This window comes from Pongo pygmaeus, chromosome 16 (assembly GCF_028885625.2).
Source record: "Pongo pygmaeus isolate AG05252 chromosome 16, NHGRI_mPonPyg2-v2.0_pri, whole genome shotgun sequence".
Lineage (NCBI taxonomy): Eukaryota > Metazoa > Chordata > Mammalia > Primates > Hominidae > Pongo > Pongo pygmaeus.
This window is the reverse complement of record NC_072389.2, coordinates 90,143,999-90,395,719: the sequence shown is the minus strand read 5'-3', so window position 1 is coordinate 90,395,719 and position 251,721 is coordinate 90,143,999. Positions and strand designations below refer to the sequence as shown.

Here is a 251,721-nt window from a genome sequence, read left to right as displayed (position 1 = left end):
TCAAAAATCTGAGATAATAGAAATAATGGAAATGTAACGCTTGAAATAATTTAGGAAAAAAGGGACTGACATTTTCTGAATGCTTATTGTGGGACAAATTATTTGCATATGCTGTCCATGTAATCCTTAAAAACAAACAAACTATATGAGGTAGATATTACTATCCCCATTATACCAACGAGGCAACTGAGATGCGGAGAAGTGAAGTGGTTTGCTCAAGGGCAAACAGTTCAGCAGCTGAGCCAGGTTTTGAACCCAGTTCTGTCCGGTTTTAATGCCAGACCCTTAACCATCCTAGTACGTTGGCTTCCTCATTGATCTATCTAGTAAACAGGTATATGATATGTGTAAAATACTTTACATTATTTTTATTTTAATTAATAATACTGGGTCATTGTGGTATTTTTAGGACATGGCTGCAAATTTTCTAACACTCCTCCCGTTAAGCGGTCAGATCTGTGTCCTCTCCCTGTTCATCTGGGCAGGCTTGTGACCGCTTTGAGCAAGATAGCATGGGAGGAATGATGCCATGTGACTTCCGAGGCTGGGTCGTGAAAGGCCAGGCAGTTTTGGTCTTGTTCACTGGGACACTCACTCTTAGCACTCTGACACACCACAGAGGAAGCGTTCTCCCTACTCTGTGGCTGCCGTGCTGTGAGGAACCCAAGTCATCTGGAGGAGTAACATGTAGGCACCAGGTCAACTGTCCCAGCTGAGCCCAGCCTGCAAGTCATCATAGCCCAAGTGCCAGACACGAGCGAAAAAGCTTCTGGGTGGTTCCAGCCCACAGCCATTCGATTCTTCCCCACTGAGGCCTCAGACATCATGCAACCGAGACAAGCCATCCCCTTTGGTGCCCATCTAAATTCCTGAGACAATGAATCCGAGAGCATAATGGATGGTAGTGGTTTTATGCAACAGGTTTGGGATGTTTATTCCATAGCCACAGAGAACTGGAAGAGCCCCAGAACAGGAATCAAAGATGTCTGACCATGAAGCATCTGGAATATAAGAAGATGAAACTGAGGAACACCTTGTATCTGTAAAGTAGCAAAGTAGTGATTTTTCCGAATACAGAAGCTCTTGGAACACTCGCGCTGCAGTCTCCCTTCTTCCACCAGGTGGGGTGGATGCATTGGTGGCTGCCTCCACAGCAGTTCCTCACGGAGCAGTGGAAGACTGGGTTTCTTTGGTTCAGCGGGACTGTGGCTGACCCCACCCCAGCTGGGATCCCTGGCTGCGAGGCTGCAGAGCACAGAGCCCCCGGAGGGCTTGGGTTTGGCTGCTGCTGGGAGCCTCTCCCTTTTGTGGGGGAGGTCAGTGCCTCTGAAGGAGGATAGAATCTGAAAACAAATTCTCCTGGCAGGCTCTACCATCCCACTGCACTCCTGTCAGTGTTGTGGACAGGAGGAGTCACTCTCTGCATAATGCAGCCCCCTCGGTGCTGCTCAATTTTCCCTCCCATTGGACCTGAGGTAGGGGCATTGCCCCCAGCCTTCCTGATCAAGGGATAGGATCCGCAGAGAACCCCCAACTTCCTCCTTCCCTCTTCCCATTTCCTTTTTCCTTCCATTCAAATCAAAGTACTACAGATACATGATTTTTAAAGTCAAATGTTACCATAGTTATATCAGCAACAATAACAGGAAAACATTTCGGTAATTCCCTCCCCATCCCTGACTTCTCCCCTTCAAACTCTTTCAGTCACTTCTATTACTTACATCCATATTTCTAAGTAATGCATCCATACTGCTATTTTCTCAAATTATTGATTTTAGATAGTGTCTTTTTACTCCCCATTACAGAAGATGAAGCATTAACTCTTTCATACCACCCCATATTCCATTTGTCCTCCCTTTCTCCTCCCAATATGGTAATATCACAACTTTCGGAAAAAGCTGTATTCCATTAATGTGTTTCTGTCTGATTATGGCTATAAGACTTGCGCATTGATGAGCCATGGAGCATATTATAATTACATTTCCTATCTTGCACATTTTTCTCTCTCCCTTCCTTCCTTCCTTCTTTCTTTCCTCTTTCTTTCTTTATTTCTTTCTCTCTTTCCTTTTTCTTTCAACAGAGTCTCACTTTGTCACCCAGGCTGGAGTGCAGTGGCACAATCATGGCTCACTGCAGCCTCAACCTCCCAGGCTCAAGAGATCCTCCCACCTCAGCCTCCTGAGTACCTGGGACTACAGGCGTGCACCATCACACCTGGCTAATTTTTTACTTTTTTTTTTTTTTTTTTTTTTTATAAGAGAGATAAGGTCTTCCTATGTTGCTCAGGCTGATTTCAAACTTCTGAGCTCAAGCAATTTTCCTGCCATGGCCTCCCAAAATGCTGGGATTACAGATGTGAGCTACTGCACCTGGCCTCTTGCACATCTTGTTCCTTCTGAACATATCACTATAATTCTAATTTAAGACAGTAAGATGTGCCATTTTTTATGTGCCACTACGAAAGAACACTCCCAACTAAACTGTGACACTCCATTGTTTGTAGGATGCATCTCCATATCAGAAATGTTAAAATGTGAAAAATTTATGCATTTTCATATCCATATAATACCATTTTTTTGTTTTTGTTGCTTAGATTTCTTTTTACCTGTCATTATTTCTTCCCAAATTTGTTAAGAAAATTATTTTTAATTTTTAAACAACTTTATTGACACATAATTATATACTATAAAATTACCCTATAATGTAAAATTCAACGGTTTTTAGTATATTTAGTTGTACAGCCATCACCAGAATCTATTTAAGAATATTGTCATCACCTGAGAAGTCATTCCCCAACTCCATTCTTTTGCACGTAGTTTTTTGTTTGTTTGTTTGTTTTGTTTTGTTTTGTTTTTTGAGACAGAGTCTCACTCTGTTGCCCAGACTGGAGTGCAGTGGTGTGATCTCCACTCACTGCAACCTCTGCCTCCTGGGTTCAAGCAATTCTCATGCCTTAGCCTCCCAAGTGGCTGGGAGTACAGGCGAACACCACCACGCCCAGTTAATTTTTGTATTTTTAGTAAAGACAGCATTTTGCCATGTTGGCCAGGCTGGTTTCAAACTCCTGGCCTCAAGTGATCCACCCGTCTAGGCCTGCCAAATTTCTGGGATTACAGGCATGAGCCACTATGCCTGGCCGACAAGACTGTTCTTTCTGATTGAATTGTTTTGGCACCCTTGTCAAAAATCAATTGACCATAATATGAGGGTTTATTTTTGAGCTCTTAATTCTATTCCATTTATCTATAGTCTATCCTCATGCCACTACCACACTATTTTGATTACTGTAGCTTTGTAGGAAGGTTTGGAATCAGGGAGTATGAGTCTTCCATCTTTGTTATTCTTTTTAAAGATTGTTTAGGCTGTTCTAGTTCCCTTGCATTTCCATATGAATTTTAAAATCAACTCATCAATTTCTGCAAAAAACCCAGCTGGGATTTTGATAAAGATTGCATTGAATATGTAGATCAATTTGAGGGGTACATCCATTTTAAAATATTAAGTCCTCTGATCCATGAACATGGGATGCCTCTCCGTTTGTTTAGATCTTCTTTAATTTCTTTCAACAATGTTTTGTAGTTTTCATTGTACAAGTTTTGCACTTCATTTATTAAATTTATTCCTAAGTATTTAGAATTTCTGAAGAAAACAGAATTGTTTTCTTCATTTTGTCATTGGATTGCCCATTGTAGAAATATACTTGATTGTTGTATATTGATCTTATATCCAGAGAAAGTTGGTTATATATACAAATCTGCAAGCCCTGAGAGCTATTTTCTACAAGGCCCTATATCTGATTCCCTCTTTTCCCGAGATGTTCCTTCTGGAACCCTGTGTTATCTTATTCCACCTGGTTCTCTTCAGGCCTGCTGCTCAGCTGTCACCCTGGGACTTGCTTACACCTCTCTGTTGGGTGGATGTCCTATTTTTGGAACCCTTGTCTTTCTCTTTCTTGGGTTATTCCCTCATTTTGGTAGAACACCTGAGAAAGTATACACAAGAGATCAAATTTTGTGAAGACTTGCATACCTGAAAATGTCTTTATTCTACCATCACAGTTGGTTAATAGCTTAGTAGGGAATATAATCTAGGTTTGGAAATCACTTCCTCTTACAGTTTTTTGTTTGTTTGTTTGTTTGAGACAGGGTCTCACTCTATCACCCAGCCTGGAGTACAGTGGTGCAACCACAGCTTACTGAAGCTTTGGTCTCTCAGACTCAAGCCATCCTCCCACCTCAGCCTCCCAAATAGCTGGGACTACAGGCAGGCACCACCACACCTGGTTAATTTAAAAATTTCTTTTATAGAGATGAGATATCATTGTGTTGCCCAGGATGGTCTCAAATTTTTTTTTTTTTTTTTTTTTTGAGATGGGGTCTTGCTGGGCATGGTGGCTCATGCCTGTAATCCTAGCATTTTGAGAGGCTGAGGCGGGTGGATCACTTGAGGCCAGGAGTTCAAGACCAGCTTGGCCAACATGGTGAAACCCCATCTCTACTAAAAATACAAAAATTAGCAGGGTTGGGTGGCGCATGCCTGTAGTCCTAGCTACTCGGGAGGCTGAGGCAGGAGAAGTGGTTGAACCCGGGAGGTGGAGGTTGCAGTGAGCCGAGATGGCGCCATTGCACTCCAGCCTGGGTGACAGAGTGAGGCTTCATCTCAAAAGAAAAAAAAAAAAAGAGATGAGATCTCACTCTGTCACCCAGGCTGGAGTGCAGTGGCATGATCACAGCTCATTGCAGTGCAGCCTCGACTTTCCCAGGCCTAGGTGATCCTCCCACCTCTGCCTCCCAAGTAGCTGGGATTACAGGCCTGTGCCACCATGCCCAGCTAATTTTTGTATTTTTTATAGAGATGGGGTTTTGCCATGTTGGCCAGGCTGGTCTCAAACTCCTGGCCTCAAGTGATCTGCCCACCTCGGTCTTCCAAAGTGCTGAGATTACAGGCATGAGCCACCATGACCAGTCAGGGAAGTTTTATATCCTTTCTTTGTTAATTTTCTGTCTTTCATTTTCTCTATTTTCTCTTTCTGAAACTCCTTTTTTTTTTTGTAATGTTAGACCCTCCGAATTCATCTTCTAATTTTTTTACCTCTCTTCTCTTACTGTTCTTTCTTTATAATTTTGTTTGCTTTCTGAAAATTGTCCTTAAGCTTGTCTTCCAACTTTTCTATCAACTTGTTTCCTGCTATCATAATTTTAACTTTCCAAAGCTCTTTCCTCATGGTTGGGTTTTCTTTGTTTCTAATATGCCTTTCCTGTTTCATGTGAGTAATATCATTTCCTGTGTCTCTGAGAATATTAATAGTTTCAAGGCATTTTTCTTTGTCCATGTGCATTATCTCTGGACCCTCCATTCCTTTTTGTTTTGTTTGTTTTGATCTCTGTCTTCCATATTAGATTCTGTCCTCAAATCTATGGTGACCCTTTGTTTTATGTTCTTACATAACAATGAGTCCCTGAAGAGTTGCTTAAACACTGAGGAGTTGGGGAGGGATAAGGCTTATCAACTAGTGTATCTTACTGTGAGATAACTGGGCTGGGACCATCTATTTCAATGGGGGAAACTCTTGGATTTCAGTACCTATAAATCTATTTTCTGGGGTCATGATGTTTCTCCAGAGAAGAATCTTCCAGTCTCCTGCCTGGAGAGGGCACACATAGGGTAGAGAAAATTCTAGGAATACAGTGACACAAAGAGGGAGGAGGTGGTGCTCAACATTCAGTTTATAAACTCTCCCTTAATCTTTCTTTAAAATACAGAACATTTTCCACTCTGCTGTGCCTGCCTGCTTTTTTTTGTTTGTTTGTTTTTGTTTGTTTTTTGAGACAAGGTCTTGCTCTGTCACCCAGGCTGGAGTACAGCAGCACAATCTCAGCTCACTGCAACCTCCGCCCCTGCTGAGTTCAAGAGATTCTCCTGCCTCAGCCTCCCAAGTAGCTTGGATTATGGGCATGTGCCACCATGCCTGGCTAATTTTTGCATTTTTAGTAGAAACAGGGTTGCACTATGTTGCCCAGGCTGGCCTCGAACCCCTGTACTCAAGCGATCCACCTGCCTCGGCCGGCCAAAGTGCTGGGATTACAGGCATGATCCACTGTGCCTGGCCTGTGCCTGCTTTTCTGATTCAATATCTCCATAGGATAAAACTCCAGTTTCCTGTCAGAGGAGAAGGAGCCACCTGGGTGTGGGTGATGGGCAGGTTGGGCCTGGGGCTCTAGGCTTTCAACTCCGCTTCCTGTTTTCAGCCCCACCTTCGCCCTCGCTTTTGCAGTAACAGGTACCTCCAGTTCCTGAGCTTCACAGTTCAGCTTTATCAGCTCTGCTTCCAAAACCTTGTTAACATTCCTTATCTCTCCTGTTGCTGCTCTCGTTCTCTTAGTCCTTATTGCTTTATAAATCTTTTCTTTCTTTACCCTTTTTTAGTGGAGTTTTGAGCAACAGCAGTGCTAACTACAGTTGCTCTCAATTCAGCATGTTTAACTGGCTGATCCTGAATTGGCTTTGCAGGGATAGAATAGCAGGGTGAGTGAAAGCCTGGGCTTTGGAGCCAGGCACATACGTGGTTGAGTTCCAGCTCCACTTCTTCACATCCCTGTGTGTCCTCGGGCAAGATAATCTCAGGTTTCTCATCTGTAAAATGAGAATATCACCTCCTAACTCGTAGGGGTGTTGTAAGCATTAACTCTGATAATGCAGGGATTTTTGCCCAGCCTTATCTGAATGCAAGGCTGTACTCTGAACCATCCAACCAGCCTGTCTCTTTTGAGAACAGCGTGACTCAGAAAGGGGCTTCTCTTTTCAGCCTGGATTTCAGGATAAAGAAATGCATGGAATAGAGCCACAGCAACCTCAGGTGACTCATTCTGTGAGTGAGAGAGAACTTTTTTTTTTTTTTTTTAGAGACAGGGTATCACTCTGTTGCCCAAGCTGGAGTATAGTGATATAATCTCGGCTCACTGTAGCCTCAACCTCCTGGGCTCAAGGGATCTTCCTGCCTCAGTCTCCCAAGAAGCTGGGAGTACATGTATGTGCCATCACACCTGGCTAATATTTTATTTTATTTATTTTATTTTATTTTATTTCTTGTAGAGACGAGGTCTTGCTATGTTGACCAGGCTGGTCTTGAACTCCTGGACTTAAATGGTCGTACTGCCTTGGCTTCCCAAAGTGCTGGGATTACAGGTATGAGCCACTTTGCCTGGCTGAGAGATAAATCTTGATGGTCGTAAGACACTAAGATTCTGAGATTGTTACTGCAGCATCATTTAATGACAGTTAATTAATACAGCAGCAGTTTAAGGTGGCCCAAGTACTCCAAGATGTTGGGTGAGAGAAGCTCATGCCAGGTAAAGTCACTAGGTGAGACAGCCAGGAAGAGTTTGAGATTCACAACAGCAGCACCTACGACAGAGATGCTGCCCTTCATCAAACCACTGGGGCAAGATGATTCATTGAAATGTTACCCTGTGCTCATCTGGTTTACATTTGCTCCTCGCCTGGCTCTTTCAAGCAGAGAGTGAGTCCCTTGGTGTTTCCTTGCCTTGGTTATTTCTGGTGGTCAGAGCATAACAGCTATTGGAAGTTGGTGGGTCTTTCTGTCTTTTGCAATAATCTTGACCTAAATTTTCTTTTTGATTTCTTAATTATTTTTAGAGACAGGGTCTCACTCTGTCACCCAGGCTGGAGTGCAATGGTGTAATCATAGCTCACTGCAGCCTCCAACTCCTGGGCTCAGGTGATCCTCCCGCCTAAGCCTCCAGAGTAGCTGAGACTACAAATGCTCACCACCATGTCTGGCTAATTTTTCTTTTTTGTAGAGACAGAGATCTCGCTATGTTGCCCAGGCTTGTCTCGAACTCCTGGCCTCAAGTGATCTTCCCTTCTCAGCCTCTCAAAGTATTAGGATTATAGGTTTGAGCCACTGCACCCAGCCTTCCTTGACTCCTTATAGAGACTCTGTAAGGTGTCCTGGAGAGAGAAGAAAGAAAGGGTGGGCCTGTGCTTTTTTGTTTTTTGAGATAGAGTCTTGCTCCGTCGCCCAGGCTGGAGTGTGGTGGCATGATCAGGGCTCACTGCAACCTCCATCTCCTGGGCTCGAGTGATCCTTCCACCTCAGCCTCTGGAGTAGCTGGAACTACAGGTGCATGCCACCATGCCTGGCCAATGTTTTGTATTTTTAGTAGAGATGGGGTTTCACCATGTTGCCCAGGCTGGTCTCAAACTCCTAGTGCTGGGATTACAGATGTGAGTCACTACACCAGGCCAAGGGTGGGCCTTTGAGAGCAGGAAGAAAGGAGAGGAAAAGATTTTTACCCCAGAAGGGAAAGGGGCAGAGTGTGACTAGGGCTGGGGGTAGGGAGGAAAGGTCTCAAACCTTGACTCTAGGCAGTGTCCAAAGGTGACAAGGCCTTAGAGGACATGGCTGCCTGGTACACTCAGGGAGAGTGGACTTGAGCACAGAGCTTTTGCCCCTCCCTCACAATTCCCACATTCCAAGGGTGACTCCAAATCAGCAGAGCCACCAAGCCTGAGGTGCCACAAGGCTGGGATGATGGATGTTCTGCATTTGGTAGTGTGACCAGTGGAGCCAGCCTGAGGCCTCAGCACTGCCTAAGACCCTGGGACCTTGGCAAAATCTTGAGAATGGGGGAGGGAGACTCAACGATATGCCTGAGATTGAATTTCTTGCCAGCTCAGTGGGATAGTGGCTTAGAGTCAGCTTTAAATTGAATTAGAAAAAATCAAGAAACAGGCCAAACCACTCCAGCCTTGCAATCCCTCGGGCTATCCCTAGCCACACCCCTGACTCTCATGCTCACCAGCAAGCAGTGGCTACCACCGCTGGATGCCCCACGTGACCCATAGCTGAGGGTCTTTATATACCCTCTCCCCAGGAGTTGGCATCCACTTGTGTTTCCCTGGACAGGGAGCTTCCAGTCTTCCATCCTGAGGTCCTGCTAGAATGGGCTGTCAGAATATTCCCTCACTAGATAGAGGGGTGGGCAAGCAGGAGTCCAGTTTCAGAAGCAGGGAAGGGACTACAGTCATAGCGAGTGGTGGACACGTGGCAGGGGGTGGGACACCCTTTCACAAAGTGTCCCATCACCCCACAACACAGTATGGGACAGGGCTGGCTTCTCTTCAGCTCTGGTGTGGCCAGGGAGGGTACCTTCCTGGGGTCCAGCTGTACCCCGAGCCTATCAGCCATTGTACACCAGGCCAGTCCATGATGGGGTTTACCCAGGATGAGACCTGGACAGCAGCTGAGCCATGCAGGGCAAGTGGGTGGTTAAGAGGTAGATGGTCCAGTTGGTGCTTTCAGGCAAAGTGCCAGCTCCTCATAGTGGCTCAAGAGGATGCTTGGATCCAGCCCCTGATGACCCCCTATTTCACCTCTAGCCATTTCCCAGCACAGCCCCTCCCCTGTCCTAGCTCCAGCCTCACTGAGCTGCTTTCAGTCCCTTGAAGGAGTCGCACTCTCCTTCCTCTCGGCTCTTCCACAGGCTGCTCCAGACGCTTGACCACTCCTTTCTTTCATGTACCTAACTCCTACTCATCCCTCAGGACCCAATGTGGCTGTCTTCTCTGGAAAGCCATCTGAACTCGCAAGTTGACCTCCCACAGCACCCTGATTCTCCTGTCTTGGCCCCTGTCATACCTTGTGAAGTCTTGTTTAATCATCTATCTCATACGTGTCAGTATGCTTCTGGGGACAGGAAATGTATCCATCTTGTTTAAAACAGTATCTTTAGGGCTTGATGGCTAGTGAGGGAGGAAGGGAAGGGGAAGGAAGAGATAAGGGCACGGGAAGGAAGAAGGAAAGAAGAGAAAGAGGGAAGAAGGCAAGGAAGATTGCCCACTCCTTTCAGGGCGCTCATTGCCCCAACAGATCTTCCCAGCAGGAGCAGCTGCACAGAGATCACCTATTCCTTCCTCTCACTCAGTAGGAGACATGCTCTTTATTGGTTAGAATGACTGACATTATCCAATATCAATTGCAAGTAACAGTGCATTCAATAGAAAATGGTTTACATGATGTGAGATTTTTAATATCTCACATAGTAGCAACTCCAGGGGTAAGTGGCTCCAGGATTAATCCAGGCATCAATGATGGTATCAGACACCCTGGCTCTTGCCACCTCTCTGCTCTGTTATTTTGGTTTTATCCTTGGATTGACCCCTTGTGGTCACAAGATGGCTGCTGAAGTTCTGGACATTACACCCAGACAGGGCCATGACTAGTAGAAAAGGCTTTTCCTCCCATGCATTCATTAGATGGGAAGAATCTTTCCACAGAAGCCCCCAGCAGATATTTCTTTCTATCCTGGGATTAAGCCAGAGGCCCATGCTGTAGCTGCAAGGGAGGCTGGAAAAGCAAGTGCCTCTGCAGCTGGAGGCAGACTGCCAACATAGGAGCAGGAGGGGATGATTGATGCTTCCCTCTTTGTCTTACCTGTGAGGCTTGAGACTTCCTTGCCTTTGAAGATCCTCAGTATGGAATCCCAGTGCTTGGACCTTGATATGGTTTGGCTGTGTCCCCACCCAAATCTCATCTTGAATTGTAGTTCCCATAACCCCACATGTCATGGGAGGGACCTGGTGGAAGGTAATTGAGTATTCAGGGGGGTTACCCCCATGCTGTTCTCGTGATAGTGAGTTGAGTGAGTTCTCACAAAATCTGATGGTTTTATAAAGGGCTTTTCCCCTTTTGCTTGGCACTTCTCCTTCCTCCCACCATGTAAAGAAAAATGTGTTTGCTTCCCCTTCTGCCATGATTGTAAGTTTCCTGAGGCCTCCCCAGCCCTGCAGAACTGTGAGTCAATTAAACCTCTTTCCTCTATAAATTACCCAGTCTCAAGTATTTCTTCACAGCAGCATGAGAATGGACTAATACAGACCCGCATGGCAGTTTTTTGGGGGCAACACATGGAAGTCTCCTCTCTGGATTTAGGCTGGAGACTGCTTGTTGATTCCAATAGCCATTTTCCCTTCTTTTCTCATAAGTGTATAGTTGGATATATGGCCACCCAGAATAAAATCAACATGTCCTGGCCTCCTTTGCAGTGGATGGGGGGCACATAACTAAGTTTTGGCCGATGAGATGAAAGCAACATGCTATATAACTTCCAAAGTATACCTAAGAGAGGGGCCACGCACTTCTTCTAGGATGACCAACTTGTCCTAGTTTTCCTGAGACTTTACTGGTTGTAGCACCAAGAGTCCTGTATCCTAGGAAATCTCTCGGTCCTGGGCAAGCCAGGATAGTTGGTCACATTCTCCATCCCTTCCTCTTTCCTTCTGGCTAGAATGTAAGTGTGATAGAGGCCATTGTGGAGCCCCAAGTGGAAGCCACACACTGAGGATCTCACAAGATTAGGCTGCTAAGCTGTAGGGAGGCAGGGGGGGAAAATATTAGGCTGCTGGAACGATGCAGGCACACTGATTTTAGGTTACTCAAATTGTTTCTATAGAGAGGGGTCCTGAGCCTAGATCTCTGATTAATCCCTTTAGGTGTCAGTGATCTGAGAGAAAAACAAACTTCTATGTTGTTGGTATTTTTTAAATGTAATTTTATTCATTTATTTATTTTTGAGACAGAGTCTTGCTCTGTCACCCACGCTGAAGTGCACTGGTGCAATCTTGGCTCCCTGCAACCTCCACCTCCCGGGTTGAAGCAATTCTCCTGCCTCAGCATCCTGAGTAGCTAGGATTACAGATGCCCACCACCATGCCCAGCTAATTTTTGTATTTTTAGTTTCACCATGTTGGCCAGGCTGGTCTTGAACTCCTGACCTCAAGTGATCTGTCCACCTCAGCCTCCCAAAGTGATGGGATTACAGGTGTGAGCCACTGTGCCCAGATTATTTATTTTTTCTTTAGAGTCAAAGTCTTGCTCTGTCACTCAGGCTGGTGTGTGCAATGCATGATCACAAGTCATTGCAGCCTCGAACTTCTGGGCTCAAGCGATCCTCCTGGGGGTCTTGCTATGTTGCCTAGGCTGGTCTTGAGCTCCTGGTTTCAAGCAATCCACCTGAATTAGTCCATTTTCATGCCTCTGTTAAAGACATACCTGAGACTGGGCAATTTACAAAAGAAAGAGGTTTAAAGGACTTACAGTTCATATGGCTGGGGAGGCCTCACAATCATGGCAGAAGGTGAAAGGCACATCTCACATAGCAGCAGACAAGAGAAGAGAGCTTGTGCAGGGAAACGCCCCTTTCTAAAACCATCAGATCGCGTGAGTCTTATTCACTATCACGAGAACAGCACAGGAAAGACCTGCCCCATGATTCAATTACCTCCCACCAGGTCCCTCCCACAACATGTGGGAATTCAAGATGAGATTTGGGTGGGGACACAGCCAAACCATATCACCACCTGTCTCAACTTCCTGAGTACCTGGGACTACAGGAACATGCCACCATGCCCAGCTAAGTTTTTATGTTTTTTTTTTTTTTTTTTTTTTAGAGTTGGGGGTCTTGCTATGTTGCCCAGGTTGGTCTTGAACTGCTAGTTTCAAGTGATCCTCCTGCCTCAGCCTCCTGAGTAGCTGGGATTATAGGCATGAGCCACCATGCCCAGCCCTTCTATGTCATTTTAGCTTCTGTTATTTTGGATTATCTATGATATGCAGCTGCAGCAAATCCTAACAGATAGAGAAACAGGTCTAAAGCCTTGGAGGATGTTGGGGTGTGGGAGATCTGCTTTGTTACGTTGCTACTTGTGCACATTGGGGAGCAGGTGTTAGTCCTGAAAAGTTAAAATGTTTTCCACACAGGTGTTTCAGGGGCTGCCTTGGGGGATGAGTGGCTGACATTATGGTAAACTTTATACCCCCCACCTCACCAAAGGCTTCAGCCAGAGTGGTTCCTGCTCTCGCTTCCTTTAGCAAAAGGGTTTCCTTCCTAAAAAACAATCTGAAAGCCACTGGTTCTTAAAGGAATAGTGATGGCCTGACCCTCTGTCATGCTCTGACCCTCCCCTCCCAGCTATTTTGCCACTTCTTGCCAATTTACATATGAACTGCACAAATTCATTCAGACACAGACATAATAGTGAACTTAGAGACCAAAAAGAAAGAGGAAGTTTAATCCTAGAAAAAGTTGCATCAGCCTAAATCCCTAGGAGAGACTTGGCAGCAGACATTGTCCCTTGTAGCAGCCCCGTGTGGGACTTCTGCTACAGGGACCTCTCTGGGGGCCATCACCTGGGAAAGGGAACCTACAAGGCCCTGGGGTGTTGCATTATGTCCCAGGTGACTGTTGTTTCTAAGAAAGTGTCGCTGTTCCTGGAAATACTGGCTTCAGGTGCACCTAGGCAACCCAGGAACTGTCTGGGTTTGTGGGTGAGTCTGAGGGTAGACTGCCAGGCCAGGGAATGAAGATGCAGACAGGGCTAGAGACAGATGCACTTCAGAGGCTGGGGCAAAAGAAGGGCTCAGATTTAGTGAATCTTGGAGTCAGGATTTCCTATCTGGTCCACTGTTGGTTGGTATGGAAGATACAAGCAGAGCCCTGTACTTGAGGAATCACTGGGGACCAAGACACTCAGGACAAGGGGCATAGTTTAGGGGATTTCTGAAGCCTGTACAGGTAAGCAGGGCTGGGCTATCTCTCCCAAACTCATCTGGCTAGAACCCTTCTGGCCCATCTAACCCTTGAAGAGAGGCCTTGTTGTATCCCATCTCTGCCACTTCCTGGTTGAGCCTTAGTTTCCTCTTCTGCAGCATGGGGTAATAATAAAGCTTGCTTGATGGGTGTTGTGAGGGTGGGATGCAAAAACTCAGTCTGATGCCTGGTTTGGTGTGGCTTAGCTGGTTGTTCTGGCTCAGGGTCTCTCACGCTGCAGTCGTCTGAAGGCCTGACTGGGGCTGGAAGATCTACTTCCAAGATGGCTCACTCACAAGGCTGTGGACAGAGGCCTCAGCCCCTCTCTACATGGGCCTCTCCTTAGAGCTGCTTGAGTGTCTTCACGACATAGCAGCTGGCTTCCTCCAGAATAAGTGACCCAAGGGAGAGAACAAAGTAGAAGCCACAATGTCTTTTATGGCCTAGCCTTGAAAGTCACATGCTGTCACTTCTGCACTCTCCTATTGGTTACATGAGCCAACCCTTTCTAACATGGGAGGCACTGCTACCAGGAGGTGGGCAGCATTGGCGCCATCTTGGAGGCTGCTACCACAATGACCTAAATGAGCTGTGGAACCAATCTTGAGAACGATCTGTTGCCTTCTTGTTAAGTGATGTAAGAAGTCCTGCTGTTATGATGTTACTTGTAACTGAGAACATTCTGATATCTCATCCCCAGAGTTCTTTTTCTTGGTTAAGGTAGCCAGCATCAGATTGTGTGACTTACAACCAAAGCCCCTGACTGATCCCAGAGAGTAAGCCCAGCCCATCAGCCCGGGTAAGGGGAGAGGGAAAGGAGGATCCTGAGCTGGGGCACCCCTGGGACACTCACTTTGAACCTCGAAAACCCGACCTGGCCTTCTAGGATCCAAGAACAGGCACTGTGAAGGGAGAGAAAACATGGCTTTTATATGCATAAATGGTCATGGTTAGTTAAAAATAAAAAGAAAAATGCTTGTATAGTAATGATATGACTCTGGTTCTGCCAGCTTCTACAGCTGGCTCTGTGGCTGAGTCTCTGTGGAAGGACAGAATCCTTCTCCTTTCTGATTCCCTGCTTAACTTTGGTATTGGACTAGTTCCAGCAGAGATTCCTAGCAACCAGGAGAATTGCTGAGGTTGCCACTGTGGGCCAGGAGAGCACTGAATTTATACAAGTCAGGTCTCCTACCAAAGATAGGCCAGAAAATCAGGATTCACTGAGTCCTCCATCGCCTTCATGTGGGCCCTGGCAAGTCTTCACACTGCAGAAGGAAGAGAAGCCTGTGTGAACTCAGCCCCCTCTGATCTGGATCAGCTGCAGCTGGGAGCACAGTGGCTGGGTGGTCCACAGATGCTGGCAGCAATGGTGCTGCCAGCCCTGGTAATTATGTGCTGGGAAAGAGAACACCCAGCCCCCCCACTCAGACTTCTGTAATTTGCTGGATCCCAAGAGCACAAATGCAGAGGGCAGACTGCAGGGTCCCAAGACAACATGCAGAGGGGCAGTCTGCAGGAAATGACCCAGGGTCATCTTCATCCAATACTGCAATCTTTTGCATCTGTGAGAAGCTGTAGGCGAGTGAGACACTGAAGCATTTCTTAGAAACAATAACTATTTAGCAATAATCTCCATCACTATATAAAGGGCTTGGGCAAAGGGGTGTAGTGGGAGAGAATGCAGGAGCCCAGGGGTCCTGGCTATGCCACACATGTATGGCATAGCCTTCAACTATTTCTCTCTTGTCGAGCCTTGATTTCTTTCTTTGAAAAGAGAAGAAGTTGAATCACAAAATGTTACATGTAATAAGAACAGAGGGATTTGACTAATGGCCTAATATGTAAAGTACAATGCTTCTGGCTGCAAGTAACAGAGGACCTAACTAGAAATAGCTTAAACAACAAAGATGTATTACACCACGTAGCAAAGAGTTCAAATGGTGGGTGGTTCTAGGGTTGGTTAATTTCAGCAGCTCTGTGATTACACTTGGGACAGGGACGCAGGTTCTTTCCATCTTTCCATTCTGCCATCCCCAGGTGCTGGCAGCTCTGCTCATGGATAGCTGAAACAGCTCCAGGTATTGCTTTCTCATCCAGTCATTCCAGAGGCAGAAAATGGTTAGGTATCTTTCTTGTGTCTCTTTTTTAGAAGGAAGGAAACTCTCAGAAGCCCCTCTCCACACCATCCTCCAAGACCACCCCATACATCTCATTGGCCATGGTTGTGTCACATGCCTGTGACTAACCAATCTCTCACATGGGGAAAGGAGTGACCACAGTTGGTTGAAACCAATCAACCTTGACCCTTTGTGCATGGGAAGGGTCTATACAGGACAGGAAGAAAAGTGGGAAGTAGGTGAGGGGGGAATGGATGTTGGTTGGACAGAAAACAAACTGTGTCTTTTACGGCTCGGCTCCTCCCCTCACAGATGGGGACCTGAGCTTGAGCGAGATCTCCTCAAGTCAAGTCCCACAGGACTTGGTGGCAGTCAGGGGGTAAATTTGGTTCTCACCTTTTGCTTATGGCCTAGAGCAACTCGAGCCTGGAACTAAGAATCTGATTCTCCGTGAAAACTTTTCCTTCTAAAATCATCTTAAGGGTCGGGCACAATGGCTCACATCTATAATCCCAACACTTTGGGAGGCAGAGGCAGGAGGATTGCTTGAACCCAGGAGTTTTAGACCAGCCTGGGCAACATGGTGAGACCTCATATCTACAAAAAAAAAAAAAAAAAAAAAAAATATATATATATATATATATATATATATATATATATATATATATATATATATATATAAAATCATCTTAAGTCCATGGCCAGTCTGAGATGTAATTTTCAGAGCTGACTCAAGCCTTTGACGTCTCTCATGCCTCCAGCCCCAGTGGAATGCCAATGAGAAGTTCAAGGGCACAGTTGGCAAGTGCTCTCCAGGCCGGCTGCAGGTTCAAATGCCATCACTGCCTTATCTGCTGTTTGTTGATCTCAGCAAACTATTCTGGCAGCAGCTGGCAGTGATACCATCTGCGAATGACAGTAGCAACCCCTATCAGGCACCCCTGTCAATGAGACTGTATCAGTCAGTGGCCAGCCAGGAAAATGGAAACCACAGAGATATTTCAAGTTTTAATGAAGAGGATTGGTTACAAAGCTGTTGAAAGGGCTAGAGAACAAAAATATGATAAGGGGTGCCATAGTCTGAATGTTTGTTCCCCTCAAACCTCATGTCGAAATTTGATCCCCAGTGTTGGAGGTGGGACTGAAAGGGAGGTGTTTTAGTCACAGGGAAAGATCCCTCATGAATGTATTGGTGCCATCCTCACCCTCAATGAGTGAGTTCTTGCTTTATTACAGTGTTCTCACAAGAGCTGTTTAAAAAGAGCCTGGTCCCTCCCCATCTCTCTTACTCTCTCTCTCGCCATGTGATCTGGATACACTGGTTCTCCTTCCCCTTCCACCATGAGCAGAAGCAGCCTGTGGCCCTCACCAGAACCAGATGCTGGTGCCATGCTTCTTGTACACACTGCAGAATGTACACTAAATATACCCCACCCCTCCCCTCCCTTGTTCTTCTCTTCTCTTTTCTTTTTGACATGGTGTCACTCTGTCACCCAGGCTGGAGTACACTGGCACGATCTCAGCTCACTGCAACCTCCACCTCCCAGGCTCAAGCGATCCTCCCACTTCAGCCCCTCAAGTAGCTGGCATGCCAGGCACATGCCTCCATACCCGGCTAATTTTTGTATTTTTATAGAGACAGGGTTTCATCATGTTGCCCAGGCTGGTGTCGAACTTCTGGGCTCAAACAATCATCCCGCCTCAGCTTCCCAAAGTGCTGGGATTACAGGCATGAGCCACCACACCCAGCCCTCTTTTCTTTATAAATTACCCAGCTTCAGGTATTCTTTTACAGCAATACAAATGGACTAAGACATGGATGTTTCCCAGGGATTAGGAAGCTGCTTTATTCCAGGCACCCATACATGTCATTGCTGAGCTGCTAGAGGGGCTGCCCCCACCCTACACAATAATCCAGCCCCTAATCCAGCCAGAGCCACTGGCACTGCCAGAGCCAGAATGGCTTTTCCCTTCCTCCAGCCTTCTCATCTCTTCAGTACTTCCACTGGCCAGACCCAATTAAAAACCAACTGGTTGGAGGACAGGGATGGAAAGAAATGGATTGAGGTCCCAACAGATCATATGTGGAACAGAAACATGTAAGATAATGATCAATAGCATAGATTTCAGACTCAGAGAGGCCTGGGTTTGGGTCTTTATCCTGTGACCTTGGGCAAGTCACCTCCCTGGTGTGAGACTTAGTTTACTCATCTATAAAATAGGAATGATGATATACCCATTTCAGAGTATTGTTGTAAAGGCTCAAGAAGAAAATTATTATAAAGGACTTTAGCAGTGTCCAGCATCTTACAAGGGGCTAAACAAATGTCAGCTGCAATTGTGTTCATTACCATCTTCATCATTATCATCATCACCATCACAATAATCTCAATACTTCTAGCCACAGCCTTTGCAACAAGCTCCTAGGCCCCCTTACATCAGGGTCCCACTGTACCCTTCTAGGGGTAGCCAGGGCTTTCACAGAACTTTTACTAAGACTCCTTTGGACTTCCAAGACGTTCTCCAATTTCCACGGAGCTACATTGGTAGCTATGCATCTATTCTCCCAACTGAGAAAATGTGAAATAACAAATGCCCCCATGAATTCAATAACACCTTTGAATGACCACATAATTTACCAAACACAAAAGTGTATACATACATTTGAAAAACAGATCTCTCTCTTTCTGTGGGAGGAGTTATTTATCTTATCAGCCAATGATGGGGATGAATGGACTCCTCCCAGGAGCCTCCTCTCTGACCTGGGGCTACCTCCTTCACACTTAGAGCCTGTCTGCTTGAGTGTGGACTCGTATTACTCCAAGGCTAAGGACCAAAGTCCTTGTCATGGCTGACAAGGCCCTGCACGGTCTGACTTTATGCCTTGTCCACCTCTTCCACCTCATTTTTCCACTTAGCCCCTTGTTTTCTGTTCTTAGCTATCCTGGCTCTCTTTCGGTTCCTGAATATGCCCTGCTCCTTCCTCCCATTTCAAGGGCTTTGTACTTTCTTTTACCTCTGCCTGGAATGTTTTGTCCCATATTTTCTAATCTCTTTACTTCAGACTTATCCCCCTAGTCCAGGTGGGATATTTTTGGTTGCCAGAGACTAAAAACCAGACCCAAAGTGACTTAAGCAAAAGCAGAAATTAAAAGCCCAAGCATAGTTATGACTTCAGGTATGTCTCTATCAGGGGCTTAACCATTGGCATCAACACCCATTAACTCTAGATTGGCTCATGTGTCCATCTCTAAGCCAACTGCCATGGCCAGGGAAGCGGCACATGCTAAATATCCCACTCATGAGTTGAAGAAAAATCAGATACGGTTCTAAGAAGGATGAGTGGTTGCTGGGCATGGAGATAGTGATCCACTTACGTCTTATTCAGTTCAGGGAAGTGCTCTTGGTGCCCATGCTCCACCTTCCAAGATTAAGTCAGTCCCTACTGCGACACACACTCAGAGCTTCCTGTACATCACAGCACTCACCATCTTGTAATTATACGCTCGTGTAGTTGCATGATGTCTGCTTCCCGCACCAGATTATGAGCTCCGTGAAGTCAGGGGCTGTTTTGTCATCACTGTATTCTCAGTGATGAAAAAGGCATTCAATAAACAGTACGCATTTTAAGAGATTCATCTGGGACCCTGGGTGTGACTAGGCCCAGCCTACTGCGTTGACTTTTCCAGCCGCAGCGCCATTAAGGTCAGAATCTTCCCCTCCACAGTCTTCTCTTCAAGCAGGCTTGGGGACACTTACACAGGACACATCTCCCCTGACAAGAGAACGACAATTTTCCCATGGGACCTGGCAGGCCTGTGTCCTAGAACTTGGAGTGAATGATTCAGGCCAGCAGAGGGGACTTGAATCAGGAGGGGAGCCAGGGAGAAAAGGAGGGTCACTTTGGATTAAGAACTTTAAAAAGAGTGATTCATGATCGTTGCCGCTGACATTTAAAAAGCCTCAAATACTTTTGGTAACCAGTGTGCTGCTTTGCATTTTGCCTCACATTTACCCTGGGAATGAAGCAGCCCTCAGTTGCTCTGGGGTAGATCGTATTTCATTTTCTGCTTCTCAGGCATCGGTGATGTTTGGCTCCTCAGTTTCCCATATTTAACTTATTGCCAAATCTTATTTTCATGGGAGCTCTTGCACAGTGGAGACATTTTGGGCTTTGGTGTCAGGCAGGCCACGGTTGGCAACCTGACTTTGCCATCTGCTGCATGACCAAGGACAAATTACTTAACCTCTCTGTCTCCATTTCCTCTCCAATCAAGTAACGATGCTAATGCCAACCTTGCAGGGGTTTGGGGAGGGTGTAGATGGGGATGATTCTTTGCAACCTCCAGCTTTAGCCAAAGCTATGGTGGGATTGTGGAAGGCAGGGGGAGAAGCATGTCTTGTGTGAGGGAGGAGAATGGGGAAGCCAGCAGGGCTCAGGTATTGCTCTGTCCTACCCTGGTGCAAGTGTTAGTCTGAGTCCTCAAGAGAAAGTCTTGGGCTCCTTGTCCAGATATGGATTCTGTAAGACACAGGGCACAAATGGTGTAGCTTTATGTTGCAGGAGACAGCGTGGAATGCTGGGTGTGTTGGAGAGTCGGGGGTTGTCAGGGAGGTCTTAGAAAAACCAAGACTCGGTTCCCTGGACGTGTGCTATTTCCCCACTGAGGCCTGAAACCCAGAGGAACTTCTGGGGCCTCAGCCTTTCCCATACCAGGAGTCAGTGCCTGGGGCCCAGCCATTAACATGGTACAGGGCATCAGGGTAGGGATAATGATGGGGTGATCTCACTACCTCCCCTTAGGCACCCCCAGATATAACATAACAGGGTGACACCCTGTTGGAGGCTGGAGGCCTGTGTTAGTAGATAGAGGAAGAGCCAGAAAAATGTGTGTTCTGACTACTCCAGTAATCCCAGGTGAGGCCTGGGTGACTTAGGTTCCATATGAGGGCCAACATAGTACTCAGCACTTACTGTGATTTTTGTCATTTTATTTCCCAATTGAGTATTTCTAGAATACAGTAGCAGTGACACATACTTTTTTACTTCAAATCTGGCCACTTTAGAGAACTCTTTCATCTTAATGACTTTTGAGTTGATTCCCAGGCATCTTTGACATAAAGTCATGTCACCTGCAACTAATGATGTTATCTCCGGTCCCGACATCTGTGTTCCAGTTTCTAAGTCATATCTCATTGCACTTCTCAGAACGTCTCGACAATATTAGATAATAGCGATGGTTGTTGCCCCTCATTTTATTTCTAGTTCCATTAGTTATGTTCCAGTAAAGTGTTTCTTGCTCTTAGGATATTCAAAAGTACACCTGCCGAGTCCCAGCCCTGAGGAGTGTTTTCGTGCTTCATTATTAAGTATCTTGAAGGCTCTCAGCTGGAAATAAATGCCCTTCATTTACTAAAGAAGCATCCTTGTATTTTTAAGAGTCTTTGAAAAGAAGGAGTTTTGTGTTTTATTAAGGACATCAGCTCTGGTTCTAAAACAAAACAAAACAAAACAAACCAACCTGTGTCTTTATCTGTAAAACGAGCTGAGAGGTATGGAGAAGCAGCAAAGGTAATGGTAACCACTTCACAGAGCTGTTGAGGGTTAAATGAGCTAACACATGCGAAATGCCTGGCAGGGAGTCCAGCAGCATCAGGCTGGCAGGTGTCATCGCTGTCACGGGTCCCATCCGAGGCTGTCCTGACCCACTGCTCCCCTCTCCAGGCCAGGAGGCCCCAGGCTCCTCCCCTGCTCCTCCCCTAAAGTGGCATGGCCAGCACGGATCCCAGCCGCCACTAGCCAAGCGCTCTTTTGGAATTTGGCTGAAAGCCACAGGCTGGGCAGTTGGGAGGCTGGATAGATTGGAATGAAGACCCCCAGGGAAAGGCCAAAAGCTGGAGGACCTTGGGTGTCCTGGCTGTACCCAGCCAGCTGTGGGACCTCAGCATGTCCCTGGGCCCCTGGGCAGCCTGTTTCCTGAGGAGATAGTCTCCGAGGCCTGGCCTACCAGCTGGGACCCGCTGAGTGAGATGCAGGGCTGAGCCGGCCTAGGGCACAGTGGTGAGAGGACTCTCGTTATATAATAGATAACGACATGGCTTGCTTGAGCTGATCCTGTGAATTTCTCCAGAGCCACCATATTAGTCCCACACACTCCCGCTCTGCTTCTCTCCTCTACATGCACCTAAATGGTGTGCTTTTTAGGGGGACGGGGATGGGCAGGACTAGCTGAATAATGTGTGGGGCCCATTGCAAAATGAAGTGTGTGGGGGCCCTCTGTTCAACAATGATTAATAATTTCAGGCAAGGCGCCATGGCTCACGCCTATAATCCCTGCACTTTGGGAGGCTGAGGTGGGAGGATTGCTTGAGGCCAGAAGTTTGAGACCAGCCTGGACAACATAGTGAGACCTCATGTCTATTTTTAAAAAAAATTTGGCTGGGCACGGTGGCTCACGCCTGTAATCCTAGCACTTTGGGAGGCTGAGGTGGGTGGATCACCTGAGGTCAGGAGTTCAAGACCAGCCTGACCAGCATGGTGATACCCTGTCTCTACTAAAAATACAAAAATTAGCCGGGCCTGGTGGCACACATGCCTGTTATCCCAGCTACTCAGGAGGCTGAGGCAAGAGAATCACTTGAACACAGGAGGCAGAGGTTGCAGAGAGCTGAGATCACACAACTGCACTCCAGCATGGGCCACAGAGCACGACTCTGTCTTAAAAAAAAAAAAAAAATTCAAAATGGTGACCTCAGAGCATTAAACCAAGAGTGAGACCCTTGTAGACACAGGCCCTGTGACTGCAGAGGCTTCACACTCATGAAGCCAGCCCTTAGGGTACGAACAGACACCCCCCAGGACACTACCTATTAAGAACTTCGGACAAGAAACTTCCTTGCTGTTGTAGAAACCAACAGTGCAGTCATGGGCCTGTGAAGGTGGAGGGCGGGGAATCCCGAAGTCCTTGGTTTCATCATCACAGAAAACCTCATCAGGAAGGTCAAGCTGTCCGGACTGTGAGCGTGCTAGTGGCATGCTGGGTCCATGTTGCTGAGTTCATCTTGACCTTCCTGTATTTTGGGTAGGTGAACCCCTAAGCCCCTAAGTACCTACCTTTGCTAAGCTCAATGAAGTTGGGTTTCTGACATTTAAAAATATAGCAGTGTTGAGAATCTTGGACTTTATCCAGTAAGTGGGAGAGGATTTGACTCCCTTGACTGGTGGGAAGCAGGGGTGGAGTCAAGAGGAGAGGGCATGTGGGGTGAGCATTGGGGACAGAGCCATTTGTTGGAAGATAAGTCTGAGACTGTGGCAGTTAATAAGGTCATTTTGCGAAAGGGAGTCCATACTGAGGTGTTAATCCAGGGCTCCAGCTGAACTACAAAAACCAAGGTCTGGAGGGAGATGGATACAGGTGCACACCTGAACTCTGGAGGTAGAGCGAGGGTCCTCCCGGGGTTTTACTCCTTTACTATTCTGGCCCCGGAGGTGCTGCTCCCTCCTTAGTTTTCCCTTAAGGGTGGTCACTTGGTCCCTCCCTTATCTAAAAAAGGCTGGAACATTCAAGAACACTTTACTAAAGGCTTGGAAGTACCAAGAGAAATAAAGATAAGGGTGCCCATGGATCTGGAGATGACCGAGAGGCCTTGTATCTGGGGATGGCTGGACTCCCCTTTTCTAGGGGCAGAGAGGGGATCCAGGGAGTTCTCCTTTTTAGTCTCTCAGCTTCTGGTGGCCTCTCTCTCTTTCATGTCCCCTCATCCCTTCTGGAGCTGAGGGGGTGAAGGGGATAAAATACCTTTAGATCAAGCAATTCCACTTTTAGGAGTTCATCCTACACAAAAAGTTACATTCAAGGATGTTCACTGTAGCTGTAATATTGTAATAGCTGTGCATGTGCAAGTGTGTGTGTGTGTGTGTGTAATACATTTTATGTAGAAGCAGGTCTGGAAGCATACAGTCCAAACTGTTAACAATAGTTACCTCTACGGAAGGAAGGGAGTGGGGAAGGAAGAGAGACTTTCCTTTGCCTCTGTACACTTTATATACTTCTGCTTACTTCGGATTTTTTTTTTTTTTTTACCATTTTTTCCAGTATGTATTCATGTGTATAATTATAAAATGTGTAATTTAAAAATAATGAAACTTAAAAATCATATTGTACAAAATTTTGAAAGTTCGAGGAAAGAACATGAAGTCAGATATCATAGATTTGTAGGGCTGTTAATCCCCATGGTAATTTCATTTTTTCCACCAGTTTTCAGCAGTCTGGGGGCAGGACTGGAGGAAGGTGATGTTAAATGGACCCGGGAGAAGGCAGCTAAGGCACAGGGGCTCAGTTGTTGTTCTAGGCATTTCACATCAGTGAGCCCATTTACTCTCTGAGGTAGACAGTAGTCCTAGATTTACAGTGGAGGACAGTGGCTGGGAGAGATGAAGTCAGGAGCTCAAGGTCTAATTGATGGCAGAGCTGGGATTCAGACCTCAGGCTGTGGAGCTCTCCCACTTGTGGCTGCCTCCAGCATGGTTCAATGGGGGAAGGCAAGGCAAGGAAGACAAAGAACTGGGTGCAGGTGGCACAGTCTTTGAATGGCACAGTCTTTGAATGGGTGGAGACGGAGATCAAGCCAGGAGGGAGAACTGGCTGTATACAGGCTCAGGTTTAGTAGAAGAGGTGTGGAAGCAGAGCAGGTTTGGATTTTAGACAGGCAAAGCTGTGAGGGACCCGGCATCTGCATGCCTCTAATGAACCGGTGAGGGGGGCCATGAGGGCTAAGGAGTCTCCTGGGAATGGACTGACCTATAACCCACAAATCTGTGCCAGTCACAGGGGTAGGAGGGAGGCTGGGCCTAGGTCCTTTAGTTTATCTCCTTTCCCAGCCCCATTGACCTCATGCTCGAGTCCTGGAGTAAGAACTGAAGCAGACATTCAGCTACAAGTCTGAGTCTTCTGGAAGTCAAGCAGTTGGGGCTGGGGGTCCCTACACCCGGGCAAAATGGATTGGGGCAGCTGGTGAAGCGTGTTCCACTTTGTGCCACGGAATAGTAAGGCTGAACGTGGCTGGTGTGGTGGAGGCAGCCTACCTTCCAGCAGTACTGGGATTGTTCATGAGTCCTCTAGACACCTGGTAGGGATAGGATTCTTTGCTGGGGCCTGGGAGTCCTGGGTGACTTTGTGGGTGGCACACGCCAGTGAGGTTTGGGTTACTTCTGTCAGTGTGACCCATTTTCTGTCCACTGTCACACGGTACAGAAGTGTTCGGGGACCTCAAGGTGCAGGTTACAGCCAGGGGAGGAGGGGTGGGGTGGAATTGATGTTAGGTGGTTGGAGCTGAGAGGAAGGGCCTGTGACTTCCTGGAGTGTCCCAGGCTGAGGTTCTGGGTATGGGAAAAAGTGGGCTGAGACTTCAGAAGCAGGCAGATGACTCCTATCTTTCTTATCTGCTTCTGCATCATTCATAGCCCCAGGTCTCTAAGTCTAGGGTCCCAAAATTGCAGAGCTGGAAATTAGTTACAGCTTTCCGGGAACAGAGAGGATAAGTGACCAGCTCAGGACACCACAAGGCAGTCCGGGCAGTCAGCGAGGTGTGGGGCGGTGCACACGGGGCTTTTCAGGCCAGCTGATCCCCCAGCCCTAGTCCCTAACTCCTTCATTTAGTGCATGGCCCAAGGACTAACAAGGGAGGCGGGACGCCAAGGTCCTGCCTAGGAGGGGAGGGCCGAGAGGACTAGAGCTGCCTGGAGCCCCAGAAGCGGCAAGGTCAGCGCCGGGAGTCGTCAAGGCCGGACTTCTCTGCAGGGCGGGGAGGAGAGTCGCGCTTTAAACTTCCATGAACTCTGGTGGTTCCAAGCATTTTCTCCATGAAGTATCCTTTATTTATTTACAGAGCTCCAGATTCTACCTGGAAAAAAGACCTCTTAAAATTGCAGAGCAAAGGCAGAAAAAAAATTATACGATTTAGGCAGAATAGAGTGATGTTTAAAAATCTTTTCCTTTGTTTTTTAAGACCTCTTCACCAAGCCAGTAGTACTTTTATAAGGCAGAGAGGCATAAATATTAATATTGCTTAATATGCTTAAACTTGGTAATAGAGCCACGTGCCAGTGGTTCGGGGCAGTTTGGCCAGTAACGTGCTCTCGGGTTACCCTGCTCGGGCCAGAGATCGAGGCTCCGGGGACCCGGCACCTGAACCTGTGCTGCAGTGCCAGCGCGACAGCAGGGACCCCAGCGCGACAGCAGGGAATCCAGCCCGCAGCACGCCTCCGGGTCTTTATAGTAGCCGGGCCCGAGGCGGGAGCGGCTGCCTCTCAGGGTCGCTCCAGGGCCGCGCTAGGAAAGGTGTGGACGGTCGGAAAGGACAGGAAGGAGCCGGCTGCACTGCGCCAGGGTCTCCGCAAACCCGGAGCCCAGGGAGGGCGGGAAGACTGGCGGAGGTCCGAGGTAGCCCGCTACAGGATACGTGATGGACGCCCAGAGACACCGCCCTCCAGCTGGTGGGGGAGGAGCCCCAGCCACCAATAAGTTAAGTGACTGGCCCAAGTTCACACAGCAAGCTGGTGGTTGTATGCGTGTCCGGGGTCCTCACGGGCCCCAGGCCTGCAATGCGTACGCCTCTTCCCCTGGCTCTGCCTTTGGGGTCTCGGACGCCCGACTAGCCCTTTGGTTAAAATGAGAGGACGGGCGCCTGCAGCCTGCCCGGTGCTGTAGCTTTGCGGCCGCCCCGGCGCCTGTGTAGTCCGAGGCGTGGCGCGCCAGGTTTTGGCGGGCGAGGGAGCGCACGTGGACTGCCGCTTCTCGCGGATGCGCAGGCCCCACCCACCCGGGACTCGGCGCGCGGCACTCTAGTTTGACTTCCATTACAACCCAAAGGAGGGCCTTCCACCGGCCTCTTTTCTGGGTAACAGCTCCAAGGCTCACACTTGGTAACCCCACCCAGGTCACGTAGCCGCTAAGTTACGGAGCCGGAATTCGAAGTTGGCGGTCGGGCTTCTGGTGGCCTTGGGACGGAGGTGGCTGTGTGTCCCTGGGCAAGTCTCTTTCTTTCTCTGGGTAGCCGAGTCGGGCGCCGCGCGGGTCATGGCCGCGCATGCTCAGTTGCGGGCGGCGCCCGGAGGAGGTGGCGGGCGCCCCAGCTGCTTTGCATTGACGCCAGCACCCGCTGGAGGTCACTGCTGGGGGCTGGGCGCGGCACGCTGCTGGCAAAACCCGGCCCGGATCACGGAGCCGGAGCCGTACCGCCAGCAACTCCCGGGTGCGCGCAGCCGTTTCTGCGCTTCTCGACGGTGCGTCCCCAGGCCCTGCTGGAGCCCAGCTGCTCCCCTCCCTACCCCCGCGGACGTGGCCCGGCCGCTCCGAGGGGTTTCCCTCGGACCCCGCGCCTCAACCCCGGCCAGCGGGAGCGTCAAAGGCTAGCCTTGTACCCCACCGGCACTCGGCCTGGGGGGACTTTTCCGCGGGGCGGCGGCCCAGCGGGCGGAGCGGCGTGGGTGTCCACAGCTAGGCGGAGTCTGGAGCCGGGGAGGCGGCGGCGGCGGCGGCGGCGGCGGCGGGAGCGGGAGCGGGGCCGAGCGCGGCCGGGAGCTCGCCTCCCCCGGGGGTCGCGCCGCAGCTCGGCGAGGGCGGCGTGGCTCACGCGGCGTGGACTCAGCCGCTCCTGGGTAAGGAGAGCGCAAATCTCTTCCCCCGTATTTCCCCGGAAGCGCGGCCGAGGCGAGCCCGGCGATGTGAGAGAGTCGGCCGGCGGCTCCTGCCTCAGGAAGGGCATGTTCGGAGGGGCGGCCTCGGCACGCCACCCGCCTAAGCGCCCCCTTCCCACCGCAGCCGCCGCCGCAGCGCCCGCACCGCGATAAAAGGGGCGGCCGCGTTTCCTGACGCGAGATCCACGCTCGCCGCCGCCCGCCCAGGCGGCGATGACACGGCGCCCGCGGCGGCCCCGAGGCGCCGGGTGGGCCGTTTGCTGACCGGATCGCGGCTACCCGCCAGCATGGGCTGTGCCCCGAGCATCCAGATTTCCGAGAGCCTGGCGGCCGAGGACGCGCCTAGCCCCGCGGCACCGCCGCTGTCGTCCGGCGGGCCGCGCCTCCCGCAGGGCCAGAAGACGGCCGCCTTGCCCCGGGCCCGCGGCGCCGGCTTCTTGGAGTCGGAGTTTCGCGACGGCAGCGGCAAGAAGGTAAGGGGCTCCGGGCACTTTGAGGCCGCTGCGAAACTCGGGCCCGGCCAGTCAGCAACTTTCCCGCAGGGGCTGGGCGGGGTCCCCCCCAGCCCCGGGCCTCGGTGCCCTCTGGTCCTGCTTTGGATGGTTCTGATTGACGCCAGTCGCCCGCCTTGCCGGGGCAGCGTTCAGGGAAGGACCGACCCAGGTCCCGCGACCCTGATTTCCTAGGGTTGCGATTAGGACGCCGCCTGTGTCGCGGCGTCCGTTCCTTGGACACATCCGACTCCCGGAGCGGCGGGGCCCGCTGTGAACTTGACTGAGGCGCTTGCATCAATTTCCTCTCCAAGAGCTGGTGTTTGAGGGAAACCCCCAGGATATTCTGGCGCGCCCCTGCAATGTTAAATCAGTGTGAACTTTGTTCTTTTCCTGTGGTAGAAAGGGAAGGGCGACTGGCCTCACCACTCTTCCCTCTTGTCAGCTTTGCACATGCAGTTGCAGTTTACCATTTTCTTCGGGACTATGAGAATGTAATCTGGAACATCAGCTTTGCTTCATTGCACATGTATTTGAGGTCCACGTTTATTAGCATACATACTGTATTTAAAGCATATGTAATTAGAAAATACTTTGAAACGCGAATTTTGAAGCATTCAGCAGAACAAAGTTAATCTTTTATTAAGCCGACTTACTGGGACATTTTGTGACTGAGGTTTTTTGTTTTTTTACATTGCGTGTCTTCTCCAGCGCATGTTGCCTTGGCTTATGTTTTGTCAAAGTTTCTGGGCTTAGTCTTTGTTGAGGTTTTCTAAAGGAAAGTTAAAAAGGAAAAAGAAAAACGTGATCATTAAGGCACACAGCAGCAGCTTTCCAGTTCTCTCATTTCAGAATTTAAAGCTGAAACTCATGCGTTGGTTTATGTTTTGTTAAACCAGTAAAAGACAACAACAACAAAATTCGTGCATGGCTGCAGATTGTTGGCTGTCATCTCTCTCATCACGACCAGTTTTTGAAAGAGTAATTTGCAAAATTTGTTTGATTTTCCTTGCTTGCTGAGAACTGCTGAACATCCGAAGTTTGAGGCATATGGTTTGATGTACTTTCTGTCTTACATTTCTAGCAGTCGTCATGATACTTTTTCTGTATGAAAGGGGAGAGTCTTTTTCAGTGTTGCATAACATGGTTGATTTCCCCACCATTCCCATACCCTAAGTGAAAATTCAACTTTGTTCTGGTTATCAGAAATTGAATTCCTTCTCCTATAGATTCTTTAAAAAAACCTCTGATGGTTTAGGCTTACTAACTCAAGGTGCTCTTAATATCAATGTTAAGCTGTGTGTTAAGCCTACCTGGCTTTAAAAAAGCGTTACACAGGTGCATATGGAAACTTTAACAGCTTTCAAGTTTTCAGTCCAAATCTAACATTGGTTATTTTGCAGACTAATGTGATATTTTCAGATTATCAAAGTAGCCCTTTTATAGTAAGAGGCCTTTGTGTCTTACAGGCTTTTTTTGTGGTGGGTTGGGTGTCCTAAAATTCACCTAGGTGTCTTGTAAGCCTCCCCAGTGCAGCAGCAGCTTGCTCTTGTGCTATCGCAGTGCCTTTACGTCCCTGAGTTTTTAAGTACTTACTTCAACCATTCTTCCGTATTGGCAGACCATTGTCTTGTGTTGGGGGCTCAGAAAATACTTTCATCCTTAAAGTGCCTAACCCAGTGGCATACACATAGTAGGTACTAAATAAATGTTTGCTGATTTCTTAAAAAATTGTTAACTGAATGATGAAACTTTTTCAGTCATTGGAATTTGATTTCATAAAGCCTCCTATGCAGACTTCAAAATAATAGTATTTCCAGAGCAGGAGTCAAATTATAAATGATAACACCACAACCACAGAAATAATAGCCCCATACTTGTTATTCATGAACTGTACATGTTGATATCTCATTTACAGTTATTTGCATTTAGGCATGTCAGATAGTAGAGCAGAGGTAAATGTCAGCATTTTTTCTAGTCTAATATTTTTTCTTTGAGAATGAATCTTTTAAAATTAAGATATTAACTATGCTCTGGAAATTCATGTTTAGAGAAGGTAAACTAGCAATTTAGCAAAATTAAATCATAAAATTAGTTTCTTTGTATTAACATCTCAATATGCAATTTAATTCATTACAAAATTTCTTATTAAAACTGTAAGTCAACATATCTTTAAGTGAATTTCAACAAGAAATTCATTGGGGCATGTTTTTATAGTCCTACAGCTTTTAGTAAATACCAGTTTATCAGTGTGGGTGGGAGATTGATAACTAATTGCATTTTCAGGTTAAGCAGTATGTACTTTGCGTTAAAGTGTATCCTGCATGTGTTCTATGGAACAATATGTGGACTGTTAGTAAGTATTGTATGAGAAAAGAGTTCCATGGTCTAGTAAGTTTTTGGGAAATACAGGTTGAATATCCCTAATCAGAAAATGAGAAATGTTCTAAAGTCTGTTTTGAGTGCTGACATGATGCTCAAAGGAAGTGCTTAATGGAGCATTTCAGAGTTTGGATTTTCAGATTAGGGATGCTCAACTGGTAAATATAATGCAGATATTCCAAAAACCAAAAAAAAAAAAAAAAAATCCAAAATCCAAAACACTCCTGGTCTCAAGCATTTGGGATAAGAGATATGCGGCCTATACTGGCTCAGACTAAGTTCAGCAGGGTTCTTTTATGTAGGGCTTGTCAGAGAACCTAATTTCTGAAAGTAATCTGTGAGTCTCCAAGTGGTTTTTAGAGTGTGCATCATTTCCTAAACTAGTTGATTGTGGAGCCCTTTTCTTGAGGTATATGTCAGGCAGGCCACATGTTAAGACCTGATTCTTTATGTGAGATACCAATATTCAAAGTACAAGAAATATAATTAACAGTAAAACTCAATGAATGTAATTTGCTTCTTAATGATTCCAAAGGTACTTTAGATCTTGTAATATATTAGGCTGGGTTGTCTGTATGAACTTATTTAAGTATTACTAAAAATACCCTCTGGCTGTTTATTCATTTCGGGAGTTTATGTGGTTACAGATAATGAATGCTGTGTTCAGTTTGAACACTTAGAGTTTTGTTTATTTTTAATCAGTGTGAGCCTTAACTGTAACATTTTAATATTTTCTTGCCAGTCTTTGGATTTACCCCATTTCCTGTTTCCCTAGCCAGGACTTGAGTTGCCCTTGAAAGATTTGCATGTAGTGTTAGAGACCCTATGCTCACCCCTCACCTTCCTTTTTGCAAACACCCACTGCAGTGCTAATGATTGATGCTCCCCACACCCCAATTAATCAACTCTGTGAGATGACAATCATGTTTGTTTTGTTCACTGCTGTATCCCCCAGGCCTGATGCACAGTAGGCCTTCCATAAACATATGTTGAATTAGAGAATTTTGTGAACCAGGCTGTAAAAGTTGAAAATCCACCCAGGCCAGGTAAGTAGAAATAGAAGCCAGTTTTAACTAGAGTAGAGGCTGTAAAGTTTGGATTTGGTTTTGTGGAAATCTCTGGTTATTGCTCTTCAGAGCACTGTACCCAGGGAATAATATATTTCTACCCTGTTGAGCAGAGTAGATTTCCCTGTAAAGAAAGATTAAAGCGGCTGGGCGCGGTGGCTCATGTCTATAGCCCCAGCACTTTGGGAGGCCAAGAGAGAAGGATTGCTAGAGCCCAGGAGTTTGAGACCAGCCTGGACAACATGTCAAGACTCCGTCTCTACCAAAAAATAAAAAAAATTAGCTGGCCATGGCACCGCACACCTTTAGTCCCAGATGCTTGGGAGGCTGAGGCGGGAGGATCACCTGAGCTAAGAAGTTCAAGGTTGCTGTGAGCCAAGATCACGTCACTGCACTCCAGCCTGGGCAACAGAGAAACCCTGTCTCAAAAATAAATAAATAAATAAATAAATAAATAAATAAATGATGTAAGGATTAGTGCAGCTAAGGTGATAGATAATAGTACAGCTGCAAGCCAACCTCTAATCAAGTGTTACTGCTGTCGGCACTCACTCAAAATCTCAGACATTCTCCAGTTGGTCCATTTCTGTTTCCTTTTGCTTCTGTCATTCACTTCCTTCAACCTCTTTTCTCTTACTTTTCATCACCTCCCGTCCCACTTCCATCTTCCTCCTTGCTTTTTACTGCTAGCCCACCTTCCTGCACAAAACTGGCCACTCTTGCCATCTTAGTCAACTAAAGTTTAGTGATTTCCAAATGTTACTTAGCAATGGAATCAAATTTATTGCCTGCTCCTAGTTTACAAAGTGGTTTAGTCAAAACTTTTTTTTTTTTTTTTTTTTTTAAGACAGAGTCTTGCTTTGTTACCCAGGCTGGAGTGCAGTGGCACAACCATGGCTCACTCAGTCTTGACCTCCTGGGCTCAAGTGATCCCCCCACCTCAGCCTCCCAAGTAACTGGGATTACAGGTGCGCACCGTGCATGGCCAGTTTTTTAAACTTTTTTTTTGTCGAGACAAGATCTTGCTATGCTGCCCAGGCTAGGCTCAAACTCCTGGGCTCCTGTGATTCCCCCAGCCTCAGCCTACCAAAGTGCTGGGATTACAGGTGTGGGTTACTGTGCCCGACTGATTACTCAAAATTTTATATTTGGCTAAACTAAAGCAATTTTCTCTTTGTGTGTGAACTGACTGATTTTTTTCCTCCAGTAGGGGTCTTTTACCCTTGCTAGATTATATGGAATTACTGAAAGTTTCCCTTTGAAAGTGTAGTTGAGAAAAATGAGACCAAACTTTCTGCTGCCATAATAAGTGACTACAGTTTATCTCCAGAGCTCAGGGCTTGTGAGTTCCCTCATCATTGTGTTCTTGTGCTTTTCAGTGTATAGAAAGATATTTCTTTATTCATTTTCTTGAATTCCTCTTACATACATAAAATACTTTGCATTTATAGCGTATGTTTTTTAGTACTTATTGTCATTGCCACCATAACTTTAAGTGTGATTCTTAAGATAGACATTGTCACAATTCTGTTACCTTAAACCTGTCCCTGACCAGGTTTGACCTTCGCCTTGCTGAGGCAAGGTTTATGATGGGGCCTGTGGTCCCTTCTGTTACCTGTGAAGTGGCTTATGACTCTGGTTTTCCCTTAGATAGCTTGCCCATTTGGATTGGTTCCTTTTTTTTTTTTTAAAGATTGTTTTTTGCTCTTGTTGCCCAGGCTGGAATGTAATGGTGCGATCTCAGCTCACCGCAACCTCCGCCTCCCTGGTCGAAGCAATTCTCATGCCTTAGCCTCCCGAGTAGCTGGGATTACAGGCTTGCACCACCATGCCCGGCTAATTTTTTTTTTGTATTTTTAGTAGAGACGGGGTTTCTCAATATTGGTCAGGCTGGTTTTGAACTCCTGACCTCAGGTGATCTGCCCGCCTCAGCCTCCCAAAGTGCTGGGATTACAGGCGTGAGCCACCACACCCTGCCTCGGATTGGTTCTTAAATAGGAGAAGGTTCATGATGTGAGGACACAGGGTGAGGCAGACATCTCAGAATAACCTTAAAGGACAGAATATTTTTTAAAAATTTAAAAAAAAAGAACAGAGGGAGAAGTACTTAGGACATGAGTAAGCCCTCAGTCTTACCCAAGCTCAGTGGCTTCATCCTGGTTTCTCAGTACACTGAGGCAGTAGGAGGTGATGGATTCTGCAGTTCTTAGAGTGCAAACTATTCATATTAGTAATAACCACCATTTCTTGGATGCCCTCTGTGTTGCAAGCATCATGTTAGATGCTTTAAAGATGTTATCTCATTTAATCCTTTCAACCCTGTGAGGTGGCAGGTATCATTTCCCTTTAGCAGATAAGACACCGGAGGTTAGAAACTTGTCCGAGGTCATACATTTAAGCTGAGATTCAAATCCACTGGTCCTGGCTCTCACCTTTTAGGTTGTTGCTCTCTGTTAACTAGCTATGTTCATTGCATTTCCCATTCTTTGGTCTTCTGCTAAGCTACAGTTTTCACAGGACAACTGGGTTTTAAGCAGGCATCTTGAATCTGCATTATCAGGATTTTGTTAAGTTTTGACTTACTGAGGAAGTTGGTTACAGCTCTACCTTAGGTTCCTGTGTTTGAGGAAGTTGAAGTCATCTGCAGCCCTGTCCCAGTTAACTCCTGAAGCTAGATATTTTGTGACGCCTTCCGATCTGCCCTCTTTGCTGTCTGAAATGAGTTAGGAGGGCATCCCTTGGGAGTTTTTTTCCTTTCCCCTTTCTCCTGCTCAGGTTTCAGGCAGCCTGCCTTACCAAGAGTTCCTCAGGAGCTGGTTCTTTCCATTGCCCTTTGCCTAGAGTGCTGTTCCCCCACCAGTGCTGCATGTACCTATCTTCTCAAGAGTTATTCGAGGCCCACCTGAAAGCTTCCTTGAGCTCTTGGCTGGCTTGCACTCTTTTCTCTGCTCTTGGGACCTGCTCCTGTATCCCTGTGAGCCTAGGATTTCTGTCTTCAGCCTTCTGCTGGATTATATGCTGCTTGAGGGCAAGCACTGTGTCCTAGTTTCCTTATAGTTCCCAAAGTGTTTGGCACACTTGGTAAATATTTGAATAAGTACACCAGTCTCTAAAGCTGAAAGAGATTTTTTTTTATGTTCCACGAGTCTATCTCACCTTGTTTAGATTTAACAAAAGTTGTTGGGGTGTGTTCTGTGTTTTAACAGAAAGCTAAAATACCCTTAAGCCAGTGATTAATCTGTGGGGTGATTAGTAAAGCTTTTGCCTCCAATTTTGGCTGAGTTAGGGTTGAGCAATGTTCCTGGGTCCCCTCCTCCTGTTCTACTTTTGTTCTGCTCTGTGTGGTAAAGAGTGGTAGAGTATCATGTCAGAGAGCTGTTTTGACAAGTTTATATTGCATGTCTTAGCTACAGGCACCATATGTAGTTTGTCCATCCACACAGACAGGAAGGATGTTGCAGATTTCCCAGAACTTTGAGGGTGACCTCAAATAATTTGGGTTGGGGGGCTTTGCCAGTGCTTTTATTCTGTATTGGTTGGAAATAGACCTTTGCTGTTTTGAATTCATCCTCATTCACTGCTTGCCTTCTCCCTTTCATGTCCTATTAGGGAGTACAGGAGCTGCTTCACTTCCTCTTACTCTGCTTGTAGGATAACCCAAAGCGCTGGTGGCACATCAGCAGTTCCCAGGTTGTCTGCAAAGGTTTGGTGTTGATGGCAGCTCCCTAATGAGGTGTTAAAAGACTATAGGAGGAGGAGCCAGAAGATATGTGTTTTGGGTCCAGCTCCATCAGGCTTTGGCTACGTGATACTTGGCAACTCCTGATCCTGAGTTTTGTCAAGTACAGAATGAAGCTAGAATACCTGGGTTCTGGTAAGGATAACTTAAAATAATCTGTGTGAAAGTGTTTTGTAAACTCCAAGACACTATCGCATGTAAGGATTGACCATTTTCTTATGAGAACCTTTCTCAAAGGCAAACTTGGTTCAAATATGTCTATTTTTTAATGCAGATCTCATTTTTAATATAGTTTTGTTTTTCTCCAATATTTTGTGAAAATTTTCATAGAGCAAAGTTGAGAGAATTATGCACTCATATGCCTGCCATCTGGATTCTGCAGTTAAAACTTTTCTATATTTGTCTTATATCTGTCCACTCCTTTATCCATCCGTCAACCCATTTTATTTTTGGATTCATTTCAAAGTAAGTTCCACACATCAGTATACTCAACCCCTAAATATTGCAGTATGTATATCAAGTACTAGAGCGCAAAATTTGAACTTTGGGCATGGTAGCACACACCTGTAGTCCCATCTACTCAGGAGCTCTGAGGCAGAAGGATTGCTCGAGCCCAGGTGTTTGAGACCAGCCTGGGCAATATAGCAAGACCTCATCTCAAAAAAAAAAAAATTAATTCAAAATTAAATAAATTCAAAGTTTACATTTTTAAATGTGAAATGCCATAAAGTAAAATGTATAAATTTTATGTGTACCATTTGTGAGATATGACAAATGTATATACCTGTGTACTACGAATCTCTATCAAGATACAGAATTACACAATATTATAATCACCCCCAAAAGTTCTATTGTGCTTCCTCTCTATTCTTACCCCAGCCACCAGCAACCACTTTTCTGAATTTTTTCCATTATAAATTATTTTTGCCTATTCTAGATTTCATGTAAATAGAACCTTACAGTCTATTCTTTTTTTGTAAGGCCTATTTCACTCAGCATAATGTTTTTGAGATTCTTCTATGCTGCACGAGTCAGTAGTTTTTCTTTTTTCTAATTAAAGTAGTCTGTTATATGAATAAACCACAGTTCACTTATCTATTCTTTTGTTATTGGATACTAGGGCTGTTTCTAATTTTTGGCTATTATGACTAAAGCTACTGTGAATATTCTAGTACACATTATCTTGTGGACATATGCTCTCATTCCTCTTGGTTAAATACCAAGAAGTGAAATTGCTGGGTCATAGGATAGGTATATGTGTAGCTTTTTAAGAAACTGCTTGACCTTTTCTCAAAATAGTTATCCAATATTACACTCATGCCAACAATGTATAATAAAAGTTCAGTTGTTCTACATCCTTCCTATCATTTGGTGTTAATCAGTATTTTAATTTTAGCCATTCTGGTGGGTGTGTAGTGGTATCTCATTGTGGTTTTGATTTGTATTTCCTTGATGGCTGATGATTTTGAGTACTTTTTCCGTGTGCTTATTGTTCATTTACTGTATTACTGTCTTTTTTAAGTTTTTATTTTAATACTTTTTTATTAAAAGGAAATATAAATATTATGACCTCTGGGTAGGGAAGGACTGATTAAGCAAGCTACACAAGGCATTTACATAAAGGAAATGGTTGATAAATTCAACTACGTTAAAATAAAGAACTTCTCATCAAAAGAGAGTGAAAAGGAAAGCTGCAGACTGGAAGAAGACATTTGCAATGCATAGTACCAATAAAGGATTAGTATTCAGAGAGGTCCTAAAAGTCAATAAGAAAACAACCGCCCAGTTGAAAAATTGGAAAAGGTTGGGACAGGCACAGCACTAAGAGGAAACCAAATAGCTAATAACTATATGAAAAGATTTTCGACCTCATTGTGGAAATGCAAATTAAACCCACAATGAAATAACATTTTATACTCATCAAATTGGCAGACATTTAAAAGGTTGGCAGTATTTTGAGGAACTGCTCAACATTAAGTAGAGGTGTAAATTAGTTCAACTACTAGAGAAAAACCCATTGTCATTGCCAGGTAGAGTTGAATATGTGACCCTGTGACATAGCAGCTTCTCTCCTAGAAACTCTTATATATCTTTACTGGAAACATGTATGAGAATTTTCAGAGCAGCATTACTTTTAATTCCAAACTTTCCTGTAAAACCCAAATGTCCATTAACAACATAATGGATAAACAAGTTGTGATATGTTCAAAGAAAGGAATACTTCACAGCTGTGAAAAATGAATGGATTATAGTTGTAGATATTAACTTTGATAAATCTCAAAAACTTAATTTGGAGAGAAAGAAGAAGCCATCAAAAAGTCTGTAAGGTATGATTCTTTTTATTTAAAGATTGATAGGCTGGGAGTGGTGACTCATACCTGTAATCCCAGCACTTTGGGAGGCCGAGGCAGGAGGATTACTTGAGGCCAGGAGTTCAAGATCAGCCTGGACAACATAGCAAGACCCCATCTCTAACAACAAAAAAAAGATTAATAGCTAAACAATATATAGTAATACACACATAGATGTTAAAACTTACCATAAAATCAGTTCAGGCAAATAAAGTTTATTTTAAGGACTTAAATGTTTAACATGTTAATTTGAGTGCCTAATATAGAGGCTGTAGGAGGATAACAGGCCCTGCTCTCAGGGAACAATTAGTCCTTTCTGGAAAGGTGGGGTAGGTCTCTGACCTGGAAGTGATGATGGCACCTTGGGGGATGGATTGTGGAGGCAAGAGCTTGGTCTGGATTGGTCATAAGATATAGAAAGAGGAAAGGAGGGAGAGGTTTGACCTGGGCTTAAAAGACTGGGAGGATGTGGATAAGTGGAAAATATATCTCTGGATAAGGGGAAGGAAGGGTACGGGGGTTGGGTGCATGTTCCAATTATGAGGAGGCTGACCAGGGATAGGAGGGGAGGTCTAAAAGCCGAGTTGAGGAGTTTGAAGTCCATCCTATAAACCTCAGAGAACTCCCAAAGGCATTTCATTTTCAGCGGGGTAGTCAAAGGATAAACATGTTTCATGAAGATTAGGTTTCAGGCAAAAATTGCAGTAGGTGGAGTGAGGGAAAGCTAGAGGTGGGGCACTATGCAGGACCTATTGCAGTGGTTCAGGCACAAGGTATGACCAGGTATGACTAACTTAGTGCAGTAGTTTGGGAGAGGAGGGAATGAGAGAATGAAAAACTGACTAGTGACAGATTGGACTTGGTGAGTGAAAGGGTGGAGAGTGGAGGGTGACTCAGAGGTTGGGGTTTACCAGCTTAGAAGGACTGTGATAACATGCCACAATTTGTACAGTGCTTTATGGTTTACCAAATGCTATTTTTGTACCTCATCTCATTTGATGTTCCCCAAACCATGGGTAGGTGGAAAGGAGGGATTTTATTTTCCCTGTTTAAGGCCTAAAGAAGCAGAAATTCAGAGATTGAATGACTTGTTCAAGTTTGTGGTGACCACTTACAGAAACAGGTTCACTGTAATAGCATAAGGGAGAAGTCAGAGGAAAGTGAAGTTAGGGAGTTTTTAAAAAACCTTTCTTGTCTTTTGGTTCTGAGTTCATCTTATAAAAATAAACTTTTACTTTTCCTGATTGTAAAAGTCATATTCATTGTAGAAAACTTGAAACATATAGAAAAGAACAAGGATCGGCCGGGCGTGGTGGCTCATGCCTGTAATCCCATCCCAGCACTTTGGGAGGCCAAGGCAGGCGGATCACAAGGTCAGGAGATCAAGACCATCCTGGCTAACACGGTGAAACCCCATCTCTTCTAAAAATACAAAAAATTAGCCAGGTGTGGTGGCAGGTGCCTGTAGTCCCAGCTACTTGGGAGGCTGAGGCAGGAGAATGGCATGAACCCAGGAGGCAGAGTTTGTAGTGAGCCAAAATTGTGCCACTGCAGTCCAACCTGGGCGACAGAGCAAGACTCCGTCTCAAAAAAAAGAACAAGGATCACTTAAATTGTACAATCACTTAAATTGCACAGTCAGGAGATAATGTCTCTTAAAATGGTGGTGTGTTTCCTTCCATCCATGTAGATTGCTTTAAATAACTGTAATTAAAAACTTTTTTGGGCTGGGTGTAGTGGCTCATGCCTGTAAATCCCAGCACTTTTGGGAGGACAAGATGGGAGAATCACTTGAGGCCAAGAGTTTGAGAACAGCTTGGGAAAGGTAGTAAGACCCCCATTCCCTGTAAAAAAAAAAAAAAAAAAAAAAAAAAAAAATGAGTAAATAAATTAGCTGGGCATGGTGGTGTACACCTGTAATCCCAGCTACTTAGGAGACTGAGGTGGGAGGATTGCTTGAGGCTGGGAGTTTGAGGTTGCAATGAGCTATGATTGTGCCACTGCACTCCAACCTGGGTGACAGAGTGAGACCCTGTCTCTTAAAAAGCAAAAAACAAAAATATTTTTTAAGCAGTTCTGTTTTTTAGTTCTAGGAAACATTTAACTATTATTTATTTAAATGTTGTCCCCTTAAGTTTTCTCATTTTCTCTTCTGCAGCTCCCTCCAAAAGATAGATTGAGATGCATCTTGATCTGTCCTCCATGTCTCTTCACTTTTCTTTTACTTCCCCTCTCTGTGCTATCTTCTGGGAGGATTTTTTAGCTCAGTATTTTAAGTCACGAATTCATTCCTCAAGGTCTACTCAGCTCTTTAGCCCACTGAGTTTTTAAATTTGAGTTTTTGTCTTCAATCTATGGTTTGCTCTTTTTCTTAATTGCTTATTCATGTTTTGTGGTTGCAGCATACTCCCATACCTCTTTGAGGATATTAATTATACTCACTTTAAAGTCCTATTCTGATTGCTGTATTAAAAACACTTTTTATTGAGTTATAAATGTAATCAGCCAAGGTGTACAAAATCCCTAAGTGTACAGCTTGATGAATTTTCCTCATGCTCCCATGTAATCACCACCCAAATCAAGACAGAACATTTCTAGCGTTCCAGAAGGCTGCCTTGTGGCTGTTTACTGTTTTTTAGTATTTTTAACATTTTATGAAAAATCTCAAAATACAGCAATCTTGAAGGATTTTTCACAGGGTACCCCTGTGTACCCAATGCCTGTATTTTGCATTAGCATTTTACTGTACTTGCTTTATCACATATATCCATGTATCCATTCTTCTACCTATCATACTCCTTTTTCTTTGATATATTTTAAAGTAATTGCAAATGAGGACGGGAGCGGTGGCTCACGCCTGTAATCCCAGCACTTTGGGAGGCTGAGGCAGGTGGATCACCTGAGGTCAGGAGTTCAGGACCTGGCCAACATGGTGAAACCCCGTCTCTACTAAAAATACAAAAAATTAGCTGGGCATGGTGGCAGGTGCCTGTAATCCTAGCTACTAGAGGCTGAGGCGGGAGAATCGCTTGAACCCAGCAGGCGGAGGCTGCAGTGAGCCGAGATCACACCATTGCACTCCAGCCTGGGCAACAAGGGTGAAACTCTGTCTCCAAAAAAAAAAAAAAAAAAGAGAAAAAGTAATTGTAAATGTTAGTATACTATACTTCCCCTTAAATATTTCAGCATGAATTTGATATTTGTTTAGGTTTTTTCCTTTTGAAGCAACATTTACACACAGTGAAATGCACAAATATTTAGTGTATATTTGCTGAGTTTTGACAAATGCATACATATGTCTGTGTAATCCAAACGTCTATGAAGTTATAGAACATTATTTTCATTCCAGAAAGTTTAATTATGCTCCTTATTGGACAATCTCTTCTTGCAACCACCCTTCTGATTTTTTTCTTACCACAGGTTAGTTTTGCCTGTTCTAATTTTAATATAAGTGGAGTTACACAGTATGTACCTTTTTTTTTTTTTTTTTTTTTTTTGAGGCAGGGTCTCCCTCTGTTGCCTAGACTGGAGTGCAGTGCTGTGATCATAGTTAACTGCAGCCTTGACTTCCCTGGCTCAAGTGATCCTCCTCCCACCTCAACCTCCTGGGTAGCTGAGACTACAGGTACGCACCACCACGCCTGGCTAATTAAATAAATTTTTTTGTAGAGACAGGGTCTCATTATGTTGCTCAGGCTGGTCTCAAACTCCTGGGCTCAAGCAGTCCTCCTGCCTCAGCTACAGGTGTGAGCTACCACGCCCAGTGTATGTACTTTTATATAAGACTTCTTTCCCTAAGCATTATGTTTTTGGGATTCATCTATGTTTCATGTCTCAGTAGTTCATAATATTACACGATTAACTTTTAAAAGCTCATGATAAATATTGTTAAATTGCCCTCCAGGAAAATGTGATGAAATTTTGTAATTAAAAAATCCCTGAGTGGCTAGGATTATAGGCATGCACTACTTTACCCTGCCTTGTGGTCAGATTTTTATTTCATAAGGAGCATGTGAGAGTGCTTTGTGGTCATTCATCAATCTGACTGTGAGAGGTGGTATTTTATTGGTATTTTAGTTTGAACTTATTTCATTTATTATTTGTTACTCTTTATTTCTCCCAAGTATGTTTTGGACATTTGAATGTCCTCTTCTGTGAATTTTTCATGTCTGTTGCCTATATCTCTATTTCGGTTTTAGAAGTTAAATTATTACTTAAAAGAACTTTTTAATAAGTTTGAATGTTAAATTTTGACCTCTCATGTGCATTGCAAATTTTTTTCCTCAAGTATCTTTTTCTTTTTTTTAGATAATGTTTTTAAAATTTTTTTTAAATTTAATTATTTTTAGAGCTAGGGTCTTGCTCTGTTGCCCAGGCTGGAGTGCAGTGGCAGCCTCACTGCAGCCTCAAACTTTTGGGCTCAAGTGATCCTCCCACCTTAGCCTCCTGAGTAGCTGGGGCTGTAGATGTATACCACCATGCCTGGCCGATTTTTAAAATTTTTAAAAAAGAGACAGGGTCTCCCCATGTTGTCCGAGTGGTCTTGAACTCCTGGGCTCAGAGGATACTCCTGCTGTAGCCTCTCAAAATGCTGAGATTACAGGCATGAGCTACCATGCTTGGCAGGTGTTTGTGTATCTAAACATAGAAAAAGTATAATAAAAATACAGTATAAAAGATAAAAAATGGGCTGGGCATGGTGGCTCATGCCTGTAATCCCAGCACTTTGGGAGGCTGAGGCGGGCGAACCACCTGAGGTCGGAAGTTCAAGACTAGCCTTGCCAACATGGTGAGACCCCATCTCTACTTAAAAATACAAAAATTAGGCGAGTATAGTGGCACATGCCTGTAATCCCAGCTACTCAGGAGGCTGAGGCAGGAAAGTCACTTGAACCCAGGAGGCAGAGATTGCAGTGAGCCGAGATCGCACCACTGCACTCCATCTTGGACAACAGAGCAAGACTCTCTCAAAAAAAAAAAAAAAAAAAAAAAAAGGTGGTACACTTATATAAGGCACTTACCATGAATGGGCCTTACAGGACTGGAAGCTGCTCTGAGTGAGTCAGTGAATGAGTGGTGAGTGAATGTGAAGGCCTAGGATATTACTGTGTACTGCTGTAGACCTTATAAACACTGTACACTTAGGCTACACTCAATTTGTTGTAAAAATTTTTATTTCTTCGATAATCTCAGCTTACTGTTAACTTTTTTACTTTATAAAGTTTTTTTTAACTTTCTGACACGTTTGAAGTAATACTTAGCTTAAAACATGAACATATTGTATAGCTGTACATACGTATTTTTTTTCTTCACATACTTACTCTATAAGCTTTTTTCCATTATAATTTTTTTTCTTTTTGAGACAGGCTCTCACTCTGTCATCCAGGCTGTAATGCAGTGGTGCAATCTTGGCTTACTGCAACCTCTGTCTCCTGGGCTCAAGTGATCCTCCCACCTTAGCCTCCTAAGTAGCTGGGACTACAGGCATGCACCACCATGCCTGGCTAATTTTTTGTATTTTTTTGTAGAGATGGGGTCTTGCTATATTGTCCAGGCTGGCCTTGAACTCCCGGGCTCAAGCAATCCACCCACTTTGGCCTCCCAAAGTGCTGGGATTACAGGTATGAGCCAATGCACCCAGCCTTGATTTTTAAATTTAATAATAAATTGCAGCCATTTTCCCATGTTATTAATTTCTTCAGAACATTTATATGATGGTACTAATGCTGCCATGTACATCTTTTTTTTTTTTTTTTTTTTTTTTTGAGACAGAGTTTTGCTCTCATTGCCCAGGCCTGAGTGCAATGGTGCGATCTTGGCTCACTGCAATCCCCGCTTCCCAGGTTCAAGCAATTCTCCTGCCTCAGCTTTCCGAGTAGCTGGGATTACAGGTGCATGCCACCATGCCAGGCTAATTTTTTTGTATTTTTAGTAGAGACGGGGTTTCTCCATGTTGGTCAGGCTGATCTCAAACTCCCAACCTCAGATGAACTGCCCTCCTCGGCCTCCCAAAGTGCTGGGATTACAGGCGTGAGCCACTGCGCCCGGCCGTGTATATCTTCTTACAACAGGTTTAAGATGGGTACAATTTTATAAGGCTTTGTGCACAAAGACTTGGATTTATTCTTAAAATCTACTTTTAAGTCTTAATTTCAGGTTTTAAAACATTTTAGGGTAGTCTGTAATGAAAAAGCCCTAAATTAAAAATTTTTTATGTATAAACTTGGCTTTAGATAAGTTACATTTACTTATTGAAATCTTCCATTTTCTTAAGAATTAATTCCTGAGTGGGACCTTTGACTTTACCATATCCAACTTACTTTCTCAATTTATGGAGGAGGAAATCGAAACTCTAAGGCAGCTGTGAGACAGGTGCAAGATCACACGGCAAGTATTGGTGAAGCTGGGACAAGAACCCCAAGCTAACTCTTGTCCTTTATCCCATGGCACCTTTTATATTCATGGGAAGTGAACCAGTTACTTCACTCCCTTTGGTCGCTGAGATGGCCTGGCCTCAGACTCTGCATGCTCTTCTAGTTCAGGTTTGCAAATTGTAGCCTTGTCCAGCAGGCTTTACTGTATCAGAAGCAATAAAGAAGTTGAACACTTGGAATTTCTAAACTTGGATGTCATTAGAGGAGTTGCTAGATTATTGCAAAATGGCTCTGTTTTCATTTTGAATGCATGTACAGATACCTATTTTTTCATCTCAGTTTGTAACCCATGCATTTGGGGTTGGAGTTGGCATGCAGTGAAACCTACAGTATTTATTAATAGGTAGTCATTAACTGTATTTTTGATCAGCTTTCTTTACTGCCCTAACATTTTTAGGTAAAAACAGGAAGTCTTGTTCCTTTTTTCTCCCCAAATCATTATGCCCTGTCTTTTTGTTATTCTAGAATTAAGAAATAGGGTCTTAAAAAGCCAAAAATGTCCCATGAGGTGAATTATAGTAAAGGCTTTCCTTGGGATGAAGAAGGCAGGGATAAAACCCTGTGGGCCAGCAGTATTTTCAAAAGGCACAGAACACCTCTATGGAGATAATTGATAGTTGACTATATAAGCAAACATATACTCGTTTTCAATATTGCTGAAAATCAGTTCTTCCATTAGACACTAATCTCTAATGAGATTAGTTTTCAGACACTATGAGTTAGAAATTATTTTAGTAGTTTTCTAGTCTGACTTCTTGAACTCCATAGTAGGTATTCTCTTGTCAATTTTCCCATCTACACAGAGAACTCCAGTTTGGTAAATTTGCCTGATAGGTTACATTCTTTTTTTTGAGATGGAATCTTGCTCTGTCACCTAGGCTGGATTTCAGTGGTGCAATCTTGGCTCACTGCAACCTCCACCTCCTGGGTTCAAGCAATTCTCCTGCCTCAGCCTCCCAAGCAGTTGGGATTACAGGCACCCGCCACCACGCCTAGCTAATTTTTGTATTTTTAGTAGAGATGGGGTTTCACCATGTTGGCCAGGCCTGGTCTTTGAACTCCTGACCTCAGGTAATCTGCCTGCCTCGGCCTCCCAATGTGCTGGGATTACAGGCGTGAGCCACCGCGCCTGGCTCATATTCTTTATTAAACAATAAAATATTCCCTCATTCATTCAGCAAACCTTTGGTGCTTACCGTGGGCTAGGAACTGCACTAGACACTTGCTGGTAATGTGATGATGAATAAGATGTGGCCTCCGTTTGTTGTTGTTGTTGTTGTTGTTGTTGCTGTTTTTTGTTGTTTTTGAGACGGAGTCTCGCTCTGTCGTCAGGCTGGAGTTCAGTGGTGCAATCTTGGCTCACTGCAACCTCTGCCTCCCGGGTTCAAGCGATTCTCCTTCCTCAGCTTCCTGAGTAGCTAGGACTACAGGCGGCCACCAGTACACCCAGCTAATTTTTTGTATTTTTGGTAGAGACAGGGTTTCACCATGTTAGCCAGGATGGTCTCCATCTCTTGACCTCGTGATTCACCTGCCTTGGCCTCCCAAAGTGCTGGGATTACAGGCGTGAGCTACTGCGCCCGGCTGGCCTCCCTTTTAAGATGATAAGCTCACAAGACCACAGGCTTGCCTCTAATTGTGTGTGTGTTTCCACTGCCCCCTTGATTTTATAAAACTTGTATAGAAATCTAAACATATTGTTGCTGCAATACAGTTAAAAAGAGCGAGGGAATTGAAATCTGAAAACTTGCGTTCAAATTCTGGGCTTTCTCCTTGGCTTTGGTACCTGTTTAGCTGTGTGAGCTGGAGCAAATTGAATAACTTGTCTGTGAGCCACAGTTCTTTGTATATAAAATGTGGACATGAGAGAAGGTATAGGAAGATACCTTCTAATCTGTTAATGAACCTTAGAAGTGACAGACTTTTCTTGTTTTTCTTTGCCTATTAACCAGAATTTTGTTTTCTCACCAGTGGGTCACTGGAGAAGGAAGCTGTGTTATAATCCTTTCAGTGCTGCTGAATATACTGATAATGGAAAAATAAACAGGGGTGCACTGGTTTTCTGGCCTGTAAACCAAAAAACAGTTTTCAGTGCCAAAAGCTGTGTTTGTCTTGCAAGGCCAAGAATGTTTCTGCAGTGTAGGACAGCTTCAGATCCCACTGAATCTCTTGGGTAATCACATGGTTTTGGTTTAGGTTCAGTTATTTATAGGGCTAGCTTTGCTTACTGTGCTCAGTTTCTGCTGTAGTAAAATAATGTAGGCTGGCTGGAGGTGGTCTCTGGTCAGGGTTATTATGAACTGGCCTTGTTCTTCCAGTGTGCAGGCCGTGGCTAATCAGAGAAGTGTACCTGTCCCATAGCTAGGCTCTGGGAAGACCTTCAAGCATGGCATGTGAACTGGGCCCTGGCTCCTCCCCACCAGGTCCATTTGGAGTCAGTGGTTTCTAAATGGTGGCAGTGAAGGCTTTGCTCTGGCCCTCAGCCTTCTTAGCTTTCTTACCACTGTAGAGCCAGGTAGCTAAAATAATCTGCCTTGTTTTTCTTCCTCATGAGGACATTTTCTGGAATTTTTATCCCACCTTATCCATTCTTCTGAAAAACTTGTCTTCAGACCTCATTTTTCCAACTGCCAGATAACCAGAACCTACATGCAGAGGTCTAGGAGATCTGTACCCTGCAAGCAGAGGTTCAGAAAAGGAGCAGAGTGAGCAAATGCAGATATGATTGTTCTGTTCACCTGTCTAACACCCCCTGTAACTCCCAGTTGCCAAATTCATACTCCTTTCTTTGGTCTGTAAAGCCCAGCCTGATGGATTCCTGCCCCGTCTCCAGCTTCTTCCTGTGCCTCACACACTGAATGCCTCGAGTACTCACATTTCCAGGGACTTGATAACCTCTGGACTTTTGACGGTGCAGTTTCCTTGCCAATGCTCTGCAAGAATTTCTTCCCAATTTAATCAGTGTAATTAACAAAAAAAACCTCAATGAAGGTAGAGCACTAAGAAGGAAGTAGGTAACTGTTAAAAGATTTTATGTCTGGAAAAAATGCCCCCTTTTTTTTGTATTTGCAATATTCCCTTACAAAAACAAAAACAAAGGCAAGACTAAGATAGGATAAAGGGTTCCAACTGTCAAGGTCATGCATGCTCAGAGGATGGAGAGGTTCCTGTGGTCTGCTGTAGGACAGTTTTTCCCTCCTGACTGTTTCACTGTGGCCTTGAGGACCCAGAGAGTGGAGGAAGGTCATGGAGAATGGATGGATATCCTAGGGACTGGAAGAGCATGGTGGCTGGTACTGGGTATCCTTGTTGAACTCCAGGAGGGATCTGAGGTTGTTGAAGTGGCTTCACCTTGTTGGGCACCTGAAGACGTCATTACAAATCAAAGATCTTCTGGATTTGATGGTGCACTGCTGAGTGTTGGATTATGAGATCACAGTGTGAGTGTGTGGCACAAACACACTTTCTATGATCAGCTTGACACGTTTCTAGCTGTGACACCTTATTAAAGCATGGGTCATTAACCTGGAAATAACTAAGACTGGTATAACAATAAAGCTGTCACGTATTAACTGTTTACTGCATACCAGGCACTGTTCTAAGTACTTTGTGCATGAACTAAGTTAATCTTATGACAATCCAGGGGGCTTGAGGTTACCTTAAAGGTTCACCTTTTCAAAATTCTACCTTTTTTTTAAGAGATGGGGTCTCGCTATGTTGCCCATGCTGGTCTTGAATTCCTGGCCTCAAGTGATCCTCCTGCATTGGCCTCCTAAAAAACTCCCACACACATAAAGCAGCTTTTCACTTTGTGGACACCAGCTTGGGTACCCTAAAGTTCAATTCAATTCTGACTGGAATTAGTGTAGACCCTCCAGGTTAAGGACTCGGTCCCATGAGGCTGCCCCCCCCAGTTCAGATGCCAGTCGAAAGTAGTAGGTCTTTAGGTTGCCCCTAATTGTTGTCTGACTTGGCTATGAATTGGAAGTTCTCATGACCACCTTCTTGGGATTGATGATTTGCTAGACTGGCTCACAGTTTACTTACTAGATTACCAGTTTATTAGGAAGGATATATTTATTAAAGGATACAAATGAACAGACAGACTAAGAGGTGATACACAGGGCTAGGTCTAGAGGGTCCCAAGCACAGGAGCTTCAGTCCCTGTAGAGTTGGGTGCGCCACCCTCTGGCATGTGGATGTGTTCTTGTTCACCAACCTGGATGGTCCCTGAACACATCTTTTTGGATTTTTATGGAGGCTTCATTACATAGGCATGGTTGATTAAATCACTGGCCATTGGTTATCAGCTCGACTCTCAACCCATTTCCTCTCCGCTTGATCTTAGCCAAAAGGCTGAGAAGCGATCCCCATTTCCTCATCTTTCCTGGGGGAGGTGGGGGAGGTGTGCTGAAAATCCCAACCCTTTAATCCTGTCGCTGCTTGCTGTGGTAACCAGCACCCCATATTGTGGTTATCTAGGGGCTTTCCACAAATCACCTCATCAGCATAAACTCTGGTGTTGTGGAAGGGGCTTGTTAGGAATAACAGAAGTCACTTCTTTCACCTTTATTGGCCTGGAGCTCCTCCAGAGCTGTTTCAGGACAAAAGACCAAATATTTTAACAAAAGATAAGCTATGAACGAAGAATTGTGGAAGAAGACCAAAATATGTATTTCTTCTTATATCACAACTATACTTTGATATTTCTGTATTTTTCATTTTACTTTTTTGAGTTTAGTGAGATGTCATGAATTTTTTTTTTTTTTCAGTCAAGTTTCCTGATTATATTGGTGAGGTTTCTTTTGACTGTAAGTGACATAATGCATTCTAAACTAGCTGAAGCCAGAAGTGGAATTTGTGGATAACCGTATTCTGGCTTATATAACCAGACCAAGGGAAGGACATGGGTATGCTGGCCTCTGGTACAAATGAAACCAGGACTCTTTTTCCATCTTTCCCTGTCATTGGTGCCATCTTTGTTTCCTTGGGCTGCTTTTTGCTGTTCAACAGGAAACAATGTCTATCAGTAGCTCCTGGCCTCACATTTTATAGCTTCATCAGTAGAGAGCTTCTTCCCTTAATTCCAATTTGAAAATCCTAGGGAAGAATCAAGATGGGCCTGGCTTGGAAACACCTGCCCACCCCAGCAGCCAGTGGACGACCTCTGTGATGGGCAACAACTTTCACAGAACAAGGTAGTTGGAATGAGGGGGAGCGCCCCTCAGAGGAGGTGAGGGTACTGATCAGAACAATAGCTGTCCCTGCACTGGGGTTCAGCCCAGGCCCCAAAACACTTTTCAGCGTAAGAATTAATACTACTTTTATATGTAATGATAGTTTTTATTCCTAATCTTACCCTGAGGCAGTTTGTATTCTGAAATGTTAGAGAACTTTTCCACTTATTCTGTTTGCTAAGACAAGAATAGGTAATTTGTAGGAAAATTTCAACAAGGCTTCCCAGTTGACCTCCCTTACTTCGTGGCCTGCCTAAGAGATATTTAATTACCCTGCATTGCTCATCACTTCTCATTTTACCCTGTCCTTAGAGAAGAGTGGAAGACTCTTCTCAAAGCAGTGATTCAGGGACTAAGCTCCTTCTATCTGTGGCTCTTTTATCTTCAACATATGGTTGCCAAGGTTGCCATGCTTGTCCATATGGACAAGCTCCCAAAAGGAGAAAAGAGCATGGAGGGTCATGAGTGAGAGGTTTTTAATGGCCAGGTCTAGAAGTGGTCCATGTCAGTTTACTTACTTTCCATTGGCCACATGGCCACACTTCACTGAAGGCTGGGAAATATGATCTAGCTGTGTGCCCAATAAGAAGAGGAACTGAGTTTCAGCAGCCAGCAAGCCAGCCTCTGCTACAGTTTCTTTGGTAACATTTGTTGCTTCCCCTTTTCCCCTTTGCATGCATAGTAGTTGTGTAGTTTGGGTGGGATTGAGCTCATTTCCAGCTCCAGGGTGGGCCCCAGCAACATCCTTGCCCCATTTATTGGTTCAGTAATAGATATATAACCCAGGCCCAAGCTGATCAGGACATGGAATTCCTCTGGTCCCAGTTACTAATTCAGGGGCAGGCATGTCATAGAAACTGTCCCAATCAGACTATGGAGTGGTTGGGGGAAGATGTTCCTCCCATCTCCCTCACAACCCCCCACAGTGAGGACAAAGCCAACTCCTGGGTGAGAACAGGCTTAGAGAATTGCAAACCCATAGAGTGAAGTCCTACCAAACCTTTCTTGAAGCTCACAAGAGCTGACCCTGGACTCTGCATTAGCATGAGGCAGTAAATCCACTCTGTCGCCTAATACTTTAAGATTAATTTTCTTGACTTGCAACCACAAGCATCCTGGCTGATACAACCAATGAAATGGAAGAGGAACAGGGAGAGAGAAAGGATACAATCTGAATCTCTAAGTTCTGCTTCCATTCGTTGCTGTGAGTTCTATGATGTTTCTTTGAACACTTGAACACAACCAAGTTGGGTCTGAATGGATGTATCTTAGTTTCACTTCCCCATTCTCTGGAATTAGAATGGGGATAATTACATTTTTTAATATTCTTTTTTTTTTTTTTTTTTTTTTTTTTACCTTTAGACAATGATTTCTCTCTGGATTGAATGATACATAGTTCCTTTGAAGAATACATTATGACATTTTATTTATCTTCCACCATAATGGAATCATATGGACTCAACATAGTCCATATGATTTTTTTTCCTGTTTTGTTTTAGTGACTTTTCTAAAGTTTGTCTTTTCATCCAGGAAGTATATAGAATACATTTATCATACACATTGCACTATGCATTTGGTTTATAGCTGGGTATTATCTCTATACTACTATAGGAAGTTTTTTTTGTTTTTTGTTTTTGAAACAGGGTGTTGCTGTGTCACCCAGGCTGGAGTATAGTGGCATGATCACAGCTTGAGCTCCTGGGCTCAAATGATCCTCTCACCTCAGCCCCCTGAGTAGCTGGGACTGCTGCCATGCACCACCACATCTGGCTAATGTTTTAATTTTTTTGTAGAGAAAGGGTCTCACTATATTGCCCAGGCTGGTCTTGAACTCCCGGACTCAAGCAGTCTTTCTGCCTTGGCCTCCCAAAGTGTTGGGATTACAAGTATGTGCCACTGTGCCCAGCTGTTATTACAGGAACTTTTAATATTTTGAGTTAAATATTCCAGGCCATTTTAGAATTTGAATAGCTTGTCAAATTTGTTGATTTTATAGCACCTCCATCTTGAAAAATATGCCCCCTGGTGTTCCTAAAAGAACATTTTGAGAGAATTATGTGGTATTTAGTAAGGCAATTAGAAATCACTGGTAAGTATTTAGGGACTATTGCTTAAGAAGCTAATTTGCACAACCAGAATTCATTAGCCCAGGACACAGACACCTTATACACCTGTGGTGACAAATGAAAACTGTGAAAGTCCAGTCTGATTCATTCCTCTCAGAATATGGAGGACAGGAGAGTGGGGACAACCTCAGCATTAGGACTGCCCTCTGTCGTTTTGTTTCAAAAAGAGTTTAAGTAACTTAAAAAATACATATAATAAGTTTAAAAAAAAAAAAGGAAATTGGGCCAAGGGAACATGGCGAGAACTGACCAATTGAGTCAGGAGTGAGGTCAGTATGTGGAAACACACGCCACAGGGGCATGCATGGTTGCCATGGGGCTGGGTCACACGTTCGGCTCTGAGCTTCCACAGCCTCACCAAATACGAAAACAGTTCCAGAATTCTGGAGATTTAAAAATGGCAAATGACTCAGGAGAAGTGCAGTTTCTGAGCTCAGACCTAAAGAAATTATTCTTGTGGGTCCTTTTAGAGGGACAAGGTTCTGAACAATTTTGCCATCATAAATGTGGTGGTGAATGTCTCTCAGTGCAAGCTGAGGGCAGGATGCATACAGATTCCAGGTGGGGCTAAAGTACATGGTCCAGGCACTCAGTTAGTTTGATTTGGGAATTAACATTTCGTCTACCTGGAAGAATGTGGTATTAACCCATTTTTAATATTGGCCAATTTTATTTGCATTAAGTTGATTTGAAACGGATATCAGTCTTTCTCCATATGTTTATCAACCATTTGTAATTTTTTTTATATTGTCTGTTACTTTAGCTGTTTTCCTATTGGAGAAATAGAGTTTTTCTTCTTGTGTAGATTTTTTAAAAGTTAAGAATGTTAATCTTTTTGTCATGTGTGGTGAATGACTTTTTTTTTTTTTTTCCTGATTTGCCTTTTAAACTTGCCCCTGGTAAACATTTTTAGGATTGCTCACTGAAATAGGAGGGGATTAGGCTACTGTATTGAGAGTGGGAGGATGAGATTAGGGCATATGTATATGATGTCCCTTCTGGCATTAGAGACTTTTGACATGTACTTGAGAAGAGGGAATATTTGGAATTTGGACTAGTCCCTACGAAGAGGAGAGAAGGGGAGTGGTTGGGGACATGGAGAAAGCACCCTCGGCAGCACTTGGTGTCCAGCTGTGGTGGGACATTGTGCATTTAATTACCATTCTGCAAGCTGTGTAATCTTTTTTCTTTAGCAGTGTTTGGCCATTCTTCTGTACATGGGTGAAAGATAGACAGTTAGATTGATCTGGAACTGGAGTTTTGCGTTTCGCAGAATGTCCAGTAGCTACTGATGAGAGAGCAAAAGTGTGGGATGTGGGTTTGGGTTTGATAGAAGGGACAAGCATTAGAGGGGGACTAGGAGAACAGATGAGTTAGGGCCAGGCAGTGTCAGTTAAAGGGGCCAAATGATTATATGCTTAGAGCAGTGCCTAATAGGTGGAGCTTCTCAACACGATTCAGCATGGGTGGTGGTGAGAAGTGAAGACTGAAGAAGCAGCCAGCCACAGTAGCACAAAAGCAGGCAAAACAGATCTGTGCTGTTAGAATTCAGCACAGTGGTACTGGGAGGGGACACAGGGCGGCTTCTAGTATGCTGGTAATGTTGCTTCTTGATCTGGGTGCTGGTTATACAGGTACGTTCAGTTTGCTGAAATAAATCTATTAGTACAGTTACACTATATGTACTTTCTGTGTATGTTCAATAAAATGTAAAAAATAAAGAGAGCACATACTTTGGTGCCCCACCACATTGTTTTCAGATCTCAGCTCTGCCACTTTATAGCTGTGAGACCTTGGGCAAATTACTTAACCTGTCTGTGTCTCAGATTTCAAGTCATATAAAATGAGAATAATATGTACATCACAGGAGTGCTGGGAGGATTAAATGAGTCTCCCAATAGTGTTGAGTACATAGTAAATACTCCCAGAGTGTTGCCTATTATTATTTTTTAAATAATCATTATAAATGCGAATATGTATGAGGGAGAACTGATGAATTGGGAATTTGTGGTCAGAGAGAGCTCTTGGACATTCTGCCAAATGACATTCCTAAGTATGGCCATCCAGTGGTGCCTGTAGTGGAGTTGGGTTGGACTGCAGCTCATAGTCAGAATTAAAGGGAAGGGTGAGGTGGTTGTGTTGCCATATGAACCTTGACCTTGCCCAGGGTGATGGTAGTACTTGGAGTGAGCTTGAAGCACTGAGGTCCTTAATGAATGTGAGTGACTTGGAGGTCAAGGGAAGGTGGCAAGGGTGAGATTGCTGTGTGTTGTGAGCCTCAGGGTATCTAGGAGTGACAGTGGGAGAGTCAGAAGCTGGCTCCCTCTAATAGGGAGTGGTCTGGGGAGGGCAGCTGTGGCCTTTGCAGAAAGTCCTATTCCAGGACTTTCCCTACAGTCTCTGTGCCTGCATAGTTAGTGGCTCAGGGAGGGATCAGAAGCCGGGGAACTTTGCAGTATTGTGATGGTGAAATATGGGTTAATTATATTTGCTTCAATATATTTTCAGAATTCCACCGGCTGATACCTGTAATACTCTGTCAGACCCCATTACTGCCTTTCTCCTTGAACCTTGGCTAGATCTGTTTCCCTTCATCAGACCCTTCCTCCATACTGTGTAACTCATCCCCTACCCCCAGTTCAGTTGGAGAAAGTTAAAGTCATTCTAGTTCCACACTCTGGGCCCCATTTTTAATAACTGGACCCTGTGGCTGTGGACACATTCCCATTTTGAATTCTGCTGCCAGGTATAGGTCTTGCTCTTATACCTTATCCTGGCTACCTGCCAGTACTCCAGCTTCCCCACAGCTGAGGTCTTCTTTGCATCCAGCCAAACCCTTTCCTGACTCCAGGCCCCAAAGATGTGAGCCTATCACCTGACATGAACTTCCTCCCTCCTCTAGTCTGCCTGAATCCTCCATTACCACCTTCATCCCACCCTATTCCACCTTGGCCCTGTCTGCTGAGCCATCTGCGTTTGCTGAATCTCACTAAGGCATAGTCTGCCAACATTGTCTGCTGGGGGTACAAAGAGAGCCTCCCTCGCCCTGTGTCTCGAGTTCAGCACCTATTCCACCTTAGTAAGCCTGTGAGGCTTCCCAGGCATCTCTCCCAAGCTGGTCAGTCCCTTGTCATCAGGGCTCCTGTTCTGACACTGGGCCCATGGGAGGTACAAATTTTGAGTCCTGTAAAAAGAAAAAAAGAAGTGTCCTTCACACAACTTCTGCCCTTTTTCTTCACTTCCTGGTGTGTTAGTGTGTAAGAGTGTGTGTGTGTGTGTGATGATTTGTTTAGGGTCTGAGGATATTCAAAGTGGAAAAGGGTATAAGAGCTAGGTAATTTTTATTTTGTGACTAGGCAAAGGCAGTCTAAAAAACTGACCTATGGAGACAATTTTAGTTCTCTTCTACCTGTTAATGTAAGAGATGTAAAAACTAAAAAGTCTTTTCTTTTCAAAGTGACTACTAGAAAATCCTTTTGGACTGTAGGTAATACAGAATGTTTATAATCAGACCAACAAAATACTATTCCTACACATTGTTTTCTATGACCTAGAAATAAGGATGTTACAGATCATTCTTTGTAATGGAATTTGTTGTCTTAAGAGCATACCCCTTGTAAAGTTTAGGACTTTTGGTTGGTAAATAATAAAATTCGTGGAAAGAAGTACACACAAGGATTTCAGGCTGGAGAAAGGACTACTGGCCATTGTATTTTTCCTGGCCAGTTTTCATCAAAAGTTTGGATTTTCTCCGGACTGTGGTAGGTTATCTTGTCTGTTATGACAAAAACCAACCAAACAAAAAACAAATGTCACATGCTGTTAGCAGGAATGTAAATTAGCAAGATTACTTTGGAAAACTGTTGGCAATATTTACTTAAGTTGAAAATATGCATGTTCTCTCACCACCAGTTCTACTTCCAGTTATATAGCCAGCAGAAATGTGTAGATATGTTCACCAAAGTCACTACTAGAATGGCCATTGTAGTATTAGTCATACTAGCTAAAAACTAGAAATAACCCCATAGTTCATCAAAAGAATAAGCTGTAATATAAACATACAATGAAATACTTTATAGCAATGGAAATGAAAGAATCATTGCTACATGCAACACCATGGATGACTTTCATAAGCATCATGTTGAGTGAATGAAGCCAGACAAAAAAAGATTACATGCTATATGATTTAGTTTATACGAAGTTCAAAATCAGGCAGAACTATGGTGTTGGCAGTTAGGTAGGGCTCACCTTTGAGGAAGGGGAGGGGTAGTGATTTGGAGAAGGCTTGAGGGCTTTTGAATGTTCTATTTTTGACCTAGGTGGTAATTATATGGGTGAGTTCACTTTGTGATAATTAACCAAGCTGCACACTTAGGATTTATATTGTTTTCTGTAAGCATGTTAACCTTCAATAAAAATGTCCATCAAAAAAATGTTCAGTGTTTATTATACTTGAGCCACATGTTCATACGCACATGTACCTTCTGGTCTTAGGGACTTAGCATATGCTTTAGCCTCAGTCTCAAACAGTTTGACTTCCTTTTTGGGAAGTACTACTCATCCTTTTGGAAACCTTCTCTGATAAGCTGCTTCCCTCTCTTCCTTACACACAGAAGGGAGTGTGTAGTTTCCCTGTTATATCCTCTGTGGGCACCATGTCCTGAACCACAGCTAGGAGTTCACATGTCTGTATGTATTTGATTGCCTCTCCTGATGTTTAAACTTGAGGACGCCGGGCCTATTTATGCCAGTCATTATGTCTCTAGGGACCACTACAGTGCCTACGCTCATTGGTACTTGTCGAATGAATGAACTGACTTCAAAGGGAACAGTCTTTTTTTCTATCACCCATTTCAACTTTTAATTAGGGTTAGTAGGAGGTTGGAGCCCCTGTGAGGTTGCATGGAACATTTTTGAGATAATAGTGACTTTAATAGCCTTAAAGTATGACCTGTAGGAAAACTCAGCTGAAAGAGGGGAGCAGTTATTGGCTAATCAGTGTCCCTTAACCTAGTTCTGTGTTGCCTGCTAGTCATGTTCCTGAGAGTGAACAGTTTATATATGATGACTTCATTTGTTCTGGCTTTTCTCATGACAGTCCTAAGGTCAAGTCTATTTTAAGTCTGAGAAATATGTCCTGGAGGTTAGTTTCAGAGTCCCTATTTCCTTTTTCTCTCCTTTGTATTGAAATCTTGGCTGTCCTCCCCATTCCCTCCTTCCAAACTGTCCTTAGAAACAACTTTGCAAGTATCATAAATATCCTCTATGTTGATTTTTCTCTGAACTTTAGTTGTTCTTTTTCAGTTAGATATGGGGAAGTGGCACGTTCGCATTTACCATTCTAACCTGACAGAATTAATCCAAAAGCAATGTTCAGATTGGCCCAGTAGGAAGACGAATTTAAGATGAGACATTTACATTACACTTTATTTGCTGGATGATTTTTGTAGGGTTTTTTTTCTTCTTCTGTAATATGGTTAGAAGACAGGTTTGGAGCCAGAGTACTGGTCCAAAACTCAACCCTGTCTCCCCCTGCTTTTTGACCTTTGGCAAATTTCATAACCTTTCGGGGCCCTAGCTTTTTCTTATTTGTAAAATGGTGGTAGTTGTCAAGGTTTAATTAAATTTTGAATGTAAAATGGTCTGTCAATGTGTAAAAATTATAAACACTCAATAAATTGCAGTTGCCTAAAATGGAAGCTTCAACTTTATTGTTAGGAAAATGTTTTTCTAACAATGTTTTAACATACAGTATTGTTAGACTCTGAAAAGTAGATTAGGGCTTTCTTTTTAAGAATTTATTTGGAAATTAATTTTGATGATTTATAAATGATTATATAATACCCAGTTATACAATTTACCCTTGGGAACAAAGAAGGAAATATAATATTATTATATTGGCTTGTATAATCACCCTCATACTTTTACTTTGGAAACAAAAGAGTGGGAGTGGGAGAATTTTGGAGAACCTGATCCACTGTTAACTCTAATAATCATTTCCTGAAGAACAGCCCCATCCACAGTTAAACAGAAATCTGGGGATATTAAATGGAGCTTTGTACTCTTGTCGCTTTTTTCTTTCTTCATCAATTTCTAGTTGCTTAGAATTAAGGGCTACGCTAAATGACCCTGCATTTGTTGGTGAGAAAAGGGGAAGCAGAGAGATGTTTTGTAAGGGATGGAAGGTAGTATTTACATACAAAATTCACAGATTTGGAACTTAGCAACTTTGGTCCTGATATCGGCTTGATAGAGAAATTACAAGGTTAAAAGGGCTTTGAGATGTGGTGGAAAGAACAGAGACTTCCTATACCCTGCCTCTACCACTGTGCACTTTTAACAAGTTATTAACTTCTCTGAGCATCACTTTTCTTATCTGCAAAATGGGAATAATGAATTCTATCTTTTAGAGTTTTTGAGATTAACTGAGGTAATGTGATAAATGATACTTTTCTTAAAGCAGGGAGATAGAAAAGGAACAAATTTTTATTAGCTCTTTCTTCCTCTCCTTCAATTTAATCTATTATATGTGCTTGCAAGAATAAAGGAATTGTGTTTAAAGGATTGTCTGTAATTACTCAACTTAGTATTTTGAAATATTTTATTGTGGAGAATGTATAACATGTACAAAAGTAGAATTATGTTGTATTTGTTGCATAACAAATTACCCCAAAGTTTACTGGCTTAAAACAGTAATAGGCATTTATTTCTCACTGTTTCTTTGGGTCAGGAATTTGAGAGAAGTGGGGCTCAATAGTTCTGGCTCATAGTCTCTCTCGAGGTTGCATCAGGTGTTGGCTGGGTCTTTAGTCATCCAAAACCTTTAGTGGGCCAGCAGATTCACTTCCAAGGTGCTTCACTCATATGATTGGCCAAGTTAGCGCAGGATGTTTTGGGGTTTGAGGAAAGGCCCAATTCCTCTCCATGTGTGTCAGCTTCACAGGGCTGCTTAGGTACCCGCTGGCTTCCCACAGAGAAGTGATCCAGGAAGTCAAAGCAGAAGCTACAATGCCCTGTTTGACCTAGCCTAGACTACATATTGTCAGTTCCACTGTATTTTATGCATTACATATACCAGCCTTGATTCAGGGTGGAGATGATACACGATCTTGTGATGATAATCACATCTTTCTTCTTTTCTTTTTCTTTTTAAAGTCAGGGTCTTGCTCTGTCCCCCAGGCTACCAGGCTGGAGTGCAGTGGCATGATAATAGCTCACTGCAGCCTCGAACTCCTGGGCTAAAGCTATTCTCCTGCTTTAGCCTCCTGAGGAGTTGGGAGTACAGGTGCGGGCCACTAGTCCTGGCCACGGTCATCACATCTTTCATTCATTAGTGGTGATATGGTGGCAAATGGTGATATTCTAATTCTCCCATTACTTTTTCATTTAATACTGAATACCTCTATAAAGAGAAACTCCTCTCGTTAACTATGTGATAAAGTTTGAATAGCATAGGCAGGATAAATGCTTGTTTCTTGTTCTCCATTTATTATACCAGTTTTCAGAATAATGATTTGACTTCCTAATATCCTCCAAAAGGAGACCTGTTAAATGTTATTTGTATTATTATGAAGTTAAGGATTTTAATGTATTTGATATGTTTCAGTCAATTGCTCTTATTACCTATATTGATGTTCATATATTTGTACCCCTTTTAGAGAAATGGTAGCATACTGTACATAGTACTCTTGATTTGCTTTTCTCGCTTCACAGCATATCCTTGGGCTCACTCTATAGTTGTCTATGGAGGAATTGTTCATTCTTTAAAAAAATTGAAATATAATTCATATACTCGCCCTTATAAAGTAGACAATTCATTGGTTTTTTAGTATAATCAAAGTTGTGCAACCATTACCACTAATCCTAGAATGTTTTCATCAAAGAAACCCTGTACCTATTAACAGTCCCTCCCCATTGCCTCCTGCCCATTTACCCGCTACACTCCCAGCCTCTGGCAACCACTAATCTATTTTCTGTCTCTTTGAATTTACCAATGAACGTTTGATTTAAGTAAAATCACATAATTTATGGCCTTTGTGTCTGGTTTCTTTTGGTTAGCATAATGTTTTCAAGGTTCATCTGTGTTGTATTAATAGTTTGAATCAGTTCCTCATTCCTTTTTTAGCAGCACAGTGCTCCACTGGCTTGATCTGTCTGTACCTTAGCTAACCAGCTCATGTTGGTGAACATTTGAACATTTGAGTTGTTTCCTTACGTTATTATATGACCTTGTGCATAAGTCTTTTTTTTTTTTTTTTTTGGACAGGGTTGCCCAGGCTAGAGAGCAGTGGTGCAATCACAGCTCACCGGAGCCTCGACCTCCCAGGCTCAGGTGATCCTCCTGTCTCGGCCTCCTGAGTAGCTGGGACCACATCACGCCTGGCTAATTTTTGTAAAGGCGGAGTCTCACTATGGTGCCCAGGCAGGTCTCAAAACTACTGGGCTCAAGCAATCCACCTGCCTCAGCCTCCCAAAGTGCAGAGAGTCATCTTTTTTGTTTTTTAATGTGAATTTTGCTAGGTGTTGCTCAATTTCCCTCTATAAGGGTTGTACCATTCTGAATTTTTACCAGCAGTGTATCAGAAAGTATTATTTCTCTACTGCCTTGCCATAGAATATTTTGTGATATCTCACTATAGTTTTTAGTTGTCATTTTACTTCTCATATCATGATTAAGATTGATTGAGCATCTTTTCACATGTTTAAACTCTGCATTCCTTTTTTTGTAAACTATCTGTCCGTATCACTCTAGACTCTCTCCAAAGGGTCGTTTGTATTTTCCTTCCATTTTTGGCATCTCTTTCTGTATTGCAAATATTCTTTTCATTTCTTCATTTCTCTTTTTATTTTAAGATGATTTGTCGGCTGGGCATGGCGGCTCACACTTGTAATCCCAGCACTTTGGGAGGCTGAGGTGGGCGATCACTCGAGGCCAGGAATTGGAGACCAGCCTGGCCAACATGGCAAAACCTCGTCTCTATTAAAAATACAAAAATGCGCTGAGTGTGTTGGTGCACATCTGTAAACCCAGCTACTTGGGAGGCTGAGGCATAACAATCACTTGAACTCGGGAAGTGGAGGTTGCAGTGAGCTGAGGTCGCGCCACTCATTATACTTCAGCCTGGGTGACCAAGCAAGACTTGGTCTCAAAATAAATAAGTAAATAAAATTTAAAAAATGACTTGTCATGCAAATTTAAATTTTTATGTAATTAATTCTAACAATATTTTCCCTAATATCTTCTGGAGTTTGAGTCATAATGGGAAAGCTTTCCATACTCCATGATATAAAATATTTACCCATGTACTCAATGGTTTTATTTTTCACATTTAAATCTTCAATCCATTTGGAATTTATCTTGGTGTATGATATGAGGAATAAATTCAGTTTAATCTTTTTTTCCATATGGCTATGGAATTATTGCCAGCACCACTTATTTTGTTCATTCCCCCACACTAATTTGAGATAAATTCCATTCATAATTGAGTTCATTTCTGGATTCTCTGTACTGTTCCATTAGTCTCTCTTTAATTATGTGCCACTACCACACTGTTTTAATTATAGAGCTTTATAAGAATATCTTGCAAGGCTGTTCCTCTCTCTTTTCTTTCCCTTTTCAGGGTCTTCTGGCTGTTCTTGCTTGTTTGTTTTTACAGATGAACTTTATAATCAGCTTGTCTAGCTGTGGGAAGAAAACTCAAAGGTTTTTTCTTTTTATTGAGGTTGTATTATATTTACAAATTGTATAGGGAGAACTGACATCATTGTGATGTTGTATCTTCTTATACAAGAACATGGTATGTCTTTTTACTTGTTTAAATCTCTTGTGTTTTTTTGGGAGTGTTTTTATGCCTCTCCTCATAGAGTTGCTTATTGAGTTTATGCCAGATATTCTATTATTTTTTGCTTTCATAAGTAGGATTTTCTCTTCCATTGTGTTTCTAACTGAATTTCCCCCCCCTTTTTTTTTTAAATAAATGAATCCTGTTGATTTTGATATGTTTCTTATATAGCCTGCTAAGTTCTCTGATTTGTAATACAAAGCACATAAATTCTTTGGGGTTTTCCAGACATATCATTATATTATTTGTAAATAGAGTTTTACCTCTTTTCCAATTTTTAGACCACTAATTGCAGTCTCTTATTGCATTGGATAGTATCTTTAATACGGTGCTAAAATAATAAAGAAGATAGTGTTTTATACAAAAGAGTGTGTCTTGTTTCTAACTTTGTCAGGAAAGTTCTAGTTTTTCCCCATTAATATTTAGCAGACTTTTACACTTTTATTAAAGGAATAAGGCTGGACACGGTGGCTCACGCCTGTAATCCCAACACTTTGGGAGGCTGAGGCGGTGGCTCACGCCTGTAATCCCAACACTTTGGGAGGCTGAGGCGGGTGGATCACCTGAGGTCAGGAGTTCAAGACCAGCCTGGCCAACATGGTGAAACCCTGTCTCTACTAAAAATATAAAAATTAGCAGGGTGTGGTGGCGGGCGCCTGTAATCCCAGCTACTAGGGAGGCTGAGGCAGGGGAATCGCTTGAACCTGGGAGACAGAGGTTGCAGTGAGCCGAGATCGCGCCATTGCACTCCAGCCTGAGCAACAGGAGCAAAACTCCGTCTCAAAAGAAAAAAAAAAGAAAGGACTAATGGGAGGAAATTACGTGGAGAAAGTTTTTGTGTTTTTTGCTTCTTTTCAAAGTGTGGGTGAGATATGCCCAGGATGGTGGTGGTAGATATTGTGATTATTTCTACTCTCAATTCTGTAGTTATAATATCCAGAATGAGTATGGTTTGATGAGCGTTTCAAAACAACCACTTTGGCTACCAAGTGAAAAGTAGATTGTAGAGCAGCAGAAGTGGCAGTAGGCTAACTAACTACAGGACTTTGGCAGCTCTTCAGAGTAGTTTGGATTTCATGGTAGCAGTAGATGTAGAGGGATATAGGCAAACTTGGGATATATTTTGGAAGTAGAGTCTGTAGTGGTACTAATTAAAATAGTCATGTAGATAAACTGTTTCTTACTGTTTCAGGACAAGATGAGTCTATGCCAGATTAAGTCAACACACTCATTTACTGATTTCTTCCTTGAGGATTTCTTGTTGTTAAAAAATTTTTGTGGTTGATCTGCATTCTGGCTTAAACTCTTTATTTCATTGTGGATTATTAACAGTTGGTCCACAGGCCACGCTTTAAGCAACGTCAATCTCTAGTATCCACCTTAGGGGTAAGCCATGATCTATTTAACCAGTCTCTTACTATTGGGTAGATGGTTAACCCTCACATCATCTTTTTTTTTAGTATTAGGAATAAGTAACATTGCCATGAAATGCTTGTTTCTGTAATTATGTGTATATATCTTATGCTTTCTTTAGGATAATTCCTGGAAATAGAGTAAGGATTTTGGAACATAATGACAAATTGTTCTCCATTTTACCCACTTGCAGAGCCACATTTTTACCAGTATGAATTCTTTTTTCAAAAAAATCTTTGCTAATTTGGATGACAAAGCAAGTCATTATATGAATATGTACTTATTTGATTACTAGTAAGAATATTTTAAATGTATTTTTTGGAATTGATATTTCCACCTTTGCCATTTTTAGTGCTCTTGGATCATTTTTACTTTGGAGTGTAAGTACCATTTACATTAAGATTATTTACTCTTTGTATAATGCAAATATTTTTCCTGTGTTTTAAAAATAGATTTTGGTGTTTTTGCATCATGTAGAAATTGTCCTTTTTTATAGACTCTCCTAGTAGTATAGTTACTTGGGAGGTGTAGTTGGTCAAGGCTTGCTGCCTCCCTGCTTCCATCTCTAAAGAGGTTGCCCTTTGGAGGTAAGGGCAGTTCACTATTGTGAACTTGCTGGGGTAAAAGGTTTTGGTGTGAGGAACTTAGGAGTTAAAAACTCTTCTGTAAGGGAAATGTATATGAGTGATAGATGATATTAAGAGGTTATTTTAAAATTTTGTTAGGTGTGAAAATGGAATTGTGGTTGAGTAGAAAAATCTATATACACACATAGACGTATTTAGGGGTGAAAAATGTGAGGGGTTTTCTTGAAAATACTATAGCCAAAAAAAGAGATAGATGTAGCAAATATATCAACATTTAAAAAATTTTTGATTTGAGTGATGGGTTTATGAGTGTTCTTAATACTTTTAAAATTTTATTTTAAAGAAATAGGGTCTTGCTGTGTTGCCCAGGCTGGACTAGAACTCCTGGGCTCAAACGATCCACGTATGTCAGCCCCTACCGAATAGCTGGCATTACAGGAGTACTGTGCTTGGCTTCTTAATACTATTCATTATTTTTGTGGGTTTTTTGTTTTGTTTTGTTTTGGAGTCAGAGTTTCACTCTTGCCACCCAGGCTGGTGTACAATGGCATGATCTTGGCTCACTGCAACCTCCACCTCCCAGGTTCAAGTGATTCTCCTGCCTCAGCCTCCCAAGTAGCTGGGACTACAGGCACCCACCACCACACCCGGCTAATTTTTGTATTTTTAGTAGAGACGAGGTTTCACTATGTTGGCCAGGCTGGTCTCAAACTCCTGACCTCAAGTGATCTGCCCACCTCGGCCTCCCAAAGTGCTGGGATTACAGGCATGAGCCACCATGCCTGGCCAATGTGTATGTTTCGAAAGGGCTCTTGGGTCTTTGGAGAACTTTGGGGGAGTTTTTTGTTTGTTTGTTTGTTTTTGGCTTCCTGTGACTAGGATTCTCTTCTCAGTCTCTCTCCTGGCACTTTGCAGGCAGGGTGGTTGGTGATCTACATTACAAATGGAGCCACCAGTAAAGTCAGAAATGAGTCAAAGAAGGAGGTTTATGGTTGCCCCTTTATTTAAATGATCATGGTCATTGGCAAATAATAGGTATTCTCTCTTAGGCACAAGATTGCTAATCTTCTCAATTCTCTGTCTGTGTTTATTTTTTATGTGATCTGTCTGCCAAAGAAGGACAGTAGTGTTTTGAAGTCCTTCAACCACAATTGTGGTTTTGGCGAGTTTTTCCTCATACTTCTCACAGCTCTGGGCTTTAAGAAAACAACAAGGGCCCAGCGCAGTGGCTCATGCCTGTAATCCCAGCACTTTGGGAAGCTAAGGCGGGTGGATTACCTGAGGTCAGGAGTTCAAGACCAGCCTGGCCACCACGGCGAAACCCTGTCTCTACTAAAAATACAAAAGTTAGCCAGGCATGGTGGCGCGTGCCTGTAATCCCAGCTACTTGGCAGGCTGAGGCACGGGAAGTGCTTGAACGCGAGAGGTAGAGGTTGCAGTGAGCCAAAATTGTACCACTGCACTCTAGCCTGAGCGAGACTCTGTCTCAAAACAAACAAACAAAACAACAAAAAATTTTTTATATTTTGAAATAATTTTAGACTTAGAGAAAATTTACTAAAAAAAGTACAAAGAATTCCTGCATAGTCTCTACCCAGATTGCCCAAATGTTATTAATATTTTACCATGGGCTTCTATTTATTGTCTGTATGTATCCATATTATTATTATTTTCTTAATCATTTAAAGTAAGTTGCATACCCGATGCCCCTTTACATCCCTTCAGTGTGTTAATTCCTAAAAATAAGGACATTCTCTATTATCAGTACTGTTACCAAGATCATGAAATTAACATTGTTACGGTATTGTTAGGTACCATAGACCTTATTCATGTTGTCCCACTAATTTCCCTCGTGGCTGCTATGGCCTCAATGTTTGTGTTCTCCCAAAATTCTGGTTGAAACCTAATCACTAATGCAGTGGTATTAAGAGGTGGGGCCTTTGGGAGGTGATTAGGTCATGGGGGCAGAGCCCTTGAAATGGGATTAGTTCCCTTAAAAAAGAAGATTGAGGGAGCTTGTTCTCCTGTCCGCCTTGTAAGAACACATAGCAGGTGCCATCTATGAAGAGCAGGCCCTCACCAGACACTGATCTTGGACTTCCCACCCTCCAGAACTGTGAGAAATAAATTTCTGTTTATAAATTGTCCAAGCCTGGTGTGGTGGCTCACACCTGTAATCTCAGCAATTTGGGAAGCTGAGGTGGGAGGATTGCTTGAAGCCAGGAGTTCAAGACCAGCCTAGGTGACAATGTGACCCCATCTCTAAAGACAAATGAAAAATTTAGCTGGGCACGGTGGCCTTTGCCCGTAGTCCTAGCTACTGGGGTTGGGGGTTGTGGTAGTGCTGAGGTGGGAGGATTGCTTGTGCCCAGAAGTTCAAGGATGCTGTGAGCTATGATCGTGCCACTGCACTCCAGCCTGGGCAACTGGGCAATACCCTGGCTCTTAAAAAAAAAAATTACCTAGTCTAAGGTATTTTATTATAGCAGCTCAAACTGACTAAGACAACAGCAGAAGAAAAAAAAATACTGTTATTTTCTGATCTCATATCCAATCCAGGATCACACATTGAATTGTCATGTCTCTCTAGTTTTCAGCCTGAGGCAATTCTTAAGTACTTGTCCATTGAGATCTAGATGTTTTTGAAGAGTACAGGACAGTTATTTTGTAGGATTTTCCTTATGTTTGCTTTGTCTCCTGTTTTCTTGTGATAGATTCAGGTTGTGCACGTTTGGCGGGAATACCACAAAAGGGAGGTTGCGTGTCCTCCTTACTGCATCATATCAGAAGGCACATTCCATCTGTTTGTTCCATTACTGGTGATTTTCACTGTGATCACTTAAGGTGGTGCCTGCCAGATTTCCTTAGTATTTTCTGCTTTGAAATGAATAAATATCTTATAGGGAAGTATTTTAAGACTATATACAAATTCTCTTAATCATTAAGCTTTCACCAACTAGTTTTAACATTCATTGGTCATTTTTGTCTGAAATAGCTAATACCACTGATAGTTGCCAAATGGTGAATTTTAACTCATGGGTAGCATGTTTTGACAGCTTGTTATTCAGCCACTTGGGGTTTGTCTTAGTTCTTTTCAGCTGAGATGTACAGCAGCTTTGTAGAAAAGGGCAGCTAGATCTCAGCATTGGTCCACAGACATGGGTGCTTCACATTTTGTTCTGTCTCCCTGGACAGGACCTGGATGGGTCGAATTCTCACCCATGCTGGACGGGGCACCCTGCCTCTGCCTGTCTGCTCTCCTCTAGCTCTAGCACCAGTCCACCCAGGCAGCTTTGTCTGGGTATTGGAAGTATTTTTTTTTTTTTTGTAATGTCTGACACAGATCATATTAACTAGAATAAACCAGGCAAGGCGGCATTTTTCAGAAGGGGCTATGGCATGGTAGTGTCATATATATATATATATATATACACAAATTTTTTTTTTTTTTTTTTTTTTTTGAGACGGAGTCTTGCTCTGTCACCCCTGTCGCCCAGGCTGGAGTGCAGTGGCGTGATCTCAGCTCACTGCAACCTCTGCCTCCCGGGTTCAAGCAATTCTCCTGCCCCAGCCTCCAGAGTAGCTGGGATTACAGTTGCATGCCACCACACCCGGCAATTTTTTTTTTGTATTTTTAGTAGAGACAGGGTTTCACCATGTTGGCCAGGCTAGTTTCGAACTCCTGACCTCTGATGATCCGCCCACCTTGGCCTCCCTAAGTGCTGGGATTACAGGCGTGAGCCACCGGACCTAGCCAGATTTATATCTAATGGGATCAAGAGAATATTTATTTTGTTGAATGGAAGATGAAGATATATGAACATGTTTACATGCTAAAGGGTCAGAGTCAGTAGGAGAGATTAACGATCAAGACAGAGGGGACTGTTAAGGGAGTTTCCCTGAAAAGGTAGACCTAGGTAATGGGGTTAGCTCTTGGCAAGAGAATGGACACTCAGGAGGAAGTTGGAAGGAATGAAGGGAAGGGAACATTACTGTTTTTCAGGTTATGAGTAGGCAAACATTTGAAGGAGTTAGTTGTTCCCTAATTGCCTCATTTTGCTTTATGAAATAGGAGTGAGATTATGTCCTAAGAGTGAGCAGGTACAGGTCTGGAGGACGTCGTTGAATAGGGAAAGTGTTGTGGGGAATAAGAGTGTTGTCTGGAGTTCATCAAAGGATTTCTAGGCTGCTGGTGGTAGAGACCATGAATACTTGGTGGCCTCAGTCTGCAAGGCTCTGTTATTTTCTCCCGCAGTGGTTATCAGCTCAGGTGGAGAAGCATAGGAAATAATTGGGTTGGTAGGGGATGGGGCCTTGCCACATATTGTGGTGGGAAGGCAAGGGAGGTAGGAGAACAGAGAGCGGGACAAGAGGGTAGGACTTTGTTTGGAGATGTGGTTTGTGACTCCATGGTGGTCTATACAGAACTGGGGAGGTGGGATTGGAGAGAGGGTAAAAGAGTGAATGTCTTGAGGAGGTCAGAGAATTGTTGGAGGAGGAATTAGGTTCAAGATAGCAGAATAGGAATATTATTAGAGAGTAGAATATTGGAGTTTAGTGTTTTCGTCGTGGGACAGTTGTGGCTGATAAGGGGCTGGAGTGGAGCAGGGTAAGGTGAAGATCACTAGGTTGTGAGAAAACTTGAAATTGGTGGATGGGTTATTTATGTGGACATTGACACCACCAGGTTGATGGGAGGACATTGGTGGAGCGGGGATGACAGTGTTCCAAGTGTTCAGGGACGGAGGGAGAGTTGAGCAGGAATGAAGTATTGAGGCCAGATGGCATGAACACCACTTAAAACATGGCATCTTGGTTGCCAAGGGATCAGGGATGGTTTGGACCTGGAGGTTTGATGGAACTGGCTGTCCACAGCCTCCAAAGATGCCTTGATGCTATGAAGAGTGGAATTTGCTCAGATTTCCAAAAAAAAGTTGGTCATTGGGTCTTTGCTTGTATTTCTTCTTCCTGTAGCTCCCTTGCCTAGCTTCTCTACCTGGCTAACTCCTGCTGGCCCTTTAAGACTGAGCTCTGAGATTATCTCTTCCAGGAAATCTTTCTTGAACCCTCTGATCTATCTGTCTGTCCCTATCTATATTCCTTGTGCTTATCTCTTAACTTAGCAAGTATCATACCATATCATCATTGTCTGCTGTCCTCCCTCCCCTAGACCATAACTTCCTTGATGAAAGCAGGGATTGTATCTTTGCATCCCTGGCACAGTACCTGGCATGTATTTGGTTGAACTATATGAAATTGCCATATAAGAAGTGAATTTGGTCTAGTTTGTAATTTCTCTCCTTAATAGGTGACCTTCTTTTGTCAGCTCATCTTGAATCTTTTTCTGAAGTTACAAGCCCCTTTCTTAGTTTGGCCTTAGCCAAGTTCCATGCAGGTTGTTTCTCTTTTAGTGACCAACTAATTTCTATGTGGGCCAGTCAGTCTTTCATCTTGCTTAGGCTTTTTTTTTTCTTTACACCCTCTATTATTCCTACTGCTTAGGCTTTTTGTTACATTAACTTCCCTTCTACTTTTCTCTACCCTCAGCAGAGGGGGTCAAAAGAAACTTCTTTGTTCTCAGTCTTCCTTAGCTGCCCAAAATTTCCCAGTAGTTTGCCCATGCATTTCATTCCCCTATTGACTCTTATTGAGTGACCTATGTGCCAGGCAAAAATTCGGACTTTGTTCATTCTAGTTTCTCTGCTTCTAGTGTGTCTCATGCTGGTGTTTGTTGGCTCAGATGTGTTAATGGGGCTGTCGCTGCTGTTGTGGTTGTTAGTCATTCTTTTGAACAGCAGCTTTAGCTTACCAATGCTCCAGATACAGTTTTTCAGAAACTCAATGATCTGTGTGCATTACACATTAAAAAGTACATTGAACAACAGCATATCCAGATTAAAAACAAACAAATTAGATTTATCTGGTGTTTTTCCATTATGGGTTGGAGCAAACATGCTGTGTATAAATCAGATAAACCTTTTCTTTCACTGTTTCAGACTGAGAATTGTTTGTTCTTGCTTTTGTGGTCACCAAGAATGTAATATAACTATGCTCTTCACATCCTAAGGCCACCGTAAGTCCTGGATCAGACCTGTTTTTTTGAAGTCACCTGAATTCTGACTTGAGGCTCCTCCAACCCCTACTCCCACTACCACTTTGAACTGGATCACTTTGCTTTCAAGGGGCACTCCCTTGAAGCCAGTTCCCTGAAGTGACCTACTTTCTTGAGGTCCTTGAAGAGCTTCCCTTTCATTTGGGAGGTTTCCTCAGTGCTCCCATTCCCAGGCGTTTTTTCCTGGGAGTCCTGTCCTATTCATGAATTACCTGTTTTTTCCAGGGCGGTGGGTAGGGGGTGTGGGGGCAGGCAGTACTATGTTATTAGCGTAACTAGTGACATTTAAAGAAAGAAACCCAAAGCCCAGTTAACCAATTACACTTAAATTCTCTGGGCCCAGGCCTGCTGGACACTCTCCATCTACCAGAAATGCTTCTTATCATCCCCCCCCTTTTTTTAGACTGCTATTCCTTAACGGATTAATCTGAGTTTATATTTAGATGAAAGTTATTCATTAATAGAAAAGCCTGAAACTGTAGTTAGGGCTGACAGTGTTGAAGTGGATAGAGGTACACAGGCAACCTTTAGACCAAAAAGTCTTTGTAAGGCACTGGAGTCTTTAAGTGTCTGCTTTGGCACAAGGACATCAGGTTATCCTTAGGAAGCCAGGAACACCTTGAGACTTGGGCCAGAACAATGTGGCACACCTTTGAGCTTCAGGTTTGGTCCCAGTGAGTCTCATGCCTTTTTGATGCTGACCATATATATGGGGCAAAACACTCTGTAATCTGCTTTACCCCACTACACCCATCCCATCCATCCCTAGTTGCAAAAATTTCAACTTGTCTGAATATGCATAGATTCAATAGTGGAAACTCAGCACAGTTGAGTGCCAGGCTTCAAATATGGAATTAGTGACCTCTGAACTTGTGTTTGTCAAACTGCCTACTAATGGGTCATGACATCAGTTTAGCAGATTATGCCTAGCACTGTTGTTCCAGTTAAATTGCTGTGAAACAAACCACCCCAAACTTAGTGACATTAAACAGTAACCGTTTATTATGCTCATGGATTCTGTGGGTCAGGAATTGGACAGGGTACAATGGGAGGTGGCTTGTCTTTGTTCCATGATGGCTGGGGGTTGGGATCATTTGGAGGCTCCTTTACTCCACATCTGATGCCTGGGCTGGGGTGCCTTGAAGGCTAGTGGAATCAGCTGGGACCAATGACCAGAACACCTATATGTAGACTCTCCATGTGGTCTGGGCTTCTCACAGTGTGGTGGCTGGGTTCCAAGAGAGAGGTTCCCCAGAGGAAGCATTTAGAGAGCCAGTGTTCCAAGAGAACAAGGACATTTGATAACCTTGCCTCTGAAGTCACATGGCATCACTTCTGTTCTGGATTTGTGGATGCCATCTCAAGCCTGCACAGATTCAAGGGAGGTGGAGATAGAGAGATGGAGATCTATATCCCCATCTCTCAATGGGTAGAGAGTCAAAAGATTTGTGGCTGTTTTTAAAACTACTACAAGTTCATTTTAAAACTACTACAAGTTCATTTTAAAACAAGATAGATGCTTGAGCCCAAAAGTTTGAGGCTTCAGTGAACTATGATCATGCCACTGCATTCCAGCCTGGCCCTGTCTCAAAACAAAACAAAAAAACAAAAAAACAAAACTAAATTTAAAAAATAAAACAAGTTAGAATATAGAATAACAGAGTGCCTCATGTAGTCAAAAAAGGCATTGTGAAACTTGTGTTTCAGTTATGTGTGTCTGTGTGTTCTGGTTTATGAGGTAACGTTTTTCTTTCTGTGGTCTACAAAAACATTTTTTAAAACACTGCTTAACTGTAGTAACATCTAATTTGGTTTATGAACACCAAATTTTATCTCTTAATACCTCAGTTAATAGGTTACTACTGTGTGGTTCTTTGTTATAAAGATGAGAACCTAAGGAATTGATTGTCCTTTGCCTGTAAGAACAAAAAGTCCTTTGGGACCTGTTTTCTTTGCCCTCCAGGACTCCCTGAAGGCCTTGTTGGACTGTGGACCAGACTTGGAGAGTCAGTGCGCTGCAGAATGGGCTGTGGTCTGGGCCAGGAGTCAAAAACTTCCTTAAAGTTTTAGTCCAATCTTTGCCAGTCAGTTTCCTAGAGTAGCAAACAAATGTGAAATGAAGAGGACATACTTCTTTTTAGAGACAGTCAGAAAATATTTAGCCATCTGGAAGCCCAAGAACTATTCATAATAATAAAGAGAAAGCTACCTTGCCTGAGCAAGGTGGTGTCTATGGTAAAACAATCTCAGGAAAGGCTTTCTACCTTCAGTGTTGAAATCAAAAGGAAATACTGAGATGAGATTGGGGTCTGCTAGAAAAGACATGCTATGTGTGTTGCCAAAACAATCTGCCTTCCGCCCCTTGCTGTGACTTACTGCGTGGTTATTCCTACCCTTTCAAGGAAATGTGCAGAGATGACTGAGCAATGGCATTTACTGTCATCTTATAAAACACTGCATTGCAAAACAATTTTTGGGAATAGTGTGATTAAATGGTAAATTTTGCTCACATATGTTAGAAAATTTACACAATTCTGTGCTTTTATTTCTTCTTACTAAAATGATACATGTTTAGAAAACTAGAAAATACAGATAACTGTTATTTTACCACGTAGAGGAGGGTATTATTCACCGCTGATTTTTTTTTTTTTGGTTGCATATCCTTCCTGTCATTTTTCTGATATGTATACATTTTAAAAAACAAATGGGCTGTTGCAGTACACTGTTCTGAAACCTACTTTTTAAACTTAGATGAACACATTCCATGTCAATTAATGTACTTCTATTATAAAGACTTCATAGTGTTACATTGTATAGAAATAGTATTTGAACGCTTAACATTGCTGAGAACATTTAACTGTGGTAAGTGATGCTGTGGTGAACATCTATTAATATATAACTAAATCTTTTTTGTAATCATGATTCTTACAATTTTTAAAAAATCTTTTTTGAATATATATGTACATGGTACACAATGTTGATTTTCCTTAGGAGATACCTATGTAATTTGATCTGCTAAATCACAGAGCATTAACCTACTTTATTTATTATTTTATTAGAGACAGGGCCTTGCTCTTATTGCTCGGGCTGGAATGTAGTGGTGTGATTATAGCTCACTGCGGCCTGGAACTCCTGGGCTCAAACGATCCTCCCTCGTAAGCCTCCCAAGTAGCTGGGACTACAGGTTTGTGCCAGCGCAACTGGCTAATTATTATTTTTTGTAGAGACAAGATCTTGCTTTATTGCCCAGGCTGGTCTTGAGCTCCTGGCCTCAAGTGATCCTCCCTCCTCAGCCTCGCAAAGTGCTGGGATTACAGGTGTGAGAGCCACCACGCCTGCCCAGCGTGGACATTTTGAAAACAAAAAATTTTTGTGCTGGTAAATTGTCCTTCCCAAATGTGTACCAGTTTGTACTCCTACAAAAGTGTTATCTATTCCTTGTATTTCGCAATTTGATAGAGAAAAAAGTCACTTGCTTTCTTAGTTGTGTGATTTATTTGCATTTTAACTTCTTTAGCATTTTACCTCTGAAAATCTTGCCTGTTTTTTAATCCTTATCTCAAATACCTCCTACCTGACCCCTTCCTAACACCTCCCAGCACAATGAAGACTTCCCATCTGCTCTGTCTTGTGGATTTTTCTTGTCCTTTCCAATCACCTGTGGTTTACTTGAGAGCGTTAAGCACTGTGTCTCACTTTTTAATCTTCTTTTGCATGCAGCATATTTCATTGCATATGTGTAAGACTCAGTAAATATTGAGTTAAATTGCAGTCCAACAAAAAGGATTGATGGCAGCACAAAGTAATCTGTCGAGAGAGAAAAATGTAAAGAAAAGAAATGTTGGTCAAGCTGAAGACCATGCAAAGCTACTTTGGAGAGGGCATTTAGTATTTCATTTAGGAATTCTTATTTGCCTGTAGTAAAAAAAAGAAAGGCCTCTCCTTTTTTTTTGAACCATTTTTATTTATAGCTAATACTTCCTTTAGGCAGCCCAGCCCTGAAATTCTTGTTTAATAATAGCTGATGTTTTGTCAATATTCTTATATTAACCATAGGTAGTAGGATCCTCTGAAGCCAGGACTATTTTTTTAATGACCCAACTTATTGTTAAAAGATATTTTCTCAATAAGTTAGTGTTGGCTACCATCGGAAACTTACATCTCTTTCCTGGTTTCAATGCCTTTCCCTTCTTCCATTGTATTTGGTTCAGACCCCTTCAGATCTGTTTTGTCCTTACAAGTTGTTTTTTTTTTTTTTTTAATGACTTTATTTAAACTTGGAGCATCAGTCACAAATTTGCAGAGACAATGCTATTTTCTACCGAAGGCTTTTGTCTGAGCTTATTACCTCTGTTATGTTTGCCTTATATCCATCTTCTTCCCAAATATACATTTTACTTATATTTATTTCTTTTCTACATGAATTTGTATATATGTGATGCTGAGTGAAATTACAAGAAAATGCAATAGTAACACACAGTTTATAAAACCCTGGAGATAGAAACATTTTCTGGTGCCTGACACTGCTGGACCGGACCCTTCTCTGAAGCTGCACATTCTGCCATTATTCATCTCTGAGTGTTAGATGGTATCAGTTAGGACCCTTCAGCTGCAACTAACAGCATTCAGAACTAAAAAGCAACTTACTTTTCTCACATAAGAAGTCTAGAGTCTGGAAGTCAACTGTCACTCATATGACAATGTCTAAGGCAGGTGGGAAGGGGGACACTCTTTTAACTGGGAAAAAGAAGTCTCCACCTGTCCCCAGCAGGCTTCCCCTCAGGTCCCACTGGCCAGGGGTTCTGTGTGCCTCTGCTCTGTTCTAAAGAGGGTCGCAGAAGGAGCATCTGGTGGCTTCCACTGCTGTCAAGGGAAAAATGATGTTGAGAATGTAACCAACAGGTGCTGTCAGAGGCATAATTCTCACTTGCATTGAGCTCCAACCTCCCTTTGGTTACTTCCATAGGTCAGCCCTAGCTGTACTCTAAATTAGAGTCCCACAACCATTTTATTTCTCTTTCTTTTTGTAAATTCCTAGAAGTGTTGAAAACAGAGGGTATGATTCTGCCTGAGTTTTGTCTCCTGCTTGTGGAATATCTTCAGTTCCTGGAACCTGAGGTTGTGTCTTGCCCCTGTAGCCTCCATTGAATCTGGCCCAGTTTGGTATGATCTCCTAGCCACAGCCTCTTTGTCTCCCAGCCGCAGTCACTAGTTTCCTTTTCCTGTGAGAAGTGAGAATTAGTCACTCACTTCCAGTGCTAAGCATAATCAGAGTGAGGAATGTAGGAGCAGCTCTAAAAACGTGAGAGCTATTGGTGTCTGGAATTAGTTTTTTGTTTTTACCTGGTATTTGTGCCTGGGCACTTAAGTACTTGCCTGGCTGCAGCACTTTTAATTGCTGAGACCCAACCAGGCCCCCTGTCATCTGACCCTGACCCCTCTGCAGCCTCATCTACTGTGGAATCTTCCATTTCAGCCACACTTAGTTATTTACTGTTCCTTAACATGCTCGGTGGCTTCACACTTCCATGCCTTTGCACATAATATTTTCTCTTTCTACAATGTTCATTTCCCTCTTCTTATCTGGCAGAGCCCTACTTTTCCTTCAAGATTTAACCTCAGCAGGCATCACTCCACTCCTTTGGAAAACTTTTGTGATTTTTCCCTTGGGCAGAGTTAATCAGTTACTTCTCAGTCACACTCTGTACAAGTTCCTGTTGTTAAACATTCACAAAGTGTTGTAATTATCTGTTTATATTTTTATATCCTTCTATATTTAGCTTCTGGAAGATGGAATTTATGTTTTTATTTCTATAACATCAGTACTCAGTATAAGTTTAGTGCATAAAAGGTGCTTTATAAATGTTGAAATGAATAAATGACAGTTTTACATCTAAACCTGCTGATTAATGTCAACTTCATATCCTTCTTGTAAGAAATCTGTATATATTAGAAGATTATAAATTATAAAATACACAAGCTACTATGTTATCTGAAACTGAATCTGATAGCCCATCACATTTCTTATTTGGCAGACTAGACTGAGGCCTGGAGTGGATAAGTGACTAGCCTAGGCCGCATAATGATGAGAGGCAGAGATAAGACTAGACTTCTATGTCTTTGTCTCTCACATAGCTTGTCTTGTAGTTTCTATAACATCGTCTTACCAGATAGGTGAGGGAGATTTAGGATTAGCATTATCTATGTGCTATCAAAAACCCTGCCATTGCTCTCCTTGCCTGTATGCTTTTGTTCACATAGACCTTTGGCTCTCTGCTTGCCTAAGTCCTGCCCTGTTGCTCCATACCTACCCTGATTCTTGCCTTTTCTGACCATCTCAGTCAGAATCACTTAAACCGTCTTCTGAGTTTGCATAGCTGTTTATAGCACATGCAGCAATACCATGCAGTGACTGAGTACAGCCCTCAGTCCACACCCCTGCTTCCTAGCTGTGTGACTGACAAGTAGATTAACCTCTCTGTTTCCAAATCTATAATTAGGAATAATAATAACAGTTCCTACTTTATAGAGTTGATGTGAGGATTAAGATGTTCTCTGGTACATAGTAAACATCCAAATGTTACATACTGTTATTGGTAGTGATGGTCTGATTACTATTCATAAATCGCTAGAGGCTGATTACTGGCCACCTCTAGTTTCAGCTCTTCCTGTATCTGACTGCTTATTGCTGAATCCAGGGTTGCCCAGTTTTGTAAGGGGTATATCCTAACCTACAGGTTACCCTCAGACACTTGTTGTAATATTTTTGCGAATAACATTCACTTAGGATTTTTGTTCTCTGGCACACACCAGTGCTTTGTCATGTAGAGGTTTGCTCATTTGTATAGGTGATGTTACTTTGAAAAGGTTCTCTCTAAGGTCTGCTCAGTGAAAGAACAGGATGTTTTCTCTCTTTACTTCACAGCCATAGCCAGCTTTGAGGTTCAGTGTTTGTATAGCTCTAAGTCTTTGTTAATTAAGGAAATGGACTAGAAAAGACAGTTTAATGAAAACTCACAGGCAGTGGGCAATTTGCACACATTCCCTTGTTTGACACCGTAGTACAAGCTCACCTCTAGATGTAAAAGGAGCAGTCTGTAATTCTCTTGACCCTTTTCCTGATTAATAACCTGTAGATATTGTCCATCCATGGTATAAGAGTTGGATAGTTTTGTTTGGATTTTCTCTGTCTTGTAAATGAGAAGCCAGGGAAAGAAAATACAGTGTATTTATTATACTGGGAGCAAAGGTCATGGAAACAGTAACTTTTAAAAAGAACCCTTGGTTACCTAGTTTTTAAAGACCTAGACTTCGTTGTTCTATTTCTAAAAGTCTGTGGAATAAACCCCTCATTTTCTCTGATTTACAAGGAAACTAAAATGTGGAAAATTTGATCTTTAAGGGGCATGACTTCTGGTTTATGGGATTGTTTATTTTAAAGTTTAAACATTTCAGTGTCTTATGATACTCTTAGTTAAAAGGAAGTTCTCTTGAGTATCATATAACTATTAAAATTATAATTTAGATCTGTATTTTCAAGAAAATACTCAGTTTTAAGTGGAAAAATGCATGGGAAAGGGTCAATTTAAATGCATTTTAAAAAATCAAAGAATATGTGCTCATGTTAACAAGGATTACTTTAGGGTAATGAGATTTCGGGTAATCGCTTTTTACTTTATTCCTCTGCAGCCTTTCTATATTGTCTGGATTTTTGAGTGACCATGTGTTACTTCATATTCAAAAAAAATTTTTAAGCCATTTTGTTTATGGAGGAAAAAAGTACAACTTAAGATTTGAACATGGTAAAGTCAGCCTTCTTCTGTCTTCCGCAGGGAAATTATCCCCAGCAGCTAGGAGAGAAAGAAACAGAAATGAAAACGCCATCTTTGAAGAAATTGGGAAATATCTGAAACCCCAAGCCAGAAAATGAGTAGAATGAGTTCTTCAAAGATTGAACCAGGGTATGAGAGGAAGTAGACTGAAGGCACTTGGGACTACAGATCTCAGGAAAAGAGAGAGACATTTTCCAACGTAAGGTACACACCCTGGGATTCAAAACCAAATGCTTCATTTGAAATAGTGGAAATGAGCACACAAGCTGATGGCAGGAGCTTCCCTGCAGCTAGTTTGATTCCAGGATGCAGAAGAGGCTGGATTGAATGAGGACTTAGACAAGTAGTACTTGTAGGGAGAGGTCTGACCTTGTGGTAGCAGGAAGGAGAGACTACACTGTGAACAGCTGCACAGCTGCCTTTTGCTTTTGGTTGATGGCGGGGGAGAGAGGCTCAAGAATACCTTCCCCCACCCTGTGTGCATATATACACACAGGCTTGCAAGTGAAAGAAAGAAGACTTCTACTCTCCTGAATATGGCCCTGGCTCCTCTCCCAAATCAGCCTTCACATAGCTGGGTCCAAGCCAGGCGCGGTGGCTCACACCTGTAATCCCAGCACTTTGGGAGACTGAGATGGGCAGATCACTTGAGGTCAGGAGTTCAAGACCAGCCTGGCCAATATGGTGAAACCCCATCTCTACTAAAAATACAAAAATTAGCTGGGCATGGTGGCGGGCGCCTGTAATCCCAGCTGTTCGGGAGGCTGAGGCAGGAGAATCGCTTGAACCTGGGAGGCAGAGGTTGCAGTGAGCCAAGATTGTGCCGCTGCACTCCAGCCTGGGCGATAGAGCAAGACGCGGTCTCAAAAAAAAAAAAACAAAAACACAAAAATTCCCTAAAGAAGGAAACAAATAGTGGACAAAACAAAAGTTTTGTGGTACAAATCAAGAAGTTTCCAGAAATAAGAGAAAGCTTGAATCTACAGTTTGAAAAGACACACTGTGTTCTGGAAAAATTAACATAGAGTGGCCAGCCTTGCAACATCTCCCAGTAAGGTTATTAGATTTTAAATGTAAAGAATCATTCAGGCAGCCAGGCCAAAAGATCAAGTCACTTAGTAAAGGAGAAATTTTGACTCCTCCATATTATTAACGATCATGGGAGGACACTGGAGCAACAGTGAGGAACTCCGTAAGGAAAGTCAGTGTGACTCAAGGATTTTATATTCAATGAAATTGTTTTTTAAGTATAAAAACAAATGCATTTTTCAATGTTAGAAATCAAGAAAGAATATTCTCATGAACGCTTCTTGAGGAATCTAGTTGAAGATATCTTCAGTCCACCAAGAGATAACTAGAAAAACTACAGCAAAGTAGATGGCAATGAGTGTTGACCCTCTAACTGTAGGTTAAAACAAATGTGGAGATTGATACAGTAGAACAGAATGTAAAGGTTATATGACCTGACAGCGTGTGGTCATATAACTAACCACCTGTGAGGGGAGAGGGGAAAGAAGATGGGAGGTAAAGTAAGAGTGCTGTTCCCTCATCGTTAATAGCTAAGATTCAAAGGGTACCATTTAAAGCTGACAATGAACTAGTAGAGGTATAGGGTCTATTTATAGCTACAAAGCTAAACAGTAAGAATTAATATAACTGGCTAAAATAGGTTAGCTAAAGGATGGTGCAGGAGAAGAAAATATTTTATTTATTTAGTTTTACTAATTTTAGAGACAGGGTCTCACTATGTTGCCCAGTTTGGTCTTGAACTCCTCCTGGGTTCAAGTGAACCTCTCACCTTGGCCTCCCAAAGTGTTGGGATTACAGGCATGAGCCATCAAATCTGGCCCAGAAATATTTTAATTTCATCATTTTCATGGGGGTTAAATAGATACTATCTAAATAAATAAAGGTTGATAGATATTTATAAATAAGTAACCATTAGACAAAATATCAGTTATCTTAAATATCAAAATACATGCACAAAGGAAAGTAGCTTCTACAAGGGGTAACAGAAACAATGGACAGATACCTGACACACCAATAAATATAAATGGGAGTTGGGGTTACAACAGTCTTGGTCATCAAGAAGTCAGACTTTATATTCCACTAATATGTTTCTCTGACAGAAGAGGCAACTCAAAACCTGGTATTTCAGAAGCTTTAGGGTCAGCAGGAGCAGCACCTCACCTCTGGGTATTTCCTTTTTTTTTTTTTTTTTTGAGACAGAGTTTCCCTCTTGTCACCCAGGCTGGAGTGCAATGGCGCAATCTCAGCTCACTGCAACCTCCGCCTACCAGGTTCAACTGATTCTCCTGCCTCAGCCTCCCAAGTAGCTGGGATTATAGGCGCCCACCACCACGCCCAGCTAATTTTTCGTATTTTTAGTAGAGATGGGGTTTCAACATGTTAGCCAGGCTGGTCTCAAACTCCTGACCTCAGGTGATCCGCCCACCTCGGCCTCCCTAAGTGCTGGGATTACAGGCGTGAGCCACCGCGCCAGGCCCTGGGTATTAACTTTAAAGTGATTTTCTTTTTCCACTCAGCCAACTATAGTGAAGGTACTTAGTGTTTTGTTTAAGGTGATTAGTTTCACTCCTCTGAAAAAATTAAAAATTCAAAACTAATAAATAAATGAATGGAACTAAAAAAGGAAAGACCAAATTATTATTCATTTTGAATAGTTATGTTGGAGTTTTTGATGAAGTTCTTTTCTCAAGAGCTATTCCCAAGGACCAGGAAAATATATTTTGTTTTTGGAAGTTCTTGGAATATAAACAGACCAACTTTCTGAAGTGTCATAATATGTGGTCCCCTGATATGTGTATTTAATGTACTCCTTTGTTTCACCCTCAGAACCAAAGCTGCCTTCATTCCTTGGTTTCATGGAAATAGTGTGCATATGTAACAGACAATAATAGCACACATGGAGATTCTAGTTTAAATGACATCTAGCAGTTGCTAACGCCACCTTTCCAAATTTTCAACAGATCTGAGGTTGAAACTCACAACACCAAAAAACAGGCTAGTGGGGCACATATTTAGAAGTTATGGAACTGGATTGAAAAACATATTTTAAAACAGGAATATCACCCTTGGCAATTTGATAGAAAATGGGAAGACTTACTGCCTTCCTCATGGTCCACTCCTCATTAACCCTGGCAGCCATCCAAATTCCTCTGTTTATGTGGGTGCTACTTTTAACAGCAGTCAGGTACTGCATTCCCTGTCATCTTCCTGCTTCCTCTTGGTACTACTCTATTCTACATCAATTCAAAGACCCTGGCTGCCAGCATATATCTGAGCAGTGAATGTGATGCTGTCTCAGAGGCTCCCATGATTAAAATGGGGGTATAAACAGGAAACACCCCAGTAGTTGACCATGTTAGAGACATTGAAGGACAGAGTACATATGCCAGGAAGCAGAGCCACTTTATTCCTAAAGCCTAGTGGACTTGAACCTGTATACATCAACCCTTCCCTCCCACCAAACAAAACATAAGTGCTCAGAGAGTAAGGCTGTGAGCACACATACACTTTGGCTATGGGCAGATGCAGGATCCAGGTAGAATGTTGACCTGGGGTCATTCTTAAAGAGTTCCTGCCCAAGACGTTAGCTCATCAGGCTGAGAGGACTCCAGCAGTAAAGGTTGTGGGGATCTACACTTTGGTAGAAAAGGAGAAAGGACCAAGAAAAGCCAGCTGAGGCATTGCCTCAGCTGCCCATCTAAAGGAAGCTGCAGCAGGAGGGACACAGTAGAGGAATCTCTAGAGACATCACAAAAATGCTTAAGAGAAAGAGCTTTAAACATCCATCAGGCCCCAAGAATGAGAAGTCATCTTCTAACAGCACTGGTCAGGGACTTCTCTGACCCTTTCCTGTTCTCCCTGCCTCAGAAACAGCAGGTAGCAGATTGGGGAGGAAGTGAGGGAGACAGAACAGTCCCCACCCCCAACTTCTTCCCCAGTGGCAGGCTGCCCCTGCAACTGGTCCTGCTATTAGAGAGAGGTCTTTTCTTCAAACGAAGGTTGCAGTGCTTTTAAGATACCGGACTGATTTTTTTTTTTTTTTTTTTTTGAGACGGAGTTTCTCTCTTGTCGCCCATGTTGGAGTGCAATGGTGCGATCTTGGCTCACTGCAACCTCTACCTCCCGGGTTCAAGCGATTCCCCTGCCTCAGCCTCCCAAGTAGCTGGGATTACAGGTGCCCGCCACCACGCCCAGCTAATTTTGTATTTTTAGTAGAGACAGGGTTTCTCCATGTTGGTCACACTGGTCTCAAACTCCCAACCTCAGGTGATCTGCCCGCCTTTGCCTCCCGAAGTGCTGGGATTACAGGTGTGAGCCACAGCACCCAGCCTGATCACTTTCTTTTTGCAAATGTAACCATCCAGATTTAAAAAGAACATTCCAGGACCCCATGAGATGCCCTTGTTATTCCCTTTTGATTACCTCTCACCCCACAAAATATACTATAGATTAGTTTTGCCTGATTTGAACTTTATTTAAATTGATCATTTTTAATTACTGAATTGAGGCTTAATTATAATGTGAAATGAGCAGAAAGATATTTCAAAATGTTTCGTGATGGTTCTTTATGGCCAGTATTTTTGTATATCCTGTAGAAATATGTCATTCCTTTTATTTTCAAACCTCATTTGTGAGATTTTAGGGACACGAATGCCTTTTTGGGACTGGTGTGGATGTATTCTTCTTATTAATTATTACTGAAGTAAAGAGGAAATGATATCAGCAGATGTGCAGAGCTTTTATTTGCACTGAATACACTATTCATTTAGACAAAAAGATCATTTCTCAATTCAAATTGGAATATTCTAATTTAAGGCTTAAATCAGTTGTGTCATAATCTCTATGGAAACAAAGCTTTCTACTGTGTAGTAGTTGCATAAGTAACTCATTTCCCCTTGTAGATATACAAATTGTAGACGCAAATACTTCTTTTTCCATTTTCTCCCAAGAATACTCTTGAAATAGAAGATACTTTAGTCATATTTGTTATGTTTTATAAAATTTAAAATATCTGTTCAAATTTCCTGCTGACATACATTTTAATAAAATTGTTAAAACTTAAAAATTGTTGATATGCTCAGTTTTGCTAGTTGAATTCAGAAAAAGAAGATTGAGTTATCCTTCTTAGCTCTTGCGTATTAGTGTCATCTAACTCTGGAAGGCTCTCTCCAGTTGGGTTGTGTGTGTGTGTTTTTCTTACTAATCTGCAGGCATTCTTTGTGTATTGTGGGTATGAGCTCTTTGTCAGTTTTACGTTTTGCAGATACTTTCTCCAACTTCGTGGCTTACTTTTTCATTCCTTTACATGGGTCTTTTGATGACCCGAAGTTCTTAATTTTGAAATTTAACTTATCAGTCTTTTCCTTTATGATTAGTGCTTTTCGTATCTGGTTGAGAAATCTTTGCCTCAATAAAAGCAAAAATAGAAAAATGAGATTGCATCAAACTAAAAAGCTTCTATACTCGGCAAAGGAAACAATTAGCAGCATGGAGAGACAAGCTGCAGACTGGGAGAAAATATTTGCAAATCACACATCAGATAAGGGGCCAATATCCAAAATATATAAGAAACCCAAACTACTGATAACAAGAAAACACGTAACTTAAAAAATGGCCAAAGGACCTGAATAGACATTTCTCAGAAGATATACAGATGGCTAACAGATAAATGAAAAAAAATGCTCAACACCTCTAATCATCAGAGAAATGCAAATTAAACCATAATGAAATATATCACCTCATACCCTTTAGATTGGCTGTTATCAAAAAGATGAAAGATAAAGCTGAGGCCGGTGGCTCACACCTGTAATCCCAGCACTTTGAGAGACCGAGGCAGGCGGATCACCTGAGGTCAGGAGTTTCAGACCAGCCTGACCAACATGGAGAAACCCTGTCTCTACTAAAGATACAAAATTAGCCATGTGTGGTGGTGCATGCCTGTAATCCTAGCTACTTGGGAGGCTGAGGCAGGAGAATTGCTTGAACCCGGGAGGCAGAGTTTGCAGTGAGCCGAGATTGTGCCATTGCACTCCAGCCTTAGTAACAAGAGCGAAACTCCATCTCAAAAAAAAAAAAAAAAGACTGGGTACAGTGTCTCATGCCTATAAGCCCATCACTTTGGGAGGCTGAGACAGGAGGATTGCTTGAGCTCAGGAGTTCCAGACCAGCCTGAGCAACCTAGTAAGACCTCATTTCTATAGAACACAAAGTAAAAATTAGCTAGGAATAGTGGCACATGCCTGTAGTCCCAGCTACTTGGGAATCTGAGGTGGGAGGATTGCTTGAGCCCGGGAGCTTGATGCTGCAGTGAGCTGTGATTGCACCACTGTCCTCCAGCCTGGGTGACAGAGTGAGATCTTGTCTAAAAAAAAAAAAGATGGAAAATAAACGTTGGTGAGGATGTGGAGGAGAAAAGGGAACTTCACACACTGCTAGTAGTATTATAAATATATACAGTCACTTTGGAAAACAGTATGGAGGTTCCTAAAAAAAAAAACTAAAAATAGACTTAGCATGCTATCTAGCAATCCCACTTCTGAGTATATATCCAAAGGAATTGAAGTCAGTGTGTTGAAGAGATGGCTGTCTGTACTCCTGTGTTCATTGCAGTTTTATTCACAACAGCCAAGATTTAGAAACAATTGACGTGCTGATCCACAGACAAATGGATTAAAAAATGCAATATATACATGCAGTGGAATACTATTCAGCCTTTTAAAAAGCAGGAAATTAATTATGTCATTTGTGACAACATGGACAAACTTAGAGGACTTTCTGCTAAGTAAAATAAGCCAGGCACAGAGAGACAAATACCCTATGATTTCACTTATGTGGAATATACAAAAGTTGAACTTAGAAGTAAAGAGTAGAATGGTAGTTACCAGAGGCTGGAGGGTAGGGGAGTGGTAGATGGGAAAAGAGGATACATTGGTCACAGGGCACAAAGTTTCATTTAGATAGGAGGAATAAGTTCTGGTGATTCATTGTATAGCAAGGAGATTGTAGTTAATAATCATGTATATTTCAAATAGCTAAGAGATAGCATTTTAAATGTTCTCACCATAAAGAAATGATAAATATTTGGGGCGATGGATATGTTAAAGAAAAAAAAGAAAAAGAAGCTGAGTGTGATGGTGTGCGCCTACAGTCCTAGCTACTTGGGAGGCTGAGGCAGGAGGATCACTTGAGCCCAGGAGTTCCAGGCCAGCCTGGGCAATATAGCAAGACCTCTTCTCGACTTCTGACCTCAGATGATCTGCCCACCTTGGCCTCCCAAAGTGCTGGGATTACGGCGTGAGCCACCGTGCCCAGCCAAGACCTCTTCTCTAAAAAGAAAAAAGAAAAGAAAAAACATTTTTGCCTTAAGTCTCCTCTTTTTGTTTTATTTCTGATTATGTACACTCTTTTCCTTTCTGTCTTCTCTAGGCACCTGTTCTAGTGTGTTTAATATATATAATTTTGTTTTTCTGTGTTCATTTAAAGTATATATTGTTATGTGCTTATGTTTTTTTTTTTTTTTTTTTTTTGAGACGGAGTCTGGCTCTGTTGCCCAGGCAGGAGTGCGGTGGTGCAATCTTGGCTCACTGCAAGCTCTGCCTCCCAGGTTCACGCCATTCTCCTGACTCAGCCTCCTGAGTAGTTGGGACTACAGGCACCCAACATCACGCCCGGCTAATGTTTCTATATTTAGTAGAGACAGGGTTTCACCATGTTAGCCAGGATGGTCTCGATCTCCTGACCTAGTGATCCGCCCGCCTTGGCCTCCCAAAATGCTGAGATTACAGGTGTGAACCACCACGCCCGGCCGTGCTTATGTATTTTTAATTTTATGTAAATGGTATTGTATTGTAGATCTCATTATCTTTATTTTTTTAATTTGGCATGTATTGTAGATCTCATTGTCTTTATTTTTTTAATTTGGCATGTTTTTAAGATTCATCATATTATTATCCCCTAGTTAGATATACTGAGAATGCTTGTAACCCCCTGCCACCACACATAACCCTAGACAGATGTCTTTTCATATGTCCCCTTACAGATCTTTGTGAATAGGCCCAGACTTATCACTTCTGGGTTGTAGGGTAATGCAAGTGCAGGCATTTTAGGCCAAACCTCAGTAATTGGTTCCTGAACATCAGATGCTATACATGAAAATGTCAACCAGAAGCAATTTCTTGTTATTTTTAATGGCAAAAAATACGACTCATTACAAGTCAACTTAACCCCAAACTTATTTCCTACAGCATAACTGAAACTTAGTAAAGTAGTAGTCTAGTCTGGTAGGATGTAAAATGCTTAAAACATCATTTTCTGTTATCAGACATTGCTTATTAGCAAATGTTTGCTTTGAACACACCAACAAGAACCGTTTGCCTACTCTCTCGTGACCTGCCATAGGAAGGCCAAGAGCAGCCCCACAGAGGATGGTGCTGGATGCCCTCTGCACCAGCAGCTGTGGAGATGCACATCCTCTTTGACAGTCTGTGCTTTTCAAAATGTTTATGCACTTATGACTACTACGATGTTCTAACAAATGTATTTGGATTATAATTTTAGACTTTCTGCCCACCATTTTGTTAAAAATGTATTCATTTTGGGGCACATAAATACACATTTTTTTCTTATATAAACACCAGACAACTTCTGGTCAAGATTTTACCTTTAAACCCTTAGGAAGGGTTTAAAGGAAGGGTTAAAATTGCAGCCCTAGGAAGAGATGGTCTCCCTTAGGAGAGGTTTAGGTTTCCTAAACCTTCAGCCTGGGCTGTTGCTGCTATTTGCAATGAAGGGGCAGGCAATGATTGTCCAAGGCTGGGGCCTCACCTCCATCCCCATCCCTGATGTCCCCCATCCTTGATCTGAAGGCCTTCATCTGCCCCAGGAGTTCTCACATTCTTTGTTGATGTTGTTAGTTCCTTTACTGTATACTTACCTCTCTTTCCTGTAGTTTCTCCTCTGAAACCCCAAGTTCTGTTTTCTTTTGGACGTAAGCAAATGACTTCCTTGATTTTTCTGAGATGATTATTTGAAATTTAGAATTAGACATAATTAGTAGTAAAATTCCAAAAAGAAACTTTAAAGAAACCAATTTTTTTTTTAATAAAAAATTGTATAGGCCAGTTGCTAGTTGCTGAGAATACTTGTATAGCCCTCTTAAAAGAAAACTCAGAGGTTTGTTTTTTGTTTTTTGTTTTTTTGTTTTGAGGGGACAGGGTTTTGTTCTGTCACCCAGGCTGGAGAGCAGTGGTGCAATAATAGCTCACTGCAGCCTCAAACTCCTTGGCTCAATGGATCCTCTCACTTCAGCCTCTCTGGTCTTAGACTACAGGTATGTACCACCATGCCCACCTAATTTTTTGTAGAGACAGCGTCTCGCTATGGCTGGTCTTGAACTCCTGGGCTCAAGTGATGCTCCTGCCTCAGCCTCTCAAAGTGTTGAGATTACAAGCATGAGCCACCACGCCCAGCCAAGAGATGGTTTTAACAGTAGAGCCTCAGGTTGAGGACAGCATTCAGAAGGTCTGATGGTTTAACACAGGAAGGAGGCTGGGGTTAACAATTTACTCTTTGTTGCAGATTTTTTTTCAGGTAGCTTTCAGTCTCAAAACTCACTTTCTACCCAAAGCTATGACAGAGATAGCATGTTTAGCTTCCCTGCCTGGTCAAGGATGCCTTTGTTCTAGAACCAAAGTAGGGGCTTTATGAATGGTTGTGCATCCACTTCCAGTAGTAATGGCTATACATTATGGAGCACTTAACTGTGTGGTGGGTACTGCACAGAGTACTTCATATCTGTTACTCATTTAATCTTCACAATCACTATTTTCCAAGTGAAGCTTAGCAAAGTGAAGAAACTCACAGTTTTTCAGAAAGGGTCACAGTTCAAACCCCGTGTCTGTCTGACCTCCAGAATACTGGTTATGGGAACTGTGGGTGATTCTAGATAATTCGATTGTGTGGATTGTCATTCTCATTGTAATCTCCTTAAATCTCATTAAAGTTCATTAGCCAACCCAATAAAACCTAGGCTGGCCTTTGCAGTCAGGATGCTAGTAGTGATCAGGTAGGCAGGCAAACAGCTGTAGAACCTCCAAACAAGGCTCTCTGCTGTCTGAATGTACAGTGTGTTACAGAAACATGATTGACGAATGTAAATATGCCTGAAATAGATTCATCTGAGAGAGAGGCATGCTGTTAATTTGTTAATCAATTGATTCAGTATCCATATCACCCATGCCTGCTGAATTCAGTTTTTCTTTAGAAGGGAGTTAAATAAATAGCACTGAGTTCTCAACCTTTGGCTCCCTGCTCCCTGGGGCAGCCTGTAGACCCCCCTTTTCATTCTGACAGATGAATAGGCAAGTGATCAGTTTTGTCTTTTGGGAAGGTGGAGGGAAGAGGTAGATTCTAGTCTGGCCTCCATGATGTTATACCTCAGATTGCCACATTGGATTTGAGGATCCTCAGATCTCAGTGACATGTTTGAAGAAGATCTCAGGGATTGGGTTATCTCTCCTATAGTTGACTATTCTCATTTTTTTTATGGGTTAATTCTTACTAGTTTTACTTTCAAAGGTAATTTTAACATTTCAGGAAAACTTTTATTTGTCCCCTGTATTTAATACGTTAATATGATATTTAAGAACTAGATCCTACTTTGTATAGTATTTCAAGGTATCATGAAATTAATGGTTCTTTTTTTTTTTTTTCTTTTTTTTTTTTGAGGCAGGGTCTTACTCTGTCGCCCAGGCTGGAGTGCAGTCGCGTGATCTTGGCACACTGCAACCTCCACCTCCCGGGTTCAGGTGATTCTCCTGCCTCAGCCTTCCGAGTAGCTGGGACTACAGGTGCCCACCACCATGCCCAGCTAATTTTTCATATTTTTAGTAGAAGCAGGCTTTCACCATATTGGCCATGCTGGTCTCGAACTCCTGACCTTGTGATCCACCCACCTTGGCCTCCCAAAGTGCTGGAATTACAGGCGTGAGGCACCACACCCAGCCAGTGTGTTCTGAAAGAAATAGTGCTTTGGAAAAATACAGTTTAAAAAATGCCTTATAATATGTATGTGCATTATAGAATTATAATTTCATAGCAAAAGCTTCTTGGAAAATATTTGCTGTAGATATTTAGAATTTATTGGGCATTTACTCATTGTCAGGCATTGTGATAACTACTTGAAATAGCTCATTTAATCCAGATATCATTTTTTGCCCAACACTATGGGTTTGGGAAAAAAGGACGTGCGTGGTTTCACCCTAGCATATAACTAGAATTTGCAGTTAGTCAGAGTAACATACAAAAGGTTCACAGTAAATATTTACGTTTAAATCGACTGATGGGAAAATTAGGAACAGGTGAGGGGAGGAAAAAGAGACTACGACAGTGGGGGACAGATAAAGAGTTTGGGAGAAGAACCAGGGAAAGCAGCTGAGAACTTTGCCTGAAGAGTAGACCTTGGTGCCATCTTGTGGGTGGATCTGGAAAGGACCAAGCAGATGCACATCAGTTTCTACTAAGATGCCTTGCAGAGCCCCAAATTTCCATGCAACACTGATAGAAAACTGCAAATCAGATAATCAGAACTCTGGTCTAGGAATCAGTGGATCTTAGTGATGGAATCAGTGTCCTGTCCATCAGCAAGTCCTGATCACTGTCTCCAAAACACATCCTAAATCTGTTTATCTCTGTGGCCGGCCCCAGGCCAAGCCACCATCTTCTCTTGTTTGGACTACTGCAGAAGCTTCCTTACTGGCCTTGCCTCTACTCTCATCCTCCCATAGTTCATTCTCCATTGGCAGCCAAAGACATCTTTTTTAGAAAGAAGAATCAGATTATGTCACTTCTTTGTATAAAACCTTTAAGCAGCTTTTCATGAAATTTAGAATAAAATTCAAATGTCTTATCCTGCCTTAGAAAACTCTGCATCATATGACCCCTGCTTAGCTGTAACTTCATCTCATGACCTTCTTTGTATGGCCCCTGTTTAGCTGTAACCTCATCTCTTGACCTTCTTCCTCTTCGTTTCCTCCAGTGTCCCACCTTATTTCCACTGTAGGTCCTGTGCACTAGCTGTTCCTCTGCCTGGTACTCCTTCCTCCACCTCTTGCATGGTTGGCTACTTCCTGTCATTCAGATCTCACCTCCTGCATTGCTGCCTCAGAGGGGCCTTCCTTGACTCTGATTCAGTTACTCTCCATCACATCTTTCCCTGTTGTTAAGTAGAGATATTGTCTGTCTTGCTGTCTGTTGAATCCTCAATGCCTAGGAGACCATTTGGCACATAGTGGATGTTCAGTAAAGATCTGTCAGAAAGATAAATGCTGTTTTCCAGTTTCTTGATCTTTTTCCAGCTAGATATAGATAGGGCCAGGTTATTTTAGACTTTTCCTAATAGAGTGTGAAAAGATCACAGGAATTAAATTCAGACAGAACTGGGTCCCATTCCTGCAACTACTGCTTACCAACTATTTGACCATACTTCCCTGAGTGTCAGCTTCTTCATCAATAAAATGGAGTTAATGAGCTTACCTTGCTCATAAGGTAAGAACTAAATTGGACTTAAATATGATTGGATCCAAAGTATTTATGTGTTAGATACTTTTTTCTATTAAAACTGACTGGACCATGTTGTTATTTCCATTTTCCTCTCCTACTACCCAAGAGACAGGATTAGGTTCTTTGTACTCCTAGTATCTAGCACTGCACTTGTCTTACAGTAATAGGTGGTCCACAAGTGTCTGGATTTAGACTCTTCCACACCTAAGAACTGGTATCTCCTGACTCTTTCCAGTCTGTGTCCCTTTGATCACATTATTTCTCTTTGTCCAGAGAGAGAAACAGATGGTCACTGGTTGTACATGGAAAGCCTGAAGGGATAGTATGGCTCAGACCAAAATTGGATTTATGTTTTTACTGTAGTTCCTGGGTTTTGTATACAATTAATGTAAATTGACCCCAGGATAACTTTCTGTTTCTAATAAAGGGATGAAGAAAAAAAGAGATAGATCATATGATTGTTTTGTAGTTCCTAGGACTTAGGCTCTTCGTAAGTTTCTTCTGTTTCTTTCTTTCTTTTTTTTTTTTTTTTTTTTTTAAGACAGAGTCTTGCTCTGTCACCCAGGCTGGAGTACAGTGGCTCTGTCTCGGCTCAGTGCAATCTCTGCCTCCCAGGTTCAAGCGATTCTCCTGCCTCAGCCTCCTGAGTAGCTGGGATTACAGGCACCCACCACACCTGGCTAGTTTTTGTATTTTTAGTAGAGACAGGGTTTTACTATGTTGGCTAGGCTGGTCTTGAACTCCTGACCTCAGGTGATCTGCCCCCCTCGGCCTCCCAAAGTGCTGGGATTACAGGCGTGAGCTACCATGCCCAGCCATTCTTTCTGTTTCTTAATGGAATAAAGTACCTATGAAATTACTCTGAAAACTAGAAGTCCTGTATTACATACATGTATTTATGTAATAAGCTGGTATGAGTATAATTTCTAGATAAATGATTGGTTTAAAAAGATTAGCTGTTGACTGCACATTAATTCCAAAATATTTTTTGAATACCATGTACCAGACACTGTTTTGGGTGTTGGGAATATAGTAATGAGTAAAGCAGGTAAATCCCTGTTGTTATAGAACTCTGTATTCTAGTAGGAGAAACAGACAAAAAAGAAGATAGATAATAAAATATGTAGTATACCAAATGGTGATTGGGAGCTAAGAAATAAAAACAAAGCAGGCAAGGGATAGGGAGGGTAGAGGGGAGTAGAAATTTTACATAGGTTGGAATTATATATCTATTTTCTTTCTCACCCCCCACAACCAAGATTTGTAACATAATAACTTTGCCTTCTAATACCACATCTAGATGATGTTAGATCAGTTAGGCAAACGAAATCAAAGCTTCTAATAATTTGTTTCATATATCTGTCAACCATATTTACAAAAAATTTTACTTTATAATATTAAAATGCAAATCAACACCATCATATTATCTGATATCCTAATCTTATAACCTTTTTAAATAATAAATCTTAATACATTCACAAATATTTAAAAGTATAAAAGATTAAATTTAACGTGTATAATTACTGATATCAGCTATTGAACATACTGTTGTTTCTATATTGCTTAAAAATGTCAGTTGCTTTTAAAGCTGAAAGATAAAATCAAGGCTATGCTATTTAAATTGATTTGAAATGATTATTCCCTTGTAAATATTAATGTGAAAAATAAATTATTATTAAGAGGGCTGTGACCTGAAGCCTTAGGTCAGTTTGATTATGATTTCCATACATAAAGAAAGGATGGATACAAGAATTCCAGAAGTTCCAGTCCTCTTTTCTAGAGCAGTCAGGAAGTTGTTTACTCTTTGAGGGCCCACTGCTGACGTCTGCTCACTGAGTAATGTCATCAGATTTCCTGGTGGTGGTTATTTTGGGGGGAGCAGTGGTAAGTAGTTGTCTGGCTGTTAGGAGACTCTGCTCCATAGAGGTCCTGAGAGCCGAATATACCCCATAGACAGGATGTAAGGTTAAATGTAATCTAGTTAAGTAAATAAAGTAAGCTTTCAGTGGTAAAAAGGAATTGCTGAAACATGAACGTTTTAAAATGATATTGCTAAAATTTTACCGTGGCAAAATTCATAGTCTTAAATCTTTTAAAAGTGAACCCGTAGCTGCCTTTATTTCTTAAAATAAATCCAAAGGTGAGTTACTTTTATAAGTTCACATCATAAATTTATGCTGTCTTTTGTCTGTACAAATCAAGTTATTTCACCAGCTTTTGGTGTAGACCACATATTCAGGATTGTTTACCTAGGAGGGATGAGCCTTTTGCCCTGAGCTATCCAGACTTTTATCTTTTCCCTCAGCTTGTGACCAACACTATGTAAATATATATATACATACTTTTTACTCATGCTGGTCATTAATATTTAAAAAATTTATTATTGTCTTTATATTTATTTTCCTTACTGATTTCCTTAAGTTTGTACTGTTGATTTTCTCAAACTTAATGATTTTAAAGCTTAGTATACTTATTTATTTTGTGACAAAAAGGCTTTAGACTATAGATTTTGCCTCTAATTATAATTTAGCAGTAGTATCCTGTCTTACTACATAATATTCACTTTTATTTTCCAAGTTAACTGTAGGCATAGTTTGCACATCTCTCTTTGATTCAGTACTTTTGTGAGTTAATATTTTTAAGTTTTCTAAGGCAGGATTTTTTGTTGTTGCTTAAACTTAAGTTTTTAATTCCTAGTTTGACTGCTTCGTTGAAGGATAAAAACTGTACAGTTTTTACTTTAGGAATATATTTTAAGGGTTTTTTCTGGTAACCTAGTATATCATGTTTTTCTAATATTTATAAATATTTTCTTTCTTTCCATTCAGACTTTATTTTTTTGTCTATTTGATCCTTCTTATTAAATTTCATGAATATTCTGTCAGAGACTGAGACACCAATTCATATAAAGGACCCAAGTGGCTCTCTGACCCTGCTTTATTGTGGCAGTAGCAGCATCCCTCCAGTTTATGCTTTTTCTGCTTTCTCTTATGAAACTGTGCCCCTTACTGTAGGAAATCAGCAAAATGATTTTCTTTCTCTTCTTCCTGTCATTTTCTTCCTTTCTTCTTCCTGAGCAGTTCCACTGCATTCTCCAAGCAATAGGTCAGTCTCATTCATTTGCTCATTGCTTTAAACTTGTTCATTAAATGCTGGTGCAACAAACAAAAAACTCATCATTCAAACTGGTCTCTCAGAGCCTCTTGCTTTCCTTCTTCCTGTACCGTGAGAGTATGATGATTATACAGACCATTTCAAGCACTCGAAAGTTGATTTTAAAAAATAATAAAGCTGGGCGCGGTGGCTCACGCCTATAATTCCAGAACTTTGGGAGGCCGAGGCAGACAGATCACTTGAGTTCAGGAGTTTGAGACCACCCTGGCCAATATGGCAAAATCCCGTCTCTACTAAAAATAACAAAAATTAGCCAGGCGTGGTGGCTCGTGCCTGTAGTCCTAGCTACTTGGGAGGCTGAGGCAGGAGAATTGCTTGAACCCGGGAAGTGGAGGCTGCAGTGAGCTGAGATCGTGCCACTGCACTCTAGCCTGGGTGACAGAGTGAGACCCCATCTCAAAAAATAAAAAATAAAATTATTATACAGACCAGATCTCTCCTTTTTTCCTGATTTAAAAAAATATGGTAAAATACACATAACGTAAAATATACCATCTTAAGCAGTTTTAAGTGTACGGTTGAATGGTATTAAATACATTCATAATGTTGTGCAACTGTGATCACCGTCTATCTCCAGAACTCTTTTCATTTTGTAAAACTAAAACAGTATATCAATTAAACAAGAACTTCCCCATTCTTCCCTTCCCCCGTCCCTAGCAAACACATTCTGCTTTTCTATATATATTTTGACTACTACAAGTACCTCATGTAAGTGGAATCATACAGAATTTGTCTTTTTGTGAGTGACTTATTTCACTAAGCATAATGTTCTTACAGTTCATCTGTTCCATAGCATATGTGTCAGAATTTCCCTTTTATGGCTGAATAATATTCCATTGTATGCATATATCACATTTTAAAATACATTTATTCTTTATTTTTTTAAGGAAGAAATAGGATCTCACTGTGTTGAGACCTTTCACCTCCTTGGTTAAATTAATTCCTAAGTGCCTTATTCTTTTTGATGCTATTGTAATTGGAATTGTTTTTTGTAATTTTCTTTTCAGATTGGTCATTGTTAGTTTATAGAAATGCAACTTGTTTGGTGTGTTGCCTTTTGTGTCCTGATACTTTGCTGACTTTATTAGTTCTAACAGGCTTTTGTGTATGTGTATGTGGAATCTTTAGGGTTTTCTTACATATAAGATCATACAAACGAATAAAGATAATTTTACTTCTTATTTTCTATTTCGACTGTCTTTTCTTTTTCTTACCTAATTGCTCTGGCTAGGACTTTCTATGTTGAATAGAAGAAGTAGGCATCCTTGCTTTGTTCCTGATCTTAGAGGAAAAGTCCTTTACCATTCATTATGATGTTTGCTGTGGGTTTTGTTCATACGTGGCTTTTTAGAAAATTTGTTTAAAAAAATTTTTTTTCTTCAATTTTAAGTCCCGGGGTACTTGGGGATGTGCAGGTTTGTTACATAGGTAAATGTGTGCCATGGTGGTTTGCTGCACAGATCAATCCATCACCCAGGTATTAAGCCCAGCACCTATTAGCTATTCTTCCTGATGCTGTCCCTCCCTCCACCTGCCACAGGCCTCAGTGTGTGTTGTTCCCCTCACGTGTCCATGTGTTCTCATCATTCAGCTCCCACTTATAAGAGAGAACACACAGTGTTTGGTTTTCTGTGCCTGTTAGTTTGCTGAGGATGATGCTTCCAGCTCCATCCGTGTTTGTGCAAAGGACATGATCTTTTTCCTTTTTATGGCTGCACGTACATGGCTTTTTAAAATTATTACTATAAGTTCTAGGGTATATGTGTGCAACGTGCAGGTTTGTTACGTATGTATACATGTGCCATGTTGGTGTGCTGCACCCATTAACTCGTCATTTACAATAGGTATATCTCCTAATGCTATCCCCTCCCCGCTCCCCACACCCCACGACAGGCCCCGGTGTGTGATGTTCCCCACCCTGTGTCCAAGTGTTCTCATTCTTCAATTCCCACCTGTGAGTGAGAACATGCGGTGTTTGGTTTTCTGTCCTTGCAATAGTTTGCTCCGAATGATGGTTTCCAGCTTCATCCATGTCCCTACAAAGGACATGAACTCACTCTTTTTTATGGCTGCATAGCATTCCATGGTGTATATGTACCACATTTTCTTAATCCAGTCTATCATTGACAGACATTTGGGTTGGTTCCAAGTCTTTGCTATTGTGAATAGTGCTGCAATAAACATATGTGTGCATGTGTCTTTATGGCAGCATGATTTATAATCCTTTGGGTATATACCCAGTAATGGGATGGCTGGGTCAAATGGTATTTCTAGTTCTAGATCCTTGATGAATCGCCACACTGTCTTCCACAATGGTTGAACTAGTTTACAGTCCCACCAACAGTGTAAAAGTGTTCCTGTTTCTCCACATCCTCTCCAGCACCTGTTGTTTCCTGACTTTTTAATGATCGCCATTCTAACTGGTGTGAGATGGTATCTTATTGTGGTTTTGATTTGCATTTCTCTGATGGCCAGTGATGATGAGTGTTTTTTCATGTCTGTTGGCTGCATAAATGTCTTCTTTTGAGAAGTATCTGTTCATATCCTTTGCCCACTTGTTGATGGGGTGGTTTGATTGTTTCTTGTAAATTTGTTTAAGTTCTTTGTAGATTCTGGATATTAGCCCTTTGTCAGATGAGTAGATTGTAAAAATTTTCTCTCATTCCGTAGGTTGCCTGTTCACTCTGATGGTAGTTTCTTTTGCTGTGCAGAAGCTCTTTAGTGTAATTAGATACATTTGTCAATTTTGGCTTTTGTTGCCATTGCTTTTGGTGTTTTAGTCATGAAGTCTTTGCCCATGCCTGTGTCCTGAATGGTATTGCCTAGGTTTTCTTCCTGGGGTTTTTATGGTTTTAGGTCTAACATTTAAGTCTTTAATCCATCTTGAATGAATTTTTGTATAAGGTGTAAGGAAGGGATCCAGTTTCAGCTTTCTACATATGGCTAGCCAGTTTTCCCAGCACCATTTATTAAATAGAGAATCCCTTCCCCATTTCTTGTTTTTGTCAGGTTTGTCAAAGATCAGATGGTTGTAGATGTATGGTATTATTTCTGAGGGCCCTGTTCTGTTCCATTGGTCTATATCTCTGTTTTGGTACTGGTACCATGCTGTTTTGGTTACTGTAGCCTTGCAGTATAGTTTGAAGTCAGGTAGCATGATGCCTCCAGCTTTGTTCTTTTGGCTTAGGATTGTCTTGGCGATGTGGGCTCTTTTATGGTTCCATATGAACTTTAAAGTAGTTTTTTCCAATTCTGTGAAGAAAGTCATTGGTAGCTTGATGGGGATGGCATTTAATCTGTAAGTTGCCTTGGGCAGTATGGCCATTTTCACGATATTGATTCTTCCTATCTGTGAGCATGGAATGTTCTTCCATTTGTTTGTGTCCTCTTTTATTTCATTGAGCAGTGGTTTGTAGTTCTCCTTGAAGAGGTCCTTCACATCCTTTGTAAGTTGGACTCCTAGATATTCTATTCTCTTGGAAGCACTTGTGAATGGGAGTTCACGCATGATTTGGCTCTCTGTTATTGGTGTATAGGAATGCTTGTGATTTTTGCACATTGATTTTGTATCCTAAGACTTTGCTGAAGTTGCTTATCAGCTTAAGGAGATTTTGGGCTGAGATGATGGGGTTTTCTAAATATACAGTCATGTCATCTGCAAACAGGGACAATTTGACTTCCTCTTTTCCTAATTGAATACCCTTTATTTCTTTCTCTTGCCTGATTGCTCTGGCCAGAACTTCCAACACTATGTTGAATAGGAGTGGTGAGAGAGAGCATCTCTGTCTTGTGCCAGTTTTCAAAGGGAATGCTTCCAGTTTTTGCCCATTCAGTATGATATTGGCTGTGGGTCTGTCATAAATAGCTCTTATTATTTTGAGATACATTCCATCAATACCTAGTTTATTGAGAGTTTTTAGCATGAAGGGCTGTTGAATTTTGTCAAAGGCCTTTTCTGCATCTATTGAGATAATCATGTGGTTTTTGTCTTTGGTTCTGTTTGTATGATGGATTACGTTTATTGATTTGCGTATGTTGAACCAGCCTTGCATCCCAGGGATGAAGCCAACTTGATCGTGGTAGATAAGCTTTTTGATGTGCTGCTGGATTCGGTTTGCCAGTATTTTATTCAGGATTTTTGCATCTATGTTCATCAGGGATATTGGTCTAAAATTCTCGTTTTTTTTTTGTTGTTGTATCTCTGCCCGGCTTTGGTATCAGGATGATGCTGGCCTCATAAAATGAGTTAGGGAGGATTCCTTCTTTTTCTATTGATTGGAATAGTTTCAGAAGGAATGGTACCAGTTCCTCTTTGTACGTCTGGTAGAATTTGGCTGTGAATCCATCAGGTATGGGACTTTTTTTGGTTGGTAGGCTATTATTGCCTCAACTTCAGAGCCTGTTATTGGTCTATTCAGGGATTCAACTTCTTCCTGGTTTAGCCTTGGGAGGGTGTATGTGTCCAGGAATTTATCCATTTCTTCTAGATTTTCTAGTTTATTTGTGTAGAGGTGTTTATAGTATTCTCTGATGGTAGTTTGTATTTCTGTGGGATCGGTGGTTATATTCCTTTTATCATTTTCTATTGTGTCTATTTGATTCTTCTCTCTTCTTTATTAGTCTTGCAATTTTGTTGATCTTTTCAAACAACCAGCTCCTGGATTCATTGATTTTTTGAAGAGTTTTTTGTGTCTCTATGTCCTTCAGTTCTGCTCTGATCTTAGTTATTTCTTGCCTTCTGCTAGCTTTTGAATGTGTTTGCTCTTGCTTCTCTAGTTCTTTTATTTGTGATGTTAGGGTGTCAATTTTAGATCTTTCCTGCTTTCTCTTGTGGGCATTTAGTGCTATAAATTTCCCTCTACACACTGCTTTAAATGTGTCCCAGAGATTCTGGTATGTTGTGTTTTTGTTCTCATTGGTTTCAAAGAACCTCTTTATTTCTGCCTTCATTTCGTTATGTACCCAGTAGTCATTCAGGAGCAGGTTGTTTAGTTTCCATGTAGTTGGGTGGTTTTGAATGAGTTTCTTAATCCTGAGTTCTAGTTTGATTGTACTGTGGTCTGAGAGACAGTTTGTTATAATTTCTGTTCTTTTACATTTGCTGAGGAGTGCTTTACTTCTAACTGTGGTCAATTTTGGAGTAAGTGTTATGTGGTGCTGAGAAGAATGTATATTTTGTTGATTTGGGGTGGAGAATTCTGTAGATGTCTATTAGGTCCACTTGGTGCAGAGCTGAGTTCAATTCCTGGATATCCTTGTTAACTTTCTGTCTCGTTGATCTGTCTAATGTTGACAGTGGGGTGTTAAAGTCTCCCATTATTATTGTGTGGGAGTCTAAGTCTCTTTGTAGGTCTCTAAGGACTTGCTTTATGAATCTGGGTGCTCCTGTATTGGGTGCACATATATTTAGGATAGTTAGCTCTTCTTGTTGAATTGATCCTTTTACCATTATGTAATGGCCTTCTTTGTCTCTTTTGATCTTTGTTGGTTTAAAGTCTGTTTTATCAGAGACTAGGATTGCAACCCCTTGCTATTTTTTGTTTTCCATTTGCTTGGTAGATCTTCCTCCATCCCTTTATTTTGAGCCTGTGTGTGTCTCTGCACGTGAGATGGGTCTCCTGAATACAGCACACTGATTGGTCTTAACTCTATCCAATTTGCCAGTCTGTGTCTTTTAACTGGAGCATTTAGCCCATTTACATTTAAGGTTAATATTGTCATGTGTGAATTTGATCCCGTCACTATGATGTTAGCTGGGTATTTTACTATTAGTTGATGCAATTTCTTCCTAGCCTCGATGGTCTTTACAATGTGGCATGTTTTTGGAGTGGCTGGTACTGGTTGTTCCTTTCCATGTTTAGTGCTTTCTTCAGGAGCTCTTGTAAGGCAGGCCTAGTGGTGACAAAATCTCTCAGCATTTTTGCTTGTCTGTAAAGGATTTTATTTCTCCTTCACTTATGAAGCTTAATTTGGCTGGATATGAAATTCTGGTTGAAAATTCTTTTCTTTAAGAATATTGAATATTGGCCCCCACTCTCTTCTGGCTTGTAGAGTTTCTGCCGAGAGATCCGCTGTTAGTCTGATGGGCTTCCCTTTGTGGGTAACCCGACATTTCTCTCTGGCTGCCCTTAACATTTTTTCCTTCATTTCAACTTTGGTGAATCTGACAATTATGTGTCTTGGAGTTGCTCTTCTCGAGGAGTATCTTTGTGGCATTCTCTGTATTTCCTGAATTCGAATGTTGGCCTGCCTTGCTAGGTTGGGGAAGTTCTCCTGGATAATATCCTGAAGAATGCTTTCCAACTTGGTTCCATTTTCCCCGTCACTTTCAGGTACACCAGTCAGGCGTAGATTTGGTCTTTTCACATAGTCCCATATTTCTTGGAGGCTTTGTTCGTTTCTTTTTACTCTTTTTTCTCTAAACTTCTCTTCTCGCTTCATTTCATTCATTTGATCTTCCATCACTGATACCCTTTCTTCCACTTGATCAAATTGGCTACTGAAACTTGTGCATGCGTTACATAGTTCTCGTGCCATGGTTTTCAGCTCCATCAGGTCATTTAAGGTCATCTCTACGCTGTTTATTCTAGTTAGCCATTCGTCTAATATTTTTTCAAGATTTTTAGCTTTGCAATGGGTTCAAACATCCTCCTTTAGCTTGGAGAAGTTTGTTATTACCAGTCGTCTGAAGCCTTCTTCTCTCAACTCGTCAAAGTCATTCTCCGTCCAGCTTTGTTCCATTGCTGGCGAGGAGCTGTGTTCCTTTGGAGAAGAGGCACTCTGATTTTTAGAATTTTTAGTTTTTCTGCTCTGCTCTCCCCATCTTTGTGGTTTTATCTACCTTTGGTCTTTGATGCTGGTGACCTACAGATGGGGTTTAGGTGTGGATGTCCTTTCTGTTTGTTAGTTTTCCTTCTAACAGTCAGGACCCTCAGCTGCAGGCCTGTTGGAGTTTGCTGGAGGTCCACTCCAGAGCCTGTTTGCCTGGGTATCATCAGCGGAGGCTGAAGAACCACAAATATTGCAGAACAGCAAATGTTGCTACCTGATCGTTCCCTGGAAGCTTTGTTTCAGAGGGGCACCCAGCCGTATGAGGTGTCAGTTGGCCCCTACTGGAAGGTGTCTCCCAGTTAGGCTACTTGGAGGTCAGGGACCCACTTGAGGAAGCAGACTGTCCGTTCTCAGATCTCAAACTCCATGCTGGGAGGACCACTACTGTCTTCAAAGCTGTCAGACAGGGACGTTTAAGTCTGCGAAAATTTCTGCTGCCTTTTGTTCAGCTATGCCCTGCCCCAGAGAGGTGGAGTCTACAGAGGCAGGCAAGCCTCCTTGAGCTGTGGTGGGCTCCACCCAGTTCGAGCTTCCTGGAGGCTTTGTTTAGGTACTCAAGCCTCAGCAATGGCAGATTCCCCTCCTTCAGCCTCGCTGCTGCCTGCAGTTCGATTTCAGACTGCTGTGCTGGCAGTGAGCAAGGCTCCTTGGGCGTGGGACCCTCTGAGCCAGGCGTGGGATATAATCTCCTGCTGTGTCGATTGCTAAGACCGTTGGAAAAATGCAGTATTAGGGTGGGAGTGTCCCAATTTTCTAGGTACCTTCTGTCACAGCTTCCCTTGGCTAGGAAAGGGAATTCGCTGAGCCCTTGCGCTTCCCAGGTGAGGCGATGCCCCTCCCTGCTTCAACTCGTGCTCCATGGGCTGCACTTACTGTCTGACAAGCTCCAGTGAGATAAACCCGGTACCTCAATTGGAAATGCAGAAATCATCTGTCTTCTGCGTCGCTCATGCTGGGAGCTGTAGACTGGAGCTGTTCCTATTCGGCCATCTGGAAACCTCCTGTGCTCGTACATGGCTTTTTAAATGTTGAGGTAGTTCCCTTCTATTTCTAGTTTGTTGAGTGTTTTTATCATGAAAGGATATTGAATTTTGTGAAGTGCCTTTTCTGCATTATTTGAGGTATGATGAATGAGGCTTTTGTCCTTTATTCTGTACAATAATGTATTACACTGATCAATTTTCATATGTCAATACATCCTTGCATTTCAGGAATACATCCCACTTAGTCATGGTATCTAATCCTTTTATTATACTGCTGAATTCAGTTTTCTAGTATTTTGAGGATTTTTGCATCAGTGTTTATAAGGGATATTGGCCTGTAATTTTCTTTTAGTGTCTTTTGTTGTTGTCGTTTGTTTTGTTTTTGAGATAGAGTCTCACTCTGTTACCTAGGCTGGAATGCAGTGGCATGATTGTTTTGTTTTAAGGGACAGGGTCTTGCTCTGTTGCCCAAGTTGGAATGTAGTGGCACAGTCTTGTCTCACTGCAGCCTCGACTTCCTGGGCTCAAATGATCCTCTTCCCTTAGCCTCCTGAGTAGCTAGGATTATAGGTTCATACCACCATGACCAGCTTTTTCTTCTTCTTCTCTTTTTTGTAGAGTTAGGGTCTCGTTATGTTGCCTAGTCTTGACTTGACTCCTGGCCTCAAACAGTCCTCCCACCTTAGCCTCTCATAAGGGCTGGGATTACAGGTGTGAGCCACCACATCTGGCCCTAACTTTGGTATCAAGGTAATACTGGCCTCGTAGAATGAGTTAGGAAGTTTTTCTTTCTCTTCAATTTTTTGGAAAAGTTTGAGAAGGATTGTATTAGTTCTTTAAATGCTTGGTAGAATTCACCTGTGAAGCCATTGGGTCCAGGGGTTTTCTTTGTTGGGGGATTTTTGATTACTGATTCAGTCTCCTTACCAGTAATAGATCTATTCAGGTTTTTTGTTTGTTTATTATTTGGTCTTGGTACTTTTTGCGCTTCTAGGAATTTGTCCATTTTATCCAGATTATCCAATTTGTTGGTGTATAATTGTTCATAGTACTCTCTTAGAATCCTTTTTATTGCTGTAGAATTGGTAGCAATGTCCCTACTTTCATTTCTAATTTTGGTAATTTGAGTCATTTTTATTTTTTTCTGCATCTAGCTAAAGGTTTGTCAATTTTGTTCATCGTTTCAAAGAACCAGCTTTTGGTTTCCTTGATTTTTCTGTATTATCTATTCTCTATTTTATTAATTTCTGCTCTAATCTTTATTATTTCCATCTGCTAGCTTTGGGTTTAGTTTGCTCTTTTTCTAGTTCCCTAAATTATAAAGTTAGGTTGTTGATTTGAGATCTTGTTTTCTAGTGTATTTATAGCTATTAATGTTCCCCTTAGCACTGTTTTTGCTGCTACATCCCATAAGTTTTAGTATGTTGCGTTTTTGTTTTCATTCATCTCCAAGTATTTTCTAATTTATCTTGTGTATTCTTCTTTGATCTGTTAGTTAAGATTGTGTTGTTTAATTGCCATAATTTTGTGAATTTTCCAGTTTTACTTTTGTTATTGATTTCTCACTTTATCCTTAAGATACTTTGTATTACATCTATCTTTTAAAATCTACTGAGTTTTGATTTGTGGCCTAACATGTAGTCTGTCCTTGAGAACGTCCCATGTGCACTTGAGGAAAATGTATATGTTGTTGTTGGGTAGCACATTCTGTATATGTCTATTAGATCTTGTTGGTTTATTGTGTTGCTTAAGTCTAGCCATTATTGAGAGGGGGGTGTTGAAGTCTTCAACTATAATTTTAGAACTGTCTCTTCCTTCAATTCTGTCAGTTTTTACTTTATATATTTTAATGGTCTGTCATTGGATACATAATTGCTTATAATTGTTATATCTTGTTACTCTATTGAATCTTTAACATATAGTGTCCTCCTTTGTCTCTTATAGCCTTTTTTGGTTTAAAGTCTATTTTGTCTGATGTTAGTATAGCTACCCCTGCTCTTTTTTGATTACTATTAGAATATCTTTTTCCATCCTTTCACTTTCTATTTTTGTCTTTGGATCTAAAGTGAATGTCTTATAGACCACATATAGATAGGTTCATTCTGCCAATCTCTGTCTTTTGATTGGAGAGTTTAATCCATTTATATTTAAAGTAATTACTGAGCCTGCACAACAAAGCAAGGTCGTGTCTCTACAAAACATTTAAAAATTAACCAGATGAGGTGGCATATACCTGTAGTCTCAGCTACTCGGGAGGCTGAGGTGGGAGGATCTCTTGAGTCCAGGAGTTCAAGGCTACAGTGAGCTATGATCATGCCATTGCACTCCAGCGTGGGTGATAGAGCAGGACCCTGTCCCTAAAAATAAATAAGTAATTACTGATAAAGGTAGATTTAACTTCTGTCATTTTGCTGTTTGTTTTTCTGTATGTCACATAGCTTTTTTTGTCTTCCATTTCTTTAATTACTGTCTTCTTTTGTGTTTAGTCGATTTTTTGTAGTGCAATATTTAAATTCCTTTCTCATTTCCCTTTGTGTATATTCTATAGCTACTTTCTTTATGGTTAGCATGGGGATTATAGTTAACATCTTAATGTTATATAAATATTTAATTTGAATTATGCCAGCTTAACTTCAATAACATACAAAAATTCTACTGCTATACTGCCTTATTCCCACCCTTTTCAGTTACTGATGTCACAAAATTAAAGCTTTATGTAGTTGGTCCTCCATATTGGTGGGTTCCACGTCCATGGATTCAGCCAACTGAAGATTGAAAATATTTAGGAAAAAAAAAAACAATGAAAATAAAAAATGTAAAATAATACAGCATGAAGAACTGTTTACATAGCATTACATTGTATTAGGTATTATAAGTAAGTAGAGACAATTTAAAGCATAGAGGAGAATGGGAATATGTTATATAAGGTACTTGAGCATCCATAGATTTTCATATATATGGGTGTTCCTGGAACCAATTCCCTGCAGATAACAAGGGACAACTGTACATTGTGTGCCCAAAAGCATACACTAATACTTTCAAATGTCTCTTATTTAGGAAATAAAATGCAAAATGTAGAGTTACCCACCAAAGTTACAATAATACTTCCTTTTAGACCAGTGATTTTTTTTTTCCCAGCAAACTGTATTCATCTCTTAAATCACATAGGAAACAAAAAAAAGGAGTTATAAGCCATTTATACAATAGCAACAGCTTTTATAATTATCCATGGTTTCACTTTTATTGAGATCTTTTTTTCTTCAGACAGCTTTGAGTTACTGTCTAGTGTCCTTTTATTTCACCCTGCAGGACTCCCTTGAACATTTCTTGCAGGGCCTATCTAGTGGTTTGAACTCCCTTAGTTTTTTTGGTTTGTTTGTTTTATTTTGTTTTTGTTTTTGTTTTTCATTCTGGAGATGTCTTAATTCCTCCCTCACTTTTGAATGAAGTTTTGCCGAATATAGGATCTTTGATTGACAATTAGCTGACCTCCAAAGTTTCTGATGAGAAATCTATTGATAATCTTATTGAGGATTTCTTGTGTGTGACCAGTCGCTTCTTTCTTGCTGCTCTCTTTTTTTTCTTCTTTTTTATTTCTTTATTTTTTTGAGATGGCGTCTCGCTCTGTTACCCAGCCTGGAGTGCAATGGTGCAATCTCGGCTCACTGCAACCTCCACCTCCCAGGTTCAAGCAATTCTCCTGCTTCAGCCTCCTGAGTAGCTGGGATTACAGGCACCCGCCACCACACCCAGCTAATTTTTTTTTTTGTATTTTTAGTAGAGATGGGATTTCGCCATGTTGGCCAGGCTGGTTTCGAATTCCTGGCCTCAGGTGATCCATCTGTCTCGGCCTCCCAAAGTGCTGGGATTACAGGCGTGAGCCACCACGCGCAGTTCTTGCTGCTTTCAAGATTTTCTTTTTGTCTTTCAGCAGTTTCATTATAATGTGTCTTGGTATGGGTCTCTTTGAATTCATCTTACTTATTGTTTGTTGAGCTTCTTGGATGTTTATATTTATGTCTTACATCAAGTTTGGGATATTTTCTTCATACATTTTCTCTTTCCCTTTCTCTTCAGCGTCTGGGACTCCCATGATGCATATATTAGCTTGTTTCATGGTGTCCTTCAGGCACTGTAAGCTCTGTTCACTGTTTTTTTAAAAGCTTTTTTCTGTTTCCCAGACTCGATAATTTCAATTGTCCCCTCTCTAAGTGTGCTCATTCTTTCTTTTGCCTGCCCAAATTTGCCTTTGAATCTCTTTAGTGAGTTTTTCATTCCAGTTATTGTACTTTTCAGCTCCAGAAATTATTTTTGGTTTCTTTTTAGTTTTTTTCATCTCTACTTATATTTTCATGTTGTTCATACATCACTTTCTTGACTTTCTCCACATCTTTCTTTAGTTCTTTTAGCATCTTGAAGTTGTTTTAAAGTCTTTGTCTAGTAGATCTGCCATTAGGTATCTTTCAGGGATGGTTGCTCTTGATTTAGTTTTTTTCATTTGAATTGGCTGTACTTTCCTGTTTCTTTTTATGCTTTGTGAATTTGTGTTGAAAACTGGACATTTGAATTTAATAATGTGGTAACTCTGGAAATCATATTATCCGTCTTCCCCAGGATTTGCTGTTATTGTTTTGTTTTGTCTTGTTTTTAATTGTGGTAGGCCATCTCTGTGCCAAGGATCGGTCTAATGTGTAAACTTAAGGTCTTAGGCATTTTCTAAGCCTTTCCCTGGGCTTGCATAATCACTTTCTGATTTTCCCTGTATATGCCATTGCTTTTGAATGCCTTAGTCCCTAATGTCTGACTCTCAAAGGGGATAAAAGAGAAAAATGAAAGGAGAGGAAGAGCACTAGCCCTTTAAATCTCCTAGAATTCTCTTCAACTGGAGGGGGAATGGCTTGCAACAATGGGAGAAAGTGCAACAATGTACCCCTTCTTTGTCTGTACCTCAGCATGGATCCCTGATATTTGGAGGACATGGTTGTTTTTGCCTTCCCTGGGTCCTGCAAGTTGTGCGCAGATTGCTTTAGGAACACATACACAGCTGCCCACCTTGGGCCTGGGTACCTGCTATGTGCTAAGAGCTAAAATTAACTGCGGTTTACCATCCAAGCCTTCCCTTGGAAGTTGCAAGTCTTCAGTTGTTCCTAAAATAGTTATATCAGACATATTCTGCCAGTGCAATATTGTCTATGTGGGGAAACAGATTCTTGCTTCTTACTCTACTGTCTTCTCTAAATCCATCTTTTAAGACTCGCCTGTGGACCTCTTGGACCATCTTCCCTCATAGAAATTCTGGCTTTGGCATCCAGTTACACCAGTATGAGACTGGCCCATAGTTACACAACTCAAGAGGATAGGTGATACCATGCACTCTCTGTTCTCCTGACTCTTTCACCTTGCTGAAGAATCTTCCTCCTCAGTCTTTGCTCTAGAATATTAGGGACCTTCATTCTTTTTATGCCTTCTGAGAGATAAAATTATTACAAAGCAATTCAGAAACTGAGCCAGTGGCTTATAATTACTAGACATCAGCTTCTCATGGTTAAAAATATATGTGGATTTTTCTCCCATCACTAAGCAAACTTCGTAATGTGTTTACTAGAATAGGTTACTGCTTGAGGGGAGAGATTGGAGGAGGGCAGTCCGTTGGGAAACATTTTGTAGGAAGTCTTATGGATCTAGTTCTTCTGTTGCTGTGATGAATCATACCATCACATAGAGGCCTAGATTGGGATCTCATCAACACCTACAGAGTCTCTAGGCAAATTACAAAATGTGTCTCTTCCCCTGGGTAGCAGCCCAGTGCCAGAATTCATCACCTGGAGCTGGATTTCAGTCCCACCTTCTCCCTTCCTTGGGCCCCTTTGTGTTGTATACAGGCTATTCAAATCTTCTAGTGGTCCTGAGTTTACAGCACAGTGTATGGAGCTAAACAAACCTGGGTGGAATCCCAGCACTGCCACTTGCTGTGTGGCCTTAATGCAGGGTACTTAGAACTTCAGTTTTCCAGCTATAAACTCTCACCACATTACTGTCGGATTCAGTGAAATAACATATGTTCAGCCCTTAGCACAGTAACCAGAACACACTGAGTCTTCCATTAGTGCTGTGATTGTTATTACTCATTGGGGTTTGGTTATGATATTACATTTATCTTTGATTTAGCATTACATTCTCAAATGGATAAGTACTTATCAGTAAGTGCTATTATGCTCCTCTGTAAAATGGAAAGTGTCAACCATTTTTCAATGACATTCCACAGTTCTGACTGCTGGATTGCATTACTCATGTGCCATTTGGGTGTAAGATTTCATCGTCAGGAAAAGAATGGAAATAGGCACAGAGGCAATCAGCGTTTATTTAGTATCTATTATTGGGGGGCTCTCTATATTGTCATCTCATTTGGGCTTTGTAACAAATGAGAAATTGAGCCTGAGGAAGGTTAATTCACTTAAAGTCACATGTAGCTAGTAAAAGGCAGTCAGAATCACATTCATTTTATTTCTCCTTTCCTGCTTCCCGTTTTTCCTGGGGGCTATAAGGAGATCCTTAGGATTCCTCATAATCATTTCATTTATCTACTATTTACTTTATTTGCCTCTAGAATAGAAATTTTGCTTTCATTTCTGGCACCGATTAGAGAGAGAAAAAGTTAAGCTTCTCTTTCTCCATTGTCTTTTTTTTTTTTTTTTTTTTCATTTTTAAGCAGATCTCTTTCTTACAGGTAGCAGTAGCTGATGTGCAGTTTGGCCCCATGAGATTTCATCAAGATCAACTTCAGGTAATAACGAACGATGCTGTATTTTTCACATGCTGATTTTCTTTAAAAACGGCGGAGGTGGAGCTAAATTTACACATTTAAAATAGTCTTTCATTTAGATAATAGTGTTTGGATCAATGTTAAATTCCCTGAACTCTGTAACAGTATTATAGTTATATAAGAGGATATCCTGTTCTTAGAAATACACATTGTGGTGTTTAGAGATGAAGAAGTGTTTGTAGCCTACTTTCATTAGTTCAGCAATAGGTCAGGCACGGTGGCTCACACCTATAATCCCAGCGCTTTGGGAGGCTGAGGCAGTAGGATCTCTTGAGCTTGAGGAGTCCTTGAGGAGTTTGAAACCAGCCTGGGCAACATGGGGAGACCCAGTTTCTGCAACCACAGCAACAGCAAATTAGATGGGCATGGGGGTGTGTGTGCCTGTGGTCCCAGCTACTTGGAAGGCTGAGGTGGGAGAATCACCTGAGCCCGGGAGGTCAAGGCTGCAGTGAGTCATGATCACACCATTGCACTCCAGCCTGGGCAACAGAGTGAGACTCTGTCTCAAACAAACAAAAAAAATTGGTTCAGCAATAAATAAAAAATGTGTATAATGTATGTCTGTACATGTACGTGTTTAGAGAGAGAGAGAAAGCAAAGCAAATGAATGTAGAGAAAGGGCATCTTTAGTGTTCATTTTCATTCATGTTTCCGTAGATTTGAAATTTTCCAGTATAAAAAGTAAAAAGATTGTCTTTTCAATGTTGCTGAATCAGCTCTATCAGAGAGAAGGTATCTGTAATTTATCTAATTCAAAATGTGAGACAGAAAACAACCAGTTGAAATTTAGCCAAGTTATCCAGGCTCCCCGCACATAAACACGTTTCATTCACTATTACATTTAAAAATATGTGAAAAGTGCTGACAGAAATGTATGCTCTTAGTTCTTTGCATGTATGGTCTTTGTGTAGTTGAGTAAACGTGGAAGAAATAAGCCTTAGGAGGGTTTCTGATAGCTTTGCAGTCTGTTTCACAGGCTGCCCATCTCCTTCTTACCACTGTTGCCCCATTGTCAGTCTGCTTCTGAAGGGATGGAGCACTGGTGCTCCTGAACCAGATTGGGAGTGGGAATAGCAGGGAGAGAGAGGAAAGGAGGCTGGCTGGATAAGGAAGAAGCTATGAATACAGGCCTCGCTTGCTCCAGGCCAGGACTGACGTGATCAGCCAGCCGCTGTCCTGGGCAGAGGCACAGATGCTACCTTTTGCACCTGGTGACTGTGTCACTTAACTGATAGGCTTTGAAGTGTCACATTTTGGTCTGCTTTAAATCTTTCTTCTTTTAATCAAAGCAATTTTTTTTTAACTTGGAGGAATTACATAAAATCTTGAGTCAAACATTTCAATACATTATTTACAGGATTAAGTATTGCAATAATTTCACCAAGATATTAGCATTCACCATCTGAGAGCTTACCCAGTTAACTTTCTTTTATCTAAAATAAATATTAATGTGTTTTAATTCATTTAGTTTCAGGATAAAATGCTTGACTAAATCTTTGTTGAGTTCTGCCAGTGGGTTTCTTAGCAAAAAAGTAGGCATATGGCCAGGTGCCGTGGCTCACACCTGTAATCCCAGTACTTTGGGAGGCCACAGCAGGTGGATCACTTGAGCCCAGGAGTTCTAGACTAGCCTGGGCAACATGGAGGGACCCCATCTCTACTGAAAATACAAAAATTAGCCAGGCATGGTGGCGCACACCTGTAATCTCCCAGACTGGGGACTCTGAGGTACAAGAACACTGGAACCCTGGAGGTGGAGGTTGCAGTGAGGTGACATCACACCACTGTACTACAGCCCGTGCAACAGAGGAAGACCCTGTTGCCCACCCACCATCCCCCCAAAACACACACACACACATACACACACACACACATAGAAATGACAATTCTGACCAGGTGCAGTGGCTCATGCCTGTAATCCCAGTACTTTGGGAGGCCAAGGTGAGAGGATCACTTGAAGCCAGGAGTTCGAAACCAGCCTGGTCAACATGGCAAAACCCCATCTCTACTAAAAATACAAAAATTAGCCGGGCATGGTGGCGCATGCCTGTGGCCCAACTACTCGGCAGGGCTGAGATGGGAGAATCACTTGAACCTGGGAGGCAGAGATTGCAGTGAGCCAAGATCGTGCCGTTACACTCCAGCCTGAGCAACAGAGCAAGACTCTGTCTCAAGAAAAAAAAAGTATAAGAAATGACAATTCTAACATCGTTTTTTTAAAAAGTGTTTGTGCTCTTTTGATTCAGGTACTTTTAGTGTTTACCAAAGAAGATAACCAATGTAATGGATTCTGCAGGGCATGTGAAAAAGCAGGGTTTAAGTGTACAGTTACCAAGGAGGCTCAGGCTGTCCTTGCCTGTTTCCTGGATAAACATCATGACATTATCATCATAGACCACAGAAATCCTCGGCAGCTGGATGCAGAGGCACTGTGCAGGTAAGCCCAAGACTCGGGCCTAAATAGTCCCATTGGCCTTTGTGACAATACATGCAGCCTAGAAATAGATTAAATTAGACTCACTCTCTTTTAAGTTGCTTTCTATGCATGTAATATAAACAAAATATTAGAACCTCACTATTTATAGGACTGATGTGTATCTCTTTTGTTTTGTCTTGCTTCACTTTACTTGAAACAGTAAGAAAATGTGAATAATAAGAATTATTAAGGGTCAAAGTGAAACCCAAAATGTAATTAACCACAAGTATCACTTGTATATTAGTGCAGTAAGAATTATAATTTTTCAGATTGTTTTTAAAGTTAAAAATTTTGAAAATTGTCTTTTAATAGTTTGATGAATGGGCTTTATTTAGAATACTTGCACATTGTCAATATTATGAGAGAATTCTGTGTAGTGACCTAAACCTAAAAAATGCCTTTTAAAGAAAGTTATTTGCTGCTGATGGAAGCAAGGCAAATATAAAATTTTATGACATATTAACTTTAAGGACATTTAAAATCTTGACTTTTAAGAGAGAGAAAAGATATAAGCTAAGTAGATTAAAAACTCGTGGGTTAAAAACTGAGGTGACAAGCAAATGACAACATATTAAAAGATTATTTGTGGGGTATGTGGTGACGTCAACGTGGGTTTGTTTCCTTGGTGGTGAGAACTCCACACTCCTGGTAGTCAGACTAGGTAGCGTTTACCCTTCCATGACTTGCCTCCAGTAGTTTTTCCTGTGGCCTTGATCTAGTGCCTGAAATGTGCCTGCGTTCCTCATCTGTTTCAATCTGGTTGACTTCACAATAAGGCATTATCATTGTAGCCCAGATTTCTTTTTTTTTTTTTTTCTCGAGACAGAGTCTCACTCTGTAACCCAGGCTGGAGTGCAATGGCTTGATCTCAGCTCACTGCAACCTCCACCTCCAGGGTTCAAGGGATTCTTCTGCCTCAGCCTCCCAAGTAGCTGGGATTACAGGCGCACACCACCATGCCCGGCTAATTTTTTATTTTTAATAGAGACGGTGTTTGACCATATTGGCCAAGCTGGTCTTGAACTCCTGACCCCAAGTGATCCATCTGCCTCAGCCTCCCAAAGTGCTGGGATTACAGGTGTGAGCCATCGCACTGTGCCTAACCTACCCCAGATTTCTTGACATGTCATTTGGCCAGTCACCCAGCACATTCTTGGGGGATTGCAGCCCAAGAGAAATGGAGAGAGCTCTGGCCAGGAAAGAGGGAGGTCCAGGTCCTTGTTTGGCTCTTCCTGGATAGCTGGTTGTCTCTGGGTAACTCTGCCTTCTCTGGGGATGTTTTAGCTCAGCTGTAAATTTGGAACCTTGGTTTCCAGTATCCCTTTTATCCCTAACATTGAATAGATACCACTCAGAGGAAGGGAAGATGATATCTAAATTACATGGTGCTTGGTAGTCATGGTGGAATGTTGCAAGGCAGTAGAGGTGTCTAAGGCGGGCCAAATGGCTGCCGAGATAGAAGAGGGAGGACAGGGTGAGGGGCTGGAGAAAACTTGGCCTCTTTCCTAGTCTTGTCCAGGCCCAAGCCTAGCCACAGGTATGTGCTAGGCAATGAAAGTTCATACTTTTAAAGGTGACTACTAGAGCATCTTGTATTGTAAAAGAAAATTTAAATTGTGTTGGTTATGCTCCACTGTTAAAAACTGTGGTAAAAGAAACATAACATTAACTTTATGTTCCACTTTTTAAGGGAAGAAAATGTGCCATTGCTATATGTTTTAGGAATATTCTAAACAAACAGGATTAATTCATTCAGCAGATTTTTATTGAGCTGTGTACAAGAGAATGTTTTAGACTGAAAGTTATAAAATGAAGTTCTTGTCTTTTATAAGCTTATGGACTAGAGGAGCTGAAATATTTCAATGAAAAAGAGTAATGTTATGTGCTCAGTTAAAAACTCACACAAATACCAAATTCCATAAGCACTATAGTTAATCAGAGTTCTTTCATCATGTAAATAACAATTTTATATAGTTTTAAAGTAAAGAATGGGAACTGGATTGCTTTAATATATGGTTTTAGAGAAGCAGAGAATGTCAGATGTGCCTCTCCTCTATGAAGTGCCTTGCACTCTCCATCCAGCCTCTCCTCAGGACCTGGGGCTCACTAAGTGAAACTCTGAGATTTAGAAGCTTTGCTTTGTATTGAACCCAACTTTGTCCACAGTTGGCCCACAGGATTGCTAGAACAGATCTATTATTCCTCTTCCCCAGAATGGATTTCCAACACTGGAGGACAGGAATTGTGTCCCCCTCCCCAGACATCTTTCCTTTTCTGAACTGAGCACACCCTTACTGCTATGAGTGGCTCCTAACAGATCCTGGTTTCATATTCCCACCGCATCAAGGGTGCTTCCCCTGAGTACCCTTTTCTGATTGATAGACCTTGTAAGCATGGCTCCAGAACCGAAAAGCTCACACTAGGTTTGGGGGAACCAGTGACGAATAAGTAGAACAGTCCCCTCCACTGTGCTAGCCAGAGAGAGCAGGCCTTTATAAATGTAATCCCCAGTCACATTTATTTCCTGATGGCCACATCACAGCCTTGGCCAAGAATCTCAAGTGTTTCTCACAAGCTGTTTTCTACCACGTCATCTCCATCTTGTTGGGTGAGGATTTGGGGTGGGGGTGGGTCCTTGTGCTAATCATAGTGAGTTTTCTAGAGGCAAGAGCAGACCCTGATTTATTTTCCTAATCAGTTTTGTCTTCATTCTGGCCCTTACCTGGCTTATCTCCCTTTAGATCATCCCTTTAAGGATGCCTGCCCACTTTGGACTGTTCAAGAAATCTTTCCAGGCTCCCCACCCCCGAACCAGCTTGCCCTGTCTCTGAGCTGACTTACATGGCTCTTGAGACCTTAGCCCTGCAGAATTCTGTCCTTCCCTTCATCTTCTCTTTTGGGATACCTAATCAACACTGCCTATGAAGAGCTTTTCATCGGTTGTTGACCTGTCTAAATGACTAGCATTCACCTGTATCTCTCTGTTGGGGGCATTTGGAACTCCTTACACTCCTTATGAGATGCCTTGCTAACAGCAAATATTCTATGTCTATTATATTTCCAAATCTACCAGTTTAGGAACCCTACTTTGCAAGTCTCCTCAGGTCTGGGCACTGCATTTGGTACTAGAGCTACACAGATGAGTAAGATGTGCTTCTTGTCTCTGAGGAGCTAATACTTTAGTTAGCAGGGAAAGTGAGTGATTTCAGTATAGGCTTGTAAGTGCCAACAGAAGAGGTTTACGCAGAGTGTTGTGGGTGCCTGTGTCAAAGAGGGCTTCGCAAGAGGATACTTGAGTTGCATCTTAAAGGATGAGCAGGAGTTTTGAAAGGAAAAAAGGTGGAGAAAATGTTCCAGGTAGAGGGAGCAGCATGTGTAGAAACAGGCAGGACATCCAGGCACCTCTGCTCAGTGCTAGATGGCTGCTGGTCAGGCAGATGTGGAGTGGGTGTCAGGGGAGGTTGGAACAGCAGACGTGAACCAAATGATGCAGGCCTTGTGTGCTGAGCCAAAGGCTGTGGACTCTACCCTGTAGGTAGTTGAAACACTGATATATTCTGCGCAGGAGAGTGTCGAGCAGGATAGAAAAATCACTTGGCTGCCAAGTGGAGAATGGAGTAGAAAACTGGAGGAGATGAGGCAAATCAATCAGTTGTGAGGCTGCTAGAGGCCATCCAGTAGTTCCTAACAGAGTATGGCTTCATATTCCCACTGTAGCACTTGATATCAGTGTCTCCTCCCAACTTCCTATCGAAAAACCCATGAAGAGGGAAAAAGAGACAAAAATTGACCATAGCAATAATAAATAAAAACGCACAAAGATAAGATGATAGGTCAGAAGCTGAGAGAACAGAAAGGGATAGGAATCTCTACTGTATCTGTCGCACCTTGGAGACTAATAAAGAAGCCTGTTTCTGAACTGTGCCTCGCACACTTCAGTCTTTGAAGCTGAAATACCAGTGGCCATAAAGGAAGGCAGTGGAAACAGGCTTTGCTTTACTCCCACTGTGTTCTGCCAAGCCTGGGTTGCTGGAGTTGCTCTAACCAGAGAAACAGATGACTGAGCCCCAGCAGAGCAGCAAGGCTTTATGAGCTGGGCAGAGGCCTGCACTCTATCCCCTGCCATCCCTGCTGCCCCCTGATTCTTTACTTTCTGCATCTACTCAGAAATCCAAGGTAAGGAAGAGAGGGATATGGACAGAGACATGGTTTTTCCTACTGTGTTTTAAGAAGGGACAGAGGTATAAGGAACCTAAAGACAGTTCTCTACATACTGCAGTTTCAAAACAGCAAATTGCATCAGTTCTCAGGTTCAGTTTGAGAATCAGAGAGAACAGGCCAGGAGCCCACTCTGCAGCAGACCTGTGCATGCCTGCTGGCAGTGTTCTCCAAGCCCTAACTGTGCTTATTGATGTGATCTACAGCCCAGACCTAAGGGAAGGACAGCTACTGACACCAAGCGTTCAGTGAAGAGGTGCTAAGGAAACTCTTGTGACCCTCTTTGTTGGCAAACTCTCAGCCTGCATAGATGCGAATTGCATTCAGGGATGTGTAAACAGGATGAAAAGTGAAAAGTGCCACCACGTAATGAGGCGGGAAAGAACAGCCCTGAAGACTAAGAAAATTATTTTTTATAAGACACTGTAGAACCTTTTGAAGACATATGCTTAGTGGACTCAGAAGAGGTGCAGCAGTATTTCTTGGTGCAGCAGGAGTGGGTCTCTGTAATAAAAGGGAAGATCTCATAAAGGGATATAGAGGAAATAAAAAAAGTACTACTTGAAAACCCAAAGCGCATTAACAGAATTAAAATCTATGTTGAATGCAGAAGCAAGATTGAACTCAGAGCACCAGATGCTTTTATACAATTTCTTGATTCACCTTGGTGTGCAGATCGTTTATACCATTATAAACCCCATTCTTTTTCATCTGAAACTCATTCCACATGGCAGAGAAAAATAGCAAAGCACAAGTAATGGAGTTGTGCTTTTGTGAAACTTAACTCATTAAAGGGCTGGACTATGTTCTTACAGTGAGCCTCCATTATGTGGCCTTTTTTCCAGTGTTGTGTTGAGACCATTATCAGAATTATTTGTAGTTGCCTAGAGTAGCTTGAGTCTGGTAGTTGCCCCCAGTATCCATTTCTATTCTTTTCCTAATAACAGAATCTCTGATGTGTAGCTGGGCATATGGCTACCTAGAAATAGATTGCATTCCCTAGTTTTTCTTACAGCTGGCCAATGGACCTATCATGTGTATCTTCTGGAAAGTATCCTTAGGGAAGGAGCATTCCCTTTTTCCTGCTATCTGGAATGTGGACATTATGGCTAGTGTTCAGTATCTGTCTTGGACCATGAGGAGGAAACCTCATGTACAGACAATAGTAGAGAAACACTGGTAGGAGCTAGGTTCCTGATCCTGCAGAGTCCATGGCAGCCCTGGACTGTCTCCCTCTGCACATTTTTGATGTGTGAGACAGATACTGTTTAAACCACTCTTCTCTGGTGTTTTCTATCTTGTGTGGCCAAAATGATTCCTAATGGTAAGCCAAGTAGCATGCTTTTAAGACTTTCCCAGTGAGGCCGGGCATGGTGGCTCACACCTCTAATCCTAGCACTTTGGGAGGCCAAGGCAGGCAGATTGCTTGAGCCCAGGAGTTCGAGACCAGCTTGAGCCACATGGTGAAACCCTATCTTTACAAAACATCAAAAAATAAACCAAGCATAGTGGCACTTGCCTGTGGTCCCAGCTATTTGAGAGGCTGATGTGAGAGGATCGCTTGAGCCCAGGAGGTCAAGGCTGCAGTGTGCCATGATCACACCACTACACTCAAGCCTGGCCGACAGAGCAAGACCTTGTCTCAAAGAAAAAGTTGGGTGGGTGGGGACTTCCCAGAGTACTTACACTGCTTTCAGAATCTCATGCTACAGGATCGCACTTCATCTTTTTCATGACCTTCTTGAATTCTGACTTCCTGAACATTCAGGTATACATTTCAATAATGCCAAGTAATTTCTTTCCTAGTTTTCATGAATTCCAGTGCAAGGATGTTATTTTTCAACTCAGTTTCCTGACATTTCTGTTTTCTAGCCCGTTCTTCCTTCATATGCGCCAGAAAAGGTCCCAGTATGTCTCTACCTTTTTATACAGTTTTAGAGCTGTTTTTAAGGGCTTATCTCCAGGTAAACAAGGTCTTCCCTTCCACTTTATCCTCAACCCAGTGCTTCTCATTCTTGTGTCTCCAGATAGGAGTAATTCATTCAAAGCTCCTTACTGAGATCACCTACATGCTTGCCTACTTGCCATTACATCACTCCCATCTTGATTTTTCTTCTAAAAAGCTGAAAGCTGGTTTGAAATGGCTACATACTTAAATTTGCCCTTTCTCCTTCCAAATCTCTGTGATATGATGGAAATGTAAACACAGGACAGATACAGTGTCACTAGAAGTGATGAAAATACCATTTGTGAGTCACGCCTTATTCCCTGTTTGAGATCAGTGTTAGGATGAGTATTAGTCATCGGGTCTGATGAGTGCGCTAGCTGTGTCTGTGAGTGTCTGTTGTGCCAGTGACCCCTCCAGGCCTAAGCAGCCTTTCCCATAGCTCTTCCCCAGGAAGCTGAGCCTGCCTGCTCTCCCCAGTCAGGGGAACAAGGGTTGAACTGGAGATTGACACCTGGCCAGTAAGCCCTGAGGTGGCGTGTCTGCAAGGGGTCTTCCGGCAGAGCCATGCAGCACCCTTAGGTTGGCTCCCTCTGGAGAGGATAGGTAGGTGGACACTAGAAGAGTACAGAGTGAACACAGAAAAGCAGGGATGTTGAGGGGGTGGGGAAGAAGTGAGCATGAGAGAGACTGGCTGGTCCCTAGAGCTGCTTTTCCATTCCTGAGCAACTTCTCTACCCCTGGCCCATTCTGCATGTGTTGTTAGATTCAGCCTTTCTCAACCTGGATTCCATAAGAAAATGAAGCCCGAATGCCTACAGGCAAGAATGGGCAAAGGAGAACACAGTCTTGCCCATTCATTTGTGTATTATGTGTGACTGCCTTTGTGCTACAGTGATAGAGTTGAGTAGTTGTGATAGAGTCCATATGGCCTGCAAAGCCTAAAATATTTACTCCCTGACCCTTTACAGAAAAGTTTGCTAAGACTGGGGCGGGGGCATTTAGCTGAGTGTGCTGGCTCATGGCTGTAATCTCAGCACTTTGGGAGGCCAAGGCAGGAGGACTGCTTGAATGCAGGAGTTCGAGACCAGCCTGGGCAATGTAGTGAGACCTCGTCTCTACAAAAAAATAAAAAAATTAGCCAGTGGCATGTGCCAGAGGTCCCAGCTACTCATAGCTGGAGCCCAGGAGGTCAAGATTGCAGTGAGCTGTGATTGCACCACTGTACTCCAGCCTGGTGACAAATGGGAACCTGTCTCAAAAAGATGAGGGCATCCATCGTGCATGATGAATCTCTTATGCATCTGGAATGGTTATGTTGTGTACCATCTTTGGGAGACTTGAGAACTAGTCGCTCAAATTATTTTCTGGATTTTGTGATTCAGAAGTGGTTCTATTCCTTGAATAAAAGCTGAAGCAAATGCAGTCAGTCTTGACTGGTTTCTGTGCCATCCTAGACACATTCTCCAGGAGGCCAGCTCACCTTTGACTTGACTAGGGCAGTCTGGTTATGTTCCTCTACATTCTCCTCCTTTTAGAGTCCCTCTCCAACATGAGTCATCTTCCTCTGGGTCTGGGGTGAGTTCCTTTCTTCTCCAGTGGAGTTGTTCTTCTCTAGAGCCTGCTTTCTTCTCCTGGTGTAGGATGAGTTCAAAGCTGTTGCATATCTCCAGTGGAGCACTTCTTTCTTCTACTCTGTGTCACATTTATTTCTGCTCTGATATTTTGGCTGTATTTTCATTCCCCATGGCCTCTAAAGCTGCTTCTGCAGAAGGGTTGAATTCACTCTGTATGGGAAGTCTTGTATTCTTTGGGTAACTTTAGTCGAACAGTCTCTTGTACTTTTCTAGACCAGTCCTCTGTTCTTAACCTTTTCGTGAGGTGTTGATGCTCTTCTTTCTGACCTATTACAATATCTTGCATTTCCTAGTTTTGGATTATTTTTGGTTATTTAGCCTCCATTTTACCTAGTAACCCTTCATCCTTTGTGCTCCTTAGAATGCAGTGGAGCCAGCCCTTGGGCTCCTTTATCCCCATTGTAAGCATAGCCATCACCTTGTGGTAATAGACATAAACTTGCATTTTCCTTTGGAAGAAGACCAACGGCTTCTTTCATGTAAGCACAAAGTAGGGAAAATACTCCGCCTGAAACAGTGCAGGTTAACAAAGATCAGAACAAGTAGAATGCATGTCATCTTAGTTAACTGTTAATTCATACTCCATAATTGTTATAGTTAACACAGTCCACTGAATGGGAGTTTGCCCCCAATAGAGAGAAAGATCAAGTAGTCAAGAAGGTGAGTGAATTCAGAGAGTGAGGGGATCATTTACTCTCCCTTCTACCCCTCTTCCAACTTTAATTGTTGTAATTGTTTAAGTATATTTGGTTTTTAAGGATTATTTTTATATTTATTTTAAGGTTTTGTGTTTTTTTTAAGGTCTATCAGATCATCAAAACTCTCAGAAAACACAGTTATTGTTGGTGTAGTACGCAGGTAAACTTTCATTTTTTTTAATGTTGAAATTGAGGTGTCAGTGTAATACTTGCTCTTAATAGATGGCCAAATAACAGCTTGCGTGCTATGCCAGGCATGCCCCTTTGTAGTGTGGACTTGACTTCTTTATTCTTTCTTATTTTATTTTGCTTCTTCGGTTAACTTCCTGGAAGGACTTTCTGCTCTCATGCTAGATTTTTGTGATTTTTAAACTGCCTTTCACTTTAGAAACAGGCAAACTATGAGAGAATTCCATTCCTAAAAGTATGAATGTTTTCCAGGGGTATCTTCCTAGGGCCTTCTAACTCCAGATATCTCTGAGGATTTGAATTACACATAAATGGGGGAATCTTAGGTTTTGTCTTTAAATTGGAGGTAAGGAAAGAAGAGAAATATATTAGGAGAAGGGCAAGTATTCAAATTAATGTTATTGAGCTTATGTGTTTTTATACATAGAAGAAATGTTTCTATGTCCTTTAAAGTTTTTTCCTGAGCTGTGGGGGAGAAAGGAATTAAAAAAAAACAAAAACCTGGAAGTAGAAGAAAATAGGAGTAAATTTAACTTAGTTTAAATTAAAAATTTTATATATTAAAAAGATATATGGACACTCCTGTATTCCTGCTATTCATGTAGTTTGTGTATTTCAAGTATTATAATATGTAATTCCAAAAAGCTAAATGTGAAATTGAAACAGAAAACAGTTTTCAACTTTATCCTTTAAATTTGTATATTAATCTGACTCATCTAAAAGTACTCATTACATAACGAAGTATTATTTAAATTAGTAGAGTAAAAGAGGTGAGATGTAATTGATAAAAACTATGTCTATGTTCTTTACTGTGTTATTTTGAAGGGTGGATAGAGAAGAGTTGTCCGTAATGCCTTTCATTGCTGCTGGATTTACAAGGGTATGTACTCACTTATTTGTTATACAAGTATAATTCAATTTGAGAAATTATTTTATCTCAGTTCAGTACCCAGAAAAAGCTTTGAATTAATTTGAAGAAAAGAAATTGTCTGGTCGGGCGTGGTGGCTCATACCTGTAATCCCAGCACTTTGGGAGGTCGAGGTAGGAGGACCCCTTGGGCCCAGGAGTTCGAGACCAGCCTGGGCAACATAAGGAGAACCTGCCTCAATCGTACTTAAAAAAAAAATTACTGTCCTTGTTTTACAGTTTGGTTTAACTTTATAATCTGCTAATCTAATCTATAACAGTTCATATTCTTAGTCTCTCAAAACTATGCCTGCTAAAGTCATCTAAACATAATAAAATCTCCTTTAATGGCATATTCACTAAAAATTATACCACAGAATGTATTGTTATGATGCTGACATGTATACATGCAACTTTTTAAGCCAGTTCAAGGATTCTAGAAATAAGGCAGCCCAAACACAGCTCTCTTTCTGTCCACTCCCAGCTTCAATCTGTTGGTTTCCCTAAGCCAAAAGGTTGCTTGGGGCTTTGGTCAGCTGGCTGCAAATGAGGCCTTAGGAATCATACAGAGAGAACTTAAATAAGGCCGACCCTTGGGCAGATTTGTAGCCCAGGTTAGTATAAGCAAGGTAGTCAAGAAATCTCAAGCCATGAATTTAGTTTCAAGTTTTCTGGATGAGTAGGACTCCTAAGTGCCTGGCAGAAGCAAATACAAATCCTCCCCAGAGGAAGACAGCTTCATCTTTGCCTGCAGAGGATCTCCATAAATAGTTGCTCAAGGGCAGCAGGCAGCAGTCAGTCAAAGCTGGAGTCAATCCACCAGGTGACAGGGCATCCCAAGGAAAAACTAGGAGGGAAAAAGCCTAGTAACGGACCGTCACACCCCTCAGAGATTAGTTATGAGATATGAATTATAAAGCAAGTATGCTTACTATAGGTAAAGAAATAAAAGATAAGCCAGGAAATATCTGCAAGGAATAGGAAACTATTAAAAGTGGCATAGCAAATTTTATGAAGAACAAAACTGAATTGTAAGAAGTGAAAACACAGTAACTGAAAAATTTAAAACTTAGTCACATGTAGCACAGAAATACAATGACAGGAAATAAGTTAGACAGGTGAAGAAATGTGGAGGATAGTGTGTGAAGTTTTAGTTGTGTATATATAACTGGAGTTCCAGGAGAAGAGGAAGGATAGAACAGAGGAAATATTTGAAGAGTTACTAGCTGAAAATTTTCCAGAACTGATGAAAAACTAATTCATAGATTCATGAATTCTGACATATCCATAGTAGAGTAAATTTTAAAAGAGGACACATCCTAGTGAAACTGCAAAAAAAAAAAAAAAAAAAAGAGAAAAGGACTTAAAATCGGCCACAGGTAAAAGATTACCTTCAAAAGACTACACACACACTAACAGCTAGCTTCTCAGCAGCAACAAGTGGAAAAACAGAAGACAGTGGAATAACATTTTCAATGCAATAAAAGAAAATAACTTCCTTGGGAGGCTGAGGTGGGCAGATCATGAGGTCAGGAGATTGAGACCATCCTGGCCAACATGGTGAAACCCTGTCTTGACTAAAAATGCAAAAATTAGCTGGGCATGGTGGTGCACACCTGTAATCCCAGCTACTTGGGAGGCTGAAGCAGGAGAATCGCCTGAACCAGGGATTTGGAGGTTGCAGTGAGCCGAGATTGTGCCACTGCACTCCAGCCTGGCAACAGAGCGAGACTCCATCTCAAAAAAAAAGAAAAAAAAAAAGAAAGAAAGAAAAGAAAAGAACTTCCTAGAATTTTATACCTAGCATATATATCTTTCAACAATGAAGGTGAAATAAAGACTTTCAGAAATGTGGACATTGAGAGAATTTGTAACTAGCAGATCCTCAAAAGGAAATTCTGAAGGATATACTTCAACCAGAAGGAATGTGAATTCCAAGTGGAAGGTCTGAAATGCAAGCGCTGAGTAAAGAAAATGGTCTGTATAGGGTAAATATAAATATATATTTACTGTATGAAACAATAATAATGTCTAGTTTGATGAGAGGATACAGGGAGAAAAAGATTACAAACTAATCATATATCTAGCCAAGTTATTGCTTAACCTTTCTTTTGGGGATATACGTAAAATTCAGAAATATATTTCCCCAAGGAAAATAATTCAGAAAAGGACTCTAACCATATAAGAAATGAACTACAACAGAAATTTGAAGAGGAGAGGAGGGAAAAGTAGTGAGCTCTATAACCCTGCCATGTGCATACTCCTTCATGGTGCCTCCTGCTTTCTCTGGCTCTCTGTCTGTCTTTATAGATGTACCCACACTTATGCATATATGTATAAGATTAGTCTCAAATGGATAAACATAGACTAGAATATATAATATTCTTTTAAAAGAAGGGACATACCCAAAGAGGAATTTTAATAATAGCTCACTTTTAAAATTCTAGACTATCTTAGTCAACGCTAGGTGTTTGTAAGGTTTGTGGGGAGGATGCAGGCATTCTTACAGACTTATCTAAGAGATAGAATGAGAATGAGCCCAGGAAGTATTCATCTTTGTGGGAAATGTTCTATGTGGGAGATACTCTATTCTGGGGGTAATTGGTATCTTGTTTTCAAATAATAGTAAAGAAATCTATGTCTGCTTTTGAGATGATGAAAAGGAAGGTAGCCACTGATAGAACAGGAAAGTTAAGTAAAACTTCCAAAATAACAAGAGGAAATAGGGAGTTTACAGCAAATTGATCAAATTGGGAAGCTGAAGAAAGATGAAACAACAGTGTAAAATCAGTGAGAAATGCAAAGTCGGATAGAAAGTACATTAGCAGGCTGGGCACGGTGGCTCACTCCTGTAATCCCAATACTTTGGGAGGCTGAGGCAGGTGGATCGCCTGAGGTCAAGAGTTCCAGACCAGCCTGGCCAGCATGGCGAAACACCATCTCTACTAAAAATACAAAAATTACCCGGGCATGGTGGCGCACACCTGTAATCCCAGCTACTCAGGAGGCTGAAGAAGGAGAATCGCTTGAACCCAGGAGGTGGAGGTTGCAGTGAGCTGAGATTGCACCACTGTACTACGGCCTGCACAATGGGAGCGAGACTCCATCTCAAAAGAAAGAATAAAAGCAAATATATATGAATGGGCTGAATTCTTCCTTTAAAAGATAGGCTGTTAGATTGGGTTTAAAAAGTACAACTCTATAACACTTACAAGACACTTAACATTGATAAAAGGAGCTTAAGTAAAAGAACATAGAGGTAGCAAGTAAATGCAGACAAAAAGAACACAGATATCGATATTGATATTAATATCAGGTGGAATTTAAGATTTTAGTTTATATGTAAATACAGTTTTATATAAAAAGCACACATTAGGTTATTGATTATATAGTTGTGGCCCTTTCTTGTGTTTCCTCCTTTTTGGACAACCTCCACAACATACACACACATCAGCACCTGCCTCCATTCCCTGACCTCTAGTAATCCCTGTTAAATTGTGAGAACAGTTTACTCAGCCAGCAGTAAGGCGTCCCAGGTTGGAAGTCAGAAGTCCCCTATGGATCTTTACGTCATCCCTCCCTAAGCTGCTTGCTTTTGCAACTAAGGCTGCAAAACTGGCTATTTCTTTTAACAAGAACCTTAGAAGCTTCCACTTTCTAGTGAAACTTAAGGGATAGATTATTCCCTCTGCCTTGGGTTATTTGCTTACCTACAGCCGCATGAGGTCATTAAGCCTTGTGTTTGTTTGAGGTCTCTTTGAAAGTACATAGATGCACTGTTGGAAATTTGTGCTTGGTGACTGCCGTGTTTGAAATTCTGCCCAAGAAGTCTATCAGCGTAGTTCTGTGGACCAGAAAGAGCATCCTGGTAGAAGGTCAAGTACATCATGGTCCTTATATTTTCTTAGCATTACTGTGTTATCATGGAGCTAACTTGAAAAGTAACTGACACACACACTCTTGCTGCCCTCAAGCCTGTACACCTTAATCAAGGAATCCCCTGAAGACTTTAATGGAACCACTTCTAGGTGCACGCCCCTGTGAGGACACGTCCATGCAAAAAGCGCAAAACTTTACAGTAGTCACTTTAGAAGCACCTGACTTAGGAAATGTAGAGGTAGTGGCAGGCTCACCATATTGTAGGTGAGGAATTCATGTGGGCCACCAGTCCTCAGAGAACACTAACTAATTAGTGCTAACTAATCTCATCCAGAGTGTCTTACTTTTGTGTGACAAAAGGATGCTCAGGTTGCTGAGAAGAGTTAGACCTAGAGGAAGGGGATTCTCCCAGTCATGGCTGTAGGCAGTGGTGCCAAGGCTTGAATCTGAAAGCCAACACCATAATGGTATCTCTGGTACAGGGGATGGGGGATAGGAAAGGGCATGAGCTATTTTGTGGGTTAGCCATGATTCAGGATTGAAAAGTAGGTGGAGGACCTGCTAGCTTCCTCAATTGGATTTGGCCATTGAGTCGGTAGACTCACTGCTGGGTGCACATTAGAATCACCTGAACAACATTTTCAGGGAGTCTGTTTCAGTTGGTCTGGGGAGGGGCCTGCATGCTGGTGTTTTTTCAAATTGCAGATAATTCTAATATGCAGCTGAGAGTTGAGAACCACTGGGAGAGGCCCAGCAAAGATGGGCTCAGGTCCTAGCCATGGGTGTGATATGCTTTGGAGAAAGTGAGGTTAAGTTAGCTTAGAAGTCTGTAGGATTTGTAGTCCTAGCCCCTTTCATGGGAGGAGGTTAAGGGAGAGGAGACTAACTGCTGTTTAAGCAGAGGGAATAAGCTTGCTTTCTGAGGATCCCTGGACCTGATTCTTCACCCTCCCTGCCCTGTGGGATCCTTGGGACAGAAACAAAAGTTGGCAAGGGGCAGGAAAGATGAGATGTTTACATAAAGAGGGCAATGTTTAGACACGCATAGCAAAACACAAGTTTTGAGTGGGGGGCAAACAGCAGGAGCAAGATGCTGTACATTTGGTCACATGCTAGTTTTTTTTACCTTGATTTCTGCCTTTGGGGTAAAAAAGTTTGGTGGATACATAACATTCAGACCAAGTAAAAAGTCTGATTGTATGCATGGGAATCCATTTGTGGAGCTGGATAAATACACATTCCCTCCACAGCCCTCACATCCCAAGATCTTACCTGCAGAGGAACTGAGGACCCCTGTCTATCTCAAGACCCCCATTCCATGTCTCCTGGAATGGCACAAGCACTATGTCAAGAAATCTCTTTTCCCTGTCCCTGTCCAGCCAGAAGTGGGTTCCTATCCAGTGTTTTTGGGTGTTCCCATGGGGTCTTGGCTGATGGAGGTGTGGACAGCAGGTCTAGCATACTCCTCCCTTCTCAGTCGGTGGGAGCTGGCAGGCATGTCACCTCTGTCAGACCTCTGGGTAAGAAAGGGGCTCTGTTTTGGCCTATAGGTGTAGGGTTTATCATGCTCCTGGCCAGCAGGTCTTGCTTTCCCCTGTGGGGGTGACAGTAGCTGTTCTTTACATTTATGCAGCAGTTTGTACTTAAAATGCTTTCTCCCATTATGTCTTTGTATTCTCACGGTGACCTTCATTGTGTAGGAACAGTATTATTTTTCTTGCTTTACAGTTGAGGAAGCAGGCCCAGGAATGTTAGGTGCCTTTATATACAATCATACAGCTTTTAAGGCACGAACCAAGGGCTAGATTTTTAGGTTGCTCGACACCCAGACAAGACCCTGATCACAGTTCAGGCGGGCCGTTTGCGCTCACCGTGGTAGTAGAAGGAACTCTTCAAGGGAACCCCTGTCCCAGATGGGGCTGGCTGGGGCTTATAGATAGTGATATGCAGAGGCTCCACCTCTTAGGCATCAGCTTCCTCTTCAGCCAGGTAGAGTATTGTCCACTTACTGTGCAGGTAAAAAGCAAGGAGCTCTTTAGAAACGGGGGAGAAATGTTCACAAATATTTTTACATCTGAATAGAACTATATGACAGAACACAGTGGCTGCTAAGATGTCTTCATGGAGTATTTAATTTGATGGTGGAATGGGTCCATCTTCTCAGAACTATGTAATTCACTTTGTCGTGAGATATTTCCACTATGTAAAGGTTATACAAAATACTTAATGTCCACGGCTATAAGAGACACTGGGCAAATCCATCCATGGCTTCTGCCAGTGCCTCTGCTGTGGAAGATAATCATCTGTCGGCTTCACTGAGCCACTGTTGGAGGTTAGTTCAGGAAAATGTTGCCCATGTTGGGCTCCCCCTGTGAAATACAGGTGCAAATAGAAATGCAAGTGTATTTTTGCTTATTGTAAACTTACATGACTTTAAAGAGGACCAAATACTGTTCTTGAATATACTCCGAAAGCCTAATATAAGTAGGACTTTAGTTAATAAATTTCCTCCTCTACATGTTCTAACCTTGCTTTATCAGTGACATGAAAACAACCAAAATGCTCTTAACGGAAGATGCTGAAAGAAAAGCATTTTTTTTTTAATGAAAGCCTACTAAATGATAGAAGGAAAAGCATTCTTAAACCCTATTTTTTTAAAAGCTAATTTGATGCCCATAAAGTTTCTCTCTTACTTTCTGTTCATCATTAATGATAAAGTATTTTTTAGATTTCAGTTGCCAAGTTGAAAAGTTTGTTTAAAGGGTTATTTTTATTGGCACAAATAAAGAAGCACTTTTGTTTATCCACAAAATTCCTCTTTCTTTTTGTAGAGGTATGTAGAAAACCCCAACATCATGGCCTGCTACAATGAACTGCTCCAGTTGGAGTTTGGAGAGGTGCGATCACAACTGAAACTCAGGTAATTCTACCACTTCTGGAAAGCCCTCCAGGCCACACAGGGCAGCATGGCAAGTGAGAACTTTGGTTGTGGGGATTACTTTTGAGCCATAAATGGCCTCTTGCAGAAATGGGATTGGAGAGAATGGAGTGGCAGCTCCCCTCGTACAGACTTTCTGGAGTCTGCCTGGATGTCTAATAAGGGGTCATTTTAGTGATTAGAGACTCACATTTAAAAATGGAGCCCCCAAATAATAGTAAGTTTAAAAAGCAGAATACAAATTGCATATGCTGGATTATCTGTTTTGTTTTCTAAGGGGAAAAAAATGGTTTTAATATACACCCCCCCATCTATTAACATTAGTTATCTCTGGTAGGTGACCTTTTTTTTGTTCTCTACAATAAGCATTTTATCTGCTCTTGATAAACAGGGGTTTTTGTTTTTTTTTTTTTGAGTGAAATGAGTAGAGGCCTCATTCTTTGTGGAGTAATAAAAGCAGAAAAATTAATATAATTTTATCAGCTTGACAAAACAAAAATAAAGTCAGCAGCTTCCTATCATTTTAGGTTTGTTTCTTCCTTGGGTGTTCAACTATTCTTTAACATTTCCTTTACTAGGGATCAAAGAGAGAATTGAATCATTTCATTTGTATGTGCCCAAGACAGTCAAAGGGGATCGGAATGGGAGTACCAAGATTAATAAGGACCAGTACAGGATTCCACGTGTAGGGAAGATAGCTACTTTATAGACAAAATGAAATGAATGATTAGCGGGCAGAGTGTGAGTTAGCAGAGAAGTGCTGCTGAGCAGAGGTGTTTGAAGGCTGGTGTGGTATACAAAAGAGATTTTTATGCTGCTAGATTTTGCAAGGAAACTTAAGGTAGATGGTTGCCCTTGGGCCTGCTTTTTTCCCACTCCTGGGTCATCTCAGCCTGGCTGCAGCACTCCCACAGTGAATTAGGCTACTACCCTCTCTCAGAGGAGAGTAGAATTTTGGAGCAGTAGGTGATGTTGGAGCTTATTTTATCCAATCAAGAATCAGAAACTGAGACCTAGGAAATTAACTGACTTACACTCAAGATCTTGTAAGCAGCAAATGGCAAAAATAGTCCTTTAAACTGAAATCCGCATTTTCGAAACTGCATTCATTCTTTCTCCCATCTCTAAATCTGACTGTAACCTCAAACCTTTTCCTCCTGTATACCTTAGCTGTCATCTACCTTGTGGTCCTAAACTAAAACCCCTGTTTCTTCTACATACATCCCTAAATCCAGTCACTCACCAAGTCCAATTGATCTTACTAATTTTTGGAATCTGTCCACTTAATCTTCATCTCCACTGCTACTCTTAGTCTAGGTCCCTCTCTTTTTACCTGGATTATTGAAACCACTGGTTAGTCTCCCTATGTCTAGTCTTGACTCCTCCTTCATTCTCCACACAGATGTAACACAATTCCATTTGTGTTCCTGTTCTGTGACACCCCAAATAGGCACCCACTGCCTTCAAGATGAAGTCCAAACTCCAAAGTGTAGCCTACAAAGGTCTCCATGGTCTGTACACTTTTTACCTCTGTGTCCTCATCTCCCATCATGCCCTGCTTTGTTCTCTGTGCTCCAGCTGGCAGCCATATTATGATGTCCATTATACAGGGAGATATAAAAATATAAAGGGAAAGGAAATGTGAGGCTAGAGAATTGGGAGAAATAGAGTCTTATTCTGTCAGATACTAAAATGCACTAAAAAGCTGTAACAAGCAAGGGTGTTACTGCTAGATTGGTAAACTAGAATATAAAAACCAGAAACAGGCCAGGCGCGGTGGCTCATGCCTGTAATCCCACCACTTTGGGAGGCTGAGGCGGGCGGATCACGAGGTCAGGAGTTCGAGACAAGCCTGGCCAACATGGCAAAACCCCATCTCTACTAAAAATACTAAAATTAGCTGGGCGTAGTGGTGGGCACCTGTAATCCCAGCTATTCAGGAGGCTGAGGCAGGAGAATCGCTTGAACCTGGGAGGCAGAGGTTGCAGTGAGCTGAGATCGTGCCATTGCACTCCAGCCTGGGCAACAAGAGCAAGACTCCGTCTCAAAAAAAAAAAAAACAGACTTGGATATATTTCAGAATTTAGTATATGATCGGCTGGGCATGGTGGCTCAAGCCTGTAATCTCTGCACTTTGGGAGGCTGAGGCGGGTGGGTCACCTGAGGTCAGGAGTTCAAGACCAGCCTGGCCAACATTATGAAACCCCGTCTCTACTAAAAAAAATACAAAAAATTAGCTGGGCATGGTGGCGCATGCCTGTCATCCCAGCTACTTGGCAGGCTGAGGCAGGATAATCACTTGAACCTGGGAGGTGAAGGTTGCAGTGAGCTGAGATCGAGCCACTGCACTCCAGCCTGGGCAACAAGAGCAACACTCCATCTCAAAAAGTAAAAAAAAAAAAAAAAAAAAAAAGAATTTAGCATGTGATTACATGGCATTTTAAATCAACACAGGAAAAAGTGGACTTTTCAGTGACTAGAATTGTGATAGTTGGTTCACTAGTTGGAAAGAAAGTTAAGCTACGTTCCAATCTCACGTCCTACCTGCAAAATGAACTCCAATGAATTAAAGACTTAAATGTGAAAAAGTAGGGCTACATAAGTACTAAAAAATAAAAGTGGACATACATAATTGGATGACAAAGTCATTATAAACTAACACTTATAAAAGCCACATTTTATAAAGGAAGATAATCAGATTAGACAACATAAAAATGTTAAGCTTATCTACAGTTAAACCTTAAATAATGTTTAAAATTTAGACAAATGAGTAACTGGGAAAAATATGTTTGTAACATATAGGACAGACATTAGGTTAATGTCCTAATAAATACATGAAGAGCTTTGATTAATCAATTGAAAAATGATCAATTAAAAATTAGAAAAATATTAAAAGACATGTTCAAGCGGTTCACAAGAGATATTAATGGCCAATAAATGTGAAAAGATGTTCAACCTCACTAATAAAGACATGCAAATGATTTAACGTTTTTTTATTTACCGTATCTGCAAAAGTTAAAAAAAGTATGATAAAACCCAGTAGGGCTTCTCACAGATCCATCTCCTCCAAGCTTGTTATATTGGAGATGAGAACTTCTTATTGTTTTTTGCTTATTTTATTTTTGATTTTTTGATTTTTTGAAACAGAGTCTCACTCTGTTGCCCAGGCTGGAGTGCAGTGGCACGATCTCTGCTCACTGCAACCTTCACCTCCCAGGTTCAAGCGATTCTCCTGCCTCAGCCTCCCAAGTAGCTGGTATTACAGAGGTACGTGCCACCAAGCCTGGCTAATTTTTTGTTGTTATTGTATTTTTTAGTAGATACGAGGTTTCACCATGTTGGTCAGGCTGGTCTCAAACTCTTGACTAGTGCTAGGATTACAGGTGTGAGCCACCACGCCCAGTGTGTTTTTTGCTTTTTTTTTTTTAAATAACAACTTTATTGAGCTATAATTTACATATTATCTCCTGTTTTTTTTTTTACATGCTAAAAATGAGCTAATTTTTATTGGCTAAGCTATTATCTTTAGTGAGACAGTTTAGTAATACCAGCAATAATGTAAAGGCATTGTTTTATTTATTTACTTATTTAGAGACAGGGTCTCACTCTGTTGCCCGGGCTGGAGTGCAGTTGTGTGATCACTGCTCACTGCATCCTTGACCTCTTGGGCTCAAGGAGTCCTCCCACCTCAGCTTCTCAAGTAGCTAGGACTACGGATGTATACCACCAGGCCAGCTAATTTTTTATTTTTTGTAGAGACAGGATTTTGCCATGTTGCCCAGCTGGTCTTGAACACCTGGACTCAAGCGATCTGCCTACTTCTGCCTCCCAGAGTGCTGGCATTACAGGCGTGATCCACCGTGCCTGGCCAGCATTGTTATTTTTAGAGTTTACTTAGTAGTATCTCTGCACTTTATAAGCAGGCAGTTGTTTTCTTTTTTTTCCATCTTCTGAGGCCAGAGAATCTTAAAATCATTCTTTGAGAGATTACTTATATAAGGAAAAAACCTGGAAGCAACCTAAATGTCTAGTCATAGGGGATTTATTGAATAAATCATAATATAATCTTAGAATATTATATAGTTATTTAAAGTGATGATAAAGAATTACAATTATTGATATGGAAAGATTAATGTATAGTGTGCCAGTAAGAAAAGCAGATTATAAAACTGTAGTGTATGATCTTGTTTTTGTATACATATTACATATGCATTTGTACAAGTTAATGCCTAGAACATTTTTCAATGCTTATTGAAAATAATTAGATTTTTTTCTATAAAATAGAATGTTGAGATATCTAGGTATTGGGATTTCAGGTTATTTGATCATATTATTTTTAAACAGCTTTATTGAGGTATATTCAAAGGATTTTAGTATATTCATAGAGTTGTGCTTCAGTCACCACAATTTTAGAACATTTTTATTATCCCCATCCCAGGCTGGAGTGCAATGATGCAATCTCGGCTCACTGCAACCTCTGCTTCCTGGGTTCAAGAGATTCTCCTGCCTCAGGTTCCCGAAGTAGCTGGGATTACAGGCGCCTGCCACCATGCCCTGCTAATCTTTTTTTTGTATTTTTAGTAGAGACGGGGTTTCATCACGTTGGCCAGGCTGGTCTTGAACTGCTGACCTCAGGTGATCCACCCGCCTTAGCCTCCCAAAGTGTTGGGATTACAGGCGTGAGCCACCGCCCCCAGCCCAATCTACTTTCTATCTCTGCAGATTTGCGTATTCTGGACATTTCATACACTGTGTGATCCTTGTGACTGGCTTACAGTTTTCAAGGTTCATTCATGTTATGGCATATATCAAGACTTCATGTCCTTTTATGTCTGCATAATATTCCATTGTATGGATATACCACATTTTGTTTATCCATTCATCAGTTGATGGACATTTGGGTTTTTTCCATTTTTTGGCTTTTCTGAGTAATACTGCTATGAACATTTGTGTATAAGTTTTTGTGTGAACATAATGGGGCTGTTTCCCAAAAAGGGGCTGCACTTTTTTACATTCCCACCAGCAGTGTAGGAGGGTTCCTCACTAATACATGTTATCAACTGTTTTTTTTATTATTCAAGTGGGTGTGATATAGTATTCCACTTATTTTTGTTAATGTTTATTTTCTAATTTTTTTCAATAAACATTGTCACTTGCATAATTTTAAAAATGTTTTCAAACATGAAGGAAGTGAGAAAATGCTCACAGAAGAAGGCTAAGTGAAGAAAGGAGGAAGCAAAGCTAGTCATTCCAGATGCCCTCAATTTTGTGAAAATAATTTGTTTAAAATAATAGGTACAAATGATTGCCTTCTCTTTGCCAGGCTCTGTGCAGTATTCTTGACTCTATTCTCTTATTTAGTCTTCATGAGGACTCTAAGGTGGTGAGAGGGAAGGCTTGATGGGGTTCAGTCACTGCTGAAGAGCTGTGATTTGACCCTGGTGTGTGGCCACCCTGGCTCACTGGCCCAGTGTGTCTTTCCTTCACATTGGAAGGAAGGATACCACAGTGTGTACATAGTGATGATCCCAATGGAGGGGCTTGCAGGGGGGTGTTTATTTCTTTTTATGTTTTAAAATATTTTCTCCCTTCCTTATAAATCAGACAAAAAAATACATTTAAATAAGTTAATGTAATAACCCAAGATTTTATTTTGTAGTATTTACATTAATCATTCCTTTTTTTGTTTACTCATAAAGGGCTTGTAACTCAGTATTCACTGCATTAGAAAACAGTGAAGATGCAATTGAAATTACAAGCGAAGACCGTTGTATACAGGTTTGTTATTTTGGAAATCTGTCTTTCTGGATTTCTTGTTTTGTTTTTTCCAACTTTTAGGATTGAACCTCTCCAGTATGATTTTTTTTTTCTTTTTGAAGTTCAGGAGACCAGTTTTTCCTTCGAGGATTATCAGAACAAAATCAAATATGTAATTTAAAATAAGCTCTCTATAGATTAGAAAACATACTAATAATTAAGGTGCTAGAAAATGCCTATAGAAATGCCACATTTGCATTCATTATTTCCACTAGTTTGTTTATTTAACAAGGAGAGACTTACTGAAAAGGATGATTGCTGGGGGCTTGGGGGTAGTGCTGTTGTACGAGGAGGAATGCTCTGACCATAAGTTCTGCGAGTGCGAGTCTTTCACCTTTCTCACTGTTTTTGAAGATAATTTGCACTTACAGAAATATACTAGAAACAACTAGAAGTTTCAGAAATAACATACCTAGTAAGTACTGAATAAATTACACATTATTAGCAAAGTGGGTTTATATGAGTGACTTAAGGCAACATAGCTTAATGTTTTCAGATAACAGCAAAAAAGGGAGTTGCACCAGAAAAAAACATTCATTTTGTCTGAGAATTAGCTCCACTTTGGAGCTCTCCAGTCTTTCTTACTTCTGGGCTCTCCAGTCTTTCACTTTAATATGACTTGTGACTTCCTTGTTGAAGAGTTGATGGTATTGACTTTGAGTTGGTGCCCTGAGAGGCAGCGCGGGCCGGTGTTTGAGGGCACAGGCTTTGGTGTCAGACGGGCCTGGGCTCCATCCTGCTTCAGCTGAACAACTTTGGGCAAGTTGTTTAATCCAACTGAATCTGCTTTCTCATCTGTGGAAATGAAAGTAATATTAGTAAGAACAACAGCCTGCCTTTTGTAGGGATGTCATGAGGACTAAATGAGTTAATGTATGTGAAGTGTTTACTATAGTGCCCAGTGAGGAAAACAGACCCTGACAGATAGTATCAATTATTGTTTTATCATCATCATCATTAGCACGTGCACAGTTTTCCCATATATTTTCTGCTTATCTTACAGTCATATTTGAAACTTAACCACAAAGCCTTACATTTGTAATGACTTCCTAGTTCATAGCCTGCTTTCCATACACATCATTTATTCGAACCATATGAAAGAGACAAGAGAAATGTTTCATTCCCATATCCGGATAAGAGTCTCAGAGGGATTAAGTGACTTGCTGAGGTCAATGTGTGGAGGGGGAGGACAGCCTGAGTGTTTTGCACTCTACCTTTATTCCATCATCCCCCCACCCCCATCCCCCATCTAAACAGCCCTGTTGTAGCAGCTCCTGGTTTGGCCCTGTGCACATCCCTTCCTCTGCCCCTGTTGAAGTGGGAGTGGGCCTGCTGCCCTCCTGGAGCCTCAGGAGAACATAGCAGAAAGCCCAGCCGGGTATCACCCAAGCAGAAGCTCATCTGGGCTCCAGAATTCTTCGTGGGTTATGTGCTTATGGCTTCAGAACTGCCACGGTGAGGTCCAGGCTCCTGAGCTTTTTCTGGGGAAAAACCTGAAGGGCTTAGGTCGAAGACCTTTGATTGTCCTCTTTTTCAAAATGACTTTTAATTCACTTTATGTTTTTTCTTTTGTCTCCCTTCAGTATGCAAATCCTGCATTTGAAACAACAATGGGCTATCAGTCAGGTGAATTAATAGGGAAGGAGTTAGGAGAAGTTCCTATAAATGAAAAAAAGGCTGACTTGCTCGATACTATAAATTCATGCATCAGGATAGGCAAGGTAAGTAAGAGGTCAGTACCTTTTTTAACTTTCACGACACAGAGAGAAGGAAGAGTTAGTGTTCATTGAGTACTACCAGGTAATCTCAGTCTTACTCCTCCCAGCAGCCCAGGGAAGTATAGGGAGTGTTATCCCTGTTATATCCATTTTGCAGGTGAGGAAACTGGGGCCAAGAAAATATATAATATGATTAGCCAATAAGCAAAGTAACTTGAATTGACACTTAACAATCATTGTTTTTATCTTTGTAGTAAGTGAATAACTTGATCTTTCTAATAATTGGTCTTCTTAGTTGTAGATGTTGGCAAATGGTTCTGGGTAAAGAATTGCCAGTAAGGCAGCACATTCTCAGAAAACATCTGAGCCCAAGATTTCTCCAAGCCTCGTTAATTCATTGAGCATTTTAAAAATGCCTTCTGTTAGCCAGACACTGTGCTAGATTCTGGTATGCAAAGAAGAGCAAAACAAAAATTCCTGCCTTAGAGAGCTCATATTCAAGGGTTGGAAACAGACAAATAAAAGTAACCATTATTCAATAATGTAAGAAGTCACATAATCATGGTGCTGAAGGAACAGGCAGAAGAAAGGCAGGCTCAGTCTGAAAGGTTATTTCTCTGAACCACAGCCTCTGATAGTGCCTCACTGTGACAGATTTTAAACTATGATGAGAAGGAAAAGGCTACTGCTTTTCACAATCATTCGTGGTCCTTTCTGCTGGACTTGTTTGTTTTTTTTTTTTTGGCTTTTGGAAGTTGGATAGAGACTATTAATCTGATTATTTCAAACATTTGAAGAATTGGTGACTTGTGCTGCCTGCTCTGTGGAGGCACTGATGGAAGTGATACTCTCTCCCCTATGGCATTTGGCTAGTTCCTATCTTGTAGCACAAAACGGCAGCTTACCACAGGGGCAGGGTGCTGTGCAAAGCTTATACTCCACTCATCTTGGACCCCATGAAGACACCATGAATGGGCCTGTTTTTCTTTGCCTTTCCTATGTCTCTGAGCACACAACATTGCCTTGAAGTGAGAACAAGGAAATAATAGGCCAGGGAAGCCCTGCCAGGGGAATGACAAAAGTAGGCACTGCTCTATTTTGCCTTCAACTTTTCTGTCCAGGATGTTTTTTTGTTGTTTTTTTGTTTTGTTTTGTTTCGTTTTTTTACTAGAGGGAGTGGAAGGTCCTCTAGAAAGAGAGGTATGAAGGCTGAGATGGATGAAGAGACCCTCAGGTGCTCAGGTGCACCATGTAGGTGAGGGCAAGTATTCCTTTCCATGGTTGAGAAGAGCATACTCAGAAGGAGGCCACAGAGCAGCAGTCATCCGAGACCACAGCAGCCGTGGTGGGGGCGTTACCATGACCACCTCAATCCTGGCATTTAGGTTCCTTGCTGCTACTGGATGAGCCAGTGGTTTTGTTGTGAGGTTCAACTGGGTATGAACCAGGATGGGCCTTGGACACCTTGATGTGGCAGAACTTCCATTGAGGCATTCCATGTCCCTCTCCCTGAGGGGGCAAGTAGAGGTAAGGAAGGGATGTGCTATAAGTGCTGGGCTCCATCCAGTTCTGTGTGAACTGTGTCTCACCTCTGCTGGGGTTGTGCCTTGGGCACCAGGTAACAAAAGACCTCAAACTTGAATAGCAAGAGACCTGCTCTCTAAAATTATACTTATTGTGGGCAAAGAATAGGAAACATCATCAAATTATTGACCCCTATACTGCTTTCCTTTTTTTTTTTTTTTTTTTTTTCTTGAGACAGGGTCTCATTCTGTTACCCAAGCTGGAATGCAGAGGTGCAACAGCCTTGACCTCCTGGGCTCAGGCAGTCCTCCCACCTCAGCCTCCTGAGTTGCTGGGACCATGGGCACATGCCATCATGCCTAATTTTTTAATTATTTGTAGAGACGGGGTCTCCGTGTGTTGTCCAGGTTGGTCTCGAACTCCTGGGCTCAAGCAGTCCAATAATCAGCCACCCAAAGTTTTAGGATTAACAGGCGTGAGCCGCTGCAGCTGGCCTGTACTGCTTTATTTCTAAAAAGAGCCTGGGTATTTGTTTCGTTTTTCCCAGTTTTTGGGGAGCATGGAAAAGTGACCTTTGTCCTTTGTCAGCAAGCTGCTGGTCTATGGCAACATGGCAGCAGGGCAGGCCGCTGAGCTGGCCCGTGTTTTGAGGTGGAAGAATCCATAATTCCATCTCCGGGGAGCAGGGCTTGTTGAGGGGTCAGCAGGCCTTATGGAACAGTGGCACTGTGATCAGGAAGGGGAATTCAGGCATCTGCTAGAGACCAGCATTGCAGAATGGAGACTTAGGAAATGGCCAGATGGCTAGGAGTTGGGACCTTGGAGTGTCAGATACTAGGTGTTGGATATTGAAGTTGGACCTTCTTGGGGCGGAAGAGATATTTTGATGGTGTTCAAGCAGGGAATATTATAAACATTTTCCATCTCCACAAACCCCTGCCGCCCATTGTTAGTGGCTCCTCTTTTGGGTAAAAATAACAGGTATGTTGATTTCCAGCCCCCGCACTCATGCTTCTTTGCATCCTGTATGTATATCCACCTGACTCTTCTCTTTTTTGTTCTTCCCTAAGACTTGTCTATCAGGGCTCTAGAACCCATAGTCTCCCATCTTCTCAGATACGTAAACTTTACATTGTCACTTCTCTTTTAGAGATCTTTTTCTTTTCTTTTTTTTCTTGAGACATGGACTTGATCTGTCACCCAGGCTGGAGTGCAGTAGCACGATCTTGGCTCACTGCAGCCTTGATCTCCCAGGCTCAAGAGGTTTTCCCACTTCAGCCTCCCAAGTAGCTGGGACCACAGGTGTCTACCATCACACCTGGCTAATTTTTTAAACATATTTTTTAGAAATGGGGTCTCACTGTGTTGCCCAGGCTGGTCTCAAACTCCTAGTCTCAAGCAGTCCTCCTCCCTCAGCTTCCCAAAGTGCTGGGATTACAGGCGTGAGCCACCATGCTTGGCCTCTTTTAAAAATCTTGATTTTTTTTTTTCCCTCCCTCAGAAACTGTGTGTTCTTCTTCTGTCATTTAATGGGTACCAAATAAATGGTGGCTACTTAGATGCCTATGATGATGATGTGCAGCTGCAGAACTCTTTAGCGTTTCAAAACTTTTACCTTCATTAGCTCCTGTGCCTTTGCTTTCCTCTCTGACTGGCTCCCCTTTTCCTACTCTTCTTCCTTCTATTTCCTCCCAGATTTACGAGAACTCTGGCCTTTGCCCCCTACTGTTGTCCCTCAGAATATTCCTTTGTTGTTGAAGTATCTTTTCTGCTCTGTGTAGAAATCTCACACTTCTCTGGTTTTAGTGTCAGCCTCTTTTCCAAGGTCTGGTTCAGCATCCTATTATCATCTTAATTGTCTAGCAATGGTTTTCTCTCATCTCCCAAAAACCCAATCTCTCTTCCAACTCCTGCTGTCTCTGCTCATGGACCAACCTTACAGTTGCTTTGACTTAGATTCCTGAAATGGTTTTGATCCCTTCCTGCCCGTTGGTCCCCTCTATCAAATCCGCAAGCATTGATGGCCGTTAAATCCCTGCTTTGAGGGTCCATTGCCTGGGCCTGACCTTGCTCAGGGCCTTCTTCTCACACTCTGGAGTTACAGTATGTAACTCTGTCTCCTTGTCCGGAATCCTCCATCTCCACTCGGTCCACCATACACTACTGCCTGATTAGTCTTACTGAGTCATCACTTTGTCATGTTGCTTCCTCAGCATAGAGCTCATAGTCCTCAGCTTGGGTGCCAGGATTCTATAGTTGAACCTCAGCCTACCTTTCCCGTTCAGTAACAAAAGCCCCAGGTGTTCTTTGACAGTTTATCATGTGCACACACTGTGCTCACCCTGGGGATAGGATGGCTGGATGATGATGATTTAATTCTCAAGACAACGGGTGCCAAGAGGGACTGCATCAATACCTTGGTGCATAGCTTGTAGCAGACAGAAGGGAGGTAATAGTCTTACTCCTGTTCCGAGGGGAGCTTGGCCTGGAGAAAGAGGCCTGTGCAAACCACCTGCACCCAAACCAGCTCATTTACTGAATGTTTACTGTATGTCAGGACTTTGCTAAGAGTTTACATGAATTACCCAACCTAATCTTCATGATAGTATTCTAAGGTAGTACTGTTATTATTCTCAGGAACTAAATTTTTTTTTTTTTTCCTCGAGACAGAGTCTCGCTCTGTTGCCCAGGCTGGAGTGCAGTGGCGTGATATCGGCTCACTGCAACCTCTGCCTCCCAGGTTGAAGCAATTCTCCTGCCCCAGCCTCCTGAGTAGCTGGGATTACAGGCGCCTACCACCACGCCTGACTAATTTTTGTACTTTTAGTAGAGACGAGGTTTCACCATGTTGGCCAGGCTGGTCTCGAACTCCTGACCTCATGATCTGCCTGCCTCGGCCTCCAGAAGTGCTGGGATTACAGGCGTGAGCCACTGTGCCCAGCTGGAACTAAATCTTGTGTGATATTTATGTAAGTAAATATTTTTTGTTTCCACTGGTGACTGAAAAACTTACTCTGTTACCCTAGCCAAGCCATTGCCTAAATTGTCCTGCTCCTTTAGATGGACTGTGGAACTTTGGCTGGAATGGCCTGTTAGCCTTGACTTGGGATCGCTCAGTCAGCCAAGTCTATTCAGAAAGGACAAGAAAATCCTGGAAAAAAATATATATATATATACATATATATATATGTTTTTTTGTTTGGTTTTTGTTTTTTTTTTTTGAGACGGAGTCTCGCTCTGTCACCAGGCTGCTCACTGCAAGCTCTGCCTCCCAGGTTCAAGTGATTCTCCTGCCTCAGCCTCCCGAGTAGCTGGGACTACAGGCACATGCCACCACACCCAGCTAATTTTTTGTATTTTTAGTAGAGACGGGGTTTCACCACATTGGCCAGGATGGTCTCAATCTCTTGACCTCGTGATCCACTCGCCTCAGCCTCCCAAAGTGCTGGGATCACAGATGTGAGCCACTGTGCCCAGCCTGAATATATTTTTTTAAATGCTGACTGATTGAATTGGTCCCTGTAATTTTTTTTCTTTCTCTCTCTTTTTAATGTAACAGCTTTATTGAGATGTAATTTCTATGCCATACAAGTCACCCGTTGAAAGTATACTATTTGATAGCTGGGTGTGGTGGTATGTGCCTGTGGTCCCAGCTACTTGGGAGGCTGAGGTAGGAGGATCACTTGAGCCCGGGAGGTTGAGGCTGCAACAAGCCGTGGTTGTGCCACTGCACTCCAGCCTGGGTGAACGGCGAGAACCTGACTCAAAAGATAAACAAAGTGTACAATTTGGTGGGTTTTAGTATATTCACAGTTTTGCAAATGTCACAATTAATTTCCCATGTTCCCCTTGATAGTGAGCTTTAGAAGTAACTCTTAGGCCTGTCTGCTGAAGCCTTCCTTCTAAGGTAGACATGCAAGTTGTGGACATGGAGGACAACCCACTTATTTCTGCCTAGGGAACCCTGTTTAGTCCTTGGTGGTTTTGGACTACAAGCCTCGTCCTCTGGGCTGAGCTCCCCCTCAGAACTGTACCAAGGCCCATACCTCCCTTCTACTCCAGTGTGACCTAAGGACTGAGCTGGGCTTTCTGGCTGTTTTTTGATATAGCCCTTTTTTGGTGCCCATTGTTTTCAGAATTATATCAGGAAGCATCAGTAATCATCCTTTGATTCTATCGGAGTATTCTGGTTTCTTTTTGGTCTGCTTTCCCGGAGGAGTCTGAAGATGAGCTCTTACCATTGGTATTTGGATGCAGGTTGCCATGTACCAAACAAGAATATTTCAGAATTGACCTGGAGTAGGGCTCTGGATAGCAAACTTCAGCTAAGCCAACAAGGCTGCCATGGTGCTCAGCACCCGGCCTGGGTCAACTCTAGGTCCTGAGGGACTCTGGAAGGCTAAGAAAGGTTATGGAATACCCTAGGGGTTCAGTGTCCTATTGTGGGTTTTAGGGATTTCCATAGCTTAAGGGCCTTGGTGATTTCTTGGAGGAATTCATAACATTTTAGGATGGTGACAAAACCCGGCTCCATCCTGGCTTTCCCTACCACCCCAAGATAAAGGGAGTCACCACAGCCTGGTTCTCTTGCTGTGGTCTTGTTCTGTGTAGGCCTCTTTCCCCAGGCTGCGCTTCCTGTCTGAAAGAATCCCCACGTTCTGTGTCTGATCAGGAGAGCACAGCTAACGTGATTTCAGCCCTGGGTTTTGAGGTCTCATCGTTTGTTTTACTGAGCTTCATCCTGGCTGTTATCTCATCCTCCACACCCCATATGCAGGGGGTGAAGCCTTCACACATCCCAGAAGGGCCTCAAGCCATTTAGTTCACCTCAGAAGCCGGTAGTGGCCGCATAATGGTCCCTTCTGGCCCCCAGTCTGGCTATTCTTCCTCTCCCAAACACGGGGCAGAGGCTAAGCCCCCTCTTCCACTTCAGCAGGTGGGAGTTATGAGAGGAGGAAGTGAGGGGGAGTGCCCTTTATTTGTGGGTCCAGGACCCCTCTTGTCTGCAGATGGCCACTGAAAATATATGACCACTTAGACTATGGTGACCTGACTTTTGTCAGCAACTCAGAAGGAGATGGACTTTGGAAGTTGAGAAAGAATTGTCCAATTACCTGAAATCAGTTTGGGGTTGGGATCATTTTTTATCTTAATTGCTTTAGCAATGTAAGTGAATCAGAACTGAAGTGGAAAATGTTCTTGGGTTTATGTTTTCAACACAAAGTATGACGATGCTTACATTCCATTTATAGGAGTGGCAAGGAATTTACTACGCCAAAAGGAAAAACGGAGATAATATACAACAAAATGTGAAGATAATACCTGTCATTGGGCAGGGAGGGTAAGTGGAAAAAACAAGTACATCAATCAACATACAGTGTTTTGGGTTATTGCAGAATTTGCTTTGAATATTTAAGTTAAGGACTGCTGACAGAAGTGTCAAGGTCAGGTGTCATCACAGAATGGCTTTCCAGCGTAGTGTTTCCTTGGTGACTTCCTCATGGCTACAGTCTGACCCTCCACTTGCAGCCCAGAGCCAACATACTCTGGGCAGTCTTGTTTAAGCTGCATGGATACACAAGAAACTGAAGTATTTGTTTAAGTCAGAATGTCACTTTAGTAAGTTGAATGATAATACTGACTGGTAGACTCCCTATATTGAAAAGATTTTTTATCTAATTTGATAGGCTATGTATTATTTCTGCAAAGACCTATCAAATTAGATAAAAATATTTTAAATACTAACAGTTATGGATATTCTTATATAAAACAGATGTGACTGTATATTGGAAACCAGTATATATCAGGAACCTAAAAATTTCAGACAGTTTATCTCAGAAACCTATCTTAAAGAAATAATATGGTAAGATGGAAATTATGAATATGAATTATAGAACACCTAAGATATTGCCGCCATTAGAAATGATGATCATAGAAAATTAAATTACCTCATGCCTGTAATCCCAGCACTTTGGGAGGCCAAGGTGGGAAAATCCCTTGAGCCCAGGAGTTTGGGATCCACCTGGGCAATATAGTGAGACCCCGATCCCTACAAAAAATTTAAAAATTAGCTAGGTGTGGTGACACACACCTATCAGTTACTTCAGGGGGCCAATGTGGGAGAATCGCTTGATCTTGGGAGGTTGAGGCTGCAGTGAGCTGTGATCATGCCACTGTACTCCAGCCTGGGCAACAAAGTAAGACACTGTCTCAAAAGGAAAAAAAAAATATGAGAAAGGTTATGATACAATGTTAAATGCAAAAAGTAAAATGTAAAGTGATACCTAGTGTTTAATCTCAATCATGTAAAGAAAAGAAGGAAAAAAGAACAGGAGAAAGTATGGCAGTGGCGGTTATAGTAACTGCTGTTGTTTAACTGAGCCCCTCTCTTCCTGGCCGGTTCTCAGTGTCTGGTAGATGCCACTTCATTCCATCCTAACTGCAGCCCTGTGAGATTGGGACTGTGAACATCTCCACTTTACAGATGAGGAAACTGAGGCTTAGAGAGGTCAGGTTTCTAGCCCAGGGGTCCAGCTGCCGGCGTGAGGCGCAGCCAGGCTGCAGACCTCAGCACTGACTGCACAGCTCACGTGCTTTGTCACCAGGCTTTGCTGCCAGTTGGTGATCGCTTCAGGGAGATGGATCTGTGTGGATTCTCTGTTCTGATTCTTTGCCCTTTTATGTCCTTTCCAAATTTTTTGTGGTAAGTATATAGGGATTTGATTATCAAGGGGAAAAAGTGAAAAAACTGAAGGAACAATAAATAAATGAGAAGAGTCAGCAGCCTCTGAGCTAAGCCCTTGTTGCTTTGTTTTAGACCTCTAGCTAACCACGTTCAGTGTGAACCTCAACTCCCAGTGTGGCCTGCGGCTGTGGCCACCAGTGACTATGAGCAGATTGTTGGAACTTGAAGAAAAGCATCAATGTAAAGGGTTGTGAAAATAAAAACATGTTAAGGAACTAAAGGCTCTCGGTTGGTTAACATGCAGTTCATTTTAAAAAACATGTATATGTGATTGTTTCATGATTAATTGGGAAGAATTTTGTCATTTTTACTGAAGTCACTTGTACAGAGATGCCAAAGGATGTTTGTGATCTCTTGTTTATTTATTGGCGGCCTTGGTCACGGTGAGAAGAAATGTTCTCAGAGTATTTTGTGTATTGCAAAAGGGAGGTGCCATTTTCATAATGAAAAATTAACAACATATCCATCAAATTAGTCAGAAGAGAAATAATGCATTGTTTTTTACTTGCAGAAAAATTAGACACTATGTGTCCATTATCAGAGTGTGCAATGGCAACAATAAGGTACGTAAGGAGAGCCCCCTGGGGCCCCAGGAACACCCCAGCAAGATTTTCAGCAATCAGAACTAATGGCTTTTAAAATTCACTTTTAGGCTGAGAAAATATCCGAATGTGTTCAGTCTGACAGTCATACAGGTACGGTGCCCCATATTTATTCTTAGAGTTCATTGAGTTTTTGGAGAAAAATAAAAACAGATCTTTAACTAGCTTGCCTGGTGTAATGGTGGGATTTCCTCAGATTGTGGCAACATTTCTCTCCTTGACTCCCCAGGCTGGCTTATGAGTCACTTGTACAGAGGACTTGAGCACTTGTGAGCATTCTGACGGGTGCCCTGGGGCAGGTCTCTTGAGCCTGCGAGGGAAAGAACTGGTCAACTGAAATGCATGAACTCATGTGAAGTGTGGTTTTATAACCTGATTTATGCTTTAAGAGGGTTGGGTGTTTATCCCACAGTTCTTTAACAAGGACATCTTCATCTGTCCTGACACTTACCACTGCCAGCCTACAGGGAGGTAGCCGGGCCCCTTGCACTTGCCTGACCTCTGTGTTTCTTAACCATGCCTTGGACACCATCTGCTCATCCCCATAGCTTTCTTACTGCAAATGCATTTCCCTGGCTTGGAGTCACCTGTTTCCTTCAAACATGTCATGGCTTCAGCAAGCTACTTCCTGTTCTGGCCCTCACAGATGAAGGGGCTGGGCTGGGATGGTGAAGGGCCACTCCAGCTTCAGGCAGGAGGTGCTCCGTCAAGTGTCTGTGTAGACACTTGGAGTGCCACCCTGCCTTGCCTGAGTAGTGTGCTCTCCTTGCCCAGCTGGTCTGTAAGAGCCTCTAAGAAGAAGACTTCCCTTCATGCTGTTGGTGATACGCTTTCTGCCTTACCAGAACAGTTCATTCTTTCATTCTAGAAACATTTACTACATATTTTTGTGAGCACTTAATGTGTACAAGATACCTGTGCTAAGTGCTTTAGGTACAGCTTATTTTAATGAAGCCTAAGAATAACTCAAGGAGGTAAGCATTTTTAGGTGAAATTCTCTTTACAGGTAAGGGAACTGAAAGTTTAAATAATCTGCCCGAGGATCTCCATCTAGGAAGTGGCAGAGCTAGCACCTGAATCCAGGAGGACTGACACCAGGGCTCTGAAGCGCAGTTTTTATGGGTGCCCAGGAGCAATCAGAGATTTAGTCTGAAAAGAAGAGAGACACATTGACCCAAAGGAACACAGCAAGTGATAAGAAGTGATCCGCAGAAATGAGAGAGGGCAGTGGATAGTCTTCTAGACGGAGAGGTGGATTTGAATAAGAAAAGAAACGTGAGCGGGAAAGCATTCCAGCAATAAAAACAGGCATAGAAGAGGGAAAGTACAGGGCATGTTCCAGAAAAAGCAAGTACTAAATTTTGACTTGTATAAAAGGTCAGTGGGGAAAGAGGTATTTGGGTCAATAAGAATCCTTAAATGCTAGGTGGGAAGTTTCCATTTTCATCTGTAGACAGTGGGAGTCTCTGAGGATTTGTGAGTCAGGGAGCAGCGTGATGACATCTGAGCTCTGAGAAGCTCTTAGAACATGTATGTAAGATGACATGGAAGGAGACACCAGAGAGAAGAATACCAGCATTGCCATGGTCGAGAGGAAAGAAAACAATGGCCAGGGAATAATAAGGTGATGACAGTAGGAAGAGAGAAGAGAGGCCAGATGTGATGATGGTGTGGGACTAGAGAGAGAAAAGCAAGAAAGTCCTTGAAAAGGTTGTTTCTGGGCCTGGAGATTCAGGAAGTAGCAGTAGGGCTGGGGGTGATGAATGTGGAGAGCTCTACCTGTGAGGTCCTGGTGGGCAGTCAGGTGGGTTTGTTTATTCACCCCTTTGCCCATTTATTCTACAGATTTCTGTTGAGTACCTGCTGAGAGCTGGCTTCTGTATTCTGCAAAGAGGTTAGGACTAGCGATGCAAATGTTTCTGGCCAGCCAAGCATTAGCAAGTAGCACAGATGTGGAAGTGATGGAAACCAGGGATGGTAAAGGGGAATGGAAACTTTGAGGTTACAGTGGAAGAGAACAGCAAGAAAAGGAGAGGAGGGGTGAAGTGGATTCCTAGAGACCACCTACCTCCAGAGAAGGAGGAAACAGAAGCAGAGAAGAGGGAGTCTGGAGAGTGTCACTGAAGCTGAAGGCGGGGAGAACGGGAAGCATCAAGACTGGTCAGGGCTGAAGTGCACATAGGGAGGGAGGGGGATGTGGAGCCAGAGATGGATAAAAACTTTTGCTTTGCATTCAGGAGCTCGTCTGTGACCTGCAGACGTGCAGTTTCAGGAGAATGGCGAAGGCAGAAGTCAGACTGCAGGGGCTGGAGAAGTCAGAGTAGAAAGCAGCACATGTGGGCCTGTTATGGAGAGTCCTACACTGCAAGTTCACAGGGGGCTTTTACTTGGTTGTAAGCATTTTTTTTTAACTCTTAAGAATAGTACCATAGGGCCGGGTGTGGTGGCTCACACCTGTAATCCCAACCACTTTGGGAGGCCGAGGCAGGCAGATCACCTGAGGTCGGGAGTTCGAGACCAGCCTGACCAACATGGAGAAACCCAGTCTCTACTAAAAATACAAAATTAGCCAGGCGTGGTGGCGCATGCCTATCATCCCAGCTACTCAGGAGGCTGAGGCAGGAGAATAACTTGAACCTGGGAGGCTGAGGTTGTGTTGAGCTGAGATCGTGCTAGGCAACAAGAGTGAAACTCCATCTCAAAAAAAAAAAAGAATACCACTGTAAAGTAGGTATGACTATTATTTATATTCCTTTATTACAGAGGAAGAAACTGAGGCTCAGAAAAGTTCAATGAGCCAGGTGTGGTGGCTCACACCTGTAATCCTAGCACTTTGGGAGGCCAAGGCGGGTGGATCCCTTGAGCCCAGGAGTTTGAGACCAGCCTAGGCAACATGGTGAAAACCAAACATACAAAAAATTAGCCGGGTGTGGTGACATGGGCCAGTAGTCCCAGCTACAGGGGAGGCTGAGGCACGAGAATTGCTTGAACCTAGGAGGCAGAGGCTGCAGTGAGCCGAGATCGCGCCACTGCACTCCAGCCTGGGCGACAGCAAGACTGTCTTAAAAAAAGAAAAAAGTTGAAAGACAGCATAGAGTTGGGCAGCCGGGTTATGGCAGAGCTGGGACTGAGAGGCAGAGTCAGTGATGCAGTCAGAAGAAATGTTCGGCAGGGGGAGCATCTCCCAAACTGCATTTGTACCAGGCCATTTGGTCGTTTTACTTGGTCAACACTGACTTAGGAGTTTTACCCATCCCACCCAGACGAGCCACTTGCCCATCCTACCTCCCCTCTTAGCAGCATAACCAGCTTTATGTCCAAAGGTCTCAACTGGCCATCTTCACTTGAGAAGGCAGGGTGGAGCTATTATAGGCCATGGGCCAGCCAAAGTCCTTGGTTACACACAACAGAAATCAATTCTTCGGCAGAAAAGGAGTTTTTTCTGGAAGGAAATAGGGTTGCTTATAGATTGGACAAGAAAGCTCTAGAACTAGTTTTGGAAAAGGAGGCAGGAACCTGGGGAAGCGGAGCAACTGTCCCCACTGCCATAGGCATGCCATAGGAGCACTGTGCTTAGGGGGCCCCTGCTGTCACTACTGAGCTTTGAGCACCACTGGCCCTGTTGAGGTCTGGTTATAGGGTGTTGCTGTTCTCACCATGGGTAGCATAGCTTCTTCATACCTCGCTTCCTTGCCTCACTCACTCAAAAGCAGACTCTCGGAAGGAAGCACTCATTTGGCTGGGCCTGTGTCACCTATTCTATCACTAACTGGGTATGGAGCAATGGAGTCTCTGGCTCCCTTCCATAGTGAGAAGACTTAGTACTCCCCAGACATGGGAAGGAAGGTTCAGGGTCTGGACATCCAAAAGAGTAATAAAATCCCAATACATGCTCCCTTTTCCCTGGCCCATGTGTTGGTTTCATGTGACACTGTCTCACAGAGGATACCAAATTGCAGTGACAACTGTCCAGTCTGTTGACTTGTTCTAGGTCAGGCCCTGAGCGTGACTGTAAGCATACAGAAATGAACATGAGTTTGACTGTCTGGTGGCAGGAGAAAATAATTTGAATATGCTGTGGTTTGTAGTACCACACTGGAGAAAAGCTGGGGGATGCTTCCCAGCAGCGATGATGATGATGGTTGACCTGATGTCTGGAGAGAAGTAGGAGTCATGCAGAGGACAAGGTGAGAGGAGCAGCACCCATAAAGGCATCGAGAAGCGAGGCTGGGTCAGGCCAGTTTGGATTCATCCTGTAGGCAGAGGAAGACCAAGGGAATCTTTATAAATAGGTAAATGGGAATGGGTCAGGTCTTAGAAAGATAGTCATGGAGAAAAGAGATTGAAGACAAAGTAACTCCTGAATCCAGCCTCAGGAGCCCAATCAGAGACTGGATTCAGGAGTTACTTAAGTATAATCAGTAGGATTTGGGAACCAGAGTACTGTGTGGGATAAAGAGAAGACTTGAGAATGACACCAAGATACCTAGCTTGGCCACTGGATAACATTAATTAAAATAACAAGTGCAAATAAGATCATAAGAGCAGGTTTGTACAGGGAGTGGATAGTAAGTTTAGATTTGAACTTACCATATCTGAAGTGATAAGCCAAAACTTTTGGCCCTGGGCCACCTCTCCTGAAGAGAGAAAGTGAGGCAGGAAGACTGAGCACCAAGAAAGTAGTCCAGCAATAATAGACATGTGAATAACGGCCAGGGGAGCATTGAGGAGCAGGATGAATTCATTCATTCATCATTCATCCAAACTCAGGGCACAACTGCTGTGCACCAGGCAACATCTATGTCTCTGCTTGCAAGATGTGTTTCTAGCTGGGGGTGAGGTAGACAGTAAGCAAATAAACATACAGTATATCAGATGGTGCTAAGTTCTGTGGAGAAGAATAAAGCCAGGGGATTGGGCATGCAGGGGATTAGGAGGTAGTCAGGACAGGCCTTGCCGGTAATGTGACAGGCTCTGGTTCTTGTTCAGGTGGTATGGAATGGAGCCCAGGCCTCATACTTTGCAGGTGTTCTCATGGGCTACCAGGGTTGGGGCCATTGTTAGAGGCCTCATAGATCATTGAAAAGACTTGGGAGATTTGGTCTGCACCTGGAGAAAGTGAGCTTTCTTGGGAGGAAGAGGTAGTTACCAGAGGCCCATGTGCAGAGAGTCCTGTGGGCTTGGCAGTTTGGAGGTGGCCCCGTTGCAGAGTAAGTGCTCTGCAAATGCTTGTTGATAGTGCCTGAGGAGATGTTCCAACAGTCTGCTGTGGTCCCAGCAGAATGACTTTTGGGCAAGTCACATAAAATACTGGGGCCTGGACTTCCTCATATCCAAACTGGAGCTCATACTTCCAGGCTGCAGGGCTAATGCAAGTTGGAGGAAGCTGCTGTTTTTGAGGGGTACTGATTGGTTACCCTCTCTCATCACCCCCACTGTTTTTCCAGGGTTTCCTGGATTTACCCAGCAGGTCAAGGAAATGCTATTAATTTTTCTGTATTGAAAGGATGGGCAGAGTTTATGGACCCTGTTTTACAGAACAGGAAGCCAAGAGCAGAGACATGAAGTTGCAGGTGATCCTGAGCCCAAGCCCGGCTGTGGAGGCCTAGTTAGTGTTCTCTCCACTGGCAGGCCTGATACCTCAGGATGAATATGTGTTTTCTGAGCACCCAGTAAGCATGGGGCCCTGGGCGCAGCACACCTTCAGGAGCTGGTAGTCTCGTTGGGATGTAAGCCTCACACTTCATCTTCAACCTCTTGGTGTTCCCTGAGGAGAGCTTCTGAGAGCTGGGCACTGGGGTGACAGGGTGGAGACATGGTCCATCTCTATCCTCTGGGCGAAAATTGCTAGAATCATCTATAAAGTGCTACAGGGACTAGGGGAGCAGTGAGCTTAGCAGGGCTTTTGGGAACAAGAGGATCTTGTATTTACATAAAGTAACTTTGAAACAGTCAAGTAGAAATTAAAGCCTGCTTAGTCTCCCTCCACTTTTCACAGTGCGTCCTTCATACACACTCTGCTGCTTGCTCGTCTCCAGCCACACTGCTCCATCTGCACAAGCAGTTTCCTCCTCCTAGAAATGCTGTCGTCCTCCTCCTCATCTTGGCTGCAGCTACAAGACTCCATCCATCTCCTTTCTGCCCCCACTCCCTTGAGAATCTGCCACTTCCTCCTCCAGGCTCCTCCTGAACTTCAAAATTATTACTGTAACTCCTAATTTACCCACCCTTTTCCCCACTGACCATCTCCTTTCGAGTTCATGGACCATACCTCATTCATTTTCGCCTCCCTAATGCCTAGCTTAGGGCATCACACATGGTGGGTGAAGGTTTGTTGAGTGGAATAAAAGAGGGAAGAATGAAGGAACAAATAATCGTAAGTTCCCAGCCCAGGCTCATCAGGTGGCTATGTGGACATTACTGATCATGAAGCTCAGAGGAAGGAGACACACTTCCGGTTCCATGTGGTTGAGAAGAGGGGAAATTTGAAGGAATGAACACTTGGAGAGGGTGCAGTGTTGTCTCAGACGGAAGGAGCCGGTGTCAAGGCTGTTCCAGAGATGGAAGGCGGAGCAGTTGTGCTGATGCAGCACATTCATGGGAAACACAGTGAGAGATGAAAGGCAGGCTGCTGCAGGCCAACCTTACCCTGTCCTTGAATGCCAGGAAGTTCTTTATCTCTGAGATGCTGAAGGATTTTGAGCAGGGGAGCCACAGAATCAGAGTGGCTGATTTAACAGAACTTTGATTTGTGCACAGGAAGGTGCAGGTTTTTGGTGAAGCAAATGTGTATTTATTGAGCTTCTATACACATATGCTTCTAGCAGATGGTAGGCACAGTGCTGGTCACCTAGGAAAGACAGGAAAAACTGTCCCTGCCCTCAAGTCATTCACGTTAGCAAGGAAGGCAAGAAGGCAAGACAATAAAGCAGGCTGTTACCCAGCACTGTTGGGGTGGTGTGGAGAGACTTTAAGGGAAGGTTTCCCAAAAGTTATGATACCTGAACTGCATCTTCAAAGAAGATCAGAGGTAACCAGGCGAAGAAGGTGGCAGGGGAGAGGCACATTTCCAAGTAAGTGGTTTGTACCAAATCATAGAGGTTTGGGAGGCAAATTAACAAATCATAAATAGTTCAAGGTGGATAGAGATAGGAGGTACAGACCTCATAGGACTCTGGGTGCCACACTGAGGAGTTTGAATCTTATCCTAAAGACAAGGATGAGCCATTGAAGTGTTTTGATTGAGAGATCTGGTTGGATTTTTGTTTTACAACGATTGCTTGGCTGCCTGTAGAGAATAATTTGAAAGGGGTAAGGTTGGTGTTTTGGAACCAATCTGGGAGGCCATTAATCCAGGGAGGATGACAAATGTCTGAGCTTGGACAGGGATAGAGCAGGGGATAGACTGGAGGTGTTTAGGAGGTAGAATCCTTAGATTTGGCTGACCCAGTGGAGGGAGAGGAGAGGAGAGGGGAGGGGGAGAAGTGATGGATGACTTCTGTCTACCTTATGGTACGTGCTGTTCAGTGATCTGGGTTAAAGAGCAGATTTGGAAAAAGATAAGGACTTCATGGTGGTTAAGGAATTCCTTTGCAGTGCCTGAGGAGTGTCTAAATGAGGTGGTAAATGGTAAGTTAAGATGTAAGTCTGGAGCTCAGGAGAGAGGCCTGGGGTAAGATGGCAACATAGGAATTAATTAAAACTATAGGAAGGAATGAGATCTCCCAAGGAGGTTTTGTTGACTGAGAAGGGCTAAGGATAGAACCTTTTGAAAAACCACCTTTGGAAACACCAGGGGTACTGAGGAAGAGGAAATCATGAAAGAAACTAAAAAGGAGTAGTAAGAAGTGGAAGGAAAACCGGGAGAGTGTGGACTCTGCAAACAGGAGTGTCCAGAAAGGGATAGTTGTGTCTAGTACCACAATCAAGTCAGGTCAGGTAAGGATTGAGTTGTAGCCTTCAGATTTAGCAAAAAGGAGGTCGTTGGTGACCTTGACACATTCACTCTTTAGTGCCCACAGAGAAGAGGATTTAGTTTAATTGGGCAAAGAAGCAAAGAGCAGGTGAAGAGGCTTCTCGATGGTGCAGAGGAAGTGCTAAGGGCCTGCAGTCGGATCCTGTCCTTGAGCAGGGAGAGAAGTTCCAAGTGAGGAAGCCAAGACAAGGCAGAGAAGCTACTCCATGGCTGTGGGAAGAGCTGAGGTCAGTGCCCACCCTGCTGTGCACTCATCTGCAAAGCAGCTCCCAGTTTCCTTGTCTGTGAAATGGGGATGCATGGTACCCAGCAGGTGCACAGAGAAGGGGTCAGGAAGGTAAGTCAGAGTTGCTTTGTCAGTGATTGGTGTGGGGGTCAGGATTAGAGAAGAGTCAAAGACAGTCCCGTTTGAAGCCTAGGAGAGTAGTGTGTCCTTCGTAGAGAAGAGGGGGTGAAAGGGAGGCAGATGAACTGTCATTTGAAATATACCTCAAACAGTGTTCACCATACTACCCTAGGAAAGAGAAGAATGTTTTCCCTGGGATATTGTAGTCCTTATTTTGTAGAGAAAATAAAAGAGTTTTTTTCCTTGGGGCAAGATGAGTGGGGATCAAAATTTTCCCATAATTTTATTCAATTATATAGAAATGTAATAGGAGAAATTCTCCTAAGGTTATTTCTATCAGTTGTCACTTTATGTCTTGGGACTCTGTAATTACATAATCTGAAAGTATAAAGCCCTTGTTTATCTGTGCACCTGGTGGGACATTTTGAAAAACTCTACCCCCATAAAAGTGGTTTTTCATAGCCTTCATCTCTGTACTGTGTTTACTTTTGTAGCATTTACAACATTTAAAGTTGAGAGTTTTTAAAAATTTTTAGATTGGTAACCTTTCTTAATACATTGTTTAAATCTCTTTGAAGAGGTGATTTATCATTTGTTTCTACAGATAATCAGACAGGCAAACATAAAGACAGGAGAAAAGGCTCACTAGACGTCAAAGCTGTTGCCTCCCGTGCAACTGAAGGTGAGTGACAAAGACGAGAAAAAAATGTGATCAAATCACTGTTGAACACATGGAGCCCTGCCCTGCCTTGCCCAGGCTCATCCTGTCTACCTCCAATTCTTGGGAGAGGAGGGAACCCTCTGGAAACTAGTGTTCCATTTCTCCCTCTCTGTGGACTCCTGCCAATGGGCTCCATTCTGAGCCTTTTAATGGAATCAGAAAATAAAGAAAAGGAAAAAGATACATTTCCCATATATTCTGTAGTTGCTTTTCTAAACTGTAACAGCAGAAGATGTCAATTCATCTGCTATAATTGTTTGCATTTGGTAATTCTTAAAGATCTATCCCATCGTGGTTTGCAGTTTGCCATGGAAACTTTTAGAGAGAGGTGAGCTCGATTTTGGAATTGTGAAAGACCCTTATTCCGTAAATATTTAAGTTCTAATTGAAATATACTTTTTAAAAAGAATATGTAGGTGCTTCTGAATGACTTAGTTTTCAAAATGTAATCAACATTGTTTATACAGAGTGTGGAGACAGGTATTGCTGCTAGCTGTATACATTCTTTGGCCCAAAAATGAATACAGAAGGATACAGAGCTGGTTATACTGGTTCAAAAGACAAACTTTTCCAAGGTGATATCAGCTAAGATTATACAGTAGGGATCAAATGCCACCCTTTCATCCCTCACAGATTTGTTGTAAGGCCCAGATGACATGCCGTGTACTCCTTGCACTGGAAGGACCATACAGATTACACCCCTGCTTTGAGGGCAGGATTGGGGTGGTGCCAGTGAGGAAGCGGTATGGGGTTATAGGAAGACTGTAAGCTTTGGTGTCAGGATGACCTCAATCCAAGTCCCAGCTTCATCTACTCTCTGTGTAGCCTTGAGGGTGGACTTCTGTGTTTCCATTGCCTTATCTGTAAAGTGGGGATAATTTGCTGCCTACAGAGGATTGTGTGAGGATTAAATGAGTGTGTATGGTGCCTGGTAAGTAAGGGTAGGGACTCAGTTAGTGTTAGCTGCCATCGTCATCTTCATTGTAGCTGTCGTGATTACAGTCCCAGATCCTCTGCAGTCCTGGAGCAGCACAGAGCAGGGCTGAGGTCCCTGCCCAGAACAGTCTTCACTCACCACATGCTAATGTTTGTTGATCCTTTGGATTCCTTGGTATATTTCTGTGTTTTAATAAACATTTTTTTCTTATAACTTTTTATGATTTTTGAGTTATAATTTACATACAATGAAATTCACTTAAGTTTCATTTCAGTGAGTTTTGACAATTCTGTATGCTCATGTAATCACCACCCAAAATAGATATAGAAAATCCACACACACAAACACATCATTAACCATGCAGAAGCAACCATTGATTGCTAGCACTGTAAATTAATTCGGCCTCTCCTTGTGCCTCATAGAATTGGAATCGTACAGTATGGCTTGTTTGTGTCTAGCTTCTTGGACTTTCATGTTTTCGAGGTTCTTCCATGTTGTTAGGTATGTCATAGTTCCTTCCTTCTTATTGCTCAGTAGTACTCCATTATAGGAATATACCACAATTTGTGTACACATCTTCTTATTGTTTCCATTTTGAGGCTGCTAAGAATAAGAATGCCATGAACATTTTTATACAGGTCATTTTTTGTGGATGTATATGCTCGTCTTCTCCCTAGAGGTGGGATTGCTAGGCCTTAGAGCAACTGCAAATGGTGCTCTCCAGTTTTATTCTCCAATAATAGCTCCAACATATGGCACCATGTTACTCTCCTCACTCATCTGTGAGAGTTCTAGTTGTTTCATGTTTTCCCACACTTGGTAATACCAGAATTTAAAATGTTAGCCATTCCAGTGGTTTTAATTTTAATTTTCCTTATGACTGAAGTTGAGCACCTTTTTATTGGCCATTTGGATAATCCTCTTCTGAAGTGCCATTCAAGTCTTTTGCCCATTTTTATAATTGGGTTGTATATCTTTTTCTTGTTGGTTTGTAGGGATTCTGTATATCATCTAGATATAGGTTATCTGTGTATCACAAATATATATTTTTTAGTCTGTTGCCTTCTCCCCTCTAAATCGTATCTTTTGATTCTTAATCAAAGAGCAGAGGTTCTTAAGGAAATTTATTTTATCAGGTTTTCTATTATTACTAGTGCTTTTTGTGTCCTATTTAAGAAATCATTCTTTATCCCAAGATCATGAAAATATTCTCCCTTGTTTTCTTCTAGGAGTTTTATTGTTGTATCTTTCGTTTTAGGTCTTTGATCCATTTTACATTTTTATATCTGGTGAGGGTAGAGATCAAGGATGACTGCCCCTGACCCTGGGGAAATCCAGCTGGTCTACCACCATATTGAAAAAACATCTTTTGCAGTAGCACCATTATTATAAATCAGGTTACTACGAATATGTGATCTGTTCCTGGACTCTATTCTGTCCCACTGCTCTGTTTGTTTACGCTTGCACCAATATCACAATCAGTTACGTAATAGTAAGTGTTGATATCTGATACCTGGTAGTAGGTAGCTGTTCCTCTTCACTGTCTTGGCTGTTCTAGGTCCTTTGCATTTCCATGTGACACTTAGAATGAGCTTCTTAGTTTATACACACACCCTCCTGGGATTTGTTTTCAGAGTGCCTTAAATCTGTAGATCACTTCAGGGAAAATTGAAATCTCAATAATGGTGAGTCTTTCAAATCATGAACATGCTATGTCTCCATTTATTTAGGCTGTCTTTGTTTTCTCTCAGCAATGTTTTACATTTTCGTTGTAGAAATCATACAAATCTTTAATTAGATTTATTCTTAAGTATTGATGGTTTTTTATGCTATTGTAATGGTGTTACTTGTTTAAATTTCCAATTGCTTATTGTATATAGTTATAGAAATACAACTGATTTTTGTATATTGACTTTGTATATCTAGGAGCTTGGGTAAACTTAGTGTAAAAGAAGAGGAGTGCATTTATAGATTCTTCTGGGCTTTCTGTATACACGGTCATGACAATCTTTATACTTTTTTTCTTACCTTATTGCTCTGATTTTTTTCTAATTCCTTTATTTTTAATTGACAAGAATTATGTGTATTTATCATGTATATGATGTTTTGACCTATCTGTACATTGTGAAATGACTAAATCAGGCTGATTAACGTGTATTACCTCATACACTTTCATTTTTTTGTGGTGAGAACACTTAAAATCTACCTTTAGCAATTTTCAAGAATACCTTGTTATTAATTGTAGTTACCGTGTCGTACAGTAGATCTCTGTTGTTTGTTACAAGCATATGTCAATTATTTTTAAATGAAAACAAGTCCTTTTATGACAGTGATAAAATAGCAGTTTTTATTTTTGGTTTAATGACCTTGTTGGGTAAAATGGAAAGTTGGCAATCCTATAATCACCAAAATTTTAAGAAGTTTAGTTGGGCCCCCAAATTTAAAACATTTGAGACCCCCGGAATTGGTTAACTTTGGACGGTGTCTTTCCTTGGGCCTCAGTTTCTTCATTGGTAAAATGAGGTTGGCACATCAGTCTCTGGGACAGCCCCTGGTTCTGTAACGTCTTTGGGAAGCAGCATTTAGCCTGATAGGATTGTTCGTGGAGATACCCAGGACTGGATGTTAATGTTTTTTCTGCCTGTATTGCCCGGGCTTCTCCTCACCCCAAAGGAACCATATCTTGACAGGAACAACAGAAATTAACAAACTTTAGAGCCTAAGAATTGCTGCCTGCCTCATTGAAGATATTTACCTAATCAGTCTAGATTAAACATAACAGTGGGAAGCACCAGAGGGTACCTTGAAAAATTTAACCAGAAATTTGTGTATTTCAGTTATTGGTGAGTTGAATGTATTGCTCCTGCCATATATGAAACAAAGAGCATTGTGTGGCATTGTCTTCCAGAACGTTTTTACTCCTAGAGAATGGCAAGCTAAGTAATCATAAAGGCTTATTGTCATAGACACAAAAAGAGGCTGTTTGACTTTGGCTTGCTAGATTGTTTCCTCTGTTTTCTCTCTGGCCTGTGACATCAGAAGTTCAGTCCGTGGAGGCATATGTGCATTCTAGTGCCTAGAACTGAAGGAAACAGAATTGGTTATGCCAGAACCCCAGGCTTGTTAGGATGGGAAGGAAGCTCAGCAAACTCAGTTCTATCCTGCGCCTTCATCATGCAGCCAAGCACACTGAGCCCTCTGCTCTCAAGACAGGTGCCCAGGGTTGTGCACGCCCTGATTTGTGCATCCCTTTCTCCACAGTTTCCAGCCAGAGACGACACTCTTCCATGGCCCGGATACATTCCATGACAATTGAGGCGCCCATCACCAAGGTGAAGCAGTTTGTGGTCTGTCTCCATTGAGCACACATACTCCTTGTTCTCCCCAAGGATCATTTCCAATGAGAAGAAACAGGGACCCGCAGTAATGAGAATGCTGTCATAGTTGTGTGGTGCTAGTAGCCTCCTCTGAAGAGAGAGGATGTGTGACATGGGCATTTTAACTAGTCTTAAGTTAGTATTAAGTACCATGGCCAGACTGAGTCCTGTTGGGTTTTGTTTTGTTTTTGCTGTTGTTTTTTAGAGATGTGCTCTCTCATTTCTGTTGCCCAGGCTAGTCTCAAACTCCTGGGCTCAAGTAATTCTCCCACCTCAGCCTCCTGAGTAGCTGGGATTATAGACACGCACCGCCATGCCTGGCTCTCCCATTGTTTTTAAGTTATGAAACTCAAGTATTTTCTTTCCATAATGTAGGTAATCAATATTATCAATGCTGCCCAGGAAAGTAGTCCCATGCCTGTGACAGAAGCCCTAGACCGTGTGCTGGAAATTCTGAGAACCACTGAGTTATATTCACCACAGTTTGGTGCTAAAGATGATGATCCCCATGCCAGTGACCTTGTTGGGGGCTTAATGTCTGTAAGTATATTTGACTAGACTCCTGGCTAGAGCCTGTCTGTTCTTGGTTGTTTTCTCAGAGATTATTCACTTAAACAGATATTGAAGAGGCAGGCAGGGTTCTGTAGGGTTCAGTCAAGACCTAAACTCTCCTCCATTGCCTGGGTTCTACTATTCTCTGGCCAAGCACCCACCTGCTGCCTGCCTCCTAGGGAGAGCTTAGCTTGGAGCAGAGCAGGGAGGAATGTAATCCTGACAGTCTGCTGAGCACCAGTTCTCCAGTGTTGCTTAGGGCTTCTACAGTAGTTTATCTAAATAAAGCTTGTTTAGTTGTATTAAAGATCTTCAAAACTGGGACAGTGTAGAACAGAAAGACTGTCTTTCTCCCGCCATATGTATTTAAAATGGTGCCAGGGGGTGCAACAGTTTGGCCTTCAAAGCATCCCACACACATTTAGATGACTGTAGGAAAGAGGGGTTTGGGAATCTTTCACTAGAAGGGGGCTTTGTGCCATAGACTCTTGAGGGGTCCTGGATGCCTCCTTCAGCATGTCTGGTGTAGAGCTCTCACAAGAGAGGGACAACTTTGTGCAGCACAGATTATTCCATTGCTCTGTCAGCTTTTGTCTTGGTCAGAAGCAAAATCCACCTCCCTCCCAATTCCTGCTTTCTGAAGTCACTGGATTTTATAAAAATAAGGTTCCAGGCAGAAATCTAGAAGGTAGAGTGTTTCCAATGCTGATAATATCGCACTGTGGTCTTGCCTATTTGAGACAGGGTCTCCTCCAGACTATAGGTAAGAGGTGAAAATGATCAGGGATGGGGTAGGATAGTGTCCTGGAGGCGAGCAGATGAGAATAGCCACAGGACTGGAGAAAAGGGGCTGCTGAGAGTACGGGTTTGGGCTAGGTGGTCTGGAAGCAGTGGTGAGGAGCCCAGGAGAGTCAGCTGTGGGGAATGAGCTCATTTACAAGGTGAGAGAGGAGCTAATGTTTCCAGGAAAGCCTCGTGTCCTCAGAGTGAGGAGGGTTGCAGGAAAATGGAGAAGGACTGAGGGCAGAGCAGAGTTGTCCCTAAGAAACCAAATGGTCCTGGAGTGCAAGCAAGAATACTGGGCTTAAGGACCACCCACCACTCAAAAGATGCAAGCTCACCTCCCGGGTGTTCACCTTGCTCCTGAGTTTAGCTTCCAACAGGGCCAGGACCATCCTTCCCAGCATTAGCCTGTTGTGCTCTCCAGTAAGTGACTGAGGTCAGTGGTCGATCACAGGGGTGGACCTGCTGGGCCCAGGGCAGCCTTGAGTGGATTGGTGGAGAGGGCTGCCCTGAGTTGTCCTGTGGGAGGACCACCTGGAGTTTCCAGGAAGGAAAGAATAGTTGTGACTTTTCTTTTTCTTGTTTCCTTGATTTTTATCAGGATGGTTTGCGAAGACTATCAGGGAATGAATATGTTCTTTCAACAAAAAGTAAGTTTTTCCTTTTTAATTTCTTAGATCACTGTCTATAATACTGCAGTCTAGCTTAAGTGATGAAAATAATTTTTCACCTCATTAAGAAGTTTCTTGGTATATCATAAAACCTCAGAAACAAAGCAGCTGTCCCTGAGGCAGTACTGTCCTCCCTAAGAAACAGTTAATCCTGGCCGGGAGCGGTGGCTCACACCACCGAGATGGGCAGATCACAAGGTCAGGAGTTTGAGACCAGCCTAGCCAACATGGCAAAATCCTGTCTCTACTGAAAATACAAAAAATTAGCCAGGCATGGTGGCAGGTGCCTGTAATCCCACTACTCAGGAGGCTGAGGCAGGAGAATCACTTGAACCCAGGAGGCGGAGGTTGCAGTGAGCTGAGACTGTGCCACAACACTCCAGCCTGGGCAACAGAGTGAAATTCCATCTCAAAAAAAAAAAGTTAATCCTTTAAAGCCTATTTGTTCTCCAAATTACATCACTTTACAGACACTCAAATGGTTTCAAGCAATATAATCACTCCCATCTCCCTTGATGATGTCCCACCACGGATAGCTCGGGCCATGGAAAATGAGGAATACTGGGACTTTGATATTTTTGAACTGGAGGCTGCCACCCACAATAGGTGAGTTCATGCAGAGCTCAGCAGAGGGAGAACTAGATTCCCAGGGCCTGTGTGAGGAGGCTACCTGAGGAGTATGGATTGTGCACGAGCCTGGTACCTGGTCAGGGAGGGGCCCTGAGGAAGGAGTAGCAGGGCACCAGGTGGCTTTGAGTCACCAGGGCCTGGGGGAGAGTCTGTTGGCCACAGTTATGGCACATTCATGGAAAGCATGCAGCTGAGCCAGTGACTTCTCCAGGTAGCACAGGACTTTTTTCCGTGAAATAAAGGTATTTCTCCTGTAGGTGGTAATATGTTAAGATTGCTGTAAGAGATCTGCTCAGAGCCTAGAACCAAAATTTATTAGAAACACATACACATGTGATAAGAGCTGCTCCCAGCTTTTGGTTGTTGTGTTGGCGATAGGCATAGGGACACCCAAAGCCCCAATCATCCTCATCTGGGTGTGATTACAGAGAGTGGGAGCAGGAATGGGGTTTTGTCTTGAGTTTTTTCCCTTGCGGGAGAAGAGCTGTTAACCAAAGGTGGTAGTTGGCTGGGCACACAAGAAAGGGAGGTCCACAGAGCTGATTCCAGCCAGGACTGCCCCCTAGGGTGTCTAGGCAGAGGTGTGCTTGGTTGGGCCATGGGATGGCTCCTCAGGTCTCATCTCAGTCTGGGTGACCTGTCCCCAAGATAACCTCCTGACTTTTTCAGGCTCCCCTTGAGTTTACCTTCTGGTACGTTCTACTTCCCCATCTCCTAGCACAGCCAAGGAGAGTTGAAAAGAATACTCCCTTGGCACATGAGTCTTTGAGCATCTGGTTTACATGCTAGTGACATTACATCCATGTGAATTGGGCTAAGGCAGGTCAGTTTAAGGCCTGTGATCACTTCTGGATACTGCCTCAACACAGCCAGTTTCTTGGCCTTCACAGGCAAGGGCCAGATGCTGGGTCAAGGTGATTTCTCAAGTAAGAACCTAACTTGGTGGCCAGCTGGTCACCTCAGGGGAAATCCCCTCATACTTTAACACCCACTTCCAGAAAGGTGGGTGTTGAGAAAATTCCATTGCATACGGCAGTGTCTGGCTTATATGACATTTTCAGAAAATGTTTTCTTATAGGCAGGATGTCTGGCCAATGGCATTGGTCCAGCAAGTCCAAAGGAGAGGGTAGAGTGCAAGGTGGTACAAGCTTAGCCTGGAGAAAGGGTTATTTTGAGGAACCCACTAGTGCTAGTAGGAAGCTGAACCTGGAAGGACAGAATGAGCAAACTCCCCCCAACAAATCGGGGGCCCCAACAAGGCTGAGGTCAGAGCTGCTGTGGACAGCCAGCTCTCACCCGTGCATCATGGTCCCCTGAGGGCAAGAAGTGGAACCAGAGTTGGTTGGCCCCACCAGAGAGAGGCCAGCACAGCCCAAGCAATCTCCACTTTGCTGCCCTGCACTCTCTGAAATTTGGCTTGGAACCTATTCAGGCCTCAAACACTTGGCCTGTTTGTTTGCTTTGTTCTAATATTGTGGGGTTTTTTCTCTCTATAGGCCTTTGATTTATCTTGGTCTCAAAATGTTTGCTCGCTTCGGAATCTGTGAATTCTTACACTGCTCCGAATCAACGCTAAGATCATGGTTACAAATTATCGAAGCCAATTATCATTCCTCCAATCCCTACCACAATTCTACACATTCTGCTGATGTGCTTCATGCCACTGCCTATTTTCTCTCCAAGGAGAGGATAAAGGTGAGCTGTTGTTTACATGCCACATTTAATGGGCAGGAGCAGTGGGGAGAGTCTAGTGCTCCTGCCTCCACTAAGATACATAGCATGACTGCTCACGTGTGCAGCCTGGCACAGGAAGGGCAAGGCTATACGAGGAATCAGGCAGGAGGCCACACTAGCTTTGGGAAATTGATGTGTTAATTCATGACATAATCCCAGCCATTCCATGAGGGTACAAGAGGCAGGATTTGGTCCCGGAGGAGAAACCTAACGAGGACAGGATAGGGCTATTCTTCTGGGGGTCTCACTCCAAGCCTGTACACTAGTAGAGCCAAGTAACTGTTGGATATCCCCACTTTAGGGCCTCCATCTGTACATGAAAGTCTGCAGGGCTCTAAGGCCAAGTTCATCATCTCTGTTCCCAGCACTGCTCCCACCCAGGGTTATCTACCTAATCCAGGGTTCCATTATCCAACCGGATACCCAGATTAGAAACCGAGAGTCATCCTTGGTTCTTTCCACTCCTCAACCCCCCACATCTGGTTGATCATCTGACATTGCCTCCTGTCACACCTAAATGTTCTCAGATTCATCTCCTGCTGCTGCCCCAGTGAGGCCCTCCACAATCCTTTCGCATCTGGGCAGTTCCAAACTAGAATTCTTGCCTGCCCTGCTTCCCGTGGAATGCCCTTACCCTACTGCCAATGCTATCTTTCTGAAACAGCATACCTGATATTGTCATTCCCAGGAGCAGCTTCCCACCTCCCTCAGGATTTAAATTTTAAACTCTACAGCTCTCCACACTCACCTCAACAATGAGCTCCTCATCATTTCCTCTCCTGTGCCCCAGTCACAGGCCACTTTTGGGCCATGCCAAACCACTTTAGTTTCTGAAGCTTCTGCCCTTGACCTGTTGCTCCCTTGACTGGGGCCTATGATGACTGCAATCATGCAGGGCCAGGGCAAGTGGCTCCTGGCCGCATTTCCTCCTCTGTATCACGGGACTAGCATTTGGCAGAGAGCAAAGTAGAAGATGACATCTGGCACACAGAGGGAGTGAACAAGTGTTCATTCCTCACCTTGAAGGGTAAACCTTCTCAGAACTTTCCGTGCTCCCTCTAGTTCTTATTTCTGTTGTTTTTTTTTTCCAGAAAAAATCAAATCAGACTGTAGGTAAAATTGGTGTCCAGAGAAGGGGACTGTTTTCTAAATTATGAAAACAAGTAACAACAGAGGGACATCTGTGTCAATATGGCTCAGCATATAAAGAACCCAATTTTTGCTGTATTGCTTTTAAACTACTCTATAGACAACATACAAATATATATTTAGAGAGCTAACTGAAAACAGTTTTTAAGAGCATTTATTGAAATGTCATGGTGGTTCACACCTGTAATCCCAGTACTTTGGGAGACCAAGGCAGATGGATCAGGAATTCGAGACCAGCCTGGCCAACATGGTGAAACACCATCTCTACTAAAAATAGAAAAATTAGCTGGGCATGGTGGCACAGGCCTATAATCCCAGCTACTTGGGAGGCTGAGGCAGGAGAATCACTTGAACCCAGGAGGTGGAGGTTGCAGTGAGCCAAGATCATGCCATTGCATTGCAGCCTGGGTGACAGAGCAAGACTCTTGTCTCAAAAAAAAAAAAAAGAGCATTTATTGAATGTAATTCACATACCATACTATTTGCGCACTTAAAATTTAAATTATTGAATTTTAATTTAAATCAATTTAAATAAATTTGCAAGGCTGATTTATTAGCTATACATCTCAAGAGTCTGTAGGGTATTTCCAAAAATGATCTTATACTGGGACATAATGTGTTGAACTTCTAAACTTCATAGGCTATATTTTCTAACCACAACACAACAAAATAGAATAACTAATGGTTAAATTTAAAATGTCAGCTACAACAAATGAGAAAATATTCTGAATAATTTGGGAATCAACAAAGAAATAAAACCAAAAATGACATTAGTTAGAAAACAACAAAAATGAGAAGCTTATCTGTCAAAACTTATAGAATGAAGCCAATTATATATTTAAAGGTTTATGTTTTAAATGCCTTAATTACTTTAAAAAGGGAAGAAAAAAAACATGGGAAAAGCAAAATGATAATCCATTGTGGCTCTTGGAAATAACCAAGAAAACAGATGAAGTTCTAGCCAAACTAGTTAAGATATAAAGACACAAAAATATACAAATTAAAGCAGAAAATAGAAGTACTGCACACATATGTACTAAATCAAAAGCTTTAAAATAGTTTTAATGGAATGTTTTAAATTAAATTGATGTAAGAAGTAAGAAAAAAAAAAGAGGCTAATAACATGGAAGTAATTTTAGTAATTTTTAAATTATTATTTAATTTCTTCAAAAGTTGGCTCCTGACCCAGATGGACAGGTGAATTCTTTAGCCCTTTAAGGAATTTTTCCATGTTACATAAACCTTTTCAGAGTCTTGAAAAAGATGGAAAACTTCCAGACCATTTTGTCAAACTCACAAAACTCTTGACATCAACCTGACAAAGATAGCACTAAAAGGGGGAAGAAAACTAAACCAATTCCCAGTTAATGTTAAGTGGTGCCTATTTTAAATTTTATTTAAAATTGTTTCTCTCCTTTATTAATATTAGTTTATGCTGGTCTAAGTCAATATCTCAGACTAAGGACTTTTTTTGTGATGGGTCTAGAGAAAGACTGGCTGAGGAGGTGACTCCTATCTGTTGAGAACACCTGTATTTTGGTAAGTCCTTAACTTGTGTGAGACTAACAAATATGCAGAAATATAACTGTTTCAGGGTGGAGATAGGAAAACTAGATTTGCTCACGTAGTATGCTTTTCTTAGAAATCTGAAATATTCTTACCTGAAAGTAATAGGGGAGAAAGAAAACTATACAGAAGGCTTCCTTGCCTTCAGTGTCATACCCCAGTTTTTAAAAGCTCTCTTGTTTTCAGGAAACTTTAGATCCAATTGATGAGGTCGCTGCACTCATTGCAGCCACCATTCATGATGTGGATCACCCTGGGAGAACCAACTCCTTCCTGTGTAATGCTGGAAGTGAGCTGGCCATTTTGTACAATGACACTGCTGTGCTGGAGAGCCACCATGCGGCCTTGGCCTTCCAGCTGACCACTGGAGATGATAAATGCAATATATTTAAAAACATGGAGAGGTAAGAACAATGATTGGGAAGTGTGTTGATTCCTCTCTGTCTTTTTTAAACAGCTATATTGAGATATAATTCACATCTTACACAGTTCACCCATTTAAAGTGTACAAAGTATACAGTGGGCCGGGCATAGTGGCTCATGCCTATAATCCCAGCACTTTGGGAGGCTGAGACAGGAGAATCACTTGAGCCCAGGAGTTTGAGACCAGCCTGGGCAACGTAGGGAGACCCTGTCTCTACAAAAGGAAAAAAAAAATTAGCCAGGCTCGGTGGTTGTGTCTGTAGTCCCAGCTACTCGGGAGGCTAAGGTGGGAGGATTGCTTGAGCCCAGGAGGCTGAGGCTGCAGTGAACCGTGATCACACCACTGCATTCCAGCTTGAGCAACAGGGCCTTCCCTGATCTCTCATGTTAAGTTAAACCCTCTAATTATTCAATCCCAGATTTCTTCATAGCACGTATCACATTTCTTATTTAATAATTACTTTTTAATTATTTGCATAATGTCTGATTAGATTCTTAAGCTCTGTAAGGTCACAAGGGTCATATGTCACTGTGCCCTCTGTGCCACAGTGCTTGGTACATACTAGAGCAAGACCCTGTCTCAAAATAATAACATGTACAGTGGTTTTTAGTATATTCATAGTGGTTTTAGTATATTCATAGAGTTGTGCAACTCATAGTATATTCAATTTTAGAATATTACCCCTTCGATAGAACCTCAAATTTATGAGCAGTTCCTTTCCATTCCCCCTCAACTCCCCTAGTCCTAGACAACTATTGTGATCCACTTTCTGTCTCTATAGATTTGCCATTTCTGGACATTTTATGTAAATGGAATCATATACAATATGTGATCTTTTGTGACTAGCTTTTTTCACTTAGCACAATGTTTTTAAGATTCAGCCGCTTTGTGTCTGGATGTTTCAAGATGAAGTATAATGCTGACATCTTGAGCTCTTAGAGACTCAAAGAAGCAGTCATCTATCTCTCTCCCTGAAGCACTCCACTCTGCCCTCCTGTGCTCAGCATACATCTCCTTGGCATTGTCTCTGTTTACATGTCACTTCCTCGGGGAAGCCTTCCCTGATCTCTCATGTTAAGTTAAACCCTCTAATTATTCAATCCCAGATTTCTTCATAGCACGTATCACATTTCTTATTTAATAATTATTTGTTAATTATTTGCATAATGTCTGATTAGATTCTTAAGCTCTGTAAGGTCACAAGGGTCATATGTCACTGTGTCCTCAGTGCCACAGTGCTTGGTACATACTAGGAACTTAGTGAATATCAGTTGAAGAACGAAAAAACATTGTGTCATGAAGAATACTTATTAATTTGGATTTTTAAAGAAGAGGATTCTTGATTTTGTAAAACTCCTTTCTGCCATGTTCTAGGATTTCAGAGGTGGAGTTAAAGTAGTTTCTATTCATATTTGCTTATAGTTACATCAGTTATCAATGGAAAACTACATGAGACCCTATTAACTTTCCAGAGAAAGTTTTCTACTCAACTGCAGAAAAGGGATTGAATAGAGACTTTATGTCATATTCATACCCCTTCAAATTTTGAATTACATGGATTACCCCTTCAAGAAATGAATTTCTTAAAGTACTAAAATAAAAGCAAGGGTTAGAGGTAGAGGTATCAAGTACTCCCTACGATTTCTCAGCTTTCAGAAGATCGGTCCTCACATTCTGTGGGCACTAAAATTGTTGGGTCTCAAGTTACCTCCATGTGGGGTATACTCTTTCTAACCACAGATTTCTATCTTCATTGACAAGATAAACAGTGCAACTATAAAGTTTTGCCTATAGCTTTTGGTTTTAACTTCTTTTGGGGTTCTCCTTGCTAACCATCTAGGCACTAACCCCTAACTTCCACATCATTTTAAAAATATGCCTTGTGACTTTCAGTGGCATTAGATTTATAGCTGCAGAGGACACATACCTGGATAACAGATTGTTTTCAGGAGTACCTGTCTGGTCTGGATCAGTAATCTGTAGCAGCCTCTAATTTGTCATCGAAAACAGGAATGACTATCGGACACTGCGCCAGGGGATTATCGACATGGTCTTAGCCACAGAAATGACAAAGCACTTTGAGCATGTCAACAAATTTGTCAACAGCATCAACAAACCCTTGACAACACTAGAAGAAAATGGGGTAAGGGAAACTTATTGCAAAGAGAACCTGTGTTTGGGGTCCTTGTACTGGTGTGTTATGGAGACACATGGGCTACGATATCAGCCACAGAAGGGTTCCCTCAGTGAGTCTATTAGACTCTTAGAGGGACAGAACTAATAGGATACACACACACACACGCACACGCACACACACACACACAAAGGGGAGTTTAAGTAATAACTTACACAATCACAAGGTCCCACAATAGGCTGTCTACAAGCTGAGGAGCAAGGAGAGCCAGTCTGAGTCCCAAAACTGGAGAACTTAGAGTCTGATGTTCAAGGGCAGAGAGCATCCAGCATGGGAGAAATGTAGGCTGGGAGGCTAGGTCCATCTCTCCTTTTCATGTTTTTCTGCCTGCTTTATATTTGATGGCAATTGATTAGATTGTGCCCACCAGATTAAGGGTGGATCTGCCTTCCCCAGCCCACTGACTCAAATGTTAATCTCTTTTGGCAACACTCCCACAGAAACACCCAGGATCAATACTTTGTATTCTTCAATCCAATCAAGTTGACACTCAGTATTAACCATCACAGTGGGCTCACTGAATTTAGTTTTTATTGGTTAAAAAATTATTTAAAGTGCAAAAACTTGGCAGGAAAAAAATTAGCACATCCAACTAGATGGGAAAACTTGAAAGGAAGGTCAGATTTTAGATAAGCTAACTTTAGACTATTCCTGCACCCTTTCTCACTAATATCCCCCTCCCTTCTTCTCCATTCTGTGATCAGTTGGAGCCCTTGATATCTCTTTCTAGCCACTCCCACTGGGCACATCACGGTAGCAGCAGCTATCCTCTCTTGGTCCTCACTTAGAGGAGTGTGTGGATTGAGAAAGACACTGTATTTGTGTCACAAGGGTGACATTATTGTCACCCGTGTTTCTACATTTGAGGCATGGAGTCCACAACAACTGCTGGGCAAGGATAACATTAACCCTCTCACCAGGCAGGAGTCTCCAGCTGAGGAAGCATACAGGCCCAAGTTCCCATCATTTGCTTATCTGTAAAATGGGGATAATAAGTCTCAAGGCATAGGACTGATGAGCATGGTACATGGTAGGCACTTAAGAACTGGTGCCTATTATACTAGATTCATTGTGTCATCAGCAACTTAAAGAATATGTTCTTTCATGAACCTCTTCCTTTGAGGCCCACATTTACTGAACGTGTTGGCAGCAGCTCACAGTCTTCTCTCCCACCCTCCTCCCCAGCTCCTATCACCATCCTGAGGTAGTTGCCACACACAGGGATGACTTATCCTCACAGGCTAGGATCGTAATTCCTTGACTTCTAACTCCATTTTACTTCTGCAACTCATTTGTTTGGCCATGGCCTTTGTCTGCCCTCTGGTTTTCTAGCATATTACTCCATGACACTTACTTTGGTTTAACCTGATGTTGAGAACTGTTTCTTCACCCTTTCCTGTTCTCTTAATTTGTCAGCCTGCCCCTGACTTCACTCTCTTTCCAAAGACTTTTAACAGAGGTGCCTGTACCAGCCTGTTTTATTGGCTCCTGCCCTGCCATTCTGAATAGGGCTGATTGTCACCTGGCCACCACTCCTGGCTGACCTCATGCCACAGAAGGAAACCATACACCTAACAGACTTGGTTTCCTCTGTCTAGTCTGGACAGCCCCTAGACTTAGCTGAGTTCTCTGCTCCACTTAACATTATGGTTCTCATCTCTGTTGTCGGTACATGGGGTTACTTCTGAGAGACTGAAAATCAATATCCAGTGGGTCAGAGCAGGAGAAAGGAAGATGAAAGAGAATAGTTTCCAGGCTGGCAGTACGAAACTATAGTCACACTGCAGGTATTAACGGATCTGAAGAAAGAAGGGTCAGCACAGAGCTGGTCACAGTGGAAACCTGGAGCGAGGAGAGCTACTGAAGTGTCACCGGTGTAGTATTCATTTTGGCACTCTCCAGGAAGCGTGGGAAGCCTAGAGTCAGGATGCCACGCATCCATCTTGATGGCAGTCTGTTCCCTCTGAGCTGGGACCATCAGGGCTTCTTAGGTTACTGCTATTGCATATTGAAATCATATGACTAACTCCTTTGGAATGTTGCTTGATGGGCACAGAATCAGACTGAGGAGACCTGCTTGCCTCTAGTCTTTTTCATTGCTCTCTGCCCCAATACCCTCTAACCTGAATTCTCTTCAGAGAGCCTACAAATAGTGGTTCTATTACATCATAAATTGATCCATATCCAGTGGGGATCCTTGGATGCAGACAGCATGTGGTACTGTGAGTGGAAGGCACCCTGGGACTAAAGGCAGAACTGAAGTTCTTATCCTGGCTCAGCTGGTTGCTTTGGACAAGTCACTTCACCTCCCTGAGTCTCAGTGTCCTCATTTGTAAAATGTAGTAAATAATACTTTTCATGCTTACCATTAGATCTTCTTGTGAGTGCAGACCAACAGAGAATGACTGTTAAGTCCTTTATCCATCAAAAATGTTAGGTGTGATCTTGGGAATCTGCCCTGTCACAGGACTGGGTTGAGAAGTAGGGAGGCTCTTGGGCTACAAGAGCCCGTTTGTTGTGAGGGCAGAGAAATTTATTTTTTTCAGCTCATACTCTTTTTTAATAAATATAATAAAAGACAAAACCAGTCTTTGAGTTCTTACCAAGGGGGAGAGAGAGAGTGGAACAGAAAAAAAGGCAACTGTGAGAAAGATTTAGTGAGAGGAAGAGAAGAAAGAGGCAAGGAAAAGGGGAAGGGCAGATATACCAACCTCTAGTGCTACCCTCCACTTCTAGGTCCTGTTGGAATCTCACTGAGCCTTGGTTTTCTCCTGGGTAAAATGAGAGGCCAAGCTCAATGCTCACACTATCCTTGGCACTGTTTTGTTTGTGAGATCCTTATAGATCCTGACTAGTGCTCTTTTTATGCTTACAGTGGGACAGACCAGTAAGAGAGGGCTTGGCACCAAGGGATCCATTTTGATTGCTTTGAATTCCACTCATGTTTCAGGAAACTGATAAAAATCAGGAAGTGATAAACACTATGCTTAGGACTCCAGAGAACCGGACTCTAGTCAAACGAATGCTGATTAAATGTGCTGATGTGTCCAATCCCTGCCGACCCCTGCAATACTGCATCGAGTGGGCTGCACGCATTTCAGAAGAATATTTTTCTCAGGTAAGATGCTGCCTCTTTTAAGTTTCTAGAGAGAGAGAGAGAGTTAAAACCCATAAAATCATACGAGATAATGGACTTAACACTAGGAAATAGGGTTCTAAAAAAATTCTGTCCTTGTATTGCAAGATAACAAATGGTAACTAGTAACAAATTTTTTTTCTTAAGAATATTTTATTTTCCCTTTATTCTTGCAGGATATTTTTGTTAGATATAGCATCCTGGGTTGATGATTTTTTTCCTGAAAGTACTTTAAAGGAGTCATCTGGTCTTCATATTCTTTCTGAGTAGAAAATACCTCTCTTGGGGCAGAAAAAAATATTAGGAAATATACTGGCTAAGATTTTTCCAGATTTGGTGGAGGGCATATGCACATGCATATGCATACAGATTCAAGAAGCCCAGTGAACCTTAACCCATGTCAGATGTGTCATAGTCAAGCAGCCAACAGGCTAAAGATAAATCTTGAAATCAGCCAGAGGAAAAGCGACACATTACTTATAAGAAAACAGTGATTCTCATGTCCTCTGACTTCCCATCAAAAACTATGAAGGCCAGAAGACACTGGAACATCTTTAAAGTGCTGTTAGCTTTGGGAGGCCAAGGTGGGAGAATCACTTGAGCCCAGGAGTCTTAAGAGCAGCCTGGGCAACATGGTGAGACTTTGCCTCTACAAAAAAATTAAAAGTTAGCCGGGCATAGTGATGCACTCCTGTAGTCCCAAGCTACTTGGGAAGCTGAGGCAGGAGGATCACTTGAAGCCCAGGGGGTTGAGGCTGCAGTGAGCCATGATCATGTCACTGCACTCCAACCTGAGCGACAAAGTGAGACCCTGTCTCAAAGAAAACATACAGCTAACATTATATTTAATGGCATGAGATATTGAATACATTCTTAAGATTGGAAACAAGGTAAGGGTGCCCATTCTTACCTCTTCTGTTCAACCTTGTATTGGTGTTCCTCATCATTGCAATAGACAAAGGAGAAAGAGGTTTAAAGAACAAAAAGTAAGACATACATTTGCTTCTGTTTGCAGATGACATGATTTTATGTAGAAAATTCTAAGGAATATACAAACAATTATTAGCACTAATAAGTGGATTTGATTTACCAATGTCATAGGACACAGCTCAATATACAAAAGTGAGTTGTATTTTATGTACTAGCAACCAACAATTGGAAAATGAAACCAAAAGCCCGGTCCCATTTACAGTAGAAAATAAAATTTAAAAATTAAAATTAGGAAAAAATTTAATAAAAGATGACCAGAACTTTACAGTGAAAACCATAAAACATTGCTGAAAATTTTAATGAACACTTGAATAAATGGTGAGGCATATCATGTTCACATACTGGAAGGCTCAGTGTTAACATTCACTTCTACCCAAATGGGTGTTTCAATTCAATGCAATCCCATTCAAAATTTCAGCAGGCTTTTTTTTCTGTGGAAGTCTACAGACTGTTTCTAAATTATATATGAAGATGAGAAGGACCTTGAATAAGCAAAGCTAACTTTAAAAAGTCGGAAGATATGCCGTTTGGCTTCAACTTAAAATAATCAAGACAGTGTGGTGCTGGCATAAAGATAACAAGTACAACCATGGGACAGAATAGAAATCCAAGAAACAGATCACACTTATATGATCAGTGGCTAATGTGAAATTTTTTCATCAAGTGGTGTTAGGATAATTGGATATTCCTATGAAAAAAAAAACAAAACACCACAACTCCTATCTCATACCATAGAGAAATTCATAGACCTACATACAACAGCTAAAACCATAAAGCTTTTAGAGGGAAACAGCAGATTATCCTCAGTGACTTGAAAGTGGACAAAGATTTCTTAGATGCAGAAAGCAACAACTAGCCAGGTGCAGTGGCTTACACATGTAATCTCAGCACTTTGGGAGGCCAAGGTGGGAGGATTACTTGAGTACAGGAGTTCAAGACCAGCCTCAGCAAGATAATGAGACTTCATCACTAGAAAAAAAATTTTTTTTAATTAGTTGCCTGTGGTGGTGGCATGTGCCTGTGGTCCCAGTTGCAGGAGGATTGCTTGAGCCTAGGAGGTTGAGGCTGCAGTGAGCCATGATTGTACGCTGCACTCCAACCTGGGTGACAGAGCAAGACTGTGTCTTAATAAAAAGAAAAGAGCAACAACCATAAAAAGAAAATTTGATAAATTAGACTTCAAAATTTACAAAGTTTGCTCATTCAAAACACAGCTAAGAAAATGAGCAGGCAAGCCATACTGGAGGAAAATATTTACAAATTATATTTGAAAGGACTGTATCCACAGATATATAAAGAACTATAACTCAGTAATAAAAGATAAACCACCCAGTTTATTATAGGCAAGTATTTGTCCAGACACTTCCCCAAAGAAGCTATTATGAAAGGCCAATAAGCACATGAAAAAGTGCTGAACACCATTAGTCATCTGGGAAATTCAAATTAAAACCACAGTGAAATACCACTACACACCCAATGGGATGGCTAAAAATGGGAAAGGCTGACAACACCAAATGTTGAAGATGTGGAGCAACTAGAATGCATGCATTTGTGATAGATGTGTAGAATACTACAGCCACTTTGGGAAGCAGTTTAGCAGTTCCTTTTTTCTTCCTTTTTTATGGTAAAATTTACCATTTTAGATCTGGGTTTTCTTCCCTTCATTCTCTTCATATGGTATATCACACTGATCTTCATGTGCGGAACCAATCTTGCATTTCAGAAATACATTCCACGTAGTCATTGTGTATAATCCTTTAATATGCTGCTGACTTTGGATTGCTAGTATTTTATTAAGGATTTTTGCATCAGTATTTACAGGGGATATTGGCCTGCAATTTTCTTGTAGTGTCTTTGTCTGGCTTTATTAGGATAATGCTGGCCTCATGGAATGAGTTAGGAAGTACTTCCTTCCTTTTCAGTTTTTCTGGAAGAGTTTGAGAAGGATTGATATTAATTCTTCCCAAAATGTTTGGTAGAATTTAACCAGTGAAACCATCCTTTTTCGGGAGGTTTTTGATTACTGATTCAATCTCCTTGCTAGTCATTGGTCTATTCAGATTCTGTTTCTTTATGATTCAGTCCTGGTAGGTTGCATGTTTCTAGGAATTTATCCATTATGTTGGCATTCAGTTGTTCATGGTACTCTCTTATAATCCTTTTTATTTCTGTGAAACCCGGAGTAATGTTCCCACTTTCATTTTGATTTTGGTAATTTGGGGTCTTGTCTTTTTTTCTTAGTCCATCTAGCCAAATCTTGTTGATCTTTGTCAATCTTGTTGATCTTTTCAAAAAATTATCTTTTGGTTTTGTTTTTTCTGTTCTCTATATACCTCATTCTTTATTATTTCCTTCCTTTTGCTAGCTTTAGGTTTAGTTTATTCTTTCTATAGCTCCATAACATGTTAAGTTAGGTTGTTGATTTAAAATCTTGTAGGCACTTACAGCTGTTAATTTCCCCCTTATCACTGTTTTTGCTGCATCTAATAACTTATGGCATAGTGTGCTTCATTTTCATTTGTCTCAAAGTATTTTCTAATTTCCCTTATGATTTCTTCTTTGACCCCTTGGTTGTTTAAGAGTATATTAGTCCATTTGCATTGCTATAAAGGAATACGTGAGGCTGGGTAATTTATAAAGAAAGGTTTATTTTGGCTCATGGTTCTGCAGGCTGTGCAACCATAGAACTAACATCCGCTCAGCTTCCGGTGAGGGCTCAGGAAGCTTGTGATCAGAGCAAAGGGGGAAGCGGATGTATCACATGGCAGGAGAGCACGGGGAATTGCCACACTCTTAACCAGATTACCTGTAAACTCAGAGCAAGATCTCTCATTACCATAGGGAGGGCACTAAGCCATTCACGAAGGATCTGCCCCCATGACCCAAACACATCCCACCAGACCCCACCTCCAGCACTGGGGATTATTTTTCAACATGTGATTTGGAGGGGACAGACATTCAAACCATATCAAAGCATATGCTATTTAATTTCCAGATACTTGTGAGTTTCCCGGTTTTCCTTCCGTTACTGAGTTTTGGTTCATTTCACTGTTACTAGAAAAGGCACTTTGTATGACCTTACCTTTTAAAATATATGCTGTTTGTTTTGTGGCCTATCATATGTTGTATCCTGGAGAATGTTCCATTTGCACTTGAGGAAAAAAAATGTATATTCTACTGTTGTTGGGTGGATGTTCTATACATTCTGTTAGGTCCAGTTGGCCTAGAGCATTGTTCAAACTCTATTGTCTCATTGTTCTATTCATTATAAAAGTGTAGTATTGAAGTCTCCAGCCATTATTTTAGAAGTATCTGTTTCTTCCTTCAGTTCTATAAATGTTTGCTTCATATATTTTGGAACTCTGGTATTTGATGCTTATAATCATTATATCTTCCTAATGAATTGACCCTTTTATTAATGTCCTTCCAGGCTGGAGTGCAGTGGCACAATCTTGGCTCACTGCAACCTCTCCCTCCCAGGTTCAAGCAATTCTCCTGCCTCAGCCTCCTGAGTAGCTGGGATTACAGGCACGTACCACCATGCCTGGCTAATTTTTGTGCTTTTAGTAGAGACGGGGTTTCATGTTGGTCAGGCTGGTCTCTAACTCCTGACCTCAGGTGATCCGCTCGCCTCAACCTCCCAAAGTGCTGAGATTACAAGGCCTGAGCCACCGTGCCTGGCCTGTAACAGTTTTTGACATAAAGTTTATTTTGTCTTTTAGGATACCCACCCCAGCTCTCTTTTGGGTATTATTTTCATGAGATACCTTTTTCCATCCTTTCATTTTCAATGTATGTATGTCTTGAGAGCTAAAGTGATTTTCTGGTAGATAGAATGTAGTTGGATCATGTGTTCTTATCCATTCTGACAGTCTGTGGCTTTTGAGGTGAATCCATTTACACTTAAAATAATGACTGATAGGGAAAGACTTTTGCCACTTTGTTAGTTTCCTGTATGTCTTACAGCATTTTTGTCCCTCTTCCTCCATTACTGCCTCCTGTTGTGCTTATTTGATATTTTGTAATGGCACATTTTGATTCCCTTTTTCTATAGATAGTTTCATTGTGGATACCATAGAGATTGCATAGGACAACCTAAAGTTCCAACAGTTGGTTTTAAATTGATGTCAGCTTAACAATTGCATACATGAACTCTTACATAGCTCTACCACCCCACTCCATTTTGTAAATGTCACAAATAATATCTTTATACATTATATGCCCATTAACATTTAAAATTATTTTTATGCATTTTTAAAAGTAAGGTTACAAAACAAAATTGTAATAATGCTGCTTTTTATATTTTCCTATGTATTTACCATTATCAGAGATCTTTATATCAAGTTACTGTCTAGCTTCCTTTTATTTCAACCTAAAGGATTTCCTTTAGCATTTTTTGTAGTTCAGGTCTAATGGTAATGAATTCCCTCAGCTTATGTTTATCTAGGAAAGTCTTAATTCCTCCCTCTTTTTTGCAGGACAGTTTGCCTGAATCAGAATTTTCAGTTGACAGTTTTTTATCTTTTAGCACTTTATATATATAATTTTACTGCCTTCTGGCCTTCAAGGTTTCTGCTGAGAAATGAGCAGATCATCTTATTATCTCCTATATGTGATGAGTCTCTTTTCTTTTGCTGCTTTCGAGATCCTCTGTCTTTTGACTGTTTGGTTATTGTGTGTCTCAGTAGATCTCTTTGGGTTTATCCTACTTGGAGTTTATTTAGCTTCTTGGATTTGTAGATTCATATCTTTCCCCAAATTATGGCATTTTTTGGCCAAGATTTTTTCAAATATGGGGTCTCACTATGTTGCCCAAGCTGGTCTTGAACTCCTGGGTTCAAGAAACCCTCCTGCCTTAGCCTCTCAAGTAGCTGAGGTTACAAATACTGTGCCTGTTGGCTATAATTTCTTCGAATAATCTCTGTCCTTCTCTTCTCCTCTTCTTTTTGCTGGACTCATAAGATGTGTATTGGTCCATTTAATGGTTTCCCATAAATTCATTAGGTTCTATTCCCTTTTCTTCATTCTTTTTTCTTTCTTCTGTCTGCCCACATCTGATACTGAACCCCTCTGGTGAAGTTTAATTTATTTTTTGTATTTTTCAGCCTTCAAATTTGAGATGGAGTTTTTGCTCTGTCGCCCAAGCTGGAGTGCAATGGTGCCATCTTGGCTCACTGCAACCTCTGCCTCTTGGGTTTAAGTGATTCTCCTGCCTCAGCCTCCCAAGTAGCTGGGATTACAGGTGCCCGCCACCATGCCCAGCTAATTTTTGTATTTTTAGTAGAGACGAGGTTTCACCATGCTGGCCAGGCTGGTCTCAAACTCTTGACCTCAGGTGATCCACCTACCTCAGCTTCCCAAAATGCTAGGATTACAGGTGTGAACCACCGCACCTGGCTTGTTAGGTTACTTTTCATAATTTCTCTCTTTGCTGATATTCTGTGTTGTTCACCTGTCATTTCCTATAGTTCCTGGTCTGTGTATGTGTTTTTAGGTCTTTGAGCATATTTAAGACAGTTGTTTTCAAGTCTTTGTCCAGTGCCTGTACATCTTTAGGGACAGTTTCTTTTCTTCCTTTGAGTGTACCATATTTTCTAGTTTCTTTGTATGCCTTGTGATTTTTGTTGAGAATTAGGCATTTTAAAAAACAGCCACCTCTCCTAGTCTTTGAAAACTGTCAATTAACCCATCATGAAAGTTTAAAGTTTTCTCAAACATTTTCTGAGCATGTCTTGCCTGGGTCTGCATATACATACTCTTCTTAATCTCCCTATATACACAGCTGCTTTCAAATGTCTTAATTTCCCAAAGTGTCTTGTCTGAGGTTATCCTCAGGGCCTTACATGTTCTGTTGTTGGTCTCCGCTCATAATCTCTTGTCTTCAGGCATCCATATCGGTCATCCCCCTGCAGCTTTCCTGAGCAGTAGTCATTGCTTTTCTACCTGGGAGCTAAGTGAAACAGAGACCAATCCTAAAGGCAGCCCACAGACTTGTCAGAATGTTGCAAATAAGGTCTGTTCTGCTCCCTCCGATTCAAGGGACACAGCTGGAAACCGGGCCACTGCCTCCTCCAGACCAAGATTGTACCACGCTGGGGAAGTGGTGCAAGGTTGAGTGAAAATACCCTTAAGTTTCCTACTGTTTTGAATGTGGCTTTTCTTGAGTGGGCATTCACTTGGTTGCTGTAGACTTTTGACTGTTTCCCAGAGTTCCTGTAAGGTTATTTTAGTCAGTCTCTCGTTTCATGGAGAAATGAGGACTTGGAGCTTCCTAGTCCACCATATTACTGATGTTACTCCAGTGCTCAGGCTTGGATTTTAAAGTCATTAAGACATTAAGATACAGTTGCTTCTTGTATTCAGTGGGGTTAGGTTTGCAAGTTCACTCCTTATAGCCACCCTATCTCTTGAATAGCATGAATACTAAGAGTGCCAGGGCCTGAAGCAAGGTGAAGAGGCATCTCTGGTTTCTGTCTCTGGCTGGGGCTGCTTGACTTCATGGGGAGTGGGCTTGAGTACCACTTGCCTGGCTCTGTGCCAGGTGTTGTACAGTCTTTTGTTTTCGCTTGGGGCACAGTGGTGAAATGTGAAACTTGTAGACCCTGCGTTGCAGGTGGGGTCACAGAAAGGAAGCATCTACAGGTGTGGAGCTCTCACTGGTGACTTAGATGAGGGCATGGGCCACAGTTTGCTGGTCTCCAGGAGGGAACGGGGGGCCCTGGACGCTCCATGCACTTGTCACATTGGGCCAAAGAGAAGAAATCTAAGCATGAGGGTCTTCACTGACCTTCAGCCAGCCAGCTGCTTACATGTGAATAGGGAGGGCAGGCCCTGAGAGCAGAAAGACAGAACAGCCTCTGGATGACTAAGTGGCTGAGCTAACGGAGCCTTTGCCATGGCTGCCCAGAGAGAGCTGGCTTAGGGTCTAGCAAGACCAAGGGAGGGCACATCAGGAGAGTGCCCCACCCAGGGCACTGCTGTTTGAGCTGGACAGGCCCCTGGGTTGTGAACCCAAGGCCCTCCCTGCACCCCCACCCCTTCCTCTCTTTACCATGGCAGAGACTCATGTAGGGCTGACTGCTTTTCTGAGACAGCACTGGGGCTGCCAGCCTGTGGCCAACAGCAGGGCCTTCACCACAGCCAGCGGATGCTGGGCCAGCGTTCCCCCCTCCTTCTCTTACCAAAGCACGTGAATCCCATATTCTGAACCACCCAAACAGCAGGAACTCTTCTGACTTTTGCTCAGTCCCACAGTCTAGCACTGTCCACCTGACTTTCTTGGCACTTGTCCCCAGCACCGTCAACACTTAGCTAGCATACACACACCTCTGGGCACTGTGCTAGGTATGGTGCCATCCTAGGAAAACCTCCAGAGGTTTGCCTGCTTCTCTCAAGTAGAGAGCCCATGTGGAGAGCTGGAGTGAGTTGTGCACAGGGCAAGGTGCACAAATACTTGGTAGAGCCAGGTCTTTGGGTGTCACTCTGGGAGAGCCTGAGGTGCTGGGCCAGGTGTAGTAAGGAAGATGGGAGAAGGGTGACTGAGTGCACAGAAGAAAGGCAAAGGAGTCAGTGACTTTAGGGAGCTCCATGCAAGTGCCGGAGCTGGTGCTGTAGAGCTGTGGTGGGGGTAGAGAGATGCTGGGATGAGAGAACTTTCTGACCTGGCATCCCCTGGAGGGCCTGTGAGTGCAAGCATGGGAACGTTCTTGGCGAGGTGCTGCAGCCCTGGTGAGGCCCTGTGGAGCAAGGGCTAAGGGGAGGAGCTGCGAGTGAGTTCGGCCAGCTGCGAGAGCCTGGCTGTGATGGGGTGAGCTCTGCTGGCCATTTGGGAGCTGGAAGTTCAGCTGTGAGTGTAGAAGACATGTCTTGTGAGTGGCCAACAGTGGGATGAGACTTCAGTGGTTAGCAAGTGATTAGCCTGCCTTCTGTGCACTCAGCTAACCTTCTCCCTTACCACACCTGGCCCAACACCTCCTCAGGCCCTCCCAGAGTGACCCCCAGAGGGCTGGCTCTACCCGCTCCAGTCCTGGCACTGGGGAGAAAGGCTAGTGTTCAATACAACAGCCGCCATCCCTTCACCCGGCCCCACACATGTACTAGGGTCCCATCTAGAAGAGCTGCTCGCCCCAGCCCACTCCTACCTTACTCCATCTGTGCTCACCCTGTTCTCATCCTGCCCCACCGTTTGACTTGACTCCCAGCACAGGCACCCTGGCACAGCAGGGATCTTGCAGCGATTCCACAGGGGCCTCTAAAGAATGCACTCAGGACTTCTGGCCTCATTCCAGTGCCTCATTACACCCCATGGGCTTTACCTCACCCTTTTCTCCAGCACCATTGGGCCAAAATGAGACCTTATCAAAGAAAGAACAGGACGCTTGCCTTTTTCCTCAGGTTCTTAATTATGTTTTTAGTTTTTTGTGAGCCTCTCTGGAATCCTGAAGATGTGGAAGAGTTTGACTAAACATCCAGGATCTCAAGGGTGTTGAGAACCTTTTCAAAAAAATAATTCAGCCGTCGATGAGAAGCAGCCACTAGGCCTTTCCTTGTAAAGTGGCCCCTGTGTGGGGATGCTTCAAGCCAGGTGGAAGGACGGCTGGACTGTGATAGGAGTGAGAAAAGAACAGATCTTTTTCTTTGAGGAATGTGAGCCCCCTTTAGTTTTCAGACCCAGAGAGGCATTGAAATGTGACAGCAGTTACGTCTCACTCCCCACCCTGACCTAAGTAATCGCCTGCTCTGTGGACTCTAGGCCAGTAGCCTGTAAACTCGGTATATTAATCTTGCCTCAGTTTCTTTAGGTCAATACAAACAACAGAGCAGTGGCTGACTACACATAATGTTTGGGATCTTACCTGAGGAGCTTCTGCAAGGAGGCTTCCAGATGTTTAAAGTTTGGCTCGAGTTGGGGTGTCCTCAGACCCCACTGACATGGAGTAGTCCTCATTCTGAGAACAACTTGATATCTGTTATGAGACATGGTTTGGCTGTGTGAGGTGGTGATTGGCTTCTCACCATGACAAGCCACCTTAGGCTGCCAGGAGCAGCTCTCCCTGGGGGAGGGGCTGCCCCTAGGTGGAGTAGAACCAGATGCTGGGGTCTCCTGATCACGTTTTCTGCTTTGCAGACTGATGAAGAGAAGCAGCAGGACTTACCTGTGGTGATGCCAGTGTTTGACAGAAATACCTGCAGCATCCCCAAATCCCAAATCTCTTTCATCGATTACTTCATCACAGACATGTTTGATGCTTGGGATGGTAAGAAATCTTCCTTAAAATAGCATATTTTCCTCTAAATAATGGGGAACCATGTATGAAAGAGCAGAGTGCATTTGACTGTAGAATATGATTTGGGGCCTGGGCTTTCAAGAACAAGAGAGAAGTGAACCATCACCAAGGGCCCCTGAGGGCTAGGTGTTCTTAACACTCCCCGCAGGCATAGGTGTCTTTATGCCTGTTTTATAGATGACGGGATTGAACTTGGGGCCCCACAGCTTGCAGTAGAGCAGCTAGGGTTCGAAACCAATCGTGCTGGCTCCAAAACCCATGGTGTTTCTACAGCAGCCCTTTGCCCTCCACTGTCCCCTGCTTCTCCCAGCCTCACTACACAAGACCAGAAGGACTGGTCTGTCTCTGACTGATGCATGTCACCCTCCTTTAACTTCAGGTGGGGCACAGGAGTCTGTCAAATAAAAGAATATCAGAGAACTGATATTCCACGTGCATCTTCGTCCTGAGGGCTGCACCTTGAAGGAGGGGCTACAGGGCTGATAAATGTCCAGATCCAGTCAGGAAATAAACCCATGTCTCAAGAAGGCCGTAGAACAGGGTAGGCAGCTGGGGAGAAGGACTGAAGCAGTGGAGATAGCTGCAGCTTTGGGGGAAATTGCATGCTCTGCAGCTCACTGCTTCTGGGACTGAGACCAGACGCGTGTGTCCCCAGGCTGCACGTTCTTCATGTGGTGCAGGTGAAAGGAGATGCTGGTGTATGTGAAGCATGCGTGAAGGGACAGTGAGCACACAAGGGCCAGGCCATCGGCGGCGGCTTTCTACATACTGCTTTCTGACACCCCAGGCCCAAAGGTGCTGCTGGTTTAATGGTAATTAAGCAGATTAGCCACCTTCTCTTTTATTTACCACAGTTACCAGCTCAACAGGTGGTCACAGAGGAAGTGCTGGCATTGAGGACAGGGTTTAACTTCAGTCAGCCATGGCTCGTTGAAGCTGCTGGGTGTGTTTGCCCGGGTCTGTTTAGCCTCACGCAGATGCCTGCTCCCATCTGTCACTCTTTAAAATGCTCTTAGTAGAAAGCCTAAAATGTAAACAGGCTGTGAAAGGATATCACATTCCTATCTTTCTCTCCAGCCTTTGTAGACCTGCCTGATTTAATGCAGCATCTTGACAACAACTTTAAATACTGGAAAGGACTGGACGAAATGAAGCTGCGGAGCCTCCGACCACCTCCTGAATAGCGGGAGACACCACCCAGAGCCCTGAAGCTTTGTTCCTTCGGTCATTTGGAATTCCTGAGGGCAGCCAGAGTTCCTTGGTCCTTTCAGTATTAGGCAGAACAGCCCCCGATCTGCATAGCCTGTGAAAGCCCACGGGGACATCAGTAACCTTCTGCAGCCACCATCCAATGCCATTACCGTCAAGTGAGACTTGGCCACTGTAGCCTGGGCCTGCTGCAGGAGCTCTTCAGAAAGGCACATGAGGACCACGGTTTGCATCAGCTTTCTGGTAAAACACAAGGTCTGGAGTACCCTTGCAAAGAGTATTGATGGATTTCCTGCCAGTGACAGAGCATGTCTATTGCAAACAATTCTCTCAGTTACGTTCGGCACTTAAGAACAGCTAATGGCAATAGGATCTTTAGCAACTTTTCACATCATAGAAGGTGCAATCACTCACTTTGGAACACTACTGAGAGTGACTTCTCTTTTAAAATTGAGTAGCAAATGAAAAATTAAAAGAAAATTTGAACTTGATTAATATCAATTAAAATGTTTTATTTATTTTATTAAAAGCTCAATATTTTCTATGAATTCAAAAATACTTCAGAGCCAAAGCCAACTTCAAATACCGTGACCAAATTTACATGATTCATATTCATTATGCATTACTTGGTATACAGACTTATTTTCATAATGCAAATTAATATAAAATGACATTTTTACTGCACTATAGAAATATTCATGTATGTTAAGCTTTTCTGATTGAGGCTAATTGGAAAAAGCTGGGGCCTTACTCTAAGTGCTAAAGAAGGCTGCTTCTACTGTATAGAACCCAGGGCTCTGAAATAGCTCTAGCCGCCTAATGAACTTCACAGGTAACTCCCCAGGTTAAAATTAGACTCTTCTTGGTTTGCAAAGAAAAATTAGGACTTAACACTTTTTTCTAAAATTTTATAATTGAATTTCCAAGTCTACTCTATTTTATACTGTTTCTACAAAATATTCCTTATAAAAACAAAAATTGAATATTTAATGAATTGACATTTTATAACCAACCTGTTTTTATCTGCAGTGGGAATCTTTGATGCCAGAAATTTATAAAGAGGTTCTGTATCTTCACACCTTGAATAAGCATAATACCATAAAAAATGACACTTGACATGTCAGTGTGTTTGTCATTTCATTTTAAACTCGTATTTGTGTTTTTTTCCCAGATAAAAATGAAATTAAACCATTTCTTTTTAAGAAATCATGTTTTATCTTTTTGGAGAGTTCTTTGTCTCATAATACTTAAAATATTTATTTTTTTTTTAAATAAAGGTCAGGCACAGTGGCTTATGACCGTAATGTCAGCACATTGTGAGCCTAAGAGTTCAAGACCAGCCTGGGCAACGTAGCAAGACCTCATCTCTACAAAAAATTTAGCATGCACCCGTGATCTCTGCTGCTTAGGAGCTGAGGTAGGAGGACTGCCTGAGCCCAGGAGTTCAGTGCTGCAGTGGGTTATGATCATGCCACTATACTCCAGCCTCGGCAACAAAGCAAGACCCTGTCTCTAAATAATAAAGAATATTCCCTACTTCACAGAAGAGATTGGTAGTTAAATGACTTTTTCAAGGTCACACAGGGCCAGATGAGTATGTTGAGAAGTTCTCAGAATTAACCTTAGTTCACTGCCTGGTACCTCTGAATGGGTATTGAGAGATAAGAGGCACACTGGAGAACTGACAGAGGGCTCTCAGAGATGGGTCCTGGGTACCAGTTGCCCATTCAGAGATGTCAGGACACTAGAGGGCTGACAGGGCAAGCCCTTTGGAGTTTCTGTTTAAGGAAACAAAGGCTTTGTCCTCTGTTAAGACATTTGGCCTGAGATGGTAATTGTGGACTGAGCGGGGAAGACAGTTCTGTCCCCTCCCCAAGTGCAAAGAAAAAAGGAAACAAACCACACAAAGAATTCAGCCATCTTGAGGCAGAGATAGCAGTGTATGCAATATATGGAATTTGCATCACCAAAAGCTGGTAATAATTATCAAATAATCTGAAAGAGACTTTAAGATAAGTAGGCTTAACATGCTTAAACAGATAAGCAAAAAAGAAACTAAACCGGGCCAGGCGCTGTGGCTCATGCCTGTAATCCCAGCACTTTGGGAGGCCAAGGTGGGCAGATCACAAGGTCAGGAGATTGAGACCATCCTGGCCAACACGGTGAAACCCTGTCTCTACTAAAAATACAAAAAATTAGCTGGGCGTGGTGGTGGGTGCCTGTAGTCCCAGCTACTTGGGAGGCTGAGGCAGGAGAATGGCGTCAACCCGGGAGGCAGAGCTTGCAGTGAGCTGAGATGGCGCCACTGCACTCCAGCCTGGGCAACAGAGCAAGACTCCGTCTCAAAAAAAAAAAAAAAAAAAAAAAAAAAACCTAAACCAAGACAGTTTAAAAATAATAGATTTGACAAAAAAAAATTAATAAGACATTCTAGAGATGATGAATATAGTCATTGAAACAGACAAAAAAACTTCAATATCTAGGTGTCACAGGAGACCAGACGTAACTAGAGGGAATTAGTAAATTGGAAGACAATGAAGGGACTCAATTAGAATATAGCACAGAGAGAAAAATGGAAAATTTGAAAGATAAAATATGAGAGCAGAAAGAAACACTTCAAAATACGTCCAATTAGGAGATCCAGAAGGGAGAACAGGAAGAGGCACCATCTGGAGGAGGGCAGAGTCCTCCAGGATTTGATAGACACAAGTCCACAGATTTAAAGGCACATTGAATCCTAAGCAGTATGACCAGTGAGCCCAAAGAGAAATACTTAAAAGCTGAGAAAAAACAGGCCGGGCACGGTGGCTCACGCCTGTAATCCCAGCACTTTGGGAGGGGGAGGCTGAGGCTGAGGCAGGCGGATCACGAGGTCAGGAATTCGAGACCAGCCTGGCCAATGTGGTGACACCCCGTCTCTACTAAAAATAGAAAAATTAGCCAGGCGTGGTCACAGGTGCCTGTAGTCCCAGCTACTTAGGAGGCTGAGGCAGGAGAATCGCTTGAACCTGGGAGGCCGAGGTTGTGGTGAGCCAAGATCGCACCATTGCACTCCAGCCTGGGCAACAAGAGCAGGAAAAAAAAAAAAAAAAATCATAGGAAAGCAAAGAAGAAATAAAATGCAACTAATGCAACCAATAAAAGACAAATGGAAAAAGAAAATGCATGAGTTAGAAAAGACAGTGGCAGAAATAAGTATAAACTCATACACAAAATCAATTGTAAAGATCTACATGTAAAAAAAGTAGCATATGGTGAAACCCCATCTCTACTAAAAATACAAAAATTAGCTGGGCGTGGTGGCGTGTGCCTATAGTCCCAGCTACTTAGGAGGCTGAGGCAGGAGAATCGCTTGAACCCAGAAGGTGGAGGTTGCAGTGAGCTGAGATCGTGCCACTGCACCCCAGCCTGAATGACAGAGCAAGATTTCATCTCAAAAAACAAAACAAAACAAAAGTAACATATGACAGAAGATATAAACCAAACTAGGTGGCTCAAATCAATGTAAATTTATTGTCTTATGTTTCCTGGGACTATAAGGCTGGAGGTCAAGGTGTCAACAGGGTTGGTTCCTTCTGTAGGCCCAGAGAGAAAAACCATCCTGTGCTGCTGACATGTTCCTTGGCTAGCAGATGCATCGTCCCAATCTCTGCCTCCATCTTCACATTGCCTAATGTGGGACCTATGTCCTCCCTTCTATTTATAAAAACACTGGTCCTTGGATTTAGGGTCCATGCTAAATCCAGCCTGGTTTCACTTCAAAATCCTTAACTAATTACATCTGGAAGGACCCTATTTCCACATGAAGTCACATTTTGAGGTTTCAGGGGGACACTGTTCTACCCATGACAGATGGTGATACCACGTTCTTGTTTGCTTACTCTGATGAAGCAAGCTGCCATATTGTGAGCTGCCTTGTGAGACACACGTGGCGAGGAACTAATGATAGCCTGCAGCTCACAACCAGCAAGGAACTGAATCCTCCCAGCAACCATGTGACTAAGGTGGAAGCAGATCCTGCCCTAGTCAAGTCTTTAGATGAGACCACTCTCCCAGGAGACACCTTGATTACAGCCTTACAAGAGAATCTGAGCCGGAGGGCCCAGCTAAGCTACACCTGGAATCCTGACTCAGAAACTGAGATAACAAATGTTTTAAGCCATTACGTTTTAATGCAATTTGTTACATAGCAACAAATAACTGATATGTAAACTGTATAGCACTGAAAAAGAATGAAGCAGAACTACAGATGTTGACTGGGGGAAAAATTAATAATATTGGATGAAGAGGCAAAATTGCACTATGATGTAGTTTATGTAAATTTTTTGAATACCCAAAATAATACACTAATGCTCATGTAAAAATTAATAGTAGGAACGTTAAAATTCAAATATTCAGGAAGTTTACAAATACTGTGAACTGGCTTGTACAATATTGCCTAGCCTCCTGGTGTACACACAAAGTAGAGAGTGAAAAGCCTTTCTTCCAAACTCCTTTGCACCAAGGTTTTTATATCTAATTTAGGTTCACTTGTCAGATGGCATTTGTCCAAGACTCTGATTTAGAACTGAGTAATAAATGGAAAAAAGCAAAGGTCCACACTGGGGCATCAATTTTGAATGTCAGAAATGCCATTCTAGACCCAGCAGCTATAATGACAGCTTCCTGATTGTGGTGGAAACAACAAGGCTTTGGAGCCACAGCAATAACCATGGCAGCCCAGCCTAAGGTGTGATTTTAAGGAGACTTTCCAGGAAACACAGTCAAGGGTCTATTTCTTCAGCTCTTGCACTGATAAATCCCTTCAGCTTAAACCAGCTAGAGGAGTTCTCTAGTCTCAAAATTAAGGACTCTGATCAAGACCAGAAGTATATACTCCAACTTGACAATGGCAGTTACCTATGGAGGCTGGGGAGGGGTCTGATGCTGGGAAGACATTAAAAGGGAACTATGTGTATTTTCTATTTTTGAAGTAATACATAAAGCAGAAGCAGGACATGGTGGCTCATGCCTGTAATCCCACTATTGGAGGCCGAGGCAGGCGGGTCACCTGAGGTCAGGAGTTCAAGACCAGCCTGGCCAATATGGTGAAATCCCATCTCTACTAAAAATACAAAAAAAAAGTAGCTGGGCATGGTGGCGGGTGCCTGTGATCCCACTTACTTGGGAGACTGAGGTGGGAGAATCACTTGAACCCGGGAGGCAGAGGTTGCAGTGAGCTGAGATCGTACCACTGCACTCCAGCCTGGCAACAGAGCAAGACTCCATCTCAAAAAAAAAAAAAAAAAAAGGTAGACACAGCAAAATGTTAACATTTATTAAGTCTAGTGGTGAAGTACATTGATTTTTTTAAAGGCAGCTAGGGCCAAGGCAGCTAGGATTTTCTTTTTCTTCTTTTGAGACAGTCTCTGTTGCCCAGGCTGGAGTGCAGTGGCGCCATCAGGCTCACTGCAGCCTCTACCTCCCAGGCTCAAACAGTTCTCCCACTTCAGCCTCCTTGAGTAGCTGGGACTACAGGCACATATTTTAAGCAGAGAAAGTAGTACACAAAACAGAAGCCATATGAAAATTAAATCAACAATAAAAATCAAAATATTTTATGTGACAAATCACAATATGTCAAAAGCAGGGAAATGTTTATAATTCATTTTATAAAAGCTTACTTCCATAATACTGATTTTTAAAATTTTTATATAAGAAAATGAACAGTATGGTAGAAAAAATTTAAAAATGTTATGAACAGAAAGTTTGTAGAAAAACAAAAGGTTCTTGAAGTTTATACTAAACTTCACTGATAGTAATTGAAATGCAAATTAGAACCAATTTGAGATATTTTTTACCTTTAAGATGAGTAAAGAATAAAAAGTTTGATAATATAGTATGTTAATAAAAATGTGTGGGCCGGTTGCAGTGGCTCACGCCTGTAATCCCAGCAGTTTAGGAGGCCAAGGCAGGCAGATCATAAAGTCAGGAGTTTGAGACCAGCCTGTCCAACATAGTGAAACCCTGTCTCTACTAAAAATACAAAAATTAGCCAGGCGTGGTGGTGGGCACCTATAATCACAGCTACTCCAGAGGCTGAGGCAGGAGAATTGCTTAAACCCAGGGGGCAGAGGTTGCAGTAAGCCGAGATCGTGCCACTGCACTCCAGCCTGGGTGACAGAGCAAGACTCTCTTGGGGAGGGGGAGGCAGGTGGTTAAAAAAAAAAAAAAAAAAAAAAAAGAAGAATGTGTGGAAATGACATGGCAGGTGAGTATAATTAGTACAACCTAATTACAAATTTGCCAAATCTATCCAAATTGCAAATGTACATGCAGTGTGACCTGGCAATTCTACTTCCAGGATTTTAGCCTAAAGATATTCACACGTGGGAAATAATAGTCTACAAAATTATTTATTATTTACTACTTAGTAAAAGACTGGAAACAAATTGTCTATCATTTAAGAAGAGTAAGTAAATAAGTTACGGGTATGACCATACAACAGAATACTATGCAACTGTAAAAAAGAATGAGGAGACTTTTATTTTCCAGATCCACATGTAAGGAACTTGAAAGTCACCACTTCATTCTAACAAGTAAAAAGCTAAACAGCCTGAAAAATCAACAGCTCTTCCTACATCTGTAAGAAAGGTGAGGATACAAGACAAACTGCTGCCCATAAGATAGGAGAGACCAGCAGGCAAATATAGGAAGTTATGTCTTACTGGAGCAGAGATTCATGAGTGGAAACCACCATGGGAACCAGTGCCAGGGTAGAAGAACCTGTCAGTAATTGAAGAATTGGTGGAGGCTTAATGTGGACAGTCTAAGAATTAAAACTCCTGGGGAACCCAGTTATAAGGGGTGCCCCCTGCACTTTCGTGAATTTTACCTCCAAGAGCTTCACAATTCTCACAGTAAATATAACAGGAAAATTCCCTCATACTTCCAGCAAAGAGAGGAGGAAAGCACTGTTTTGTTTATAGCAAAAACACTGCAAATGAATGAAAAGTGCTTTTGATGGGCTCATTAATAGGCTGGACATGACTGAGGAGTGAATCTCTCAGCTTGAAGACATGTCAAATAGAAACCTACATAACTGAAAATTAAAGAGAATAGGACTGAGCAAAATATCCAAGGACCATGGAGCTAAAAATTTGTAATATACATATAATAAGAATACCAGAGGGAAAATACAGAAAGAAAAGAACAGAAGAAATATTTGAGGCCAAATGTGGTGGCTCATGCCTGTAGTCCCAGGGCTTTGGAAGGCCAAGGTGGGAGGATCACTTGAGGCCAGGAGTTTGAGACCAGCCTGGGCAACATAGTGAGAGCCACACCTATTTTTTAAAAAAGCCAGGCCGGGCATGGTGGCTCAGGTCTGTAATCCCATCACTTTGGGAGGCTAAGGCAAGTGCATCACCTGAGTTCGGGAGTTCAAGACCAGCCTGACCAACATGGAAAAACCCCGTCTCTACTAAAAGTACAAAATTAGCAGGGTGTGGTGACACATTCCTGTAATCCCAGCTACTCGAGAGGCTGAGGCAGGAGAATTGCTTGAACCCAGGAGGCGGAGCCAAGATTAAGCCATTGCACTCCAGCCTGGGCAACAAGAGTGAAACTCTGTCTCAAAAGAAAAAAAAAAACCCAAAAAATGAAAAACACATAGATTAAATGGATGGAGAAAATATACCACACTAACACTAATTAAAAGAAAGCAAGACCATCCTAGACAACATGGTGAAACCCTGTCTCTACTAAAAATACAAAAATTAGCTGGGCGTGGTGGTGCACACCTGTAGTCCCAGCTACTCAGGGGGCTGAGGCAGGAGAATCACTTGAACCTGGGAGGCAGAGGTTGCAGTGAGCCAAGATTGCGCCACCGCACTCTAGCCTGCTGACAGCGAGACTCTGTCTCCAAAAAAAAAAAAAAGAAAGGAGTAGTTACATTAATTGCAAACAGAGGAGACTTAAAAGCAAGGAAAGTTATCAAGGATAAAGAAGGTCATTAGATTATGGTAAAGAGATCATTTCTCCAAGACATAATAATCCCTAACATGTATACACCAAACAACATAACATCAAACTACATGAGTTTGATAGAACTGTAAGGAGATAACTGATAGAACTGTAAGGAGAAAAGATTAATCCACTATTACACTTTGGAGATTTCAACACTCTTCTATCAGAAGTAAACAGATTCAGCTGGCAGAAAAATCAGTAAGGACATAGTTGAACCCTACAACACTATCAGTCAACTGGATATAACTGACATCTATAGACTAGTTCAGCCAACAGTAGCAGATTACCCTTTCTTCTCAAGCCCACATGGAACATTCACCAAGACAGACCATATCCTGGGTTATAAAACACACTTTAACACATTTAAAAAAGGAAATTAGCCCGGGCGCAGTGGCTCACGCCTGTAATCCCAGCACTTTGGGAGGCCGAGGCGGGCAGATCACGAGGTCAGGAGATCAAGACCATCCTGGCTAACACGGTGAAACCCTGTCCCTACTAAAATACAAAAAATTAGCTGGGCGTGGTGGCGGGCACCTGTAATCCCAGCTACTTGGGAGGCTGAGGCAGGAGAATGGTGAGAACCTAGGAGGCAGAGCTTGCAGTGAGCCGAGATGGTGCCACTGCACTCCAGCCTGGGCGACAGACTGAGACTCCGTCTCCAAAAAAAAAACAAACAAATTAGGCCAGGTGCAGTTGCTCATGCCTGTAATACCAGCCCTTTGGGAAGCCGAGGTGGGAGGGTCAACTTGAGCCCAGGAGTTCAAGACCAGCTTGGGCAACATTGTGAGACCCTGTCTCTACAAAAAATTCTAAAAATGACTGGGTGCACACCTGTGGTCCCAGCTACTTGGGAGGCTGAGGTGGTAGAATCACATGAGCCCAGGAGTTCGAGACTGTAGGAAGCCATGATCACACCACTGCACTCCAGCCTGGGTAACAGAGCAAAACCCTGTTTCCTAATTAATTAATTAAAAATAAAAATCAGATAGTATCTTCCTCAGAAGACAATAGAATTAACCTGTAATCAATAACAGAAAGACAATTGGAAATTGTCAAAATATGTGGAGATTTCAGAACATACTTCTAGGGCCGGGCACCATGGCTCACATCTATAATCCCAGCACTTTGGGAGGCCGAGGCAGGAGGATCACCTGAGACCAGGAGTTCAAGACTAGCCTGAGAAACATAGTGGGACCCTGTCCCAGCAAAAAATACAAAAATTAGCCAGGCATGATGGCATGCATCTGTAGTCCCAGCTACTCAGGGGGCTGAGGTGAGCGGATCTCTTGAGCCTGGGAAGTCAAGGCTGCAGTTGGTCATGATGGCACCACTGCATTCCAGCCTGGGCAACAGAGTGAGACCCTGTGTCAAAAACAAAAACAAAAAAAAACACACATAATTAATACATGGGCCAAAGAAGAAACCTCAAGAAATTTTCAAATATTTTAAACTAAATGAAAATTAAAACACAGCTTACCAAAATTTGTGGGATACAGTGAAAGCAGTGTTTAGAGGGAGGTTTATAGCATTGAATGTATATTAGAAAAGAATACAGTATACAATTAATTATCTAAGCTTTTACCTTGGGAAACTGGGAAAAGAGCAAATGAAATCCAAAATAAACAGAAGAAATAGTAAAAAATTAGACCAGAAATCAATGATATTAAAAACAGGAAATAAAGTCAATGAAACCAAAAGCTGGTTCTTGGAGAAGACTACCAAATTGATAAGCCTTTAGCCAGGTTTACTAAGAATAAAAGAAGACACAAATTACTAATATCAGAAACAAAAGAAGACACAAATTACTAATATCAGAAACAAAACAGATCCCATAGACATTAAAAAGATAAAGGAATACTATTAATAACTCCATACCCACAAATTTGATAACCTAGATGAAAAGAACCAATTCGGCTGGGTGTGGTGGCTCATTGCCTGTAATTCCAACACTTTGGGAGGCCGAGGCCGGTGGATCACTTGAGGTCAGGAGTTCAAGACCAGCCTGGCCAACATGGTAAAACCCTGTCTCTACTAAAAATACAAAAATTAGCCAGGTGTGGTGGCGGGCACCTACAGTCCCAGCTACTCGGAGGCTGAGGCAGGAGAATCGCTTGAACCTTGGGAGGTGGAGGTTGCAGTGAGCCGAGATCATGCCACTGCACTCCAGCCTGGGCAGCAGAGTGATACTCAGTGTCAAAAAAAAAAAAAGAAAAAAAGAAAAGGACCAATTCCTTGAAAGACACAATCTGCCAAAACTCACAAGCAATAAACAATCTGAATAGGCCTTTATTAATTAAAGAAATCAATAATTGGCCGGGCGTGGTGGCTCACACCTGTAATCCCAGCACTTTGGGAGGCCGAGGCAGGCGGATTATGAGGTTAGGAGATCAAGACCATCTTGGCTAACATGGTGAAACCCCGTCTCTACTAAAAATACAAAAAAATTAGCCAGGCGTGGTGGCAGGCGCCTGTAGTCCCAGCTATTCGGGAGGCTGAGGCAGGAGAATGGCGTAAACCCGGGAGGCGGAGCTTGCAGTGAGCCGGATTGCGCCACTGGACTGCAGTGGGTGACAGAGCGAGACTCTGTCTCAAAAAAAAAAAAAAAAAAATCAATAATTAATAACTTTTCAAACCAGAAAATGCCAGGCTCAAATGGGTTTGCTTGTGAATTCTGTTAGACATATAAGGAAGAAATTATACGCTTTTTTTACAATCTGGTTCAGAAGATCAAAGCAGAAGGGATACTTTATAACTCATTAAATGGGGCCAGACTCATACACATACCAGACAAAGATATGGCAAGGAAATGACAGACCAATATCTTTCATGAACCTAGATACAAAAATCCTCAACAAAATATTAGCAAATAGAATCCAGCAATGTGTAAAAAGAATTACACTTCACAACCAGATAGGATTTATCCCAAGTATGAAAAACCCACAGTTATCATACTGAATGGTGAGAAACTAGAAGCTTTCTTGCTAACAACAGAAGCAATGCAAAGAGGTCCCTGTCACCATTCCTTTTCAACACTGGACTGCAGTCCAGTGAAGAGAAAGGATATACTGAATAAGAAGGAAGAAATAAAACTGTGTTCGCAGATGACATGATTACCTATGTAGAAAATCCAAAAGAATTAAAAAACCTGGAATAAGCCATTATGGCAAGGTTACAGGGTACAATGTTAAAAAACAAAAGTCAGTCACTTTCCTATACCAACAATAAGTAGAATTTGAAATTAAAAACACAATACTATTTATGTTAGTCCCCCTACCTCAGAATGAAATACTTATATATAAATCTAACAAAATATATATGAGATCTTTATAAGGGAAACTATAAATCTTGTATGAAAGAAATCAAAGAGCTGAATAAATGAAGAGCTATTCCATGTTCATAGATGGGAAGACTCAATATTGCCAAGATGTAATTTCTTCACAGCTTCATGTAGATTCAATGCAACCACAATCAAAATCCCAGCAAGCTATTTTGTGGATCTTAACAAACTGATTTTACAGTTTACTGGAGAGGCAAAAGATCCAGAATAGCCAACAGGATACTAAGGGAGAAGAACAAAGTTGGAAGACTGATACTACCTGACTTCAAGACTTACTATAAAGCCACAGTATTCAAAAAGATGTGGTAGGGCGAAAGAATAAATAGATCAATGGAACAAAATAGAGTGCCAGAAGTAATGGACCCCACATAAATACAGTCAACTGATCTTTGACAAGGGAGCAAAGCAACACAATGAAACAAAGACAGTTTTGTGTGTGTGTGTGTGTTTTTTTTTTTTTTTTTACTAAACTGTGCTAGAACTGAACATCCACATACAAAAAATAAAGAATCTAGACACAGACCTTACAACCCTTACACAAATTAACTCAAATTGGCTCATAGGCCCAAATGTAAACTGTAAAACTCCTAGAAGACAGCATAAGAGAAAACCTAGGTGAGCATGGGTATACTGAAAACTTTTTAGATACCACAACAAAGGCACACTCTGTGAAGGAAATAACTGATCAGCTGGATTCCATTAAAGTTAAAAACCTGCTCTGTAAAAGAATGTGAAGAGGATGAGAAGAAAAGCCACAGACTGGGACAAAATATTTGCAAAATACACATAAAGAACTATTATCCAAAATATACAAAGAACTCTTAAAACTCAGCAATAAGAAAACAATCTGATTTTAAAATGGGTCAAAGACCTTAACAGAGACTTCACCAGAGAAGATCTACAGATGGCAAATAAGGATATGAAAAGATGCACCACACCATATGTCATCAGGAAAGCACAAGCTAAAACAACAGTGAGATACCACTACACACCCGTTAGAATGGCCAGACTCGAGAACACAGACAACACCAAATGCTGATGAGGATGTGAAGCAACAGGATGTCTCATTCATTGCTGGTGGGAAGGCAAAAATGATACAGCCGCATTGGAAGAGAGTTTGGTAGTTTTTCACAAAACTAAATGTCATCTTACCAAATGATCCAATAATCATGTCCTTGGTATATACCCAAAGGAGCTGAAATTTTATGTTCACATAAAATCCTTCACATGAATGTTTACAATGGCCTTATTCATAATTGCTCAAGCTTGGAAACAACCAAGATATCCTTCAGTCAGTGAATGGATAAACTGTGATGCATCCAGACAATGGAATTTTATTCAGCACTAAAAAGAATTGAGCTATCAAGGAATGAAGAGACACAGAGGAACCTTTAATGCATATTACTAAGTGAATGAAGCCAATCTGAAAGGGCTACATACTGTACGATTCCAACTATTGACAGCCTGGAAAAGGCAAAAGTGTAGAGACAGTGAACAGCTCAGTGGTTGCCATGGGGTAAGGGGACACAGAAGCAAAGCACAGCAGATTTTTAGGGCAGTGAAAATATTCTATAATGGTAGATACATGTCATTATACATTTATCCACACCCACAGAATGTACAACAGCAGAGTGAATCCTAATGTAAACTAGGGGCTCTGGGTGATAATGATGTGTCGATGTAGGTTCATCAGCTGTAACCAATGTGCCACTCTGCTGGGGAGTTGCTAATGGGGGACGGCAGAGGGTATGGGGAACACCCATAGAGTGTTCAAAAACTTTTGAAAAGTTTCTTCTCAATTTTGTTGTAAACCTAAAAACTGCCCTTAAATATCAAGTTTTGTTTGTTTGTTTTTGAGATGGAGTGTCACTCTGTCACCCAGGCTGGAGTGCAATGGCGTGATCTCAGCTCAATGCAACCTCCACCTCCCCAGGTTCAAGTGATTCTCCTGCCTCAGCCTCCCGAATAGCTGGGACTACAGGCACCCGCCACCATGCCCAGCTAATTTTTGTGTTTTTAGTAGAGATGGGGGTTTCACTATGTTGGCCAGGCTGGTCTCGAACTCCTGACCTCATGATCTGCCCACCTTGGCCTCCCAAAGTGCTGGGATTACAGGCATGAGTCACTGTACCTGGCCCCCAAAACCAAGTATTTTTAAAAACCCACAAAGCCATGTATCATTTTTACAAAATGAGGAAACTCATGTTGATATGAAATTACCAAGATATATTGATGGGTGAAAAAAGCATAAGCATAATGCAAAATAAGATACACATAGGCAAGCATTTGTTTAAGTGCTAAATTAGCTTAAAATCATGGGATGTATACACAAGAAACCAGTAACACAGATTGCCTGTGGGAAGGAAACAGTGACTAGGGAACATAGTCCCTGTTCCCTACAACGGCGGGGAAACTTTTCCCCATATGCTCATTTGTTCCTTTTGAATTTTGAACAGTGCTCCTGAGGAACTTAAAGATATAAACAACCGGGCGCGGTGGCTCACGCCTGCAATCTCAGCACTTTGGGAGGCCAAGGTGGGCAGATCACAAGGTCAGGAGATCGAGACCATCCTGGCTAACACGGTGAAACCCCATCTCTACTAAAAATACAGAAACAAAATTAGCTGGGCGTGGTGGCGGGCGACTGTAGTCCCAGCTACTCAGGAGGCTGAGGCAGGAGAATGGTGTGAACACGGGAGGTGGAGCTTGCAATGAGCCGAGATCGCGCCACTACACTCCAGCCTGGGCGACAGAGCGAGACTCCATCTCAAAAAAAAAAAAAAAAAAAAAAAAGTATAAATAAATGTAAAGGTATACCTTATTTTGGGGGTGAATTAATTTTGTAAAAACGTCACTTTTTGCCTAAATTGTTCCATGAATTTAGCATGAATCCCAATCGAAGAAAAAAATCTAGTCAAGTGATTCTAAAGTTCATATACTACGTGATGGTGTGATGCAGTAAGAAATGTATATTTGGTCTTTGTCCCCAGTTGTTAACACAGAGCTCCTAAATACTTGGAATTTCCTGGGTGATAGGAGCATCTTTTGTTCTAATGAGTCAGCCCCTCATGAGGAGAGAGCCTTAGATAGTTTCAGGGTGAGGCTGGTTGCCAGAAATATCAAGCCATGACTAGAGGGTAGAACTTTCAGCCCTACCCCTGACCTCCAGGACTGGGAGAAGAGCTGGAGTTTGAGTTAATTACCAGCGGCCAATTATTTAATCAGTCACGCCTAGGTAAGGAGCCCTCCATAAAACTCCTAAATAACAGGGTTGGAAGAGCTTCTGGACTGATAAACACATCAAGGTACTGGGAGAGTAGGTTCCTGGAGAGGGCATGGAGGCTCCGCACCCACCTCATACCTTGTCCTGTGCATCTCTTCCATTTGACTATTCCAGAGGTGTATCCTTCATAATAAACTGGTAATGGTAAGTAAAGTGTTTTCTTGAGTTTTGTGAGCTATTCTAGCAAATTATCGAATCTGAGGAAGGGGTTGTGGGAAGCCTCCGACTTTATACCAGTCATTCAGAAATACAGAAGACCCAGCCGGACGCGGTGGCTCACGCCTATAATCCCAGCACTTTGGGAGGCTGAGGCGGGCAGGTCACTAGGTCAAGAGATCGAGGCCATCCTGGCCAACATGGTGAAACTCCCTCTCTACTGAAAATACAAAAATTAGCTGGGTGTGGTGGCATGTGCCTGTAATCCCAGCTACTCAGGAGGCTGAGGCAGGAGAATCACTTAAACCCAGGAGGTGGAGCTTGCAGTGAGCTGACACTGCTCTACTGCACTTCAGCCTGGGTAACAGAGCGAGACTCCGTCTCAAAAAAAAAAAAAAAAAAAAAGTATGGGAGACTCAAACTTGCAATTGGCACCTGAAGTGGAGACAGTCTTGTAGAACTGAACCCTTCACTTAAGAGTCTGCACTAACTCCAAATAGCGTCAGAACTGAATAGAATTTTGGGACATCCAGTTGGTATCCAAAGAGTTGGAAAACTGGTTGATGTGAGGAAAAAAAAGCCCACACCAAGAAGTTTGAGTTGAAACAGTTCAGAGAAGAAGAGCTAAGAAAATTCTGGAAATAAAGAGTGATATGGTTTGGCTCTGTGTCCCCACCCAAATCTCATGTTGGATTGTAATCCCATGTGTCAGGGGAAGGACCTGGTGGGAAGTGATTGGATCATGGGGTGGATTTCTCCCTCGCTGTTCTCATGATAGTGAGTTGTCACAATATCTGATGGTGGAAAAGCGTGTGGCATTCCTCCCTTCACTGTCTCTCCCCTGTGTGCTTGCTTCCCCTTCACCTTCCATCATGATTATAAGTTTCCTGAGGCCTCCCACTCATGCTTCCTGTTAAGCCTGCAGAACTGTGAGTCAATTAAACCTCTTTTCTTTATAAATTACCCAGTCTCATGTAGTTCTTTATAGCGGTGTGAGAATGAACTAATACAAAGGGTAAAAAGAAAGGACTGGCCCTAAGGTACGAAAATATAAAGCAGCCATGATTAAAACTGTGAGGCACTGACTTTTTTAGATGAAAAAGTGAAACTGAACAGAGCCCAGAAATAAATCAAAACACACAGGAAATCAGTATGTGATCAACATACTGATATTCAGTGATATTTCACATCACTGAAAAAAAGATGGATTACTCAATAAATGGTGTTGGGATGACTGGGTAGGTGTCTAGGAAGTAAATTTTTTTTTTTTTTGAGACAGGGTCTTGCTCTGTTGCCCAGGCTGGAGTGCAGTGGTGCAATCAAAGCTCACTGTAGCCTTGACCTGGGGCTCAAGCCATCCTCCCATCTCAGCTTCCCAAGTAGTTGAGATTACAGGTGCACACCACCACACCTGGCTCATTTTTTTGTGTTTTATAGATACAGGGTTTCACCATGTTGCTCAGGTTGGTCTCGAACTGCTGGGCTCAAGTGATCCACCTGCCTCAGTCTCCCAAAGTGCTGGGATTACAGAATTGAGCCACCACACCTGGCCAGAAATAAATTCTTAATGTGCCAATGCTTTAAAAGCGAAAGATTAAACATAAAAATATGAGAAGAAACCATGAAGAAAATATTTTTATCATCTCAGAGTAGAAAAGGCATGACATAAAACCCAAAGTTCATATAAGAAAAACCTGCTGATTTCACCTATTGTAAAAGAAAAAAATCGGTTCCAGGCTAGGGCTTGCTTGGGAGGGGAAGGAGGTGTGACATCAGTTGGAGCCCAACAGTAATTCAAATGACAAACAGCAGGGTGGGGATGACAGCACAGATTTATGCGTGCTGCTCACAGCAGTGTTGAATCAGGTTGAGAAATTGGAAACAACCACAATACCCAACAATAGGTGAAGAAAGACTCAGTATGGTTAAGAAGAAAAATTCAAGATGATTTCCAAAAGGGGTGCTTTTTGCAGCCACTAAAAATAATGATTTAGAAAAACCAATCAGTGAAATGGAGAAACGTCAAGACTGTGTTATTCAGTGAAAACACATCGAACACATATTTCCTTCCACTTTTTTTCCTAATCACATATTGCTTTTGAAGTGTGGAAGGGGAAGCCATGTGTGATTAGGAAAAGAAGTGGAAGGAAATACCCTTAGGCATTTTCAGTGGTTCTCTCTGGAGGCTGGGATTACAGGTGATTTATTTCCTACCTTGTGCTTTTCTGGCTTTCCCCAAACTTTATCCATTTGATTACTTTTGCAGTTTGTTCTAAGGTTTTTTGTTTGTTTGTTTGTTTGAGGTGGAGTCTCACTCTGTTGCCCAGGCTGAAGTGCAGTGACATGATCTCAGCTCACGGCAACCCCTGCTTCCCGAGTTCAAGCAACTCTGTCGCAGCCTCCTGAGTAGCTGGGATTATAGGCACACACCACCACACCTTGCTAATTGTTGTATTTTTAATAGAGACAGAGTTTCACCATATTGGTCAGGCTAATCTCGAACTCCTGACCTCAGGTGATCCACCCGCCTCAGCCTCCCAAAGTGCTGGGATTACAGGCGTGAGCCACTGCACCCAGCCTGTTCTAAGGTTAAAAATCAGAATGATGGCCACACGCAGTGGCTCACATCTGTAATCCCAACATTTTGGGAGGCCAAGGCAGGCAGATCATGAGGTCAGGAGATCGAGACCATCCTGGCTAATATGGTGAAACCCTGTCTCTACTAAAAATACCAAAAATTAGCCGGGCCTGGTGGCACGTGCCTGTAGTCCCAGCTACTCGGGAGGCTGAGGCAGGAAAATCACTTGAACCTGGGAGGCGGAGGTTGCAGTGAGCCGAGATCGCACCACTGCACTCCAGCCTGGGCAATAGAGCAAGATTCCATCTCAAAAAAATAAATAACTAAAATAAAATAAAATCAGAATGACTGAGAAGGTAGTGTGAGTCACATGACTAGGAAATGCTAGAGACAGAATCAGACTTTCCAGGGAAGACAACCACTCGAATTTGGACATAATGAGTGTCAGGGCCTGTGGACATCCAGGGAGCAGAGCCCGCTGGAATTGGACTCTAGGGTGCCCCTGGGGTCTGTGCTGTGTCTGGCTGCATGGACAGGACACAGGCCTTGAAATAATCAAGGATGGAGAGGAAGAAGGGGAGAGCCGCACAGCGCAGCAGTACCCTGGGGCTGTCAGAGTCCACGTGGCAGCCCTGGAGGAGGTCCAGGAACCCCAGGGCCACCTGGGGCTGGAAAGCAACAGAGCAACAGTATCCAGACTTCCCACCTCCTGGCCCACACCCTCATCTAGAGCTTCTCATCTTCCACTTTGAAGGACAAGGTGAGTGTGCCAGCTAGTGTGTCCCTCAGGGACTTAGGCAGAAAAATGAAATTTTAAATAGAGGCAAAAGTTACCAACCTGGAAAAAGACCAAGGTTTGTATGCCCACCTCATTTTAGCTGAACCTCAGGAAAAGGTCAAAGAAAAGTAGGAAGCAGTTTTGCTCCCCCCATCTTCTTCAAAGAAAGAACTGGATGTGGAAGAACTGGCTTCTGTGTCACAAGGAAGCCTTTTCCCCAAGGAATACGATCAGAAACAATGAGGAAAGGAATTAGTAAAGTCATCAGCTCACAGCAAGCTCAGGAAGAAGCTGAATAAACTTTTGAACAATTTGTCTCATCCTGCTATAAAAAGAGGAAATTTCAAAAAGTTAAGAACTATCATGTGTATAGAGTTACACTGTTGTTTACTCCACTTAGATGATCTCAAGTCACAAAGGAAAGAAGCCCATGAATAAGAATGCAAAGCCCTCCAGCCCCTCACCTAACAGAGTCTGCAGACCAGCAGCTTTGGTGCCTTCAGGAACTGGCCAGAAACACGGCACCTCATGCCCATGCACACTCATGTCTGAGAAGCGTGGCTTAATGAATGTCTTCTTTGCAAAATACACAGGCCCTGCAATGAGGTATCTTCACAAGTCACCCTTCCCATTTCCTCCTACCCCCATTTCACCAAAGCCTGAAATCCCACCTGAAAGGCCCCATTTTTGACTAATAGAAAAGAGGCTAGACTAATAAAAAAAGAGAGAAGACTGAAATTGCTAAAAGCATGAATGAGAGGACATCACTACCAACCTTACAGAAATAAAAAGGATTACAAGAGAATACTATAAATAATTGTATGCTAAATATTAGATAACCCAGATAACATAGAAATTCCTAGAAAGATACAAATTAATGAAAAGGACTCAATAAGAAATGTTAAACTTGAATAGACCTATAACAAGTGAAGATGGAATTAGTAATATAAAAATTTCCCATAAAGTAAAGCCCAGGACCAGGTGGCTTCACCACTGAATTTTATTAAACATTTAAAAAAGAATTAACACCCATCCTTCTCAACATCTTCCTAAAAATGGAAGAGGAGGAAACACCTTCCAACTCATTTTGTGAGGCCAGTATTACCCTGATACCAAAATCAGACAAAAATATCACAAGAAAACTACAGACCAATATCTCTCTTATTAATTGAACATAAAAGTCCTCTATAATATACTAGCAAACTGAATGTAGCAACATGTAAAAATGATTGTACATCACAGCGAGGTGGAACTTAGGAATGCGAGATCAGTTAAGCATACAATAATCAATCAATGTAATACACCACATTGATAAAAAAACAAAACCACACGGCTATCTCAACAGAAAGAATAAAGGCATTTGACAAAATTTAACACTCTTTCATGATAAAAATTAATAAATAAGCAAATAAATAAAAGGGAACTTCCTCAGCCTGATAAGGAGCATACAGCTGTTTGGGAGCTCTACACAGGGATGACTGATTAAATCATTGGCCACTGGTGGTCAACTTAACTTTCAGCTTCTCTCCTCTCCCTGCAGGTTGGTGGGTGGAGCTAAAAGCCTCAACCTTCTAATCATGCCTTGGTCTTTCTTGTAACCAGCCCCTATTTGGAAGCTATAAGGGCCCCAGCCACCAGTCATCTCATTAGCATAGAAGAGACACTCATAACTCCAGAGATTCCAAGTGTTTTACAAGTTATATGTTAGGAAACAGGGATGAAGACCGTTATATGTATTTCACAATATCACACAAGGGTTCCATCAACCCAAAGAAACACTGTACACTGCAAGCTAGAGCCCCAAAAAGCTAGTCACATCGTTCCTTCAAATGAGAAGTGGTTTGTGATAATGAACATACAGAATGAAAAAACAAATCTATTATGAGCTAACCCAGATTACAACCCTTTGATTATTCATAAGAAATGAAAAAAGTGTTTAACTTCTTCTACAAAAGTATTCATTATGTTTAATTTATATTTAAAATATTTAAACCATAGTGTTATAGGACAGAAAAATATGTTACAGGAAAGGGGTCCCAATCCAGACCCCAAGAGAGGGTTTGGATCTCATGCAAGAAAGAATTCAGGGTGAGTCCATAGCGCAAAGTGAAAGCAAGTTTATTAAGAAAGTAAAGGAATAAAAGTATGGCTACTCCATAGACAGACCAGCCCTGAGGGCTGCTGTTCGTCCATTTTTATGGTTATTTCTTGATGATACGCTAAACAAGGGGTGGACTATTCATTCCTCCCCTTTTTAGACCATATAGGGTAACTTCCTGATGTTGCCATGGCGTTTGTAAACTGTCATGGTGCTGGTGGAGTGTAGCAGTGACAACAACCAGAGGTCACTCTCATTGCCATTTTGGTTTTGGTGGGTTTTGGCCGGCTCCTTCACTGCAAACTGTTTTATCAGCAAGGTCTTTATGACCTGTATTTTGTGCTGACCTCCTGTCTCATCCTGTGACTTAGAATGACTTAACCATCTGGGAATGCAGCCCAGTAGGTTTCAGCCTCATTTTGCCCAGCTCCTATTTAAGATGGAATTGCTCTGGTTCACACGCCTCTGACAATAGGGCCCCAAACCTCAAAGAAACCCCTAGAGATTTTCAACTGAAAATAAAATATAAATAAACAAAAATAAAAACAGATAAATTAAAAAGCCCTGGGCTAGATTTGACAAAAGACATGAATCTGCAAAACCAAGAGGCTCACCAAATTTCAAGTAATATAAAAATCAAAGAGACCCACACTGAAACACATCGTAATCAAACTGTTGAAAGCCAAAGACAACCTTGAAAGCACCAAGAAGCACCTCATCATGTATAAATTATGCTCAATAAGATTACTCCCAATTTCTCATCAGATATCACGGAGTCCAGAGGCAACAGGATGACATATTTTAAAGTGCTGAAAGAAACAGCTCTACTGACACTTTGGTCTCCAACTTCTAGCCTCCAGAATAGTGAGAAAATAAATTTTCTGTTGTTTAAACCACCCAGTCTACAGTACTTTGTTATGGCAGCCCGAGCAAACTAATACTGATGGAAAATGTAAGCCCCACAGTAAAATTTGATTTTACTGTAGTCTTCTTCACAAAGAAAATACCAGCAGACTATACACAAAGGAAATGAAAAGGGAATCAAAATGGTTCACTACTGAAAATTAACAAAATACAAAAGGAAAACAAGGGACAAAAAATTATAAGATATATAGAAAACAAATAGCAAAGTGGCAGAAGTCTTTTCTTTTCAGTAATTACTTTAAATGTAAATAGATGAAACTTTCCAATCAAGACAGAGAATGACAAAATGGGTTTTTAAAAACATGAACCAACTACATGCTGTCTACAAGAAACACACTTTAAATTCAAACACACAGGTTGAAAGTGAAAGGATAGAAAAAGATATTCCATGCAGATAGTTCCCAGAAGGGAGCTGGGGTTGCTATACTAATATCAGACAAAACAGGCTTTATGCCAAAAACTGTTACAAGGGACAAGGACGTTATATATCAATAAATAATTAATTTATTAATAAGTCAATTCATCAAGATTATATAATTATAAGCATATATTATATATAATTATATAGTTATAAGCATACATTCACCAAACATCAGAGTTCCAAAGGTATGAGGCAAATATTGACAGAAGTGAAGGGAGAAATCATTCTACAATAATAGCTGTAGACTTCAATATCCCACTTTTTGTTGTGTTTTGTTTTTAGAGACAGGGTTTTGCTCTGTTGTCCAGGCTAGAGTACTATGGTGTGATCATAATACAGCTTCCAACTCCTGGGCTTAAGCAATCCCCCTGCCTCAACCCCCTGGGTAACTAGGAATACAGGTGCATACCACCACCTGGCTTTTTTTTTTTCTCCAGAAATGGAGTCTTGCTATGTTGCCCAGGCTAGTCTCAAACTTCTGGCCTCAAATGATCCTCCTGCCTCAGCTTCCCAAATTGGTGGGATTACAGGCATAAGCCACTATACCTAGCCAACATCCCACTTTTAATAATGGATAGAAAATCTAGGCAGAAGATTAAGGATATAGAAAACATGAACAACACCATAAACCAACTAGACCTAAAGACATATATAGAACACTCCACCCAGTAACAGCAGAATATACATTCTTCTCAAGTGTACACGGAACATTCTCCAAGATAGACCATATGTTAGAATACAAATCAAGTCCCAATAAATTTTAAAAGTTGGAAATCATACAAAGTATCTTTTCTGACTGCAATGGAATAAATCTAAAAATCAATAATAGGCGAAAAAAATCCACAAATACATGGTCATTAACCAACACTTTTTTTTCTTTTTCTTTTTTTTTTTAGACAGGGTCTTATTGTATCTCCCAGGCTGGAGGGCAGTGGCAGTGGCATGATCTTGGCTCACTGCAACCTCCACTTCCTGGGCTCAAGTGATCCGTCTACCTCAGCCCCCCAAATAGCTGGGACTACAAGCACACGCCACTATGGCCAGCTAATTTTTGTATTTTTTTCTAGAGATGAGGTTTCACCATGTTGCCCAAGCTGTCTCAAACTCCTGAGCTCAAGCAATCTACCCACCTTGGCCTCCCAAAGTGCTAGGATTACAGGTGTGAGCTACCACGCCTGGCCAACAACACATTCTTTTTTTTGAGATGGAGTCTCATTCTGTCGCCCAGGCTGGAGTGCAATGGCATGGGCTCGGCTCACTGCAACCTCTGCCTCCCAGGTTCAAGCGATTCTCCTGCCTCAGCCTCCCAAGTAGCTGGGATTACAGGTGCCCGCCACCATGCCCGACTAATTTTTGTATTTTTAGCAGAGATAGGGTTTCACCATGTTGGCCAGGCTAGTCTCAAACCTCTGATCTCAGGTGATCCACCCATCTCGACCTCCCAAAGTGTTGGGATTACAGGCCTGAGCCACCACACCTGGCCAACAACACATTCTTAAACAAATTATAGGCCAAAGAAATAAGAGAAATTAGAAAACACTTAGAGACAAATAAAAATGAAAACACAATATACCAAAACTTATAGGATGCAATAAAGGCAGTACTCAGAGGGAAATGTATAGCTGTAAATGTATAGCTGTAAATGTATAAAAAGAAAAAATATCTCAAATCAATAAACTAACTTCATACCTTAAAGTTCAAGAAAAAGAAGAGCAAACTAAACCAAACACTAACACAAAGAGGGAAATAAAGATTAGAATAGAAATAAATAAAAATAGATCATGGAAAAACAATAGTGAGATCAATGAAACCAAAAGTAAGTTTATTGAAAAAAATCAATTTTGACAAACCTTTAGCTCGAATGACACACACACACACACACACACACACGAATATGCAAATAATCAAAATCAGAAATGAAAGCAGGTACACTATTTCTGAACAAACTAATAAAAAGCATTATATAAGAATACTATGAACAATTATACACCAAAAATTAGATAACCTAGATGAAATGGACAAATACCTAGAAACATATAAATTACATAAATTGACTCAAAAAAGGGATTGAAAGTCTTACCAGACATATAACAAGTAACTTCCTTTAATCAAAACTTCTCAACAAAGAAAAGCCTAGAACCAGATGGATTCACTGGTGAAGTCTTCTGAAGATTTAAAGAAAAATCAGTATCAATCCTTCCCAAACACTTCCAAAAAAATTCAAAGAGGAGGGAATACTTCCTAACCTATTCAGATGCCAGCATTACCCTAATAACAAAGGCATATTAAGACATAAAAAAGAAAAAAATAAAAATCAACATCCCTTATGAATGTCAATACAAAAATCTTCAACAAAACACTAGCAAACCAAATACAACACATTATATATCATGACCAAGTGGAATTTGTAACAGGAATGCAAAAGTTGTTCAACATAAGAAAATCAAATTAATATAACACATCACATTAGTAGAATGATTATCTTAATCGGTACAGAAAAAGCATTTACAAAAGCCAACACTTTTTCATGATAAAAACTCTCAGAATTAAAAACAGAACTTTATTTAACAAGTAATTCCTAGAAAACTAGGAATAGAGGGAAGATTCTTCAGCATAATAAAGGCACTTATGAAAAGCCCACAGCTAACATCATACTCAATGGTAAAAGACTGAAAGTTTTTCCCATAACTTCACAAACAAGTCAAAAATGCCTGCTTTCACCAGTGCTATTCAACATTGTATTGGAAGTTTCTATCTTTTTGTTGTTGTTGTTGTTGTTTGCCAGGGTCTCACTCTGTTATACAGGCTGGAGTACAGTTGTACCATCATAGCTCACTGCAGCCTCAACCTCCTGGGCTGAAGTGACCCTCTCGTCTCAGCCTCCTGAAGCTGAGACCAGAGGCATGTGCCACCACACCTGGGTTAATTTTTGTTTTTATAGAGATAGGGTTTTGCCATGTTGCTCAGGCTTGTCTCAAACTCCTGGGCTCGAATGATCCACCTGCCTCTGCCGCCTGAAGTGTTGGGATTACAGGTGCAAGCCACTGCACCAGTCCTGTACTAGAAGTTCTAGCCAGAGCAATTAGACAAGAAAAAGAAATAAAAGGCATTCAAACTGAAAAGGAAATAAAACTATATTCACAGACAATATGATCTTACACATAGAAAATCCCAAAGTATGTAAGACAACTCCTAGAGCAAATAAATGATTCAGCAAAATTTCAGGGTACAAGATCAACACACAAAAACTAGTTATGTTTCTATATACCAGTATTGAACAATCAGAAAAGGAAATTTAAAAAGCAATTCCATGTACAATATCATCTAAAAGCATGAAATATCTGGGAATAAATTTAACCAAGGAGTGAAAGACTTGTACACTGAAAATTACAAAACATTCCTGAAAGTCCTAAATCAAGCAAGGCTTAAATAAATGGAAAGACATCTTGTGTTAATGAATGGAAAGAATTAATATCAATACTACCCACAGCCATCTACAGATTCAAGGCAACTTCTAACAAAATTTCAAAAGCCTTTTTTGCAGAAATGGAAAATCTGATCTTCAATTCATATGAAATTGCAAGGAGCTTATGTTATGGGCTGAATTGTGTCCTCCTGCCCTCTCAATTCACACGAATCCGTAACCCCCTAGTACCTCAGAATATGACTGTATTTGGAGATAGGACCTTTAAAGAAGTGATTGAGGGCCGGGCCTGGTGGCTCACGCTTGTAATCCCAGCACCTTGGAAGGCTGAAGCAGGTGGATCTCCTGAGGTCAGGAGTTCAAGACCAGCCTGACCAACATGGTAAAACCCCATCTCTACTAAAAATACAAAAATTAGCCAGGCGTGGTGGCGGGCGCCTGTAATCCCAGCTACTTGGGAGGCTGAGGCAGGAGAATTGCTTAAACCCGGGAGGTGGAGGTTGCAGTGAGTCGAGATTGTGCCATTGCGCTCCAGGCTGGGCAACAAGAGCAAAACTTTGTCTCAAAAAAAAAAAAAAAAAAGTGATTGAGTTAAAATGAGGCTGTTAGGTGTCACTCAATGGACGCATTGAGTGACATCAGTGATGCAAGTACACAAAGAAAATACCATATGAGAATGTAGCAAGAAAGTAGCCATCTGCAAGCCAAGAAGAGAGGCCTCAAGAGAAACCATACCTGCTGATACCTTGATCTTAGACTTCCGGCCTCCAGAACTGTAAGAAAATAAAATTATGTCATTTAAGCAACCCAGTTTGTGGTATTTTGTTTTTTGTTTTTGTTTTTTGAGATGGCGTCTCACTCTGTCACCCAGACTAGAATGCAGTGGCAAGATCTCAGCTCACTGCAATCTCTGCCTTCCAGGTTCAAGTGATCCTCCTATCTTAGCCTCCCAAGTAGCTGCAACCACAAGCTCACATCACCACGCCTGGCTAGTTTTTGTATTTTTAGTAGAGACAGGGTTTCACCATGTTGGCCAGGCTGGTCTGAAGTTCTGACCTAAGGTGATCCACTTGCCTCGGCCTCTCAAAGTGTTGGGATTACAGGTATGAGCCACCGCACCAAGCCAGTTTGTGGTATTTTTTTAATGGCAACCCTAGAAAACTAATATAGCTCAAACAGCCAAAAAAAAAAAAAAAAAAAAACAAATCTTGAAAAAGAACTTGAGGGGATTCACAGTTTCCAACTTCAAAACTTATTACAAACCTACAGTAATCAAAACAGTGTGGTACTGGCATAAGGACGGATATATAGACCAATGGAATAGAACTGAGAGTTTAGAAATAAACTTGTACATCTGTGGCCAATTGACTTTTGACAAGAGTGCCAAATCTGTTCAACGTGGAAAGAACAGTCTCTTCAACAAATGGTGCTGGGTTAACTGGAGTTCCACAGGTAAAAGAATAAAGCTGGGCCTCTACCTCATACCATACACTAAAATTTTAAAAATGGATTAAAGACCTAAACATAAAAGCTAAAACTATAAAATTCTTAGAAGAAAACATACCAGTAATTCTTCATGACCTTGGACTTGGCAATGGGTTCTTAGATATGACACCAAAAGTACACGCAACAAAAGAAAAAATAGACAAACTCAATTTCATCAAAATAAACTTGTTATCTGTTGCAGGAAGTCAGGGACCCCGAATGGAGGGACTGGCTGAAGCCGCAGCTGAAGAACATAAATTGTGAAGATTTAATGGACATTTATCAGTTCCCAAAATACTTTTATAATTTCTTATGCCTGTCTTTACTGCAATCTCTGAACATAAACTGTGAAGATTTCATGGACATTTATCACTTCCCCAATCAATACTCTTATTTCTTATGCCTGTCTTTACTTTAATCTCTTAATCCTGTCATCTTCATAAGCTGAGGATGTATGTCGCCTCAGGACCCTGTGATGATTGCGTTAACTGTACAAATTGTAAAACGTGTGTTTGAACAATATGAAATGTGATTGTAAAACATGGGTGTTTGAACAATATGAAATCAGGACACCCTGAAAAAGAACAGAATAACAGCGATTTTCTTTTCCCAGCAAGGAATATTAATAATTGATAACCCTGGGGAAGGAGTGCATTCCCAGGGGTAGGTCTATAGACGGCCGCTCTGAGAGTGTCTGTCTTATGCGGTTGAGATAAGGGATGAAATACGCCCTGGTCTCCTGCAGTGCCCTCAGGCTTACTAGGATTGGAAATTCCAGCCTGGTGAATTCTAGTCAGACTGGTTGTCTGCTCTTGAACCCTGTTTCCTGTTAAAATGTTTATCAAGACAATGCGTGCACAGCGGGACACAGACCCTCATCAGTAACTCTAGTTTTGCCTTCGCCCTGTGATGTTTATGGCCCTTTGAACCACGTGATCCTTGTGACCTACTCCCTGTTCGTATACCCCTCTCCTTTCAAAATCCCTAATAAAAACTTGCTGGTTTTGTGGCTCAGGTGGACATCATGGAACCTGCCGATATGTGATGTCACCCCCGGAGGCCCAGCTGTAAAATTTCTCTCTGTACTCTTTATTTCTCAGATCAGCTGACACTTAGAGAAAATAGAAAAGAACATATATTGAAATATTGGGGGCTGGTTCCTCCGATAGTTGTCAAAGAACACTATCAACAGAGTTAAAGGCAACACACAGAGTGAGAGAAAATATCTGCAAGTCACATATTTCATAAGGGATTAATATCCAGAATATATAAAGAACTCCTACAACTCAAGAAAACAAACCACTTGATTCAAAAATGGGCAAAGGATTTGAATGGACATTTCTCCAAAAACAACATACAAATGGTCAATAAGCACATGAAAAGATGCTCAACGTCACTAACCATTAGGGAAATGCAAGTCAAAACCACAGTGAAATATCTTCACTTCACACCCATTAGGATAAGTACTATTTTTTTAACGGAAAATAACATGTTGGCAAGGATGTGGAAAAATCAGAAGTCTTGCGCATTGCTGGTGAGAATGTAAAATGGTGCACCTCCTGTGGAAGCTGTTATGTATGGTATTTCCTCAAAAACTTAAACATAATTACTATATAACCCAGCAATTCCACTTTTGGCAATACAACCCAGAAAATTACAAAACATTATTGAAAGTCCTAAGTAAAGAAAAGCCTAAATAAATAGAAAGACGCTTGTACTAATGAATGGTTAGCAAAGCAATGATTCCAACAGATATTTGTACACCCATGTTTACAGCAGCATTATTCACAATAGCCCAAAGATAGAAACCCACATGTCCTTCAACAGATGAATGGATAAACAAAATGTGGTATATACACACAACAGAAAATTATTCAGCCACAAAAGGAATATAATTTTGCTATATGCTACAATATGGATGAACCTTGAAAATATTATGCTTAGTGAAAGCAGCCAGGCATAGGAGGACAAATATTGATGATTTCACTTATATGAGGTACCTAGAAAAGGCAAATTCATAGAGAAAGAAAACGGAACTGAAGTTACTTGGGGTTTGGGGAAAGGGGCAATGGGCAGTTATTTAATGAGTACAGAGTTTTTATTGGGGATGATGAAAAAGTTTTTTGAGTATACACAATGATACATAACATGAATGCATTTAACATCACTGAATTGTACATTTATGGGTGGTTAAAATGATAAATATTAAATTTTATCACACTTTAAAAACAACACTTTACCAAATTTCATAGAATTGATGATAGTTAAATGAGAGGAAATGAAGTTCACTTCCATTATCCATAATACAGATATTTTCCACAAGGTATCTGATGAATAATATAATGACAACCATGAGTTTTAAACACTGCATTTTTGCAAGCTTTGGAATTTCTCCAAATGAGCCTTTTTCTGCTCCACACATACTTTTGCTACAACCAGCTGTACCAGAGCTCAGCAGATTCCCACCTCAGGTTACACTGAATTAGTGATTTCTAGTCTTCTTTAAAAATATTCTCACCCATAGTTGTTCTATGTAGATTACTCATAAAGCCAAATTCTCAGTCTCTTCAAACTTGGCATTGACACTTTGAGCAGTACTGGCAACATCTCTTGACTCATCAAAAGCCAAGGAAAACCACTCAAAATCATTTCCCTTCCTTCTTTCTTTTGGTAAATTAGAGACAGGTCTCACTCTGTTGCCCATGCTGGAGTGCAGTGGAGCCATCATAGCTTACTGCAGCCTTGAACTCCTGGGCTCAAGTGATCCTTCCACCTCGGCCTCTCAAGTAGCTGGGACTTTAAAATTAGCGTGCCACCACACCTGGCTAATTTTTTTTTTTTTTTAACTTTTAGTAGAGACAGATCCTCTTTATGTTGCCCAGGCTGGTCTTGAACTCCTAGCCTCAAGCAATCCTCCTGCCTCAGCCTCCCAAAGTGCTGAGCCACCATGCCCTACATTTCTAAATGTTTAAAAGATGAAGAAGAATATGGCCAGTGAAAATTCAAATTTCAGTGCCCATAAAGTTTTACTGGAACACAGCCATATTGAAACACACCCTAGCACCACTGCTCTCCAGCCTGGGTGACAGGGTGAGACCTTGTCTCAAAAAAAAAAAAAGTAAAAGACATTTTTATACACCTGCTGGAGGGTGGTCTTAAAAATAATAAAAACTAACATTAAAAAGCCATTTTTAGTTTCTGGCTCACACACAAACAAGCAGCTGGCTATCATTTGCCAAACTCTGCAGTTGAAGAGGGAAAATAAGCATTATTCATATTTCTCACAAGTTCTAATGGGAAAAAGAGACAACCTCAAGTAAAGAGGAAGGAAGGGAGGAAGAACTCCGAATGCTGGTTCCTTGAAACTATTGGTAAAATAGTCAAACACATGACACGTTTAATTCAGAAAATGAAGACTATTAAATATGAGACATAATAGATTTGGAATCTTCCTAGTTACAAGAGAAAACTATGCATAATTACATACTAATAAAATGGAAAATATTGATGACATAGGCAATATGGGAAACATATATGAATTTATAGATATGGGGGGAAATGTGTGCTTCAGTGAAACACTATGCACTGATAAGAGCAATAACCTGGGTTCTGATTCAGATTCTACAGGGGCTCTGAACCTTCCACTGCCTTCAAGCGATTTTGCAACTTTGTAAGTTGTAGATACCTGAGAGCATGCAGAAAATTCCTGTCTTGAGACTTGCAAATAAGATTGTTCCAACAGAGCTTCAGTTGACTTCCCCACTGTAGAAGGAAGAGGCTAGTTTTGTGTCCATTTATAAATTCATCTCAACGTTACTTTACTCCAAATTTGTCCTTCTTTGACTTCTCCTTTGAACTGATTATAACATCTCAGTTCCCCCAATTGAGTTTTTTAAAAAAAATCTTTGGCCGGGCGCCGTGACTCAGGCCTGTAATCCCAGCACTTTGGGAGACCGAGGCGGGCGGATCATTTGAGGTTAGGAGTTCGAGACCAGCCTGGCCAACGTGGTGAACCCCGTCTCTACTAAAAGTACAAAAATTAGCCAGGCGTGGTGGAGGGCGCCTGTAATCCCAGCTACTCGGGAAGTTGAGGCAGGAAAATCGCTTGAACCTGGGAGGTGGAGGTTGCTGTGAGCCGAGATCACACCACTGCACTCCAGCCTGGGCGACAGGAAGACTCCGTCTCAAAAAATAAAAATAAATTTAAAAAATCTTTAACATGTACTCATTTTATATAATTATTTAACTTTCGTTTGTTGAAAATAACGAAGGAAGATATGGGAAAAAAGAATTACCTCCAAAAGTTTCTGGGGGCACTTTCAATCTTCAGCAAGCACTGTATCCGTGACACAGAAAGCAGAAGACAGTCTAGTTTATGCCAATAGCATCACTCCGACGCACAGAATTTGGGAGGATAGCCCCCGAGGGTACCCGGCAGAGCACGGAACTGCCCGGAGAGCTCACTCGGAACACCTGTGCTGGGTCCGCCCCAAACTGAAACACAAATCACAGCCCCTGGGGGCGGGGGTGGGGGCGGGGCCTGACCATTTGCGTTTAATGAGATCCTCAGGTAGCTCTAATGAGCACTACGATTGGTGGTGTTTTAGAGGAAAGAACCAAAGCCTAGCGAGGTTACCCAGCACAGCTGGAGCACTGTCACAGCTGCTTCCCGCAGTCCCCGTGCAGCCGCCCGTCCCCGCCCCTCCCTTACTTCGTATCTAAGTTACCTAGGGCAGGTTTCCTAGGTGGGCGAGCTGGGAAGATGAAAATAATGACATCGCCCCCCAGTGGAGGAGTGTGGGAAATATCACAGCAAGCTGCCCAGTTTCATTATTATTGGTAATTTTTCTCAGTTTGGGCTTTGTGTCAGCTCCCCCTTGTCTCAGCTCCCCGCCCCGCCATACTTACACAAAGCCCAATCCTTTCCTCACCATTAACACCAGACCTAGGGGAGGGGCTTCTTTATGCTGAGCTGTATTTAGAAGGTAAGAGTATTTGTTGAGAATGCTCTACCCCCCCCCCCCCACACAAATACAAACGTTTGCTGGGAATAAATAATCTCTTCCTTACAGTAGAATACGAATTAATATAAAAGGAATGATGGATTTTGAATATTAACAATAGATGCTAAAGTTAGTGGGCAAAAAGTTGATGAGAAACAGATATTTTGCCTCAAAATATCTGCTCACAATTACAAAGGAGAAAGTTTACAGTAGAGAAACTTGACAGATGTACCTTAATCTAAGGTACTCAAAGTAAACATCGGGAGGCTGAAGTGGGAGGATCACTTGAGCCTGAGAGGTCAAGGCTGCAGTGAGCTGTGACTGTACCACTGCACTGCAGCCTGGGGGACAGAGTGAGACCCTGACTGTAAAAAATATATATATATATATATATTTATATAGTTAGATAGGAGGAAACGTTCTAGTGTCTTTAGCACTATACGGTGACAATAATTGATGACAATTTATTATATATTTTCAAATCGCTAGAAGGGTGGATTTTGAATGCTCCCAGAACAAAGAAATGGTGAATGCTTGAGGTGGTGGAGGCACTAATTGCCATGATTTGATCATTGCACATTGTATACATGTATAAAAATATTATACTACACCCCATAAATATGTACAACTGTTCTGTGTCAGTTAAAAATAATAATAAAAGCAAAAAATCTACTCTTTTAGAAAATTTCAAATATACATTATTATTAACTATAGTCATCATTCTGTACAACAGATCTCCAGAATTTACTAACATTATATTTAATTCTGATCAAATTACTAGATACACAAAGTTACAAACAAAATGGTATCTGGAGCAAGAAATACTCAGTAAAACAAACAAAAACAAAACAAGAAGAAAAAGACAAAATGGTGACAAAAGGCTTATATCAAAAACCATTTCTTGTGCCCTTTCTTTTCTTGCCTTTGATTGCTAATTCCCAGAGGCCATCACTTTAAAGTCATTTTGCTATGTCATCTGGTATTTATAATCATATTTCTAAATAACGTTTATGTTGCCATTTCTTGATTTGTTTTCCTCAGTATCTGTTGACTTCCTGGCATAGCACAGTATAAAGATTTACCTCGCTTATGAGATCTTAACAATTTCCTTGCCTCCATTCTACCAATTTGATTGGCTCACAATCTTATGAAATCAAAAATATTTACATTCTTGTAGATTCCTAAATATTCTTCCCTCAGCCAAGTCCTGCACTAAAAAATTGTTTCTTTCTTCCCCTGGGGTTAATAATTGCTTCAGATTTTTTCCCTTCAATTGCTTATACGTTTTTGTACCTACCTATTACCTACCGTTTTTTTTTTCAGATGCTCCAACTGATCTATCAAATGTCTAGTGATAATTATCCAAAAACTAAGAAACACTGGATACTGTATCAGCCCCACTATTTTCCTGGAGGCTTCTCTCTCTCCGTTGCCCTCCATCCTTCTGCTCCAAACTGGACTCGTCTTTCAGCCCATGGCACGGCTGGCATCCTGGCATGTCTCTGCATCATCATGTGAATTTCCTGCTGCCTCTTCTGTGTGCGTCTCCTGTTCCCTGGCCCCAGATCTTCTTTTTCCTTGGTTTATCCTCTCACTGCGTTGCAGCACATCTTCCAGTGGCTTCCTGAGAAAGAGTGAATGGAAGCCAAGCTTTCTGACCCCACATGTTTTAAAATGTCATTGTTCTACTCCAACTCCTGATTAATAGTTTGGCTGGATGTAATGCTGTAATTTAAACATAACTTCTCCTCACATTGGGAAATATTGCTCTATTATTTTCTAGTTCCCAGTGTTGTTGGGAAGAAGTCAGTGTCATGCGAAGTCTTGGCTCTTTACATATGACCTGTCTTCTCTCTTTGGAAGATTTTAGGATTTTCTCTCTGTCCTTTGTTTTCTAGAATTTCTCAGTGATGTGCCTTGTTGCAGGTCTTTCTTCATTCACTGTGCTAGTCACTTGGTAGATGCTTTTTGTTGGTATAAGAGCTGAGACAGGACTGGCTTGTCAGTCATAATATAAAAGAGTCTTGGAACATGTCTGGGGTCCAGGGTCTAAAACTCCTCGTGGCCTTTGGAACACCAAGTTCTGTGCCAAAGGGTGGAAGGCTGCCCTGCCGCACCACAGTCTAAGCCCAGGGCATAAAATCCCTTGTGGCTTCGATGGAATCCAGGGCTCAGGGCATAAAACCCCTCATAGCCTCTGTAGTGTGCACAGACTTGTTGGTTGCACTCCCAGGCTCATAAACATGTTCTCCATTATCTCAAGCAGCAGAGCATATTCTATATGCATCAATGAAAATGCAAAACCATCACAGCTACACTTGATGCACCGGTACCTTTCTACCCCCACGTCCCCACACCCTCACCTGTTTACCCCTACATCCACATGTCCTCACCACCTGCTTGCTTGTTTGATCACCAATAAATAGTGTGGGCTCCCAGAGCTTGGGGCCTTCATGGCCTCCAATCTAGCATCGGCCCCCTGGACCCACTTTATGCACTCTTATCTTTTCTCATTCTTTTGACCCCGCTGGACTTTGCAGACCAGCCTGGTGTTGGGCCTGGTGTTGGGCCTGATCACCCCAACACTTTTGAACTAGAAAATTATGTCCTTCTGGCCGGGTGTGGTGGCTCACACCTGTTCCCAGCACTTTGGGAGGCCGAGGTGGCGGATCATAAGGTCAGGAGATTGAGACCATCCTGGCTAACATGGTGAAACCCCATCTCTACTAAAAATACAAAAAATTAGCCAGGTGTGGTGGCACACACCTGTAGCCCCAGCTACTCAGGAGGCTGAGGCAGGAGAATCGCTTGAACCAGAGAGGCAGAGGTTGCAGTGAGCCAAAATTGCGCCATTGCACTCCAGGCTGGGTGAAAGAGCGAGACTTCGTCTCAAAAAAAAAAAAAAAAAAAAAAAAAGAAAAAAGAAAATAAGAAAATTATGTCCTTCTATTGTGGGAAGTTACCAGCAGGTTCATGTGAGCTGGGTAATCTCATTCTTTTCTTCCAAGGACTGAGGTATCAAGGCCCTGGGAACCTTATAAGTGGATGGGGGGAAAGGGAGCCGGAGGTGAATCCAACAAAGCTGCAGCACCCACTGAGTTCATGTCCCAGGGCTAGGCTCTGCCTGAGGACAGGAGACATGGGTGAGACCCACTTCCTGCCCAGTCCCATGGTGGGGCTCAGGACACACATGGTCCAGGAGGCCCCCAGTTCTGGGCTGCATTTACATGCACCTACCTGCATGTAGCATTCTGTGAGCCACAGGACAACTTAGGGGAAGGGGTAGCTCCAGAGAGCAGGACAGGAGGGAGGTAAATAATCATGCAGTGGGGAGTGGCCTTGTGGGGAATGGGCAAAGGCAGGGGTGTGTGTGTGTTGCGTATTGGGGGAAATGGGGAGAGCATCTGAAGTTTTATCTGCCCCCTTTTTCTGGCCACTGCACCCCTTTTTTTCCTGAATAGTTTTTTCTTCCCATTATGGATTGAATGTCTCTGACTCCTCCAAATTCACACTGAAGCCCTAATCCTCTGTGTTGCTGCATTTGGAAATAAGTCCTCTCAGGAAGTCATTAAGGTTAAATGAGGTCCTAAGGGTGGGGCCCTGATTCAGTAGGATTAGTGTCCTTATAAGACGAGACACCAGAGAGTGCACTCACTCTCTCTCCACGTGCATACAAAGAAGTGGTCATGTGAGCACACAATATGGCAGCCACCTACGGGCCAAGAGAAGAGGCCTCAGAATGAAACCTACCTTGCTGGCACTTTGGTCTTGGATGTCCCAGCCTCCAGAACTGTGAGAAATAAATGTTTGTGGTTTAAGCCACCCAGTCTGTGGTATTTTGGGATGGCACCCTGAAGTGACTAATACATCTCCCCACCCTACTTCAACCACATGACACTAGAGGGCTTGGCAGTTCTAGTGTCCCAGCTACCCAGCCAATCCAGACCAGACCAAGCAGAAACTTTCTTCTGGAATTTTCTGAATAGGAACTAATGGAGAGGAGCCCCATCCTTTCTTGGGGGCAAAGCCAGGAAGATGGAAGCCTCATGCTGCCAACAGCCTGATTCCAACCTTGTGAAGAAAGTTGCTCTGAGAGCACAAAACTGATCTGTGGACTGAGGTGGAGACAGAGACAAGGGAAGGAGCCTGCAAATCTTGACAGTGCCGGTGACTCTGAGTCCAGGTATTCCTGAGGCCCAGCTGTTCCCTGCCCTGCCCGTGACTAACTTACTGACCAATGAACTTCCCTTCATACACAGAGAAAGTACAGTTATCACGTGGACTCCATGAGATCTTCCTCCAGCCCCAAATGTGAGCAAGGCTGGGCTTATATGCTCAGTAGGTCAGAGTGAGGGATTTGGTCAGAGGTGCCATGCTCAGGGCCATCTTTCTATAAGCCAGACTCTTCGTCATCAAAGGCTTTGCCATCAGAGATAGTTTTAGTCACATCTTGGGTTCACTTGATTAGTTGCTGTTCTTCTAGTTTCAGAATCTTCAAATTAGCCTTCCCCACATGGATGATAGGAAGCAACAGGCATCCTGGCCAGAAGCCCAGACCAAGAAAAGGGCTCCTGCCAGCCTGCCCAGGGTTCCAGAGGGCAGGACCGAGGGGTGGTGGGAGGACCCCAGCCTGGGCAACTGTGACATGTACACCACTCCTGATCTGTCTCCAGGAACTTTTCACCCCTCAAGGGTGGGCCCCCAGTGGGGCACACATGGGAAAGACAATGCCCGTGTTCCCGACTAGTTCCCCAACCAAAACTGGTCATTGCACCAAGCACCCTCCTCCATTAAAACTAGACAGACCAAGAGTCACTTTCCTAATGGATGGATCTTCTTGGTCCATCTCATGCTCCCAAGAGAGCTCCCTCCTGGGATGGGAATGTGCCATTCCAGGGCAGCCATTTTGACCCAGCCTCCAGCCAAAGCCAGTTCCCCTGCCAAGCAGGACCTAGAGTTACAATGGAGGGTGACAGGCCTCATCTGGAAATTTCTTGCTGAAAATTATCAGTTTCTCACACAAGTACAGCCTGACAGTTTAATTCAAATTAAACCCAGAAGGACACTGCTGCTTCAGTCTTAACTGCTATGTAGAGCTTTTGTGTGTTAGAAATTGTGCAATCAGACACTGTGCAGATTGACTCAGTAGATACAGCAAGTCCACACATAGGGCACCAACCAAGGATGAGCACGTACACACACACACATGCACACGCACAGCAGAAAATCTAGAAACAAATGGTTTTAATTTCAGGTGTCACGGAAGTTTTGTGTCATTTCCCCAAAAAACACAAATTTTATTTTATGATTTAGTCTTGTTTTTATTTAGAATTACTTAAGGAAAAGGAGAGCTGAGTGTAGTGGCTCATATCTGTAATCCCAGCACTTTGGGAAGCTGAGGCAGGAGGATCCCTTGAGCCCGGGAGTTCGAGACCAGGCTGGGCAACATGGTGAAACCCCATCCCTATAAAAAATACAAAAATTAGCCAGATGTGGTAGCGTGTGCCTGTGGTCCCAGCTACCCAGGAAACTGAGGTGAGAGGATCGCTTAAGCCTGGGAGGCAGAGGTTTCAGTGACCTGAGATCATGTCACCGCACTCCAGCCTGGGTGACAGAGTGAGATCCCATCTCAAAAAGAAAAAAAAGAGAAAGAGAAAGGAAGAGAAAGAGGAGAGGAAAGGAGGGGAGGGAGGAGAGGAGAGGAATGGAGAGGAGAGCAGAGGAATGATATCTGCTATGGGAAAACTGAAGTTGATACATCTGAGAACTTTGAGCTTCCAGTTTCCACTGAATGCTCTGGTCTAAAAGAAGTAGCCCCTTTCCTTGCTAAGAGAAGGGCAGCTGCCCCTTGCCTGGAGACTAGGCAAAGAGCCTCCAACAAGGCCTTACAGCAGGATGAGGCGTGTCATCATTGCTGCCCCACATTGACACCAGGCTATGGTCATTCCTCATCATGGCCCAAGGTCACAAGCACAACCTGCTCTGGGAGAATGATTTTTTCGCTAAAAATGTTGCAGGGGCTGCCTAGTGTGTACTGGCAGAATCTGGGAGAGGAAGTGGAGAAGTGAACATAAGGGTGTCGGACCAGGGGGAGACTAAAGGCTGTACACACGAGAATACACTGACCTGGGAGCACTCTCAGGATTTAATGGCTTGGCAAGGACACCGGGGGCTCTAACACACTGCTGGAGTGGCTCCTTGAAATGTGGACTGGACAGTTGCTGCAGTGAATTAGGTGGAGATTATACAACTGTATTCCCAAAGCATCAAAGCTGGAAAGTACAGGGAGGTAGGAATGTTGGGATGGTTCATTATATGCCAGCAGATTCGGAATCCACCACTTGACTATGTGCCCTTGGAGGGCTCACAGGAACTCCCCTCTCTGGGCTAACAAGGAAGGCACTAGTGAGAAGGGCACCTGAACCTTTCAGAGACTCAGTGGCACTATCCTTTGTAGGCCAGGATCGACAACAGGAGATGCTGCCATGAGACCAGGCTTTTGGTGTCAGTGGGAATGGTGGAAGGCGAGCACAGCAGATGCCAGGTGGTGGCACTTCACCGTCAACAACAACGTGGATGTAATTAACTTAATTGGTAGGAAGGCTAGAGTGATAAGCAGGATCCCTTGACCTCCAGGGATCTGTTGTATTGGCTAAAAACTGCTGGCATTCCTGCATACCGCTGCACTCCAGCCTGGGCAACAGAGTGAGACCCTGTCTCAAAAACAAAACAAAACAAAAAAAGTGTTGTTATAATGGCACCAATTGTATATGAAGTTCCTGAAATTCTGAGTTCCACTAATATTATTTGTGTGATTTTAAAAAATCCATACTTAAAAGCAACACACCAATAGAGGCAAGCAAACCACGTTTTGAACAAAATAACTATCAATGGTGATGGCACATGGATCTCCCTTTCAGAACCCTGAGATTCTCAGTGCCGTTACACTAAGGGCTTTCTGCAGAGGAGGTAACTATCAGAATCACATGGAGAAGATCAGAGCCTGGAAGGAAACTTGAGATTTTTTTATTTCAACCTTCTTCATTTACACAGAGACAAAACTGAAATTCAGAGAGTTCTGGTTTCTCAAGGTACACCACTAGTCAATAAACACACAGAGCCAGAAGCTAGATCTAGCTCAGTGTTCTTTTAAAGCTTTAAAATTTCCTCTCTGCTAGTAAAGCTTACAGCCTGGCAAGAATATAATATAGACACACAAATACAGTTATTTCCAAAATAGTTTGGTTGGGGGCAGGCCTTGCATTTTTCCAATTTATAATTTATTTTTAAGAATTCCAAAATCTGTCTCCAGTATTCATAAGAGGATGTCATTAACCAATCCCCATAGTGGGTTGGACATCGAGGTTGTTTCCAACTGTTTGCTTTTATAATTATCCAATATAATGGTGAAAACTTGGAAACAACCTAAATGTCCAACAATACAGGCAGTAATTCTCTATAAAGTGAATATCAAATAGCCATAGAAAAGACATTAAAGACCCAGAAGTGCTGCTAATTGAGCAAAAATACACCATTTCCGGTCATATGCAGTGGCTCACACCTGTAATCCCAGCACTTGGAGGCTGAAGTGGGCAGATCACTCGAGTCCAGGAGTTTGAGACCAGCCTGGCCAACATGGCAAAAGCACATTGTAAGGTACATGGATGTGCTTTGGTCAAGGAATAGGCCGAGATGGTTATCCAGGCCTGCGTGACTCATGAGTTTGGCATGCAAGCACACAGCTCCACTTGTAATATAACCTGTGTGTAAGTTAATTCCTGGCTTTATGCCACTATTTTCTGTAAAAGGTATAACTGCCCTGTTGACGCTGTGCATAAGAGACATGGCTCTTCGGGGCTTGGCTCAGTTTGGCTCAACATGGCTTGACGTGACGAGCGCACTGGCACCCAGAGAAAGAGACAGCCAAAGCTGTCCATCCTGTAGAGAGATGGGAGGGAGCCAGGACACAGCTGGGCTTGCTCATGCCCAGGGAGAGAAGGAGTTAAGCTGCTGATCCTGAAGGCAAGGGAGAGTCGGCTGCACAGCTGTGTGTGGGGGCAGCTGGCTCAAGCAGCTGAGACAGGGCGAGCAGTTTAAGAGTAAGCTGCTAATAAGAGAGCTAGTGTAAGAAAGCTGTTAATGAGAGCTGCCGCTGAGTAAAACTATCTCTCACCTGCCTATGGCCCCCGCCCCGAGTGTTCTTTCTGCTCACCCACCCGCTCCCCTCAGACTTCACCATGGGCTGGACCTGGACCCTGGGATCTGACACACATCTCTACTAAAAATACAAAAATTAGCTGGTGTGGTGGCACATGCCTGTAATTCCAGCTACTAGGGTGGCTGAGGCACAATGATCGCTTGCACCCAGGAGGCAGAGGTTGCAGTGAGCCAAGATCATGCCACTGCACTGCAACCTGTGCAACAGAGCCTGACCCTGTCTCTAAATAAATAAATAAAGTAAAAGACCATTTGTCCAGTATAAACTCTTTCAAAATATATACTCAAGCATAGGAAAGTCTAGAAATGTCATCAATGGTAATTTCAGGAAAGAATTCTACGGTGACTGTTTTTGGTTATCTGCATTTTTTTTTTTTTTTTTGAGATAGGGTCTTACTCTGTCACCCAGGCTGGAATATAGTGATGTGATCAGGGCTCACTGCAACCTTGACCTCCCAGGCTTAAGCAATTCTCCCACGTCTGTCTCTTGAGTAGCTGGGACTATAGGCGCATGCCACCACACCTGGCTAATTTTTGTATTCTTGTATTTTTTGCAAAGATGGGGTTTTGCCATGTTGCCCAAGCTGGTCTCAAGCGATCTACCCACCTCGGCCTCCCAGAGTGCTGGGATTACAAGTGTGAGCCACGTGTGCCAGGCCTAGACCATGACCATGGGTTTCATGTACCAACTTTTTTTTAACAATAATATATACAAAGCATACTATGAAAAATGTTCAGAGAAAAAGAATACAAAATTGTAAAAATCATATATAACTAGTTTTTTTTTTTTTTCTTAAGGTAAGAAAGAAACAAAATAGATTGTCCAGGAAGATGGTTACTTCCACTTTGTATTTCTCTGGTGAACTCATTAGGAACTCTAAAAAGTTCCAGGAGTAGAATCACGGGGTCAAAGTACCCTGGCTATAACTTCCAATTCAGAGAATCCTAACAACTTACATTGTCACCAGCAAGGTCTTTGACTACATGAGCAACTCTCACCTTAAAGCATTTCTCATCTGACATTAGCTGCTCGGCTTTCTGTGGATACATTGATTCCAGGAGGCTTCTTGAGGCACATGCCTGTAATTCCAGCTACTAGGGTGGCTGAGGTAAAATGATCGCTTGAACCCAGGAGGCAGAGGTTGCAGTGAGCCAAGATCATGCCACTGCACTGCAACCTGTGCAACAGAGCCTGACCCTGTCTCAAAAAAAAAAAAAAAAAAAGTGAAAGAACATTTGTCCAGTATAAACTCTTTCAAAATATATACTCAAGCACAGAAAAGTCTAGAAATGTCTTCAATGGTAATTTCAGGAAAGAATTTTAAAGTGACTTTTTTTGGTTATCTGCATTTTTTTTTTCTTTTATTGTTTTGAGATAGGGTCTTGCTCTGCCACCCAGGCTGGAGTGCAGTGATGTGCAGCCTCGACCTCCCAGGCTGAATCAATCGTCCTACCTCCATCTCCTGAGTAGCTGGGACTATAGGCGCATGCCACCGCACCTGGCTAATTTTTGTATTCTTGTATTTTTTGCAAAGATGAGGTTTTGCCATGTTGCCCAAGCTGGTCTCAAGTGATTTGCCCACCTTGGCCTCCCAGAGTGCTAAGATTACAAGTGTGAGCCACGTGTGCCAGGCCGAGACCATGACCATGGGTTTCATGTACCAACTTTTTTTTTAACAATAATATATACAAAGCATACTATGAAAAATGTTCAGAGAAAAAGAATACAAAATTGTAAAAATCATATATAATTAGTTTTTTGTTTGTTTGTTTTTAAGGCAAGAAAGAAAGTAGATTGCCCGGGAAGATGGTTTCTTCCACTTTGCATTTGTCTGGTGAACTCATTAGGAACTCTAAACAGTTCCAGGAGTAGAATCACAGGGTTAAAGTACCCTGGCTATAACTTCCGATTCAGAGAATCCTAACAGCTTACATTGTCACCAGCAAGGTCTTTGACTACATGAGCAACTCTCACCTTAAAGCATTTCTTGTCTGACATTAGCTGCTCGGCTTCCTGTGGATATGTTGACTCTAGGAGGCTTCTTGAGTTCTGTGTGTTCAGCTGGCCTCCACTGGCCCCATTATTATTTTCTGCCAGGTAAAGGTCAGTCACCTACACACAGGTCTCATCACTCATGATATGCTGCAGCTAGAATCAAACAAAGGCAAACTGTTAGTGAACACAGAAAACATTTCTCCATTACACAGTCAACGTTCCTTTGACTGATCCAGTCACTGAACTCAAAAGAGGTTTTGGTTTTTTTGGCTGGCAATTTTAGAAAATTCATCACACAAACAACTATCATTTTCTTGGAGAATAATCAAGCCAAGATTTTCTACCATATCAGTGGTTCATTGTAAAACTTTCATATCTATTTAAAATAAAAAACAGAGAGAACTCAGGTTAATGTACTCTTTATTTAAAATTCTAAGGATCTTTAAATAATTTTCCATGGGTCATATTTTTATTGCTTTTTAAAATCATTTACAATTTGCTTTCACACGTATTCTCCCTCATTTGATCCTTACAACTGCCCTGGGAAGCAGGCTGGAGAGAGAGTAGGGGCCTGTTAGGAGACAAATTTACACAATACATAAGAAAGCTCACTGTGAGCTGGAGTGAGGAGGGGAGACTTGGAGAATCATGAAAGCAATATCTATGTCTTTATTCCCAGCCCAACTACAAAGCCTGAAACTCATTAGGTATTTAAGAAATAGCTGCTGAATTATTGCCTAGGGGTGCTGAGCTGAAGAAGCAGGGTTGCGACTAACAGTCAAGCTTCCTGACTCCTAGCCCAATTCTTTTCAAAACACACCACCTATTTTTCTGTATCTGATAGAAAGTACAGTGCTTAAGTTGTACATAATGTTAACTCACTTTCAATACAGGCCAATCATGATTGACTATCAGTAGCTTATGTGACAATCTTAGGAAACTAATGACTAGAAGGTTGAACCTTTCAGAGTTCCCATTCCCATGTCATATGCTATTTCTATTTTGAAAAAAAAATCCTTTCAAATGAAACTTTATCCATCAAAATGACAGAGAAGTGAAAAATCGATACAAAAAGAAAGCAAAATGTTAATTTCAATATCAATTTGTCTATTTTACTTTAAAATTATCATAACCACCAAGCCTTTCTATTTTTAGGAAGCTACATTCTTTTTGAAGTGTTAGGAACTACGATAATTATTTATTCTTAACTTTAATTCCTAAATGACCAGTATGTGTATTAGTAGATAACCGGACACAGAGCAAGGTCAGAAGGGTGACTGAGTGTGGCAGAAAGGACAGTATCTCCAGCAACTGCAGATGGATAATGACAGTGAGTCCATATAATGGATCTGATACAACCATTCAGATAATGCTTGTGAGTACTTGCTAACATAGGGAAAAGCTTCAGATACAGTGTTGTAGAGAGAAAAAGGGCAAGGTGGAAAAAAATATGGAAAACATGAGTTCAATCATGCATACAGATGCTTCAATCATGCATACAGATGCTTCAATCATGCATACAGATGCTTCAATCATGCATACAGATGCTTCCACTTTGTACTTTTTTTTTTTTTGAGACAGGGTCTCGCTTTATCGCCCAGGCTGGAGTGCAGTGGCATCACAGTCTTGGCTCACTGTAGCCTCGACTTCCTGGGCTCAAGCAAGCCTCCCACCTCAGCCTCCTAAGTAGCCAGGACTACAGGCATGTGCCACCACACCTAGCTAATTTTTTGTATTTTTAGTAGAGATGGGGTTTTGCCATGTTCCTCAGTCTGGTCTCAAACTCCTGAGCTCAAGTAATCTGCCTTCCTTGGCCTCCTAAAGTGCTGGGATTACAGGCGTGCGCCACCTCCTCTACTTTATACTTTCTTGTTGAAGTAGACTGTATTACTGATTCCCCACCCACATCCTCTTTTTGGATATCCGGACCCTCCTCGAGTCTCTGGAAAGGGCAGCACTACAAATCCAGGGACAACTAGGGAACTCCCACCCTCACTGCTAGGCAGATCAGATTCTCTATCCTGTTCATTGGAAATGACACAGAGAGTATTCGACAGATTTTTTGCAGAGGATCATCTGTATGGAAACGTCCAGTAACACTGGGACCAGGGGTACAGCCAGGGCAAGCCAAAGCCTCAGCGGCTGGAGGAGCCTGGAGCACCTGCTGAATGTCCATCTGCAGAGCAAAGCACAAGCATGGAGCAGAAGTCCAGAGTGAATGCGTGCAGGCGAGGAAAATCACCTCCCAGCACAGTCCTTCCATGGTGTGGTCACATGTTGAGTTCTGTATTTAGATGTCTGTGAGATTGCCTATTGTATTCTTAATACAAATCCCTCTTAAGCCAGCCAGAAAAGGCTAAGATAAATGTAATTTTACTTGGCTGGAGTGCAGTGGCGCAATCACGGCTCACCGTAGCTTCAACTTCCTAGATTCAGGTGATCCTCCCACTTCAGCCTCCCAAGTAGCTGGGACTACAGCCATGAGCCACCACTCCCAGCTAATTTTTTGTATTTTTCTCATAAAAATATTATATTTTTCAGAAGAAATCTTATATATAATACATTGGAAATCACTGAATGCTTTGTCTTTTTTTTCTGTGAATGTGTAGGTGTTTGAGTCTCTTGTATTTCTTCTTTTACACAGGATATGGGCTTTTTGAAAACTATTTCATTATCTTCATCATCATCATTCATTTCAGCCACTTCAGATTTTTGTCTCTCCAAAAATGTTGATGTGCAAACTGGTGTGGGGCCCTGGGTATCCACAGTCTTCTCAGGAGTGTCAGGAGTGCCTAAAACCTTTTTCTTCTTCTTAAATAAAACGTGGCCTTTTGTAGACATCCGACGATTTGTTTTTGAAATACTTTCCATTTTCTGTAAAATCAAAGAAGGAAAATCATAATCGATTCCTTTATAAGCTAATTTCTTCCTGAGTAATCTTTCTTTCTTTTTAAATCGTACCTCTATCCGCAGCTTTTATGTAAGTGCCGATTCTGATTATGCTGTTTCACTGACGGATACGATGGCTGCTTAAATGGAATATCCCAGTCTTTAAAGAGTTCTTTCTTTTTCAGGTGGCATAAAATGACACTCCGAGTCTTTCACCAAACAGGTAGTTGTTCATCGTTTCAGCAACTATCTTGGCAACATCCTCAGACTCACACTCCACAAATGCATAGCCTTTGTTATTTCCAGTCCTTTTCTTTTTGGATAGTCTGAACCTTGTAACGGTGCCACACTGGGAGAACCAGGAAAGGATCTGGGTTTCATTCAGTAGATTAGGTAGGTGGCGCACATAGACTACTCCAGGAGTAAGTTGTTTTTTTCACTGGGTTATGTGCTTGCGAACCTACGCCACCTCCTTCTGAAACTCAGCATCTTCCTGCAGGTTCAGCGACAGGATTGGCCCAGCCGGGTCAGAAAAGGCCGCCATGCCAAAAGCGGGGACACCAACTCCACGCAGCGCTCCCGGAAACGCCCATTTTTTTTTTGTATTTTTAATACAAGCAGGGTTTCGTCATGTTGCCCAGGCTGGTCTAGAACTCCTGGACTCCAGCGATCTGTCTGCCCTGACTCCCAAAGCACTGGGATTACAGGCATGAGCCACTGCACCCAGCCTTGACTTTGAAATATATGTTGTACATCCAGTCAGCAGTAAACTCTGGGGGAACACCAAAGATGAGGACAATAAGAGAAGACCTCCAATTAAAGGAGTTAAGAAGAGATGCTTGAACTTATGTTTTAAAAAGTCACTGCAGGTTGGGCACGGTGGCCCACACCTGTAGTCACAGCACTTTGGAAGGCCAAAGTGGGTGAACTACTTGAGCCTACAAGTTTGAGACCACCCTGGGCAACATGGCAAAACCCCATCTGTACAAAAAATACAATAAATTAGCTGGGTGCAGTGGCGCCTGTGGTCCCAGCTACTCACAAGGCTGAGGTGGGAGTTTGAGGCTGCAGTGAGTTGAGATCCACCACTCCACTACAGCCTGGGTGATAGAGTGACACCCTATCTAAAATTAAAAAAAAAAAAAAAAAAAATCACTGTTTTGGGATTTTCTGGATGAAACCTCTGTTTCCTTTTAAAAGAAAAGGTAGAGACAGTATGTATTACTGATTCAAAATCATAACCAGATGCTTAGAGTAAATAATTGTATCTATTGTTTCAAAAACCAACCTCAGGATTATTAAAAGTTAGTTTTATTGGATTTTTTTTTAAGCTGTGCTGATTCACTCAGGTCTGTCACTTCCAAGCCCATGTTTTAATACTTTGTAACCCTATTTGGAAGGAAAACTGCAGCTAAGATTATGATCCATCCTGAGATGTTATAAATGCTTTTATGAAAAGAAAATTTCTAAACCCAAAGTAGTACAGTCTTACATCTTTTGCAAATTTCTTTGATGTTTGATATGTCATTTGCGTCTGCATTCAATTTATTGTGTGATATTTGCTTGAGAAAATGTGAACAAAGGACAATCTTATACAGATAGGCATTTTAGATCATTGTGGATATTTCTTTTTTTTTTTTTTTTTTTTTTTGAGATGGGGTCTTGCTCTGTCGCCCAGGCTAGAATGCAGTGGTATGATTACAGCTCACTGGAGCCTCAGTCTCTGGGGACTCAGGTGATCCTCCCACCTCAGTCACCAGAGTAGTTGGGACTACAGGTGTGTACTACCACACCTAGGTAATCTTTTGTATTTTTTGTAGAGACAAGGTTTTGCCATGTTGCCTTGGCTTCTTTTTTGATACTCCATCAAAACTTGATTTTTCTTGTACTTTGGATCTTTTACCCTTGCATGATATTATAACATCATGCACTGGTGATTTTGAAAACAATCGTTCACTGAGATCTTCTATATGTTGATACATTTGATTATATGGTATCAAAATACATTCATCAATATCACCATCAATCTCATCAGAATACTTTTGGAAAGTGATGGTGGATATAAGTTTTCTAAAATTCTAATTTTTTCTTCAAAAGCTTGAGTTTTATTATTAGCAATTTTATTGTTGAAATTTATTATGGCCTGTCTGTTGTTTTCCTTGAAATAACAGAATCTCCTTTTTTGAGAAAACGTCTCCCAAAACCCAAGCTGAAATAACATTTTTTGTCAGTCATCCTTTGAAGTAAAAATGATATTCCATTAAAGTGGTTAATACACTTCATGACTTAGTCACACGAGGGTTTTTTCTCAGACAGTCTGTAGGAATGCTCATGTATACTTCCCATTTCATCACTTGAAATATTAAAAAGACATATTCAAAGATTAAGATGTAGTAAAATTTTCACTGCTTCATCATAGGCATTCTTTTTATTTTTGAGACAGGGCCTTGTTCTGTCACCCAGGCTGCAGTGCAGTAGCATAATCACAGCTCACTGTAGCCTCAACCTTGTGGGCTCAATCAATCCTCCTGCCTCAGCCTGCCAAGTAGCTGGGACTACAGGCATGCAACCACCATGTCCAGCTAAGTTTTGTATTTTTAGTAGAGATGGGGTTTCACCATGTTGGCCAGGCTGGTCTTAAACTCTCGACCTCAGGTGATCGGCCCACCTTGGCCTCCCAAAGTGCTGGGATTACAGGCATGAGTCACTGTGCCCGGCCCACCCTTCCTTTTTAAGACTTTAAACCTTTCCTGTGCATAGTAGTCATACCATGACTACTAGTAGTTTGGTGTTACTGCCTTTATTTGTGCTAAAGTACCAGCATTTTTACCCACCATTGCAACTGTACCCTTACAGCAAATGTCACCATGTTAGTATTCCTGTCAAAACAGTTTGGACCTGGGGGTCTGAGGGCCGCACTTTGGGAACCATTGAAATAGGTACTTAAACCTACTAGATATCATATCTTTTCCTCTACAAGATTTTTAAAAACTTGATTTCACTTAATGTTTGGTAATTTTTAAAATATGGTTTTGAGGGGTTTCAGTCCAAAGCAACAACACGTATTTTATTTTGCTTATGCTTAAGTTTACTAGACAAGTACTAACCTAATAGAATGAGGTCCTAAATCTAGTTGCAGTTTCTTTAGCCAAAAAAACCAAAAACGAACAAAAAACCCAAAACTAAAAATTTAAAAATGGTCCATATGGTGTATTCCCAATGTATGCTGAAGAATCTGAAGAAGAAAATGCAATAATCAGCAAGTGGTGTTCTTTAAGAACAGGATTGGGCCAGGCGCTGTGGCTCACACCTGCAATCCCAGCACTTTGGGAGGCCGAGGCAGGCGGATCACGAGATCAGGAGATGGAGACCACCCTGGCTAACACGGTGAAACCCCGTCTCTACTAAAAATACAAAAAATTAGCCGGGTGTGATGGCGGGCGCCTATAGTCCCAGCTACTCTGGAGGCTGATGCAGGAGAATGGCGAGAACCCGGGAGGCGGAGCCTGCAGTGAGCCGAGATTGCGCCACTTCATCCAGCCTGGGTGACAGAGCAAGACTCTGTCTCAAAAAAAAAAAAAAAAAAAAAAAAAAAGGATTAATTTTGAAGAGTTTCTTTTAGCCTGTAAAGAGATTTGGGATACTGTAAGAGAGGAATGAGAATAGTAAAATAAATCATCATTGAAGAGATTAATGATGTCCTCCTTCAATACAAATTGTTTTTCTTTTCCTTTCTCTTTTTTTTTTTTTTTTTTTTTTTGAGATGGAGTCTTGCTCTGTCACCAGGCTGGAGTGCAGTGGTGCATCTCAGCTCACTGAAACCTCTGCCTCCCGGGTTTAAGCGATTCCCCTGTTTCAGCCTCCTGAGTAGCTGGGACTACAGACACTGCCACCACGCCTGGCTAATTGTTTTTATTTTAGTAGAGACGGGGCTTCACCATGTTGGCCAGGATGTCACAAGCTCCTGACCTCGTGATCCACCCACCTCGGCCACAGTAAAACATAACAGAGTAAATGTCTATTAGTAGGTGAAAGCACATAATGCTTAGTTCATTAGCTTTTTTAAAAAATCACATGTAATTGTGTTCCAAAAATATATGTATAGTAATGGCATTTATTGGTATTACTTGGTTTGTGTGATAGAAAAAAATGTTAGAATTTTATGGTGTTTGAATTAGTTATCTATTGCTCTGTAACAAATTTAGCAGCTTAAAACAACAAACTTTACCTCACAGTTTCTGTGGGTCAGGATTCTGTCCAGTTTACCTTGGGTTCACTGGCTTGGCCTCTGACCAGGCAGTGAAGGTGTTGGTGGCGGCTGTGATCATCCCAAGGCAGGAGAGGGAGAGAATCTGTCTTCAAGCTCACATTGGCAGGATTCATCTCAGAGGCTGTTGGACTGGGCCTCCGTTTCTAGATGGCTATTGGTCAGAGGCCTTTTACAATACCTTGCCATGTGGGCCTCTCCATAGGGCACCTCATCACATGGCAACTGGCTTCCATCAGAGGGAGCAATGGAAGGAGCAGGAGAAGGGTGACCAAGGCAGGCATCGTAGTCTCCTTGTAGCCTCACCTCAGAAGTGATGTTACTTTTGCTGTATTCTCTTTGTTAGAAGTGAGTCACTGGGTCCAGGGGTGGAATTTTACAAGGGTGTGAATGGCAGGAGGTGAGGGTGATCAGGGCCATTTAGAGGCTGCCTACCAGTGTTGAAGAAAATTGTTGACTTCTATGAGCTGTAGCAGCAGACAGTGCTATGCAAGGAGAATGGCTGTCTCAGAAGTCCAGCTCCTCACATGGGTTTAAACGTGTTGCCTTTTCCCCCATACATTTTGTTTAAATCCATGGTCATCTTGCCATTTAGTGGTGTGGTTTAATTGCATATTTGGGTTAGTCTGTATGTAAACATTTAACATAGCTGTCTCTGGGTTAAACAGGAATCCTGTTCATCTTCTTCACCGATATGGTTTGTGGACTCTGATGAGCCAAATCTGACATCAGTTCTGGAACGTCTAGAAGATACTAAGGACAACAGTTTGGTGAGGAAAGAAACCAAGCTATTTTCTCTTTTCCTCATGAACATTATATTTAGAAATTAAATGTTAAGTGATAATATTATATAAAAGCATGATTAATAACTATAATCTTAGAGGAATTAAAGTCTGGGTATTTTAAGTCCTCCAAATCTTACTACCTGGATTCTCTTTATTATTTCCCACATGTATAACCTTAGTTTAGATTAGGAATTCAGGGTCTCTTTTTCCCTGAATTCTAACGATTAAGCCAAGCAAGCGTTTTGGGTGGAGACCACTAGCCAAGGTGGAAGTGAAGGGAGAGATGGGGAGAATGACACCAGAACTAGTGGGAGGGGATTGCCTTTCCTTTCAAGGGTCTCTAAGTCTGCAGTAAAAGTCAAAGGTATTCAAATAGGAAGTTTTGTTTTTGTTTTTAGTATATAAAGAAACATAACTTTCCATGTTGGAAAAATTTTAAAAACCTTTTTTTATTATAAAACTCATAAGCAACCATTGTTGAGAAAATTAGTAAAGTACAGAAAAGAAAAAAGAAAAAAATTAAAGTCTCCCACAATTTCTCTACCTAATATAACCACTATTGACAGTTGACATGATGGCCATTTTCTACCAGTATATATTTTTTCTTTGCTAGTAAAATACATAACCCTTATACATATGTTTAAATAGTTGAGATCATATTCTCTATAGTTTTATATTCTTTTTTTTTTTTTTGAGACAGAGTCTTGCTCTGTCACCCAGCCTGGAGTGCAGTGGCGTGATCTCAGCTCACTGCAAGCTCCACCTCCTGGGTTCACACCATTCTCCTGCCTCAGCCTCCCCAGTGGCTGGGACTACAGGCATCTGCCACTATGCCTGGCTAATTTTTTGTATTTTTAGTAGAGACGGGGTTTCACCCTGTTAGCCAGGATGGTCTCGATCTCCTGACCTCATGATCTGCCCGCCGCGGCCTCCCAAAGTGCTGGGATTGCAGACATGAGCCACTGCGCCCGGCCCTTTTATATTATTTTTTAAAAAGTATTTACTGTATTTTCCCATGATGTCGTAGTCTTTATAGAAAAATAACAATCATTATTTTCAGTTGACATGATTGTTTACCTAAAAATATCCAAAGGAACCAACTGAAAAAAAACAATTTTTAAGATTACTGGCTAAAAGCCCTTTTATATAAAAATCAATAGCCTTCCCTAATGTTAGCTATAATCATATAAAAGATATAGTGATGAAGTATTTTTTCAGGTATTTCAGCAAAAATTAAATACCTAGGAATAAACTTAGATGTGCAGGACTTTTATCAAGGACATGACAAAATTTTGCTGAGTGGAACGAAAGATTTGCATTCTATGTTCCTGGATGAGCAGATTTCATGTTATAAATATGTTAGTTATCACCATGTCTTCATATTAATTTATAAATGTAATTTCTGCTGGGCACAGTAGCTCATACCTGTAATCCGAACAGTTTGGGAAGCTGAGGCAGGTAGATGACAATTAGCTGGGTATCTGTGGCACATAATTGTAGTTCCAACTACTCCTGAGGCTGAGGCAGGAGGATCACTTGAGCCTGGGAGGCAGAGGTTGCAGTGAGCTGAGATCATGCCTCTGAACTCCAGCCTAGGTGACAGAGTGAGACCCTGTCTCCAAAAACAAAAAACAAAAAACAAAAAAAAGTGTGCATATATATATATACTTTTTATATTTTATATATATTTATATATATAAATTGAATATATATGTGATATGTATATGTATATGTATATGTATGTGTATATATGTGTGTGTGTGTATATATATATATATATATACACACACAAATTTCAGTACAAATTCCAGCAGATTTATTTTTGGCACTTGACAAAACGACTCTAAAGTTTGTTTAGAAGAGTAAGTAAAAATAATAAAATATAGACTCTTTCAACCAGATAGTAAATAAAATATTGTGGACTAGCCCTGGGTCAGACAGATAAAGGCAATGGAAGTTTAGAACCAGAGTCATGCAAATAATAATTTAGTATAAGGAAAAGGTGGTATTTTAACTTAATACTGAAAAAATAGATTATTCTGTAAATGGTTTTAGGAGAACTGACTATTTGAGGAAGTTTGAGTCTTAACTCCAATTTTTATCAAAATAAGTTGAGTTGGTTTAAACACATCTATTCTTAAAAAGCAGAACAGAAGAACATCGGTTTGAAGATATTCTACGAGTTAAGGCTGAGGCTGGGCACGGTGGATCCCGCTGTAATCCCAGCACTTTCAAGGCCAGGGTGGGAGGATTGCTTGAGCCCAGGAGTTTGAGATCAGCCTGGGCAACACAGCAAGACTCTCTCTCTCTCTCTCTCGATATAGATATACATATAAATACACATATACAGATACAAAAAAAGAGTTAAGTTTTGTATGGAGAGCAATGAAGATGAGAGGTAAAAATTAAAGGCTTGATGGACACATGTTTACATCTCCAGCAAGGGGGTTGATGGAATGATAGACATAGCTCCATTACTGCTACCTCCTTTTAGGAAGTTGCTTCTGAACATCTAAAGATAACAGTTTTATAATAGCAGAAATGAGGTTTTTTTCAGTGTCTAAAACATTACATGACATACATACGTACATAAACATGTTCAAAAGTTAAATGAAGTAGGATATAAAATTGGGCCTAGTGTTTAAAAAAGTAAATATATTTACATGAAGGAGAAAACATCTCACCTCCCACTCTTACAGCCTCTGCCAGTTTATCATAGCCTAGTTCCTTGAGAGAATAAGCTACATGTCTTCACCTTTTTTCACTGAGCTCATTATAATCTGGATTCTCCCTTCATCACTGCGCTAAAATTTATCTCCTAGTTGCCAAATTCAGTGGCTTCCCTCTTAGTCCCCAAACTGACCCCTCTCCAGTATTTTGATATTGTTGATTGTTCCCTTGTTGAAGCATTCCTCCGTTCTTAATGTCCACCAGTAAAGAGCTGGTTAAATAAAAATTATAGTGTACAGCTTTATAATAGAATATTCTGTTGTTCTGTTGTGGACCAAAAAAATGCAGCCAGTCTTTCCATAAGAGCGTGTGGAAACTTCTAAGACATATTAAGTAAAAAAGTAAGGCATAAAATATTGTGTATAATCTGACCCCTTTAGTATACAGTGTAAAAAAAATCTATGTGTGTGCTTCTTTATATTTACTTTTTTCTCCCCTGGTGGATACAGGAAACTGTGAATAGTAGAACACAATTAAAAAAACTGTGTGTCTTCTGCACCAGGACCTGTGATAATTGGGTATAAAAGACAAAAAAGGCATGTCCCTGTCTTCTGGGAAGGGACAAGATAATCAAATGGGGCTTCTATCGGATTATTTTCTCCTGTTTTGATCTTATCACCCTGCCTTGGTCTCCTCCGATCTCTTCTTCCTTGTCCTACTTCTTTCTTCTCTTCTCGTTCTGTGCTTTCTCTGAGTAATCTTTGACTCCCATTACTTAAGTCACGACCTGTGTTCCAGGGATTCCTAAATCTGTATTCATCTCCAGAGTTTCAAACCCATATATCTGTCTGTATATCATATATGTTAGGGAATCTCACTTGGAGTGACATGGGTGTTCAAAATGATGATATTTAAATTTTCATGTATTCACCTCCTAGCACTCTATCAGCCCCATCATGTATTCCATCAATAATTCTCCTTGTCATTGTGAGTGGGATAAAATGAAATAATCAAACTAGTCACCCATGCCTAAGCCTGGAACTGTCTTAGCGTTCTTTTATATGCTACTGTTCTCTGATCCCCCCAAACTAGTAAATTTCTAAGACCTGTCCTTCTGAATGTCTCTAACTATTTTCCCTGTGATCTAAGTTTCTTCTTCCCATCCCTCAAATGCTTTGTGTGTGTGGTGGGGGAAGAGAGTAAAATTGAAATTAGTGAAAAATGTATTACTCTCTTTCTTTCTTTCTTTCTTTTCTTTCTGTTGAGATGAAGTCTCCCTCTTGTCCCCCTGGCTGGAATGCAATGGCACAATGTTGGCTCACTGCAACCTCCACCTCCTGGGTTCAAGTGATTCTCCTGCCTCACCCTCCTGAGTAGCTGGGATTACAGGCACCTGCCACCATGCCCAGCTAATTTTTGTATTTTTAGTAGAGATGAGGTTTCATCATGTTGGCCAGGCTGGTCTCGAACTCCTGACCTCAGATGATCCATTCACCTCGGCCTCCCAAAGTGCTGGGATTACAGGTGTGAGCCAGTGCACCTGGCCACTACCCTTTCTTGTTGCTTGGTATGACTCCACTACCCTGCTGCCTCTCTCCCACTGCAGCAGGATAATTTAGGAATCAGAGACACTGAGGGGTTGAGGAGGATATATATTATTATTTAGGTGCACCGGCCCAGTCAGATTAACATCTAAAGGACTGAGCCCTGAACAAAGAGTCAGGTTACCTTTTAAGCATTTTGTGGGGTGGGGAGAGATCTGTGCAGGGGGAAGCATATTACAGAAGCAAGAAACAAAGTTATTCAGTTGAGACATGCATTACATTATTTCTTACTTTTCAAAGAAAAACATGTTTTGTGACTTGAGTTTACCTGTCTAGTGACCTTGCAGCTGCACAGCTAGAGAAACAGGGTCTTCACAATGGCTGGGAGAGGAGGAGAGATAAAGTTCACTAGCCTCAGAAAAACAGACAGTTAATTTTTAAAGGACTCCACCTCTTTTTCTTTCTTAGTGGGAATTGAGTTTTTTTTTTTTTTACATACAACTGAGTTTTTGCTTACATATTCTTTTATTATTATTATTATTATTATACTTTAAGTTCTAGGGTACATGTGCATAATGTGCAGGTTTGTTACATATGTATACATGTGCCATGTTGGTGTGCTGCACCCATTAACTCGTCATTTACATTAGGTATATCTCCTAAGACTATCCCTCCCCCTTCCTTCCACCCCACGACAGGCCCCGGTGTGTGATGTTCCCCATCCTGTGTCCAAGTGTTCTCATTGTTCAATTCCCACCTATGAGTGAGAACATGCTGTGTTTGGTTTTCTGTCCTTGCGATAGTTTGGTCAGAATGATGGTTTCCAGCTTCACCCACGTCCCTACAAAGGATATGAACTCATCTTTTTTACGGCTGCATAGTATTCTATGGTGTATATGTGCCACATTTTCTTAATCCAGTCTATCACTGATGGACATTTGGGTTGGTTGCGAATAGTGCTGCAATAAACATGCGTGTGCTTGTGTCTTTATAGCAGAATGATTTATAATCCTTTGGGTATATACCCAGTAATGGGATGGCTGGGTCAAATGGTATTTCTAGTTCTAGATCCTTGAGGAATCGCCACACTGTCTTCCACAATGGTTGAACTAGTTTACACTCCCATTAACAGTGTAAAAGTGTTCCTATTTCTCCACATCCTCTCCAGCACCTGTTGTTTCCTGACTTTTTAATGATTGCCATTCTAACTGGTGTGAGATGGTATCTCATTGTGGTTTTGATTTGCATTTCTCTGGTGGCCAGTGATGATGAGCATTTTTTCATGTGTCTGTTGGCTACATAAATGTCTTCCTTTGAGAAGTGTCTGTTCGTATCCTTTGCCCACTTTTTGATGGGTTATTTGATTTTTTTCTTGTACATTTGTTTAAATTCTTTGTAGATTCCGGATATTAGCCCTTTGTCAGAGGGGTAGATTATAAAAATTTTCTCCCATTCTGTAGGTTGCCTGTTCACTCTGATGGTAGTTTCACATTCTTTAATTTCTTTTAATTCCTGTTTCACCCCAGCACTCCTGTAGCCCCTTCTGTGCCAGTGGTCAGAGTGTCCAGGTCTGGGTCCAGATCACCCTGCCTCATCTTCATTATGTACTTAGCACAAAACAGAGCACACTGGGTGCGTAACGAATCCACACTGGGGCTTGGCTTCCTTTTAAGCATGAGGATTTTTGGTGGATCCTAATTTATGGTTCAACCTTCCTGTTTCCACTTGCTTCGTTGTTCACTTTCGGAAGGCTTATTCTTTGCTTCGTTAACCCATTCTAATCCTGTGTCTTCTTTCTTTGTCCTTTGTAAACCTACTTCTTTCTCTTCGTCTCTTTTCTTGGTCAGAGATACCCAGAAATTTGTTCCTGACCAAGTGAAGTGAGTTGCCTTATTAGATCCCATTTGAGTCACCTTATACATTAAAAAACATTTTAAACAATGAAAACCACACTTGTGCACATAGTTTACCTTGTTTGCTTCCTCAAAATAAATATGCTTACAACACAATTTGGACTTAAACATAGAAATTTACAGTATTCTTTGCAGTTTCCTAGTGAATTATTATTTTTAGACAGACACTTAAGAGCCTACCAAGTATCAAGTGTTTTACAGGTTTCATTTAATCTTTACTATTCCGGGAAAGTTTTCATTTTTTTGTTTTACAGATGAGTAGACTGAAACTCAGGGAATTAGATATGATATCCAAGGTCATCTAGATTTCCAGGCTCTGTCTGCTGGATCACATTTGCTTTTGTACTTTTAACTGACTATGACTGGAACATATAATTTTATAATCCATGTGTAACAACACTGCCTGTGTATGGTTTTTTTTCTTTTCTTTTTTGGGGTCGCCTCATTAATGCAGTAATGTTCTCTTGTTTGAAATTGTAAGTTTCTAAGAAAACAAGGTAGCAATGAGAAATTGGACAATGTCTGGAACTTCCTTCCTCTGCCTTTATGGATGTGGTTCCATTAAGTATCAGTTGTAGTGATTATACCCTAAGCCATAGTAACTTTCTTAAACTAGAGGCTCCTGAAAATATTTTAAAGAGTTTTTTTTTTTAATCTGTAAGCTGCAGTTGAGCAGTAACAAACTTTTTTATTTCCTACTGGATTGATTGCAGTAGTCATAACATTATTGATGTCTTCTAAGGGCTCTTTAACATAATACTTATTTACTGAAATGTGTTTTGTAGCTTCATCAGCAATTGAAGTGGTTGATGTGTGGACTCTGCAGATTATATAACCTTCCTAAGCACCTGGATGTTGAGATGCCAGATCAACCACTACCCATGGGTCAGGTAAAGTAAAAATTCTCTAGTGTTCAAGAGCTAAAATAAATTGTCTCAAACAAAACTCAAACTAGGATGATTTTTTTTTTATTATTCAACTTACTTAGAAGTTAGTTTTTCTGTTCCTATTGAATTGTTTTGTTTGTTCTGTTTTAGATACTAAAAATAACCTTTTCATTCTTTGGAGCTGCTGGTATTTAGTATGACAGGCAAACAATTGCCCTTTTCCCTAACACCAGCTTTTTGTTGTGAATATTCCTGGTGTCCATAAATGTTCTTGCTGCTTTCATTGTTTGTCTTTGCTCATTGAATTACCTTCACCTAGAAGTGCCATCTCCTTAAGTCTGTCTATGCTTCTTAAGGACTCGCCCCAATGTTATCTCCTGCAAGCAACAGAAATCTCCACTAGCTCACCACTACCCCTAACTTCTTCCTGGATTTACCTATTTAGGCATCAGCTATTGACTTCTTTAGTATAATACATGAGAATTTAGCTCTTATACCACCCACTTTGCCTTCCTCAGATATTATCTTTAGTCATATAAGTAATCACTAACTATCATTAGGACTTCGTAAAGCCAAGTTTTGTAGAATATTTAGGATAGGATATTTCTTTTCTTGGTACTTCTTTTTGTTTTGCAGTGTCTTCCTCATAAAAGTAATTTTTAATTTAAAAAATTCTGTTGTAGCCCTTTCTGTGAGATCTCCTTCTCTTCCAAAGCCTTTGGCTCCTGTGTGCCCATTTTGGCAGGTTGTTCTTTGGGTTGACTGTGCACATGTCATCTTGAGGTTTTTCTCATCTGTTCTCCTAGAGTAGACCCATTGTTTCCTGGATTCCATGTCATCTTTCTTGGCTTTCCCTTTGTCATTTTACCTGACTATGTCCTCAAGTAAAACTGAAAGAAAGCATGGAGTGGTATATTTTCTGATCTCTAGCTTCTGAAAAAATACAATCCAGTGTTTGGGTTTTGGAGCCAGTCTGAGATAGGTTTGAATCTTGGTTCTACTACTTATTAGCTTAAAGGACCAACTCCCTTATTCTACTACTAATTGCTCTATGCATCAATTTTCCACTTGCAAAATGGGGGAACCAGTAATAGTATTAGTACTTATGTTTCTAGGGAGCTATGAGGATTAAATGAGTTGGTAATGGAAACCATTTAGAACAGTGCCTGGTGCTTAGCACATCCCCATCACTATTCACTTTTGTCGTAGTCTACCCTCATACTTGATTGATAGTTTGGTTGATTTTGTATTTCTAGGTTGAGGATAATTTTACCTTAGAATTTCAAAGTCTGTGCTGTTGTCTTCTAACCAGTCGTGGTGGTGAAGCCTCATGTCACCCTGAGTTTCACTCATTTATGCGTGACTTTCTCTCTGGAAGCTTTTAGGAGTTTCTTTCCCTTGGTGAGTTGAAATAGCACAACACTGTACTTAGTGTGGGTCTTTTTTCATTCATTGTGCTGGGTACACCAAATGGACAGGCCTATGGATCGGCTCCTTCAAAGTTGGAATCTTGAATCTTGTCATAGTTTTGTTAACTTTCTCCTTTCCATTTTATTTGTTCATTTTGAGGTGTCTGTTAATTGGATTTTAGTCCTCTTGTCTTGAGTCTTGTATCTCATGTTATTTCTAATTTTTTTAAATTTTCAGTTCTGGCATATTTTTCTTATCTTTTGACTTTTAGAAAATTTTATTTGGACAGTCATAACTTTAAGTTTTGTTTTGGTTATTGTTGCTTAACCAATTTTCCCAAAACTTAATGGCATAAAACTACACATTTATCTATCTGTCACTACTGTATGGGTTAACTGGGGCTAACTGGACAGTTTTTCTGCTGGTCTCATTTGGCATCTCTCACTGCACAGTTAGACAGTGTCAGGGACTGGTCATCTGGATGCTCAGCTGCAATGGAGTGTCTGAGACGGCTACTTCACCCACAGGTCTGCTGCCTTGCTGTTTCTTCATGTGGCCTTCCTCTCTGCATAGCATCTCATCCTCTCAGGTCTCTTCATGTGGTTTCTCTTTCTGCTAGAGGATAATCAGTACTTAATTGGCTTCCAGAAGCACAGAAGTGGAGCTGCCAGGTGTTCTTAAGGCTTAGACCTGGAACAGGTCCAGTGTCATTTCTACCAAATTCTGTAGGTTAAAGTGAGTCTTGAGGCCAACACAGATTCACTGTGGGATGGGCTTGTCCAAGGATATGATGACAAGAGTTGTGGCTCATTGGTGACCAACTCCCAAGATGAACCCTGAGTTCTAAGAACTTTTTCTTCTCTGATTATTCCTTATTCATATTCTATTTTTGTTTTATTCAGGTAATATATTCACAAGTGTCTTTATGAAGTGATTTTGATACTCTTTTGTCGTCTCCCTAGCATCTCTTTGTTCTTTAATAAATTTTTTTCTTAGTTTATTTTGGTCTTATTTTTCTTTTTAAAGCCTTTCCTTAAATATCTATTCTGTGTTGCTTATCATTTGTAGTCTTTTTTTTTTTTTTTTGAGACAGTTTTGCTCTTGTTGCCCAGGATGAAGTGCAGTGGCATGATCTTGGCTCACTGCAACCTTTGCCTCCTGGGTTCAAGCGATTCTCCTGCCTCAGCCTCCTGAGTAGCTGGGATTACAGGCATGTGCCACCACACCCGGCTAATTTTTGTATTTTTAGTAGAAAACGGTTTTCTCCATGTTGGTCAAGCTGGTTTCGAATTCCTGACCTCAGGTGATCCACCCACCTCGGCCTCCCAAAGTGCTGGGATTAAAGGCGTGAGCCACCATGCCCGGCCTATATTCTTTTTTTTTTTTAATTCCCTTTTTTGTTCTTTCATATTTGAGAGAGGTACTAAAAGACTGGGAGGCTGGGTGTGGTGACTCACACCTACAATCTCAGTGCTTTGGGAGACTGATGTGGGAGGATCAATTGAGCCCGGGAGCTCAAGACTAGTTTGGGCAACATAGTGAGACCCCATCTTTACAAAAAATAAATAAAAAAAATAGCCAAGTGTGGTGACACCCATCTGTAGTACCAGCTACTTGGGAGGCTGAGGCAGGAGGATCACTTGAGCCCGGGATGTTGAGGCTGAAGTGAGCTGTGATCATGCTGCTGCATTCCTGCATTCCAGCCTGGGTGAAAGAGCAAGACTCTGTCTCAAATAAATAAATAAATAAATAAATAAATAAATAAATAAAATACAAATAAAAAATAAAAATAAAAAATTGATTGGGAGTTCTTCATGGCCAAGACTTGGCAACTGATAGCTTTTAGGGGGAATGTATGCTGATTCCTAATTGTTATCCTCTACCCTCTATCTTATCTCCTGGTGCAATCATAAATGATGGCTGGAACTACTCCATTCCTCTGGAGGTGAAATCTACATTCTCTTGCCTGAGGTAGATATGTTTGCTTGGGTTCTGCTTCAGGAGATGGGGGGAGAACAGTGTGTTTCAGGACCTGGAAAATGTGTTCTCTATATAGGCTTTTGGTTAACCTCTGTTTTCAGTCTTGCCTATCAGTCCCACTCTCAGGGGTACCTGGTGTCTGAGTCCAGAACCTTTCCAGGTTGCTGTGGGACAAATTAGCTTCCTTGTTATCGGTATCCCCCTGACCTCCACTTTTGTTTGCTTTCTCCATTAATTAACCATTTTCCATTTACTGTCATTTTCTAATGGAGGTGAATTCTCTTCTATGGGTAACCCGATTTCTTTTTTTTGTAATTGTGTGTTTATATAATGTTTATTCTTCACTGTATTTCTAGTGGAGCCTCAGGACAAAGAGCAGATGGTGGAAATATGTTTTCAGTGTTCAGTTTTTTTCTGTAAGACATCTGCAACTTGTGTTTTTCACTGAATATCACGTGGACTTAATGCATATAGAGCTGCCTTGTTTTTCATGATTGTGCCTACAGTTCTATGGAGAAATATAATTTGTGAATTACCTGATGAAATTTTCCTAATTTTGAATCATTCTGGCATTCCTATAATAAACACTGTTAGAATGGCTATGGTAATATTTTAGTTTTGCATTTTTACTTCTGTATTAAATAAGATTATAGTTTTGTTTGTTTCCTTTAAGGCTCTTATTTCATTTCAGTATCAAGGGTATGCAGGGCTAACTTGGGAAGCTTTACATCTTTTTTCTAAGACCTAGGATGTAGATCTAGTTTACACAGTAATTTTCAACTGCAGGAATATTTTGCCTCCCATGGGATGTTTGGAAATATCCGGAGACATTTTTGTGGTCACAACTGGTCACGGTCAGGAGGTCTTATTGGCATTCCGTGGGTAGAGGGGATGTTACTAAATGTCCCACAACACACCAGGAGAACCCTCACAAAGAATTGTCTGGCCCAAGATATCAATATTGCTGAGGCTGACAAACCCTGGTTTAAATAAATGTCCAATTTGGAGGATGAGTCTTTGTCTTTTTCCTTCTTCTGCATATTGGTCTCCAGATTTTCCATTTCTTCAGTTCGTTTTCATAACTGTAGATTCTTAAAAGAAATGAACACTTTCCCCATACTTCTAAGGTGTTGTAAAGATGTGTAAAGTTTTCACTTTTTGCACCATATTCACATGTGGCTATACGCCCTTTTCTCTTCAAAGTTTTCTTTATCTTGATTACTTATCAGAGGCGTGACTGTTTTATTATCTTAGTCTTTGAAAGAATCCTCTTTAGTTTTATTTTTTAAATTTAGTGAGGTTTTTTTTCACATTTTCCTTATGTCTTAATTATTTCCCCTTTTTGTTTATTTTGCTTTTTCTAGCTTAGTGGATCACTATAATTTAAATTGCTTTTTAAACAAACATGTAAGGGATATATTTTCTTTGGGTGCTATTTGACTTTATTGCACAAGTTTTAAAATCTATTTTCTAAATGGTTTGTATTTTCCAAGTCATTTTATTGCATCCTCTGTTCACGTTGCTCTTACTATTAAAACTTTTTATAGGCCTGGCATGGTGGTTCATGCCTGTAATCCCAGCACTTTGGGAGGCCAAGGCAAGTGGATCACCTGAGGTCAGGAGTTCGAGACCAGCCTGACCAACATGGAGAGAGCCCGTCTTTACTAAAAATACAAAAATTAGCCAGGCGTGATGGCACATGCCTGTAATCCCAGCTACTCAGGAGGCTGAGGCAGGAGAATCACTTGAACCTGGGAAACAGAGTTTGCAGTGAGCTGAGATCACACCACTGCAGTCCAGCCTGGGCAAGAAGAGCGAAACTCTGCCTCAAAAAAAAAACCTTTTTATTGTGAGATATGACATGTATTGAAATTATGTAAAACATAAGCTTAGTGTAACATATAGTTAGAGTGAGTACTTGGGAACCAACACCTAGCCAGCACCGAGGTGAAGAGAAGGCACATTGCTTGCACTACAGAAACCTTCTGCAGGCTGCTTCCTGATCACCATGCCTCTGTACGCTCATCTTGCCTTATGTTTCTCTAGTGTTATCACTCATATATGCATCCTTCAACAATACGGTGTAGTGTTGCCTATTGTTTGAACTTTTGAAAATCATACTATATGTATTTTTTCATATCTTTGTTCTGCTCAATATTGTGTGTGAAATTTGTTCCTATTGTGTGTAGCTTAGTTCTTTTGCATTGCTGTATTTACTCCATTGTTTGAATACACCATACCATTTCCCCTTGACTAGATACAGACATGTGGGTTGTTTCCAGTGTTATTAGGAACAGTGATTGCTGCTATGGTCATTCTTGCCTGTATTTCATGGTATCCCTGTGCCAGCATTTCTCTGGGGCACATTCTTAGGAGTTGGATGACTGAGGCATGAGGATCAATTTCTTCTTTTACCCAAGAGTTATCTAGGAAAAAAAACATTTAAAAAGCATTTTCAGGTGGCTTTTGAGGTATTTTTAGTGCATCAGTATGGTCAGAGAATATGGCCTGTGACCTTTCAGCGAAATTATCAGCAATCATTTAGACTTCACTATTGGTGTTACTGTTGCCTTTGCTTATTGCTGCTTCTGTATTATGTCTTCTGCTCCCTGCCCCACAAGTATATCCCTGAATAATATCCTGGGTTTTTTTTTTTTTTTCCTAGAAACGGTTTGTGGGGATGTGTATGGAGTGTGTTCTGTGAACTTGCTGTCTGTTATCATTTGTTCAACAAATATTTGACTCTGTATAAAGTACTCCATCCATATCAGTGTGGAGAATCCAGAGGCAAACATACACAGATATGCTTCCTGTCTTGATGGAGCTAGATATAGAATTCTTAGGTCATAACTGAGTTTCTTTCCAGGTCTTTACACTTTTATGTTCTGATATTTATTGTTATAGATTGAAAAGTCTGATGCCTATCTGATTCTTAGTTCTGATACTTAGTATGATTTTCTGTGTAACTGTAAAGTGTGGGCGTTTTATTTATTTATTTATTTATTTATTTTATTTTATTTTTTTTTTTTTTTTGAGACAGAGTCTCGCTCTGTCACCCAGGCTGGAGTGCAGTGGCACGATCTTGGCTCACTGCAACCTCTGCCTCTCAGGTTCAAATGATACTCGTGCCTCAGCCTCCTGAGTAGCTGGGACTACAGGCATGTGCCACCATGCCCAGCTAATTTTTTGTATTTTTAGTAGAGACAGGGTTTCACCATATTAGCCAGGATGGTCTCAGTCTCCTGACCTTGTGATCCACCCGCTTCAACCTCTCAAAGTGCCAGGATTACAGACATGAGCCCCCTTAAATGCTTTGCTGAGTCATGTCCATTGTGCTCTGGACCTTCTACAAGTGGTGTTTTGTTTTGTTTTGTTTTGTTTTTGGTGTGGGGATCTTATTTTTACCTCCTAGAATTGTCTTTTGCTAGTAATCTGTTTTGTACTTTGTGGATACAGTATCTTCTCAATTACTGCTAAAGATTCCAATTAGGTTTTAAAATTCTGCTTATTTCCTTCATTAGCAGTGCTTCAGGTCATTTGTGCTTCTTTGACTTGGCACCTTCCTTTCAGGTTGCTAATTTTCTTCAACTCTCTGATGATACATGGTTATCTGTTCATTTATAGATGAGGTATACCTTTGATCAGTATGAGTTGTTATGAGTGTCTTCAGAATTGTCACTCTTCTGCTGTGGCCTCCCCCTCCTGGTTTGCAGACCTGTGCTCTTCCTGTGGCATGAGGATGTGGAGGTGCTGGCCAGTGAGCTTTCCAGATTTTGAGCTAAAACGAAGAGGCAGAGTCTGTTATAAGATTTTGCTGCTGCACTGAGTTTTATTAAAAAAAATTCTGTCTTTTTGTCTCTGGTTTTGACACTGATAGTAAGAGACCATCAAGACAGGCTTCCTATTAGCAGAGTGATCCTTACCAACTATAGTTGGGACAAGTACAGTGAAGAATGTTTGATCCTTCAAACAAAAGTGGTCCCTCCATTATTTGGATTGGGTTTGCGGCTTTCTCAAGCCCAGCAGTCTGATTCTATCTGCTTTGTATCTTCTAGCATGTCCTTGTAGTTTTGGTTCACTAAGGGTATTCTTTTTGTATTTGTTGTTTTGCTGCTGGTGCAGCCGACTTACTCTGTTTTATAAAATTCTGTCATCTTAGTGGGGTTTTAGAAAGAGGACCAGGTCACATCTTGAAATGAAATTAATCTTAGGATTTCACAGCCCTAACTGACTTTTTGTTTTGATTAAATTACTTCCCCTTTTTGACGGGGTAGGGGCTCAGCTTTCTCAGGCATAAAATGAAGGCTAGTAACTGGGCTAGTGGTGACAGACCCAGATGCATGTGAGAATCACCTCGGAGAGCTTTTGCAAAACAGATTCTTTGGGTAGGCTTTGAAATTAGCATTTCAAAAATGCTCTTTCAACAATCCATGCAACCCAATTCTTTGGGACTTTGAGGCTAGGTATATATTCTTTAGATACCCAGAATAATTGGCTTTGGAATATAACAATTTAGGGAAATGAAGAAGGGGTGAATTATGTTTTGGAAGCTGCTGCTTAGATACTGCTGAGACCATTGTTGGTCTTCATTTCTGGATCCTAGTTTCTTGATCTTTTACATATTCTGGGTTCTAACCTGAACTGGCCTTTATGGTTAAAGATGCATTTATATACTGTGTCCTGGCCAGGAAGCTTGTCTTTTGAACTTTGCCCAAACTGAGTATGAAGGCCCTTCCTAAAAATTCATTAGATTCATTTCTGAACTTGATAATTGTAATTTGTGTTAATTGATAAATTATGTCTTGTAGAGAGATATTTGATAGTAAATTACATGTTTTTAAAAAGACAATTTGCTTTATAGTGAGGTGGTAATCATTTCATAATTCTTAGTTTTGGGAAGTGTCTATTATAAGTAACACATCTGACCTCTTAAAATGTAAGGAAATTGAATTTATGTAATGATTCGGGCTTTTCAAAGTTAAAAAGGTAGCTGTTTTGACGAACTGATAGTTTGGGATATTTATTTTAAACAAAACAAGCCTTTGATCTTATGCACATAGCCATACAAGTAGAATGTTTTCTTATTTTTAATTAGATTATGTTTTAAAATTTTTTTCAATTTTGCTTTATATTTGACTGATTGCTTTTCTTTATTCCTAAGGCATCCATTAAGTTGAATTGTTCAAAATTGTTTCATTTTTAAAAGCTGAGAACCGTTGTTTGTCAAATCAAAGTTGGATTTAAAAATGCACATTTTAATTTTAATAAGCTCTTTGGTAGTGGGACTGCAGTGACAGATGGTTGGGAGTTTGTCCCTAAAGCTATGACACCAGTCTTCTAAGGTGCATATTTGTTCTATGTAGCCCTGGCAGATTCTTTCTCTATTTCCGAATGGGACAACAGAAGAAGTGACTTCAAAAGAAGATGAAGAAGAGATGGCTGAAGTAGGTATTTTATATAAGAATAACATTTTGGCCAGGCGAGGTGGCTCATGCCTGTAACCCCAGCACTGTGGGAGGCCAAGGTGGGCAGATCACTTGAGGTCAGGAGTTTGAGACCAGCCTGGCCAACATGGTGAAACTTTGTCTCTACTAAAAGTACAAAAAGCCGCATGTGGTGGTGGGCACCTGTAATCTCAGCTACTCAGGAAGCTGAGGCAGGAGAATCGCTTGAACCCGGGAGGTGGAGGTTGCAGTGAGCCAAGATCGTGCCACTGCACTCCTGTCTGGGCGACAAGAGTGAGACTCTGTCTCAAAAAAAAAAAAAATCATAAATATCTTCAGTTTTGAACATTTGAGTAATTCTCTAATCTTCTTTATAAATAACTATTAATGTGGAATAATTGAAAGCACATTATATTTGGAATGGAATGTAATTTATAAATCCTGGCTTTATCTCTAACTCATGATATGCCTTTGAGCAAATTGTTTTATCTGAATTCTTGGATTTGATTTTCTGGAAAACAAAAGCGCTTAACTTTTAGCACTAAAATTATATTTAATACTAATCAGTACTTAACCTGTATTTGGTTATTTTTTGGAAGAGAAACTACTGAGTTTTAAAAATTTTATGTTTGCATAAAAGGAGAATTTGAGAATATTTTAGGGACTACTTGCTAGAAGTAGTGAAACTGTCTCTTGCTGAAAAATCATTCAAAGAAATTTGTCTCAGTCTGTTTTATAGTGTTGTAACAGAATAACAGAAAGTGAGTAATTTATGAAGGACAGTCATTTATTTTCTGACAGTTCTGGAGTCTGGGAAATCCAAGATGAAAATATCAACATTTGGTGTCTCAGGACCTTCTTGTTTCATCCTCACATGGCAGCAGGCAGAAGGGCAGGAGAGCAAGCTAGTCCAATGTGTGAAGCCTCATTCATAAGGGCCTTAATCCCATGAAGGAGAAAGGAGCCCTCTTGGCCTAAACACCTCTTAAAAGTCCTCCTCTTAATATCATCACATTGGCAACAGTTGAATTTTGGAGGAAATACATTCAAACAGTAGCAAATTTAGTAGAGCAAATTCCAAAGACATTGAGCCTAGGCCGGTTGTCAGTCATGCGTATAATTTTAGATGTTTTCAGGCTCTGAAGCTTTGCATTTAAATTTAAACTTTGGAACAAAAATCTATGTCTCTGCATTGACCAAATGGAATGTATGTGAATTCCATGGTCTTGACTGTTTTAAAATATTTTTTTCTGTTTGGGGTCTTATAATTAATTTAGGCTTTCATTTTCTTGGTTTGGAAATTATTAATCTAAAATATACTTTAGAGTGCTGCAGAGCTAAAAAAAGTAGTGTTGTAGGCTTGTTTTTGTTTGTTTTTTGAGACCGGGTTTCACTGTCACCCAGGCTGGAGTGCTGTAGCGTGGTCACGGCTCACTGTAACCTTGAACTCCCAGGTTCAAGCGATCCTCCTGAGTAACTGGGACTACAGGCCAATGCCCCACATCCAGCTAGTTTTTTTAATTTTTTTTGTAGAGTTTGAGTCTCGCTCTCTTGCCCAGGCTGGTCTTGAACTCCTGGCCTCAAGTGATCTACTACCTCAGCCTCCCAAAGTGCTAGGATTACAGGTGTGTGCCACTGTGCCTGGCTGTAGGCTTGTTTTATGAGTCTGGGAGTAAAATACTTCTTAAAATTGTCCAATTAGAATGAGAGTTTGTTTTAATGTTTTTATGCAGTTTAGCTTAGGTGGAATAAGCTGCATAAAAACATAAAATCTTTTCCATGGGTCAGGCAGCCATTGTACTAAAGTTCATGAACCCTTTCATTTTCCCTTCACAAGATAAAAAACAAGGGACCAAAACTTTGAGGGAAATCTAGAAAGGTAAGGAGACTGGACTTTGGAGTTGTCAGATTAGGACAGGTGAAAAGCAGATATTCTAGGCTCCTAAAATAACGTGGGAACCGGCCCATAGCAACTTTGGACATGGTGTGTTTGGGTGCATTGGATGCTTTTCTTTTGAGAAGGAAGGTTGATGTGTTGAAGTCATGGAAAGCAAGATTGTCCAGAAAAGGCAGATGGATAGAAGTCTTGAATTTGAGACAGGCATGTTTCTATTTGGTGTGTTTGTTGGTAAGAAGGCCTTAAGCAGGGAATTGTGTGCTGAGAATATTGTTTTAGAAAGATATGTTGAATTCTGTTTGGGATGTGCTGATTAATACTTAGGTGGAGAAGTTTTGCAGATGGGAACATGACTGAGGTTGAAGGTACAGGAGGAAATACAGGCCAAAGGCATTTGTGAGTATTGTGGGGAAAACAAGTGTAGGTTGGAAGATCAGGGCTGAAAGGTGCACACAGGGAAAAGGGAGCTCTATGAAGTACAGAGTCATGGGCAGAGTTTGAGTGAAGGTAGTCAGTAATCTGGTCTAGAAATCGGTGAATTAGCCGGCTTGGGAAAAAAAAAATCGAGATAAATAAACTACCCCTTTAGAGATTTTGGCAGCTGAAGTAGAAAAATAAGGTAATTGAAAAAAGTTAGGATTTAAACAATTCTGCATATATTTGTATATGTGTAAGAACAGATAGTATGGGAAGGGAGGGAGCAGAATGATGTGAATAAAGATGTTGTTCTGCGGGGTATTATTCAAATTCTTTTTAAATTATTAGTTTTTGAGATAGGATCACTGTCACCCAGGCTGGAGTGCAGTGGCATGATCATAGCTTACTGCAGCCTCAAACTCCTGGGCCCAAACAATGCTTCTATTTCAGCCTCCTGAGCACCTGAGATCGAATTCTTTTTCTAACTTATTTTTAAGTTATTAACATCAATAGATGCTTACTACATAAAACCATAAACTTGGAAATTGGGGGAAAGCACCAAATGTCTCCAGAGATAACAACTAAAATTAATTGAAATTAACATTTCAATATAAGTTCTTCTGGTCTTTTTCTGTGCTTATTTCAGCATTACTGAAATTCTTTCTATTCCTTTGTGTAATCAATTTTTCATTTCAAAGTTTTTAGATACAGGAGAAATTATGCTGTGTTGGTATTTCAGTGGCCTCTTAATAGTTCATGGAATTCAGTTAACTGTTTTGCTATTTTTGCACATGCAGATTTTGTGTTTTTGTGGTTGCAAGGTTGAAATAGGTATCCTTATGCCTAAATTTGTGTTTACATCTTAGACTAGTTTCTTGTCATACAATTCTAGAAGTTGAATTTCTGGAACAAACTATGAACAGTTAAGGTTCTTGACACCTGCTGCTAAACTGTTTCAAAGGTTCCTCTTAAGAGATTTAAAAGATGGCTTGGCCGGGCATGGTGTCTCACTCCAGTAATCCCAGCACTTTGGGAGGCTGAGGTGGGCAGATCACTTGATATCAGAAGTTTGAGACCAGCCTGGCCAACATGGTGAAACCCTGTCTCTACTAAAAATACAAAGAAATTAGCTGGGCATGGTGGTGTACGACTGGAATCCCAGCTACTCAGGAGACTTAAGTCTCCTGAGGCATAAGAATCACTTAAGCCTGGGAGGCAGAGGTTGCAGTGAGCAGAGATTGCCCCACTATACTCCTGCCTGAGTGACAAACTGAGACTCTATCTTAAAAAAATAAAACAAATTAAATAAAGAAGTAAATAAATAAATGATGGTTTATTTCATAATAGTTGTGACTTTGTAAAACTTTTAAATCTGCTTTACCCAGAGTCTAGCTTTTAAATAAAATACAGGATATAAAAGGTGGGAGCCTCTTGAATGGAATGTGGGGGCTTTTTCTCTCTCCCCATAGGATAGATATATTCTGTTTCCTGTCCCTCACTGAGTGAAGAATAATTTAAGTTTTGGCATAAGAAACTGCTGAAGAAAAATAGTTGAATAAGCTAATATTTTTCTTCTTTTTGCAGGATATAGAAGACTTAGATCACTATGAGATGAAAGAAGAGCCTATTAGTGAGAAGAAGTTGGAGGATGAAGGAACTGAAAAAGAAAATTGGGCAATATTAGAGAAGACTGAAAGGCAAGGCCATTTAAATGTGTAAGTGTGTATAAATATCTGGACTTTTTGGTTTAGTAATTATAGTTAATACCAGGCAATTCATGAACATGCCAATCTCAGCTGCTCTCCTCCTCCATTCCTGCCTTGGTGGTGGATTCAGTCATACCTTTATTGGTTTTGAGACAGGGTCTTTCTCTGTCACCTGGGCTACAGTGCAGTGGCACAATCATGGTGCACTGTAGCCTTTATCTCCCGGGCTCCAGCGGTCCTCCTGGCTCAGCCTCCCTAGTGTCTCAGACTATAGTCATGTGCCACCACACCAGGCTAATATTTTTGATTTTTAGTAGCGATGAGGTCTCACTATGTTGACCATGCTGGTCTTGAACACCTGAGTTCAAGCAGTCCTGCTACCTTGGCCTGCCCAAGTGCTGGGATTACAGACATGAGCCACCAGGCCTAGCCACGCTCATATGCTTTGTTGCCCAAGGTTATCTTTCTCATCTATGAATAGCCACTTTTTACCTGTTCATCTGCTCTTCACATCCTGGAACCACCTGCTGATCCCTGTATATGCCCCTTTCCAGCTTGTCTATGCTGTGTTCTCTGCTTACCTACCTTCTGTGGCATCTATAAATTCAAGTTCATTCTTTCCTACAAAACACAACTCAAATTATTTCTCCTTCATGAAGCTGACTTTGATCCATCCTGCTCTGACCAAACCAAAAGTAATGTTTCTCTTTTGACTTAACATCTCTTTTATGTGAAGTGGCAGGATGGGAAAGGAACACTGAGTTTGGTGACAGACACACCTTTTATGGTTTCACTTTGCTCAACTCTAAAATATGGATAGACATTTTGGATGGTTGCTATGAAAAATAAATTAAAATGATGCATGTATATACATAAAATGCCTAGACAGAGTAGGGAAACATCAAATGATTGTCTGAACACTTACTGCTTCCTGCCTTGTATTAGAGCTATTTACCAACTCCACAATATCCAAGGACTGGTTACTTTGTCTTGGGCACAGATTCTCCAAAACAGGGAATGAATTGTAAGGCAAGTAGATGCCAAATGTTGAAATCAGATAGATAACTCTCCCTCCTTCAATCTTATTTATATATTAATTTAGTTGGTAATTTTTCATACAGCAAAGAAATTTAGTCAATCCCCCATATCTTGATTATTTAAAAAAGTAAGATTGTAGCATTTGAATTAATGTTATTGTACCTTTTGTGTCTTGTGATCAATTCTAGTTTGAGTTATCTTCAAAACAAGTAAAAATTATTGAACACTTTTGCATGACCGATACTATGCTAAATACTTTATACTTTATAGATCTTTTCATTTAGTCATCATAGCCACTGTGTGAAATAGGTGCTATTTATATTTTAGAGACAGGAAAAACTTTTCATATTTTATAGATATGAAATGAGTTCAGGGTTACATAGCTAGGAAATAATATTTTTATAAACTTGATTTTTTTCCCTTCAAAGTCTAGTGCAGTCTTTAAAACTTTTAGTTTCACATGACCAAAAAGTAGTTCCATTTCTATTTAGTCTTAGGATAAGATATTGATGTGTTTTCATCTTCAGAGAAGTCCCTGCACTGAAAAACTGAAACCAGTTGCATGTAGGCACACATGGTTCTCAGTGTCTTCATGTGTGAACTAGACCATCTGTGTAATATTCTTGCTTGTAGTCTTATGAATGGAAGCCTATTTTAGTTAATAATGTGTCACCTTGAGTGTCTTCTAGTATTTTCAAAAATTGCTGGGGTTTGGAATAGACTCATACTGAATTCTATGCTATCATGGAGTCCATGATG

General features: G+C 41.9%; 2 protein-coding genes and 1 pseudogene across 5 annotated transcripts in view; 2 read left to right on the top strand and 1 right to left on the bottom strand.

Moving 5' to 3' along the window:
- Positions 1-27,276: 27,276 nt before the first annotated feature.
- PDE8A (phosphodiesterase 8A) lies at positions 27,277-181,617 on the top strand. 4 transcript variants are annotated; one of them, XM_063652880.1, is made up of 23 exons: positions 27,812-27,898; positions 77,039-77,237; positions 107,342-107,398; positions 109,684-109,874; positions 118,515-118,571; positions 119,426-119,480; positions 126,218-126,306; positions 132,024-132,102; positions 133,725-133,862; positions 140,636-140,724; positions 142,640-142,691; positions 142,781-142,823; positions 151,656-151,733; positions 155,971-156,041; positions 156,462-156,626; positions 158,023-158,071; positions 158,563-158,698; positions 160,219-160,417; positions 163,358-163,575; positions 165,606-165,738; positions 168,740-168,907; positions 179,043-179,172; positions 180,280-181,617. In XM_063652880.1, the coding sequence occupies exons 3-23, from the start codon at positions 107,372-107,374 to the stop codon at positions 180,384-180,386; spliced, it is 2,274 nt and encodes a 757-aa protein (XP_063508950.1). In that variant the 5' UTR covers positions 27,812-27,898; positions 77,039-77,237; positions 107,342-107,371; the 3' UTR covers positions 180,387-181,617. The 4 variants fall into 4 exon arrangements, with proteins under 4 accessions (XP_054306956.1, XP_063508949.1, XP_063508950.1 ...); XM_054450982.2 differs by having other exon boundaries at positions 77,039-77,242; XM_054450981.2 differs by lacking the exon at positions 77,039-77,237 and having other exon boundaries at positions 27,277-27,898.
- A 36,226-nt stretch (positions 181,618-217,843) lies between these two features.
- LOC129013889 (MKI67 FHA domain-interacting nucleolar phosphoprotein-like) lies at positions 217,844-225,548 on the bottom strand (annotated as a pseudogene).
- A 2,226-nt stretch (positions 225,549-227,774) lies between these two features.
- Positions 227,775-251,721, top strand: part of LOC129013888 (ubiquitin-conjugating enzyme E2 Q2-like) — a 24,589-nt gene continuing 642 nt past the window's right edge. Inside the window, exons 1-5 of the mRNA XM_054450601.1 lie at positions 227,775-227,818; positions 229,921-230,041; positions 236,969-237,073; positions 245,833-245,904; positions 249,803-249,933. Of these exons, the coding sequence (XP_054306576.1) occupies positions 227,775-227,818; positions 229,921-230,041; positions 236,969-237,073; positions 245,833-245,904; positions 249,803-249,933 (473 nt within the window). The remainder of the gene's footprint in view (positions 227,819-229,920; positions 230,042-236,968; positions 237,074-245,832; positions 245,905-249,802; positions 249,934-251,721) is intronic.

What these genes read in the sequence shown, in the direction of transcription:
- PDE8A (XM_054450981.2), top strand. Translation starts at nt 27,713, where the DNA reads ATGGGCTGTGCCCCGAGCATCCAGATTTCCGAGAGCCTGGCGGCCGAG. An exon ending in GCGACGGCAGCGGCAAGAAG is followed by an intron (nt 27,899 to 107,341) that starts GTAAGGGGCTCC and finishes TCTTTCTTACAG; the next exon opens with GTAGCAGTAGCTGATGTGCA. An exon ending in ATTGTTGGTGTAGTACGCAG is followed by an intron (nt 118,572 to 119,425) that starts GTAAACTTTCAT and finishes GTTATTTTGAAG; the next exon opens with GGTGGATAGAGAAGAGTTGT.